We start from the raw sequence: 288,358 nt of genomic DNA, 5'->3' as shown, positions 1-288,358 counted from the left end.
TAACAGTGTTTCTTAGAGAGCAGCTCAGAGCCAAGCAGTGGCAGGTGGGGAACCTGGCTTCCTCCGTCACTGGAGCAATCAAGCCTCCTGTTTGCGTCAGTAGCCTGGCTGCGGGCTGCCATCTTGGTTGGCAGTTAATTTGCATATCACCCTGATTAGCCAATGGGAAGGGTAGCAAAGTTATGGCTAATTACCATGTTTCTCTTTTATTATATAGTATTGTTGATAGATATGTATTTATTGTCATTTTATTAGTCATATTTTTCTTCTTCGCCGTCTCCTTCTCCTTTATATTCTTCTTCCTCTTCTTAAAAAATATCCTGCAATATTTTATATAATACTGGTTTGGTGGTGATGATCTCCTTTAGCTTTTCCTTATCTGTGAAGCTCTTTATCTGACCTTCAATTCTGAATGATAGCTTTGCTGGATAAAGTAATCTTGGTTGTAGGTTCTTGGTATTTATCACTTTGAATATTTCTTGCCACTCCCTTCTGGCCTGCAAAGTTTCTGTTGAGAAATCAGCTGACAGTGACATGGGCACACCCTCGTAGGTAATTACTGCTTATCTCTTGCTGCTTTTAAGATCCTTTCTTTGTCTTTTGCCCTTGGGTTTTTAATTATGATGTTTCTTGGTGTGGGCCTCTTTGGGTTCCTCTTGTTTGGGACTCTCTGTGCTTCCTGGACTTGTAAGTCTATTTCTTTCACCAGGTAGGGGAAGTTTTCTGTCATTATTTCTTCAAATAGGTTTTCAATATCTTGCTTGCTCTTTCTTCTCCTTCTGGCACCCTATGTTGCAAATGTTAGTACATTTGAACTCCCAGAGGCTTCTTACTCTATCTTCATATTTGTGGATTCTTTTTTTCTTTTTGCTCTTATACTTGTGTGTTTTTGCTTCCTCATATTCCAAATCATTGATTTGATTATCAGAATCCTCTACTGTTGAATCCCTCTAAATTATTTATTTCAGTTAGTGTATGCTTAATTTCTGACTGGTCATTTTTCTTCATGTTGTTAATGTTCTTATTAATTTCCTTTAAATTCTCATTAAGATCCTTGGAAGTCTCACTAAGTCCCTTTAAGTCTCACTAAGTCTCTCAGTAAGATCCTTGAGTAATCTTATAACCATTGTTTTGAACTCTGTATCCAATAGTTTGCTTGCTTCCATTTCTTCCATTTGTAACATGTTTCTTTGTCTCCCCATTTTGACTGCTTCCCTGTGTTTCTATGTATTAGGTAGAGCTGTTATGTCTCCTGAAATTGGTAGCATGGCCTTGTGTATTAGGTGTCTTTTAGGGCCCAGTGGCTCAGCATCCTCAGTCACCTGAGCTGGGCACTATAGGTGTGCTGCACCCCTTTGTGGGCTGTGTGCACAGTCTTGTTGTAGTTGAACCCTGATTGCTGTTGGTGTTACTGGGAGGAATTTACCTTCAGGCCAATTGGTTGTGAGGAGCAGCTGCATCTACAATGGAAGAGCTGCAGTGCAGGAGACACCCTGTGTACCAGAACTTGCTTCAGTGGGGTTTTGGTGCTCATTAAGTCTCCCCTTTGAGTATGTAATTTGTGGATGTATAGAGTTGTAATCTAGGGCCACCCCGCAGGAGCTAAAGAGAGATCTGCAGGTGGCTGCTACTTGTATTGGGCTATGAAATGCCAAGACGAGGCCCAACTATGAAGCAAGGAAGGCTAGTCCTGGCGCTGATGCTAGTGCCAGGTCTTGGGCCTTTTATTGATATGTTTCTGGCATGCTGACTCTAGCTACTGCTTGTTTAGAAGATTTTAGCAAAGTGTGAAGCCTGAGCCAGGACAGCCCTTTCATATGGAAAAGCAGCGGCAAACAACTTCGGTGGCGCTGCCAATTGGATGGGGCAGGTTCTTAGGGAATCACCAGGGTGGAGCAAACAGTGTGGGCCCTGCTGATAGGAACTCAAATATGGCTGCCAGCTATATCTGTTGTTGTATTGTAAATCACCGAGCTAAACAGAGGACGCCTTAATAAGTCAATCAGTAAGCTGAATTTTGGAGCCTTTATTACACTATCAGTCTCAGAGGAGTTGTCTCTCAAAGTCTGAGCCAAGCAACATGGAGGAAGTTTTCCCTTTAACCCCCCGAAGTCTGTTTGTGTCCTAAATATGGGTTTTCCGGGCCTTTTGCAGGTTTTACAAAGAGCCCTATGTATATATTTTGCAGGAATCTTATAACCTGAGCACAGTACAGCTTAGTAGCCTTGAGCATAGTACATTTCAGATAACTGGAGGGCACCTGATATGGGAGTAGCTGGGGACGGCAGCGGAGTGGCTTGCAAGGTTAGATAGTTGAGCTTATTTTCCCTATCATTTAAGCAAGTAAGTGTGTTTACAGAAACCAAGAATAGCAGGTTAAATTTTCAAACAGCAGTTTCTACAAGATAGAAATTACAGTAGCAAGATGGAGTGCCTATGCATCACTGTGACAGGGGATGTCCCAGCACAGGAACAATGACCCCTGCAAGCATCCCTGTTTGGGAGAAAGCTGCCCCCAAGTTCCTGCCCTGATGCCAGATAGTCTAGTTCCTCCTCATGTGTCCTTGGATTTCTCCAAAGCTGCTACCTGGCGCTGAAGATTGGAGGAAGGGGAACCTTGTAAGTTCATGTGTGGGCCCTTTAAGAGGAACACCTGGGACTCCAGCAGCCTCTATGTCACTCAGCCTCAATCCCCACTGATTTTTACAGTCCAAAGTTACTGGAAATTCTCATTTCATCTCTGGAAAGCTCAGCTGGGGGACTGGTGTGGGACTAGGACCCCCTGTTTCTCATGGGAAACCTTGGAGATTTCCCTCCAAATTAACGAAATGCCACACATGGATGTTGGACCAGTTCTATCCATACCTCTTCCCCTCCTAATATTCTCAATGTGGTTTCTTCTTTACTTCTCTAGTTGTACGATTTCCATTCAACCAGATTTTAGGCAGTTCTGAATGATGGTTGATGTGTAGTTTAGTAGTAATTTTGATGTGGTTGTGGGAAGCATTGAGTACTGGCGTTTAACTATGCCACCACCTTTATTCCACCTGGAATTGTGTTTTCTTAATTTTTCTTTCTAATAATTTCTTATAAGTGTATAAAAATGCTACTGTGAGAGAGGAACATGGCAGCCAACAGGAAAACAGGGAGGGAGAGAGTGTGATAGAGGAAAGGAGTGAAAGGGATGTGATTGGATAGATAGGGTATGTGAATGGGTGAGTAATGGACAGTTAGATGTCTCAGGAGTCCTGGGGACAGGCAGGTTGAGCTCTCCTAGATGGGGAGCCCCAGCTGCCATCATAGGCACCACCAGGCCAGCTCAACTGTAGAACAGAACCCACACCATCCTGCAGAGGGGAGCAGTGGAGGACAGGAGTGCTGCCACACCAACATCTAAACTGACCTTGGACACTACCCCCAGACCTGTGCAGGTAGCTCCTTGCCAGCCATAACCTGCATGGAACCACCACCATGCCCTAGCAGTGAGCAGTGCGGTGACACAACGCAGGTCCCAGACATCTGCAGTGAGTGCACACTGGACAGACCATCTGATCTGGGCCTCCTAGCTGGAGCCCAAATCCAGCTTCCAAGGACCCCACGCTTCATGTTCCCATGTTGTGAATGCAAGCCAAAGGTACCCTACACCTTACTCCATCCCTGGTCCCAATACAGAGCCACAGCCCGGTGTGAACTATGCCCACAACAGAGACAGAGCCTTTAGCTGACTCACACTCTACACCAAGAACATACAGAGCCACAGCCCAGTGCCTGCCCCACCCCAGAACAGACAGAGCCTCTGGTCAGTGTGCACCCTGCCCCTAGCACAGACAGAGCCTTTGGCCTGTGAGCAATCTGCACCCAGCACAAACAGAGCCTCTGGCCTGTGAGCACTCTGCACCTGGCAGAGACAGCCCTTTTGCTGGTGCACACTAGGCCCCGGGCACAAACTACCCCTGGACCAGGTAAGAGCTACTGTTGTGACCTGGTGAGCCCAGCCACAAGGGCATAGGACTACCCTGTAAGTGCACTGCCAGAGGGACCTAGGGCACCATCCTGCCTTGGTTGCTGGGATAACACATTGAATTGCATGGCAGAGGGCTCTGAGCATCACAGGGAGTCACACACCAGAGGAACTGTGCATGCACCCCTGCTGACCAGAAGAAATGAACAACTGAGGGACCAGAAGGGGGTAAAACTCAGAGCAGAGATAGTAAAGTTGTGAAATTCAAGGCAGAGCCAGGCCCCGGGATAGCAAGTCCCAAATCATTCTACTGCTAGGGACTTCAAACCCTCAGGCCTCAAGCCAAGAGCACAGGGCCAGAAAGAGACACCAAAAATGGGGGTGTATAGAACCCCCAAAGGAGAGAAAAGGAGGAATCACCAGAAAAGCAAATAAAGAAAATGGAGGCAAGCAATATGTCAGAGAAAGAATTCAGAGTAAGGGTCAAAAGGTTCCTAAACTGGTTGGATGAGAAAATCAATAACATATGTAACAATGAACAGGAAATTAAAAAGATATAGTGACAATAATGAACAAAATTGAAGGTTTCAACAGAAGACTAGAAGAAGCAGAGGACCAAATAAGTGAGTTAGAATACAGGGTAGAAAAAAACACCTAATCTGACCAGCAATTGGAGAAAAAAATAGAAAGCAGGAAGAGAGCTTAAGGAAGATTTGGAACAACATGAAACAAAGCAACATCCATATAATAGGGGTGCCAGAAGGACAAGAACAAGAGCAAGGATTAGAAAAATTACTTGAAGAAATAATGACAGACGGAGAAACCAAGATGGCGGCATAGGTTAACGCCGGAGATTGCTGCCTCAAACAACCACTTCAGAGATATAACTAAAGGACAGAACAGACATCATCCAGAACCACAGGAAGGCTGGCTGAGTGGAAATTCTACAACTAGGAGGAAAGAGAATATCATACCCAGACTCAGAGGAGGCGCAGTGCTGAAGTGAAATACTCAGGTGCGGAGTGCGCGCGCGGAGCAGGCTGGCGGCGGAGGGCGCGGTTGTTCTTTTCAATCGGGAGGGAGTTTCAGACTCTGAGCTCCAGATCTGGGCGAGTCTCTGGGGACCCAGACTCAAATGAGAGAAGCGGGACTGTCTGGCTTCGGTCGGAACTTGAAGGCAGCTTTCTCTCCGAGGTTTGCAGCAGTTGTTGGGACTCTGAGAGGCAGACCCCCTAGGGACGGAACTGAGAGCAGCCATAACTGCTCACTCCGCCCGCCCTGTAGATCCCCGGGGACCCGCCCCGCCCAAGCCCTGTACAGAACCATTTGCCGGATAGCCTCAGGCAAAGGCTAGATTAGCACCGCCCTAGAGATCCAGCTCAGAAGCTCTCCCACTGCAGACACAGCTGACTCTCATAGCCAGTTAGCCTGGAGGTCAAATCACCCCTGGTATTACCGACAACAATCAAGGCTTAACTACAAGACTGTGCACAAAGACCACTAGGGGGTGCACCAAGAAAAGATAAAAAAAATGCGGAGACAAAGAAACAGGACGCAAATGTCAGAAATGGAAGATATAGAGCTCAAAACCACACTTTTAAGGTCTCTCAAGAACTGTTTAGAAGCTGCCGATAAACTTAGTAAGGCCTTCGAAAAGACTTGCGAGACCGCCGATAAATGTAGTGAGATCCTCAAGAAATCTAATGAGACCCTCGATGTTGTGATAAGGAACCAACTAGAAATTAAGCATACACTGACTGAAATAAAGCATATTATACAGACACCCAACTGCAGACCAGAGGAGCGCAAGAATCAAGGCAAAGATTCAAAACGCGAAGAAGCAAAAAACACCCAACTGGAAAAGCAAAATGAAATAAGAATCCAAAAATACGAAGATAGTGTAAGGAGCCTCTGGGACAGCTTCAAGCGTACCAACATCCGAATTATAGGGGTGCCAGAAGATGAGAGAGAGCAAGATATTGAAAACCTATTTGAAGAAATAATGACAGAAAACTTCCCCCACCTGGTGAAAGAAATAGACCTACAGGTCCAGGAAGCACAGCGAACCCCGAACAAAAGGAATCCAAAGAGGACCACACCAAGACACATCATAATTAAAATGCCAAGAGCAAAAGACAAAGAGAGAATCTTAAAAGCCGCAAGAGAAAGAAACTCAGTTACCTACAAGGGAATACCCATACGACTGTCAGCTGATTTCTCAACAGAAACTTTGCAGGCCAGAAGGGAATGGCAAGAAATATTCAAAGTGATGAATACCAAGAACCTACAACCAAGATTACTTTATCCAGCAAAGCTATCATTCAGAATGGAAGGTCAGATAAAGAGCTTCACAGATAAGGAAAAGCTAAAGGAGTTCATCACCACCAAACCAGTATTATATGAAATGCTGAAAGGTATCCTTTAAGAAGAGGAAGAAGAAGAAAAAAGGTAAAGATACAAATTATGAACAACAAATATGCATCTATCAACAAGTGAATCTAAGAATCAAGTGAATAAATAATCTGGTGATCATAATAGAATCAGGGACATAGAAAGGGAATGGACTGACTATTCTTGGGGGGGACAGGGGTGTGGGAGATGCGGAAAGAGACTGGACAAAAATCGTGCACCTATGGAAGAGGACAGTGGGTGGGGAGTGAGGACGAAGGGTGGGGCGGGAACTGGGAGGAGGGGAGTTATGGGGGGAAGAAAGAAGAACAAATGTAATAATCTGAACAATAAAGATTTAATTAAAAAAATAATAATGACAGAAAACTTCCCTGGTTTGGGGAATAAAAACGTCACACAAGCACAGAGAGTCCCAAACAAGAACAACTCAAAAAGAGCCACACCAAGACACAGTGTGATTACAATGGCAAAAATTAACAACACAGAGAGACTCTTAAGGACTGCAATAGAGAGACAGAAAGTTACCTACAAGGGATCTCTCATTAGATTTCTCAACAGTAACACATCAGGCCAGAAGGGAATTGAATGAAGTGTACAAAGTGATTCAAAAGAAGGTACTGGATCCAAGAATAATCTATCCAATAAGGCTATCATTGAAAATTGAGTGGGAAATCAGGAGCTTCGCAGACAAAAAAGACTAAGGGAGATTATCACTACCAAGCCAGCAATGCAAGAAATGCTAAGGGAACTGTTGTATAAAGAAGAAATAGAAAGGGAAGAAGGAGCACAGGCATAAAGAATAAAAATTGCTACAAACAATTACTTATCCATAATAGCCTTAAATGTAAATGTATTAAATGCACCAATCAAAAGACATTAGGTGGCTGAATGGATAAGAAAACATGTCCCATATATATGCTGTCCTCAAGAGAGCCATCTCTGAATAAGGGAATCACACAGACTGAAAGTAAAGGGATGGAAAATAATTTTTCAGGCAAATGGAAATGAAAAAATAAAAAAGCTGGGGAAGCAATACTTATATGTAACAAAATAGACCTAAAAGTGAAGGCCATAACAAGAGATAAGGTAGGTCACTTCATAATACTAAAGGGATCCATATAACAAGAGGATATTATTCAGGTAAACATATGTACAGCCAATATAGGATGACCCAAATATATTTTTTAAAAAACCTCTGGATGATATCAATGGTGAGATCATCAGCAATACAATCATAGTAGGGGATTTTAATACCCTACTGACTTCACGGGATAAATCTTCTAGACAAAAAAAAAATCAACAAAGAAAAAGCAATCCTAAATGACACACTAGATCAACTGGAACTAATTGTTATCTTCGGAACATTTCACCCCAAAGCTACAGAACAGACATTCTTCTCAAGTGCACATGGGACATTTTCAAACATAGACCACATAATATGACACAGGCAGAGTCTCTGCAAATTCAAGAAGATTGAAATCATATCAAGCATCTTCTTAGTTCACAATGGCATAAAATTAGAAATCAACTACAATAAAAATAATCAAAAAATTAAATACTTGGAGGATAAATAGCATGCTATTAAACAATGATTGGATTACCAAAGAGATCAAAGAAGAAATACAAAGAATCCTGGAAACAAATGACAATAAAAGCACAACAATCCAAAATCTATGGGACACAGTGAAAGCAGTTCTGAGAGGGAAGTTCATAGCATTATAGGCCTACCTCAAAAAAAAAAAAAAAACAAGAAAAACTGGTAATAAATGATCTAACCTCACAACTTAAATAATTAGAATGAAAGCAACAAGAAAAACCCAGCATAAGCAGAAGGAATGAAATAATAAAGATGAGAGCAGAAATAAATGACATAGAGACCAAAAATATATACAAAATATCAATGAAACCAAGAGCTAATTCTTTGAAAGGGAAAACAAGATTGATGAACTCTCACCAGACTCACCAAGAAGAACAGAGAGAGGACCCAAATAAGAAAAATCAGAAATGAAAGAGTTGAAGTAACAACTTATCCCACAGAAATGCAAAAGATTCTTTAAAAATTACTATGAACAACTCTATTCCAACAAACTGGACAACCTAGATGAAATGTTCATATTACCAGAAAAATACAATCTTCTAAAACTCAATCAGGAAAAATAAACAAATCTGTATAGGCTGCTAACTATGGAAAAAAATTGAAGCACTGTTCAAAAAACTTCCAGCAAACAAAAGCCCTGGGCCAAACGGCTTTATAGGGGAGTTTTACCAAACATTCAAAGAAGAACTAAATCCTACCCTTCTCAACTAATTCCAAAAAATTCAACAGAAAGGCATGCTTCCAAGCTCTTTCTATGAAGCCAGAATTACCTTAACCCCCAAACCAGAAAAAGACAATACAAAGAAAGAGAAGTACAGGCCCATATCCCTGATGAATATAGATGCCAAAATTCTAGCAAAGCATATCCAGCATTACATTAGAAAAATCATACACCATGACCAAGTGGGATTTATCCCAGGGACACAGGCTGGTAAAATATCTGCAAATCAATAAACGTGATACATCACATAAACAAATTGAGAGACAAAAAGCACATAATCATATCAACTGATGCAGAAAATGCATTTGACAAAATCCAACACCCTTTCTTGATAAAACTCTCGGCAAAGTGGGAATAGAGAGATCATACCGCATATGACAAACCTAGAGCCAACATCAAACTCAACGGGCAAAAAGTAAAACCATTTGCCCTAAGAATAGAAATTAGATAGGGATGCCCACTATCACCACTCCTGTGAGACATGGTACTAGAAGTTCTAGCCACAGCAATTAGACAAGAAGAAGAAATAAAAGGCATCCAAATTGGAAAAGAAGAAGTAAAACCATCATTATTTGCAGATGACATGATATTGTACAAAGAAAACCCTAAAGGCTACATCAAAAAACTACTAAATCTAATAAATGAATTCGCCAATACACAATTCAAAATTAACACTAGAAATCTATGGCATTTTTATACACTAAGAGGGAACACACAGAAAGAAAAACTAAAAAAAAAAAAATCCCATTCACCATTGCAACAAAAAATTGAGATACCTAGGAATAAAATTCACTAATGAGGTAAAGGACCTGCAGCAAAAAACAAGATATTTTTGCAAAAAACTACAAGATATTTTTAAAAAGAGATAGAGGAAAACATAAACAAATGGAAGAACATACCATATTCATGGATTGGTAGAATCAACATCATTAAAATGTCCATACTACCCAAAGTAATCTACAGATTCAATGCAATCCCCATTAAAATACCAATGGCATATTTCACAGACCTAGAACAAACTCTCCAAAAATTCATCTGGAATAAAAAAAAAGAACCCAGGTAGCCACAGAAATCCTGAAAAAAAGAAGAACCAAGTTGGAGGGGTCACAATACCAGATATCAAGTTATATTATGAAGCCACGGTTCTCAAAACTGCCTGGAACTGGCACAAGAACAAACATATAGACCAATGAAACAGAAAAGAGAACCCAAAAATTGACCCAAGACATTATGCTCAATTAATACTTGACAAAGGAGCAAGAGCATACAATGGAGTCAAGAAAGTCTCTTCAATAAAAGATGCTGGGAAATTTGGTCAGATACATGCAAAAAAATGAAATTAGATCACCAACTTACACCATACACAAAAACAAACTCAAAATGGCTAAAGGACTTAAATGTAAGACGAGAAACCATAAAAATTCTACAAGACTCCATAGGCAGCAAAATAGCAGACATGGTTGTAGCAATATCTTTACCGACACAACTCCTAGGCAATGGAGACTAAGGAGAAAATAAACAGATGGGACTACATAAAAATGAAAAGCTGCTGCACAGCAAAAGAAACCATCAACAAAACAACAAGAAAGCCCCTTCATAGGAGAACATACTTGCCAATGCTATTTCAGATAAGGGTTTAATCTCCAACTTAACAAAAGGAAGATAAATGATACAATAAAAAAAAATGGGAAAAAGACCTAAATAGACACTTTTCAAAAGAGGACATACAGAAGGCCAAGAAACATATGAAATAATGTTCAAAGTCACTAATCATCCGAGAGATGAAAATCAAAACAACAATGAGATACCATCTCACACCTGTCAAAATGTCTACCATCAACAAATCACAAGTGTTGAGGATGTGGAGAAAAGGGGACCCTCGTACACTGCTGGTGGGAATGCAGACTGGTGCATCCTCTGTGGAAAATAGTATGGAGTGTCCTCAAATAATTAAAAATGGAACTCCCATTTGACCCAGTGACCCCACTTCTAGGAATCTATCCCAAGAAATCAGAAACACCAATCAAAAAGAATACTAGCACCCTATGTTCATAGCAGCACAATTTACAATATCTAAGATTTGGGAACAGCCTAAGTTCACAACAGCAGATGAGTGGATAAAAAAACAGTGGTACATCTACACAATGGAATACTATGCTGCTGTAAAAGAGAAAGAATTCTTACCATTTGCAACAGCATGGATGGACCTGGGAAGCATTATGTTAAGTGAAATAAGACAGTCAGAGAAAGACAATCATCACATGATCTCACTCATTTGTGGAATATAATGAACAAAATAAACTGATGAAGAAAAATAGATCCAGAGACATAGAAGTATCAAACAGACTGTCAAACCTCATAGGGAAGGTAGTGAGTGAAAGAGAACAACCAATGAACTTGTATGCATATAAGCATAACCAATGGACACAGACAATAGCAGTGTGAAGGTATGGCCTGAGAGGCAGGGTCAGGGTGGAAGAGATCAATGGGGGGAAAAGGGAACATAGGTAATACTTTCAACAATAAATTTTTTAAAAAAGAAAATAATAATACAGTCTCATTGTCTAAACAATGATATAGCAAATAGTAGCCTGGTGCATGAAATTCATGCACATTAAAAGGGAATTAATTAGCAGAGATATTTTAATATTACTATTTGTCCTTTCTCTATAATAGAAATGTGAGAGATGAAAAGAAATTAGTAAAATGTATATAAAAATAATATATAAATTTATTAATAAATAAACAGTAACAAAAGGATATAACAACAACAGAGGCATGATATAAAAATGACAAAAACATGATATGAAAACAACAAAAACGTGATATGAAAATAAAAAAACATAATATAAAAACAACAGTGATGCAAAAAATGACTGATAAAGTGATTAAACTTATTCTCATATCTCCCTGTACACCACATTAAGAGTGAAAACATTTTCAGAGTGCTTGACTAATTTCCCTTGTGATGAAGTATTTAGAAATTTAACTGTAACATCACATGCTCTTCAAACTCGAGAGAAAGCAACATATAACTGACCATGTGCGAAAACGGGTTCAGGTAGGAATATGCCTACTTTGTCTAGAGTTTGTCCTTGTGATTTATTAATAGTCATCACAAATGCTGGCATCACAGGAAACCGTCATAGAATCAATTTAAATGGGAAGCCAGTGTCAGATGGGGACAAATTAATTCTTGGAATCAGAACAACCTCTCCCTCTGCAGATTCTGTTAATACTTCAGCTTCGATAATGTTAGGTCATAATCTTTTGATAATAAATCTGGTACCATTACAAAGACCCCATTTACTATTAAGATTTCTCAATAGCATGATGATTGCAGCCACTTTCAATTTTAATTTATGACATGGCATTCCCGAAGAAGTAATACTATTAAGAAATTTGATGGCAAAATTTTCCTTTCCCACATCGTCTGTGGAATCAATGGAATCATCACTCAAATATGTGTGAAAAATCTACATTGAGTATACGCAAAATTTCTTCATTTAATTTTTGAACATGCTCATTTTTTGGACAAAGAATTGCACGTTTAGATATATTTTTAATATTATCTATAGATATTCTATTTCCAAAGGTAACTTCAATAACAGACCCATTACAAATCATTTCACAGGGGATTTCAATAATATCCATTTCTAAATGAAAACTGCTATCATTTGCCATCTCCGAGTTTTACTAATCATCCACTATAAGCAGAATCCTCTGATCTCATATTTGATGTAAGAGACAACTTTCTGAAACATCCCCAAACATTGCAGTACTTTAAACTCATTTGTACGATGGCCGATCACATAGCATGTGGTACAATACTGAGACATTGTCGAAAATCCCCTCCAAGGAGAACTTTCCCACCAAATACAACATTCAGATTCATAATTTCTCTTAGTAATCTATGGCGTCTATAGCTTGACTGGTTGCCATGGTGCATTCATCAATAATGAGAAGTTGGGCCTTTTTAATGGTTTTAGCAACTTCACTCTTTATATCGAGTCTAGAAATTGAAGTTTCATTTAATTGAATCAGTAATTTATATTGGGAACGAAAGGTGCTTCCACTGAGAAATAAATTTGCAGCAATTCCTGTAGACACTGTGGGTAAAACAGTACCACCACAACCTAAATATAATGTATTAAAACTTTATACAGATATGCAGGTGAATAGGATTCCTAGCTGGCAGGCCCCTGATAGTAAGCTGGCCACCTGTTGATTCCGTGAGGAATAGGGCTCCCTTCTCCCTCCTGTCAGGGTCTGGGGTGCAGGTGAATGGGGTTCCTGGCTGGCAGGCCACTAACAGCAAGCTATCCAACAGCAGATTCTGTGAGGAATGGGGCTGCCTCCTCCTTACTGTCAGGGTCTGGTTTGAAGGCCGGCCACGCCCCTTGTTGGGCCAGACCCAGAGTTCTACCATGCTGTGGCCTCAGCCTCAGTAACCCAGGACTGACTGCTACGGGGCACTCCTGGCACTCCAAGGGAGGGTTCTTCCCTCAGGCCTCACGGGAAACAGCTCAGAGAGGGCACAACCCTTGGCAAGGCAACCCAGGACTCAGTACTTCCACACTCCTCTCTGAGGGCGGGTTCCTGCCTGAAACCTCACCCTGAGGACGGGTTCCTGACTAAAACCTCGCACTCCAGGAAACAGCTGAAGTAGGGTGCAGCCGTTTGCAAGACGACCCCTGCAGGACTGACTTCCTCCTGGCTCGTTGGGCTTCGGGACGTGATGTTACACCCAGGGTTTTTATATAAGTAGATATATAAAAATGGTTATGACATTGTTAAATGAAGAAGGTAAAATTCAAAATTAGAACTGTCATATTTACAGTTATTCATATGTACATGAGCAAAAAGGAAACACAAAAGATTAATTTAATTTAATTTGCTGAGTTTATGAACATATAAAAATTTTAAGTTTACCTTATTGTTATTCCTACTCTATCTTTTGGTATTTTGATATGAGGTCAATCCTCACCTGACCAGCTTTTGTTTTTATTGTTGTTTTAAAATGAGAAATTTAAATGTTCTTTCTATGTAACATAATATTTTTTTCCAGATCATTAAACTTTGTAGTTTGAAAAACAAGATAGCACAGAAGTTACAAGCACAGACTCTAGTGCCAGATTGCCAAGGTGAGCATCTTACTTGACATTGGAAAAGTTACTTAAATGTCTCCGTTTCTTCATCTTTAAAGTGGGAATAATAATAATCTATTAGTACTAGTGTGGTTTATGCAGAGATTATATGAGTTAATGCATATAGAGCACTTAGGGGAAGTACCTAGTGCTGGATAAAAATAATTTTTTTGTTTTATTTTGTTGTTTTTTATTTATCTTCACTGATGAGAGTATTACAAATGCCCCTTACTATCCCCTAATTGTCTCATCCCCCCGACCCCATTCCCACTCTGCCCCAGTATTTCACCACCCTAGTGTCTGAGTCCCTGGGAAATACATATATGCATATACACTAGAGACCGTATCCATAAAATTCATACAAGAGTAGGCCTTCCTTCGCCTGGCTGCTGGCACCGGCTTCCCTCTGGAACCTGGGACCCCAGCTTCCCTCTCATCTCTGGCTTCTTCTGAAAGGTTGTCCAGAAGGACATCTGGTCTAATTAGCATATTATGCTTTTATTATAATAGATTCTTTGGTTAATCTATTCCTGGCCCCCCAGCCCCTCTTCCCTCTGAAATTCTTCAGTCTGTTCCATGTTTCCATGTTTCTGGTTCTACTTTATTCATCAGTTTATTTTGTTCATTAGATACCACATATAAGTGAGATCATGTGATATTTACCTTTCTCTGACTGGTTTATTTCTCTTAGCATAATAATCTCCAGGACGCTCCATACTGACACAAAAGGTAAGAGATCCTTCTTTTTTAAAGCTACATAGTATCCCATCATGTGAATGTACCACAGCTTTTTATCCACTCATCTACTGATGGGCATGTGGGCTCTTTCCAGATCCCAGCTATCTATACTAATAAAAGGGAAATATGCTAATTAGACCAGATGTCTTCCGGATGTCCTTCTGGACAAAGCTATGGTGGTGGGGGCCAAGGCAGAGGTGGTTAGGGGCAATCAGGTCAGCAGGGAGAGCAGTTAGGCAGATCAGGCTGGCAGGGGAGAACAGTTAGGGTGATCTGGCTGGCAGGGGGGAGCATTTAGGGGGATCAGGCCATCAAGGGAGAACAGTTAACAGCATCAGGCAGGCAGAGGTGGTCAGGGTGATAAAGCAGGCAGGGGGAGCAGTTAGGGGCATCAGGCAAGCAGGTAGAGTGGTTAGGGGCAATCAGGCAGGCAGGCAGGTTAGGAGCCAGTGGTCCTGGATTGTGAGAGGGTTGTTCAATTGCTTTATCTTGTTTGTGGGATCAGGCCTGAACCGATAGTCAGACATCCCCTGAGGTGTACCGTATTGGAGAGGGTGCAGGCCAGGCTGAGGGACCCCACCTCCCCCTGTGCATGAATTTCATGCACTGGGCCTCTAGTTGTAAATAATGGTGCTAGGAACATAAGGATGTATATGTTCTTTCTGGTTGGTGTGTTCAGAGTCTTAAGATATATTTCTAGGAGTGGGATCACAGGGTCAAATGGCAGTTCCATATTTAATTTTTTGATGAAACTATTTTCCATAGTGGCTACACCAGTCTGCATTCCCACTAGCAGTGTACTAAGGTTCCCTTTTCTCCATATACTCACCAGCACTTGTTGTTTGTTGATTTATTGATGGTAGCCATTCTGGCATGGGGGAGGTGATACCTTATTGTTGATAATTTTCATATCCCTGATGATTAGTAATGTAGAACATTTTTTCATATGTCTCTTGGCCATTTGTATGTCCATTTTATAGAAGTGTCTAGTCAGGCCCTCTGCCCATTTTTAAATTAGATTATTTGTTTTCCTTTTGTTAAATTGTATGAGTTCCTATATATTTTAGAAATTACCTCTTACCAGATGTATCATTGGCAAAAGTGTTCTCCCATGCAGTGGACTCCCTTTTCATTTTGTCGATGGCTTCTTTTGCTGTGCAGAGCTTTTATAGTTTGATGTAGTACCATTTGTTTCTTTTCTCCTTTGTTTCCCTTACCCTAGGACTGCGGTCGGCAGACTGCAGCTCGGGAGCCACATGCGACTCTTTGGCCCCTTGAGTGTGGCTCTTCCACAAAATACCACGTGCAGGCGTGCGTACAATGTGATTGAAACTTCGTGGCCCATGCACAGAAGTCGGTTTTCAACCTGGGCGAGTCTATTTTGAAGAAGTACTGCTGATATTTGGCTCTGTTGACTAATGAGTTTGCCGGCCACTGTCCTAGGAGATGTATCTGCAAACATACTGCTCTGAGAAATGTCTGAGATTACTTCTGGGATTATTATGGTTTCATAACTTACATTTAAGTCTTTTACCCATTCTGAGTTTATTCTTGTGTATGGTGTTCTAGTTTCATTTTTTTCCATGCACCTGTCCAATTTTCCCACCACCATTTATTGAAGAGACTATATTTACTCTATTGTATACTCTTCCCTCCTTTGTCAAAAATTCATTGAGCATAATGGCTTTGGTCTATTTCTGGGTCCTCTTTTCTGTTTCATTGATATATATATATACATATATATATATATATTAGAGGCCCAGTGCTCAAAAATTTGTGCACTCGGGGGGGGGGGGGCGGTCCCTCAGCCCGGACTGTGCCCTCTCGCAGTCTGGGACCCCTCGGGAGATAACGACCTGCTGGCTTAGGCCTACTCCCGGGTGGCAGAGGGCAGGCCCAATCCCTAGGTGCAGCCCCTGGTCGGGCTCAGAGCAGGGCTGATTGGAGAGTTGGGGTGCCGCCCCCTGTAACACTCAAGGCAGGGTTGATGGGGAGATTGTGGTGCCACCCCCTGTCACGCACAGAGCAGGGCTGATCAGGGGGTTGGAGAGCTACCCCCTGTCACTCACAGAGTAGGGCTGATAGGGGAGTTTGGGCATCGCCCCCTGTCACACACAGAGCAGGCAGGATCAGGGGGTTGGGGCACCGCATCCTGTCACACTCAGGGCAGGGCCGATGGGGAGGTTCTGGCTCTACCCCGTCACACACAGAGCAGGGCCCGTGGGGGGCGGTTGGAGTGCCGCCCTCTATCACCCACAGAGCAGGGCCGATCAGGGGGTTGGGGCGCCACACCCTGTCACACACAGAGCCGCAGGGCGATCAGGGGGTTGGGGAGCTCCCCCCTATCAGGCACAGAGCAGGGCTGATCAGGGGGTTGGGGTGCCTTCCCCTGTCATGCACAGAGCAGGGCTGATCAGGGGGTTGGGGAGCTACCCCCTGTCACTCAGAGAGTAGGGCTGATAGGGGAGTTGGGGCAGCGCCCCCTGTCACACACAGAGCAGGGCAGATCAGGGGGTTGGGCGCCGCACCCTGTCACACTCAGGGCAGGGCCGATGGGGAGGTTATGGCTCTACCCCATCACACACAGAGCAGGGCCCGTGGGGGGCGGTTGGAGTGCCGCCCTCTATCACCCACAGAGCAGGGCCGATCAGGGGGTTGGGGCGCCACACCCTGTCACACACAGAGCTGCAGGGCGATCAGGGGGTTGGGGAGCTCCCCCCTATCAGGCATAGAGCAGGGCTCATCAGGGGGTTGGGGTGCCTTCCCCTGTCATGACAGAGCAGGGCAGATAGGGAGGTTGTGGCCCCGCCCCCTGTCACACACAGAGCTGCAGGGCGATAAGGGGGCTTGGGCGCTGCCCCCTATCACGCTTATCCCAGTGCCGGGAGGCCTCGCGGCTCCACTGATCCCGGTGCTGGGAGGCATATTACCCTTTTACTATATAGGATAGAGGCCTGGTGCACGGGTGGGGGCCGGCTGGTTTGCCCTAAAGGGTGTCCTGGATCTGGGTGGGGATCCCCACTGGGGTGCCTGGCCAGCCTGGATGAGGGGATGATGGCTCTTTGCAGCTTGTCACACACCCTTCAGGGTGGGGTCCCCACTGGGGTGCCTGGGCAGTCTGAGTGAGAGGCTGAGGGCTGTTTTCAGGCTGGCAGGTGACTGAAGCTCCCACCGCTCCTTTTTTTCTTTTCTTTTATATTCTGGGCCAGCTTTAGCTCTGAGGCTTGTCTCCAGCTCTTAGGCCTCCACTGCTGAAAGCAGGTATCTGGTTTGTTTGGGTTCTATAATTGAAACACTGTTTCAACTCCAGGTCTGAGATCCTGGCTGGCTGAAAGTAGGTTTCTGGGGTTTTGTTTAGCTTCTATATTTGTAACAATGTTTCAAACTGCAAGCTCAGAGGCCGGCAGCGGCAGGCGGGGAACGTTGGAGTCCTCCATCACTGAAGCACACAAGCCTCATGTTCGCTTCAAGCTGCCTGGCTGCCAGCCGCCATCTTGCCTGGCAGTTAATTTGCATATCTCCCTGATTAGCTAATGGGAAGGGTAGCGGAGGTATGGCTAATTACCATGTTTCTCTTTGATTAGATAGGAGATATATATATATATATATATATATATATATATATATATATATATATATATATATATGCCTGTTATTTTGCCAGTACCAAGCAGTTTTGAGTACATTGGCTTTGATGTCTGGGAGTGTGATCCATCCAACTTTGTTCTTCTTTCTCAGGATTGCTGCAGCTATTCAGCGTCTTTTTTGGTTCCATTTAGATTTTTGGAGTATTTGTTTTAGAACTGTAAAATATGCCATTGGTATTTTAATAGTAATTTCATTGAATCTATTGATTGCTTACAGTAGTATAGACACTTTAATGATGTTAATCTACCAATCTATAAGCATGGTATGTTCTTCCATTTGTTTGTATCTTCCTCTATCTCTTTTTTCAATGTCTTGTAGGTTTCCAAGGACAGGTTTTTTAACTCTCTGGTTAAGTTTATCCCTCAATATCTAATTGTTTTGTTCTTGCAATGGTAAAAGGGATTTTTTTTAAGTTTCTCTTTCAATGAGATTATTATTGATGTGTGAAAATGTTATCAGTTTGTGGATAATAATTTTATATCCTGCTACTTTGCTGAATTCTTATATCAACTCTGGTGGTTCTTTGGTGGATTCTATAGGGTTTTTTATATACAACTAGAGGCCCAGGGCATGAAAATTCATGCACTAGAGGGGGTGGTCCCTCAGCTTGGCCTGCCCCCTCTCACAGTCCGGGAGCGCTCAGGTGATAAGGGGAAAACGACGCCCTCATCACACTTCTGCTGCTGCTACTGCCATCAGCGCAAGCATCGGCCGCCCCTAGTTACCTGAGCCTTGGGTGGCCCTGGGCGGCTGGGGGGCTGAGGAGACTGCGCGCTGCCATCTTGTGGCTGTGGGCATCACCATATTTGAGGTGTGGCAGTCAATTAGCATATTCCCTCCTTATTGGCTGTGGGCACTGCCATATTTGAGGGCTGGGCAGTCAATTAACTTATTCCCTCCTTATTGGCTGTGGGTGCTGCCATATTTGAGGGCATGGCAGTCAATTAGCATATTCCCTCCTTATTGGCTGTGGGCACCACCATGTTTGTGATGGTATGAGAGTCAATTGGCATATTACCTCTTTATTAGATAGGATAGCATGTCACCTGAAAATTGTGACAGTTTTACTTCCTCCTTTCCCATATGGATGGCTTTTATTTTTTCTTCTTGCCTGATCCAAAGGACGTTCAGTACTATGTTGAGTAAGAGTGGTGAAAGCAGACATCCCTGTCTTATTTCTGTTAATAAGGGAAAGGCTTTTAGTTTTTCCCATTGAGTATGTATTGGCATTAGGTTTGTCATATATGGCCTTTATTATTTTGAGATATGATCCCTCTGTGCCCATTTTGTAGAGATTTTATCAAAAATGGATGCTGGATTTTGTCTAATGCTTTTTCTGTGATTTTTATCCTTCATTTTCTTGATGTGATTTATCACATTTATTGATTTGTGAAACTTGTACCAGCTTTGCATCTCCAGAATAAGTCCATCTTCGTCATGCTGTATTGTATTTCTAATGTATTGCTTAATCCAACTTGTTAATATTGTGTTGAGGATTTTAGCATCGATGTTCATCAATGATATTGGCCTATATTTTTCTTTCTTTGTCATGTCTTTTTCTGGTTTTGGAATTAGGATAATACTGAACTTGTAAAAATAGCTTGGAAGTTTTCCTTTTGAAAAAAATTGAGAACTGAGAAGCAGCTGCTACCGCAACCGCCCGAAGAGCAACCACAGCCCAAGGAGTCACTGCCACCAAGGGAGCAGCCACTGAACGACTCAACGTCTAGATATGTCAGTGAGATCAAACATGGGTAGACAAAGAAACCCCCAAAGGAAAGAAAAAGAGGCCTCGCCAAAAAAGGAGCTAAGTGATACAGAGGCATGCAACATGACAGAAAAAGAATTCAGAATAAGGGTCCTAGAGTTCATAAACTGGAAGGAGGAAAAAATCGATAACATATGCAAGAAGCTAGAAGAAACAGATGAAAAATCAACAACTTAAGTAAGACCCAAGAAGAAATGAAGAGTGATATAGCTGCAGTAAAAAACACCATTGAAAGTATCAACAGTAGACTAGGAGAAGCGGAGGACCGAAGTAGTGAATTAGAAGACAAGGAAGCAAAACACACCCAAACTGTACTGCAATTGGAGAAAAAAATTAAAAGACAGGAGGAGAGCCTAAGGGAGCTATGGGACAACATGAAACGAAACAACATACGAATAATAGGGGTGCCAGAACAACAGAAAGAGGAACAAGGATTAGAAAACCTACTCGAAGAAATAATATCAGAATACTTCCCTGAGGTGGGGAAGAAAAAAGTCACACAAGCCCAGAGAGTCCCAAACAAGGTGAACCAGAAAAGACCCACACCAAGACACATCCTAATTACCATGGCAAATGTTCAGGACAAAGAGAGAATCTTAAAGGCTGCGAGGGAGAGACGGAAAGTTACATACATGGGATCTCCCATTAGATTATCAAATGATTTCTCAACAGAAACACATCAGGCCAGAAAAGAATGGACAGAAATTTACAAAGTGATGCAAAGCAAAGGACTGAATCCAAGAATACTCTATCCAGCAAGGCTATCATTCAAAATTGAAGAGGAAATAAGAAGCTTCACAGACAAAAAAAGACTAAGGGAGTTTATCACCACCAAGCCAGAAATGCAAGAAATGCTAAAGGGACTGGTGTAAAAAGAAGAAATAAAAAGCTCAGAAAGAAAACAGCCACACACAAAAAGAAATGGCTACAAACAAGTACCTTTCAATAATAACTTTAAACGTAAACGGACTAAATGCTCCAACCAAAAGACATCGAGTGGCTGAATAGATAAAAAAAACATGACCCATACATCTGCTGTCTACAAGAAACCCACCTCATTAGAAGGGACTCACACAGACTGAAAGTGAAGGGATGGAAAAATATCTTTCAGGCAAATGGAAAGGAAAAGAAAGCTGTGGTAGCAATACTTATATCGGACAAAATAGACCTCAAAGTGAAGGCCATAACAAGAGATAAGGAAGGCCACTTCATAATACTAAAGGGATCAATACAACGAGAGGATATAACCCTGGTAAACATATATGCACCCAATGCAGGAGCACCCAAATTCATAAAAAAAACTCCTGGAAGATATCAAAGGAGAGATCAACAACAATACAATCATAGAAGGGGACTTAAATACACCACTGACATCACTGGATAAGTCCGCAAGAAAAACAATCAGCAAAGATACAGCAATCCTAACTGACTCACTAGATCAGATGGACATAATAGACATCTTCAGAACACTTCACCCCACATCCAGGGAATATACATTCTACTAAAGTGCTCATGGGACAGATTCAAAAATAGACCACATATTGGGTCACAAACAAAGTCTCTCCAAATTCAAGAAGATTGAAATCATAAAAAGCGTCTTCACAGACCATGAAGGCATAATATTAGAAATAAACTACAATAAAAACAACCCAAAATACTCAAACACCTGGAAGCTGAATAGCATGCTATTAAATATTGATTGGGTTACCAATGAGATCAAAGAAGAAATTAGAAACATCCTGGAAACTAAGGACAATGAAAATACAACAATCCAAAACCTGTGGGACACAATGAAAGCAGTCCTGAGAGGGAAGTTTATAGCTCTACGGGCCTATCTCACAAAACAAAAAAAATGGTAGTAAATCATTTGACTCTACAACTCAAAGAATTAGAAAGAGAGCAACAAGAAAACCCCAGAGTGAGCAGAAGGAAGGAGATAATAAAGATTAGAGCAGAAATAAATGACATAGAGACCAAAAAAACAATACAGAAAATCAATGAAACCAAGAGCTGGTTCTTTGAAAGGATAAACAAGATTGACAAACCTCTAGTCAGACTCACCAAGAAGCAAAGAGAGAGGACCCAAATAAACAAAATCAGAAACGATAGGGGCGAAATAACAACAGACCCCACAGAAATACAAATGATTGTTAAAAAATACTATGGACAGCTCTACTCCAACAAACTAGACAACATGGAGGAAATGGACATATTCCTAGAAAAATTCAAAATTCCAAAACTCAATCAGGAAGAATCTAAAAACCTCAACAAGCCAATAACTATGGAAGAAATTGAAGCAGTCATCAAAAAGCTTCCAGCAAACAAAAGCCCAGGACCAGACGGCTTCACAGGGGAGTTTTACCAAACATTCAAGGAAGAACTAAAACCTATCCTCCTCAGACTACTACAAAAAATTCAAGAGGAAGGAACACTTCCAAGCTCATTCTATGAAGCCAGCATCACCCTAATACCAAAACCAGGTAAAGACAACACAATGAAAGAGAATTACAGGCCAATATCCCTCATGAACATAGATGCCAAAATCCTCAACAAAATCTTAGCAAATCGGATCCAGCAGTACATCAGAAAGATCATACACCATGACCAGTAGGATTTATCCGAGGGATGCAAGGATGGTACAATATCCGCAAATCAATAAACGTGATTCATCACATAAAAAACTTGAAAGAAAAAAACCACAGGGTCATATCAATTGATGCAGAAAAAGCATTTGACAAAATTCAACACCCATTTTTGATAAAAATTCTCAGTAAGGCGGGAGTAGAAGGATCATACCTCAACATAATAAAAGCCATATATAACAGGCCCACAGCCAACATCATACTCAATGGACAAAAACTAGCACCATTTCCCCTAAGAACAGGAACAAGACAGGGATGCCCCCTCTCACCACTCCTGTTCAACATAGTACTGGAAGTGTTAGCCACTGCAATTCGCCAAGAAGAAGAAATAAAAGGCATCCAAATTGGAAAAGAGGAAGTAAAACTGTCCTTATCTGCAGACGACATGATATTATACATACAAAACCCTAGAGACTCCATCAAAAAGCTATTAGACTTAATACATGAATTTGGCAATGTAGCAGGATACAAAATTAACCCCAAGAAATCTGAGGCATTTCTATACACCAATAGTGAACTTTCAGAAAGAGAGATTATAAAAACAACCCCGTTTACCATCGCACCAAAATAATTAAGCTACCTAGGAATAAACTTAACTAAAGAGGTAAAAGACCTCTACTCAGAAAACTACAGGATGTTGAAAAAAGATATAGAGGAAGACATAAACAGATGGAAGAACATACCGTGTTCATGGATTGGTAGAATCATCATCAAAATGTCCATACTACCCAAAGCAATCTATAAATTCAATGCACTTCCCATTAAAATACCAACGGCATACTTCATAGATCTAGAACGAACTCTCCAAAAATTCATCTGGAATAAAAAAAGACCCTGAATAGCTGCAGCAATCCTGAAAAAGAACAAAGTAGGTGGGATCTCAATACCAGATATCAAGTTGTATTACAAAGCCACTGTTCTCAAAACTGCCTGGTACTGGCACAAGAATAGGCATATAGATCAATGGAATAGAATAGAGAGCCCAGAAATCGGCCCGAACCAATATGCTCAATTAATATTTGACAAAGGAGGCAAGAACATACAATGGAGCCAAGATAGTCTCTTCAATAAATGGTGTTGGGTAAATTGGACAGATATATGCAAGAATATGAAATAAGGCCACCAACTTACACCATACACAAAAATAAACTCAAAATGGATAAAGGACTTAAATGTACGACAGGAAACCATAAAAATTCTAGAAGAATCCAAAGGCAACAAAATCTCAGACATATGCCGAAGCAATTTCTTCACTGATACAGCTCCTAGGGCACTTGAAACTGAAGAGAAAATGAACAAATGGGACTACATCAAAATAAAAAGCTTCTGCACAGCAAAAGAAACCATCAACAAAACAACGAGAAAACCTTCTGTGTGGGAAAACATATTTGCCAATGTCATATCTGATAAGGGCCTAATTTCCACAATTTATAGGGAACTCATACAACTTAACAAAAGGAAGATAAACAATCCAATCAAAAAATGGGCAAAGGACCAAAATAGATACCTTTCAAAAGAGGACATTCAGAAAGCCAAGAGACATATGAAAACATGCTCAAAGTCACTAATCATCCGAGAGATGCAAATCAAAACAACAATGAGGTACCATCTTACACCTGTCAGACTGGCTATCATCAACAAATCAACAAACGACAAGTGCTGGAGAGGATATGGAGAAAAAAGGAACACTTGTGCACTGCTGGTGGGAATGCAGACTGGTGCAGCCACTATGGAAGACAGTATGGAGTTTCCTCAAAAAAACTGAAAATGGAACACCCATTTGACCCTGTGATCCCACTTCTAGGAATATATCCCAAGAAACCAGAAACACCAATCAGAAATGATATATGCACCCCTATGTTCATAGCAGCACAATTCACCATAGCTAAGATCTGGAAACAGCCTAAGTGCCCATCAGTAGATGAATGGATTAGAAAACTGTGGTACATCTACACAATGGAATACTATGCTGCTCTAAAAAGGAAGGAACTCACCATTTGCAACAGCATGGATGGAACTGGAGTGCATTATGCTAAGTGAAATAAGCCAGTCAATTAAGAAAAAATACCACATGATCTCACTCATTCGTGGATAATAGAGACCATTATAAACTTTTGAACAATAATAGATACAGAGGCAGAGCTGCCTCAAACAAATTGTCAAACTGCAGCGGGAAGGCCAGGGAGGGTTGGGGGGCAGGAGGTAGGGGGTAAGAGATCAACCAAAGGACGTGTATGCATGCATATAAGCATAACCAATGGACATAGGACACTGGGGGATAGGGGAGGCTAGGGGACTGTCTGGGGGGGCAGAAATGGACACATATGTAATACCCTTTGTAATACTTTAAGCAATAAAAAATAAATAAAAGAAAAAAAAAGAAATTAAGATGACCTAGGATATCGAAGGAAAAAAAATTGAAATATCTTGAGAAGAATTGGTATTAGTTCTTCTTTTAATGTTAGGTAAAACTCCCCTGTGAAGCCCATGAAATTTTGTTGGCTGGGAGGTTTTTTGTTACTGACTCAATTTCATTAAATGTGATTGGTCTATCCAGGTATTCTTATTTCTCTTGATTTAGTGTGGGAAGATTGTATATTTATAGGAATTTCTCGATTTGGCCAAGGTTGTCCAATTTATTATCATAGAATTATTCATTTTGTTATAATCCTTTGTATTTCTGTGGTGTCAGTCATTACTTCACCTCTTTCATTGCAGTTTTCATTTATTTGAGTCATCTCTTTGTTTCTTGTTGAATCTGGCTAAAGGTTCATCAATCTTGTTTATCTTTTCAAAGAACCAGCTCTTTTTTTAATTAAATCTTTATTGTTCAGATTATTACAGTTGTTCCTCTTTTTCCCCCCATAGCTCCCCTCCACCCTGTTCCCACCCCACCCTCTGCCCTTACCCACCCCCACTTTCTCCATCCATAAGTGTACAATTATTGTCCAGTCTCTTCCCACACCCCCACACCCCTTTACCCCTGAAAATTGTCAGTCCACTCCCTTTCTATGCCCCTGAATCTATTATATTCACCAGTTTATTCTGTTCATCAGATTCTTTATTTACTTGATTTTTAGATTCACTTCTTGATAGATGTGTATTTGTTGTTCATAATGTGTATCTTTACCTTTTTCTTCTTTTTCCTCTTCTTAAAGGATACCTTTCAGAATTTCATATAATACTGGTTTGGTGGTGATGAACTCCTTTAGCTTTTCCTTATCTGTGAAGCTCTTTATCTGACCTTCAATTCTGAATGATAGCTTTGTTGGATAAAGTAATCTTGGTTGTAGGTTCTTGGTATTCATCACTTTGAATATTTCTTGCCACTCCCTTCGGGCCTGCATAGTTTCTGTTAAGAAATCAGCTGACAAAGAAAGCAAGATGGCGGCATAGGTAAACACCAGAGATTGCTGCCTCTCACAACCACTTCAAAAACACAACTAAAAGATGGAACGGGCATCATCCAGAACCTAAGGAAGGCTGGCTGAGTGGAAATTCTACAACTAGAAGGAAAGAGAAAAGCATAGCAAGACTCAGAGGAGGTGCAGTGCGGAACTAAAATACAAAGGTGCCGAGGTGCATGCAGAGAGGGCTGGCAGCTGAGGTCACGATTGTCTTTTTCAATTGGGAGGGAGTCTCAGGCTCTGAGATCCAGTTCCAGGCAAGTCTCTGGGGACCCAGACTCATACAGGAGAAGTGGGACTGTCTGGCATCTGTCTGAACTCCAGGGCATCTTACTCTCAGAAGCACACACAGTGATTGCCGGGGCCTCTGAAGACAGGACTGAGAGCAGCCATACTGCTAGCTCTGTCCACCCAGTTGATCCCATGGGGCTCCACCCTGCCCAAGCCGTCCATGGAGGCTTTTGCATATGAAAGGCCTGCCCTTTGTAATCTGAAAATTACTTAACAAACTGGAGCTGCCCAAGGCCCCTGTGTCAAATACTCCCAGTGTTACCTACAACAATCAAGGCTTAACTACAACAAGACTGTGCACAGAGCCCACAAGGGGGTGCACCAAGAGTGTCTACCTCAGGTAATTGGGGAGGCTGAGCCACTGGGCCATATAGGACACTTAGCATAGAAAGCCACTCTATCGACACAGCAAAGCATAAAAAATGCCAAGACAAGACACAGGACACAAATGACAGAAATGGAGGAAAACAAACTACTGGATATAGAGTTCAAAACCAAGGGCAACTTGCATTGCTTTACAGCTGGCTTCTGCTGGGTAGCCTCAGGCAGAGGCGAGATTAGCACCTCCTTAGATGCAAGAGCGAGTGTACCCAGTGGTCAGAGGGGGGCCTTCCAATTATAACTTCGCAGATCCATAAGGGACACACTCAGGGGGCAGACTCAGTGAGCACCAAAGCCCCACGGAAGCAAGTCTTGCCCCATAAGGGTGTCTTCAGCACAGAAGTTCTCCCACTGCAGACACAGCCAATTCTCACTGCCAATTGGCCTGGAGGTCAAATCCTCCCAGTGTTACCTACAAAAATCAAGGCTTAACTACAACAAGACTGTGCAAAGAGCCCACAAGGGGGTTCACCAAGAGTGTCTACCTCAGGTAATTGGGGAGGCTGAGCCACTGGGCCGTATAGGACACTTAGCATAGAAAGCCACTCTATCGACACAGCAAAGCATAAAAAATGCCAAGACAAGACACAGGACACAAATGACAGAAATGGAGGAAAACAAACTACTGGATATAGAGTTCAAAACCAAGGGCAACTTGCATTGCTTTACAGCTGGCTTCTGCTGGGTAGCCTCAGGCAGAGGCGAGATTAGCACCTCCTTAGATGCAAGAGCGAGTGTACCCAGTGGTCAGAGGGGGGCCTTCCAATTATAACTTCGCAGATCCATAAGGGACACACTCAGGGGGCAGACTCAGTGAGCACCAAAGCCCCACGGAAGCAAGTCTTGCCCCATAAGGGTGTCTTCAGCACAGAAGTTCTCCCACTGCAGACACAGCCAATTCTCACTGCCAATTGGCCTGGAGGTCAAATCCTCCCAGTGTTACCTACAACAATCAAGGCTTAACTACAACAAGACTGTGCAAAGAGCCCACAAGGGGGTGCACCAAGAGTGTCTACCTCAGGTAATTGGGGAGGCTGAGCCACTGGGCCGTATAGGACACTTAGCATAGAAAGCCACTCTATCGACACAGCAAAGCATAAAAAATGCCAAGACAAGACACAGGACACAAATGACAGAAATGGAGGAAAACAAACTACTGGATATAGAGTTCAAAACCAAGGGCAACTTGCATTGCTTTACAGCTGGCTTCTGCTGGGTAGCCTCAGGCAGAGGCGAGATTAGCACCTCCTTAGATGCAAGAGCGAGTGTACCCAGTGGTCAGAGGGGGGCCTTCCAATTATAACTTCGCAGATCCATAAGGGACACACTCAGGGGGCAGACTCAGTGAGCACCAAAGCCCCACGGAAGCAAGTCTTGCCCCATAAGGGTGTCTTCAGCACAGAAGTTCTCCCACTGCAGACACAGCCAATTCTCACTGCCAATTGGCCTGGAGGTCAAATCCTCCCAGTGTTACCTACAACAATCAAGGCTTAACTACAACAAGACTGTGCAAAGAGCCCACAAGGGGGTTCACCAAGAGTGTCTACCTCAGGTAATTGGGGAGGCTGAGCCACTGGGCCATATAGGACACTTAGCATAGAAAGCCACTCTATCGACACAGCAAAGCATAAAAAATGCCAAGACAAGACACAGGACACAAATGACAGAAATGGAGGAAAACAAACTACTGGATATAGAGTTCAAAACCACACTTATAAGGTTTTTCAAGAACTTTCGAGAAACCAAGATGGCAGCATAGGTAAACACTGGAGATTGCTGCCTTGCACAACCACTTCAAAAATACAACTAAAAGACGGAACAGACATCACCCAGAACCTCAGGAAGGCTGACTGAGTGGAAATTCTACAACTAGAAGGAAAGAGAAAAGCATAGCAAGACGCAGAGGAGGTGCAGGGTGGAAGTAAAATACAAAGGTGTAGAGGTGCTTGCGGAGTGGGCTGGCCGCTGAGGGCACGGATGTCTTTTTCAATTGGGAGGGAGTCTCAGGTTCTGAGCTCCAGTTCCAGGCGAGTCTCTGGGACCCAGACTCAAACGGGAGAATCGGGATTGTCTGGCAGCAGTCGGAACTCGAGGGCAGCTTTCTCTCCGAGGTTTGCAGCAGTTGTTGGGACTCTGAGTGGCAGAGCCTCTGGGGACGGGACTGAGAGCAGCCATAACTGCTCGCTCCACCCACCCTGTTGATCCCCTGGGACCCGCCCTGCTTAAGCCTTGCACAGAGGCATTTGTGGGATAGCCTTAGGCAAAGGCTAGATTAGCACCTCCCTAGAGGACAGAAGTTCTCCCACTGCAAGCACAGCTGAGTCTCACAACCAGTTGGCCTGGAGGTCAAATCACCCCCCCACCCCCCCAGTATTACCTACAACAATCAAGGCTGAACTACAACAAGACTGAGCAAAAAGACCACAAGGGGGTGTACCAAGAAAGCATAAAAAATGCGGGAGAAACCAAGATGGCGGCATAGGTTAACGCCGGAGATTGCTGCCCTCGAACAACCACTTCAGAGATATAACTAAAGGACAGAACGGACATCATCCAGAACCACAGGAAGGCTGGCTGAGTGGAAATTCTACAACTAGGAGGAAAGAGAATATCATACCCAGACTCAGAGGAGGCGCAGTGCTGAAGTGAAATACTCAGGTGCAGAGTGCGCACGAGCGGGCTGGTGGCGGAGGGCACGGTTGTTGTTTTCAATCGGGAGGGAGTTTCAGACTCTGAGCTCCAGATCCGGGCAAGTCTCTGGGACCCAGACTCAAACGGGAGAAGCGGGACTGTCTGGCTTCGGTCAGAACTCGAAGGCAGCTTTCTCTCCGAGGTTTGCAGCGGTTGCTGGGACTCTGAGAGGCAGACCCCCTGGGGAAGGAACTGAGAGCAGCCATAACTGCTCGCTCCACCCGCCCTGTAGATCCCCGGGGACCCGCCCCGCCCAAGCCCTGCACAAAGCCATTTGCCAGATAGCCTCAGGCAAACGCTAGATTAGCACCGCCCTAGAGATCCAGCACAGAAGCCCTCCCACTGCAGACACAGTGGACTCTCATAGCCAGTTAGCCTGGAGGTCAAATCACCCCCGGTATTGCCGACATCAAATGTCAGAATTGGAAGATATAGAGCTCAAAACCACACTTTTAAGGTCTCTCAAGAACTGTTTAGAAGCTGCCGATAAACTTAGTAAGGCCTTCGAAAAGACTGGTGAGACCACCGGTAAATATAGTGAGATCCTCAAGAAATCTAATGAGACCCTCAAGGTTGTGATAAAGACCAACTAGAAATTAAGCATACACTGACTGAAATAAAGGATATTATACAGACTCCCAACAGCAGACCAGCGGATCACAAGAATCAAGTCAAAGATTTGAAATACGAAGAAGCAAAAAAACACCCAACCAGAAAATCAAAATGAAAAAGAATCCAAAAATATGAAGATAGTGTAAGGAGCCTTTGAGACAGCTACAAGCGTACCAACATCCAAATTATAGGGGTGCCAGAAGAAGAGAGAGACTTACAAGTCCAGGAAGTGCAGAGAACCCCAAACAAAAGGAATCCAAAGAGGACCACACCAAAACACATCATAATTAAAATGCCAAGAGCAAAAGACAAAGAGAGAATCTTAAAAGCTGCAAGAGAAAGAAAGTCAGTTACCTACAAGGGAATACCCATACAACTGTCAGCTGGTTTCTCAACAGAAACTTTGCAGGCCAGAAGGGAGTGGCAAGATATATTCAAAGTGATGAATACCAAGAACCTACAACCAAGATTACTTTATCCAACAAAGCTATCATTCAGAATTGAAGGTCAGATAAAGAGCTTCACAGATAAGGAAAAGCTAAAGGAGATCATCACCACCAAACCAGTATTATATGAAATGCTGAAAGGTATCCTTTAAGAAGAGGAAGAAGAAGAAAAAGGTAAAGATACAAATTTTGAACAATAAATACACATCTATCAACAAGTGAATCTAAAAATCAAGTGAATAAATAATCTGATGAACAGAATGAACTGGTGATTATAATAGAATCAGGGACATAGAAAGGGAATGGACTGACTATTCTTGGAGGGGAAAGGGGAGCGGGGGATGCGGGAAGAGACTGGACAAAAATTGTGCACCTATGGTTGAGGCAGTGGGTGGGGAGTGAGAGCGGAGGGTGGGGTGGAACCTGGGAATAAGGGAGTTATGGGGGGGAAAAAGAGGAACAAATGTAATAATCTGAATAAAGATTTAATTTCCACAAAAAAGAAATCAGCTGACAGTCGTATGGGTAATCCCTTGTAGGTAACTGACTGTTTTTCTCTTGCTGCTTTTAAAATTCTCTTTTTGTCTTTTGCTCTTGGCATTTTAATTATGATGTGTCTTGGTGTGGTCCTCTTCGGATTTCTTTTTTTGGGGGATTCTCTGCGCTTCCTGGACTTGTAAGTCTATTTCTTTCTCCAGGTAGGGAAAGTTTTCTGTCATTATTTCTTTAAATAGGTATTCAATATCTTGCTCTCTCTCTTCTTCTGGCACCCCCATAATTCGGATGTTGGTACGCTTGAAGTTGTCCCAGAGGCTCCTTACACTATTTTCATATTTTTGGATTCTTTTTTCAGTTGGGTGTTTTTCTGGTTGGGTTTTTGTTTGTTTGTTTGTTTCTTTGTATTTCAAATCTTTGACTTGATTCTTGCGATTATCTAGTCTGCTGTTGGAATTCTGTATAATATTCTTTATTTCAGTCAGTGTATGCTTAATTTCTAGTTGGTCCTTTTTCATAACCTCGAGGGTCTCACCAGATTTCTTGAGGGTTTAACTATATTTATCAGCGATTTCTAGAAAATTCTTTAAAAACCTCATAAGTTAGGTTTTGAACTCTATATCCAGTAGTTTGCTTTCCTCCACTTCTGTCATTTGTGACCTGTTTCTTTGTCTTCGCATTTTTTATGCTTCCCTGTGTTGATAGAGTGGCTTTCTGTGCTCGTTGTCCTATAGGGACCAGTGGCTCAGCCTCCCCAATTACCTGAGGTGGACACTCTTCGTGCACCCCCTTGTGGGTTTTGTGCACAGTCTTATTGCAGTTAAGCCTTGACTGTTTTAGGCATCACTGGGAGGAATTGACCTCCAAGCCAATTGGCTGTGAGAATCAGCTGTGTCTACAGTGGGAGAACTTCTGTGCTAGAGACACCCTTCTGGGGAATGACTTGCTTCAATGGGGCTTTGGTGCTCACTAAGTCTTCCCCCTGACTGTGTCCCTATGGATCTGAGGAGTTGTAATCTGGATGGTCCCACTCTGACCACTGGGTACACTGGCTCTAGGATCTCCAAGGAGGTGCTAAGTTAGCCTCTTCCTGAGGCTACCCAGCAGGAGCTATGGAGAGATCTTCAGATACCTCTTCTTTATTTGGGATTTGGAGATGCCCAGATGAGGCCAAGGTGTGAAGCAATGCAAGCTGCTGTGGGGCCTTGGGCCTTCTTTTGGAAGTTCTGGGTCTCTCTGACACAGCTGCAGTTTGTTAGGTAATTTTCAGATTGCAAAGGGCCAGGCCTTTCATATTCAAAAGCTTCTGCACACAGCTTGGGTGGGGCAGGGTCTCAGGGAATCAACAGGGCAGAGAAAACAGCTATGGCAGATCCTCAGTCCTACTCTAAGTGGTCCCGAGTCTCAATGTCCTGGTAATCACTACAAGCACCTCTAAGAGAAAGCCGCCCTCAAGTTCTGACCAATGCCAGATAGTTCAGTTTCTCCCCGTATGAGTCTGGGTCCCTAGAGACTCGCCCAGAACTGGCGTTCAGAGCAGTTAAGAGTTTGAGGTTCCCTCCCGATTGAAAAAGACATCAGCGTCCTCAGTTGCCAGACCTTTCCATGTGCACCTCCGTACCGCTGCACTTTACTTCCGCACCTCCTCTGAGTCTCAGTGTGCTTTTCTCTTTCCTTCTAGTTGTAAAATTTCCACTCAGCCAGCTTTCCTGTGGTTCTGGATGATGTCCATTTTGTCTTTTATTTGTATTTTTGAAGTGGTTGTGCTAGGCAGCAATTTCTGGTGTTTACCTATGCTGCCATCCTGGTTTCTCTCTTCCCTTGTCAAATATTAATTGAGCATAATGGCTTGGGTTGATTTCTGAGTTATTTGTTCTGTTCCATTGATCTATATGCCAGTTCTTGTGTCAGTATCAGGCTGTTTTGATTACAGTGGCTTTGTAGTATAATTTGATATCTGGTATTATGATTCCTCACACTTTGTTTTTCTTTCTCAAGATTGCTGTGGCTATTTGGGTTCTTTTTGATTCCACATAATTTTTTTGAGTTTTTGTTCTAGATCTCTGAAATATACTTGAGTGTTTTTATTGTAATTGATTTCTACTTTCATGCCATTGTGATCTGAAAAGATACTTGATATCATTTCAATCTTCTTGAACTTGTAGAGATTTATTTTGTGTCATATGTGGTCTATCTTTGAGAATGTCCCATGTGCATTTGAGAAGAATATATGTTTTGCAACTTTAGGGAAGTTTCCCATTGTTATTTTTTCTAACAGGTTCTCCATTCCTCGCTCACTTTCTTGTCTCTTTGTTACCCCTATGCTATGGGTGTTGTTCTGTTTTATGTTGTCCCAAAGTTCCCTTAAGCTGTCCCCATGCTTTTTATGTATTTTTTTCTTTTTGCTGCTCTTATTGAGTGCTTTTCTTTTACCTTGTCTACTAATTCACTTATTTGATCATCTGTTTATTCAAGCCTGGTTTTAATCCCTTCCAGCATATTCCTGAAATCAGATATAGGATTCTTCATTTCTGCCTCATTCTTATCAAAATTACTCTATAATTTTTCAAGCTTATGTAGCTTCCACTAAGTTCCTTGTAGTTCCCATTAATTTTCTTGTACTTCCCATTAAGTTCCTTGAGCATCTTTGTAATCATTACTCTGAAATTCACATCTGGTATCTTGCTTACCACCATCTCATCTATGTCATTTTATGGTGATTATTTCTTTTCTTTAATTTTGGAGTTGTTTCTTTATCTCCCCATTTTAGTTATCTCTTTGTGTTTGTATCTATATATTAGATATATTTGCTATGACTCCAGGTCTTGTGGGGTAGGGCTTTTGTGGCAAATTTCCTGTGGGACCCAGTGGTGCAATTTCCTTGTATTACTCTAGACATTACCCTTTTGTAGATTATTTGGACTCTCCTGTTATAATTGGGTAATTTTTAAAAAGATATTTGATTTCAGAGAGCAAGAGAGAGGGAGGGAGAGATAGAAACATCAATGATGAGAGAGAATCATTGAACAGCTGTCCCCTGCACAACCCACACTGGAGATCAAGCCTGCAGCCCAGAAATGTGCCCTGACCAGGAATTGAATCATGACCTCCTGGTTCATAAGTTTATGCTCAACCACTGAGCCATGCTGGCTGGGCTATAACTGGGTCTTAATTTTTATTGTATCATTTGTGGGAGGACTTTTCTCTCAGGCTGGCTATCTTTGAGGCTCAGCTACTACCGTATCATGTGAGCTGTTGTACAGGTGATGACAGGGAAAAACATAGAAAAATCTACAGGAAACAAGAAGGAACATAGAAAATATCCTGACAATTAGAATGAAAACAATCCAGGAGAAAAAGGAATTATGAAAGAGAAAAGGCGAATATTAAGCAAGAATAGAAAGATAATATTGCTAATAATAAAAAATAAAATAAAGAGGATATGGAAGATAAAAGGGTCAGAAAAAAGATTCTAAAAGTAAAGAAGAGAGAACAAAAAATAAGAATTGGGGATAGGAAAAGAGAAATGGTAAAATAAAACAAACAAAAAAGACAAGTAGACAGAGAAAGAAAGGAAAAAGTTAGGCAAAGGAAACAAGAAGAAAGAGAAAGGTTCCCTTTTCTCCACATCCTCACCACACTTGTCATTTGTTAATTTAAAATTAAATTCAATGATGTAGAAATTCTGATCTGTAGCCTAGCTTTTAGTCTTAAGAAGCATATCCTATATAATAAAGGCCTAATATGCTAAGTGTCTAGTCATCCAGTTGGCTGTTCAACCAATCAAAATGTAATATGCTAATGATATGCTAAGGCTGCTCAACTGCTCAGTAGGACATGCACTGACCATCAGGGAGCAGACACTCCAACTGGTAGGTTAGCTTGCTGCTGTGATCCCGCATATCAGGATTGAGCAAGACAGGTCAGACATGCCCTGGAGCCCTCCCGTGGTCCCTCCCCGGCTAGCCAATCTCCTGAGTCCCTCACTGAGCCCAATCATGCACAAGTGGGGTTCCTCAGCCTGGCCTGAAACCTCTCGCAACCTGCGACTGCTTCGGGGATGTCAGAGAGCCGGTTTCATCCTGATCCCACATGCCAGGCCAAGGGACCACACTGGTGCAAGAATTCGTGCACCGGGCCTCTAGTATTTTTATAATAGAACTACTGGCCTGGTGCATGAAATCCATGAACATCAGAAGGGAAAGACAGGGAAGCAAAACACACCCAAATTGAACTGCAATTGGAGAAAAAAATTAAAAGACAGGAGGAGAGCCTAAGGGAGCTATGGGACAACATGAAACGAAACAACATACGAATAATAGGGGTGCCAGAACAACAGAAAGAGGAACAAGGGTTAGAGAACCTATATGAAGAAATAATATCAGAAAACTTCCCTGAGGTGGGGAAGAAAAAAGTCACACAAGCACAGAGAGTCCCAAACAAGGTGAACCCGAAAAGACCCACACCAAGACACATCATAATTACCATGGCAAATGTTCAGGACAAAGAGAGAATCTTACAGGCTGCAAGAGAGAGACGGAAAGTTACATACAAGGGATCTCCCATTAGATTATCAAATGATTGCTCAACAGAAACACATCAGGCCAGAAAAGAATGGACGGAAATTTACAAAGTGATGCAAAGCAAAGGACTGAATCCAAGAATACTCTATCCAGCAAGTCTATCATTCAAAATTGAAGGGGAAATAAGAAGCTTCACAGACAAAAAAAGACTAAGAGAGTTTATCACCACCAAGCCAGCAATGCAAGAAATGCTAAAGGGACTGGTGTAAAAAGAAGAAATAAAAAGCTAAGAAAGAAAACAGGCACAAAAAATAGAAATGGCTACAAACAAGTACCTCTCAATAATAACTTTAAACGTAAATGGACTAAATGCTCCAACCAAAAGACATCGAGTGGCTGAATGGATAAAAAAACATGACCCATATATTTGCTGTCTACAAGAGACCCACCTCAGAATAAGGGACTCACACGGACTGGAAGTGAAGGGATGGAAAAATATCTTTCAGGCAAATGGAAATGAAAAAAAAGCTGTGGTAGCAATACTTATATCGGACAAAATAGACCTCAAAGTGAAGGCCATAACAAGAGATAAGGAAGGCCACTTCATAATACTAAAGGGATCGATACAACAAGAGGATATAACCTTGATAAACATATGTGCACCCAATGCAGGAGCACCCAAATACATAAAAATACTCCTGGAAGATATCAAGGGAGAGATCAACAATACAATCATATTAGGGGACTTTAATACACCACTGACATCACTGGATAAATCCTCTAGACAAAAAATCGACAAAGAAACAGCAATCCTAAATGACTCACTAGATCAGATGGACTTAATTGAAGTCTTCAGAACACTTAATCCCAAAGCCACAAAATATACGTTCTTCTCAAGTGCTCATGGGACATCTTCAAAAATAGACCACATATTGGGTCACAAACAAAGTCTCCCCAAATTCAAGAAGATTGAAATCATACCAAGCATCTTATCAGACCATAAGGGCATAATATTAGAAATAAACTACAATAAAAACAACTCAAGGGGAGCAACCAAGATGGCGGCTTAGGTAAACACTAGAGATTGCTGCCTCGCACAACTACTTCAAAAATACAACGAAAAGACGGAACAGACATCACCCAGAACCACAGGAAGGCTGGCTGAGTGGAAATCCTACAGCTAGAAGGAAAAAGAAAAGCAAACTGAGACTCAGAGGAGGCGCAGTGTGGAAGTAAAATACTAAGGTGCGGAGGTTTGTGCGGAGCGGGCTGGCAGCTGAGGGTGCGATTGTCATTTTCAATCAGGAGGGAGTCTCAGGCTCTGAGCTTCAGTTCCGGGCAAGTCTCTAGGGACCCAGACCCATACGGGAGAAGCGGGACTGTCTAGCAGCGGTCAGAACTCGAGGGCAGCTTTCTCTCTGAGGGGCTTACAGTGATTAGCGGGACATTGAGAAGCAAAGCCTCTGATGGCAAGACTGAGAGCAGCCATAACTGCTAGCCCCGCCCTGTTGATCCCCTGGGACCCGCCCTGGCCAAGCCCTGCAGGGATGCTTTTGCTGGATAGCCTCAGGCAAAGGCTAGATTAGCACCTCCCTAGAGATCGAGGAGCCAGGAAGCCCAGAGGTCAGAGTGGGACCAACCAGTTTGCAGCTCCATGGAAACATAAAGGACACACTCAGGGGGCAGACTCAGTGAGCACCAAAGCCATATTGAAGCAAGTCTTGCCCCAAAGGGGTGTCTCCAGCACAGAAGTTCTCCCACTGCAGACACAACTGATTCTCACAACCAATTGGCCTGGAGGCCAATTCCTCCCAGTGATACCTACAACAATCAAGGCTTAACAACAACAAGACTGTGTACAAAGACCACAAGGAGGTGCACCAAGAGTGTCCTACTCAGGTAATTGGGAAGGCTGAACCACTGGGCCCTAGAGGACACTTAGCACAGAAAACCACTGTATCAACACAGGGAAACATTAAAAATGCGGAGACATGGGGGGGCGGGAAATGGACACATATGTAATACCCTTTATAATACTTTAAGCAATAAAAAATAAATAAAAGAATAATAAAAAAAAATGCGGAGACAAAGAAAAAGGACACAAATGACAGAAAGAAATGGAGGAAAGCAAATGACTGGATATAGAGTTCAAAACCACACATTTAAGGTCTTTCAATAATTTTCTAGAAACTGCCGATAAACTTAATGAGATCTACAAGAAATCTAATGAGACCCTCGATGTTGTGATAAAGAACCAACTAGAAATTAACCATACACTGACTGAAATAAAGAATATTGTACAGACTCCCAACAGCAGACTAGAGGATCACAAGAATCAAGTCAACGATTTGAAATGCGAAGAAGCAAAAAATACCCAACCAGAAAAGCAAAATGAAAAAAGAATCCAAAAATACGAAGATAGCGTAAGGAGCCTCTGGGACAGCTTCAAGTGTACCAACATCCGAATTATAAGGGTGCCAGTAGATGAGAGAGAGCAAGATATTGAAAACCTATTTGAAGAAATAATGACAGAAAACTTCCCCTACCTGGTGAAAGAAATAGACTTACAAGTCCAGAAAGCTCAGAGAACCCCAAACAAAAGGAATCCAAAGAGGACCACACCAAGACACATCATAATTAAAATGCCAAGAGCAAAAGACAAAGAGAGAATCTTAAAAGCAGCAAGGGGCCGTAACCGGTTTGGCTCAGTGGATAGAGCATCGGCCTGTGGACTGAAAGGTCCCAGGTTCGATTCCGGTCAAGGGTATGTACCTTGGTTGCAGGCACATCCCCAGTAGGAGGTGTGCAAGAGGCAGCTGATCGATGTTTCTCTCTCATTGATGTTTCTAACTCTCTATCTGTCTCTCTTCCTCTCTGTCAAAAATCAATAAAATATATTTTTTAAAAAAAAGCAGCAAGGGAAAGAAAGTCAGTTACCTGTAAGGGAGTACCTATACGACTGTCAGCTGATTTCTCAACAGAAACTTTGCAGGCCAGAGGAAAGTGGCAAGAAATATTCAAAGTGATAAATACCAAGAACCTACAACCAAGATTACTTTATCCAGCAAAGCTTTCATTCAGAATTGAAGGCCAGATAAAGAGCTTCACAGATAAGGAAAAGCTAAAGGAGTTCATCACCACCAAACCAGTATTATATGAAATGCTGAAAGGTATCCTTTAAGAAGAGGAAGAAGAAGAAAAAGATAAAGATACAAATTTTGAACAACAAATACACATCTATCAACAAGTGAATCTGAAAATCAAGTGAAGAATATGATGAACAGAATGAACTGTTGATTATAATAGATTCAGGGGCATAGAAAGGGAGTGGTCTGACTATTCTTGGGGGGGAAAGGGATGTGGGGCATGCGGGTAGAGACTGGACAAAAATCGTGCACTATGGATGAGGACAGTGGGTGGGGAGTGAGGGAGTAGGGTGGAGGGGAGTTATGGGGGGAAAAGAGGAACAAATGTAATAATCTGAACAATAAAGATTTAATAAAAAAAACTAAAATACTCAAACACTTGGAAGCTGAATAGCATGTTATTAAATATTGATTGGGTTAACAATGAGATCAAAGAAGAAATTAAAAACATCCTGGAAACTAATGACAATGAAAACACAACAATCCAAAACCTGTGGGATACAATGAAAGCAGTCCTGAGAGGGAAGTTTATAGCTCTACAGGCCTCTCTCAAAAAACAAGAAAAAATGGTAGTAAATCATCTAACACTACAACTCAAAGAATTAGAAAGAGAGCAACAAGAAAACCCCAGGTTGAGCAGAAGGAAGGAGATATTAAAGACTAGAGCAGAAATAAACGACATAGAGACCAAAAAACAATACAGAAAATCAATGAAACCAAGAGCTGGTTCTTTGAAAGGATAAACAAGATTGATGACCCTCTCGCCAGGCTCATCAAGAACCAAAGAGAGAGGACCCAAATAAACAAAATCAGAAATGATAATGGCGAAATAACAACAGACCACACAGAAATACAAATGATTGTTAAAAAATACTATGGACAACTCTACTCCAACAAACTAGACAACATGGAGGAAATGGACATATTCCTAGAAAATTACAACATTCCAAATCTTAATCAGGAAGAATCTAAAAATCTCAACAGGCCAATAACTATGGAAGAAATTGAAGCAGTCATCAAAAAGCTGACAGCAAACAAAAGACCAGAACCAGATGGCTTCATAGGGGAGTTTTACCAAACATTCAAGGAAGAACTAAAACCTATCCTCCTCAGACTACTACAAAAAATTCAAGAGGAAGGAACACTTCCAAGCTCATTCTATGAAGCCAGCATCACCCTAATACCAAAACCAGGTAAAGACAACACAATGAAAGAGAATTACAGGCCAATATCACTCATGAACATAGATGCCAAAATCCTCAACAAAATCTTAGCAAATCAGATCCAGCAGTACATCAGAAAGATCATACACCATGACCAAGTAGGATTTATCCCAGGGATGCAAGGATGGTACAATATCTGCAAATCAATAAACGTGATACATCACATAAACAAATTGAAAGAAAAAACCACATACTCATATCAATTGATGCAGACAAAGCATTTGGCAAAATTCAACACCCATTTTTGATAAAAAACTCTCAGCAATGTGGGAATAGAAGGATCATAGCACAACATAATAAAAGCCATATATGACAAACCCAAAATCAACATCATACTCAATGGACAAAAACTAACACCATTTCCCCTAAGAACAGGAACAAGACAGGGATGCCCACTCTCACCATTCCTGTTCAACATAGTACTGGAAGTACTGGCCATTGCAATTAGACAAGAAGAAGAAATAAAAGGCATCCAAATTGGAAAAGAAGAAGTAAAACTGTCCTTACTCGCAGATGACATGATATAGTACATAAAAAACCCTAAAGACTCCAGCAAGAAACTATTAGACTTGATTAATGAATTCGGCAATGTAGCAGGATACAAAATTAATGCCAGGAAATCTATGGCATTTCTATACACCAATAGTGAACTTACAGAAAGAGAGATTCTAAAAACAATCCCATTTACCATCGCACCAAAAAAATTAAGCTACCTAGGAATAAGCTTAACTAAGGAGGTAAAAGACCTCTACTCAGAAAACTACAGGACTTTGAAAAAAGAGATAGAGGAAGACATAAACAGATGGAAGAACATACCGTGTTCTTGGATTGGTAGAATCAACATCATTAAAATGTCCATACTACCCAAAGCAATCTATAAATTCAACGCACTTCCCAATAAAATACCAATGGCATATTTCACAGGCCTAGAACAAACTCTCCAAAAATTCATCTGGAATAAAAAAAGACCCCGAATAGCTGCAGCAATCCTGAGAAAGAACAACGTAGGTGGGATCTCAATACCAGATATCAAGCTGTATTACAAAGCCACTGTTCTCAAAACTGCCTGGTACTGGCATATAGATCAATGGAATAGAAAAGATAGCCCAGAAATCGGCCCGAACCAATATGCTCAATTAATATTTGACAAAGGAGGCAAAAACATACAATGGAGTCAAGACAGTCTCTTCAATAAATGGTGCTGGGAAATGTGGTCAGACACATGCAAAAAAATGAAACTAGATCACCAACTTACACCATACACAAAAATAAACTCAAAATGGATATAGGACTTAAATATATGATGATAAACCATAAAAATACTAGAAGAATCCAAAGGCAACAAAATCTCAGCCATATGCCAAAGCAATTTCTTCACCGATATAGCTCCTAGGGGCATTGGGAACTAAAGAGAAAATAAACAAATGGCACTACATCAAAAAGAAAGCTTCTGCACAGCAAAAGAAACCATCAACCAAACAACTAGAAAGCCCACTGCATGGGAGAACATATTTGCCAATGTTATCACCAGTAAGGGTTTAATCTACAACATTTATAGGGAACTCATACAACTTAACAAAAAGAAGATAAACAATCCAATAAAAAAATGGGAAAAGGACCTAAATAGACACTTTTCAAAAGAGGACATTCAGAAAGCCAAGAGACATATGAAAACCTCCTCAAAGTCACTAATCAGCTGAGAGATGCAAATCAAAACAACAATGAGGTACCATCTCACACCTGTCAGAATGGCTGTCATCAACAAATCAACAAACGACAACTGCTGGAGAGGATGTGGAGAAAAAGGAACACTCGTGCACTGCTGGTGGGAATGCAGACTAGTGCAGCCACTATGGAAGACAGTATGGAGTTTCCTCAAAAAACTACAAATGGAACTCCCATTTGACCCTGTGATCCCACTTCTAGGAATATATCCCAAGAAACCAGAAACACCAATCAGAAAGGATATATGCACCCCTATGTTCATAGCAGCACAATTCACCATAGCTAAGCTCTGGAAACAGCCTAAGTGCCCATCAGTAGATGAGTGTATTAAAAAACTGTGGTACATCTACACGATGGAATACTATGCTGCTCTAAAAAGGAAGGAACTCTTACCATTTGCAACGTCATGGATGGAACTGGAGAGCATTATGCTAAGTGAAATAAGCCAGTCAATGAAGGAAAAACACCACATGATCTCACTCACTCATGGATAATAAAGACCATTATAAACTTATGAACAAAAATAGATACAGAGGCAGAGCAGCCTCGAACAGACTGTCAAACTACAGCGGGAAGTCCGGGGAGGGTTGGGGGGCAAGAGGGGAGGGTAAGAGATCAACCGAAAGACTTGTATGCATGCATATAAGCATAACCAATGGACATAAGACACTGGGGGCTAGGGAGGCCAGGGGATTGTCAAGGGCGGGGGACAAAAGGAGACATATGTAATACTCCTTGTAATACTTTAAGCAATAAAACAATTTAAAAAATAAAGTTAAATAAAAAATTAAAAATAAGGACAAAAAGTGAAGACCACATAGAGACTGGTAGGAAGCACAGATGTACAAGAGGGCTGGCTGAGCTCCCACAGAACCCAGCTGAAAAAGTCTAGAGGAATATCTCAGCTCTAAGGAGTTACCACTGAGAACTCTGGGGTGTAAACTCCAAACCAGGATCCCCATCCAAGAACACCAGAACTAAGAGAAAGTCTGCTGTGAAAAGCAGCAGTGTTGCTGTCTGCCAGGAAGCGACAGCTAGAAAGGCAGGCATCCTCTTAAAGGGACAATGCACAAAATTTCATGTGCAGCCACACACCTTGGGCAGAGTCGACTAGAACTGTGTGAGGAGACTCCAGGGTTGGTGGCTCTGGGAAGAGAGGTCAGAGGGCAGCCTCCTGGATTCCTGTACTGAGTCATTCCCCCATCATGCAGAGATCATAATTTTTCTGGCAGACCTTTACCAACAAGGCAATTTTAGCCTGGGGGAAGCAATTGCCCCAACCACTGGAAAAACCTCTTGTCCCACCCTGTGGAGTTTACATCTTGCTGTGGTCTACAGTGTGAGGCTCATTAAGAGACTGAGAATAATAATCAGCCTGCAGGCAGAAGAAGATATCTGGGTTTATTGAGTCTTTGCCTGATCTGTTCTCGTCCCAAGGCTAGGAAAAGCTTACCTCTGTGCCAATCTTGGTCCTTTCCAAAATTACCTACCCACAGCAGAGGGAGCCACAAGCTGTGGGTTGTTGATAGCCCAAACAGGGAATGCAGGGCCCATCATGGTGTCTAACATTGGCCTGCATCAGAGACCCACAAAAAGGCTGGGAGTCATAGCAGATCTACCTAATTCATATAAGCAAACTCTAACAAGCAGGCAACATGGGGAGACAAAAAAAACAAGCCCTGATCAGACGGCATGGCTCAATGGGTTGAGCATCAACCTATGAACCAGGAGGTCGCAGTTTGCTTCTGAAACAGCGCGTATGCCCAGGTTGCAAACTAGATCCCAAGTATCAGGCAGGCAAGAGGCAGACAATCAATGACACTCTCATCATTGATGTTTCTATCTCTCTCCATGACCAATTGAGATTTATTCCAGGAATAAAAGGCTGGCACTATATTAGCCAATCAGTAAACATGATACATCACATAAACAATGGCACTATATTAGCCAATCAATAAACATTATACATCACATAAACAAATTGACAAATATCACATAATCATGTCAATGGATACAAAAAAGCATCAACAATATCCAGCACCCATTTTTGCTAAAAACTCTCAACAAAGTGGGAATAGAGAAATCATACCTCAAAATAATAAAGGCCATATATGGCAAATCTAAAGCCACCATCATGCTCAATGGGCAAAAACTAAAAGCATTTCTCCTAAGAACAGAAACAGGAGAAGGATGTCCTTTTTCACCACGCATATTCAACATAGTACTAGAGCTCCTAGTCATAGCAATCAGACGAGAAGAAAAAATAAAAGGCACCCCAATGGGAAAGGAGGAAAAAAACTCTCATTCGCAGATGACATAATATTGTACATAGAAAACCCCAAAGATCCCACCAAACAACTACTAGATTTAATAAGTGAATTTGGCAATGTAGTGGAATACAAAATTAACACCCAGAAATTGGTGGCATTTTTATACACCAGTAATGAATTCTCAGATAGAGAGACTTTAAAAAAAAAAATCCCATTTACCATAGCAACAAAAAAATTAAGATACTTAGAATAAACTTAACCAAGAAGGTAAAAGACCTGTACTCAGGACACTACAGGATGTTGAAAAAAGTTATAGAGGAAGATAAAAACAAGTAGAAGAATATACTGTGTTCATGTATTGGTAGAATTAATATCATTAAAATGTCTACACTAAGCAATCTATAGATTCAATGCAAGCCCTGACAAAATACCAATGGCATATTTAACAGATCTAGAACAAATACTACAAAAATCTAAATGGAACAATAACAACAACAATAACAAAAAACACCCCAAATAGCCACAGCAATCTTGAGAAAGAAGAACAAAGTGGAAGGGATCACAATACCAGATATCAATTTATACTACAAAGCCCCTGTAACCAAACAGCCTGGTACTGGCACAAGAACAGGCACTTAATCAGGGGTGGGCAAACTTTTTGACTCGAGGGCCACAGTGGGTTCTTAAACTGGACCGGAGGGCCAGAACAAAAGCATGGATGGAGTGTTTGTGTGAACTAATATAAATTCAAAGTAAACATCATTACATAAAAGGGTACGGTCTTTTTTTTTCAATAGTTTTATTCATCGCAGGCAGTAGTTTGCCCACGGCTGACTTAGATCAATGGAACAGAACAGAGAACCCAGAAATCGACTAAAGCCATTGTACTCAATTAATATTTGACAAAGGATTCAAGAGCAGACAATGGAGTCAAGAGAGTCTCTTTAATAAATGGGAAAATTGGACAGCTACATGCAAAAAAATGAAACTGGACCACCAACTTACTCCATTCACAAGAATAAACTCAAAATGGATAAAAGACTTAAATGTAAGTTGTGAAACCATAATAATCCTAGAAGAAACTATGGGCAGCAAAACATCAGATATTTCTCACAGTAGTATGTTTGTAGATACATCTCCTAGGGTAAGGGAAGCAAAGGAGAAAAGAAACAAATGGGACTACATCAAAATAAAAAGCTTCTACACAGCAAAAGAACCACCAACGGAATGAAAATGGAACCCACTGTATTGGAGAACATAATTGCCAATGATAGATCTGATAAAGGGTCAATTTCCAAAATATGTAAAGAACTCATACAACTTAACGAAAGGCAGACAAACAATCCAATTAAAAAATGGGCAAAGGACCTAGACACTTCTCCAAAGTGGACATACAGATGACCAAGAGACATATGAAAAAATGCTCAGTCAATAATTATAGAGAGATGCAAATTAAAATCACAATGAGGTATCACCTCACACTGGTCAGAATGGCTACCATCAACAAATCAACAAATTACAAGTGCTGGCAAGATGTAGAGAAAAGGGAACCCTAGTATCATGCTGGTGGGAATGCAGACTGGTATAGGCACTATGGAAAACAGTATGGAATTTCCCCAAAAAATTAAATATAAAACTTCTACTTGACCCAGTGATCCAGTGATTCTACTTCTAGAAATATATTCTAAGAGACCCAAAGCACCAATCAGAAAGAATGTATGCATGCCTATGTTCATAGCATTGTTATTTACAATAGCTAAATCTGGAAAAACCCCAATGCCCATCAGTAGATGAAAGGATAAAAAAGCTGTGGTACATTTATACCATGGAATACTATGTAGCAGTAAAAAAGAAGGATCTCTTACCCTTTTGGACAGCATGGAGGGAGCTATGGGGTATTATGCTAAGCAAAATAAGCCAGTCAGAGTAAGACAAGTATCACATGCTCTCACTCATGAATGGAATCTAATGAACAAAATAAACTGATGAATGGAGTGGATCCAGAGACACCGAAGCATGGAACAGAGTGAGAAATCTCAGAAGAAAGGCAGGGGAGGGTGAGTGGGTAGGATGTAATAAACCGAAAATTTTGTATGCCTATATGCATAACCCATGGACACAGAAAATGGGGTTTATAAGGGCCTTGGGTAGGGGACAGTGATGGGCTGGAGGGGGTCAATGGGGGAATAAGAGGGTATATGTAATAGTATCAGCAATAGAGATTTTTTAAAAAGGTGTTAAAAGGCAAAAAAAAAAAAAAACACCCCACAATATTTTGAAAATAAAAATTCTGGTGAGGGACTCCTTTAACATAAGTTTTCCAAAAACAATAAAAATAAAGCATAACTTTTCACTGTTCTTAAGAGGAAAAATATGGGGTAAATCATAAAGGGTAAAATTAAAAGGATTCCTCTAAGACCACAAAAATAACTAAAGAAATTTAATAATAGAGTGTACAGGAATTCAGTAGTATCCACAAATGGAAATCTGGCCATCCCCCAAATTGTAACATTTCTCATAGTCATCATGATCATGAGCTTCGATTTAAGCTAAGAATAATTATTTTAATTACCTGAATGGGACTAAAAACCACAGATCCAGAATCCCTTATTCATAATTATGAATTCTTAAAGTCTGAAAATTAAAAGTTTTCATTTTTAAAATTTTTTTAAATAAATCTTTATTGTTGAAAGTATTACATATGTCCCCTTTTTTCCTCCATTGACCGCCTCTATTCCAACCCTACCCCTTCACAGGCCTTCACTACCCTATTGTTTGTGTCCATGGGTTATGCATATCCTATCTAAAAAAGAGAAACATAGTAATTAGCGTACGACCGCTACCCTTCCCATTGGCTAATCAGGGCAATATGCAAATTAACTGCCAGCCAAGATGGTGGCCGGCAGCCAGGGAGCTTAAAGCGAACATGAGGCTTGCTTGCTTCAGTGACAGAGGAAACCAATGTTCCCCGCCTGCCGCTGCCAGCCTCTGAGCTGAAACTCTAAGCAACTATGTTACAAATATAGAAGCTAAACAAAACCCCAGAAACCTGCTTTAGTCCGATGGGCTTCAGCCAGCAGGATCGCAACATTGTTTCAAATACAGAAGGTAAACAAAGGCCAGAAACCTGCTTTCAGCAGCGGAGGCCTAAGAGCTGGAGCCAAGACTCAGAGCTAAAGCTGGCCCAGAATAAAAAAGGAAAAAAAAGAAAAAAGGAGCTGTTGGGAGCTTCAGTCACCCGCCAGACTGAAAACAGCCCTCAGCCCCTCACCCAGACTGGCCAGGCACCCCAGTGGGGACCCCCACCCTGAAGGGTGTGTGACCAGCTACAAACAGCCATCATCCCTCACCCAGGCTGGCCAGGCACCCCAGTGGGGTTCCCCACCCTGATCCGGGACACCCTTCAGGGCAAACCAGCTGGCCCCCACCCGTGCACCAGGCCTCTATCCTATATAGTAAAAGGTTAATATGCCTCCCAGCACCGGGATCAGCGGAGCCACGAGGCCTCCCGGCACCGGGATCAGCGTAACAGGGAGCAGCGCCCCAACCCCCTGATCGGCCCTGCTCCGTGTGTGACAGGGTAGAGCCATAACCTCCCCATCCACCCTGCCCTGAGTGTGACAGTGGCAGCGCCCCAACCCCTGATCGGCCCTGCTCTGTGGGTGATAGAGGGCGGCGCCCCAACCCCCTGATCTGCCCTGCTCTGTGTGTGACAGAGGGGAGCTCCCCAACCATCTGATGGGCCCTGCTCTGTGCATGACAGGGGGCAGCGCCCCAACCCCCTGATTGGCCCTGCTCCGTGCGTGACAGGGGGCAGCACCCCAACCCCCTGATCGGCCCTGCTCTGTGTGTGACGGGGTAGAGCCATAACCTCCCCTGCTGGGGTCCAACCCCAGCAGGTCCAGAGGTCCCCAAAGGTGTGGACGGAGTCGGCGAAGAAGGAATGACACGGAGACAGTGTTCAGTTGATCAGCAGCCTAGCCAGGATCTCCAGCCAGGATCTCCAGCCAAGTTCTGGTCTGGATCTCCAGAGAGGTTCTGCTCTGGATCTCCAGCAAAGTTCTGGTTAGGATCTCCAGCCAGGTTCTGTGTCCATGTTCTCTTGCTAGGTTCTCCAGGTTCTCCAGCCAGGTTCTGTAGCCATGTTCCCTCGCTAGGTTCTCCAGCCAGGTTCTGTCCAGGTTCTCCAGCCAGGTTCAGTCACCAGGTTCTAGTCAGGTTCTCTTGCCATGTTCTATAGTCAGGTTCAGTCCAGGATCTTTTGCCATGTTCTCTCGCTAGGTTCTGTCTCTAGGTTCTGTTGCCAGTTTCTGTCCAGGATCTTTTGCCATGTTCTCTCCAGCGAAGATCTTCTGTCTCTAGAGAACGTTCTGTGTAGGTTCTGTGCCTAGGTTCTGTCTCTCTTGGTTCTGTCTTCTAAGTTCTGTGTTCTAAGTTCTGAGTCTTGCTGTCTTGTTACATCTGTATTTATACCAGCTGATTCAATCCTATCAATCTCTATTACAAAGGTTAGGGCGTTTCTTATCTCCATTCCAGGGAGTAAAGATTATGTAGCTTAAGCATGATTGTTCGTAGTTAAAGTGATTAATTACCTGCCTGGCACTTAGTTAAGAGGTTTTATTCCCTCCCTAACTTCAGGGGAAAATCCCTACCTGGGGAAACAACCTTTCTCAGAGACCTTGGTTAAAACACATAGTGCCAAGAATGTGAGCAAACATATTAAGAACAGTATGCCATAAATGCCAGGTCCCTTGAAACAGCAAGCATGGACCGGCTCCCGGCACTCCCCATCGGCCCTGCCCTGAGTGTGACAGTGGCAGCGCCCCAACCCCCTGATCGGCCCTGCTCTGTGCGTGACAGGGGGCAGCGCCCCAACTCCCCAATCGGCCCTGCTCTGAGCCCGACCAGGGGCTGCACCTAGGGATTGGGCCTGCCCTCTGCCACCCGTGCGCAGGCCTAAGCCAGCAGGGCGTTATCTCCTGAGGGGTCCCAGACTGTGAGAGGGCACAGGCTGGGCTGTGGGACTCCCCCTCCCCCCCGAGTGCACAAATTTTTGTGCACCGGGCCTCTCGTATGTATATAAGGTCTTTGGTTGATTATCTCCCACCTGCTCATCCTCCCCCTCCTTCCCTCCAATATTCCACACTCTGTTCCATGCTTCCCTGTTTCTGGATCCACTCGTTCATCAGTTTATTTTGTTCATTAGATTCCACATATGAATGAGATACTTCTGTCTTTCTCTGACTTATTTCATTTAGCATGATACTCTCCAGGTCCCTCCATGCTGTCTCAAAGGGTAACAGATTCTTCTTTTTTACTATTGCATAGTATTCCATAGTATAAATGAAAGGTCCAGAGTGGGCTAGAGCCACGCACAATGACATGAGGCCATAATGTATCAAAAGAGATTTTATTCCTGACACCTGGGTTCAGGTGGGCTGAAACCGAAGAAGGCATCAGTGAAGAGAGCAGGGAGAGATAGGTCTTTATTAATTTTTGCTGGCTGCAAGCCGCTCTGCTGACGTAAGGGTCTGGTCCTTCCTTGGTTCCTCCCATGCCAGGTGTCTTCTGGTTATCTGAGCTATGTGTGCTCAAAGCTGCAAGATATCTGCTAAGTACAATAAATTTTTCTTCGCCCCATTTTATTCTCTTTAACCCTTTCAATAAATGTACCATAGCTTTTTTATCCACTCATCTACTGATGGGCACTTGGGTTGTTTCCAGACCTTAGCTATTATAAATTGTGCTGCTATGAACATAGAGGTGCATACATTCTTTCTGATTGGTGCGTCAGGTCTCTTAGGATATATTCCTAGAAGTGGGATCACTGGGTCAAATGGCAGTTCCATATCTAATTTTTTGAGGAAACTCCATATTGTTTTCCATAACAGTTGCACCAGTCTGTATTCCCACCAGCAGTGTACTAGGATTCCCTTTTCTCCACACCCTCCCCACACTTGTCATTTGTTGATTTGTTGATGGTAGCCATTCTGACAAATGTGAGGTGATACCTCGTTGTTTTAATTTGTGTCTCTCTCATGATCAGTGACTTTGAACTTTTTTCATAGGTCTCTTGGTCATCTGTATGTCCATTTTGGAGAAGTGTCTATTTAGGTCCTTTGTCCATTTTCATATTGGATTGTTTGTCTTCCTTTGGTTAAGTTCTGTATATATTTTGGATATTAACCCTTTATCAGATGTACTATTACCAAATACGTTCTCCTACACAGTGGGCTCCCTTTTCATTTTGTTGATGATTTCTTTTGCTGTGCAGAAGCTTTTTATTTTGATGTAGTCCCATTTGTCTATTTTCTCTTAGTTTCCTTTGCCCTACAGTGGTCGGCAAACTCATTCGTCAACAGAGCCAAATATCAACAGTACAACAATTGAAATTTCTTTTGAGAGTCAAATTTTTTAAACTTAAACTATATAGGTAGGTACATTGATATTAACTTAATTAGGGTACTCTTAAGGCTTAGGAAGAGCTACACTCACGGGGCCAAAGAGCCGCAGTTTGCCGACCACGGCCCTAGGAGATGTATCCATAAACATATTGCCACAAGAGATGTCTGAGATTGTGCTTCCTATGGTTTCTTGTGGGATTTTTATGGTTTCCCAACTTAATTTAAGTCTTTTATCCATTTTGAGTTTATTCTTTGACATCTGAATGCTTTTAAATGAGTTGTAGCATTTGGTGACAAAAGCTGAGGCTACTTGTAGCCTGTTTTAACCTCATTTAGTGTGATTATATTTTACTGAAAAATATTATTGTATTTAACTATGTGGTGCTGCATCATATTACTAGCATAAAATTATTAGATTTAAGATTATCAGATTTCTTGCATTTCATAAGTTCCCCTTCTCAGCCTTCCACAAGACAGCAATAAAATAGTCACTGATTTTAACAGGAAAAATACTTTGAAGGTTACTCACACTGATTGTACTAAGAATTGAATTTGACTATGAGGAAGGGACCCCATAAATGGTGCTTATCGCTCATGTAAAAAAAAAAAAAAAAAAAAAGTCTGGATGGAATGGAGTCTCCACAGAAACTAGCTTCTGAATTCAAAATATCTTCCCTCACCTCACAGTTCTGAAAGGTAAAGATTTTTAAAATCTGTACTACCTTTAAAATTTTTTTAAAATAAAAACTGTACTACTTATCTGGTTCACAATTTGATTTTTTAAGAGATTCCTATTACTATCAAAGCTCACTCAAAGGGATTACACACCATTGACTTGGTCTTGAAAGCTAATAAATTGAACACATTACTTCTGCCCATGTGTACATAAAATTTGGGTTTGCTAACAACCAGTTAGTAAATTAAAAAAGAATAACTAATTTTATTCCCATTAGTTAAATTTTACCTTTAATAATGCTATACCACACTTGTTTAATAAAAAGTGTTTATTGAGCTTTGTTCTACTGATATAAAATATAAGGTGTTTTTTTTTAATTTAAAAATACCAAAATCACCCTGGTCTGTGATTCAGTTGGTTGGAGTATCCTCCTGTATATCAAGAGATTGCAGGTGTGATTCCTGGTAGGGCACATATCCAGGCTGTGGGTTTGAACCCCAGTCGAGGTACATATAGGAGGAAACCAATGTTTCTCTCTCACATTTATCTTTTTTCTCTCTCTCTCTTTCCCTTCCTCTCTCTCTAAAATCAATAAAAGCATATTCTCAAGGGTGGGGAGGGGGGAAGAGGATGTAAATACCAAAATCAACATTTCTACAGAGAAGCAGAAAACTGAAGCAATAGTTGTATGAGTTCTTCCCTTTCATTTTACTAGTAATATGTATAATGTTAGATATTTGTTTCTTATTCATATTTATTTATGAACTGAGTCATAACCAATGGCTGTAACATGCAGATGAAATGTTGATTTTAAAAAATACAATATCAAAACACTGTAATTGATTGAGCTATGTCAATTCAAAATTAGCTTCTCTGGATCTTCTCATCACTAAAAGCTCCCAGATCTTAAATTCCAGCATGTTACTCTCTGAATGCAATTTACTTGCTTAGATATGGAACTCTTTTCTGTAACTTATCACTCTGCAGGATGAGACTACAATTCTGACTTTATCGAATGTCCCTTTCTCTCAAAATGCTATACAGATATTGGCCTCAATTTACTCCCTGGAGTGCCCCACACTTCATTCTGCCTTAGGGCCTTACCACATATTGTAACTTTTTCCTGATCTGTTATCTCTCAAGGATTTTTCAAGTTAAATTCCTTCTCATTCTTCGAATCTAGTTCAATGTCACCTGCTTACAAACAACTTCCTTACTCCCTTATCTATGTGTTTCCCTCCCTGTTATTCTTTAAGACTGCATTCTATTTATTTCTTTAAATAGCATTTATCTTAACTGGCAATTATATATTATTTTGCTTGCTTGTTTCTCTGTCTTCCCACTAGACTAACCAACATCTCACTCTACATTTACCTTTACCAAAACAAAAGATGTTCAAATCATGTGTGATGAATATTGCCTCAAAATCTCTGAAGAAAATTATCCCACATAAAGAAGGTAGTTAGGAATATTCATATTGTAGAAAGTGTACAAAAGATTCTAATATATAGATAAGATAGATAAAAAAGCTATATATGTATATAATACATAAATTATATTTGTATAATATGTATGTATAGATACATATATAGATGTATATGGATATACAGGGGTGGGGGAAGGGATGGGAGAGAAAAGAGCAAGATGGAAAAACAAAAGTATGGTAGTAACCATCTCATGTAGAAACTATAGTTTAACTCTAACCCCGTTGTTTGGCTTAACAATAGAAAAGTTATTTTGATTTTCTGAATTATATAAATCATCCCATTCGATTGAATGACTATCCCATTGATTGTTATCTTACTGGTTTTAGAGAGCACATTCTTCTGTACATGGGAAACAGGACAGCACAATTATCCTAAATTGTCTTAGTGGCCACAGATAATGCGTTCCAGTCGACTCAGTGGTCCCAAGACCAGGACAGCGCAATTACTCTAAATTACCTCAATGGCTCTAAATTGTCCTGACAACTCAGTGGTCGGGAGACCTGAGGGCTCTAGATAATGTGTTTCTATCAACTCAGTGATCCGAGACCCAAAACTGTAATTTAGATAACATGCCTAAGTTTAACCCAGGTTACCCAAGGGCTCTAGATAATGTATTTCTGTCAATTCAGTGACCCCGAGACTTGAAACTGTAATTATCATGCTTAATTCTGCTTCTGTAATCTGCTTTTTTGCGAGCCAGGTGCCTCATTCCAAACCTTGAGATGTAATCAATACCTTTGTGATCTTTGCCTATGTAAGTCTGGTTTTGCCACCATCTTATTGCTATGAGGTTTGGGAATGGCCCCTCATAGTCCCGGATTGCAATAAATGTGACTCTTTAATTCGACTTCTCGAGGCGTCCTTCTGTGATTCGCTGGGTACATTACAACAGTATATAATAAAAATGGCACCTAGCAAATTTATTCTATTGGAAGTAACACCATTTAAAAATTTCTGAAGAATTTTAGTCTAATCTCTTCATTAGATGACTTCTTAAAAATGTTTTCCTAGTTTCAATCAAATATCATTGAAATTTTGGCCTTACTCTTAAGGCCACTATTGGTGAGACCACAACATAAGATGAAAACATAGATATTTTCCTCAGTATGGTTGTTCATAAGTACATCTGAATCTGAGTCTTTCGTTGTCTATTTCAGTTGATGGTAGAGCTAGGGCAGTAGGTATCATGCAGAGAAGGGATCTAGCTCAGGTTCCAGTTACATTGGCCAAGGACCCATGTCTGTAGGTGACCTGCCTAGCAAAAGTTCAAAGTCTCTCTGAATACAGAGTGAGCTCTGCCTCCTGGTTTACCATGGGCAGTCCCTATTTATTCCAGTGGAACTATAGTTAGCAATATGCCCCTTTCACTCTAAAAAAAATGTCCTGGTTTAGACAATAAATTATATAGTCACCCCAGCTGTAGTTCTCTAAGTATGTTAGCTATTAAATGACAGGCAAGGATAGAAATACAAACTCTGTGTGTGTGTGTGTGTGTGTGTGTGTGTGTGTGTGTGTGTGTGTGTGTGTCTGGGGGAAGGGCTCCTAAAGAATGTAGGCAATCTCCACCCCTTCATCCATTTTCTTTAAACCCTGTTCTATCCTAAGCTCATTAGAAATTTAGCTGGCAAAGAATTTTATACTGATTATGTTCAGTTAAAACATATACTATGCAGTATTTGAAACATTTTTATATTTGCTGACTTTTGTGACTTTACATTTTCACTAATAGCGTAGCATGCATTTAACATTATTTTTTAAAGTTTTTAATTTTATTTTTATTTTAAAGCCCAGTTGCAACTACCAAGTACTTGACTCAGCTCACAACTAGAAACATAACATCAAATTTCCCAGCCCACTTAATTTGAAAGCCTGCCAAGATAGGTGAAAGGCCTTATAAATATGTAAAGCAGGAAGTTCAAATTACAGTCAAGTAAATCTCTAGTGATTGATGTTCTTTTCAAAACAATTTTTTTTTAAAAAAATATATTAAAAAGCAGCACATTATAAGAGCCCCTTACCAAACGTTCCACCAGAATTCAGACTGAACAATGTACTTTGATTATTGTATTTATTTTGGATTTTTACCACTTCTTGGAAGCCAGGAGGAGGCACGGTGGGAGGAAAAAAAAGAAGAAAAAAAAACTCAGTACCACAGCCATTTTGTTTGTAAGGCAGAGTGATAGAATTCTGTCAGCCAGCAAAGGTTTTTGAAACAGAATTTTTAAGGAGAAAAAAAAAAGTATGTCCACTGATTTTAACAATTTAAATCATTATTTTATTTTTATTCTCTGCAGAAATAGTAGTTATTATGGCTAATAAATTGTATATTTTCAAGGAATTAAAGCTTGACGAGCAAAAGGAGACATAAATTTACAAGGTATCTCAAATAAAAAACATTTTGATGGAAATAGCTTTCAAATGGTTATATTTGTATCATTATATACCGACTTTTGTGAAAAGAAAAGCAATTTGCTTATGAAAAACATTATATTCCGCACCCTCCCGCCACACACACACAAAACCACATACAAGAAACAAGAGTGTTCCTTAAGACGTTAAAAAAGGCATTTTCCTGAGCTAACAGGCAGTCGTGAATGCTATTGTTTTGCAGTGTCACTTAACAGCAAGCTTAGACTTTTGTAATTTGCATGGCTGTGCTTTTAAAAGCCCAGTGTAAAATGGCACACATACTGCATTTCCTTTCCGAGCTGCAGGAGGCGGGGGCACGGGGGATAGTGCAGACTGTAGGGACACTGCCCTCGCAGCCAATCAGAGCACGCCTGCTTGCCATCACAAAGTTGTTAACCCCAGTCTTCTGGCTGCGCTGCCTCCTCTGCTTTTAATCTTCCGTGGATATTTCTCCGATTTTCCCCCACACGCTCACAGATCCTGGAGGAAGCTACCCCATTCAGCCGCCGATCATGGAAGAAAGTATTACTTTTTATTTACCCAAAATCTTAAAGATGTTTCAAGCTCCATATGCTGCCTGGAGGCTGTTGTTTCTAGGGACACAAGTATCCAGCCTATATTGTTACAATTGTTTTTCAAGAACTGGCTTCTCCTTTGCCTGCAATAAAGGTAAGTTTGTAATTTAAAATATTTATGTCATTAAATCTTTGAAGGAGACACCAGTTAAAAAAGATTTTCATTGTATTTCTTCTAACAAAACCAATCTGTATTTTTTTTTTAGCTTTGATCTGCACATTTTATTTAATCTTGTCTTTTTCTTACCTAAAGAAAAATAATTTCTTTTTTTCATTATTAAAGTGAAATATTCATAATGTAAATTATCCATTAATTACTGTGAACTACGAGGAACTAAGCTATTTCAAGATGGATTTGTTTTGTGCTAGCAATGTTGGTAGTGCCAAATATTTGCATATCCTCTTTATAAAAATTACGTATTACCTAATTTGTCCAGGATTAAATTATTAGCAAGCAAACTGATGGATGTAGTTTGTTTGTTGTGTTCTTTAAGGCCTATTGTGGTTTTCTTCATGGATTACTTGGAAAGAAACTACAGAAAAGCTGCCCTTGGTATAATGAAGGTGGAGATGGACATAACCGGGTTTATATTAAGTTATGGCTGTTACTAAACAGTGGATCTTTTATTTGTTGATCAGATCTAAACTTGTGTTCCATGATATTTTTTGAAGCTCTTCATTAGATAATCTTTGTAGATCTATTTTATTTTTCTCCCAAAAGGTACACTTGGGAGACATTTTGTAATTTGGGGGCATTTTTCTAATTTTTTTTTCTTTTTGCACACGGTGGGAGATCTTTTTTGTTTTGCATTGATCTGTGTTTGGTGGCGCTGTAGTGCTCCTCACCAATTTGTCAGTTTCACTAAAGAAAAAAGGAGGAAAAGAGGTGGGGCAAGATTTGATCTATTATCTTATCCCTTTATTTCCTTAAAGAAAGTCCAATTTGGTCAGAAGAAATTATTCAGTTGTATGATTTAAATATTTTGTGTGAACTGTGAACTATGGATGAGAGCAAGGAGCATCAGAGACAGGCATGCAATGTGCAGTTGTGTATTATCTGATATGATTATCTCTAGGTCAGAAGTCCTTCAATAATAAAGCTGCCAGTTTACCCTCTCTTGCCTCAGTAACAGTTTGCTTTTTCCTTGTAATACAATATCATACATATTAATGCCTTTTCAATTTAAGAAAATGTTTGAGTTTTAGTTAGCTGAACATTGTAAAAGTTGTATTTCATTTTGAACCTAGCGATTTCTTAAATAAGTATTTTTTAAGTTTCTCCTGGGAATTATCTAGTAGTTTGACATATAATAATGCCTTCATTATTGTCTGGTTTATTTTGAAATGACACTTCAATTGAATTTATGTATATCTTTGTTTTTTAAAGGCTAATTTTTTTAAAATGAAGTTTTATTGTTGAAAACATTAAAGGCTAATTTTTAAAGAACATATATACAACTGCTTTTAACATATCTAAATGCAGGATAAGTTTTTTCCATCTTTGTCCTTATTGTGCGTTATCTGCTTAAAGAATATTTAGGCCCAAAGCCTCACAAGAATAAAAATGTATAATATGATATGACATAGGTTTTACTAGCTTCTGTGAACATATTAGTTGTTTTTGAAGACAGTTAGTATGTCTTTCATTCAAAAAGAACATGGGACGAATCGGTTGTTGTACTAAAATTATATTATTTTGCCAAATAATAAATGAAAAATATATTGAATAATCATGAAAAATAAATAATCTTTACTTATTAAATATAGCATACAGAAAGTAAAACAACAAACAGTATCCTAGACCACCTTTTCATACAATAGATTATTTCTTGAGAGTAAAAATTTCTGTGAGTTATTGTGTTCTTATTCACTTTGACGTATGTAAGTGTTCATTTCACTAATAATTTAAAATTCTAACGTAAAAGAATGTGTGAAAATGACTAAAAATGGTATTTCTGATATTTGTGTCTCTATAATTTACCTATTTAAGATCCTTTCCTTGAACTTTAAAAATAATTATGTATTATGCCTATATTTCATTTATACTATGCTATAAAAACTTTAAAATGTTCACTGTAACATTTTATCTCTTTGTGAAATTGAAACGTCTCCATTAAGATTAGTTATTACATTATAGATTATTTATTGAATGATATACTGCAGGTCTAAACTTATTATCTAACCCTCTGGTTATGATGGAGAGTTTAGTTCCCTAAAGTTGATATACTGAAAACAATATACTTGCCAGTATTTTAAATGCTAAAATATTCTGTTATTCAGCTGGTGATATTTTAAATTTTAATTTGTGAAAACTAAAAATGTTTATGTAAGGTAGCCCCTTATAAAAAACAAACTGAAGTCCATATGTAACTATGCAATGCTCTTTGTTCTCTCACACCATTGACTGTTACATCATTGATTATGAAGTAACCATTATAGTTAAATCTTCACTTTAAAAAAATCATTCATAGATATTTATGTTAAAGGTATTTTCCTATCTGTGATTCTTAAATCACTATGTAAATAAGGAGGTTTAAATCTATGAGGCAAAAACAGTTCATTATTTTATATTTTTCATTTTTAAATCTACCTTGTGCTTCATTTTAGTTATTAATTCTTTGGATGTTGTCTTTTTTAATTGACAACATTTTTGTAGGCATTTAGTTCATGAGTTTGGTGTGAAAATGATTAGAATTATTATAATAAATGATGCTTTAATCATGAAAAACATTTGTTAAATGTAACATACAGAAAACTCAGGTTTTCATAGTAATAGTTACTAGATTATGAACAAGTAATTATTTTTTTAAATTCCCATTTTAGTCAACAGTTACACACATTTCTTTCTTGCACACCAGAGAATTTAACAAATAGTAAAATTGACTATATTAAAATATCATATTTTTCATCCTGCCCATAATTCTGATGGAGGGAAGGGTCCATGAGTAGTGAAATGGCCAAAAAAAACAGGTTGCAGGAAGAAGAAATAAATGATGCCAAAGACATGGAGAATCTGTAAATCAAATTCTAAACAACAAACCTCAGAAAAATGAACTTGAAATTATGAAGGTTGGTCAATAGCAAATAAACTGAGAATTTTATTTAGACTCAATGCAGTAAACCCACATAATTTTCTAATTTATTAATTTGTATTCATTAGTATTGCTAAAGGTTGAGAAAACTTTCAGGTTAACCAAACCTATTAGGAAAGATGAGTTAACAAGGAGAAGAAACATTTATAGAGATAATAAGATGACCTAACATAAAATGCTGAAAATATTAGCCAAGACCAATCTAATATATTTTGGAATGAACTCTTTCATAAGAACAAAAAATAGCTAAAAATTTTGCCCTCTGAAAACCAACTTTAATACAGGTCTGAAATTGTATGTTCTTAATTTTACCCACTTCTTGTGCATATTTTCTGTACAGATTCATTCACTGCTATCCTCAGCATGGTTTTGCCAAGGAAGAGGAGGAAATTATAGACAAAAATGGATGTTTGTATTATGACTTTGTTTTTTTTTCCCAAAAATATTCTCAAATGGAGAATCTAAAGAGAAAGTAAAGCAAAAAGGTGGTTTCTTCATGAAAAAGATTTTTTTTTTAAAAAGTGTACTTTATAGCTTTGTTTAACATTTATTTTTATTTGGGGGTTGGTTCTAGATTTTCCTCCTGACTGGTATGTGCTATTATGCAAAGATGCTATGATACAATATTAAGAAAAAGAGGAAAAGATCTCTTAGGAGTTTATAGTCCAATATGGTTCAAAGGTCTAAGGATACATTAAATCTAAGGTCTTAGATGTGAGAGGTTCCTATCTACACTAATAAAAGAGAAACATGGTAATTGGCGTACGACCGCTACCCTTCCCATTGGCTAATCAGCGAGATATGCAAATTAACTGGCAGCCAAGATGGTGGCCGGCAGCCAGGCAGCTGATGCGAACAGGGAGGCTTGCTTGCTTCAGTGACGGAGGACTCCAACGTTCCCCGCCTGAATTGCTGGCCTCTCAGCTGCAACTCTAAATAACTATGTTGCAAATATAGAAGCTAAAAAACCCCCAGAAACCTGCTTTACTCAGCAGGGCTTCAGCCAGCCGGACTGCAACATTGTATCAAATACAGACGGCAAACAAAGGCCAAAAACCTGTTTTCAGCAGCCGAGGCCTCAGAGCTAAAGCTGGCCCAGAATAAAAAAAGAAAAAGAAAAAAAGGAGCGGTTGGGAGCTTCAGCCCCAGCCTGAAAACAGCCCTCAGCCAGACTGGCCAGGCACCCCAGTGGGGACCCCCACCCTGAAGGGTGTGTGACCAGCTGCAAACAGCCATCATCCCCTCACCCAGGCTGGCCAGGCACCCCAGTGGGGACCCCCACCCTGAAGGGTGTGTGACCAACTGCAAACAGCCATCATCCCCTCACCCAGGCTGGCCAGGCACCCCAGTGAGGACCCCCACCCTGAAGGGTGTGTGACCAACTGCAAACAGCCATCATCCCCTCACCCAGGCTGGCCAGGCACCCCAGTAGGGACCCCCACCCTGTTCCAGGACACCCTTCAGGGCAAACCAGCCAGCCCCACCCATGCACCAGGCCTCCATCCTATATAGTAAAAGGGTAATATGCCTCCCAGCACCGGGATCAGCGGAGCCGCGAGGCCTCCTGGCACCGGGATCAGCGTGACAGGGGGCAGCGCCCAAACCCCCTGATCGCCCTGCAGCTCTGTGTGTGACGGGGGCGGGGCCTCAACCCCCCCACCCCACACGGGCCCTGCTCTGTGTGTGACGGGGTAGAGCCATAACCTCCCCATTGGCCCTGCCTTGAGTATGAGAGTGGCGGCGCCCCAACCACCTGATCGGCCCTGCTCTGTGGGTGATAGAGGGTGGTGCCCCAACCCCCCCCCCCCCCCGCCACGGGCCCTGCTCTGTGTGTGATGGGGTAGAGTCATAACCTCCGCGTCTGCCTTGCCCTGAGTGTGACAGTGGCGGCGCCCCAACCCCCTATCCGCCCTGCCCTGAGTGTGACAGGGGGCGGTGCCCCAACTCCCCTATCAGCCCTACTCTGTAAGTGACAGGGGGGAGCTCCTCAACCCCCTGATCGGCCCTACTCTGTGCATGACAGGGGGGAGCTCCCCAACCCCCTGATGGACCCTGCTCTGTGCATGACAGGGTATGGAGCCCCAACCCCCTGATTGGCCCTGCTCTGTGTGTGACAAGGTACGGAGCCCCAACCCCCCTGATGGGTCCTGCTCTGAGCGTGACAGGGGTTTGGCGCCACAAGCTCCCCATCGACCCTGCCTTGAGTGTGACAGGGGGCAGTGCCCCAACCCCCCAATCGGCCCTACCCTGAGCGTGACTGAGGGTGGCATCGCAACCTCCCAGTCTGCCCTGCTCTGTGCATGACAGGGGAAGGCACCCCAACTCCCCAATCAGCCCTGCTCTGAGCCCAACCAGGGGCTGCACCTAGGGATTAGGCCTGCCCTCTGCCACCCGGGAGCAGGCCTAAGCCAGCAAGTCTTTATCTCCCGAGGGGTCCCAGACTGCGAGAGGGCACAGGCCGGGCTGAGGACCCCCCCCTTCCCCCGAGTGCACAAATTTTTGTGCACCGGGCCTCTAGTCCTATATAATAACAGACTACTATGCAAATCAACCAAATGGTGGAACAACCGGTCGCTAAGACACACACTGAACACCAGGAGGTAGACACTCAATGCAGGAGCTGCCCCCTGGTGGTCAGTGTGCTCCCATAGGGGAAGCGCCGCTCAGCCAGAAGCACAGCAGCGGTGGCAGGAGCCTCTCCCACCTCTGCGGCAGTGCTAAGGACCCCTTGGCAGACACTCCCTGAGGTGGTCCTGGACTGGGAGAGGGTGTAGTCAAGGCTGAAGGACGCCCCCCCCCCCAAGTGCACAAATGTCATGCACTGGGCCTCTGGTTTGTAATAAAGGCCAAATAAGATCTCTAAAGTAAATTTTTTAAACTTAAATCTGTTTAAACAGTATTTAACAAATGTCCTTCTATTGAAGGACCATTATTTGGTTATCAGATATTCACATATTGAGGGGAAAATAGTTCTCAGATTCTAGATATGACCCAAATAAATGCTACATAAATAGATGGTCACCCAGTGCAAATTCCTATTGCAAAGTGAGAAATAAAACATTAACTTATTTGCTTGAGAAGAGAGACAAAGGGGGTGACTCTGGTAGTAAGAATTTTGGGCATGTCCTTTTTATTAAATGTGGTAGAGCCCCAGTTTGTACATTTTGCACTCATGTCATGAAATAAATGTCAATGTAAACATAAATTGTAAAATGAAGCAGGGAAATATAATTACAGTATTTAAGTATTATATCAGATTTAAAATATTTTTATTTTGAAATCTGTAATACTTTTAATAATATATAACAGTAATTTATAAATAAAAATAAATATTTTAATTTATGAAGATAATACAATTACATGTTTAGCTAATGATTAATTAAGCACATCAGTTATGGAGCAGGAAAGTATACAGATCAATTGGAGGAGAAGACACTATTCATTAGGATTCTCTGTATGTGGCTTAAGATACCTCAAGAATAAAGTCACAATCATTTTGTCATAGAGCCAATTAATTCTACTAAGCTAGATGTAGTATATCATTTAGTTTGCTTTCATGCTAACATAGAAGTCTACTGATAGTGGCTTAAAAAATAAGGATATTGATTATTTAAACTAAATTCATAATCAAGAAACAAGGCAATTCTAGTTTTAGTTCAGTAGCTCAACAGAGTTATCAAGTTCCTTGGTAGATTTCACTCTTTTACATTGCCATAATGTCGGCAATGTCTCCTCATAGTGACAAAATGGCTGCTGCAGCTCCAAACATCATATCTTGATATTACAATTTCCAGAGAGGAGAGTTTCTGTTATGCATCTATAATAATAAAAGTGTAATATGCTAATTTGACCAGACAGCCAAATGACCTTCTGAACGTCCTTCCAGACGAAGTCGTGGTGGCGGGGGCTGAGGCAGACGCAGTTAGGGGTGATCAGGCAGGCAGGCAGGCAGTGGTTAAGGGCAATTAGGCAGGCAGGCAGGTGAGCAGTTAGGAAATATCGGTCCTAGATTGTGAGAGGCAGTCGGACATCCCCCAAGGGGTTCCAGACTGTGAGAAGGGTGCAGGCCGGGCTGAGGGACCCCCCAACACACACACACACTGTGCACGAATTGCATGCATTGAGCCTCCAGTCTTTTTATAAGTGAAGGAATTCTTTCCAGAGGCCCACAGCACACTGCTTTTAACAGCTCATTGACCAGTTTGTAGGACATGGTCATACCTAAACCAGTCACTGACAGGGAAGTTGAAATTACTGTTATTGATTCCTAGTCTAGCCAAAGGGTGAACACCAGCCTGGGTATTCAATGCTCAATATACTTAGCTCCCATTTGCTTTGTATAAACTTTAACTGCTTTGTATAAACATTCTTGAGTGATAAAACATGAATATCTGTTTTTATAGAGACCATACTGGGCACGGATGCATCTAATTAAAAAAACAAACAAAACTAAATCCAAACTTTAATTAGAGCTTACTAGGTTCCTGCCTCTAAGCTAAATGATACCTTTATTATTCCTTTAAATCCTCACACAAACTTTGAAGATAGAAAAAATATTATACCCATTCTGTAGGTGAGGAAACTGAGGCTTAAAGTTTGGGCTCAGTTACCTAGTGAATGAAAAGCTGAGGCTTGGCCCAGCTTACCCAGTATATAAAAAAGCTAGAATTTAAAACTGGGAAACCCAGGTGGGCCTGGGTCAGTGGATGAGGATCGACCTATGAACCAGGAGATCATGGTTCCTGATTCCTGGTCAGGGCACACGCCCAGGTTGTGGGTTCGATCACCAGTGGGGGGCATGCAGGAGGCAGCTAATCAATGATTCTCTCTCATCATTGATGTTTCTATCTCTCTCTCCCTTCCTCTCTGAAATCAATCCTGTATAATAAAAGCCTAATATGCAAATCAATTGAACGGTGGAATGACTGGTTGCTATGATGTGCACTGACCACCAGGGGGCAGATGCTCAACACAGGAGCTGCCCCCTGGTGGTCAGTGCGCTCCCACAGGGGCAGCGCCGCTCAGCCAGTAGCCAGGCTCACAGCTGGCTGGCGAGCACAGCGGCAGGGGCAGGAGCCTCTCCCGCCTCCATGGCAGCGCTAAGGGGCAGCAAGCAGGCAGGCAGTAAGGCATGAGGGGTCCTGGACTGCAAGAAGGCAGTCGCGCACCAGGCCTCTAATAAAAAATATTTATAAAAACAAAAACTGGGATGACTGAAATCAAAGGCTGTCTACTTACCTGTCTTTCTATACTGACACATTAGATATTTGTAAATTTATTTTGTGTAAATTGACATTTTAAATGTAAGGTATGGAATCACTGTTTCATGAATCCCCTAGTAACTATTTGTAAATTTAATAACCTTCTCATAAAATGAGTAATTGCCCACCTAATTTATCAGTTGTATATATTTGAATATTTTACATTGGATTTGCTAAAGGCACACTCATACTGCATCTCATCTTTTCAGGAATCCTATCTAATAATAGACAAACATGGCAATTAACCATACCTCTGCTACATTTCCCATTGGCTAATCAGGGCGATATGCAAATTAACTGCCAACCAAGATGGTGGCCGGCAGCCAGACAGCTGAAGCGAACAGGAGGCTTGCTAGCTCCAGTAATGGAGGAAGCCAAGGTTCCCCGCCTGCCGCAGCGGGGCTCTGAGCTGCACTCTAAGCAACAATGTTGCAATTATAGAAGCTAAACAAGCCCCAGAAACCTGCTTTCAGCCAGCAGGCCTTGGAGCTGGAGCCACAACAAAGTTTCAATTACAGAAGGTAAATAAATCCCAGAATAAAAAAAGAAAAAGAAAAAAAGGAGAGACTGGGCACTTCAGTTGCAGGCTTGGCCTGCCTGAAAACAGCCTAGAGCCCCTCATCCAGGCTGGCCAGGCATCCCAGTGGGGACCCCAATCCTAAAGGGGGTGCGGGCAGCCTGAAAACAGCCATCAGCCCCTCATCCAGACTGGCCAGGCACCCCAGTGGGGACGCCCGCCCTGAAGGGGGTGCGGCCAGCCTGAAAACAGCCATCGGCCCCTCATCCAGGCTGGCCAGGCACCCCAGTGGGGACCCCCACCCTGAAGGGGGTGCGGGCAGCTTGAAAACAGCCATCAGCCCCTCATCCAGGCTGGCCAGGCACCCCAGTGGGGACCACCACCCTAAAGGGGTGTGAGCAGCCTGAAAACAGCCATCAGCCCCTCATCCAGGCTGGCCCAGTGGGGACCCCCGCCCTGAAGGGGGTGCGGGAAGCCTGAAAACAGCCATCAGCCCCTCACCTAGGCTGGCCAGGCACCCAAGCGGGACCCCCACCCTGATACGGGACACCCTTCTGGGTAAACCAGCTGGACCCCATCCGTGCACCAGGCCTCTATCCTATATAGTAAAAGGGTAATATGCAAACTGACCCTAACAGCAGAAAGACTGGGAATTACTGGTCACTATGACACACACTGACCACCAGGGGGTAGGCGCTCAATGCAGGAGTTGCCCTCTGGTGGTCAGTCAGCTCCCACATGGAGGAGCTCTGCTCAGCCACAAGCCAGGCTGATGGCTGCCAGTACAGCGGTGGTGGTGGGAGCCTCTCCTGCCTCCTCAGCAGCGCTAAGGATGTCCGACTGCAGCTTAGGTCTGCTCCGCGCTGGCAAGTGGACATCCTCCAATAGCTGCCGGGCTGCCAGAGGGATGTCTGATTGCCAGCTTAGGCCCAATCCCCCGGGGAGCAGGCCTAAGCCAGCAGGTGGTCATCCCCGAGGGGTCCCAGACTGTGAGAGGGCACAGGCCAGGCTGAGGGACACCCCGCTGAGTGCACAAATTTTTGTGCACCGGGCCCCTAGTATCTCATAAAATTCTTTCAGAAGTTGAATTTTAACAGGAAAAATAAAGATCAAAGACAACTTCTGAGAGGCTTTGTTGAAGTGGGTAAATTCGTGATTCATAATACTAGGTCCAAATATTGGCTTCTGTTTCACAATGTACACAATGTTTTGATCTTTACCAACATGGAGATGTTTTCACCTCTGGGATATTTTGGGCGCATTCAACATACTCTAGATCAGCCATGGGCAAACTACGGCCCGTGGGCTGGATCTGGCCCGTTTGAAATGAATAAAACTAAAAAAAAAAAAAAAAAAAAAAAAAGACCGTACCCTTTTATGTAATGATGTTTACTTTGAATTTATATTAGTTCACACAAACACTCCATCCATGCTTTTGTTCTGGCCCTCCGGTCCAGTTTAAGAACCCATTGTGGCCCTCGAGTCAAAAAGTTCGCCCACCCCTGCTCTAGATCAATGGATCTCAAACTTTAGCATGCACTGAAATCACCTAAAACAGATTGCTGGGCCTCACACCTACACTGGTCTGGAGTAGAAATTGCATTTCCAGCAAGCTCATCAGATGATGCTGATAATGTGGTCCAGGGACCACTCTTTGAAACGCTGTTCTGGAAAACCAGGTGGTACCTGCTATGGTAAATATGTTGGCTTTGCAATATGACAAACTTTCAGGGGTGTTATTTAACATTTGGCAACTATATGAATAAATATATATTGCAATATTAAATAGGGTGGTCAGGGTACCCTCATTGAAAACCTCTGGTACATTTACACAATGGAATACTACTCAGCTGTAAAAAAAGGAAATCTTACCCTTTGCAACTGCATGGATGGACCTGGAAAACATGCTAAGTGAAAGGAGTCAGTCAGAGAAAGACACAAAATAAAAACAGACTCATAGATACAGAGAACAGACTGACAGCTGTTAGGTGGGGGTAGGATTGGAGGACTGGTAAAAAAGATGATAGGATTAAACAACAAAAACAACAACAAAACACCTCAGCCCTGATAGGTTTGGCTCAGTGGATAGAGCATTGGCCTGCGGACTGAAGGGTCTCGATTCCGGTCAAAGGCATGTACCCTGGTTGCAGGCACATCCCCAGTGAGGAGTGTGCAGGAAGCAGCTGATCAATGTTTCTCTCTCATCGGTGTTTCTAACTCTCTATCCCTCTCCCCTCCTCTCTAAAAATCAATAAAATATATTTAAAAAACAAAATATATTAAAAAAGAAACACATACCTCATAGACACAGGTAATAGTATGATCATTACCAGAGGGAAAGGATATAGGGGAAGACAGAAGAGATAAATGATGATAGGAAGAGACTTGACTTGGGGTGGTAAATATATGATATACAGATGATGTATTATAAAATTGTACACCTGAAACCTATATAATTTTATTAAGCAATGTCACCTCAATACATTCAATTGAAAAGAAAGCAAAGGGAAGAGTTCAGAAATGACTTGAAGGCCTCAGCATGAATATCATATTTGAGATTTATTTGCCAACAATTCATATATGTGTGTATTTTAACCTTTTTTTAAAAAAAATAGCAATCCATAATTTATAAATTACTTTTAAAAGCAGTGAAAAATAGAATTTAGTTGTGCTCAATAGCAACTTACATCTGAAAAAAATGTCTGTATCTGTGGCATATTGTTGGTTTTTCTCAACATTTTATCTTACCAACCACTAATGCTCCACATTCATTAATAATAAATGGTTTCAATGATACTAAAAAAGAGATGCTGCCATGCCAAAGACCCATATTTAGCTCTGAAACTCAAGCCAATGCTCCAATCCACTGGAAGGTCTCCATCCTCCAAGAAAGAGGTCAGAACCCCATTTGACAAACATTATAATGTGCCAAGGAGTGAAGAGGACCTTTCCCAATAATTTAATTGCTTCACTGCTCTGAGACAAGAAATTTTTCATTCTTACAGCCTTTGCTCAGTTTCTATTAAAGTATAAAGCCCAAGAAACAAACTGCCAACATAGATAAGCAAAAAGCAATCAGAGAATTGAATGTCCTTAACATTTCCAGAAGCCTCTCCTTTCATACCATTAGGGAAGCTAGTCTAAAGAGTAAGTTTGTGCTGGTGTAGTCTAGTATCAAAGGCAGTCATTCGGCACCGATTTAATAATAGACTCAGATAATTTTAAATGGCTTAAAACTGCCAGAACTGTGCTGTCCAGTAAAGTAGTCCACTAGACACATGTGGCTATGAATATTTAAATTAATTAAAATTAAAAATTCAGTAGCTACACCTGGCCCCAGCTAGTTGGCTACTGTATTGGACAACAAATATATGGAACGATTTTGTCTTAGTCTGTTCAGGCTGCTTTAACATAATACCATAGACTGAGGAGCTTATAAACAACAGAAATTTCTCACATTTATGGAAGCTAGGAAGTCCAAAATCAAGGAGCCAGCAGATTGCGTGTCTGGTAAGGACCCACTTCCTGATTCATAGACGGCCATTTTAGTTTTTCTTTTTTTATATGTTTTTATTGATTTCAGAGAGGAAGGGAAAGGAAGAGAGAGACAGAAACATCAATGATGAGAGAGAATCAGAGATCGGCTGCCTCCTGCCGGCTCCTCCCTCCCCGACACTGGGAACCAAGCCTGCAACCCAGGCATGTGCCCTGACAGGGAAATGAACTGTTGACCTCCTGGTTCATAGGTCAACGCTCAACCACTGAGCCACACTGGCTGGGCTAGACTGCCATTTTCTCACTTTGTCCTCACATGGTAGAAAGTGGAGGGAGCTTTCTGGGTCCCTTTTATAAGAATAAAGAATAATGGAACTGTCAGACCAAATTCTGTGTGATGAAACATTAAGTTGACTGCTTAATGAACACCAAATTGAGCTGGAAGAAGACAGTAATAGCCACTCTTAAGTTATAAGTTACTTTATGTCCTTGTATATTGAAAAAGTTAATTTGCTTTTTAGAACATATTATGAAATCTATTAAAGTTATATATCCAAAAGTACTTATTATGTTTTTAAATTTAGTTTACATGTCTTATCTTATTTAGAAATTTTTAAACTTTAGAAATCCTGATTCTTTAAAATTTGGTTTCATTTATAGCACCATTTAATTAAACACCTCCAAACTTTTTATACTGCATTTATAAATTTACTGAATATCATTGCCTCCTTTTGGACTTGGTAAGCATTGTCAAAAAGTTAAGAAAGTCATATATATCTGATAAATTTAATTTCTAAATATGACTCTTAAGGTACCTTTAATGTTTCCACACTTACATTTAACTTAGTAGAAGTTCTAATAGGCTTACCTCTTATTTGACTATGGCAAATATTCTTAAACAATAAATACCTATACTGAAAAAACATTTCTGTACTTAGTCTAAATCTTTCTAAAGTTAAAAGATTCTTACCTACTAGGAAAACAGTTATGTCCTAATAAACAATTTTGAGTATTGCCTTCCAAGTGAATATTTTGGTCTGCATTCTCAACTTATTGAGATTTCTTGATGAGCAAAGATTTGGGTTGGAACACAACTAGATCCTTGTCTGAGACACTGATGTGACATGCTGAGCCAAAGCCTACATGCCTAAAATATTGTCATATCTTTCCTTTTTTAAGCCAAGTTAGAGACTTTGGGCCCCACACAAGTGGCTACTTCACTTGACAAATAATTTGGGAGTTTTTTATGTCTTAAACTTCTAGAACAGTGGTTCTCAACCTTGGCTGCACATGAGAATTACCTGGGAATCTTTTTAAAATCCTGATTTCTGGGCCTCATCCTCTGGAAATTCTGTTTCTTTGTTATGGGGTGGGGCCACAACATTAGTAACAAAGAAACAGAATTTCCGGAGGATGAGGCCCAAAAATCAGGATTTTAAAAAGATTCCCAGGTGATTCTAATGTGCAGCCAAGGTTGAGAACCACTGTTCTAGAATATAAGATATAGAGGCCATTGAACTTGGCAGAATCCTATATTCCTTCACATTTTTTGTAAGACAATCAACTTCTTTTTTAATCCTCATCCCAGGATATGTTTACTGACTTAGAGAGAGAGGGAGAGAGAGAAAAAGAAACATCAATGTGAGAAAGAATCACCAATCAGTTGCCTCCCGTATGCGCCCTAACCAAGATCAAACTGGCAACATAGGTATGCATGTAACCTGATTGGGAATTAAACCTGTAGCCTTCTTGCTGAAACCGGTTTGGCTCAGTGGATAGAGCATCGGCCTATGGACTGGAAGGTCCCAGGTTCGATTCTGGTCAGGGGCATGTGCCTTGGTTGCGGGCACATCCCCAGTGGGGAGTGTGCAGGAGGCAGCTGATCAATGTTTCTCTCTCATCGATGTTTCTAACTCTCTATCTCTCTCCTTTCCTCTCTGTAAAAAAATCAATAAAATATATTTTTTAAAAAATAAAATAAAATAAAAATAAACCTGTAGCCTTCTTGTTGTATGGGACAACACTCCAACCAACTGAGCCACCAGGCTGGGGCAAGACATTCAACACTTGCAGATATTAACAGATACTCAACACTGAATCTCTCTCACAACTTTGTCTAACTATGTGATCACAATTACCAGGCTTATTCCATAGACAAGGTTTTTGTGTGTTTTTTTTAAACTTCTAGAATAGCCAAGTAGAAGCCTCTCCATGCATATTTATATTAAAGCTATGAGAACACTTGAAGGGCACAGCTTTGACTGATCTGAGTTCCTAGCTCTGTCCTTTACTACATGTATAACCTGGAGCCAACTACTAATCTGTTGAATTCTCAGTTTCTTCTATGAAACAAGGTAGTATTACCAACCTCAGCTATCTTTTATGAGACCACAATAAATTAATGCATTTAAAGCACCTAGTATAGTGCCTAACATGTCAGAAGCACTCAATGTAAGTTTAAGTTCATTTTTGCATTGACATCTTTGATTTCAGGGATCAAAATAGGCCTTACACAGTGTGATGGGAATTAAAAAGATCACCCCATGCAGGAGCATTGATATTATAGTATTAGAGAGTCTCCCATTTTCCCCTCTATGCACTCTATTGAACAAAGTCAAATAGCTTTCCCAAGAAAGCTCATTGCTCGTTAAATAAATCTTTAGTGGGTTTCAGCTGTACTCAAAACAAAACAAAACATTGTGCTGAGCCTTTGAGGATTAAAGAGAGACCAGAAGAGCAGCATTTGGGAATTGGGGTAAAGTTCACGGAGAAGGTAATTTTCACAAGACCCTTGAAAAACAGGAAGGCATTGTGAGCATAGGTAAGAAGAATAATAAATGCATGGCATTTGGGAACACCAGCTAAAAGTTCAGTGTAGGTAGAGAGGAAGATGTAACTTGTGGTGTAGAGCCTGGAAAAGATAAACCCATGATGGTATCTTGGAACCAGCATAATGACTGAATCTAGATGTCATTGTCCACAAAACCCTAGTTCAAATGCTTGTAGTTGGCAAGAAAATGCTGATGGGAAAAATAGGAAGGAATGCCCAGCCAGTGTAGCTCAATGGTTGAGTGTTGACCCATTAACAAGGAGGTCACAGCTCAATTCTTAGTCAGAGCACATGCCTGGGCTGTGCAGGAGGCAGCCGATCGCTGAGTCTCTCATCATTCATGTTTCTATCTCTCTTTGAAATCAATAAAAACATTTTTTTAAAAAAAATAGGAAGGAACTACCTCTTTCTTATATTAATCTGTTTATCCTTTGCCTGGTAGAGGAAAACTCCGTTGGTCTGGATCTCTGGCCTGGTAAGTTTTGAAGGGGAGAGTAAAAAAAAAAGAGAAAAGGTTGAAAGTTGGGGACAATTTTCAGTGTAGACCAGGGGTCCTCAAACTTTTTAAACAGGGGGCCAGTTCACTGTCCCTCAGACCGTTGGAGGGCCGGACTATAGTTTTAAAAAAAACTATGAACAAATTCCTATGCACACTGCACATATCTTATTTTGAAGTAAAAAAACAAAACTTCAAAAAAAAAGGCCCTACTAACTGCAAAATAAAAAAAAATAGACCTCCTAACTTCAAAAAAAAAATAAATCCTAACTTGTTCTTACCTCGGTCCTCAGGCAGCAGCATGCTCTGCACAGGCAAGCTCGTGACTCGTCAGATCACAGCCAAGACTGAGAGGAGGAGGAGGAGGGGAGAGAGAGAGAGAGAGAGAGAGAGAGAGAGATTGGGCCCAGGACGAGTCGGCTGCTAAGCAACAGGCAGCGGCGGCAAAAACACCCGGCAGGCCGGATAAATATTTTTGGCGGGCTGCATGTGGCCCGCGGGCCGTAGTTTGAGGACCCCTGGTGTAGACACTGGGTAGCAGGGGGCAGCATGAAGGCACATGAAAGTTGAAAGGATACGTAGAAGATTTGTTTCTGCCATGTTTCTTGTCAATTATAAGTTTATTATCTATTAGGCTACTTATATTAATAAGAACTTAGTATTCTTTTTCCCAGAATGAAGAGAAATTAAAAAGAGCAAGAACATATATTTTAAAAAAGGGAAAGAAGATAAATAACAGATTGGCTAATGACAGGATGATGTTGCTATTTCAGAGCATAGAAATAAACAGTTGTCTAGGTATTATTTATTTTCAAATGAATAGGAATTCAAAGTTTATATAAATTTGAAAATATATAAATTCCAATTGGAAAACACACGTTTAAATAACTAAGATTTTATATTTTTTACAGTACTCTTGTTCAGCCCCACTATGTTAAAGAATTAGTAAAAATAAAAGTGGGAAAACTTTTGAAAATAAAATTTTAGTTAAATAATGAATAAATGTTTAATATGCATTCTATTTTACATACCAAACATGGAATTGAAGTTTTCTTATGACTATGACATTTTTGAGCTTTTAAATGAAATTTTTTTCTTTGTATCTAGAATTCAAGACTATCTACACTAAATTTCATCAACCTTTTCTGTTGAAATTCATATTTTACCAACCCTTTTGGAAGTTTTGGTGATTACTGATGTTAAGAATGGAAAATTGCAAGTTTCTATGTAGACTTTTTTAGCTCTGGAATTCGCCATTGTGAATGCTACATCTCACCCACCAGAAAATCTCTCTCTCAAGTGTATGAAGAAGATGGTATTTTCCTGCTTCATATACTCTACACTTAGGAAGAAACTTTCCCACTAATTCTCTCAGTATCCATCATACATGGTTAGGAGGTTGTGATCCCTGTGGAGGTCAACCTTCATGTGCTGCTTTTCATTTCCTCATTTTACCATATTGTGTATGTTCTTTCTAAAAAAATTTCATTTAAAAGTCCAAAAATTTCATAATCATAATACCTTATACCATACTTGTCACTTTAAACTGCAACTTAAATTGATGGCTTACTTTTCCATAATTGCTGAACATTGATTTCCGACTTTATTAAGGAAAATCTACAATGATGAATAAACTTTTGGTTTATGTTAGTTTACCTGAAAATTGGTTCTTAAATATCATAAGAAGAGGTAAAAAAAAAAATTACTTTGTTTAAATTAATTAATTTCCCTTCAGCTTTTATTTTGAAGTTTGTATCTTTCTTTTTACATTAATTCTTTTCATATTAATGAGATATTTGAAACTATGTGAATTTCTCAGGTCACATTAGACCATACTCATAACAAATATTGTCAGAAAATACCTAAAGGCATAGTTTCCATAGAAATCATATACCTCAACTTAATTCTTTTAACGTTTTATGTCTAAAGTTTCATGTATCCCCATTTTTTTCTGCCAACTATAGAAAAGGGGTAATAATCATAAAAGTTAAGAGTTGAGAGGGATCATCAAATCTTAGTCCTTTTCAAAGTTGAGGAGACTGAGACCCAGGTTGATTAAGATCAAGATCATACAGCTAGTTGGTGGCAGAACCAAAATTAAAACCTACATCTTTTAAAATAAAATGCTCATAAATAACTATTTAATTCAGAGGATAGACAAGCATGAATTTTTTTAAACAGATTGCAGAGAGGAAGGAAGAGGGAGAAAGATAGAAACATCCATAATGAGAGAGAATCATGGATCAGTTGTCTCCTGAAAGTCCCCCACTGAAGATTGAACCCAAAACCCAGGCATGTGCCCTTGACTGGAATTTAACCTGGGACCCTTTAGTCCACAGGCTGACATTCTATCCACTGAGCCAAACCATCTAGGGCTGTTCATTAGATTTCTTGTTCATTTATTTTGATTTTTAGATTCAATTGTTGACAGAAATGTATTTGTTGCCATTTTATTGTTGATATTTTTATCTCTTCTCCTCCTCCTTCTCCTTCTCTTTCTTATCTTCTTAAAGAATTCCCTCCAACATTTCATGTAATACTGGTTTGATGGTGATGAATTCCTTTAGCTTTTTCTTATCTGTGAAGCTCTTCATCTGACCCTCAATTCTAAATGATAGCTTTGCTGCATAGAGTAATCTTGGTGGTAGGTTCTTGCTATTCATCACTTTGAATATTTCTTGCCACTCCCTTCTGGCCTGCATAGTTTCTGTTGAGAAATCAGATGTCAGTTTATGGTTGCTCCCTTGTAGGCAACTAACTACTTTTCTCTTGCTGCTTTTAAGATTCTTTGTCTTTAACCATTGGCATTTTAATTATGATGTGTGTTGGTGTGGGCCTTTTTGGGTTCCTCTTGTTTAGAACTCTGTGCTTCCTGGAATTGTAAGTCTATTTCTTTCTCCAGGTAGGGCAAGTTTTCTGTCATTATTTCTTCAGGTAGGTTTTCAATATATTGCTCCCTCTCCTCTCCTTCTGGTACCCCCATAATGCGAATGTTGGCATGCTTGAAGTTGCCCCAGAGGCTCCTTACACTATCTTCATATTTTTGGATTCTTTTTTTTTCTTTTTGCTCTTCTGCTTGGGTGTTTTTTGCTTCCTCATATTCCAAATCGTTGAGTTGATTCTTTGAATCTTCTACTCAACTGTTGAATCCCTGTAAAATATTCTTTATTTCAGTTAGTGAGTGCTTAATTTCTGACTGGTCCTTTTTCATGTCTTTGACATTCTCACTAAAATCCTTGAAAGACTCATGAAGATCTTTGAATAACCTTATAGCCATGGTTTTGAACTCTGTTTCCAGTAGTTTGCTTTCTTCTATTTCTTTCATTTGTGACATGTTTCTTTGTCTCCACATTTTGGCTGCTTCCCTGTTGTGTCTGTTTCTATGTATCAGGTAGAGCTGCTATGTCTCCTGAAATTGGTAGACCCAGTGGCTCAGTCTGCCCAGTCATCTGAGCTGGACACTCTAAATATGCTCCAGTGTGGGCTGTGTGCACAGTCTTGTAGTTGAGCTTTGATTGCTGTTGGTGTCACTGAGAGGAGTTGACCTCTAGACCAGTGGTTCCCAACCTTCTGGCCCTTTAAATACGGTTCCTCATGTTGTGACCCAACCATAAAATTATTTCCGTTGCTACTTCATAACTGTAATGTTGCTACTGTTATGAATCGTAATGTAAGTATCTGATATGCAGGATGGTCTTAGGTGACCCCTGTGAAAGGGTCGTTTGACCGCCAAGGGGTCACAACCCACAGGTTCAGAACCACTGCTCTAGACCAATTGGCTGTGAGGACCAGCTGCAACTACAGTGGGAGAGCTACTGTGCAGGAAACACTCCTATGGAGCAAGACTTGCTTCAATGGGGTTTTGGTGCTCATTGAGTTTGCCCCTTGAGTGTAACTTATGGATGGGTAGAGTTGTAATCTGCTATGGTCTGAAGCTGTTCACTGGGTGCACTGGCTCCAGGGCCTCCAGAGAGGTGCAAAGTCAGCCACTGCCTGGGGCCACCCAGCAGGAGCTACAGAGGGATCAGCACACAGCTGCTATTTGCTATTTGTATTGGGTTTGGAGGTGCCCAGGCAAGGCTCAGCTGTGAAGCATGGCAGGCTGGTGCTAGTGCTGGGTCTTGAGCATTTTATTTATAGGTTTGGGGCATACTGTCACCAGCTGCAGCTTGTTTGTGAGATTTTATCTAAGTCTGAAGCCTAAATCAGGACAGGCCATTCATATGGAAAAGCTACTGCAAACATCTTGGATGGGGCAGCAAATTGAGTGGGATAGGATCTCAGGGAATCCCCAGAGCAGAGCAAACTGTGTGAGCCAGGCTGATGGAGACTCAGATATGGCTGCCAGCCAGCTCTGCAACAGGTAGAGGTCCCAGCACAGGTACAATGACCCATGAAAGTATCTCCAGTCTGGAAGAAAGCCACCCCTGACTTCCTGCCTCAATGCCAAACAATCTAGTTCCTCCCCATCTGTTTGGGTCCCCGGGTGCTGGAGCTCAGAAGAAGAGGGACCATGTAAGTTTGTACACCAGCCTTTTAAGAAGAACACCTGGGTCTCCAGCAGCCTGTGTCACTCAGCTATAATCCAGGCTGGTTTTTAAAGCCCATAGTTGTGGGGACTTCTCATTCCAGCTCTGGAACCCTGGGCTGGGGGGCTAGTGTGGGGCTGGGATCCCTTGCTCCTCACGGGCAGCCTCCACAGAGATGATCTCCCTGCCAATTAAAAAAAGAGCACACATGGGTGTCAGACCAGCCTGTTCCTCACTTCCACCCCTCCTACCAGTCTCAATGTGCTTTCTTCTTTACTTCTCTAGTTATAGGACTTCCATTCAGCCAGCTTTCAGGTGGTTCTGAATAATGATTGTTCTGTATTTTAATTGTAATTTTGATGTGGTTGTGGGAGGCTGTACCGCCATTTATCTATGCCGCTGTCTTGGTTCTAAAAAATTGTTTTTAAAAAATAGGCTTAAAAACTCCCACGATGGAGGCAATAGTATTACATATACAGTTAGACTCTTTTCTCCATATTTAAAATTGTTTTGTTTTTTATCCCACTGAGAATTAAGAAATGGGAGTTTTAAGATCATTTTGCAGAATATAGTTCAAAATTAATCCTGAAAAATCATTACTTCTCAAGTAGACCATGAATTTTTGGTTATTTAAAAAAGCACAGCCTAGCTGGTGTGGTTCAGTGATTGAGCATTGATCCATGAACCAAGAGACAGCGGTTCCATTCACTGTCAGGGCCATGCCAAGGTGGTGGGCTCAATCCCCAGTAGGGGGCATGCAGGAGGCAGCCGGTCAATGATGTTTCTTTCTCATTGATGTTTCTATCTCTCTCCTTTCCTCTCTCTATAAAATCAATAAAAACATATTTTTAAAAAAATATTTGTAAAAGACAACCTTCCTTTAAAAATACAAAATACAAAAGCACAGGTTCTGGAACAGCTCATGAAAATGAAGGCAAAGAATATTCTGTTTAAAGAAGAACAGTTAGGTATAGGAGAGACACACTACAGTGTTTGTTCCCTGAACGCCTGATATAAAGATGTGTGTGTGTGTGTGTGTGTGTGTGTGTGTGTGTGTGTGTGTGTGTGTGTATGTGTGTCTATACTATCATCTCTGTGCATAGAAGGGGAAAGAATAGGATTTGAAAACTTATTCGGGAAGGAACATATATTTTCTCTTTAAGGTTTGGGTTTTGAGTATTTTTGTTCCAAGGAAAGGACTGATCAGCTAGTGTAAACCCAGTTTAGCATTTATGGTAAAATGAAAGTAATGAGGACATGGTTCGGCTTACTCTGGGGCAACCATCTTTCCACCCTACACTGGAAACTTTCTCTAAGAAAAAAGCTCAGCTTTATTTTTGAAATAATATCTAATTCTTGTTGAAATCTTACAGGCACTATAAGCTAGCCTGTCATATTTTGACAGGTACTGAAGCTATTTTGAAGAGATTAAATGAGAGAATGCATTAAAATTCCCAGCCCAAAGTGAGAGCTCAGTAAATTTGGTTACATGGATTATTTATGTACTCCATGGGAAAGGAAGGAAGGTGATGCTCATAGAAATTAAGGATTTATTCAAGTTTACCGAGCTAGGATAGATCAAAGTTGAGATTCAAACTCAAATTGTGTTGGGCTCTAACAGCTAGCACTTTTAATCCCTACATAACACTCTTTTATATTTTATCAATTTGTTTTCTTAAAGCTCTTCTGTTAGAAACCTTGAATACTGCTTTTTAAATTAAGGAAATTAGTTAAAACATCTGTACTGATTTTTCTGTTCTAAATGGGGTGATTTGAGAAAATTATATTAAACATAAAAATTTATAATTGTAAAAGTTATAATACAGGAATTTCTTATCTTAAAATAATTCAAACTTATAATAGCTTTCCTAAGTTTTAAAAGGAAGATAAATTAAAAGGGGTAAAAAATAAAACAGGTGAATTTCTGTGTTGTCTTAAAGATTTCCTATTTAAGGAAATCTCCAAAAGATCCTACTCTAGCAATTAAATCTTCTGTGGCCAACTTTATGATTTGAATAGGTCATAGATTTTCTGTTCCAATGTGTTTGGGGGGGGGGGGGCATGTATATATATGCCTTCCTAACTACTATGGTGAAATTAAAATAAAATAATGTATTCTTCCTTATATTTGTATAGTACCTTGTAATTGTCAAAGACTTTTCACTATATTATCTCATTTGTTCTTCACAATGGCCTAAGAGCGAGGAGAACAAGTGTTCTTTAGACTAAGCATATGAGATACTTAAGACTCAGAAATGAAATAATTTCTATAAGGTCATATTACTGGTAAACAGTAGATATTAGATTAGGATCCAGATCTTCAAACATGGAAGCCAGTTATTCCTTCTAGTATATAACCCTTGTCTCACTGCATGATGTTGCTACTTTGAATGCAAAATGTTACTTATGATTTGACTGTTTTTACACAAAGCACTCACCCTATGCAGAGAGGCCCTAACAGTAGGAACCTGTGCAGAGAGGCCCTAACTCCCGGAGTTTACCTGATCAGATTTGGAGATTGAGCAGTCACTGGACAATCACCTTATAATTATTTGGCAATGGAGGTAAAAGATGTAGCAGAGCTCCTTATAGATTTAAACATAGGGATATTACAAAACTATCAGAAACAAAATGAAAAGATTCCAGAGGATGAGTATAATATTGTGTACAAATTAGTTTTATATATACCTATTTGGTTTATGGTTTCATTCGAGGATTTCTTAGCTTTGTTTTGTTTCCTTAGCTAAAGAGGTTTAAAGGGTTTACAACCAATATTATGTTTTACTAGAGGCCCAATGCATGAAATTCATGCAAGAGTAGGCCTTCCTTCCCCGGCTGCTGGCACCGGCTTCCCTCTGGCACCCGGGATCCAGGCTTCCCTCGCAGCTCTGGCTTTGTCCGGAAGGACATCTGGTCTAATTAGCATATTTTGCTTTTATTATTATAGATACTGTACATACAAAAAAATAAAGCCCAGAAAAGTAAAATGATTTAGTCAAAGGAGTAAAATAAAAATATCATTAAAAATAGCTCATGTTTGCCTGGCCGGCATGGATCAGTCAGTGGTTGAGCATCGACCTATGAACCAGGAGGTCATGATTTGACTTGCAGTCAGGGCACATGCCCAGGTTGTGGGCTTAGGAGGCAGCCAATCAATGATTCTCTCTCATCATTGATGTTTCTCTCTCTTTCCCTTTGCCTTTATCACTAAAGTCAATAAAAACATATTTTTAAAAATAGCTCATGTTTATTGAGCATGACTTTTGTTTCAGTTCCATGCTAATCTCTGCTTTAATGACTACATTGAATCAATATAACAACCTAGCTGATAGATTCTGTTATGATTCCTATTTACCAAGAGCTTAAGTTATAGTAAAAATCTTTGAATGAAAATTCAACTTGTTCTTTTTAGTAGTGACACTTTGAGAAACAAATGTAGTTAAACATTCTAGTGAATTTGGTGTAAGACACCAAATATATTGCCAAAGTTTAGCAATTTGGTCAATTCTGGTGCCTGTTAGAATTCTGTCCCAGTTTTATACTCAAATGTCTTACCTTGTACTGTTTTTAGCAGGATAAAAATCTTAAGAATTAATAAAAATAATACTTTATATTTATAAGATACTTATGCCTTTTCAAATTATACATGTCAGACGTTTTTAAACAATTAAATGGATAGCCCTAGCTGGTGTGGCTCAGTTGGTTTAGTGCCAATAGACCTTTGTCTCTCATCGATGTTTCTCTCTCTCTCCCTCTACCTTCCTCTTTCTCTAAAAAAAGAAATAAAGTAATAAAGTAATATTTTTTTAAAAAAATGGATAACTTGTTCAGAAAAACTCATTTCCTTGAACTGCCTAGATTAGAATTCCCAAAGTATGCTTTTTATAGAACTAATGGTAATAATTGATAGTATATGGTCAGATAAATTTGGAAAATGCCATGCTAAGTATTAGTAAATAAATTTCTTTGCTGCAGGACTTTTCTGAGCTTATACATATTTTGAAGAGAAAGCAATAATAGGCAGTATTTCTCTAACATATTGTTTTTATATGAAACTCATTTCAGAATGTAACATCTGAATTAGTGTTTTATGGAACACTAGAGGCCTAGTGCACAAAAATGTGTGCACTCAGGGAGGTCTCTCAGCCCGACCTGTGCCCTCTCCCAGTCTGGGACCCCTCGGGGGATGACCACCTGCTGGCTTAGGCCTGCTCCCTGGAGGATTGGGTCTAAGCTGGCAGTCAGACATCCCTCTGGCAGCCTGGGAGCCCTCAGAGAATGTCCACTTGCCAGCGGGGAGCAGGCCTAAGCTGCAGTTGGACATCCTTAGCGCTGCTGAGGAGGCGGGAGAGGCTCCCACCACCACCGCTGTACTGGCAGCCATCAGCCTGGCTTGTGGCTGAGCAGCGCTCTCCCTGTGGGAGCGCACTGACCACCAGGGGGCAGCTCCTGCATTGAGCATCTGCCCACTGGTGGTCAGTGTGTGTCATAGTGACCAGTCATTCCCAGTCGCTCTGCTGTTAGGGTCAATTTGCATATTACCCTTTTATTATATAGGAGTGCCTGGCCAGCCTGGGTGAGGAGCTGATGGCTGTTTGCAGGCTGGCCACAGCCCCTTCAGTGTGGTGGTCCCCACTGGGGTGCCTGGCCAGCCTGGGTGAGGGGCTGAAGGCTGTTTTCAGGCTGGCAACACCTCCTTCAGAGTGGGGGGAGGGTTCTGCTGGGGTGCCTGGCCAGCCTGGGTGAGGGGCTGATGACTGTCTTCAGGCTGGCCACAGCATCTTCAGTGTGGGAGTCCCCACTGGGTGCCTGGCCAGCATGGGTGAGGGGCTAAGGGCTGTTTGCAGACTGGCCACAGCCCCTTTAGGGTGGGGGCGGTCCTGCTGGGGTGCCTGGCCAGCCTGCGTGAGGGGCTGAGGGCCATTTTCAGGCTGGCTAAGTCCCCCAGCAGGGACCCTCACCCCATGAGGGTGTAGCCAGCCTGGGTGAGGGGCTGATGGCTGTTTGCAGGCTGGCCACAACCCCCAGCCACCCAAGCTCCCAGTGGAAGCAGGTATCTGGGATTTATTTGTCTTCTATAATTGAAACTTTGTTGCCATGAGCAGAGGCCACAGCTGGCTCAGGGCAGGCGGGAAGCTTGGCTTCCTCCATTGCCCGGGCAACCAAGCCTGCTGCTTGCTCCAGCTCTGTGGCTGCCGGACACCATCTTGGTTGTATTAATTTGCATATAGTCACTCTGATTGGCTGGTGGGAGTGGCTTAGGGTGTAACGAAGGTACAGTCAATTAGCATCTTTGTCTTTTATTAGTGTAGATAATTTTAAGATTCTAAGTTCATATCTGGGAAGAAATATTGACATTTAAGACTTGGATTTTTGCCATCAGCTCAAATTGACAATAAAATTGCTAGCCTTCATTTGTGTAGATTTGGCTTTATTGTTATTCAAAGAACAACAGAAATTTGTTCTGTGCCTTAAACCATGAAAAGTTAAACCCATTTTTATTTCAAGTATTCTATGAGAATTATATATGCTCTTTATAATAAACAAAAGTCAGTAAGTTCTAAATGCTCCTTTAGAGAGTGAAGATTAAGTAGATTATGCTATATAGATAGGATACGTATTTCTGTCAAAAATGATCTTATAAGAATATTAATTAGGTGGGAACATTATCAAATTATATAAAGGCCCAGCTGGCATGGCTTAGTAGTTGAGCATCGATCTATGAACCATGAGGTCATGGTTTGATACCCAGTCAAGGCACATGTCTGGGTTGTGGTTTGATCCCCAATGGGGGATGTGCAGGAGGCAGCCAATCAATGAATCTCTCTCATCATGAATGTTTATCTCTCTCCCTCTCCCTTTCTCTCTGAAGTCAATAAAAATATATTTTTAAAAATTATATTAAGAAGTGAGGACCACAAAACAATATACAGTATTATTCTAATATTATAAAACAGGCAAATGAAAAACAAAACCAGAACACTGGAAGAAATAAAAACACCAAATGTTAACCTGATTATGAGTAAATCCGTTAAAACCAAAATATATATCCAAATATATGTGCTACCACAGGGTACTTGCATCTTTTTTTTTGGCTTAAATTCTAGTATTTGGGAAACCTAATTCAAAAGAAATCTTAAGCTCTAGATATGGTTTATAACCTTGCCAGTTAAATAGGTCATGTTAGCCTTTTGTTTACCAGTTTCTGCAACTTTAAAGATGGAAGATATGCTTTATTTCTTCCTATCAACAAGATTTTGTGAAGATTTGTGAAATAATAAAATGTATTTTTTTCTGATATTCAATGTAGGAGGTACTGATGATGTTAGCTATTCTGTGTCCCTTGCTGTGTCCCTAAGCTAAGCTGATTTTGAACCTCAAGGTGCTCTCACTCCTGTGAGCAAATACCTAGAAAAGTACATGGGAGGACCCTGGGAAATCACTTCCAAATCCTACATGGTTCTGGCTTACCTGCTAAATGATTAACATGCTTCAGGCACCACTCAGCCTGAGACTCCTCCAATTCACATTTCAACTCAACAGAGCATACTTTCTTCCTACAGCATCCTATAGAAATTGTACTTGCCATGATCTCCAGTGACCTCATTCTTTTTGACTCTTCTCATTGATCACCTCCTTGAAATATTGACCTCATCTGGCTTCTCTCCTCCTCTGCTCTCTTCCTGGCTATTCTCCTTCTGCTACCTCCTAATTGTTGATGTTCTCTGGGGCTCCATTCTCCATGCCCCTTTCATTCCATTAATCATCTTTCACACCCAAGACACATTCCTCAGGTCAGAAATCACTTTCCCTTCCCTCCTCTGGAAGAGAGGAAGAACCAGATTCAGAGAGCAATTGGCAGACACAATGATACTCCAAGTATCATAAAAAGGAATAAATAGCCGGTTTGGCTCAGTGGACAGAGTGTCGGACTGCAGACCAAAGGGTTCTAGGTTTGATTCCGGTCAAGGGCACTTACCTCAGTTGCAGGCTCCTCCCAGCCCAGGCCCTGGTCAGGGACCAGCAGGAAGAAAACAATCTCTTACACTGCTATTTCTCTCTGTCTTTCCCTCTTTCTTCCACTCTCTCTGAAAATCAATGGAAAAATGTCCTCGGGTAAGGCTAAAAAAACACACATATAAAAGTAAAACTTTTATTTCACTATTAGCTTGTTAGATAGTTAATAATAATAGAAATCATTTCCTTCCTTGGGTCATAGAAGTAATATCAATTCACAATAGTCCTGCTCTTGAATACTCTGTACCCTGTCAATATTTCTTTGTCCATCACTTAGTGATATATTTTATTTATACCTTTCAACATAGATTTCTATTTCATTAACAGTTTTTTCTTGTTTTTCTAAGTTTCTTTCTTCACCCCTTATATGTCATTCATACCATACTGATCTGCCTATGTTTGCTTAGTAAAATTAATGCTCAAGTTTCATGTGCTCAAGATTGTAAGGCACCTAAAGGTTGCTACCTTTCTTCTCTCTTCCTCCCCTTTCCTCCTGGTCAGCCTTCTCTTCCCACTCTCTCACTTTATCCTTCTGCCCCTTATAACCTCAGACTAACACTGGACTATACACAATAGTCTGTCAGTGAGTGCCAGTAATTAAACAAAATGCAGTTTAGATAAAAATACCAAAATTGTTTTAAATACATATGGTTGAATACTTCAATATTTATTTTCAAAGATGGACCTTTCTTCTTCTGGCAAATTAATTGGAATGGATAACATTCTTTAAATACTACATTGTTATAGGTCAAGTTCCAAATGACTTCCTGTTTATGCCTCCCTCCACTTCTCCAGCTCCCTTTAGTAGTATCCTCATTAAAATGTTGCCAGAGAGGTCTCATCAACTGCCTGCAGGATAGTGGGAGAAAGACCAGATGATTTCTAGAACTGGAAATTAAGGAAGGCAAATCATAAAAATGGTTAAACTTACCCAATCATCTTTCTTTTGGAAGGTGGGCATGTCTAAAGTTTGGCAAAATTCTTGCTGTGCTCAGAGTGGATTTTCTATAAATTTAGGATTTTACATTACACAATAAGATGTATTACATTTCATAATTATTTTTTTAGTTGCAATAGTGCTAGAACCATTTCGTGAATTTTTAAAAATTCAAATTCCTTCTTAGACAGGCGCAATTTGTTTTAGTTGTGTATATTGGACATACAGTTAAACTGAACTGCTTTAAGTCTATCCTGTTACAGTTTGCTAAGATTCAAAATTTATCCTTTGTTCTTTAAGGAAGTGATAGACTGTCTGGAAATATTCTAAACTATTTTATTTTATATCAAACATAATTCTTAAATATTATGTATAGAATCCCATGCATAAATCATCTCTGTAAAAATAAAAATCAGTTCAGTATTGTTACTGTAAAACCCTATGAAATATATTGCAATGAATTTTGCAGTATCTTACTCCCAACATTTCCTAAATGAAAAAAAAGCAACACATCATAAAAAGCTTCCAGTTTTTACTTTCCTAAAAGTTATGTTGTAAGAATTATTTTTTGTTTAAATATATTTTTATTGATTTCAGAGAGGAAGAGGGAGAGAGAGATAGAAACATCAATGATGAGAGAGAATCATTGATTGGCTGCCTCCTGCATGCTCCACACTGGGGATTGAGCCCACAACCCGGGCATATGTCCTTACCTGGAATCGAACCATGACCTCCTGGTTCATAGGTCGACACTCAACCACTGAGCCATGCCAGCCAGGCAGAATAATTATTTCTTTATATAGCTCAGTATGGGGACCAAAAGCAGAAAGTTAAGAAAAAATGGTCACTTCTAGTGCAAATATATTAATTCAGTATTTAGTACTTTTGTACAATGCTTTCAATCATAGCACTGTGTTACATTTTAATGTTGAGATCGTTGTGCATTCACACATTTTAAAGAAGTTAATTCCACATTTTCCCAATTAAATACAAATGCAATATCTCACTTTATTATTAGCTTTGTGAGCTATAGGGATTGTGCTTTGCCTAGCTATTGGTAAATATCCAATAAACATTTGTTGAATGCTTGAAGGAATGAAGAATCTAGACTCCTGCTACCACAACTGATATCATTATTTTTATTTATTTTTATCTTATTGTCACATCAAAACGAATTTAACTTCTTTGGACCACTATCCATTTTTGCCCTCCTTCCTGCCTGCCTCTGAGGAAGATGGTCCTAAAGTTAATCCACTTACAGGATTCAGCATACAAACATGCCAACATCTTTCCTACCTTCAAAAACAACAAAATTAGGACCTGACCAGCTACCCATCTGTCCTCTCCCCTCATAGCCAAGCTTCTTGAAAAAAGCATATCTCTTTCCTCACTTTTAGTTCACTCATTTCACTTCATAATTCAGTTTCTGGGACTCCACTCTGGCATCAGACACCAGGCATTTCAATCTCAGCATTGCCTTTTGCCAGCTTGTGACCACAGGCAGGTCTTACAACCTCTAACAGGACAGACCTCATAGGCTGTCACAAAAATTGAGGTAATATATTTAAAATGGACTTCTGTATTGACTGGCACATAGTAAATGTTCGTAAATTGTCACATAGAAAGAGAATTTAACTTCTTTTGGAAATTAAATAATAGTTATTTTTACTGATTAAAAGTATACTAGGAGTTCAGAGATGAAAACATTGGTATGGGCTTAAGAAATTTTACTTTACCTAACATTCTTTAGTTTAGGAAATTAGACTCAGAGAGGTTAAGCAGTCAAAGAAAGTTTCATGAAGGAGGTAAAATTTGAGTTGGATTTTAAAGGATAACAGTAATTTACATCTATTGAATAATTACTGTGAGCCAGAGACTACTGTAAATGCTTTTCATGTTTACTTTACTTAATCCTCAAAACATTCCTCAAAAATGTGAGGTAGCATTTCAATAGAAATAGATGATCTGAAGCCAGACAGAGAGAATAGAGGGAGGAATGAATGAAAACCTGGAGACAGGAAAGACATTCTGATTTCTACAGATGTTGAGATGAGATAATGAAGAGCTTGTTTTAGGCAGTAATGAGAATCAATATTGGACAGAGCACAGGAAAATTATGAGGCCTTCACAGCCATGCCACACACACATATAAAAAGAAAATGAAAGGCTTTATGGGATGGAAAAATAAAAAGCAGTTATAAAGAAATGATTTTGGGAAAGGGGGGTTGGGCACTTTGATTTGGTGACATGCACTATGAAGCCCTGAAGAGCAGATTGAACTGGATTCTTCACATCCCCAGAGTCCCATAATCTCTACCAGCCATGATGAGTTCTTACTAGCCACTATTAGAATACCAGCACAGTGTCCTATGTAGTAATGAAGTAATCAAAACTGAATTGGGCCCAGTGTTGCTCAGTGGTTGAGCATCAACCCATGAACCAAGAGGTCACTGGTTTGATTCCTGGTCAGAGCACATGCTCAGGTTGTGGGCTCAATCCCCAGTGTGTGGTGTGCAGGAGGCACCTAATTAGTGTTTCTCTCTCCTCCCTTCCTCGCTCTAAAATCAATAAAAACATCTTTAAAAATTTTTTTTTAATGAATTGGATTGGAGGTTGTTTCTAGGTGGGACTATGGTTACAATAGTAATGGAAATAATGAGGCAAATCACAGAAACAATTTCAAAGGAGAACTAAGAGGAATTGGGCACGTATTAGACATTAGCTAATATTAGATCTATATTTCAGGTTTATTATATACTAGAGGCCCGGTGCACAAAAATTTGTGCACTGGCGGGGGGGGGGGGGTCCCTTGGCCCGGCCTGTGCCCTCTCGCAGTCTGGGACCCCTTGGGAGATAACAACCTGCTGGCTTAGGCCTACTCCCGAGTGGCAGAGGGCAGGCCCAATCCCTAGGTGCAGCCCCTGGTCGGGCTCAGAGCATGGCTGATTAGGGATTTGGGGCACCGCCCCCTGTCATGCACAGAGCAGGGCGTATCGGGAGGTTGCTATGCCACCCTCAGTCACGCTCAGGGTAGGGCCGATTGGGGGGTTGGGGAGCTCCCCCCTGTCACGCACAGAGCAGGGCCGATCAGGGTGTTGAGGAGCTCCCCCGTCACTCACAGAGTAGGGCCTATAGGGGAGTTGGGGCACCGTCCCGTCACACACAGAGCAGGGCAGATCAGGGGGTTGGCGCGCCGCACCCTGTCACACTCAAGGCAGGGTCGATGGGGAGGTTATGGCTCTACCCCATCACACACAGAGCAGGGCCCGTGGGGGGCGGTTGGAGTGCCGCCCTCTATCACCCACAGAGCAGGGCCGATCAGGGGGTTGGGGCGCCACACCCTGTCACACACAGAACCGCAGGGCGATCAGGGGGTTGGGGAGCTACCCCCTATCAGGCACAGAGCAGGGCTCATCAGGGGGTTGGGGTGCCTTCCCGTCACGAACAGAGCAGGGCGGATAGGGAGGTTGTGGCCCCGCCCCTGTCACACACAGAACCACAGGACAATCAGAGGGTTTGGGCGCTGCCCCGGTGCTGGGAGGCCTTGCGGCTCCGCTGATCCCAGTGCTGGGAGGCATATTACCCTTTTATTATATAGAATAGAGGCCTGGTGCACAGGTGGGGGCTGGCTGGTTTGCCCTGAAGGGTGTCCTGGATCAGGGTGGGGGTCCCCACTGGGGTGCCTGGCTAGCCTGGATGAGGGGATGATGGCTCTTTGCAGCTGGTCACACACCCTTCAGGGTGGGGGTCCCCACTGGGGTCCCTGGCCAGTCTGGGTGAGAGGCTGAGGGCTGTTTTCAGGCTGGCGGGTGACTGAAGCTCCCAACAGCTCCTTTTTTTCTTTTTTTATTCTGGGCCAGCTTTAGCTCTAAGGCTTGGCTCCAGCTCTTAGGCCTCTGCTGCTGAAAGCAGGTATCTGGTTTGTTTGGGTTCTATAATCAAAACACTGTTTCAACTCCAGCTCTGAGATCCCGGCTGGCTGAAAGCAGGTTTCTGGGGTTTTGTTTAGCTTCTATATTTGTAACAATGTTTCAAACTGCAAGCTCAGAGGCCAGCAGCTGCAGGCGGGAAACGTTGGAGTCCTCCGTCACTGAAGCAAGCAAGCCTCATGTTCGCTTCAAGCTTCCTGGCTGCCGGCCACCATCTTGGCTGGCAGTTAATTTGCATATCACCCTGATTAGCCAATGGGAAGGGTAGCAGAGTGACACCAATTTGCATGTTTCTCTTTTATTAGTGTAGATAGCAACCAGTGTTGGAGCAGTTGCATTTAACACATTTTAGTTTGTTGTTGCTGTATTTGAAATGAAATGAATCACATTTCAGGGTAATGATACTATAAGTAATTATTTTTACCACTAAAATTTGTCTCTTTACTTTCTGCTCCTACTCCCTTGATCCAAGTTCTTCTCAGTTTCCCCTGGATTGTTGTTGGAGTTTCCTCTGAACTCTGGCCAAATAAACCTTCTCATCTTCAAGCATATCTCCCACCCTTTTGTTCATACAATTTCCATCGCCCATGAATACCCTTTCTTCTACCATTTCATTCCCATTACCAATTGGAATCCTTGTCATCCTTCAGAACCAAATCACCTGCTGTCTTCTCCATGATTCTGATAATCCCAGCTAGAACTGACAGCTTTTCTTTCTGAACTCCCACAGCACTGCATCTGGTCAGTTGGTTAACTGGGTATCCCTTTATCAACATTTTATTTGTATCCCAATGATGATGGTACTGTGTGTTACCTATTCAATAAATGTTTACGACATGAATTAAAAGTATTTTAAAAACTGCAAATCCCTTTCCAAACAAGAAGTTTTCCTTTGAGGTAAGTTAGTAGTCAGCTTTACATTAGTATGTATCTTTTGTAATATTGAAAATGTCACATCACCATTGTTGGGGATACTTAGACAAAGAGGGGACTTTATGTTGGGAATAGAAAAAGTTAAAGACTGTGCAGGATTAGCCATTTTTGCAAGGAACCTTTTGGTTGGATAAAGGCTGAAGAAAAAAGCCTGAACCTGAACCTTTATTGCTGCACTCCTGTCCCTTAGGAGGGAGGAGAGTGAACTGAATATAAGGACTTCAGCCTAGCTAGTGTGGCTCAACCTATGAATGGTTTGATTCCCAGTGAGGGCACATGCCTGGTTTGAGGGTTCAATTCCTAGTAGGAGACATGCAGGAGGCAGTCGATCAATGATTCTCATCGTTGATGTTTCTATATCTCCCCCCTCTCTAAAATCAATAAAAACATATTTTAAAAGAAAAAAAGGATTTCAGCCTTTGGGTTCTTGGAAACCCAGGGCATTGGCTTGGATGGGGAACTGATACAGAAAGAAAATGTCTCTTAGCAGGCATATTATCTGCAAAAGGTCAAGCTCAATTTTAAGCATCTCTTTCAACCTGTTTGGGAGGTGATTCTACAATTTCTAGGGAACAAGAAACTTAGTCGTATGATGCCCATTTTTACTAGTATAGGATGTGGAAAATGTTATCCATAGGCTGTTATTTTTAATGAAGGTTAAAAATATATTTGTTTCCTTGGTGGTTCATTCATGACTTACTACTCATTTTGCTCTATAAAGTCTTGGGTTCTTCAATCAACCAAATTCTACTAGGATTTTACTGTAGGCTGGAGAGGGCTACTATACTAATATTCAGCCAATGTTTTCAGAACTATGAAACCTGCCTAAATAGATGCCATATTCCACAGTGCAATTGGCAATTCTTGAGGATCCTAGATTGTGACATGCACTCTTGTGGCTCTGAGTCTTTACCCATGCTGCTTCCCTTGACTAAAATACCTTTCTTCTTTTTTTTGCAATGTTAACCCATACTTATCCTACATAATTTTTACACAGATATCATCCCCTCCAAAAAGCCTTCCCTGAATGCTTTCATTAGAGCCACTTTCCATGATTGGGTGCCACTCCTGCCTGTTTCCATGGTAGCCTGGGCTTTCATCAAAATACTCACCTCTGGTGTGGCAGTTGCCATCCACAGGTCCTCCTCCCACTGTGTAAGCTCCTCTAGGAGCCTTGTAGGTGTTAAGTAATGAGCAGCATAATTCCAAGGCCCTGGGGGTTCAATAACTGTTCATTGAATGAATAAATGCAGTCTTATAGGAAATGTAATGGAAATCCCTCTACCCGGCAGATGTGAGTTGTCAATATTAGTTGTCGGATAATTTTGGAGAACTGTCACTATGTTCTCCTTATCTTCTCCCCACCTGGTAACTAGTAGATAAACAAGCCTGAAAGGGTCCTATCCAACTCACTATTTAAGAATAGTTATTATTTTTACTATGTAGATCCCCGGGAGAAGAACAGATTTAAACATTTTTGTGTCTCAGTGAACATCTGAAGTTTTGCTGCCAAACTAACTAAACCCACCTCAACAGTCTTTCTGATTTTTAAAATAGTCCACTGGAAAAAGCTCTCTGGGGATACCCATTTTCATTTGTAATATAAATCAAGTGTTAACAATCTATCACATCCACCTAGATCTCTTCTAATAATTCAGCTTTTCCTGTTTTTTGTTTTTTTCTAGATTTGGCAGGAGTGCTACAGGTATTTATGATTCAATTGTATAGTTTTTCACAGAACAAATGATAAGAATAAGTGTGAACCGATAATTATGTTGAAGCAGCATTTCCTTTCAGGACAATCATGAGCTACCTATAAAGAATTGGCTCTAAAATCTTGAAAACAGGTCTTGCTTTAAATTTTCCCCTGAAGGGTCTAGTGGCTGATAATTATTCCCTTTGCTTCAATTATAATAAAAGGGCGAGAATGGTTTGATAAAATGTAAAATTAAAAACACACACACACACACAAAAAAAAACCCCAGCAAAAACCCTATTTTGGGTCAGAGTAGGATGACAGCCCTTAGTCCTGGGCCGGTGGGTGGCACTAACCAGTGATGGGGTGCGATGCCTGTGAACTGTTGTAATCCAGAGTTTCATAACATAAAAACAACTGCTGACGAAAGTTCACCTGAAGTAGCATTTTGCCCCTAATTTCGTTTGCATATTTTTGTTTTAAAGACCTAATGCGTAACGATAACGACGCCTCACCCACCACCTCGCGAGCGCCGCTCCTGACCCGCCGCCCCCGGCCGCGGTCCAGGTTCGCCCGCCCCTCGCGCCGGCCGGGCGGGGGGCACAGGTGCCCGAGCGCGGCGACCGGGCCGCAGCGCCGCCCCGCGCTTCTCCCGCCGCGGCCTTTCGGGAGTCCCGGGGCGCGGGGACTGGCCCTGCGCCTTCGCCCGTCAGCCTACGGCGCCGCGAGGGAGCGAGCGTGAGAACGTGAGCGTGTACGGAGAGCGAGCGGCGGCCCGGGGTGTGGGCCCGGCGTCCGGGAGCCCGGGCCCCGGCCGGTCCTGCCGCCTCCGCCGCGCGAGGGCGGGGGCCGCGAGCAGCTAGGCGCGGCCGGCGGGCGCCGGGGGTTGACGGGACGCGCGCTCCGGGCCGGCGCCCGTTCGAGCCCGCGCCCCTCCCCCCCCTCCGCGTGCCCGCGCCGCTGCGCGATGCAGTGTGGGGAATGGCTGGGGTTGGCTGAAGAGCGCACAGTGGAGTTTTAATGTCCGCCATGTTGGCCATGGCGTATTGAAGGGAGCGAGCGAGAGAGGCGCGGAGCGGCACAGCCTCCCACCCTCCCGGCTGCTGTTAAGGCCCGGACGGCGAGCTCTGCGCTCCGCCCCTCAAGTCCCCGGCAGCGGTAGACGAGTGGGGACCGATCCCCAGGTTCTCCATGATCCCGCTGGCCGGGGCCGTTTCCCCAGAGCAGAGAGGTATCTGCTGCGCCTGAGATGAGTAAACTGTCGTTTCGGGCGCGGGCGCTAGACGCCTCGAAGCCGCTGCCGGTTTTCCGCTGTGAGGATCTGCCCGACCTGCACGAATACGCCTCGATAAACCGAGCCGTGCCGCAGATGCCCACCGGAATGGAGAAGGAAGAGGAGTCGGTACGTGTTAACTCCCCTGTCCGACCCACCGCCAGGCCCCGCTCCCTCCGCTGCCGGCGGCGGCGGCGGAGCACCAAACCCACACAAAATGGCCGCCATCTTCTCTCTGCCGCCGACTCTCAGTCGTTGCCGGCCCTTTACCCCGCTTCCCCTGGCCTTGAATCCCGGCCGCCGCGGCTAGGCGGGACCTCCTCTGAGGCCGCCCGCCGACTCTGGCTACTTGTACCCGGGTCCTACGGAGTTCGGTAGCCCGAAAGGCACAAAGGGGTCACGTGACGAAGCTGCCGGCAGCCATTTTGTGGTCTCAGTGGTCGGGTTGGGCCTTGTGCTTCTGGAGACGGGAACGGGCTCGGTCGCGGTGGGGGTGCGGCGCGCCGGGTGTGAGGTGGACCCGCCTGCAGGCCGCTTCGTGGGCCACTGGGTGGCGCTCTAGGGCCGCCTCGGCTTTCGCGCGCCTCCGGCGCCTGTGAGCTCAGGTTCTGTGCACCGAGGGGGCGTTTCACTTCCTGGTGGCCTGGGAATGTGGGGCCCCGTGTGGAGCCTTCGGAGGCTTCAGTGTTGCTTGCAGGTCTTTGAGACTTGATCGCCCCTCCCTGCAACCAAGTGTTGAAGGGACTGCATGTTTGCCCCGACGACTCTTTCAAAGCAGATTTTCTGTGTACTTGGCACTTCTGCATCCATTCCCCCCCAGTTCTAGGTAGTGGAAGGATGATAAACTACTGTCTCTGAGTTTTTCTCTGATCCTTGAGAATATGTTGCAGATGATTGCAGATATTTTTATTAGTACGTGGCTCGGCTAAAACCTGTAATTTTATTATCAGGTTTCGTTTTGTGTGTTTTTTAAATCAAGTTTTAAGTTCGCGTGCTAATTTCTCATCACGGGGGAGAAAACACCCACTTTCAAGTAGATAGTACAGATCTAAATTTCAAAACGGACCCTTTCTTATCCGTAGCCTTGCTAAAGAAACCTTAATGTTAAGATGTCTAATTAGGATGGGTTTCAGTATTTAAATATTTACAGCTAATAGACATTGCATCATAGCTGTGGCTTTACCTTGTCGTGAAGTTGGGTTCACACACAAGGATAATAGAATCTTCCTCTCATTTCCCCCAGATCCTTGACAGTATAACTTGGTGACTTCTAATCCTAAGGAATTGCATACCTTGGTTTTTAGGTACAGCCGTTTAAACAGGGTGCAGTGTATTGACAGTTAAAGGAAGTCTAGGAATCGCTGGATTTGTGCCCTACAATTTTGTTGTGGAAAATTGTACTGTAATATCTCTATTTGGTACTGTAAGAATTTTAAATGTAGAAATTACACTCTGTAATGTTGATTTTGAAAATAAAGCTGTTTAAACTGGGTTGTTTAACCTTTTAAAGTAAAACAGTTGTGACAGTCGAATGTTACTTTGCAGAGTAGTGTCTTAATTATCACTTTACAGGTAAGCTAAATAATAAGTGTATGGAGTAGTGGAGATTGTCAGTACATTATGAGATAGAACCTTTTATTTTACTTGTATCATCTTTAGTGCAGAATGGTGCCATTTGTTTATTTTTAAATAAGTGATTTGTTTTTAAAAATTAAAGTACTTGTGACTGCAGAATCTTGTCTTTTGGTTTTATTTTTGTTTCTGTTTATAAGTCTTACAGATAATACTTTAAATTTGGGGTGTTGCAGTTACACTGCCCTGGAAATTAATTTGTAGTTCTTGTTTTGCAGCCAAGGAAGGGAAGAGCCTTGATAAAAGCAATATAGCACTGTAGTACACTTAGAAATTTAGTTAAGTCGAGCTTTAGTTAAAAGTCTTCGGCAATCCCAAGAGCAACAGCCTGAAATCAGAGTTGACTTCAGCTGAAGTATCAATATGCTTTTTAAATTTTACAGATAATTCTTGTGCACTGAAATAATTCTGAATTTTATAGTGCAATAGGTATCATTAGTTTGTAACATGTGGAGACCCTATTTTTGAGGGACATGAGGGGTGTTTTTTTTCACACAACCTTTTTCTGTCATCTGTTTAGAATTTATTTCACTTCACATCCAACTAAAACTCTGATCTGTGAAGCATAGACCTCAAGAATAGATAATGAACTTAATAGAAGAATGTGAACAGTACCAGGTAAACAGCTGCTTTCCAATCCTGTGGTTCATGCTGGTAGTTAATGGCTGTATAAATCACAATAATGAAAGTAGCATGTTACACAATTATGAAAATGTATACTAAGAATAAAGGTCATTGAATTGAGTCAACCTTAGAAAAAAACTTTTTGATAATTTGCTGATACAGTGATATACTTCTTTACAAAAACAAAGGGTTAAAACAAACTTTTGCCTTTGATTGACACATTGGTTATGGTGTCTTTTAGGTAGGAGAGACCCAGAACCTGAATCGAATGTCCCATAATCCAATGTTGATCAAAGGTGGCACAGATTTAGATGAGGAAAGTTTTGTGTACACCACCTCATTAAGAAAGCATTTCATGATCAAAATGTATCTGCAAAATTGTCAAGTGAGCTATACCTAAAATATGGTAATTGCTACCATATTTTGTTTCTATGGTAAACTTGACTGAAATTCTACATCTTAACACTGGGAAAATAACACTTATTAATGTACTCCCATTTAACCAATTTTTATAATACAAGCTTAATACACTGACATAATGAGGCATGCCTCTTAATTTTTTAAAATATATTTTATTGATTTTAGAAAGGGAGAGGGAGAGAGAGATAGAAACATCAATGATGAGAGAGAATCATTGATTGGCTGCCTCCTGCACGCCCCCTACTGGGGATCAAGCCCGCAACCCAGGCATGTGCCCTTGGCTGGAATTGAACCTGAGACCCTTCAGTCCGCAGGCTGACTGACGCTCTATCCATTGAACCAAACCAGCTAGGGCATGCTTCTTAATTTTTAAGAAACTAAGTAGAATTCTCCTCTTCCCCCCTAAATGAATTTTTCTCAGCTTTGGAATTTAGTTATTAGTGTTTTGTTGTTGTAGAATTGAAAAGTAATTTCAGATTATAATAGAGGGACTTGATCGAGATCATAGCTGATAGGGATTAAATGTTTGAATTGATGTAATGTGTTGTAACTTGGTAAATCAAAAAGTAACAGTTGAAGGTTTTAATTTAATGAGTTAACAGGAGTAATTTTCAAATCCTAGGAAGTCAGTAGACTCAGCTGTCAATATGAGATAAATGAGTCCCTTTAGGGGTGAAAAGGACAGAAGTTAAAGCATTTGGGGAGGGGGCAAATGTTGCACCATTATAATATTTTTCCCCGTTATAATATTTTAACTTTTTAAAAAATATTATAATCTTAACTTTAAGGTCTTAACTTTAAAATTAGAAGTGTTAAAATAATGTTTAGTGCCACAGTTTTACCTTTAATTGAAAGGAAACTTTTCTAAGATGTCAGTAGTATTAACTTTTAAAAAATTATTCTGAAAATGTTGGCTTTAAAGTGATATTTAACAAATTGGAGTTACCTGGTTCCTAGAGTGGTTTAACTTATTTCAATGGGATGAATGCAGGCTGTGTGGCTGCATTTATTATAAGGGACAGAGAAGAGCCGTTCTTGTCCTTGCTTAGACGCTATGTGATGTAATTAAGATGTTGATGGTTTCACATTGATATTACCCTATACAGCCACCTTAGAATTGGGGTCTAGCCGGCGAAGACCAACACCTAGTTTAAATTTGGTTCTAATTAGATGGAATAGTGTCATACGCTATGCTTTCTCTCCTCTTAAAACTATATTCTTCATTACTGGCCCAGTATACAATCTTATTAAACCCAAGTTAAGGACCGTTTACAAAGCAGATAGGTGGTTTTTGTTTTAATTAGGAGGAAATTGAAAATATATACATATCTCTGACACGAGAAAAAATGGTTAAACACTACATTTTCAAAACAACAAAAATCTAGTTTTTTGTTTTTTATAAAAATAAGTTTAAATTACTTTAAGTTATAAGTTTAAAAGTTTGATTTCTCACTTTTGAAAGAAATTAATATATTTCCTTTAAAATTTTGTAAACCAAGGTTTTTTTAATCCAGATAAAATCACAAGTAATTGAGAAACAATGATAAAATCTAATTTCAACTTTTACCCTGCCCAAGATATTTTTGAATAGAAGTTTCTAAGTTGGGGTTTTGAGAGTTACATGAAATGATTACCATAATATGTATATAAAATTTTTGATGGTATATTTTTCTAGGGAGAAAGTTCATATTTGTCAGCAATTTCTCAAAGTGTTGGAAAATTGGTGGGTGGGGCTGGAGGCATGGAGAAAGCTCAAAGATCTATGCTGTAGAAGTTTCAAATGGAGTTACTTTGGTTTTATCAGAATGGCAGTTATTACATGGACTTAATTAGAAGATAATTGAAAAATTAAAGACTCAAGAAGAGACAAAAGGAACCTCTCAAAAACTATCATACTTGGGTGCCTAAAGTATTAATATTAGCTCCTGTTTCAGTGTTCTATTTGATATTTAAAAATTTGGATTAGTACCATTTGTACTTTCATTTTCTTATAAAATAATAATAATGAAAACTAATGGGCTTATATGTAGCTAATGGTGTTTGTGGGTGCTTTGTGGTATGTAATGGAATTTGTGCTGAACTATCTTTTCTCTGTTAATCAACAGGACTTAATTAAAAGTACCATCTAAATACAGGGTAGCTTAATTCTGTAAACAAGGAATAATAATCTGTGCTTACAAATTCATGAATTTGTGGCTAGGATTAAATATTAAACCAGCCACTCCTACTATGGACTCGGTTTCAGTTTTATCTTTTTCATTCTACCACATCATGGTATGTAGTAGTAGTCATTGTAAAGAAATATGTGTATGTATGTGCATATATAATGGCAGGAGTTTTTGTTTGTATATGTAAATGTGTGGTTCTGATTATAAGGTTCAGTTTTCCTGAAAAGTTAAGGGGGCTTGTTATCAGCAATTGGTAATTGGTTAAAACAGTAATGGAAAGCAGAAGGTAGGATTTTACAAAGGGCAATCATGCCATGAAATAATGGTATAGTTTGTGATTTTACTTCTTAAAAGAAGTCAACTCACAGCTCCGGCTGGTGTGGCTTGATTGGTCATCGTGCTGTGCACCGAAGGTTTGACAGTTCCATTACAGGCCAGGGCACATGTCCAGGTTTCAGGCTTGATCCCTGGTGGGCAGCCGAAGAATGTTCCCCTCTGACATCAGTGTTTCTCTCTCTCTCTCCCTCTTTCCCTCCCTATCTACCTCTCTAAAAATCAATTGAATATCTTTTAAATTTTGAGAAAAAAAGATTTGGGAATCAAACAAACTATGAGCCTCTTAAGTGCATAAGTGGCATAAAACACAGAAACAAAACTAGACAGAATATGTCTTATTTCTAAAGTAAACTCCTGAACTCTTAAAGTGTGACTGAACAATATAGTAACTTTTCTGTAAGAATAAATTTATGGGGAAATCAATGAGTAAAGTGATTCAAATGTTTTAAGCAACTTGCTAGAACTACTTTTTGAAGCTATGTTACCTTCAGTACATTTATAAATTGTGGCAGATCTAAGAAGTGAATTTCATCCACCAGCCCCACTGTAGTAGGTAGATGAAAAACAAAAGTTGTGTAGTTAATAAATCTAATATGACCGACCCATTGTCTGGAATTGTAGCTTTGATGAATGGGGATACAATCACTTCTTTAAAAGATAAAGTCCTTCCTTAGTTATTTGTTATGAAGGTTATCTTTAATAAGTTTGGTTCAATTTTGAATATGCATGTGACATAGTTTGCAGAATCTTGCAACAGATTATTAAAGCAAATCAGTTTGATTTAATTTCCTTCAGTAGAGCAAGTTCTGGCTGAAGAAATAGGATGTGGCCTTGCAGTGAATCCAAGGCAAAGATTATCTGAAGTTTAAATATCCTGTGAATGATTTAATATAGGCTCAAGTGTTTTCATATATTGGGATGAATTATTTTGGAGTTCATTTTTTAATTTTGAAATCATAATCAGCTCGACCAGTATGGCTCAGTGGTTGAACGTCAGACCATGCACCAAGAGGTCACCAGTTCAATTCCTGGTCAGGACACATGCCCGGGTTGTGGGCTCAATTCCCAATAGGGGCTGTGCAGGAAGCAGCCAATCAATGTTTATGCTTCCCTCTCATTGATGTTTCTATCTCTCACTACCTCTCCCTTCTTCTCTCTCTAAAATCAATAAAAACATTTTTTATATACATATCCTCTGAGAAAATGTACTTGTACTTTTTGAGGCCTTAGACAAGTCAGTTACTCTTACTAAATGAACTTCAGTATAAGGCAGTATATGTAAATATGCAGTACTGATGAATTTCATTATCAAATACTAATAGAATGTTTAGAATGGCCTTTTTTGTTGTTGATTCTCAAAAACTACTTGATTTTATTCAGTCCCTTGTATTTGGGATCATCAGATATAAACATGTTAGATGTGTTCTCTGTCCCTAAAGAGTTGTATTGCTATAGTCATAAAAAATAATCTTTAAGTTTAGGTAACTTTTAATTGGGAAAAGAATCAAACTGGGAGTTATTAGACTTAACTCATCCTGCTTCCAAAACTTTGTGCATACATGCTCCCACTCATCCAGGTTACGTTAACTGCAAAATGAAGTAGAACTATGATTGTTTCCTGTTTTGGGTATATTGTGTTACCACTATATTTGTTTCCAAATGTGTATTATGTGTTTATAATTAATCATTAAATCTTGAATTAGTTAGTGACTTCTGCATATTATATGAACATAATTTACAAAGAAGTAGTCTGGGTGCATAGATAGCTGGTTTCCGTTTTATAAATTGTGGCAGATATAAAAAGTGAATTTCATCCATCAGTCCCACTGTATGTAGTAGGTAGATCAAAAATAAAGTTGTGTAGTTAATAAATCTAATATGACCCATTGTGACTAAATCCTCTTCTAGAGGATTTAATGAATATAAATGGATGCAGTAGTCACAGAATGCTTTTAGTGTTATGAGAATTTTAAATGAGAGCCAGAATTTTGTAGTGATGGTTGCAAATTTCTGCTTTACCCATAAGATAATATAATCTGAAGGGGAAACAAAATATAAATATGACTATTTTGAGATCTAAAGGAATAATTTGATCATTATTCTGAAAGTTCAGTGGGGATGTTTGAGGTAAGGTATGTTGTACAAAGGCTGAGAAAATACAGACATCATTTTCATTCACTTTTGTAGCAAATAGTTGTTGTGTATTTGCTATGAGCCAAAGACTGTTAAATAAAGGCCTTATGGATACAGTAGTGAATAAACAAGGTTCCTTTTTTCATAGGTCTCACATTCTAGAACATAGGCTCTATGAGGGCAAGAATTTTGCCTGTTTTATTCACAGTGTGTTTTCAGCACTTGAATTAGTGCCTGGCACATGTTAAGTGTTCAGTGTTTGTTTACTGAGTGACCAAATTCCAATGGGAAAATATAGACAAAAGGCAAATGAATAAAAGTAAAAAATATATATATAACACAACTCTTATGTGGCTTTGGAACAAGATAATACAGAATTTCAGGTGGAAGGAGGAGAATATAGTTTCCTTTGCATATGGTCAAGGAACATTTCACCTGAACTTTGAATGGTGTGAATGAGCCAGCCTGTGAAGACCTGGATGATGAACATTACAGGCAGAGAGACTTCCACATGCAGAGAGCCTGAGGTAGGCACAGAAAGCTGTTATGAATAGAGCAAAGTGAAAAAAGGGTTGAATAGTATGAGGTGAGGACCCAAAGGTAGTCGGGGGGTCCATGTCTGTAGACAAATACAGGGAGTTTTGATTATTTTGAAATAACCCATTAGAGAGTTTCAGGCAAGGGGAATGACATGATCTGAATTATGTTTTTTAAGATTATTCTCCTTATCGTGTGGACAATGAGTCATATTGGGCAAGAGTGAAAGTTGATGGTTTTAATTTATTGTGGAGATGAAGAGATATGGGTAAATTTGAGATGTATTTTGAAGGTAGAGCCAAAAGAACTTGTTGAGCAATTTGAGTGGACTAGATGGGGGAAAAGAATCAAAGATTAACGATTTTTACCTTGAACAGCTGGGTGGATAAGTGATTGGACCACATACTGAGATAGGGAAAATTAGTGGAGGGAGGATATAGAAAGGATGGACTGTTAGTCATCCGTATCCTATCTAATATAAGAGTAATATGCAAATTAACCATCACTTCATGATAAAGATGGCAGCACCCACAGCCAATGAGGGAATATGCAAATTGATGTGACAAAGATGGAGGCGCCGGCCGGAGCCACGGAGCCAGCCAGAGTGGGTGGGAAGCAGCGGCTTGGGTTCCTTGGTTGCCCCAGCCGGCTCCGTGGCTGCCACCCAGACAAAGCCATAGTGGCAGGGCCGAGGCAGAGCCAGTTAGGGGTGATCAGGCCAGGAGCAGAGGGCAGTTGGGGGTGATCAGGCGGTGGGGGATTTTGGGGACAAGCAGGCCGCCAGGGGGGCCCAGATGGGGGTGAGCAAGCCTGTAGGGGGGGTGCAGTTGGGGCCGAGCAGGCCGGCGGAGGGGGTGCAGTAGGGAACGAGCAGGCCGGTTGGGGGGGGGTAGTAGTCGGCGAGCAGGCCATCATGGGGGACAGTTGGGGGGTGATCAGGCCACCAGGGAGGTGCAGTTGGGTGCAAGCAGGCTGGCAGGGGGCAGGTGGGTGTGATCAGGTTGGCGGGGGGGTGGGGGGGAATTAGGGCAAGCAGGCTGGCGGGGGGCAGTTGGGTGTGATCAGGTTGGTGGGGGGGGGCAGTTGGGGGCAATCAGGCCAGCAAAGGGGGGCAGTTGGGAGTGAGAAGGCTGGTGGGGGGGGCAGTTGGGGGCAAGAAGGCTGGCAGGCAGAGTGGTTAGAGGCGATCAGACAGGCAGGCAGGTGAGCGGTTAGGAGTCAACGGTTTGGGATTGCGAGAGGGATGTCCCAGTTTGGAGAGGGTGCAGGCCGTATGAATTTCATGCACCAGGCCACTAGTTTAATTAGAATATGCAAGAATGTACTGCATTAAAGCAGTTTGCACAAGAGGTGTATAATCTGAAAGTCTTTAGTGTATAAATACTTTTAAAGCTGTGCCCTGGAGTTCAGGTAGAAGAGGAGCTATTAGTGAAGTAGGAAGAAAATGAGGATAAATGTTTCAAGGAGGGGAAGAATATTGACTATGTCCCCTGGAAAGATGAGTAAGGGAAAGTGGCTGTTTAATTTAAGTGGTGGGAAGAAAAGTCCAATTTGAATAATAGAAAAGAATGAACGGTGCATAAAGGGGTCACAACAAATAGAGATGACTCTCTGGAATAGTTCTCCTATGAAAAGGAGTAGAAAGAAAATAAGGTGGGAGCTGGAGCATCAACAAATGGTTTCTTTTAAAAAATTACAAAGTTCTAAAACAAGGGGTGGGAAGCAAAGCTGAGCCTTCGAATTTTCTAGTTACTATCTAGAAAATTTCCAGGCTGCAAGTATAAGTAAGGGAGGTGAAAGTGGCTTCAGAGTACGGCACAAGAGATGCACAGAGAGATCCCCGTAAGTCTCAGCTGAAAGTTGATCTGTGAGGAAACTCCTGAGGCTGGGGGGAAAGCAACTGGAAGGAAGGAGGAGGAACAGTCCTCGGAGCTCACAAAAGACTGGAAATACTGTATGTTGTATACTCACAGCTGGAGTGGAAAGCCCTCCTAACATAATGAGCATCACATAAGAGTTCTCAGAAGGATTATTTCCTTAGTAGTAGAGAGTCAACTTAGCTTTAGACTAAAGACTGTTCTGTACTCCCCTAACAAAGATTAAACTCTAGCCTCAGAAGGATAACATTAATTTCAAGTAATTTAACTGTGTCCCAGAATAAAGCCCAACAATGTTTAAAGGAGTACTAAAAGTTTTTACAACAAAGTTTAATGTTTGGGACCCAATTAAAAAATTAGCAGGCATGCAAAGAAACTGGAGAATATAATGGGTAATTAAGGAGAAATTAATAAAAAGACATAGCTATAACCCAGGTAATAGAATTAGTAGATAAAAATGTTAAAATAGCTATTATAAATAAAAATGTTATTAAAACTATATAATAGAATGAAATCATTAAAAAGGATAAAATTGTCCTATCCCTTCTCCTCCTACTCCAGGACTTTGCTCCTAAAAACTATTTTCTGTTTCTCTCCTGGATCAGCTAATTAGAGCAATTAGTTGATAAAGTTGGCAGTGGAAGGATGAGGTAGTTTATCCTATGATTCTATTTTCTCTATGAAGTATGAGATTAGGTCATCACCTCAGAGTGAGGGGACCTTGAGAGAGAGACAAAGGTAAGTGTGGGAAAGCTAACCTACTGGAGAAATGTGGTAGTATTGGTGAATTAGCTGAGGGGTATTTGTGATCATTTAAAGTGAGACCAGTTAGCCCTGGTCAGTGTGGCTCAGTTGGTTGGAGCTTCATTGCATGCGTCAAAAAGTCGCTGATTAGATTCTTGGTTCAGGGCACATGACCAGGTTGCAGTCCTGGACCATACAGGAAGCAACCAATCTCTCTCTCTCTCTCTCTTCTCCCTCCCTCCCTCCCTCCCTCCCTCCCTCCCTCCCTCCCTCTCCCTACCCTTTACCCTCTACCCTTTACCCTCCTCTCTCTTTAAAATCAATGAAAACATAAAAAATAAATAAAGTGAGACCAGTTAGCTCATTTGGGTAATTGAATGTAAGTACTGAACTTGATTGAGTTCAAACACAAAATAGGTATTCTATCTAATAATAGACAAACATGGTAATTGACCGAACCTTCGCTATGCCTCCCATTGGCTAATCAGTGAGATATGCAAATTAACCCAACCAAGATGGTGGCTGGAAGCCACGCAGCTTGAAGCCAGCAGGAGGCTTGCTTGCTCCAGTGATGGAGGAAGCCAAGGTTCCCTGCCTGCTGCGGCCTGGCTCTGAGCTCCGAAAGCAACAAAGTTTCAATTATAGAAGGTAAATAAATCCCAGAATAAAAATTTTTAAAAAGAAAAAAAGGAGAGGCTGGGAGCTTCAGTCGCCGGCCAGCCTGAAAACGGCTCCCAATCCCTCACCCAGACTTGCCAGGCACCCCAGTGGGGACCCCCACCCTGAAGAGGGTGTGACCAGCTGCACACAGCCATCAGCCCCTCACCCAGGCTGGCCAGGCACCCCAGTGGGGAACCCCACCCTGATCCAGGACACCCTTCAGGGTAAACCAGCCGCCCCCGCCCCCCCTAGTGCACCAGGCCTCTAACCTATATAGTAAAAGGGTAATATGCAAACTGACCCTAACAGCAGAAAGACTGGGAATGACTGGTCACTATGACACACACTGACTACCAGGGGGCAGATGCTCAATGCAGGAGCTGCCCTCTGGTGGTCAATGCGCTCCCACATAGGGGAGCTCTGCTCAGCCACAAGCCAGGCTGATGGCTGCCAGTACAGCGGTGGTGGTGGGAGCCTCCCCTGCCTCAGCAGCGCTAAGGATGTCCGACTGCAGCTTAGGTCTGCTCCCTGCTTTCAAGTGGACATCCCCCGAGGGCTGCCGGGCTGCCAGAGGGATGTCTGATTGCCAGCTTAGGCCCAATCCCCCGGGGAGCAGGCCTAAGCCAGCAGGTAGTCATCCCCCCGAGGAGTCCCAGACTGCGAGAGGGCACAGGCTGGGCTGAGGGACCCCACCCCCCCCGAGTGCACAAATTTTTGTTCACTGGGCCTCTAGTATAATAATGTTTTTCTAGGGTTACTCAGAAAATACGAAGGAAAAGAAGATTGAGGTAGATTATCATGATAATAGATCTTGGGATCTAAACTGGCTAAGCAGGGGAAAAAAGACAACAGGTAGCTGATGAAAAGTGGGGAAGTGGTAGAACTCAGTGGAACAGAGAACTCTATGAAATAGCTTTGTTGGACTAGGTGAAACTAAATGGGAAGGGTAGTTGTTAATGAATGAGATGTTTGAATTTAGATTTTAGAGGTGGCACAATTAGTGAAAACAAGATCTAGAGTATAAACACAGGAGTGGTGACTGAGGTAGAGAAAAGAGAAAAGATTAGTGTGGGTGAGATGGTCATGGTACTAGATGTATGTATCATCCATACAGATATTGTCACTAAGAATGATACCAGAAATGTAGTAGTAGTTGAAAAGACTGTGAGCTCTGTGACCAAGAGAGTGTATATGACAACTTTAGAAGGGTTATGATTTTTGAATGGACAACAATAAAAGGACTAGCAATGGAAAGGGAAGCAAGAGGATAAATACTTAACCCATCTGTTAGTATGTGAGACATGGGAAAATAAATGGTTTCTGCTCAAAAGGGCTATAGTATAGGGAGTACTGTTTTTAGAAGACAGTGACAGGCTTCAGGTCGGGCAAGAAAATGAGGGAATATTAAAAGAAGTTGAGAGGGAAACCAAGATGGCAGTGTAGATAAACGCTGGTACTCGCTGCCTCCCACAACCACATCAAAATTACAATTAAAATACAGAACAACCATGATTCAGAACCACCTGAAAGCTGGCTAAATGGATGTCCTACAACTAAGAAGTAAAGAAGAAAGCACATTGAGACTGATAGGAGGGGCAGAAGCATGGAATGGACTGGGCTGGCACCCACATGAGCTATTTTTTTTAAATCTAGAGGGAGATTATTCCTACTGAGGCCTCTGGGGGGAGCAAGGGGTCCCAGCTCCACACCTAATTCCCCACCCAGGGCCCCAGAGCTGGGAAGAGAAGTCCCTGTAACTTTGGGCTATAAAAACCAGTGGGGATTGTGGCTAAAGGACAGAGAAGCTGCTGGAGACTCGAGTGTTCCTCTTACAGGACCGGGCACAAATTTATTCGGACTCACTTCCTCTGAGCTCCAGCGAGCCAAGAGGCATTGGGGGCCTAGACACATCTGGGAGAAACTAGCTTGTCTGGCATTAGGGCAGGAACTTGGGGGCCCCTTTTTACCAGACAGAGGTGCTTGCAGGGGTCATTATTCCTAGGCTGAGACCTCCCCTGTCCCAGGGCTGACTGGCAACCATATCTCAGTCCCCATCAACCTGGAGCACACTGTTCCACCCTGGTGATTCCCTGAGACCCTGATCCATCCAGTTTGCATCACTACCCAAGTAGCAGCTTTTCCATATGAATGGCCTGTCCTTACTCAGGCTTCAGACTTGGCTAAAATTCTCTCAAAGAAGCTGCAGCTGGTGACAGTGTGTCCCAAACCTGTCAAAGGCCCAAGACTCAGCACTAGCACCAGCCTGCCTTGCTTCACAGCTGGGCCTTGCCTGGGCACTTTCAAACCCGATACAAATAGGAGGAAGCTGCAGATCTCTCTGTAGCTCCTGCCGAGTGGCACCAAGCAGTGGCTGACTTTGCACCTCCCTGGAAAACCAAAAGCCATGCTCCTGGTGGACAGTTTCAGACCATAGCAGATTACAACTCTACACATCCACAAGAAACACACTCAAGGGGCAGACTCAGAGAGCACCATAGCCCTACTGAAGCAAGTCCTGCTCCATAGGGGTGTCTCCTGCATAGCAGCTCTTCCACTGTAGTCACAGATGGTCCTCACAGCCAGTTGGTCTGGATGTCAGTTCCTCCCAGTGACACCAACAGCAATCAGGCCTTAATTACACGACTGCACACAGCCCACAAAGGCGCATACCTAGAGTGCCCAGCTCAGGTGACTGGGGAGACTGAACCACTGGGCTCTACAGGACACCTGCTACACGAGGCCACTCTACCAACTCCAGGAGACATAGCAGCTCTACCCAGTACATAGAAACAAACTCAGGGAAGCAGCCAAAATGTGGAGACAAACATGTCACAAATGGAAGAAAGCAAATTAATTAACACAGTTCAAAACCACAGCTATACATTTACTTAAGGGTCTTCATGAGACCTTCAAGAGACTTAGTGAGACTTTAAAGGATATTAGTGAGAATGTCAAAGACATGAAAAAGGACCAGTCAGAAATTAAGCATACACTAACTGAAATGAATAATTTACAGGGATTCAACAGAAGATTCCAAGAATCAAATCAATGATTTGTAATATGAGGAAGCAAAAGACACCCAAGCAGAAGAGCAAAACGAACCCAAAAATATGAACATAGTATAATGAGCCTCTGGAAGAACTTCAAGTATACCAACGTTCACATTATGGGGGTAACAGAAGGAGAAGAAATAGAGCAAGATATTGGATACCTATTTGAAGAAATGTCAGAAAACTTACCCTGCTTGGTGAAAGAAACACAGTCCCAAACAAGAGGAACCCAAGGATTTGACAAGATTACCCAGCAAAGCTATCATTTAGAATTAAAGGTCAGATAAAGAACTTCACAGACAAGAAAAAGCTAAAGGAGTTCATCACCAACAAACCAGTATTACATGAAAAGTTGAAGGGTATTCTTTAAGAAGAGGAGGAAGAAGAACAAAAATAGGAACAATAAAATTGCAATAAATACATACCTATCAACAATTGAATCTAAAAACCAAAATAAACTATTAAGAAATCTAATAAACAGAATAAACTGGTGAATAAAATAGAATCAGAGGTATGGAAATGGAACATACAATTCTCAGAGGGAAGTGGGTGGGGGTGGGAAGAGATGGGCAGATATCTCTCTTTAGGTTCTTAGGTTAAGAGTAATTTGTATTTGAGAAGCTGTACTTACAGAACTACATCTGAGAAGGCTCTATGTACTTGAATCCAATGTCACTCTCAGGACATTCTGGAAACTTTGAGGATGCTTTTAATTGTCACAGTTTAGGGAAGACACTGCTGGGGCCAGGAACAGTGTAAGTTCCACCATGAAAAGGATTGTCCTGCAAAAACAAAGAATCACCCACATAACTTTTGACTATCCCATAGAATATCCCAGTAGGTGAAATTTGATGTAAATCAAGGCATTTGGATCTATGAATTCCTGTTAAAAGATTAGGATGCCCTCTTTATTCTGAAATGTTTATAGTTTCTTCTTAACTGGTCTCCCCACTCCATAGTTTTCAGATTTCTAAACCCTTCAAAGTTATCAGGGTGTTATTTTAAATATGTGAGTCTGGTTATTACTTTGATATCTAAAAATTCTTAAATTATTTATTTTTGTGGGAGAATAAAATGCAAAAACTTCTTAATGGGCTTTAATGTCCTTGGCCTTCGTATCCCAACTTTCCCTTGACTTTCCTTAAGCCCTGTATTACCTATTTATTGCTGCATAACAAATTACTCTCAAATTTAGCAGTTTAAGACAAAAAACACTTTCTTGTGTCACACAGTTTCTGAGGTCTAGGAGTCTCAGAGCAGCTTATCTGGATTAGAGTGGCCCAGGTTCCTTCACAAAGTATTAAGGGCTGCAGTCTTCTAAAGGCTTGAGTTCAATCACATAATTGCTAGCAACTTCAATTCCTTTTTGACTGGAGGCCTTTCTTCATGAGCTTCTCCATTATTGTATCAGTGTTATCACAGCATAGCAGCAGGCTTCACCCTAAGGTAGTAATACAGAAGACAAGAGAGGGCACTTAGGACAGAAACTACCGTCTTTTGTGACCTAACTAGAGGCCCGGTGTACGAAATTTGTGCACTCGAGGGGGTCCCTCAGCCTGACCAGCACCCTCTTGCAGTCCAGGGAGTGGGCCTAAGCTGTCCATCGGACATCCTTAGCGCTGCTGTGGGGGCAGGAGAGGCTTCAGCCACCGCCACTGCCACTGCACTCGCCAGCTGTGAGCCTGGCTTCTGGCTGAGCAGCGCTCCCTCTATGGGAGCATACTGACTATCTGGGGGCAGCTCCTGCTTTGAGCGTCTACCCCCTGGTGGTCAGTGTGTGTCATAGCTACCTGTCGTTCCACCGTTTGGTCATTTGCATATTAACCTTTTATATAGGATTTTGTAATCTACATACCTTCACTTCTGTCATATGCTATTGGTCATATAAACCAACCCTGGTAAAAATGTAGGAGGGAACTACACAGGCAGTGAATGCCTTGAGTTAGGGATCATTGGAGGCTGGCCACCACAATCTCCACATGCAGAATATTTTCATGTGGAAATATGAAAATATTTCCTCCCTAAACCCATCAAAGTCTCATCCCATTACAGTATCAGGTCACAGTCCAGAACAGCCATGGGCAAACTACGGCCCGCGGGCCGGATCCGACGGCCCGCGGGCCGGATCCGGCGGCCCGTTTGAAATGAATAAAACTAAAAAAAAAAAAGACCGTACCCTTTTATGTAATGATGTTTACTTTGAATTTATATTAGTTCACACAAACACTCCATCAATGCTTTTGTTCCGGCCCTCCGGTCCAGTTTAAGAACCCATTGTGGCCCTCAAGTCAAAAAGTTTGCCCACCCCTCGTCTAGAATATCCAAATTGGGTTCAGGTACAATGAGGCTTCTCAGATGTAGTTCAGTAAGTACAGCTTCTTAAATATAAACTCCTCTCAATCTAAGAACCCAAAGAGAGGTATCTGCCCATCTCCCCTCACATACTCAGTATATATAACATTAGGTTAGGCTTAGGATAATTATTTTTTGTTTTTTGTTTTAATTGTTTTATTGCTTAAAGTATTACAAAGAGTATTACATATGTCTCCTTTTTTCCCCCCCGCCCTTGACAATCCCCTGGCCTCCCCTACCCCCTAGTGTCTTATGTCCATTGGTTATGCTTATATGTATGCATACAAGTCCTTCGGTTGATCTCTTACCCACCCACCTCCTTCCCCCCAACCCTTCCCTGCCTTCCCGTTGTAGTTTGATAGTCTGTTCAAGGCTGTTCTACCTCTGTATCTATTTTTGTTCATAAGTTTATAATGGTCTTTATTATCCATGAGTGAGTGAGATCATGTGGTGTTTTTCCTTCATTGACTGGCTTATTTCACTCAGCATAATGCTCTCCAGTTCCATCCATGCTGTCGCAAATGGTAAGAATGCCTTCTTTTTTACAGCAGCATAATATTCATCATATAGATGTACCACAGTTTTCTAATCCATTCATTTGCTGATAGGCACCTAGGCTGTTTCCAGATCTTAGCTATGGTGAATTGTGGTGCTATGAACATAGGGGTGCATATATCCTTTCTGATTGTTGTTTCTGTTTTCTTGGGATATATTCCTAGAAGTGGGATCCCAGGGTCAAATGGGAGTTCCATTTGTAGTTTTTTGAGGAAACTCCATACTGTCTTCCATAGTGGCTGCACCACTCTGCATTCCCACCAGCAGTGCACAAGTGTTCCTTCTTCTCCACATCCTCTCCAGCACTTGTCGTTTGTTGATTTGTTTATGATAGCCAATCTGACAGGTGTGAGATGGTACCTCATTGTTGTTTTGATTTGCATCTCTCGGATGATTAGTGACTTTGAGCATGTTTTCATATGTCTCTTGGCTTTCTGAATGTCCTCTTTTGAAAGGTGTCTATTTTGGTCCTTTGCCCATTTATTTATTGGATTGTTTATCTTCCTTTTGTTAAGTTGTATGAGTTCCCTATAAATGTTGGAGATTAAACCCTTATCGGTGATAACATTGGCAAATATGTTTTCTCCCATGCAGTGGGCTTTCTTGTTGTTTCGTTGATGGTTTCTTTTGCTGTTCAGAAGCTTTTTATTTTGATGTAGTGCCATTTGTTTATTTTCTCTTTAGTTCCCAATGCCCTAGGAGCTGTATCGGTGAAAGGATAATTGTTATAAAACATTCGTATTCAAAGGAAGACAGAAGATAGGGGGGCAGGAGGCACAAGGATACTGTGCCTACTGGTATATAGCATTTCTGAAATCCAGTCAGGCAAATGATGGTAGTTTCTTGGTTAAGCATCATTTCCTGGAGATAATTCACCAAAGGCTCTCAGCTTTGCCCTTTGTGCATTTGGTTCTACCTTCTGTTCACCTTTTCCTTTTCCATTAAAGGTAGAACAAACATGTTTGTTACTGAGTTTTCTTAGCTTACTTCCTGCCAAAATTTTTAGACTCTGAAGGCCTCTTTTTATTTTGTATCATCTCTGGTCTCTCAGTTCAAGCTGGCAATGTTCCTGAATATATAATTCTTTTAAAAAACTTTGTGGGTCCGCTTATGAATTTTATTGAGATCTATTCCATTAGTTGGAAAGCCATACCCATAAGTGCCTTTGAGATAAACCTTTCTCTGCCTTGAGCTTTTGCTGGAGACAACACTCTTAAGCTTTCTAAAATTTAGCTTCATTGTTTGATTGAGAAAATCTTTGATGCACATAATCCTCTTCAGCAGGCCTTTTGTCTGCTGAAGCACCATCTCTGATCTTTCTGAAATCTTAGAAGATTTTTAGTTACTCCCTTGCTTAGTTTTTTAGACCATGTTTTTTTTTTTTTTTTGTCAGTACCCTCCATTTGATTGTGGCTCAGAATCCATTGCTAAATTTTAGCATTGTTTGCAATCGAGAGAGACTACAAATTTTCAAAATCAAGTCCTGGGTCCTCATTTTTACAATATATATCACATAAACAAGGCAGTGCTTTCAAGTTTCTGGATGAAAATCACCTTAGCCAGGTAACACAATTCATTAGGTAAATTTCTACTTTTCACATAACTACTAAAGGTAACAGTGTTATTAAATTTTCTGCCCTCACCTGTAGCTTTATAAAATACCTTAAGGCTTTCATTAATAGCTTCTTCACTAATACTGTCCTCAAAGGCCATGATCTAGTTCCAAAGCCATCCCAACAATTTAGATTTGTGACAAAGTGAGGACTCTCAGTACCAACATATGTTAGTAATCTATTGCTGCATAACTACTTATCTCTAATTTATCATTTTAAACACATCAATCTCAGAGTTTCTGAGGATCAGGAATCTGAGTGGTTCTGCTCAATAAACTATTGTACTTAATGTCTTAGTTCCTCACTTCTGCCTTTGCTTACACCGCCCCTCTTTACCCCAAATGTCTTTCCTGTACTCACTCAACACACTTCTGTTTGCTTTCAACTTTTATGAACACTTTCTTGGCTTGCACTTTTTAAGCCCTATGACAGCATCCACACTTTAAGAAAATTTATGTTGCTATGAAAAAAGCTCATAGATTTATTGAATTTTGAGTCCCTTCTGCAGTTGCCTTGGCAGTGCCAGATCAAATGATTTCACAGGCTGGACATTCCCCACCCTTGCTTTATATGATGACTTCTTACAAGACCTTTCAAAGCAGAAACAATGTTGTAACTTAAAAGATAATACTGTTCTGGTACAAATGTTTCTTTAATAAATGTTTAAGTAGTTTTGGAAAATATAGGTACTTTATGATTATTTGGGGTTGAAAAATGAGAATCAGATACCTGTTTGAACATTTGGAATAAGGCTAATAAAGTAAGATTTAAGCTGTGCTTTCTGTAAGATTGGGAAGGATGTGACATTCTAATAATTTAAGCCAGAAAAAATTTCATGGCATTCCCAAAATTATGTTTTGTGAAACACTGTGCTAAAAGTATGTATATTGTGTTAACAAATATTTATAAACTTAGGAAGTATAATGCTAAAGAGTATATTATGGAGTCCACAGATATCTTGTCCTTCAAGGGGCTTATACTTCATATGGTAAGTAGACCATGATCTGGGACAATCCTTTTAAGTCCAAAGGGACTTAAAAGGTAGATTAGAAATATCTATTTTTACTTTGGGTAGTTTCTGTAATCAATAAAAGTAAAATCATGTAAAACCAAAATTAGTTAATTTTACTCTAACATTCTTATATTAAAATTCCTTTTTTCTGATCTGAAAGTGTTAATGAAAATCAAGATTTTGGTTGCAGTTACCTTTTTATTACCTTGAAGTTTTCTTTTCATCTACTGTGACATCTTTACACTTTATATGAGAATCGTATATGAATTCTCCCCCATAGTAACTTTTTCCTTTATAATGTAATTTCAATAAAAGAAAAGCAATCTTTTTTTCTGTATGCCAGGAAATGTCATAGAATCAACTCTATAAAAATATATTCCTAGATTCCTTTGTATTGTGTTTTTAAACACACTATTTAAAAACATCTTGTTGAACTCTTTTATCTCAACTTTTATGCTATGATTTTGTAGCATACACTTCAGAAATTTCTGCTAACTTTTGTAGTGATGAGAAATGTTTTGTTTTTCTTGGGATGGGGCAGAATAAGAAATGCTTGTGATAGAATTAACATTTTTCCTGGTCTTTATATTTTTAGGTTTGGATTTTTCATATAAAATTCTTAATTCTTATTTATATCTAAAACTCATTTTTCATGGATGCCTAATACTTTGTATCACTAACAAGAAATCAATTAAATAACTATAATGTTTCTTTATTCCTGGGCTCAGCTAAATTAAATCCTCTCTGGAATAAAACTTAAATTTGGATTTAAAAACATCTGCAATTTCTAAGATTCAGATCTAGAAAATTTTTACCAGTTAGCCTGCCTTATCATCTGAAAAATAATGGAATATAATCTAATGTTTACTGTATGAAGTGACATGAAACAAGATGACTAATATTCCTAATATATGTGTATTTTCTAAAAGCATTACTGGGGCCTGTTAAGAGTCATTCTTGTGGTATAAATATGTAGCATATTGGTGTTATGCTGTCAAAGTGTCATATACTAGACCTTACTGTATATTCTGGCCATACCTCTTTTTTTTTTTTTTTTTTAACGGTAACATTTAAAATTTTATTTATCATTAGTAAAATTTAATGACTAGTAAAAGCAGTGTTTGACAATTTTTTTTCAAGAAAAACGATCTTAATTAAAATAATGTTACATGCAGTAAACATTAATATCTCAAGAAATGATTTTAAATATAATGTTACATGCAATAAACACCAACTATTCAAGAAAAATGACCTTACATATAATAATATTACATGCAATAAACATTAATATTTCAAGAATAAAAGTATTTTAAGTGTAATAATATTACCAAAACTGTGCTAACATAGTATGATATCACAAAAGTTGTAGGAAATACTAAAAATCTGCAAATAACAGGATTACTTCTATTATTTTCTAGCATATTCCCTCCCTCCCTTGCTCTGTTTTTGTTCATCAGTTTCCATTGTTCATTATATTCCACAAATGAGTGAGATCATATGATATTTATATTTCTCTGACTGGGTTATTTTGCTTAGCATGATGTTTTTAAAGTCTATTTTGTCAGATATGAATATTGCTACTCCAGCTTTTTTTTTCTTTTCTGTTTGCATGGATAATTTTCCCCCCCTCCCTTCACTTTTATCCTGTGTGTGTCTTTTGTTTTGAGGGCGGTCTCTTGTAGACAGCATATAGTTGGGTCGTTTTTGTATCTATTCAGCTACACTACACCTTTTGATTGGAGAATTTAATCCATTTACATTTAGGATTATTATTGAGAGGTATTTATTTATAGCCATTTTAATTCTGTATGGCTAGGTTTCTCTCTCTGTTTCTTCTCCTCAGCAATCCCTTAGAGCAGTCCCTTTAGCATTTCTTGTAATGCTGGCTTGGTGGTGATGAACTCCTTTAGCCTTGTTTTGTGTGGGAAGCTCTTTATTTGACCGTCTATTTTGAATGATAGCCCTGCTGGATATAGTAATCTTGGTCTCAGATCCTTGCTTCCTGTTACCTTGAATATTTCATGGCATTCCTTTCTGGCCTATAGAGTTCCTGATGAGAAATGAGGTGTCAGCCTTATGGGAACTCCTTTGTAGATAAGTTTTCTCTTGCTGTCTTTAAGATTTTCTCTTTGTCTTTAATTTTTGGCATTTTAATTATGATGTGTCTGGGTGGGGGTCTGTTTGGGTTATTCTTATTTGGGGTTCTCTGTGCCTCCTGAACTTGTATGACTTTTTCCTTTACCAGATTAGGGAAGTTTTCTACCATTATTTCTTCAAACACCTTCTCTATCCCTTTCTCCCTTTTTGCTTCTTCTGGCACACCTACTATTCTAATATTGTTATGTTTCACATTGTCCCACAGCTCCCTTAAGCTGTCCTCCTGTTTTTTAATTGTTTTTTTCTTTTTGGTTCTCTGATTGAGTGATATTTTCAACTCTGTCTTCTAATTCACTGATTGGATCCTCAGCTTCCCCTAATCTGCTGTGTTTTCCTTCCAATGTGTTCTTTATTTGTGTTATGTCAATCTTTATCTCAGACTGTTCTGTTTTCATAGTTACTATATCTTTTTTCATACTGTTGAGCATTTTTACCATCATTACTCTGAACTCTGTTTCAGATAAATTTCTTATACTTGCTTCATTTATTTCTTCTTCTGGAGAATTCTCTAGTTCTTTCATTTAGGGGTTGTTTCTTTGTCTCCTCATTTTGGTTGTCAGTTTGGATTTGTGACTATGTTTTCAGTAGATCCTCTATACCTCTCAATCTCTAGTGCAGGACAGTGTTAAAGGCTGTTTCTGACTAAGTGGATCAGGTAAAAGTCTCAAAGCCTCCAGAGACCGCCTCTGTCTACAGACTAATAGGATTCTGACTTGAGTTGCCCCCAGGCAATCATCCTCAGGTGTGGCAAGAGTTTTTTTCAACAGAGTGGGGCAGTTGCTTCTGCCTGGAGACAGATTGTTACTTTTAATATCTTAAGTGGCCTCAGGCCAAGGTGTTTTCCAATAGGGTGTGTCCACTGCCTTTTCTCCAGGCAAGGCAGATGTCTATTTGGGAAAGATGCCCTTTGCTATGTGAGGGAATGACTCAGGCTAGGAAACATGGAGTGTCTGCCTTCTGAGCTCTATCTCCTGAGTCCCTAGTCCTGGGTTCTGCTCTCACAGCTCCAGTCCACTTTACCCTCCCTCTGCCAGAGCACAAGGTGGGTGGCTCCACAGGGCATTTTTGTGCGTTGGCCCTTTAAGAGGATGCCTGAACTTTCAGCTGCCACTCCCTGGCAGACAGCACTCTACTGCTTTTCACAGCTAGATGTTATGTGGGTACCCTCCTCAGTTTGGTGCTCTCCGCTGGAGAGCCTAGCTTTGGGATTAGATACCAGAGTTCTCAGTGGCACCCCTTCTCCTCCCTCTCCCCCCCACAGCTGAGATATCTCTCTGGGACTTCAGTTGTTGTCTGTGGGTGCCCAGCCAGCCCTTTCGTGCCTCTGCCCCTCCTACCAGTTTCTACATGGTCTCCACCTTTGGTCCTTGGGTATCAGGGTTCTCTCCTGTGAGTTTTCCATTGACTATTCAGGAAGCCTTTCCATATTTCAGTCCTAATTCCAGCTTGTTCCTGGGAGCAAGTCCATGTAGCATCATCCTACTCTGCCACCGCCTATACCTCCTTTTGATTGCTCCAATTCCTTCCAAGTTTTCTCCAACCACAGGATTATTTCTTGTTTATTTCTATGTACTAAAATATTCCTCTACAAGTTGGTTTAGTAACCTCTTTCTGATCCCTTAGATCTCAGTTCAAGATATCTACCCATTAGAATGTCTGTTACATGCTCCAATAATAATCATATCTTAGCAATTACTGTTTAAACTTCCTTTTTATTTGTGTGGTTATTTGCTTAGTCTTTACCATCTGACTCTAAACTCCAAGTACCTTTAGCTTCAGAACTTAATGTTTCCATTATTTGTTGAATGAATGGCTAGATTTGCCTGTTAATTTATTCATATGAAATTTTTTTTTCTAAAGATGGGCAAAATAAATGCTTATGATAGAATTAACATTCCTTTTTTTAAAAAAAATATATTTTACTGGTTTTTTACAGAGAGAAAGGGAGAGGGATAGAGAGTCAGAAACATCGATGAGAGAGAAACATCGATCAGCTGCCTCCTGCACACCCCCAACTAGGGGTGTGCCTGCAACCATGGTACATGCCCTTGACCAGAATCGAACCTGGGACCCTTCAGTTCACAGGCTGACACTCTATCCACTGAGCCAAACCGGCTAGAGCAGAATTAACATTCTTAATGATAGACTAGGCTTACCTGTTAATCTATTCATAAATAATGCTTATGATAGAATTAACAGCTTAATCTGTCCCAGAGCTGTGTTTAAAGATTAGGAGCATAATTCCCACTGTAATTTAGTGGGACAATGATTATTCCATTAAATTCTTTTACCATGTTATTTCTATGTGATTAGACACATTACTTAACTGCTAGATCTTAGTTTTATCATTTGTAGAATGAACTTGAACTACTTGATCTATAAGCTTTTTCTGACTCAAATGTTCAGTGACGTTCAGGGTTTCTCTAATTATGAGACAGTATAGGTAAGGCTGTGCTATAAATATACAATCCTAAAATATTAGTGCCTTTATAACAAATTAATTCCTAACACTGCATTGCCCATTGAGTTAATTTGGGGGTTCTGTTCTACATGACCTCACTCCAAAATCCAGCTGACAGAGCATCCTCCATCCTGAACATTGATGGACACTATAATAGAATAAAGAGTCTGGAATTTTTCATATCTTGTATCAGTTATTCAAATTATCTGTTCAGAAGTTACCTATCACTTCAGCTCAAAACTCAATGGCCAAAACAAGTCTTATAGCTCCACCTAACAACAATGGAACCAGGAAGTATAATCTATCCTAATATATAAAACCCTGGGACCGTCACATCCGCAATGACCAGGAGGCTTGACCAACCGGAAGTCAGTTCTGCAGTTAGTGCTTTGGCTTCAGGCACTGTGACCCAGCACTGACTGCTGAGGGGTCTGCAAATCAGGCCCTGAGAAAGGCCTAAAGAGAGAAGCAGGGTCTCATTTGTAGCCTTGATGGCAGCTGTTGATCAGCACTTGCCTCTCTCTTTAGCTCCAGGCCTGGTGAGTAGCCGCACCTCTATTTCTCTCCAGGCCTTTACTGGGGCTGCTGATCAGCCCCGCCTTTCTGATCAGGCCCTGTGGATAGGCCCAGAGACACTGACTGGCATAGAAACCGACCATTCACAACCAAATCTGGGTCAACTGTGAGGAGCCAATGGCTGCCTAAGAGGCAGGGCTTTTGACACTAACTAGCATAGAAACTGACCAATCAGAACCAAATTGGCCAGCAGAGGAGGGCAGTTGGGGGCAAGATCAGTCCTGCAGGGGAGGGCAATTGGGGGCGATCAGGCTGGCAGGGGAGAGCAGTTGGGGGACGAGATTAGGCCGGCAGGGGAGGGCAGTTGGGGGCCAGCAGGCCAGCAGGGAAGGGCAATTGGGGGTGATCGAGCCAGCAGGGGAGCAGTTAGGTGTTAATCAGGCTGGCAAGGGAGCAGTTACAAGGTGATCGATCAGGCTGCCAGGCAGAAGTGGTTAGGGGCAATCGAGCAGGCAGGCAGGCAAGCGGTTAGGAGCCAGCAGTTTTGGATTATGAGAGGGATGTCCAACTGCCGGTTTCGGCCCAATCCCTGGGATCGGGCCGAAACCGGCAGTTAGACACTCCCTGAGGGGTCCCAGATTGGAGAGGATGCAGGCTGGGCTGAGGAATACCTGTGCCCAGTGCACAAATTTTGTGCATGGGTCTATCTATATATATATATATATATATAGAGAGAGAGAGAGAGAGAGAGAGAGAGAGAGAGAGAGAGAGAGCGCCAGTGTCGTGATGACCAAAACGACCAAACGACCGGTCACCATGAGATGCTTTGAGCACCTCTTGGTCCCTCCCCCATGGCCCACAGGCTCGGATCGCAGCAAGGTAGGCGGCAGGTGGGCAGGGCTGCGAACAGCGATAGATTACCTCGCGTGATATCACACGCTGGGCCTCTAGTTCTACCATATGACCAGAAGGCAAAGAACAAAAATATTTGGCAAACAGCACAATGACAGATCTGCCCTCTGGTCAACCAAAAGTTTGGATCATTTTCCTTCCCACAGACAAAATTGTCTCATCTCCTCCCCAGTGAATCCAGCATAGAAATACCAGTTAAATAATATCAAACTTCCTCAAAGTTGATTGCTCTTTTCTTAGTCAAAGACCTTGATTTTTTAAGAGTCTCATGCTCTACCGACTGAGCTAGCCGGGCACCTAAGACCTTGATTTTTTAATTTATGGCTTGGATTGAGCAGCAGTCTTCAAATAACTATAAGTCCACAAATTTTTGGATTCTTCCTTTTCATTCCTGCTTACTAACGGGTCAGTTTTCAAAAATTTTTATTTATTGTGGAGCAGCTATCACACTATTTTAATGTTCAGGGTGTTTTTTTTTTAACCTCGTCTAGAGCTTGAGATTTGTTAAATGCATTATCTCCTTTTCAAGTCATCATAACTGACTTTTACCAATATTTTGTGCTGCCTAATATGAATTGCCATCCTTCCAGCTTTGGGGAATTTTCTTTGCTTCCTGGCCCCCAAACTAATGGTATATATTTTAGTCTTTGTGTTATAAAAGTATCCCATTTCTGGCACCAATTTATGTCAGGACAAACTAGGTTATGATATGATAACAAACAACTTCAAAAGTTTCTTTCTTTCTTTTTTTTTATCTATATATATTTTATTGACTTTCCACAGAGAGGAGGGAGAGGGACAGAGAGCCAGAAACATCAATGAGAGAGAAACATCAATCAGCTGCCTCCTGCACACCCCCCAATGGGGGGATGTGCCTGCAACCAAGGCACATGCCCTCGACCGGAACCGAACCCGGGACCCCTCAGTCCGCAGGCCGACGCTCCATCCACTGAGCCAAACCAGCCAGGGCCAAAAGTTTATTTCTTGTTAATGTCATGTTTTTTTCATGGGTTAGCTGGGAAACCAGGCTGATGCAGCTGTCAATATCAAACATGGTGACAGGTGGAAGGAGCATTTTGAAGGATTTCACATAATTTACCAGCAATTAAATACTCTGGTCCAGAAGTAACATAAGAAGCTTTGATTCACAGCTCATTGGCTAGAAATAGTCACCTGTGCCACCAGCCAGCCACAGGAGGGCCAGAAAAAGCACAGTTGTAATGTGTATCTGACCAAATCAGAAATAATTGGATGAACAGAATTAAAGACTACCTAGTAGACTTTCAGTATTCATCTTTGTGTATTGGGGAAAGAAGATGAGGAAAAGAGGGTAGATAATTATTGTAGATTCAATCCTACAACTCCTTGCATTTGGACAATGTGCTAACTGTCCTCTCTTTTTTAGAGGACATTTGTGAAGACAGATAACTTCAGTAGGCCATGTTTTATCTCTCCTGAGCTTAAGGTCTTTAATCTGTCCTTCACTATTAAAAAGTAAGGTTTTCATTCTGACCATGGTTTGTTCAGATTATAATAAAAATGTAAATAATCTCAATTACTTAGTAGCAGGCATATTTTGGTTGTCATGATTAGATTGACAGCCATTTATTACTGGAAAGTTAATTTGCCTTTATAGAGTTAAAAAAAAGAATAGAATGTCAGTGTCTGTCAGAGTTTGCTGCTTTGAAATGAGATTTTTATTAAGTACATTACTTATTCTTGTTTAGGTATAGAAGAATCATCCTTCCATTCTGACCCAATTTAATGCAACTCTTGAGATGATACAAACTTTTAGCATAGGTTACTTAACATTTTTTAAGAAACTTAAATATTATCTGGCAGACTCCAGACAATAAATAGGCTATCATATGAGTGTTTGTATGAGCCTAAAGACCTTTGCAAGAAGAATATAATTTACTTTCTAAGTTTATAAATACCAGCTAAAGTGTGTTAGGATTAGACCTGAAACTGCTATAGGTATATTTTTCAAGTTTTGCAACCATTTGCCCTTTCTTCCCAAATAAAAGTTAGGCATTTTTCTTTCTTTTGCCAGACCTACTTTAGGTAGCTTTAAAAGTTTAAAATTTTTCTGGTGAGTTATCTCTACCCATTGGGATGAAGTGTGTGGTATCAAATAATCTTCTAAATGAATTATTGCCACTGATTTAACTTGATCAGGAAAGCTGGGAGAACAAGGCTTCTTTATGACTGTATTGCATTTTTGCTTGTACTTTTAAAGTGTGTAGAAAGTTCTCATTCTCTCGTAAAAGCTGAAAAAGTGACTGACCATTGTATGAATTTGTCATATAGACTTCTTGAGTTCTATAGTGAAAGTTGATCATCTTCAGAGGTTAGGATTATTTTGTTAACAGTGTCGGTCTGCCAGTAAAAATGAATTGGAGGTTTAAAATGTGTTCTTCTGTAAGATTAATAGGAGAAATGATTTATTTTAAGAAAACACAGGATAAATTTGGAATTAGTTTTATTATTGATTTGTTGGTTCATATATAGCTACAGTAAAGTAGTTTATATTAATGCACCTTGATATAACTTCACTTTTCCTCAATGCTGCCTGGCCTGGCGCCAGGGCAGGGGACGTGGCCTGAGGTCCCCTGTCAAGCCCTGCCAGGTGGGGGGCTCAGCCTCACGTTCCCCGGGGCTGGGTGCGCGGTCTGAGATCCCCCAGGCCGGTGCAGGGGGAACACCTTGAGGTCCCTATCAAGCCCTATCAGGTGGGAGGTGAGCCCTGAGTTCCCCCGTCAAGCCCTGCTGGCAGGGGGCGTGGCCCGAGATCCCCCAGCCTGGCGCTGGGGCAGGGGGGCACAGCCTGAGGTCGCCTGTCAAGCTCTGTCAGGCGGGGCACGTGGCCTGAGGTCCCCCATCAAGCCCCACCAGGTTGGGGGCACAGCCTCAGGTCTCCTGCCCTGGCCCAGCGGCACACAGGCTCAGGTCCCTGATGATTGCAGCCATTCTTGTGTTATGGAATCCCTGCTTCCGCTGTAGACACAGCCATCTTGACTGTTAGATGGTCGATTTGCATATTCCCTCTTTATTATATACTAGGGGCCCGGTGCACGAAATTCGTGCACTGGGTGTGTGTGGGGGGGAGTGTCCCTCAGCCCAGCCTGCCCCCTCTCACATACTGGGGTCCTCAGGCGTTGACCCCCATCACCTTCCAATCACAGGATCGGCCTCTTGCCCAGGCCTGACACCTCTGGCTGAGGCGTCCGGCTCGGGCAGCGGGGACCCGCAGCTGCAGCGGCCCCGCGATCGTGGGCTTCGCTTTAGGCCCAGGCAAGGGACCCCTAGCTCCTGGGACTGCCAGCTTCGACCGTGCCCAGCTCCCATCGCTGGCTCCACCCCTACTTCCTGCTATCACTGGCCAGGGCGGAAAAGGCACCTGATTCTCCGATCATGGTTGGGGGGCAGGGCAAAGGCGGCCCCAGGGCCGCCTTTGCCCTGCCCCCCAGCTCTTAGCTCCCCGCTGGGTTTCCGATCACTGTCAGTGGCAGGGGGCTTCTTCTTGCTTTCCCTTTCGCCTCCCTGCATTGTGCCTACATATGCAAATTAACCGCCATCTTGTTGGCAGTTAACTGCCAATCTTAGTTGGCAGTTAATTTGCATATAGCCCTGATTAGCCAATGAAAAGGGTAGCTCGTACACCAATTACCATTTTTCTCTTTTATTAGTGTTGATTTGAGACCCGGTGCACAAAAGTTTGTGCACTCGGGAGGGTCCCTCATCCTGGCCTGTGCCCTCTCGCAGTCTGGGACCCCTCGGGGATGACCACCTGCTGGCTTAGGCCCACTCCCTGGGGAGGGTTGGGGGGGGGGATTGGACCTAAGCTGGCAGTCAGACATCCCTCTGGCAGCCTGGGAGCCCTCGGGGGATGTCCATTTGCCAGCGGGTAGCAGGCCTAAGCTGCAGTTGGACATCGTTAGCGCTGCTGAGGAGGCGGGAGAGGCTCCCACCACCACCGCTGTACTGGCAGCCGTCAGCCTGGCTTGTGGCTGAGCAGAGCTCCGCCTGTGGGAGCACACTGACCACCAGAGGCAGCTCCTGCATTGAGCATCTGCCCACTGGTGGTCAGTGTGTGTCTTAGTGACCAGTCTTTGCCAGTTGTTCTGCTGTTAGGGTCAATTTGCATATTACCCTTTTATTATATAGGAGTGCCTGGCCAGCCTGGGTGAGGGGCTAATGGCTGTTTGCAGGCCGGCCACAGCCCCTTCAGTGTGGGGGTCCCCACTGGGGTGCCTGGCCAGCCTGGGTGAGGGGCTGATGGCTGTTTGCAGGCTGGTCAAGCCCCCCAGTGGGGACCCTCACCCCATGAGGGTGTGGCCAGCCTGGGTGAGGGGATGATGGCTGTTAATAGCTGGCCACAGCCCTTCAGGGTGGGGGTTCCCCCTGGGGTGCCTGGCCAGCCTGGGTGAGGGGCTGAGGGCCGTTTGCAGGCTGGCCACAGCCACTTCAGAGTGGGGGGTCCTGCTAGGGTGCCTGGCCAGTCTGGGTGAGGGGTTGAAGGCTGTGTGCAGGCTCGCTAAGCCCCCTAGCAGGGACCCTCACCCCATGAGGGTATGGCCAGCCTGGGTGAGGGGTTGATGGCTGTTTGAGGCTGGCCACAACCCCCAGCCACCCAAGCTCCCAGTGGAGGCTGGCTGGAAGCAGGTGTCTGGGATTTATTTATCTTCTATAATTGAAACTTTGTTGCCATGTGGGGAGGCCACAGCCAGCTCAGGGCACGCAGGAAGCTTGGCTTCCTCCATCGCCCGGGCAACCAAGTCTCCTGCTTGCTCCAGCTCCTTGGCTGCTGGCTGCCATCTTGGTTGGGTTAATTTGCATACAGTCGCTCTGATTGGCTGGTGTGCGTGGCTTAGGGTGTGGCGAAGGTACGGCCAATTAGCATCTTTGTCTTTTATTAGTGTAGACTAGTGGCCCATTTCACGAAAATTTGCGCAATAGGCCTTCCTTCCCCTGGCTACCGACACCAGTTTTCCTCTGGTACCCAGGACCCAGGCCTTTGGTCCAGCCGCAGCAGTGAGGCTTGGCTTCTCCACTCCGGCAGCTCCCAGCCTCTCCTTTTTTTTTTCAGCTGCTTGAGCTGAGGCCAGGGCTGGCTGGAAGCCTGGAGCTCCCCAAGCCTCCTGCTCACTCCAGCTCCATGGCTGCCCCCATCTTCAGTCGTCTTCAGTATTCGCTCCGCACCTGTGTATGCAAATTAACGGCCATCTTTGTTGGGTTAATTTGCATAGTCGCTCTGATTGGCTGGTGAGTGTAGCGGAGTAACATTTCAAGAATTTTTACCATGGCTCTGGCTGGTGGGCTCACTGGTTGAGCATCAAGCAATGAACCAGAAGGTCACAGTTCAATTCTCAGTCAGGGCGCACATGCCCTGGTTATATGGGCTTGATCCCCAGTAGCGGGGGTGCAGGACGCAGCCAATCAATGATTGTCTATCATCATTGATGTTTCTATTTCTCCCTTCTCTGAAATCAATTGAAAATATATATTTAAAAAATGTTTTTAAAAAAAGTTTCCGGTTCAATTCCAGTCAGAGCCCATGCCCACTTGTGGGCTGATCAGTGTTTCACTTACATTGATGTTTCTCTCCCTCCCCCTTCCTCTCTCTAAAAATCAATAAAAATATTTTTAAAATATTAAAATAATTTTTGCCATGACCACCCAAATACCCACAAATTAAATTCTACTTGATTTATCATGTATCTCTCCATCTCTACATCCACCTTATTTTTTTTTTTTGATGCATTTAAAAATACATTGCAGGCATCAATGTATGTTTCTCTAAATATTTTAGCCTATGTATTAACTCAAGTTCAGTATTTGTTCACTCTTTTCTTTTGAGGTTGAATTTCTTTCAAAGAAACTCATAAATGTTTAGTGTATATTTGCTGAACTTTAACAAAATTATATACTAGCAAAACCCAACCCTCATCAAGATATGGAACATTATTATCCAAGAAAATTCCACTTCCCAAGCAATTCTTGCCACCACTACCTAGAAACAGCTTCTGTTTTGATTTTCTTTTACCATAGATTAATTTTGCTTATTATAAAAACTCATATAAATAGGCTCAAAGACTATCAGCTCTCTTGTGTAAAACTATTTTTACTCAACCCAATGTTTGTAAATGGTTTATTCCTTTTTTTTTTGCTCAGTAGTGTTTAATTCTATTATACCACAATTTATCATCTGTCCTCCTGTTTATGGACATTTGGGTTGTTTCCACTTTGGAGGTATCCACTAATAAAAGAGAAACATGCAAATGAACCATCACTCCAACATTCCGCTATACCCACACACCATGCCCACCAGCCAATCAGGAGTGAGTATGCAAACCAACTAAGATGGTGGCCATGGAGCCCGAGCGAGCAGGAGGATTGGGTTGCCTCCGGCGATGGAGGAAGCCAACCTTCCCACCTGCCCTGGTCGACCCTGGGCTCCGCTCAAGGCTACAAAGTTTCAATTATAGAAGATAAATAAATCCCAGATACCTGCTTCCAGCCCACCCTGGCTTCTGCTCAAGGAGGCGCTGAAAAAAAAACATAGGAGAGGCTGGGAATTTGGGTCACTGTGTGGCATGGCCAGCCTGAAAATGGCCATCAGCCCCTCACCCAGGCTGACCAGGCACCCCAGCGGGACCCTCCCCCCACCCCCCGCGCCCCCTGAAAGGGCTGTGGCCAGCCTGCAAACAGCCCTCAGCCCCTCCCTCAGGATGGCCACACCCCCATGGGTGAGGGTCCCCACTGGGTGGCTTGGCCAGCCTGAAAATGGCCCTCAGCCCCTCACCCAGGCTGGCCAGGCACCCCAGCAGGACCCCCACCCTGATCCAGGACATCCTTCAGGGCAAACCATTTGGCCCCGACCCATGCACCAGGCCTCTATCCTATATAATAAAAGGGTAATATTCAAATTGACACTAACAGCAGAGCGCCTGGGAATGACTGGTCACTATGACACACACTGACCACCAGGGGGCAGATGCTCAATGCAGGAGCTGCCCCCTGGTGACCAGTTTGCTTCCACAGACGGAGCTCTGCTCAGCCACAAGCCAGGCTGATGGCTGCCAGCACAGCAGTGGTGGTGGGAGCCTCTCCCACCTCCTCAGCAGCACCAAGGATGTCCAAATGCAGCTTAGGCCTGCTCCCCGCAGGCAAGTGGACATCCCCCGTGGGCTCCTGGGCTGCCAGAGGGATGTCTGACTGCCAGCTAGGCCTGATCCCCTGGGGAACGGGACTAAGTCAGCAGGTGGATATCCCCCGAGGGTTCCCAGACTGCAAGAGGGCACAGGCTGGGCTGAGGGACCTCCTCCCCCTTGAGTGGACAAATTTTTGTGCACTGTGCCTCTAGTTATGAATAAAACTGTATGAGCATTCTTATTCAAGTTTTTTTGTGGACTTGTGTTTTCATTTCTGTTGGGGAAATACCCAGGAGCAGGCCATGTGGAATGTGTCTTTGGTTTTATAATATCCACCACATCTTTTTCTCACTAGCAGTGTGTGAGAGTTCTAGTTATCCCACATCCTCATCATCATTCGATGTTGTCAGCCCTTTCCATTTTAGCTACTCTAGTGGGTGGATAGTGGGAGAGCTGTAAGGAATGGTCTGTAAAGCTGACTTCACTTGAAGGTGAGAGAGCAAGCTATTTTTTTACAAGCTATTCTATATAATCCTATATAATAAAAGCCTAATATACTAAATGTCCGATCGATCGTTTGACCAGTCGCTATGACGTGCACTGAACACCAGGGGGCAGATGCTTCGACCAGTAGGTTAGCTTGCTGGTGTTGTCCAGCCGATCAGGACTGGGCTAGATGGTCCAGACACGCCCTAGAGCCCTCCTGTAGTCCCTCCTGGCTGGCCAACCTCCTGCGGTCCCTCCCCACCTGGTCAGTCTCTATCAGCCCAATCTGGACTGTGTGAGATGGACCGGACACGCTCTGGAGCCCTCCAACAATTCCAATCATGCACCAGTCGGATCCCTCGGCCTGGCCTGCGTGCTCTCGCAATCCAGGACCCCTCGGGGGATGTCGGAGAGTCAGTTACGGCCTGATCCCCGCAGGCCAGGCCAAGGGATCCCACCGGGGCACGAACCCAAGCACCTGGCCTCTAGTTTCTTATACTAGATTCCTTGACAAAGAGCAAAGAATCTAGTATGACAAGCAGAGTGAGTGAAAGGAGAATAGTAAATGATGTCAAAGGAGTAATAAGGAAAGGGAATGCAAATCATGTAGGACCTTCTAAGTAATTTTAAGAACTTTGACTTTTCTGAGTGAAGAGGAAAATAACTGGAATAGTTTGAATGGAAGAATGGTATGATTTGACTTATATATTAACAAAGCAGTAGAAGAAAAGAAAAATGAAAGCATAAAACCAGGCTATTATAATGAGCCAGGCAAGAGTTGGGTGTTTGGATGTAGGAAAACTAAGATGTAGAAAAACTGGAGCAGTGTTCTGCATTAGGAATTGATGGTTTGGTTTTAGAAATGTCATTAGAAAATAGAGAAAAAATAATTCAGCCTAGCCTAGCCATATTGTTCAAGTAGCAATGGAGTCTAGCTCTACATGCATAAATAATCTGGAGTTTAAACTTAAGTGTCTTTTTATTTAGTCATCACTTATTTCCCTGTAAGGAATTTTTATACATTATTGTTGCTTTTAATAAGCTGTTTTTAATTCAGTAACTCAAAAGGTCTAAATGTGATCTTAATTGTTGTTATGGCTACGTGTTAAGGTCATAATTTGCCTAAATAAAAATTTATTGAATACATGACCATAATTTAATCTTTGTTTATGAATTCTCAACAATATAACCTTGAATTGCTCGTTTGTAGTTTGGTAAATATTTATTAGAACTTATTACAGAGTAAGTAGAATCTCTTGTATATTTTTAAAAATATGTTTTTGTTGATTTCAGAGAGGAAGAAAGAGGGAGAGATAGAAGCATCAATGATGAGAGAGAATCATTGATTGCCTGCTTTCTGCACGCCCCCCCTCCCCCACTGGGGGTTGTGCAGAAACCAGGAATCGAACCCTGACCACCTGGTTCATAGGTTGAAGCTCAACCACTGAGCACACCAGCCAGGCATATCTTTTGTATTTTTACATGCATTCTGTTTAAACTGACCCTCTCATTTTTCTATAATGACATTTTAATAGAATCTGCAATAAGGCAAAACACAGTACTAGATACTGAGTAGGTTACCAAGGTAATCTTATTTAGTCTTCATCCTTAAAAGAATTTAGAGTTTCCAACTACTACAGGAGAATACATTTTTAAAAGGAAAGGATACAAAGATTAACTAGACATAGTATCTAATCTTAAGGAGCTCAAATTTTGGAGATGAGTATGTACACAAATATTACAGCACAATTTCTAAGTAGAGAATATCTATAATGATAAAAGGGTAATATGCTAATTAGACGGGACATCCTTCCTGATGAAGCCAGGACCGGAGGGAAGCCAGCCCAGGTCCCAGGTGCCTGCTGGCGGCCAGAGAAGGAACGCCCGGGTGCTGGAGGGAAGTCAGTGCTGGCAGCCAGGGGATGGAAGGCCTGCTCTTGTATGAATTTCGTGTATCAGGCCTCTAGTAGTAGTATAGATGCACAAATTAGGTAAAGCAGAGGAAAGATAAACATAATTTGATGGTGGGGTAGAGGCATTGAATGGTAGTATCAGCAGAGATGAGCAAAGGCACACAGCAGATATTTAAGACACATTTTCAACGCTGTCCCTTCAGATTTTATCAGCAGATACCTAATGCCACTATTATTTAATCAATAAAATCTTTTCTGGCTTCTCAAATTTAAATGATATGCCCTGTTTACAGCCTGAAAATTCAGTTTTTCAAGGCTAAGCAAAAGTAACAGTACAGTAAAAGAGTAAACATTAACTGCTAGAGAGAAGAGAGGGAAAGATGTGTAAGAAATATCTATAGTAATAAAAGGGTAATATGCTAATTAGACTGGACATCTTCGGGACATCCTTCCAGACAAAGCCACAGTGGCAGGGGCCAAGTCAGAGGCAGTTAGGGGCGATCAGGCCAGCAGGGGGAGCAGTTAAGGGGTGATCAGGCTGGCAAGGGTGGGCAGTTAGGGGCGATCAGGCCTGCAGGCAGGTGAGTGGTTAGGAGCCAGTGGTCCTGGATTGCAAGAGGGATGTCCAGCTGCTGGTTTAGGCCCAAACCGGCAGTCAGACATCCCCTGAGGGGTCCTGGATTGGGAAGGGTGCAGGCCGGACTGAGGAGACCGCCCCCCCCCCCCGCCCAAATTTCATGCACCGGGCCTCTAGTCTATATATATATATATATATCAACACTAATAAAAGAGAAAAATGGTAATTGGCATACGACGATACCCTTTTCATTGGCTAATCAGGGCTATATGCAAATTAACTGCCAACTAAGATTGGCAGTTAACTGCCAACAAGATGGCGGTTAATTTGCATATGTAGGCACAATGCAGGGAGGCGAAAGGGAAAGCAGGAAGAAGCCCCCTGCCACTGACAGTGATCGGAAACCCAGCGGGGAGCTAAGAGCTGGGGGGCAGGGCAAAGGCGGCCCTGGGGCCGCCTTTGCCCTGCCCCCCAACCATGATCGGAGAATCAGGTGCCTTTTCCGCCCTGGCCAGTGATAGCAGGAAGTAGGGGTGGAGCCAGCGATGGGAGCTGGGCACGGTCGAAGCTGGCAGTCCCGGGAGCTAAGGGTCCCTTGCCTGGGCCTAAAGCGAAGCCCACGATCATGGTGCTGCTGCAGCTGTGGGTCCCCGTTGCCCGGGCCGGACGCCTCAGCCAGAGGCGTCAGGCCTGGGCAAGGGGCCGATCCTGCGATTGGAGGGTGATGGGGGTCAACCCCTGAGGGTTCCCAGTATGTGAGAGGGGGCAGGCTGGGCTGAGGGACACTCTCCCACACACACACACACACACACACACACACACACACACACACACACACACACACCCAGTGCACGAATTTCGTGCACCGGGCCCCTAGTGTATATATATTATGCAAATAAACCAAACAGCAGAACAACTGGTCGCTATGAAGTGCACTGACCACCAGGGGATGTGCATGGAACTTGGTGGGTGTCAGCTGCTGTGGGATGGTGGAACAGGTGAGCAGGGGCGCCAGACCAAAGCGAGGCACCAGTCGCTGTCATCGAGGTGAGCTTCTGATGGTTACTGAAAAGCCCGGCCCTCACACATGCTGCCATCGCCAGCCCCGCTCACACCCACTCCCGGCTCCGGTGCCCGATCACTTGTCGACATTAGCAGGTGCAAGCAGTGACTGCTGGCCCCGATCGCCACTCAGGGCTTCTCCACCTCCCCCTGCTCCTGAGGGGCAATGGGGGCAGCAGCCCCTGCTCGCACCCGCTGACGGTGCTGGCCCTGCTGGCACCAGCTTTTGGTGCTGGCCCCAATCGTTATGCACCATCAACGGGTGCGAACGGGGCTGGCGCCATCAGTGCATGGGAGCGCTGCGACGGGAACAGCGGCAGTGGGAGCAAGACTGCTGGCAGATAGGAGACCGAGGCAGGAGGGACCAATACCCATCCCCATGCCCACTGCAGCCTCGCGACCCACAGTGCCTTTCAAGGTATAGAAATTCGTCACTGGGCCGAGTGTGTGTGTGTGTGTGTGTGCGTGTGTGTGTGTGTTTGTGTGTGTAAAATTTTAAATGTGGGTAGCAAAGTGAGTTTCTGGGCTTGGGGTCTTATGAGGAAGCTATGGTTCTTTCTTGCGTCTCTGTCTGTAAAACTCATGCTCTTCCAATGCTCTTAGGGAGGCTGAAGTAACAAAAGTGAATGATCGTGGTGCCCAGTTTCACAATAGCAAGGTTCATGGAGACATGAAAGTGTGTCACTGAACTTTCTAAAGATCATTGTTGAGACTTGTTTATATTCTATTAGTGTTTATATTGCTATTTGTGGAAAACATCTATAATTATTTAAAGTTATTTAATTATAAGTTATGGTTCATCTGATTGGATTTTATATAAGCTTGAATATTAAAAAATTCTTTTTTTTAAATTCATTTTTATTGATTTTTTACAGAGAGGAAGGGAGAGAGATAGAGAGTTAGAAATATCAACGAGAGGGAAACATTGATTAGCTGCCTCCTGCACACCCCCAACTGGGGATGTGCCCGCAACCGAGGTACATGCCCTTGACTGGAATCGAACCTGGGACCTTTCAGTCCACAGGCTGACGCTCTATCCACTGAGCCAAACCGGTTACGGCTAAAAACTTTTTTAGATTGTTTAATTTATTTACTTTGTTCCTTAAGATCAGACTTGAAGAGTTTATGCCTCTGTTATTTTATGAAAAATTAGAATTGTTCTTTGTTCTGGGGTGTTTAATTTGTAAAATGCCACTGAACCTAATTGTTATAAGCATTCTATAATATAAAGAAACTACCTACCTAAAGTGTCAAGCTAGTGTTCTTCACTAAGTGTTTTTCAACATAGCTTTCTCTCTTGAACTTAAAACAATCTTTTAACTAGCTCCCATTCCTGCAGATCCTAGCTTAAATGTCACTTTGCACTAGTGAAAGTGATACTGTCCTTGAAATCCTTTTCCTATTTATATTTCCTTTAACACACTGTACTTTTCCTTTATAGCACTTATCAATTTTACAATTTATTTTTAAGGACTCTTTTATTGGTATCTCTCTCCCCTACTAGAGCTTAAACTCTGCAATGTCAAGAACAGTGTCTATTTTATTTACCATTGTTCCTAGTGCCAGGCACTCCATAAATACATTTTAAGTTACTTAATGAACAAGATGTCCTGCACTTTTATCTCTCGTTTTTGTTCTATACCAGCATTTCCCAAAATATATATTAAAAGTTTCCCATGAACTATTAATAGATATTTTCTGAAAGAAATGATTCTGTGGTCATAGGTTTGGGATGGCTATATGAAGAATCACAGTTTACATTAGCATGTTAAAATCTCTCAGTTTTAAAGTAGAAAAATCTAAATTTAGAATCTAGCATTCTCTACTTTTTTTTTTTTTACTACCAAACTCTTTATTCTATGATAAAGGAACATTTTTAATCATTAAGGAAAGTGATTTTATATATGACTAGGGGCCCAGTGCATGAAATTCGTGCACTGGGTGTGTGGGGGGGGGAGTGTCCCTCAGCCCAGCCTGCCCCCTCTCACATACTGGGAGCCCTCAGGCATTGACCCCCATCACCCTCCAATCACAGGATCGGCCCCTTGCCCAGGCCGGACGCCTCTGGCTGAGGCGTCCAGCCCGGGCAGCGGGGACCCGCAGCTGCAGCGGCCCCGCGATCGTGGGCTTCGCTTTAGGCCCAGGCAAGAGACCCCTAGCTCCCGGGACTGCCAGCTTCGACCGTGCCCAGCTCCCATCGCTGGCTCCACCCCTACTTCCTGCTATCACTGGCCAGGGCGGAAAAGGCACCTGATTCTCCGATCATTCTTAGCTCCCCCCTGGGTTTCTGATCACTGTCAGTGGCAGGGGGCTTCTTCCTGCTTTCCCTTTCACCTCCCTGCATTGTGCCTACATATGCAAATTAACCGCCATCTTGTTGGCAGTTAACTGCCAATCTTAGTTGGCAGTTAATTTGCATATAGCCCTGATTAGCCAATGAAAAGGGTAGCTCGTACACCAATTACCATTTTTCTCTTTTATTAGTGTTGATATTTAAGCTCCCTTTCTCTCCTCATACAAAAGGAATTCAAATATAAACATAGATTTAGCATTCTAAATTTGAGCATTCTATTCAAAATGCAAACTAACCACTGATTCAAACTGGCCAAGGCAAGATAGATGATTTTAAAATTCAAAAGGGATGTTAATTTACTACAAGGAATGATGGGAATATATGATGTTGTAATCTCATATACCCTTTGAGCACTTCCATTTGTAAGTTGTCCTATATACACTTTAACAAGTCCACAACAATGTCTTGTATATAATAGTGTAGGAGTGGTTTTTGCAGCATTCCTGGAGGATTGGCATTTAGGTTGTTCATACAAGTTTAATGTTTAACCCTTTTGTGTTTTTTTCTTATCAGTGTCTAGTTAAGTAAATTATGGAATCTCTATATAGTGGAATACAGTGCAGCTGTTGTGAAATCTGTAGAAGTGTTAGTATGGAAAGATCTCCAGAATATATCAAGTAAACCAAGGGGTAAAGCTCTGTATGTTGCATAGAATACTATCTGTAAGTAAATACACACACACACACACACACACACACACACACACACACAGGAGGCCCAGTGCATGAAAATTCATGTACTGGTGAGTGGGGTTTCCCTTCAACCTAGCCTGCCCCCTTTCACAGTCTGGGAGCCTTTAGCGGAGGCCCGCGGGGAGCAGGCCTAAGCCGCAGTCTGGCCTCCTTCTGCGGAAAGTGACTGCGCCCATCCGGGGAAGGCGCCTCCCCCATCACCCCACCACTGCTGATGCTGCCAGCCACCATGGCCACCTGCCCTTGGCCCTTGCAGCCGCTGCAGCTTTGTCCGGAAGGACGTTCAGGTGACGTCCAGTCTATCTGGTCTAATCAGCATATTACCCTTTTATTAGTATTCTAGAGGCCTGGTGCACGATGCACTGGGGGGTGGGGTTCCCTTAGCCCAGTCTGCCCCTCTCACAGTCTGGGAGCCCTCAGTGGACGTCCTACTGATGGCCACAGTCTAGCAGCAGAGGCTTGGAGCAGGCGTCCCGTGTGTGTGTGTGTGTGTGTGTGTCTGTGTGTCTGTGTGTATGTGTCTGCTGGGGCCTGCCCCCAGCCGCACCACGTAGGCTTGGAGCAGTTGCTGTGTGTGTGTGTGTGTGTGTGTGTGTGTGTGTGTGTGTGTCCCCGCTGGGGGCATGCCCCCAGCTGCATAGGAGGCTCAGAGCAGGTGGTGTGTGTGTGTGTGTGTGTGTGTGTGTGTGTGTGTGTGTCTGTCTGTCTGTCTGTCTGTCTGCTGGGGGCCTGCCCCCAGCCACACCGTGGAGGCTTGGAGCAGACACCCCTCTGTGTTGATCTCTCAGGCTCCTGGCCTCCACTGCGTGTTGTACTCTCCCTTGAGCTGTGGCCACGGTGGGGTGCTTCCTGCAGGCCGCGCTTTCCTGCTCACAGATCGCCGATTGCCGTGGAGACCCAGGGGCAGGCCCTCCTGGGTGCTGCCTAAAGCCGCACTTTCCTGCTATCAGATTGCCATGGGGTCCCAGCTGGGTGCAGGGCTTAGGCAGCACATGGAAGTCCCAGCTGGGGGCGGGGCTTAGGCGGCGCAGGGTTTAGGCGGCACACGGGGGTCCGGGCTGGGGGCCACGCAGAGCTTAGGTGGCACACAGGGGTCCCGGCTGGGGGCAGGGCTTAGGCAGCACATGGGGGACCCAGCTGGGGGCAGGGCTTAGGCGGCACACAGGGCCCGGATGGCAGCTCGCGCTGTCCCGCCCTGCCTGCAATATGCAAACTAGCTGCCATCTTTGTTGGCAGCTAATTTGCATATCACACTGATTAGCCAATGGGAGGCATAGCAAAGGTACGGTCAGTTGCCATCTTTGTCTATTATTAGATAGGATCTATCTATCTTTAACAGAGGCTACTTATGAGGACTGGATTTTTTGTTTTCATACTGCTGGAATGTTTTTCATCCTTGAACTTTTATTTTATATACTTAAGAAAACAGTTAAAACTTAATAAAATGTTTACCAAAATTCAGTGATTATAAGGCTATATGAGAACTTTGTATTTTGATGGCAGTTGGTAGTATCACAAACTGGCAAAATCATCCTTCATGGTGACTAAATCAAAGCTTATTTTGAGCAACTGTTATATGACACACATCATATTAACCATTTTATATACACTTACCTTATTTAAATCTCTAACCAAGCCTATCACGTAGATTCTATTTCTCACTTACTGGAGGAAATAGATTTAGAAGACTGAAGTATCTTGTCAAGAGACATAAAACTCCAGAGCCTATGCTTTCAATCCCTATACTTCAGTATTGTTCAAAAGGAGTCTGAAAATTAGATTTTTGTTTTTTTAAGGTTATTATCCCAGACAAAAGACCAGGTTTGAATCTGTATCCATTTCATCAACTAAAAATAGTGTATTCACTATCCTTCTTTGAAAATATCATATTTGTATGGAAGTGAGTAGGCGATTAGAATCAAAATATTTTTTAGCCATAGCCTGCTCAGTTCATACAAGTTTAATGTTTTAAGCCTTTTGTTTTGAATTTCCTCTGTAAAATGAAAACTTGAAATAACAGTTTTAGTCAGCTTTTGGAATTTTGTATAATTTAACTGTTAATTTCAATGGAATACTTTTTTTTAATTTGAAGAAATGTACAATGTGTTGAAAAAAATCTTTCTACCTAAAATACTTGTACTACTAACTCTATTGTTATCAACATCCTTTCAAGACTACTAAAGTCCCTCTATTTAAGAAACAAATGAACAAAAGTCTCTTTATAATGCTATACATTCTGTTTGCTTTTAAAAAAAATACATAAACTTACCTATTTCCCCCTCTTTTTAGGAACACCATCTTCAACGGGCTATTTCAGCACAGCAAGTGTATGGCGAGAAGAGGGATAATATGGTTATACCTGTCCCAGAGGCAGAAAGTAATATTGCTTACTATGAGTCTATATATCCTGGGGAATTTAAGATGCCAAAGCAGCTCATTCACATACAGCGTAAGTATCTACTCTCTTAGTAAGTATCCTATCTAATAAAAGAGAAACATGGTAATTGGCGTACGACCGCGACCCTTCCCATTGGCTAATCAGGGCAATATGCAAATTAACTGCCAGCCAAGATGGCGGCCGGCAGCCAGGCAGCTTGAAACTAACATGAGGCTTGCTTGCTTCAGTGAGGGAGGAAACCAACGTTCCCCGCCTGCCTTGCTGGCCTCTGAGCTTGCAGTTTGAAACATAGCTACAAATATAGAAGCTAAAAAATACCCCAGAAACCTGCTTTCAGCGAGCCGGGATCTCAGACCTGGAGTTGATTCAGTGTTTCGATTATAGAACCCAAACAAACCAGATACCTGCTTTCAGCAGCAGAGGCCTCAGAGCTGGAGTCAGAGCTAAAGCTGGCCCAGAATAAAAAAAGAAAAAAAGGAGCAGTTGGGAGCTTCAGTCACCCACCAGCCTGAAAACAGCCCTCAGCCCCTCACCCAGACTGGCCAGGGACCCCAGTGGGGACCCCCACTCTGAAGGGTCTGTGACCAGCTGCAAACAGCCATCATCCCCTCACCCAGGCTGGCCAGGCACCCCAGTGGGGACCCCCACCCTGATCCAGGACACCCTTCAGGGCAAACCAGCTGACCCCCACCCATGCACCAGGCCTCTATCCTATATAGTAAACGGGTAATATGCCTCCCAGCACCAGGATCAGCGGAGCCGCGAGGCCTCCTGGCACCGGGATCAGCGTGACAGGGGGCAGTGCCCAAACCTCCTGATCGCCCTGCGGCTCTGTGTGTGACAGGGGGCGGGGCCACGACCTCCCTATCCCCCTGCTCTGTTCGTGACAGGGCAAAGCGCCCCAACCCCCTGATGAGCCCTGCTCTGTGCCTGATAGGGGGGAGCTCCCGAACCCCCTGATCACCCTGCGGCTCTGTGTGTGACAGCGTGCGGCGCCCCAACCACCCCCTCCCCCCCACGGGCCCTGCTCCGTGTGTGACGGGGTAGAGCCATAACCTCCCCATCGGCCCTGCCCTGAGTGTGACAGTGGCAGCGCCCTAACCCCCTGATCGGCCCTGCTCTGTGGGTGATAGAGGGCGGCGCCCCAACCCCCTGATCCGCCCTGCTCTTTGTGTGACAGGGTGCGGTACCCCAACTCCCCTATCGGCCCTACTCTGTGAGTGACAGGGGGGAGCTCCCCAACCCCCTGATTGACCCTGCTCTGTGCGTGACAGGGTACAGAGCCCCAACCCCCCTGATGGGCCCTGCTCTGTGCTTGACAGGGGGCAGCACCCCAACCCCCTGATTGGCCCTGCTCTGTGCGTGACGGTGTGGCGCCGCAACCTCTCCATTGACCCTGCCTTGAGTGTGACAGGGGGCGGTGCCCTAATCCCCCAATTGGCCCTACACTGAGCGTGACTGAGGGTGGCATCGCAACCTCCTAATCCACCCTACTCTGTGCATGACAGTTGGCGGCTCCCCAACTTCCCAATCGGCCCTGCTCTGAGCCCGACCAGGGGCTGCACCTAGGGTTTGGGCCTGCCCTCTGCCACCTGGGAGCAGGCCTAAGCCAGCAGGTCGTTATCTCCCGAGGGGTCCCAGACTGTGAGAGGGCACAGGCCGGGCTGAGGGACCCCCCTTCCCCCCGAGTGCACAAATTTTTGTGCACCAGGCCTCTAGTCCTATATAATAAAAGGGTAATATGCAAGTTGACCCTAATGGCGGAACGACCAGACTGACCGCTCAACCAATCACTATGAGGCGCACTGACCACCTCTCAGTCCCATTCCCTGGCTGTCAGCCTCCCATTGCCCGATGGCAAATGGGGAACCACCCAGCAGCAGCGGGTGGGGCCATCTGCAGGCAGCCGGGAAAAGATAGCCCTAATCACAGGCCAGGCCTTGGGACTGTATCCGCACATGAATTTCATGGACCAGGCCTCTAGTATTTTCTATATTTATCTTCCAGTGTAACTCTTGACAGATTTTTATCTGTTCAAGGCCATTTTCAGTACCCATTTCATTGACCAGCATTAATGAAATGAGCATTATTAAAGCCCATTTTCAACTTTTAAAATTGTGTTTGAGATTTCTGCCTGACAAAAATGATACCATTTTTATCCTAGATTTTTAGTTCCATCTCAACATGGGATCTTATGCTACTTTACACAAATGGTATAAATGATATGTCTCAGATATAGAAATGGTTTTCTTACTGTTCAGAAACTGTAATGTTAATAGTCTTAAAGAACATCTTAATGTCAGTCAGGAATTGGCAAACTTTCTGTAAAGGTTCAAATAGTAAATGTTTTAGGCTTTGTGAGTCTTTTCTGTCATTTGTTACATGTATTCAACTCTGCTGTATTTTGTAAGGCAACATCAGCAATAAACAAAACATAAACAAATGGACATGGTTGTGTTCCCATACAACTTTATTCACCAAAAAAAGATGGCAACCCAGTATTGGCCCGTAGGCCATATTTGCCAGTCCTTGATCTGCGTTTCTAATTTTTTTTTTAATTTAGTGTTCTAATTGTCTTACTTGGTAGTGATAGGTTCTTCATTAGAAATTATCTTTCTTTTTTAATGATTTTTTTATTTCAGGGAGAGGAGGGGAGAGGGATAGAAACATCAATGATGAGAGAGAATCATTGATTGGCTGCCTCCTGCACACCTCTTACTGGGAATTGAGTCCATAACCCAGGCATGTGCCCTGACCGGAAATCGAACCGTGACCTCGTGGTTCGTGGATCAATGCTCAACCACTGAGCCACACTGACTGAGCTAGAAATGATTTTTCAATAGCTATCACAGATGATGCTAAATAGCTGAGAGCTTGTAGATTTAAAGGAAAGTGTACTGTATATTTCATTCTCTTAATTCCCAAGTAGTTGACAACTTAAAACATAGTTGATCGGTACTAAGGTAAAATTGCAACAGCTTTCATTGTTGTCTTGCTGACCTTTATAATCAAGAGGTTTTTCCAGGGGACTTTCTAAACTTTATTCAGGACAATATAAATCTATTTTGTTTTTATTATTCTTTCTAAGGACACAGAGAAACTAGTTTTTATCTCATTAACTACTTTTCTAACTCAGTTAACTTTTTCTACACATGATCTAGTTTTTGTCGTGAGTTTTAAACATTTATTTTATTATTTCTTAAATATAAAAACCAAAAGTAAACATAGTGGCCATATTGGTTCTTAGCAGTACTATACTGGCCGTGGATTTGATTTTAAGTTTATTAATCCTCTCATGAAAAATCTGTACAATCACCACAGATAAAGTCACTGAAGAATCTTTACTCCTTTTTACAGCACCAGCATTGACCTTTGCAGCCCCCCTGCCTTTCTTCATTCTGTTCTTATGTTCCTTTTGATGTTTTCTTGAGGTCTTCTTTTTTTTTTTAAATTAAATCTTTATTGTTCAGATTATTACATTTGTTCCTCTTTTTTCCCCCCATAACTCCCCTCCACCCAGTTCCCGCCCCACCCTCCGCCCTCACACCCCACCTACTGTCCTCATCCATAGGTGCACGATATTTGTCCAGTCTCTTCCCACATCTCCCACACCCCTTTCCCCCCCAAGAATAGTCAGTCCATTCCCTTTCTATGTCCCTGATTCTATTATGATCACCAGATTATTTATTCACTTGATTCTTAGATTCACTTGTTGATAGATGCATATTTGCTGTTCATAATTTGTATCTTTACCTTTTTCTTCTTCCTCTTCTTAAAGGATACCTTTCAGCATTTCATGTAATCCTGGTTTGGTGGTGATGAACTCCTTTAGCTTTTCCTTATCTGTGAAGCTCTTTATCTGACCTTCAATTCTGAATGATAGCTTTGCTGGATAAAGTAATCTTGGTTGTAGGTTCTTGGTATTCATCACTTTGAATATTTCTTGCCACTCCCTTCTGGCCTGCAAAGTTTCTGTTGAGAAATCAGCTGACAGTCGTATGGGTATTCCCTTGTAGGTAACTGAGTTTCTTTCTCTTGCTGCTTTTAGGATTCTCTCTTTGTCTTTTGCTCTTGGCATTTTAATTATGATGTGTCTTGGTGTGGTCCTCTTTGGATTCCTTTTGTTTGGGGTTCTCTGCGCTTCCTGGACCTGTAAGTCTATTTCTTTCACCAGGTAGGGGAAGTTTTCTGTCATTATTTCTTCAAATAGGTTTTCAATATCTTGGTCTCTCTCATCTTCTGGCACCCCTATAATTCTGATGTTGGTATGCTTGAAGCTGTCCCAGAGGCTCCTTACACTATCTTCGTATTTTCGGATTCTTTTTTTCATTTTGCTTTTCAGGTTGAGTGTTTTTTGCTTCTTTGCATTTCAAATCTTTGACTTGATTCTTGCACTCCTCTGGTCTGCTGTTGGGAGTCTGTATAGTATTCGTTATTTCAGTCCGTGTATGCTTAATTTCTAGTTGGTTCTTTATCACAACATCGAGGGTCTCATTAGATTTCTTGAGGATCTCACTACATTTATCGGCGGCTTCTAGACAGTTCTTAAGAGACCTTAAAAGTGTGGTTCTGAACTCAATATCCTCCATGGACAGTTTTGTCCTGTTTCCTTGTCTCTGCATTTTTTATGCTTTCTTGGTGCACCCCCTAGTGGTCTTTGTGCGCAGTCTTGTTGTAGTTAAGCCTTGATTGTTGTCGGCAATACCAGGGGTGATTTGACCTCCAGGCTAACTGGCTATGAGAGTCCGCTGTGTCTGCAGTGGGAGAGCTTCTGTGCTGGATCTCTAGGGTGGTGCTAATCTAGCGTTTGCCTGAGGCTATCCGGCAAATGGCTCTGTTCAGGGCTTGGGCGGGGTGGGTCCCTGGGGATCTACAGGGTGGGCCGGAGCGAGCAGTTATGGCTGCTCTCAGTTCCGTCCCTAGGGGCTCTGCCTCACAGAGTCCCAGCAACCGCTGCAAACCTCGGAGAGAAAGCTGCCTTTGAGTTCCGACCGAAGCCAGACAGTCCCGCTGCTCCTGTTTGAGTCTGGGTCCCTAGAGACTTGCCCGGATCTGGAGCTCAGAGTCTGAAACTCCCTCCCGATTGAAAACAACAACCGCGCCCTCCGCCTCCAGCCCACTCTGCATGCACTCCGCACCTTAGTATTTCACTTCAGCACTGCGCCTCCTCTGAGTCTGGGTATGATATTCTCTTTCCTCCTAGTTGTAGAATTTCCACTCAGCCAGCCTTCCTGTGGTTCTGGATGATGTCCGTTCCGTCTTTTAGTTGTTTTTTGAAGTGATTGTTCGAGGCAGCAATCTCCAGCGTTAACCTTTGCCGCCATCTTGTTTTCTCGAGGTCTTCTTTTCAAACAGGCCATGTCTTGTAAGTCTATGTTTGGGTTCATTTTTCTTTGTATAATCCAGGGAATCAGATTATGCCAACGCCAGTTGTCTTACACTCACTACCAAAATGGATTCTGAATCCAAATATAAAGATGGCATCTGTTGTGGTCTTGTACATTTTGGCTAGTTTTTTTTCAAACTTTTGTGTTAAGTACTATTGCCTTCCCTTGGCAAAGGACATCAATGACCATGTGTTTCTGCTGAAATAGTTTGTTGGTGAGGAACTTCCTGGTCTGGATAGTTATGTCGTTCACGATGGCAGCCCATCTTCGAGCAGCCAGGGACGAAAAGAGCTGGCTCATGTCTACTTCATTATGTTGAACACCTGAAACTGTCATAGCCAGAGTGACTTTAAATTCCTGAATCCATTTTTGAGTCCAGAGTGCCTTTTGTTTCACAAAATCTTGGCCCATAACATTTCAGGCCCTAGCTATTCCCTCAGAGATATTTCTAGAGGCTGCAAGTCCTAGATCGGGGTGCCAGCATGGCAGGTGTGGTCTCCCTTTCAGACCACAGACTTCTTGTTATGTCCTCGCATGGTGCAAAGGGGCATTTGATATTTTTAACTTGTGATATTTTTTCATCTTTAACTCTAACTTGCACCTAACCATATTGATTTCCTTTAGAAAAAAATAATAATTTCACTTAAAGGTTACTTTGAAATGAACCAAATGAGTGTCATGTATTTTCTTGCCCACTCACATAATTTATTACACATAAGGCACAGACACGGACATTTTAAACAAATTTGTTCAATATTAGAACCTAAAAGTTAGTTCTCTGGAAAATCACCTCTATCTGTAAGTTATAAATCTGATCTTCTATATATATTTACTAGAGCCACATTGTATTCCACAGCCACAGACTATATTATCTTACAAATGCATGCTTTTAGGTTAAAACAGGATTGAGTAAGATAAAATTACATTAATCAATTTACATTATCAAAAAAATTTGTATGTTTTACAAATACACTGCTTATTGATGACTAAAATCCACAAAACATTTTGCTGGTATGAATGAATTAAATTCTGGTTAGAAAAGTCAAAAGCTATATTTAAAAAGAAATTGACTTTGCTGACTTTGGAAAATCTCAAATCTATTCTTATCTTCAATTGGCTTAGGAAAGAGATCTTAATTTACTCTCTTATAACTAGTCAGAGCTTAAAAGCAAGAAACCCATATAAAAATCATTATTCCCTTCTTTAGTTTCATCCTGTAGGTACCTTCTAATCTAATTCACTGAGTACTGCTCAACATTCCTTGATCCAAGTATTAAAATGTTTCTCTTTTGATTGGTGACCTATAAAACTTCTATATTACACAGTTAGGACTTCTCCTTTCCTATTTATACTGGAAGAAAGGACAAAACAGTTCTGACCTGAAGACAGAAACAGTTCTCTCTCTCCCTTTTCCATGCACTTGGGTTTCAGAGCTCTGCTGTTAATCCTCAAAGGAAACATTTTCTAAAAGGTCTTAATAGAGGAGAACCAAGATGGTGGCATAAGTAAACACCTATACTTGCTGCCTCTCACAACCACATCAAAATTACAACTAAAAGGCAGAAGAGCGACCACTCAGAACTGTGGGAAAGCTGGCTGAGTGGAAGTTCCACAACTGGAGAGGTGAAGAAAGCACATTAAGACTGGTAAGAGGTGCAGAGGTGCAGAAAATGCTGGCACCTGAATGTGCTGCTCTTTTAATTGGGAGGAAGATACAAGCTCCCGCTTGCTCTGAAATCCAGTTCTGGACAAGTCTCTGGGGGACCCAGACACATATGACGAGAAACCAGACTGTCTGGCATCAGGACAGGAACGCAAGGGCAGCTTTCTCACAGAAGTGCTTGCAGCGATCATTGTTCCTGTATGGGGGTACGGGATGCGGAGACCTGGGGACCTCTCCAGTGCAGGGCTGACTGGCAGCCATTACTGTTTGCTCCGCCCAGGTGATTCCCAGAGGCCTGCCCCACCCAATTTAAAACCCCACCCAAGCTGTGCGCATCGGCTTTTGCATATGAATGGCCTGTCCTTTCTTCACATAAAACCTGTCAAACTGCAGCTGGGTAAGAGAACCCCAGAGCTTCCAAAAGAAGGCGCGGCGGCAGCAGCCTTCCTTGCATCACTGCTGGGCCTCATCTGGGCACTTCCAAACCCCATACAAAAAGGAGGAATCTGCAAATCTCTCTGTAGCTCCTGCTGGGCAGCCCCAGACAGAGGCTGACCTTGCACCTCCTTGGAGATCCAAGAGCCAGTGTACCCAGTGGTCAGAGTGAGACCATACCGGATTACAACTCTTCACATCCATAAGTGACACACTCAAGGGACAGACTCAGTGAGCACCAAAGCCCCACTGAAGCAAGTCCTGCTCCATAAGGGTGTGTCCTGCACAACAGATCTTCCATTGTAGACACAGCTGGTCATCACAGCCAATTGACCTGGAGGTCAATTCCTCCCAGTGACACCAACAGCAGTCAAGGGTTAACTACAACAAGACTGTGCAAACAGCCCACAAAGGGGTGCACCAAGAGTGTCCACCTCAGGTGACTGAGGAGGCTGAGCCACTGGGCCCTATAGGACACCTACTACACAAGGCCACTCTATCAACTCAAGGAGACTTAGCAGCTACACAGTACACAGAAACAAACACAGGGAAGCAGCCAAAATGTGGAGACAGAGAAACATGTCACAAATGAAAGAAACGGAGGAAAGCAAACTACTGGATATAGAGTTCAAAACCACAGCTATAAGGCTACTCAAGAATCTTCTAGAGACCTCCGAGAAACTTAGTGCGACTTTCAAGGATCTTAATAAGAATGCCAAAAAGTGGAAAAGGACCAGTCAGAAATTAAACATATACTAACTCAAATAAAAAATAATATACAGAGATCCAACAGCAGACTAGAGGATCCCAAGAATCAAGTCAAAGATTTGGAATACAAAGAAGCAAAAAACACCCAACCAGAAAAGCAAAAGGAAAAAATAATACAAAAATATGAAGATAGTGCAAGGAGCCTCTGGGACAACTTCAAGCCTACCAATATCCGAATTATGGGGTTCCAGAAGAAGAGAGTGAGCAAGATATTGAAAACCTATTTGAAGAAATAATGACAGGAAACTTCCCCTACCTGGTGAAAGAAGTAGACTTACAAGTCTAGCATGTGCAGAGAACCCCAAACAAGAGTAATCCAAAGAGGACCACACCAGGGAGAACCAAGATGGCGGCATAGGTTAACGCCGGAGTTTGCTGCTTTGAACAACTACTTCAAAAGTGAAACCAAAAAACGGAAGGGACATCACCCAGAACCACAGGAACGCTGGCTGAGTGGAAGTCCTACAACTAGGAGGAAAGAGAAACGCATACGGACACTCAGAGGAGGCGCAGTGCTGAAGTCAAATTCTGAGGTGCGGAGCGCGCAGAGCAGGCTGGTGGCGGAGGGCGCAGTTGGCGTTTTCAATCGGGAGGGAGTCGCAGACTCTGAGCTACAGACCCGGGCAAGTCTTTAGGGACCCAGACTCAAACGGGAGAAGCGGGACTGTCTGGCTTCGGTCAGAGCGAGTGCAGCTTTCTCTCCCAGCTTTGCAGCGGGTGCTGGGACTCAGAGAGGCAGAGCCCCTGGGGACAGGACTGAGAGCCACCATAACTGCTCTCTCCGGCCCACCCTGTTGATCCTGTGCGACCCGCCCCGCCCAAGCCCTGCACAGAGGCATTTGCCAGATAGCCTCAGGCAAAGGCTAGATTAGCACCTCCCTAGAGGACAGAAGTTCTCTCACTGCTGACACAGCTGATTCTCATAGCCACTTGGCCTGGAGGTCAAACCCTCCCTGGAATTAGCTACAACAATCAAGATTTAACTATAAGACTGCGAACAAAGACCACTAGGGGCTGCACCAAGGAAGCATAACAAAATGCGGAGACAAAGAAACAGGACAAAATTGTCAATGGAAGATATAGAGTTCAGAACCACACTTTTAAGGTCTCTCAAGAACTGTTTAGAAGCTGCCGATAAACTTAATGAGATCTACACGAAAACTAATAAGACCCTTGATCTTATATTGGGGAACCAACTAGAAATTAAGCATACACGGACTGAAATAACGAATATTATACAGACGCCCGACAGCAGACCAGAGGAGCGCAAGAATCAAGTCAATGATTTGAAATGCGAGGAAGCAAAAAACATCCAACTGGAAAAGCAAAATGAAAAAAGAATCCAAAAATGCGAGGATAGTGTAAGGAGCCTCTGGGACAGCTTCAAGCGTACCAACATCAGAATTATAGGGGTGCCAGAAGAGGAGAGAGAGCAAGATATTGAAAACCTATTTGAAGAAATAATGACAGAAAACTTCCCCCACCTGGTGAAAGAAATGGACTTACAGGTCCAAGAAGCGCAGAGAACCCCAAACAAAAGGAATCCAAAGAGGACCACACCAAGACACATCATAATTAAAATGCCAAGAGCAAAAGATAAAGAGAGAATCTTAAAAACAGCAAGAGAAAGAAACTCAGTTACCTACAAGGGAATACCCATACGACTGTCAGCTGATTTCTCAACAGAAACTTTGCAGGCCAGAAGGGAGTGGCAAGAAATATTCAAAGTGATGAATACCAAGAACCTACAACCAAGATTACTTTATCCAGCAAAGCTATCATTCAGAATTGAAGGTCAGATAAAGAGCTTCACAGATAAGGAAAAGCTAAAGGAGTTCATCACCACCAAACCAGGATTATATGAAATGCTGAAAGGTATCCTTTAAGAAGAGGAAGAGGAAGAAAAAGGTAAAGATACAAATTATGAACAACAAATATGCATCTATCAACAAGTGAATCTAAGAATCAAGTGAATAAATAATCTGATGAACAGAATGAACTGTTGATTATAATAGAATCAGGGACATAGAAAGGGAATGGACTGACTATTCTTGCGGGGGAAAGGGGTGTGGGAGATGTGGGAAGAGGCTGGACAAAAATTGTGCACCTATGGATGAGGACAGTGGGTGGGGAGTGAGGGCGGAGGGTGGGGCGAGAACTGGGAGGAGGGGAGTTATGGGGGGGAAAAAAAGAGGAACAAATGTAATAATCTGAACAATAAAGATTTAATTAAAAAAAAAAAAAAAAAAAACAAAGAGGACCACACCAAGACACATCATAATTTAAATGCCAAAGGCAAAAGACAAAGAGAGAATCTTAAAAGCAGCAAGTGAAAAACAGTTAGTTACCTACAAGGGAGTGCCCATACTACTGTCAGCTGATTTCTCAACAGAAACTTTGCAGGCCAGAAGGGAGTAGCAAGAAATATTCCAAGTGATGAATACCAAGAACCTACAACCAAGATTACTTTACCTAGCAAAGTTATCATTTAGAATTGAAGGTCAGATAAAGAGATGCACAGATAAGAAAAAGCTAAAGGAGTTCATCACCACCAAACCAGTATTATGAAATGCTGAAGGGTATTCTTTAAGAAGAGGAAGAAGAAGAAAAAGATAAAGATAAAAAATATGAATAACAAAGTGACAACAAATACATATCTATCAACAATTGATTCTAAAAATCAAGTGAATAAAAAATCTGATAAACAGAATAGACTGGTGGTTGGAATAGAATCGGGCATGGAAATGGAACAGACTGACAATTCTCAGAGGGAAGAGGGTGTGGATGGGGGTGTGGGAAGAGATTAGCAAAGATCTTATATGTATGTATGCAGTACCTATGGACACAGACAATAGGGTGGCAGGGGTCTGGGGTGGGGTGTGAAGCAGGTGGAGAGGAGCTACAGGGGGGAAAAAAAGAGGGACATCTGTAACAATCTCAACAATAAAGATTAATAAAGAAAAAAAAAGAAAAAATAAGAGTGCAAAGGTGTTAACAGATTTTTATAAAGGAGTCTTAATATTTATTTACTTTAATTAGGAAATTGGGAATGCCATAGAAGTGTGATATAGGTCAAAATAGAAAATGAAACAAAATAGTATATTTGATTTTTATTTTATTATAGTTGACATTCAATATTTATTTTATATTAGTTTCAGATGTATAGTATAGTGGTTAGACATTTACACAAGTTACACAGCAATCCTACAATACCATACATAGGTAGATATTACATTACAGGGGATGGCAAAGGTAGGTTTACAGTTTGTATGGGTAAACATACAATAATTAATAATACAAGAATAAACTGTTTCAGGTACTCACAACTGTAAACCTATTCTTGCCCCACTTTGTATTATTGACGATATTCCCTGTGCTATACTTGACAGGAGTTGATGTCAGGTTGAGTTTTAAAACGAATAAATAGTCATTTGCTAGGTGAACAGGCAAGAAATGGTTAATGCAAAAGCCTGAAGACATGAAATAACTTGCTGTATGAAATATGAATTTTTATATTGCTAGGTCATAAAGTACGGATGAGATTGGACAGGGTAGATCAAGAAGGTCCTTATATATGTAATTGTAAGGATTTGGATTCTAAAGTGATAGGAAGTTAGTTAAGAGGAATTGGGCAAGGAAAAGCTGTGAGAAATTACAATGTCAAGCTACTTAATATTTTAGTTTTATTTTGGTCAACTTTGCCTCATTTTGATAAATAGTTAAATGACATTTTATAATACAGAGCCGTGGTGCTTGCCTCTTTTTTTCAAATCTTGACAAATACAAGAAACACCTCACATTTCTATCACCATGACAGTGAGTCTCATGAGGGAACAAACCTCCTTAGCCAGGAATTCACTCACTGAGTGATAACTATTACTTGTTGGCAGTGTCTCTCACACTTCAGCTTTAAATACCACACCCTAAACTTTTGGTAAAGAAGTTAAATAATATATAAATTAGGACTTAAATATTCTAGAAACAAACTTATATAAAGATATCTTTCTATGTTATGTCAAACCATATGAAATCGCTATTTTATGAGCTACAAAACTTTTTATATAGTCTAACCAATACATTTAATAATCTATGTTTTTAATAATGGCTTCCTAGTTTATTTGCTTTTGAGGGTGGAGTAACATCTGTTGTCTTTTATAATGTATATTAACAGTAAATATAATTTCATTTCTTAAACTTTAAGTGTAGGAAACATCTATAAATTTAGATTGAGTGTCTGAAAACAAAATTTGAAGAAAATCTTATTTCTTTAGAAAGTATAGGTCTTGTTTTTGTCTAGACTATGAGAGGGTTTGTCAAGTGAAGGCACACAGTAAATGATTGCTTATGGCTTCTTCTGTCAGCTTTTAGTTTGGATGCTGAACAGCCTGACTATGATTTGGATTCTGAAGATGAAGTATTCGTGAATAAACTGAAAAAGAAAATGGACATCTGCCCATTGCAGTTTGAGGAGATGATTGACCGTCTAGAAAAAGGGAGTGGTCAGCAGGTACAACTTCCTTAAATATATAATAAGTGTGTGTATGTGTGTATTTATATAACTATCTACATTGATATGGCAATAGTATAATGTTGGGGGAGAGCTAAGTGAGCAGGCTCTGGAGTTAGTAAGCATTAAGTCATATCCTATCTCTGCCTACTATAACCTGTATAGTTTTGAGCAGTATGTTTATATTTCTCTGTGCCTCAATTTTCTCATCTGTAAAGTAGATATGATAAATATCATGGGATTGTTGTGAAAATTAAATAAAATAATGTGTATAAAACGTCTACCTCAATGACTAGCATGTAAGGTACTCTGTGTTTGCTATTATAAATACTGTTGTTATTTTTATTGTTGTCATTTAAATTTGAAATTACCTTTGAACCTTATATATGTATATTATATGAAAATGACATAATAATTTTACATTTAGCCAGTCAGTCTGCAGGAAGCCAAATTACTGCTAAAAGAAGATGATGAATTAATAAAAGAAGTTTATGAATACTGGATTAAAAAGAGAAAAAACTGTCGAGGGCCATCTCTTATCCCATCAGTAAAACAAGAAAAGCGAGATGGTTCTAGCACAAATGATCCTTATGTGGCTTTTAGAAGACGAACTGAAAAAATGCAGACTCGAAAAGTAAGTGAATTTGAGAAATTTTTTACGTGTTTTTGATGTAAGAAAAACTATTTATAGTTATGAATGTCTCAGTATCTGGAGGTTGTGTTTTAATTTGTGTTTAAATAGACTTTATATACAATATAATGAAAAATACTAATTTAAAATAACTTGGCCTTAAGACTCATTATGGAGCTGTTGGTATATTTTAATCTTCATCCGCTTAAAATCGTTTACAAACTTGATTTCCTGGAGATCCATGCCCCCTTTCAATGTTTTAAAATTCTCTCTTAACCCTTCAAAAACATATATATATACACACACACACTAGAGACCTGGCACTGGGGATAGGGCAGTGGTCCCTCAGCCCAGCCTGCACCCTCTCCAATCTGGGACCCCTTGGGGGATGTCCTAAACCGGCAGTCGGACGTCCCTCTCACAATCCAGGACTGCTGGCTCCCAACTGCTCGCCTGCCTGCCTGCCTGATTGGCCCTAACAACTCCTCTGCCTGCCTGATCGACGCCTAACTGCTCCCCTCCCAGCCCAATTGCCCCTGACTGCCCTCCCCTACAGGCCTGGTCGCCCTCAACTGCCCTCCCCTGCAGGCCTCGTCTCCCCCCAACTTCCCTCTCCTGTAGGCCTGGTCCCCCCAGCTGCCCTCTCCTGTATGCCTGGTCCCCCCAGCTGCCCTCCCCTGCAGGCCTGGTCGCACCCAACTGCCCTCCCCTGCTGGCTATCTTGTGGAGGCCATCTTGTGCAAGGGCGTGGTGGTCAATTTTGGTGGTCAATTTGCATATTACCTCTTTATTATATAGGATCAGTAGCTATGTTCAGAATGCCACTAGCTAGAAGTGCTTATTGACATTAAATAAGGACCTTTATTTTTGCAGAATCGCAAAAACGATGAAGCCTCTTACGAAAAAATGCTTAAGCTGCGTCGAGATCTAAGTCGGGCTGTTACTATTCTAGAGATGATAAAAAGAAGAGAAAAGAGTAAAAGGGAGCTATTGCACTTAACACTGGAAATTATGGAAAAGAGGTAAAGTATATTTTAATAGCAGTAGGAAGTATGGTACTATAAGCATTTTGTATACTGAGTTAATTTATTTCCTAAGCAATTATCTGTTAGTCCAGAGATATCTTCTTTTAATAATAATTAGAGACTATTTAAATGTGTGCTATAATATCCTTTGTATAATTTTACATATATTCCTTTCTTTATTTTCTTTAAAAGTTATTGTATTCAGTAAAATTAAAATGTGCCAGGTATTTCCATTTTGAAACCTTTTTTTTTTTTTTGTCCTTATGTGAGTGGGTACATGGCTTTAAGAGAGATTATTTGTCATTTTAAACTTTTTATGTTATTTACTAGAATGTACTGATTTAAAAAAACATAAAGGAGAAAGGAAAAGGCCATAATCCTAACACTCAAATAACCATTCAGCAAGATAAACAGTGAAAGCTTTAAGCCTTACTCACCTGTTTCCTACTGTCAATCCCCAAAGAAAACCACTGTTGAATTTCCTGTGATTCAGTTCAGAAAAATTAGTTTTGTATATAACACAGGCAATTTAAATTAGCAGAAAGTTCTTAATCTTAGGCATTAACTTCAACATCTCTACCAAATCTTTTTTTTTCTTTTTTAATTAAATCTTTATTATTCAGATTATTACAGTTGTTCCTCTTTTTTCCCCCCATAGCTCCCCTCCACCCGGTACCCACCCCACCCTCCGCCCTCAACCTCCCCCCCCCTCACTGTCCTCATCCATAGGCGCACGATTTTTGTCCAGTCTCTTCCCGCATCCCCCACACCCCTTTCCCCCCCCCCCCAAGAATAGTCAGTCCACTCCCTTTCTATGCCCCTGATTCTATTATAATCACCAGTTTATTCTGTTCATCAGATTATTTATTCACTTGATTTTTAGATTCACTTGTTGATAGATGCATATTTGTTGTTCATAATTTGTATCTTTACCTTTTTCTTCTTCTTCCTCTTCTTAAAGGATACCTTTCAGCATTTCATGTAATACTGGTTTGGTGGTGATGAACTCCTTTAGCTTTTCCTTATCTGTGAAGCTCTTTATCTGACCTTCAATTCTGAATGATAGTTTTGCTGGATAAAGTAATCTTGGTTGTAGGTTCTTGCTATTCATCACTTTGAATATTTCTTGCCACTCCCTTCTGGCCTGCATAGTTTCTCTTGAGAAATCAGCTGACAGTCATATGGGTACTCCCTTGTAGGTAACTTACTATCTTTCTCTTGCTGCTTTTAAGATTCTCTCTTTGTCTTTTGCTCTTGGCATTTTAATTATGATGTGTCTTGGTGTGGTCCTCTTTGGATTCCTTTTGTTTGGAGTTCTCTGCGCTTCCTGGACTTAATAAGTCTATTTCTTTCACCAGGTAGGGGAAGTTTTCTGTCATTATTTCTTCAAATAGGTTTTCAATATCTTGCTATCTCTCTTCTTCTGGTACCCCTATAATTCGGATGTTCGTATGCTTGAAGCTGTCCCAGAGGCTCCTTAAACTATCTTCTTATTTTTGGATTCTTTTTTCATTTTGCTTTTCAGGTTGGGTGTTTTTTGCTTCTTCGTATTTCAAATCTTTGACTTGATTCTTGAGATCCTCTAGTCTGCTGTTGGAACTCTGCATAATATCCTTTATTTCAGTCAGTGTATGCTTAATATCTAGTTGGTCCTTTTTCATAACCTTGAGGGTCTCACTAGATTTCTTGAGGGTCTCACTACATTTATTGGCGGACTCACCAGTCTTTTTGAGGGTCTTACTAAATTTATCGGTGGTTTCTAGAAAGTTCTTGAGAAACCTTAAAAGTGTGGTTTTGAACTCTATATCCAGTCGTTTGCTTTCCTCCATTTCTGTCATTTGTGACCTGTTTCTTTGTCTCCGCATTTTTTATGCTTCCCTGTGTTGGTAGAGTGGCTTTCTGTGCTAGGTGTCCTATAGGGCTCAGTGGCTCAGCCTCCCCAATTACCTGAGGTGGACACTCTTGGTGCACCCCTTTGTGGGCTTTGTGCACAGTCTTGTTGTAGTTAAGCCTTGATTGTTGTAGGTATCACTAGGAGGAATTGACCTCCAGGCCAATTGGCTATGAGAGTCAGCTGTGTCTACGGTGGGAAAACTTCTGTGCTGAAGGCACCCTTATGAGGCTAGACTTGCTTCAGTGGGGCTTTTGTGCTCACTGAGTCTGCCCCCTGAGAGTGTCCCTTATGGATCTGAGGAGTTGTAATTGGAAGGTCCCACTCTAACCACTGGGTACACTGGCTCTTGGATCTAAGGAGGTGCTAATTTAGTCTCTGCCTGAGGCTACCCAGCAGGAGCTACGAGGAGATCTACAGATTCCCCTTCCTTGTTTGGGGTTTGGAGGTGTCCAAAGGAGGCCCAGCTGTGAAGCAATGCAAGGTGCTGTGGGGCCTTGGGCCTTCTCTTGGAAGTTCTGGGTCTGTCTGGCCCAGCTGCAATTTGTTAGGTAATTTTCAGATTCCAGAGGACCAGGGCATTCATATGCAAAAGCCTCTGCTGCAGCTTGGGAGGGGCGGGGTCTCAGGGAATCAACAGGGCGGAGCAAACAGCTATGGCTAATCCTCAGTCCTGCCCTAAGGGGTCCCACGTCTCAGTGTCGTGGTAATCGCTGCAAGCACCTTTGAGAGAAAGCCGCCCTTGAGTTCAGAGTTCTGCCTCCTGCCAGACAGTCCAGTTCCTCCACGTATGAGTCTCCGTCCCCAGAGACTCACCTGGAACTGGAGTTCAGAGCAGTCGAGGGCTTGTGACTCCCTTCCGATTCAAAAATACAGCCACGTTCTCAGTTGCCAGCCCTTGCGCATGCGCCTCCGTACCTCTGCACTTCCGCACCTCCTCTGAGTCTCAGTGTGCTTTTCTCTTTCCTTCTAGTTGTAGAATTTCCACTCAGCCAGCCCTCCTGTAGTTCTGGATGATGTCCATATTGTTTTTTAGTTGTATTTTTAAATTTGTTGTGGGAGGCAGCAATTTCCGGTGTTTACCTATGCCACCATCTTGGTTTCTCAAACAGTTCTACCAAATCTTTCCACCAAAACTACTAAGTTAAAATTTGAACCTTTGTGCCCTGACCGGGTTGCTCAGTTAGTTGCAGTATCATCCTGATATGACAGGGTTGCAGATTCTATTCCTGGGCACATAGAAGAATCAATCAATGAATTCATAAATAAGTGGAACAACCAAAAGTGTTTCTTTGTCTCTCTCTCTCTCTCTCTCTCTCTCTCTCTCTCTCTCTCTCTCTCTCTCCCCCTCTCTCTCTCTCTCTCTCCCTCCCCCCCACCCCCTTTCTTCCTTTCTTTCTTAAATCAATAAATAAAAATTTTAAAAAAAATTTGAGCTTTTGTTTTTTTTTACCCACAGTCTTCTATTTATGGTGCTAAGATAAAGTTATAAGCCAAAAAGTAAAAGGAAGAAACAAAAGGAATTATATAATCTCCCATGTTAATGAACATTCAGCAAATAAATCGAAGTTTAATTTTACCAAGTCTCATCAATATTTATAATTATATCTCAGTTATTAATAGTCAGAATAATTGCTACAGAACTAACTTTTTAAACTTTATTTTTTATAATTTCAGGTATAATTTGGGTGACTACAATGGAGAGATTATGTCTGAGGTTATGGCACAGAGACAGCCAGTGAAACCTACTTATGCCATCCCCATCATCCCTATTACTAATAGCAGTCAATTTAAACACCAAGAAGCAGTGGATGTGAAGGAGTTTAAAGTTAATAAGGTGATACAAAGTTTTGTGCTGATAGTAGCTGATAATGGAGTGGTATTTTATCATTAAAATCAGAATGAAAAAGAAAACTTTATCCTACCATGAAATATGCTGCAAAGCCAACTTTTCATTCAAGACTGGCCTGTTGATAAAACAGTAGAGCTTGTAAATAATAATTAACTTTTTCCTAGAAACCATAATACTCTAAACTGCATAAAACTTGACAAATATTTAGCATATTTGCATAACCATGGTACTTGCCATGATTTTTCTTGGCAACAAATGCCATTTTTTGCCTATAATCTTTCTTTCCTTTTTCCTGCATATCAAATTCATGCCTCTCCCAGTCTGCCGTCCCTGCCAGACATATTCCTAACATGCCCTTTGTTCATCAGCTCAGTCACTCTTACCTGTGTATTTTACCCTGTGTTTCCCCTGTTTAATAATTTCATATCTTTATCCTTTAAAACTGCTCAAAATTCACCACTCCAGACTGACTTCATTATTTAGCTGGTAGTAATTCTTTACTACTCTTTATTTTCCTAACACCTTAGTATTATGGCTTTATTTTCCACTATGTTAACAGTAATCTGAAGTCTGCTCTGTGTATATGTAAATTTTTTTCATTATATTTTCCCCATATTGATTTGTTAATTTTTTAGAATAAAAACTAGATATCCTCCTTTTTTAAATTATCTTCTAGTATTTTTATAGGAAATTAAGAAAAAGAAACAGGAGCCAGCAGTAAATGCTAATTGCAGTTACAGGGTTTTAGAAGCTAGAGCGTTTTTATTCTTTTCCTTACTTTAATTGGAACAAAATACTTTATCAGATTGTGTTTAGGTTGTAGGAACATATTCATGTTTTCACAGAAATCAACCAAATTCTAAGACTTTACAATGTAAGATGACAAAACATAAGAGTCTTGTATCTTCCTGTGATTACGAATGCCTTCATTATAGTAGTAAACTTCTTTTAAAAACTTCCCCAAAACTGCAGGTTTGTTGAACATGGTTTTCTGTTGTTTGATTAACTCATAACTTTATTGCAGCAAGATAAAGCCGATCTTATCCGACCTAAACGTAAATATGAAAAGAAGCCCAAAGTCTTACCATCATCTGCTGTTGCTGCTCCTCAACAGACGAGTCCTGCTGCACTGCCAGTCTTTAATGCTAAAGATTTAAATCAGTATGATTTTCCCAGCTCAGATGAAGAACCTCTCTCCCAGGTAGATTTAAGAATTTTTCTATTAATATAGAGGAGAAATGTAGGAAATCACGTGTTTTTGACTCATTGCATTTTACTTAAAGGTTTTGTCTGGTTCTTCGGAAGCTGAGGAAGAGAATGATCCTGATGGTCCATTTGCTTTCCATAGGAAAGCAGGCTGTCAGTACTATGCTGTAAGTTTCAGGCTTTCTTTTTAAATAACGAACTGTTTACCTTTAACTGACCAAATAAGAATTTTTTTTTTTTATTTTTATTTTTTTATTAAGCCTCACTTAGACCAGACTGGCAACTGGCCCTGGACTAGTCCTAAGGATGGAGGATTAGGAGATGTGCGATACAGATACTGCTTAACTACCCTCACCGTACCCCAAAGGTGTATTGGATTTGCACGAAGACGGGTTGGGCGCGGTGGAAGGTAAGGTATTTTGGTATTGTAAGCATAGAGACATTTTAGAAATTAGGGTAGTTGAATTTAAAATTTCAAGTGAAGGTTAGGGTAGCTCATTTGTTCCCATTTGCTATTCTTGACTGATTTTTTGTTTGAAATACTTTGCCTTACTTCCTGGTTCTTATATAGCTTTTAATGCATGATACAATTCTGACAAAAGGTACCAGGTAAAGGCAAGTGTAAGTTATGATTGCATAAAATTGTATTAAGTTAAAGAAACTACAAACGTTTCAGGAATTCTGGAAAATAATGAAAAAAAGGATTAAATAGACTAGGAAGTGTCATATATAGTGTACAGAGTTGTTTAACTTGTCAGTGAAAAGGCTCCAGGTTTCATGTATGACCTGATCTTGACATCCCAGATTGTCAGGATCTAATTGCTTTCCTTTCTTTGTTTAAACCTGACAGAATTCCAACATACTCTATGCCTTTGTATGAGAAGTTGTATGGGGGAAGGGAAGGAATTGCAGAATGCATAAAAGCAAAGAAAAAGAAAGCTTTCAAGTAAAATATGAAAAAAATTAAAAGGCAGAATAGATAAGATACTTTCAAGAAGACGTTTAAGGATATGATTTATGTTAAATTAATGTCTTAGACATATGTTTATTTTATTTTTTTAGTTTTAGTTTGAAGTTCTTATCACTTAAACATTACTTTAGAATTATCCGGGCATCAAAACACATATTTTTTAATTTTATTAAAGCTATTGGGGTGACAATGTTAATAAATTATATTTGTTTCAAGTGTACAGGTCTATCATACATCATGCTTTGTGTTTTCACCAACCAAAATTCAATCTCCTTCCATCTCCAAAATACATTTTATGTAGTACTTTTTCCCATATCATTACGTTGGCATCAGTAGTTGTGAGAATTCTCTATTTTGGCTATATTTTATTCTATACTAGTATTGATTTGTGTTAACATTTTATGATAAGGTCATTTATAAAGTTTATATTAGTAACATCTCAAATATTTTATCCATTAGAAATTTTAATGGTATAACATATCCCAAAGATCACATATCCTTTAATGCTTTTCTCCTACCTGCTCTCCCCCCCCCCCCCCAAAAAAAGGAATCTTTACTTAAATATGAGCACAAATATGTTAGCAACATTTTACAAAGTGTTCTGGTGCTTTGTAATGGAAGTGAAAATCTTTGGTTTAAAAGTAATTTGAAAAGAAAGGTATTTTCATATTTTACAAGTAACTTAAACTGATCAACCAACCCTTAGAACTGTTACAACTCTTACTGTTATAAAATATTTACCTTATTCTTTGAGGTGGAGTACTCTCTTATTTAATCAGATAATTGCAATGTAAAAGAAAGAGCCTTTATTAGATACTGAAATTATAGCCAAATATTGCAATAATCAAATTTAAATATTCAGTAGGAAATGGCTTTTTGGAGTTGGGGGAGAGAAAGAAAAACAATTTTTAAACAAACTTTGAATAGCTATTTTACATACATGTTTCCTGCCTTATTTTTAATAGGGTCTTACTGGACAGAGCTCACTCAGACTATGATAGTATGTTTCGCCATCTGGATTTGGAAATGCTTTCCTCACCACAACATTCTCCAGTCAATCAGTCTGCCATTACCTCAGAAACAAATACCTCGGACAAATCTTTCTCTAAAGACCTCAGTCAGATACTAGTCAATATCAAGTCATGTAGATGGCGGCATTTTAGGCCTCGGACACCATTCCTACATGACAGTGACAATGATGAACTCTTCTGTAGAAAATTATATAGGAGTATAACTCGAACAGGAACAGCACAACCTGGGACCCAGACATGCAGTACCTCTACGCAAAGTAAAAGTAGCAGTGGTTCAGCACACTTTGGTATGTTTATTTGTTATAATGTCATTTCTATGGAAATGTTAGGCATATCAATTTTTTGAATATGTGGCTTATTATATTACTGACTAAAAAACCTTTTCTCAAAGTAGTTAAGAAAAAGAAAGACCTAGATTTAAGTATTTATTTGAATCCTGTTTGTACAAATGATTTCATTTAAACAAAACCACATACAAAGGGGTGGTTTATTATTACAGGGTGGGACAAAAGTAGGTTTACAGTTGTTCATATGGAAAATAATATAATAATTAAATAATAATACATGGATAAACAAGTGTTTTGCATACCCACAACTGTACAGCTATTTTTCCCCCATCCTGTATTTAATGTATAAAATTTGTTTTCCTGGGAACCACAAGATTGAGCAGTTATATTTTCAAAATAATATGAAAAAAAAGGACCATAAATTATTGCTCATTTCTTCAGTCTTTCACTTAGACTGCTTAAAAATAGACCAGCAAATTAAATTGATAGACATGCAAAGTTTTATCTGTCACAGTAATTCAGAGTAATTTGTAAGAGAAAAAGTAATTTTTCACAGAACAATATTTAAAAGATTATTTTAATAATTTCAGAAACATTTTTAGATATTTACTGTAGCATTATGGCTACTTTGTGAATTGTGTCTAAAATAAATGCTGTCTACTTAAAATATTTCTAAAAGTTTAGCTTTCTATTTGAAAGCAATAAATGTGTTTTTTGAGGCATGTAGATTATAGAAATCCACTGTTAACCTATTGTACGCCATAAGCGTCTGTAGACGCAAGCAGGGGGACTGCCACACACGCCAGGCGCGTCTATAAAAAAAATGTTTTCCCTAAATGGCAGCCCTGACCAACTTTAAAATCATTTTTCGTGAGAATTTTCAGCTGAAAATATTCAAGAACACCAGAATTGTGAGTAATATATTTATTTTTATACTATGCATTGCAAATTGATTTTTTAAATTAAATTCAAAATATCGTGGCGTGTGGGGATGGTTTCCGTTTTGGATGTGTGGTAGTTAATTGGTTAAAATTATATAATCGTATTACTCCAGATTTTTGTGAAGATAACTTAAATACAGTTTTAGAAAGGACTATAAAGATATTTATTCTGTTCCCCTAATTATGTGGTAAGGCTACAGTAAAACCTTCTAATAAATATGAAAATGTGTTTATTCTTAAAGACCTCCAGAAAAGATTTCATAAATAATTTACTTTGTGGTTGGAAAAAAAGTAGTTCTAAGAAGTGGAAGTCTTTTCAGCTCATAAGAAAAATAATCTTTTCAGAAATTAACTAGAAGATAATCAAAATTTTCCGAGGTTTAACAGATTATCTATAATCCTATTCATTGCAGTCTATATTATGAAGAGTCAGTTTCTGCTTTTATAGTCTTAAACAGAATGGAGGACTTGTTTATACTGTGGGTGTAGAGATTCTAAATGTATAATAAACTTGTAATATGTTTCCCCTGATAAAGATTTTTAAGCTATGTAAAATTCTTTGACAGTTCTCATTGAAAATTGGCATATTCCATCAATCCCCATCTTTTCCACCTCTTAGAATAGAGAAGTTGAATTGTGTAACCATCCTTAGGTTCTTGTAGTGATCTTTTTAATGTAAATTGTTTTGCTATACAACTTAAGTAAGCATTGGTACTGTAAAACTTACTTGATTTGTGTTGGCCAAAGAATATTAAAAGGTGAACATTGAGCAGAAGTATTACCAAAAGTTTAGGTGAAAAAAATCTTCAGTAAATTCTAATTTTCTTTTTAATTATTTCCTTCCTTTATATATGTGATATGCCTTTTTTAAAATGGGTTTATCAGTTTTTTTCTGTTGCACATAATTATTTTTAGTTTTCCCTTCAATTTTACTAGAGCTTCCTTATGCTTGGAGAATAGATGCCTACAGATTGCTGTAGAGTATCACTTTTTTCTTTCATATATGTGAATATTCCAGAAACCTAAAGCTTTTCTCTTTATGCTCTGTAAAGTGCATTACAGTGGAGTTCCATCAAACATACTTTTAAGTGAATTCAACTATAGGCCCCTGGAGAAAAAAAAAAAAATTAGCAGTTCAGATGTTATACAGGATTCTGAATATAATTCTACTAAAAGAATGTATTTGCTGAAGTGGCCACTATGGGAATGGGAGAAGTGAATCTTTATTTTCTCCTGATAGCATCAGTGCCTGCATTGATGCTTCATTCATGGGTTAATTATCTCACTTAAAGCAGTGTAATTATAGTTTTAAAGTTTTGTGGGGGTTTTTTTATATAACATGGCCCACAGATGCTACTTCATCTGATACTCAACCACAGAAACTCAGATCTAGTCTGATGTCAGAAGAATAACTGGCTGTGTTGGGCTTATTGAAAGAAATGGGTCTGTATCACATGATGCACTCTCGAGGATTTTGTTTGAGTTAACTTTTTACTTTACTAGCTTTCAAACTTACCATTATATGAGATATGAGTCAGTTGATACACTTAGCCTGCTGTTCAACCCAAATTGGTGGATTTTGATTTAGACATTTTTTTTTATTCTGTCATTGTTTTTAAATGTTAACTAATGTGTGCTGTGGTATAGTGATTGATGCCCTCTGGACTGATTTTCCCTTTTCTAAATAATCATCTATAAGGGCTTAATTATTCTCGTTTTCAAATAGGAAATTCTAAATGAGGATATCAGGAGCCCATTATTTTTAGTAAAGGGAATGAGGTTTAGCACACTAACTTTTATAGTCTCTCTTTTAGTTACTCAGAATCTTTTTTGCTTCCCAGTCTTGACCTTCTTGCATAGTTGTGTGGCCAAATGGGTAATCTGGTTAGTCAGATGCTACAGTGCTTTGTCGTTTGGATACTATACAGCAGAATGACATAATGTTGAGGGACTTAGGAAGGCTTACTATATGTGTATTTATAATTTTCAAGACTAGATTTTAGCACTTACAGATAAATTGCATTTTTAATAATCTTAATATGTGGTTTGAACGGTTTTCAATTTTTTTTTTTTTTAACTGATAAAAGCAACTTTGAAATGTAGTCTTTGTTCAGTGACTATTATTTGTATGTATTTGATTTTGGGAGATACCACATGTCAGTTAACACCTTTTATCATAACTAGAAAGGACTCTATATAATTCAAAAAGACTAAAAACAGAAAAGTGATTTTTAAACCACCATTTTATGTTCAGGATTTGAATTCCTAGCTCCCAGTGAAATTTCATCAGCAAACTAAATCGGTTTTCTAAGCTCACATTTCTGCACTAAAGACTTTATTTTCATAAGTGAAAAGGAAATTTGTAGCTAGAATATTATATTCTAAGTCTCAGTATCTATAGTTTACTTAATGCAATTTACTTGAGTTTGTAACATAAAATTTTAATTTTACTATAGAAAAGGAACTCTAGATTTGAGCACTGAATATTTTCTTGTTGGATTTTGTAAATCTACAAGACTTTAATCCTTATCTAAATGTGTTTCAAAATTCAGAATTGCATCCTCAACAGTGTCAACTAGAACCCCTAGTAAAATAGATTAACAGATGATCTACAGTTTTACAGATACACACAAGAGTAGTCATACTAAGCAGAATGTCTGACCATAAATAATTTCATATTCAAGTCATTTGCAGCCAAATGAATTCAGGTTCAGTAATGTTTTGCCATTAAATGAGTCACCAAATTTCTGTTTTCAAATTGGATTTCTCTGTGGCTGATAAATGTTATAAACCTCAATCTAAACTTTATCAATTCAAGCTTACTGATTAGATGTTCATACTTTAATACTGTTTGGAGTCATTTCATTTTACATTTATTTCTTCAAAGTTAACTTTTTTCTTATATTAAACTTCTTGCCTGTATGCTGCTCAAAGAAAGTGTAATTGAGGGATATCTTTTAAAATAGGTGTTTGGGTTTGTTAAGGATTTTTGTTGTTGTTGTTATTGTTGGTTTTTAACAAAATACACATTTTGGTAATCTAGACTCCATTTTCTCAAACTAAATTTTTAAATTGTTTATTTTTTCCTAAGTACCTGTCACCCTCCCCACCTGCACTTAGATCATTTTAGTTGATCTGCTCCAGCTAGAGGAATGTGACCTAAAGGGCAGAACCCTGAGCTACCAGTTATTTCCTTGTATAAGAATTGGACTCGTAAAATCTTAGATTATTTCATCTAAATTCCTCCCCCCAGACAGTTTCTGACCTCTGCCTCTAGTGAGGGCAAATTCAACAGCTTACTTAATCAGGTTATTGTACACTTGGGTGTCTTGCTTAGAAGTTTGTCCATATATTGAACAAAAGCTACCTCCTTAAATTTAAATATTCTGGTTCCTGTTTTGCCTTTGGAAGCACATGAATATGTTTTCTTGATCTCCAGCATCAAAGTGTCCTTCAAATATTTGAAGTCCTTTTGTGCCCCTTTATAATTCTCAGCTTTTAATTGTGTCCCTCACATCACTCTTCTTCACTGCCTAGACTCCTGTTTATTAGGTGCTGAATATATAAGATTTTTTAAATACTTGATTCACACTATCAGTACATAAAATTTGATTCTCTCATATAAATAATACTAAATCTAAAACAAACTTGCCTATATCTTTTCATATTGAAAATCTCATTAGTTTGGGGGTGGGTTTTTTCCCCGTCATCTAGTAAATATCTTTGTGACCTCGGATGAAAGTCTCTTCATCTCTATTAGGAGGTTGTAAGAGTAAATCACTATAAGGATCCCTCCTAATTTAAAAATTTTTGGTTCTGTGAAATGATTTTGATGCTGTCTACAAAAGCATCTTGTCCATCTTTGTTTGAATTGCAAACTTTACCACACCATAATATTTGGAGGTTAGACATAAAACCTAAAAACTTTCTACCTTGATAGAGATTTAGGGAAATATGGTTATTTTTATTTATTTCCACTTAGCATTTGCTTGCACTTTGAATTATAATGACAACCAGGTGTTCTCGGTTTTCTGTATAAATAATAATGTAAAACCCAGTTCAGATTGTACTTGGCCCAGTTTACTACCTTACCAAGCTTTCCTTTCATTTACACAGCCTTTTGGATTGGAATTTTATGTCTCAGAAAAAATTTAAAATCCTAGCATTTCATGCCTAAAAAGGACTACAATCATCACCTATTTAATCTCTTCCATATTTTAGATGAACATACTGAGTCCCAAAAGGTTAAGTAACCTGCCTAGGTATACTCTACTAGTTATGATAGACCTGAGAACTAAAATAACAATCAAGATGTCTTGGCCCCCAGACTCATGGTTTTTACTACCATTGCTTCCAGCTCATACATTTTCTGTAGTTTATCAAGATCATTTATCATAAATATCCAGAGAAAATTTTAGAACTAAACTCTAGAATATAGAGATATCTAAGAAATGGCTAACAGTGATCTAAAATGTCAGGTGCATTGTTATTTCTAAATCTGTTCTCAGGAGGAAGTTAACAGTTGTTAAAAACTGAAAGTCACGAAACCCTCAGAGACCAAGCATTAAAATGTTGATTTAAATAGGGCAAAAATATTTAGAACCTTTATTCAAATCAACTTCCAATTATTGCTAAATTTTTTATTAAACCACACACAAACATATATATGTCTGTCTACTATACTGAACACTTGACATTAATAAAGTTGAGAAAAAAATAGAGATTGAACTAAGGAAAAACACATACACAAATACTAGCAAAGATCAACAACAGAAAATTTCCATTTATATAAATGGAGTTTTGTGTATATATAGGTTTTTAGTGAATGCTAACGTATTGATTTTCTAGGTCTGTACTGACCTGACCTTCCGGAATGGTTCCTTTTTTAAAAAACTTAGCATTCCCTACTAAGGAAATTCAAGACTTATGCAATTCCTCAAATTTAGGAAATTAAAGTGTAAATCTCAAGAACATATTAGCAAAACTAATAATATTATATTAATTATAAACCAGAATAAATTTTTGTAGATTTTCTTCAAGTTCTGATTCAACACATTTCTGTTATATGAAAATGGTCGTGCTGACAGAAAGTTACTTTTTTATGTCAATATTCAGGGATTATCCTATTAGTAATAAAAATCTTCCCTGTAGGAATCAGATCTGAGGATTTCAAACACAGAAAAACTCATCAAAGAACAGATATCAATTAAATAGATTTATAACACAGAATTTAAAAATCAAAAGAAATTATTTTTTTGTTCTTGTTGCCCAAAAACTTAGTTCAACTCAAGTTTAAGAGCTGGTGTAGATACTAACTTCTTTCATGATTTTCTGATCCATTCAAAATATGGTAGAATTTCTACCTAAGCATGTTGTAGTTGTACAAGGTGGACACTGTATACTGGTAGATAAAGATTCTTCATGAGTTATGTGAAAACTACAAAACTTGATGAAGTGATAATCTAGATAAATCATCAAAACAACAACAAATTAGGTGGCAGTATTTTGAAAACATTCAACTTGAGATTGAGGAAATTTGCATGATTTATTATAGATTCCCTGATACCCAGGGATGCATGATAACCCTTTTTTTGTTTTGTTTTGAAATAATTCTTACCTAAACATTGCAGGCTTCTTAAAGAAGCCTTTAAGGTCAGATGATGTGATTGTATGTGCTTTTTTTTTTTCCTTTTTTAATTGGCGAAATCAAAAAAAGATAAAAGGTTTCCTTTTTAAAAACTGAACACACTTTTTGGGGGGTAATAAATGAACATTTTTTTGTTTGTTTTTTTTAGAACTGAGCTCTCCATAGACAAACATAAGTAGCATAACACAGTGTCTTTCCTCAGACATCATTCTGTACAGTAAATCAACATAAACAACTCCGTTCTTATTGACTGGATTTTTTCCAGGTGGGTTATTTGAGTGGGGAAAATTAATTAACATATGGAGCCTCTTTTTTTCCTGTGTTAAACTTAAAGAATGGGTTCTTTAAAATAAAAAAGAAAGGTAATAAATCAACAACAACCTTATGTTTTATATAGAGGAAATATTTGTAATAACTAAAATTAGAAAATATGTAGAAAAGTTATGTTAGGGATTGCTATCTGAATGCATTGGGACAGTAATATGAGTAAATTAGAAACCTAATGGTAATTATCAGATTTCTTTTCAAGCTCAGTGCAAAGTTGAATTTCAGATATGTGGATTTTTTAAAAAGCTGGTATTTCCATTTTACTCGAGTGTGGCAGCTTACAGAAATAATGGTTCTGCAACTTGGGAAGTGAGCAGTTCTCTTTCCTATGTTTAACTCCGGAAGTTTAATTTTGTTTTTCTTTAGATTCAACCCACTCTTGTGAAATGTGGTTGTAAGCTTAAATTTTCATTTGAAAGTCATCTTTAGCAGGACCATGAGCTTTTATCAAATGCTTTAATTTTGCACAAACTTTTTTTAATGCTGAAATTTTACTATTGTCAAAAGTGTATGGTATTGTGCATTTTTATAAAGTGTTTCCTCATTTTATGTTCAGCATTTACAGCCGAACAATACCAGCAACATCAGCAGCAACTGGCACTAATGCAGAAACAGCAGCTTGCACAAATTCAGCAACAGCAAGCAAATAGTAATTCCTCCACCAACACTTCACAGGTGAGGGATTTGTCTGTCTTATGATTATCCCTCATTGTTTCCCACCAGAGTTCATCTCTAATTACCAACTGTTGTCATAGAACCTTGCATCTAACCAGCAGAAAAGTGGCTTTCACCTGAATCTACATCATAGCCATTCTATACAGGGTTTAGAAAGAACATTACAGGTGAGTATAGAAGCTGTTGTCTCTGCTCCCTATTTTAAAAAGTAAAACTAAAAAGCATAGTTATATGAGATGGAGACCCTGTCTTTAAGTCTGACCTGTAGTCTGATATACGTCTTTAATATATAATCCCACTGACACCTAATTCATTATCTTGTTATTTTAATTATTATTACAATTTATTAGAAATTATTATACTTCTTTTAGAAGAAATAACTTTTAAACCTAAAGCCATTTGAACACATTTAAGGCTTAAAGGCTGAGATTTAAGTCTCTATGCATCTTGGAAGAAAAATTCATGTAAAAAATTCAAGGACCTCTTAATTTCTAGGCTAAATTCTGATGATATTTTGTTACTTCCATTCTAAAGGGATAGTTACCTTACTATCCCAAAGGTGTGTGTATGTGTATATATATGGTAAGTTAGGTGAAAGAAGTTTACCTACATTTATTCATTGTATGTACTTGCAGATCACAGAAATGGTTTGCTAGCTTATTTCTTGTGCAACACTTTGTGTTGGAGGTTTATTTCCACATTATAGGGGGATGATTTTGGTAATTGACACGTCCATGTTATATATTGTCACATATAAAGATCAAAATTCATAATCCTTGAGTTATAAAATTACTAGAACATTCATCAAATTTGACTGTCAAGGGAGAGAAAGATATTCGAGTGGTTTTCCACTTTTGTTTATATTCATACTGATTTTGCTATACCGGTGTAGCTTTAATATTAATTTGTAACTAAGTGATGCTGATTAGATTTGTTTTTTATTTTCTTTTTAGGGTTTTGTCTCCAAGACTTTGGATTCTGCTAGTGCTCAATTTGCTGCTTCTGCTTTGGTGACATCAGAACAACTGATGGGATTCAAGATGAAGGATGATGTCGTGCTTGGGATTGGGGTGAATGGCGTCCTTCCATCCTCAGGTAAGGATAATGACATTTAAATGGTTTTGATAAGATTTGTAACACATACCTATAATAAACAGCCAAATTGCACATTGTTTAGATGCTTCTCTCTTTTTCTCTAGGAGTATACAAGGGCTTACACCTCAGTAGTACTACACCAACAGCACCAGTACATATAAGTTCGTCAGCAGCAGGTTCAACTTTGTTACAGCCTTCAAACATTACACAGACTTCAAGTTCCCACAGTGCACTGAGTCATCCAGTAACTGCTGCCAATTCTGCAACAACTCAGGTTCTGATTGGGAACAACATTCGATTAACTGTACCTTCATCAGTTGCCACTGTAAACTCTATTGCCCCCATAAATGCACGACACATACCTAGGACTTTAAGTGCTGTTCCATCGTCTGCCTTAAAGCTGGCTGCCGCAGCAAACTGTCAAGTTTCCAAGGTCCCATCTTCATCCTCTGTAGATTCAGCCCCAAGGTGAGTAGTTATTTTAAGACTAAAGGATCTAACTTAAACTCTCTCTACTTATTTGTGGCTTTTGCTCTTTTCTTTGTATACTTTAAAAATATGTAGATGAGAATTCCTTATTTATTCTAGAACTAAACAGATAAATGTAATTCAGTATTGTTGAAAATTTGTGCCAAATGGTACAGTGAATATTGCATTTGGCATTTGGGCATCATTTTCTTAGTATGATAACGGCTTATAATGTTCTCACTCTTCTACCTCTGGATGGATGGGGTCCTCTTTTGAATGCTTCTTTGTCTATGATTTCTCCCACAGTTTTTTGTGTAGACAGAACTAATAGAACTCACATGGCTAGAGTGCTAAGCTGCTCTTAATAATGTAAATAAAGCTTACAGTATTCATGCCAGGTCAACTTTTAATGAAACCATCATTTTCTATGCTAACTTGTCTTCTTGGGTTTTCAATAGACGGTTTAGAATGTTTGCTCAAGCTCTATTCTGCTTTAAATATTAATGGTAAAGTCCTGCCTTGTACAACGTACTGTGGAAAAACAAAAAGACAAGAAGTTTTCAGTTTAGGTGGAAGACAAGCACAAAAGTGTGAAAAGTTAAACAGTGTTGATTGTAAATAAGATGAAAATCATTCTAGAGGTATCACAAAGCATTATATGCTTATCAAATTAAATGTATAGATTATGGCTATAATTTCAATATTAGGAGACATCTTTTCACACCAGGAGTGTTCTGGGAATGTTCAACAAAATAAGATTAGATTTGATCTTGGTTAGTCAGAGAAAAGGAAGACAAGAGAGTTGGGGAAATATAAATGTGTTGATAGGTTAACAAGTAAACTAGTTTGTGGTTTGGGGAAGGTTAGTAGTTGAAGTTGGAGTGGTAGGAAAAGTCCAGACTGATTGTAGACTTTCTCAGCTGGCAGTGGCCTAGGAGGAGGATCAGGATTTGTAGCAACAAACTGTAGCCTTGAGTTTCCAAATCTATGCACCCCTGTCTGCGTCTGAATTTAATAGTCCTTGTCTGCTCGATACTAATCTATTATTAGTATTCTGGGTCTAGTCACAGTTAATCAATTTAATTCTTAAATATGTAATACATGGTTTTCATCAGTATAGAATTGTATAGCCATGTAATATTCAAAGTATATGGAAACCATATTTTTTTAAATCCTCACCCGAGATATGTTTTTATTGATTTTAGAGAGAGAGGAAAAGAGAGAAATATCAATCAGTTGCCTCCCATACATGCCCCAACCAGGGAGGGATCAAACCTGAAGCCTAGGTGTGTGTCCTGACCAGGAATCAAATCCACAACCTTTTGTTGCACTGGACAACACTTCAACCAACTAAGCCACCCGGCCAGAGGTGGAAAACTTTTTATAAAACTTATTTTAGTCCCTTTGTTTTGAAAATGAGGAAACTGAGATACAGAGACTTCTCTAGGCTCACTCAGCAGTCTAGGTGCTAGAACAACTATGGCCCTGCTCTTCGGATGCCTCATTTAGTAGCTATCCTGCTCTACTCCATATGTAAAATCTTATGTAAAGTCCTAACATGAATGAACCTCAGCCACATATATATGTTCCTTATTTTAAAATTACAAAAGGTTCAGTAAAGGGGGAAATTGAAACAAAAAACTAAAACTTGGCAATTCTTTGTGTTTTTAAATCTAGGTTGGCTACTACAATTCTGTTGGTAATATCATGGAATTTATAAGCCTGACTTCTGGTTGTGTATTTCTGATAATAAGCTATAAAGGTTCCTATTCCTCTACTTGGCTATCTTTCCCAGGAGTCAGATTTCTTTCTATTATTAAAAATACTTGAACTTTTTATTGGGAAATAGTTTTGGTTTGTTCGATTTATATTTGCTAAATTTGTTGCAGAAAAGTAATTTATTGAACTTTATTTCAACAGGGAAAATCATGAATCAGAAAAGCCAGCGCTAAACAGCATAGCAGACAATACAGTAGCGATGGAGGTGACGTAGCTTTCTCAGGAGTGGGACTGCAACCTGGGGACTTGATTAGGTGCTATGCATCAGTAGCATTTTGAATGCAGGGGATGATGGAATGCCACACATGCATTTCTGTGGCAGCTGTGGGGACTTTACAGCAGTGCTCATCTCTCATGCTTCAATTTTTCTTTCCTTACTGTTAATAGGAAAAATCAACATCTGTAAATTAAGAATACAGCAATTATCTGTACAGTACTGCATATTTGTAATACCCTTGTATATATGTTACTTGAATACAGAAATGTTCATTTGTGATGCTTTGCACTTGGGGGTGGGAGGGTGGGAGGGAAATAAATTGCAACAAAGAGTGTGAGATGTGAGATTGTATAGAGATGAAGTGTCATCACATCATGTGCATGGTGCGGAACCTGCTGTTTTATCTATTTATTGTGCCGTGTTTACAGTTTTTTTGTACACTGTACCTTCATTGGTTCCTGTGCTGTAGTAAATGTGTTAGGTAGCTGTGGACTCCTTGGTATTTTGTAAATGGTATAACATAACTTGGTTCCCCGCTGAGTCCCTGAGTTTTTTCTGTATCATGTGAAAAAAAATGGTGACATACATACAGAATTTTACAAAAATAAAAAACGCATCAGTTTAAAAAAAGGGGGGGTGGATTTTAAATGGGGATCTTCCTGGTCTATCATTAGGATAAGTAACAAGCTAAAAATGAAGTCTCTTGAATCTTCCCATCCCCTCTTGCCCACAAAGCTGTGGGTAGTTTCTGGTACTTAAAGCACTAACGTTATGTTGCTGCTCTACAAACAGCCCAGTAGTCCCATTTCCTTCCACACCAAAAAGTGTTAAATCAAGTATGCAAATGGAGTCCTTACAACTGGAGTTTATGTTGTCTTGCCCTTTTTTTTTTTAGCACAAAAGAAATTGTACTTTTTTATTGTCAAATTGTTTAAAAGACTTCATTCTTTACTTGTTCTTACAAAAAGGATATAAGGGAGAAGAATGCAGTAATTACTATACGTGTATCATCATTCCAGTTTCTAAAAACAGCCAGCCAGCTTTTTTCCTTTCAAGTTTCTCCAGAAGGCTGCAAGGCCAGAACCACAAATATTGGGTGCCTTCCTTTGGAAATATTTGACCTCTCTTCTGTGAAGAGAATGGTACTTAACAGACTACTACCAGTGCTTTGTCAGTACCGAAGTCTGAATGCCCAGTCCAATGGCATATAATATCTTAAAGGTTTTTAATCCCACCTGGAAAAATTGTGATAGAATTCTCACAAAATAAACCCAGGGCATTACATGTTGACAAACTAATGTGAAGTGGTCTTTTGCTTTTATTTTCACCCCAAGAACTTTTGTGTGACTTTAAAATCATTCAGTAAAGAGGGACATGGGAATGGGAGTGATGACTTAAGTTCATTTTTTCAACAATTATATACTGAGTGATTACTCTGGGGTTGTTTTCAGTTCAACAACAGTGAAAAATGCTTGCCCTCATGGAGTAGTTTATAATCTCATTAGGTGATTAAAAACAATAAGTAAGATTTAAATGGTATTACGGTAAGTATTAGAGGGGAGGTAATGCAAGGAAGGTAGGAGAAGCTGTGCCAGGATGGTGTGTATGATGGGCAAGGAAGGTGGTTCCATTTGATCAGAGACTTGAAGTTGGGAGGAAAGCATTGTAGGCAGAAAGAATAAGTACAAAGATTCTGAGATGGGAGTGCATGGTTTGCTAAAGGAATAGCAAGCAGTGTGGCTGTTGCAGCAGTAAAGAGTAGACAGGTCAGGGAGTAACCGGGAGCCTGCTTGTGGAGGGCTTGGTCAGGGATCTTAAGGACGTTGACTTTTCCTCCACTTCAGAAAGGAGTTTGGAGCAGAGGAGTGATGTGAACAGGCTCATTCTAGCTTTGGTATACAGAATAGACTGCAGGGAAGACTAGTTAGGAAGCAAATTGTAATAATCCAAGTGAGAGATAATAGTGACGAGGATGGTAGTGAAAACTAGTTGGATTTTGTTCATATTTTAAAGGTTGACCCAGTAAACTTTTCTAAGAAACGGAATAGATGTGAGGAACATGAGAAAAAGAAGATTTAAGGATGATTGCATGGTATTTGGCCTGAGCAACTGGCCACAGTTGGAAAGCACTGTGGGAGGAGTGGGTTTGTGGGAAACTCAGTTTTGGGCTATCTGAAGTCTCCATTAGACATCTAACTAGAGATGTCATGTAGGCAGTTGCATATAAAAGTCTGGTATTTAAACGGAGAGGTCTGAGCTGGAATTCAAAATGTGAGTCATCTTCATAGATGATATTAAAAGTCATGAATCTGGGTGAGATCAAGAGTGGGATTAAATCTTGGTGTAATAAATATAGCTGTCATTGATTGGCAATTCCCTGTCTCAAAGGGACAGACTTAAAATTTGGGTAACTACTTTTGTTTATTCTGTTCTGTGTTCTTTAAGGAGAATATAGTGACTGATCAGTGTGACTAAAAATTTAAACTGCTGGTTTAAAGGTATTTAAATAATTAGAATTAAAATTTCTAAATGAAATCTAGCATATAGAATGAGGCCTGGGCCCACAAAGTGCCTATATGCCTATGGATTGGGGAACAAGAAAATGAGTGCTCATCAAGCATACCCAGTCAGGAATTTGCAGAGTTGCATGGGTAGGGGTAGAAAAGTGGCAGATAGGCAAGTGATCAACATCCATGTAGCACTTACTCTCTTATTTGACCATACCAACTCCGAGATGCAGAGATAATACAAATGGCATCTTTCACATTTTAAAATAAGGAAATATACTCAAAACTGCATCTTTGGCTTCTAAATCCTTCGCTATTTTTCTATGTATTCTACTACCAGTGTTATAATAGCCTGAAGTGAAGGGCTTAATGCAAACATGCAATTTAAACACTAAACTATTAGGGAAAGGGACAAAGGTTATCAAAGGAACTTTGACATCTCATCTAGTTAATAACTACCACTTACTGTGTATTTACAATGTAATATCATATGCATAGTAATTATCTTGTTTAATCCTCACGATTACCCTTTTAAGCAGATATTAGGATTATCACCATATTGTAGGTGAGATTCACTCAAGGTTGGTTACAGTTATTGACAGTCCAGGATTTGAACTCATCAACCAAATTCCAAAGCTATAGCCGTTTGTATCCCCTACTTTAGTGGGTAAGATAGGTAAACCAGGAAACAGATTTCTAATATAACTTCTTAGCAACCTTTGTTCCTATTTTGTTCCTAAAGAAATTGATACTGTTGAGTCTCTTACTCTGCCATTATTATGCTTTTGTTCATTTCATAAGTAGAAGCCCAAAAACCAATCAAACTAAACTTTACCCTAGGTAAATTTTGTTTTCCCAAAAGGATAGTGTTTTCTAAACTCCAAATTTAGGAGCTGTGTTTTCACGAGTATTATAAGAATGTAGAATATGGTGCAATTTTAATGTGTAATAAGTTACAGATGGGTAAGCAGAATTTCACATTCTTCACTAATATACTTACTAGAGCAGATCTGCTTTTGTCTATTTTACATAATGATGTTCTACATGAATTATTTCCCAAAAAAAATGCTATTTTAATGTTTGAAAGTAACAGCAAAAGGAATTAATAGACAAATAACACTGATTCAAAAAAATATTTAACTATGCCAGGCACTATTGTAGGTGTTGGAGACACAGCACAAACATTAAAATTAGAATTAACATTAAATGCCTAATGGAGTCATCTTGAGAATTTTACAATAAATGTAACATCCAGCTTTGGAAATTAACTGTGGAATATGTTATTGCAAGAGCCAGACAAAAAAATTCAGTATTTTCCCACAAGGATATATTATGAACAAATTAGGTACAAAAGCCTCAAAAAAAAACGTTTCATATAGGCAAAATGTAAAACCATGCATTTTGCAAGAGAATCCAGTCTTAGAAAATGATCTGCCCTACTTTTGTAGTTTATAAAACAAAAGGGTTGGTCTGTAGATTATCAGTATTGTAGTAGAGCATGAGTCTTTACTGAATACTTCCTGTCCACTTGTATTAGTTTACTATGGCTGTACTAATAAATTACCACAAATGATGGCTTAAAACAACAGAAATTTATTTTCTCACAGTTCTGAAGTTCAAAATAACTTTTAATGAGTTTCAATCAAGGTGTCAGCAGATCATGCTCTCATTGGAGGCTCTAGGGGGAGAATCTGTTTCTTATTTTTATTGCTAAAGTTTTACATATGTCTCCTTTTTCCACCAATTGACCACCACCACCCTCCGCAGCCATTCCCACCCTGGGTAAGTCCCCACCACCCCAGTGTCTGTGTCCATTGGCTATGCTAATATGCATGCATACAAGTGCTTTGGTTTCTCTCTAACCACCCCCCGCCCTCCCATTTGCCTCTGGATCTATTCTCTCTTTTTTTTTTTTAATATATTTTATTGATTTTTTACAGAGAGGAAGGGAGAGAGATAGAAACATCGAAAATATTTTTTAAAAATATTTTTAAACTACAACAAAAGACTGCAGACCAGTGTGCCTCATTGATGAACATCAATAAATTTAAAAAACCTTTTTAAGTTTTTTTAGCAAATCAATTGCAATTAAATATATAAAGAGTCCTACATATGACCAAGTAGAAATCACCCCAAAAATAACTGTGGCATATCTGGGTGACTAATGCCTTAGTGACATTGTAGGGCACTGTACCCCATGCTTCTAAGAGGATGTCAACAGAGCTCAGATTGAGCCAGAGCTGTAGGGACTGCATTAGATGAGGAACACAGTTATGTATAAACACCAAGGATCAAATGGGGCAATATATGCCCTAGTATGTGCCAGTGTGTGATTAGCTAACAACTGAAGCCCAGGAAGCTCTGGTTCAAATTCTGGCTATACCACTAACTAGCTTTTATACTTTTTTAATGAATTATTTAACCTTTCTAAACTTTAGTGTCTTTATCTGTAAAGTGAGGAAAATAATAGACCTACATTGTTGGGAGAATTAAATGAGATCATGCAGGTACAGTAGTCACTCAGGCCAATGTTAAAAAATAAAAAAAGAGAAAGACTACCTTATAGTGCTTTCCTGAAAAAGGACTGAATTTTGTACTGTCAAGATAATGCAGTCAGGTGGGGACCAGGAAAATAATGTACTACTTAATACTTGTTCTGGTTTTTTGTTTGTCAAATAAGTGGACATACTCATTTCTTGCTCTTCCTATTATTATGAGAAACTAAGCAAGTTTCTCATTCACTGTGGCCCAATTGCAAAAGGAAAAGACACATGAAAAATCTGGCCAGTAATATGCTGGAGCCAGCTCACATTGAATCATGAGAATCAGTTGTTAAATTTTCAGGAATTGTCTGAACTGTTTGTTAAAGAGCCAATATTAAGAAGTAAATTACATGCCCTAGTCTGTTTGGTTCAGTGGATAGAGCATCGGTCTGCAGACTTGAAGAGTCCCAGGTTCAATTCCAGTCAAGGGCACATACCTCGGTTGCAAGCTGGATCCCTGGCCCTGGTTGGCATGTGTGCAGGAGGCAGCCAATTGATGTGTCTCTCACATCAGTGTTTCTCCCTGTCTCTCCCTTCCACTCTCTAAATATCAATGGGAAAATATCCTTGGGTGAGGATTTTTTTAAAGAAGTAAAATTACATAAACATACAAGTAAATAAATTATGTAACAACGAAGTAATCTAAAAAAGAAAACTAACCCTGATGAATGTTAATGCAAAATCTTCAACAAAATACTAGCAAACAGAATTCAACAGCATATTAAAAGAATTACTATGATCAAGTGAGATTTATTTCTGGAATGCAATGGTGCAACACAAAAAAATAATATACCACATTAACAGAATGATGGGGGGCGGGGGAACCACATATTCATCTCAATTGATGTAGAAGGAGCATTTGACAAAATGTAACACCTTTTCATGATTAAGAAAAAACACTCAACAAACTAGAAATAGAAGGAAACTATCTCAACATGATAAAGGCCTATATGACTACCTCACAACTAACATCTTACACAATATAAGACTGAAAGCTTTTTCTCTAAAGATCAAATAAAATAAGGATGCTCACTTTCACCAGTTCTACTCAACTTAGTATTGAAAGTCATAGAGTAATTGGGTAAGAAAAAAAATAAATAAAAGGCATGCAAATTGGGCCTAAACTGGCAGTCAGACATCCCTCTCACAATCCTGGACCACTGGCTCCTAATTGCTCACCTGCCTGTCTGCCTGGTCATCCCTTACTGCACCCCCTATCTGTCTGGTCACCCTTTACTGCCCCCACTGCCGGCCTGGTTGCCTCCAACTGCCCCCCTCTGCTGGCCTGGTTGCCCCTAACTGCCCCCCCCCCCCGCTGGCCTGGTTGCCCCTAACTGCCCCCCTGCTGGCCTAGTCCCCTTTTACTTCCCCCCTGCCATCCTGGTCACCCCCAATTGCCCCCTCCCCACTGACCTGGTCGCTCCCAACTGCCCCCCCAGCTGGCCTGGTTGCCCCATGCAGCCTGTTGTTCAGTCATTTGGTCGTCCCTCACTAACCCCCCTGCCGGCCTGGTCATAGGCAGCCATCTTGTGAGGGTGTGAGGGTTAATTTGCATATTACCTCTTTATTATATAGGATATGTAGAAAACCCTAAAGATTCCTCAAAAGAACCGTAAGAAACATTAAATTCAGCAAACTTGCAGGATGTAAAATCAACAAAAATAGTGTTTCTATGAGTAGTTTTTCAACAATGAATAATCTGGAAAAGATATTTAAAACATAATTCCATTTATAATAGCATGAAAAATAAATACTTAGAAATAAAGTTAACCAAGGAGATAAAAGACTTATACATTGAAAACTACAAAATATTTCTGAAAGAAGAACCCAATGTACAGTTTAGGGAATATACTCAATAATATCATAATAGCCTGTACAATAACAGATGGTTACTTGACTTAGCATAGTGATCACTTCATTAGGTATATCCATGTTGAAAAACTGTTGTATACCTGAAACTAACGTAATGTTACATATTAACTATATTTTTTAACTATATTTTAATAAAAATATTTTTTAAATGAAAACACACTTCCTGACTTACAAACTTAATAAAAAGCTATAGTAACTACACTGTGGTACTGACATAAAAACAGACATAAAGGCCAATCTACATAATAAAAGGCTAATATGCAAATTATCCCTTTGGGGGTTCTTCCAAACAGGAGTTCAACTGCTTGCTATGATGTGTGCTGACCACCAGGGGGTGGCATGGAACAAAGGAAGGCCCTGGCCGGCAGCCAGAAAACCCTGATTGGCCCTGATCACCAGCCAGGCCTAGGGACCCTACCCATGCATGAATTTTGTGCACCAGGCCTCTAGTGGAATAGAATAGAGAATCCAGAAATAAACACTTGTTTCTATGGCCAAATGATCTTTGACAAGAGTGCTAAAACCAGTTGAGAGAGAAAGAATAGTCTCTTCAACAACTGCTGTTGGGACCTTACACCATATATAAAAACTAACTCAAAATGTATCAAAGACCTAAATATAACACTTAAATCTATAAAACTCTTAGAAAAAAACAAGAGAAAAGCTTCATGATATTGGATTTAGCAATGATTTATTGGATATGACACCTAAAGCACAGGCAACAAAAGTAAAAAATAGATATATTGAACTACATCAAAACTTCTAGAGGAAAAAATGGCAGCCGAATTAGCAGACCTGTTGTGCACCTAGTCCCAGGGCCAAACAGAAAATACAACGAAATTGGAGAACATTCACCAGGAATTACCAACTGAGGTCCAGCTGAGGAGGATACTTATATTAAGGAAGGACAGAAAACACCTAGAGACCCATAGGAAGGGTGAGGTCATGAGAGGAACTGACACAGTTCCCAGGGGCAGCAGGTCAAGAGAGGAAAGAGCGCTGGACTCTAGGAGTGTCTGTTCTCTCAGAAGATAGAGGCCCAGACCACAGGCAGGCTGCGCAGCCCAGAGCACCAGAGCCTAGACCCGAGGCTCATGTAACATCCAGCTGTGAAAGCTGGTAGGGTCACTGGCCGTGGCGGAGTCTGGAGCCAGAGACAGTCAGTTGAAGAGAAAGCCGAAGTTTTGTATCTTTTTTGTTTTGTTTTGTTTTTAACCCAGAGCACAGAAGTTTTCATTTGCAGGTACTTATCTGAGCTTTTGGTGCAAGGAAAGAGACAAGTGAAAGGAAATCTAAGGACAAAATAGGCAGGTTTAGGGAGTCTTAGGAATAAAGAGGGTTCATGAGGGCTTAGAGATGCCAGAAGGCATACATTCACCGAGAAAAGTGCCACAGGATAAAGGGAGAGGAAGGCATACATTCACAGAGGATCAAGAAAAGTCACAGAGTATGTAGAAGAAGGAAACATACTTTCACAGAGCATAGAGAAATGTCAACAGATGCTGGAAAGAGGGAAACATATGTTCACAGGAGACAGGGGAATGTTGCAAGATAAGGGGGAGAGAAGGGGGGGGGGCACCACGTGGGTCTTTGACTTTGAAGGTGATAATGGGGAAAGGGTCCAATTAGAAAGGAGCATGATGAATGAGCCTGAAGATGGCGGCATAGGTAAACACTGGAGATTGCTGCCTCGAACAACCACTTCAAAAATACAATTAAAAGACGGAACGGACATCACCCAGAACCACAAGAAGGCTGACTGAGGGGAAATTCTACAACTAGAAGGAAAGAGAAAAGCATACCGAGACTCAGAGGAGGCGCAGTGCGGAAGTCAAATACAAAGGTGTGGAGCGGGCTGGTGGCTGAGGGCGAGGTTGTCTGTTTCAATCCAGAGGGAGTCTCAGGCTCTGAGCTCCAGTTCCAGGCGAGTCTCTGGGGACCCAGACTCAAATGGGAGAAGCGGGACTGTCTGGCATCGATCAGAACTTGAGGGCAGCTTTCTCTCCGAGGTTTGCAGCAGTTGCTGGGACACTGAGAGGCAGAGCCCCTGGGGACGGGACTGAGACCAGCCATAACTGCTCGCTCTGCCCGCCCTGTTGATCCCCTGGGACCCGCCCTGCTTAAGCCTTGCACAGAGGCATTTGCAGGATAGCCTCAGGCAAAGGCTAGATTAGCACCTCCCTAGAGGACAGAAGTTCGCCCACTGCAGACACAGCTGATTCTCAAAGCCAGTTGGCCTGGAGGTCAAATCCCCCCCCCCCCCCAGTGTTACCTACAACAATCAAGGCTTAACTACAACAAGACTGCGCACAAAGACCACTAGGGGGTGCACCAAGAAAGCATAAAAAATGCAGAGACGAAGAAACAGGACACAAATGACAGAAATGGAGGAAAGCAGAATGCTGGATATAGAGTTCAAAACCACACTTTTAAGGTCTCTCAAGAACTGTCTAGAAGCCGCCGATAAATTTAGTAAGGCCCTGGAAAACACGGGTGAAACCACCGATAAATATAGTGAGATCCTCAAGAAATCTAATGAGACCCTCAATGTTGTGATAAAGAACCAACTAGAAATTAAACATACACTGACTAAAATAAAGAATATTATACAGACTCCCAACAGCAGACCAGAGGAGTGCAAGAATCAAGTCAAAGATTTGAAATGCAAAGAAGCAAAAAACACTCAACCTGAAAAGCAAAATGAAAAAAAGAATCCGAAAATACGAAGATAGTGTAAGGAGCCTCTGGGACAGCTTCAAGCATACCAACATCAGAATTATAGGGGTGCCAGAAGATGAGAGAGGGCAAGATATTGAAAACCTATTTGAAGAAATAATGACAGAAAACTTCCCCTACCTGGTGAAAGAAATAGACTTACAGGTCCAGGAAGCGCAGAGAACCCCAAACAAAAGGAATCCAAAGAGGACCACACCAAGACACATCATAATTAAAATGCCAAGAGCAAAAGACAAAGAGAGAATCTTAAAAGCAGCAAGAGAAAGAAACTCAGTTACCTACAAGGGAATACCCATACGACTGTCAGCTGATTTCTCAACAGAAACTTTGCAGGCCAGAAGGGAGTGGCAAGAAATATTCAAAGTGATGAATACCAAGAACCTACAACCAAGATTACTTTATCCAGCAAAGCTATCATTTAGAATTGAAGGTCAGATAAAGAGCTTCACAGATAAGGAAAAGCTAAAGGAGTTCATCACCACCAAACCAGTATTACATGAAATGCTGAAAGGTATCCTTTAAGAAGAGGAAGAAGAAAAAGGTAAAGATACAAATTATGAACAACAAATATGCATCTATCAACAAGTGAATCTAAGAATCAAGTGAATAAAGAATCTGATGAACAGAATGAACTGGTGATTATAATAGAATCAGGGACATAGAAAGGGAATGGACTGACTATTCTTGGGGGGGAAAGGGGTGTGGGAGATGCGGGAAGACTGGACAAAAATCTTGCACCTATGGATGAGGACAGTGGGTGGGGAGTGAGGGCGGAGGGTGGGGTGGGAACTGGGAGGAGGGGAGTTATGGGGGGGTGGGGGAAAGAGGAACAAATGTAATAATCTGAACAGTAAAGATTTAATTTAAAAAAAGAAAAACAAAAAGAAAGGAGCATGAAGAGACAAAGAACTACAGTCTTTATAAACCTTAGAAAAAGGTGCTTACTTGGTTAACCCCTTGAGAACCCATCCCTACGTGGGAGTCTGTATTTGCTTCAAATAAATGTCCACGCTTTTACTAACAAGTTCTTTTATTCCACAAATTTTATTCTTCAAACTTTATGATGCAAGAGCCCACAAGGGGGAGATCCACTCTCCAAACCCCACATTTCAGATTTGGTGGCTGGTACGGGGCAAATTTGTGCAGTCCTCTCTCCACATCAAATGGTGAGTACGGTGGACTCTGTCACCTTTTCACTATCCCTTATAATTTTGGAGATGCTACTGTCTGTCCACCAGCTACCTAACTTGGCTGCCATCTCAAAGTGGGCATTTCTCTCTCACTATTTTCCCAAATGCATCCATAGGCCATTTATAAGAGCCATAAGGGTGACTGCCACATAAAAAGTCTCCCGTCTGAGGACTGAGTTAGAGAGAGCAAATAGGCTCCCTGCCAGCCACAAGACAAAGTCTGACCAACAACAAAATGAGTGCTTGGGTCCCTGCCCAGCTCCGAAGAACAAAGAGGCAATTCCTCCCTCTGGTCTGAGACTCTTGGATATCCCTATGTGGGTAGGGGCCTAGCAGGGGCCTAGGGTCAATCCCTAAGGCAAGCAGGTGACCTCATAGGGGCTCTAGCACAAATGAAATTAAAACTGACCCATCCGGGGAGTGGATATAAGGGCTGGTCACTCAGCATTCTGGGTCCATCCAGCTGTTCTAGACAGCCAGGAAGAAAACCAAGAGACATACTAGTATGTGAAACCAGCACACTATGACCCACAATACAAAATCCAACCCTGGCCCAGTTTCCAGTCAGGTTTAACTTGGAAATGCATCTTTTTCTTCTCTACTCTGTATTGCAGAACTCCCCCAGGGGTCCCTCGGTGCTTAGCCCTGCCCCTCTGTGCCCCGCACAGATCACTGTCTCCATGGTCCAGACCCCAGATCCTGTGTAAGAGGTTCTTTAGTCAGCAGGGGCAGGAACAAGAGTAGGGGTGAGCAGAGTATGAAAACACTCCCATCTTGCTTGATGAAGCTCCCTCCCTGCGGCCCTGACTCCACACAGGATTGGGTGGGAGGAGGAAAGAGAGAGAGGCCATCCAGCGGACCCTACAACTGCCCTTGCCCCATGTGGCAGCATTCCCAGGGCTCCCCATCCCTTGCATCTGTAAGAAATAAGGCGAGCTCCCAAATTCAGGGGTCCTGGTAGAACACAAAGCATACTTAGAAGCCAGGCAGCAAGGCAAATATCTTTACTTCTGCAGAAGGGTGCACACGCACATGGTCTGGGAGCACACACACACCGAGCAGGTGGTCGGCTCAGGTTTTTAATCCTGATGCATGTGACCTGTCCCTCACTCTTGATTGGAGCTCAGGCTCACAGTCTTTCGCAATTGGCTAATTCAAAGCGAAGGGTTGGCCTTTGCCATTTCAAGATGGCAGCCCCCAGGGGAGCTGCAAGTCATGCGGCCAACATGGTGGCTGCCAAGTCACACAGTCCAAAATAGTGGCTTTCTAAACAAAAAGGATTTTGACAAAAAGGATTACTTGTTTATTCTCACATACCCCAAAACACCCCATAATCTGGGACAGCACAGCCCGCGGCAGCAGTAGGCATTGCAGACCCACAGGGGTGCACGACCTGCACCTGGCGGGGTGAGAGGAGGAAGAGGGAGGTACCATCCCAAGGGCCCTGCAACCCCCACTCGACAGGTGCCAGGGATATGAGTGCTTCCTAAGCCACAATCAGGTGCTCCCAGAGCTTGGGGGACATACGCTGCTGTGAGCAGGGCTGCCAGTGTGAGCACTCACTCCAGATAGCTCGTCCACAGTGGCCGGACACCCGGCGACCTACAAGGGCAGGGACTCCCCCTCCTCCGCCCCACAACGGGGAGATCCACTCCCATATCCCATGTTTCACAAATACTCAAGGTGCCTGAGGAGAGGCTGGGGTGGGAAGAATTTGGGGGAGACTTGGTGGAATAGCAGCCAGGAGTATTAGGTCATAGGCCCCAAAACCAAAATGGCCATTTTTCCTGAGAGGAGCTAGTCACTCCCAGTAGCCACAGGGCAGGTAAAAGAAAAAAGAAAACCCTGTATACATCCTGCTCCATCCTCAGGAGCTCTGCGAGCTTCACCCTGCATTTTGACCTGCATTTTAAAAAAAATACATTTTATTGATTTTTCACAGAGAGGAAGGGAAAGAGATAGAGAGTTAGAAACATCAATGAGAGAGAAACATCGATCAGCTGCCTCCTGCACACCCCCAACTGGGGATGTGACCGCAACCAAGGTACATGCCCTTGACCAGAATCGAACCCGGGACCTTTCAGTCCACAGGCCGACACTCTATCCACTGAGCCAAACAGGTTAGGGCTTGACCTGCATTTTGAGAAAACAAAAGCAGAGGCTAGGCCTACAGGTTCAAAGAGTCTCATGATCCCTCAGTGACTGGATTGGGGAGGGGTCGTCTACCCAACTATCCTGGAACCATACTGGTACTTTCTTCCCACAGGAGAACTAATAAAAACTCCAGGTTTCAGCCGACCCCATTGGTCTCCATACAAGCATCTCTGTCCAGACAAGGGCAGAGTAATATTTTGGACCATTTGCAGAGGAGTAGCTCTGGAACAGGGAAACGCACCCACCATATTCCCTGAAAACTAAACAGCACCTCCACCGCCTAAAGTTCTTTCAGAAAAAGACTTTTGAGAGAATCAGGTTGACAGCTGGCTAGCAGATAAAAATGGGCAAAGGTGGAGCCTGGGGAACCAGGGGAAGTTTGCCGGACACTATGCTGCTAACAAACCTACATTAGAAGGCAGATTGGCCCCTCCTGCTTGCAGCAAAGGCCTGTGGAGACAGATGCAAATCGCTTGGAGATTCAAGCAGGCCACTGAAAACCAAAGGACGGTTCCTGGCAGTGGTTAGTTAGTACCTAAGTACCTAACAGGAAGATCAGAACTGGCAAACAGAGGAGTGGAATTCAAAGTGATATCCCAGGGGGCACTAAATTCTGCTGAAACAAATGCCACATCACTTTTTTAAAAAAACTTTTTTTCCCTCTTTTATTTTTTCTCTTTCCTTTTTTTCCTTTTAAAATTTATTGATTTGTATTTATTCTAGTCCCTGTTGTTTCATTCATATATCAAATTTTCCTCTTCAATTTTTTTTCTTTTTTTTCACTACTCTATTTTTCCCCCTCTCATTTCTTTTTCTACTGCTTTCTCATCTTTTCCCTTTTTCTTATTTTAGGTCTATCTGCTTTCTCCTCTATTTTCCTTTTCAAATTTTTTCTTATCATTTCATTTCTTTTCTCCCTCCTTTATTTTAAACCATTTTCCTTCCTTACTCCTCTAATTCTTGATTCTTATTTTATTTCAGTTCTGCATCTACATATCCTACCCCCCTTTTATTGTTTTTTTTGTTTGTGCTTTTTTATGTTTATTTTGTTTTCTTCTCATATTTTTTTCTTAATTCCATTTTATTTTATTTTATTTTTTTTAAATTAAATCTTTATTGTTCAGATTATTACATTTGTTCCTTTTTTTCCCCCCCATAACTCCCCTCCTCCCAGTTCCCGCCCCACCCTCCGCCCTCACTCCCCACCCACTGTCCTCATCCATAGGTGCACGATTTTTGTCCAGTCTCTTCCCACATCTCCCACACCCCTTTCCCCCCCAAGAATAGTCAGTCCATTCCCTTTCTATGTCCCTGATTCTATTATAATCAACAGTTCATTCTGTTCATCAGATTATTTATTCACTTGATTCTTAGATTCACTTGTTGATAGATGCATATTTGTTGTTCATAATTTGTATCTTTACCTTTTTCTTCCTCTTCCTCTTCTTAAAGGATACCTTTCAGCATTTCATATAATCCTGGTTTGGTGGTGATGAACTCCTTTAGCTTTTCCTTATCTGTGAAGCTCTTTATCTGACCTTCAATTCTGAATGATAGCTTTGCTGGATAAAGTAATCTTGGTTGTAGGTTCTTGGTATTCATCACTTCGAATATTTCTTGCCACTCCCTTCTGGCCTGCAAAGTTTCTGTTGAGAAATCAGCTGACAGTCGTATGGGTATTCCCTTGTAGGTAACTGAGTTTCTTTCTCTTACTGTTTTTAAGATTCTCTCTTTATCTTTTGCTCTTGGCATTTTAATTATGATGTGTCTTGGTGTGGTCCTCTTTGGATTCCTTTTGTTTGGGGTTCTCCGCGCTTCTTGGACCTGTAAGTCCATTTCTTTCACCAGGTGGGGGAAGTTTTCTGTCATTATTTCTTCAAATAGGTTTTCAATATCTTGCTCTCTCTCATCTTCTGGCACGCCTATAATTCTGATGTTGGTACGCTTGAAGCTGTCCCAGAGGCTCCTTACACTATCCTCGCATTTTTGGATTCTTTTTTCATTTTGCTTTTCCGGTTGGATGTTTTTTGCTTCCTCGCATTTCAAATCATTGACTTGATTCTTGCGCTCCTCTGGTCTGCTGTCGGGCGTCTGTATAATATTCGTTATTTCAGTCCGTGTATGCTTAATTTCTAGTTGGTTCCCCAATATAAGATCAAGGGTCTTATTAGTTTTCGTGTAGATCCCATTAAGTTTATCGGCAGCTTCTAAACAGTTCTTGAGAGACCTTAAAAGTGTGGTTCTGAACTCTATTTCTTCCATTGACAATTTTGTCCTGTTTCTTTGTCTCCACATTTTGTTATGCTTCCTTGGTGCACCCCCTAGTGGTCTTTGTTCGAAGTCTTATAGATAAATCTTGATTGTTGTAGCTAATTCCAGGGAGGGTTTGACCTCCAGGCCAAGTGGCTATGAGAATCAGCTGTGTCAGCAGTGAGAGAACTTCTGTCCTCTAGGGAGGTGCTAATCTAGCCTTTGCCTGAGGCTATCCGGCAAATGCCTCTGTGCAGGGCTTGGGCGGGGCGGGTCGCACAGGATCAACAGGGTGGGCTGGAGAGAGCAGTTATGGCGGCTCTCAGTCCTGTCCCAAGGGGCTCTGCCTCTCCGAGTCCCAGCACCCGCTGCAAAGCTCTGAGAGAAAGCTGCACTCGCTCTGACCGAAGCCAGACAGTCCCGCTTCTCCCGTTTGAGTCTGGGTCCCTAAAGGCTCGCCCGGATCTGGTGCTCAGAGTCTGCGACTCCCTCCCGATTGAAAACAACAACCGCGCCCTCCGCACCTCAGAATTTGACTTCAGCACTGCGCCTCCTCTGAGTGTCCGTATGCGTTTCTCTTTCCTCCTAGTTGTAGGACTTCCACTCAGCCAGCGTTCCTGTGGTTCTGGGTGATGTCCCTTCCGTTTTTTGGTTTCACTTTTGAAGTAGCTGTTCAAAGCAGCAAACTCCGGCGTTAACCTATGCCGCCATCTTGGTTCTCCAATTCCATTTTATTTTAATGCATTTACATTGAAATAGTCAAATGTGGCTAGTAACTACCTATTAGATGGCACAGGTGAAGACTAATTTGGGTGAGTCAAAAACTGTGATGCATCAGACATTAAATATAATGGATAGCTATTTGAAACTAGGCTTCAGAAGAATGTAATTAAGTACTGATGCAGTCCTTCTCAGCATCTTCTTCACCCTGTACTGTTTTTAATTCATTCTCATAATTTTGAGGAAGAAAGCATGCCAATTGGTCAGAGTAATTAAAGAGGCCTTCCAGATGAAGAGGGATTTTGTAGAAGCAACTGTATTAGTTAGCCAGGCAAAGCCTTCAGAGCACTGTTGGCAGGTGGGGCTTGGGGATGGCAGGTCACAGGTCAGGTTTCAGACACTAGATTTACTCTATTAATCTCAAACATAAGCCCTATGAGGATGCAGAACACCAGGCAGAAGCCAATGTCTGCATGGTTGTGGGTGACGAACTCCTAGCTGAAGAGAGGGTAACTTTTTGTCCTCCTGCAGAAAGCCATGGCAACGGGCATGCAGGCCCCACACCCTGCGCTCGCAAGCCGCCATGCAAACTTGCCCAGTCCCAGTCCAGTCCACCAGCTGGCCCACAGCCCGTTTGTCCTCCCACTAGCCAGCCTACTGCCCAACAAATTCTCTTCTCGTATTTTTTTTCTTTCTTTTTTTCTATCATTATTGCATTCTTTTCTCTTTTCTAACTCTGTCTTATTTGGTGGTTGCTTTTGTTGGTGCTATAGTTGTCTTGTGTACCTTTTTGTTTTGTTTCTTCTGTTTCATGTCTTGTTGTGTTGCATTTTGTTCTCTTCAGTCAGCACCTCCACAACAGCTCACATGACATGGTCAGATGTGAGCCACATAGTCCGCCAGCCTGAGAGGAGACTCCATCCATGAACAAGACAATAACATTCAAGACACAACTACAACAGGAAAACCTAAATAATTCAAGCAAGGAGCTTTCTTAGAGGACCCAGTTCAGGCAATCTAAGAGATCTAAGAGACTGCACATCTGGGTCTCTCAAAACACCTACTACATAAGACCACCCCAAAACATCTGGAAGGCAGAACACTTTGATCTAATATATAGAAACAAAAACAAAGGGACAGAAAAAAATGGAGAGACAAAAAAAAAAAAATCCCCAAATGAAAAAGAGGAATCAGCCCTGACCGGTTTGGCTCAGTGGATGGAGCGTCAGTCTGCGGAATGGAGGGTCCCTGGTTCGATTCCGGTCAAGGGCATGTGCCTTGGTTGCGGGCACGTCCCCAGTAGGGGGTGTGCAGGAGGCAGCTGATCGATGTTTCTAACTCTCTATCCCTTTCCCTTCCTCTCTGTAAAAAATCAATAAAATATATATAAAAAAAGAGGAATCACCAGAAAATGAACTGAATGAAATGGAGATAATTTTTCAGTTAAAGAATTCAGTCATGGTAATAAGGGTGTTCAAACAATTCTGTGAAAACTACAAGCAACTTCATGAGAATTATAAGGGTCTTTATGAGAGCTAAAGCACCATAAAAAGGGAGCTTAAAACAAAGAAGAATCAACTGGAGAGATTATAGAAAATGGTGGCCATATAGGCAGATGTGTCATGCACCTCGTCCCAGGGCCAGGCTGGAAAGCAACTAAATCAGAGAACCTGGAATTAATAAATTAGACACAGCTGAGGAGACAATTTATAACAAGGAAGAGCAGAGGACACCTGGAGAATGGTAGGAACAGAAATCTGGGCTTGAGTAGGACAGCTGCCCAGTGGGCTGAAAGGGTGAGGAGGAAGCTGTGTTGCACCAAAGCCGCATCCCTTGGCAAAAGGCATAACATCCAACTGTGGAAAGGAAAAACCACAGGGCTGCTGGTGGCAGGAGAATCTGGACTTAAAACCACAGCTTCGAAAGGCTGCCCTGCAAAAGGCAGCCTGAAAGGCAGACCAAGCAGTGCAGTGCTGGGGTAGCGGGGCAGGGGGGCGGGGGGAGGGGGGGGGGGGGAAACCCACAGTTTCGTGGTTGTTTTGGTTTTCTTTTGTCTTTGCTTTTATTCGATAAACCCAGAACACAGAACTTTTCAATTGCAAACACTCACCTGAGGCTTTGATGCATGGAGAGAGGCACAAACTTGAGGTGCCTGAGGAGAAGCTGGGGAGGGAAAGTGGGTGGGAAATGTGGCCAGGACTCCTGCACTGGGACATTTTTAAGCTTCCAAACCTTAGTGGCCATTTCTCCCCTGAAGAGCTAGCCCTTCCCAGTAGCCTCAAGGCGGTAACACAGTCTGCCATACCCTGCCTGCATTTTGAGCTATACAAAGTAAACAAAGGCAGAGGCCAAGTATAGGGGTCTGAATAGGCCCAAAGAACCTTCAGTGACTGGCTTGGAAGAGTGGCCGGTCCACCCCACTATTCTGGGAACCAGACTGATAAAAACTCCAGGTTTCCAGAACCACTCCAGTGGTCTCCATATGAGGATCTCTGACCAACCAATGCCAGAGTAATATTTTGGGCCACTCATGGAGGAGTAGCTCCGGGTCAGAAAAACAAACAAACACCCATCTTACTCCCTGAAAGTGAAACAGTACCAGCCCCACCTAAAGTCCTGTCAGAAACAGATGCTTGTGTGATTAAGATTGACAGCTGGCAGACAGGCAAAGAGGGAAGATTGGCTCCCTCAACTAACAGCTAAGGCCTGTGGAGACAGACACAAGCAGAGGACCTGTAGATCACTTGGAGCTTCAAACTAAAAGTGAAAAGACAGTACCTGTCAGTGGTCAACACCTAAGTACCTAACTGGAAACTCAGAATTAGCAGACAGAACAGAAGAGTGGGGTGCTAAACCAGCATTCATGGGACATTAAAACTTGGCTGAAGCAAACAACACTTCACTTTGTTATTTATTTTTATTTTTATTATTTAAAAATTTATTATTTTTATTTTTCATGTTATTTTATTTTCATTTTTTACATTTTTTTGCACCTTTTTCTTTCTCACTTCTCTTTCCTCATGTTTTTCTTCTCCTTTTCCTGTTTTAGTTTTTCTATTTTCTTTCTTTTTTCACCTTTTTAAAAATGGATCTACTGTATTGATGTATTTTCATTTTAGTCTCTGTTGGTTTATTCATATATCTAATTTCCTGTTCCCTGCTTCTACCCCCAAGAAATGCTAAAGGGACTGTTGTAAAAGGGGAAGAAAAAACACAGGCATCTCTCTCCCTCCCTCTCTCTCTCTCTCTCTCTCTCTCTCTCTCTCTCTCTCTATATATATATATATATATATATATATATATATATATATATATACTAGGGGCCCGGTGCACGAAATTCGTGCACTGGGTGTGTGTGTGGGGGGAGTGTCCCTCAGCCCAGCCTGCCCCCTCTCACATAATGGGAGCCCTCAGGCGTTGACCCCAGCCCAGGCCTGACGCCTCTGACAAAGGCATCAGGCCTGGGCTGGGGGCAGAACCAGTGATGGGGGAAATGAGGGTTCCCTGCTGGGTGGGAGAGCGGGTTGGGGGCGAGTTGCCCTGCCGGCCCATGTGATCGGGTCCTGGGCGACCACCGGCACTCACGCCGCTCTCGCGGGTTGAGGGCATGAGTGCAGGCAGACGCCACACCTGCCCCGCCGGCTCGCGTCCGGGTTTGCCGGCCGGACGCCCCCTACCCGCTCTCGTGGGTTGGCGGCATGAGTGCGGGCGGCGCCGCAGCCGCCTCGCCGGTCCGGGTCTACCGGTGGGATCAGGTCTCGGGCGACTGCTGGCACTCACACCCCCAACCTGCTCTCTGATGGCGCTGTACCATCCTGCCTGCAATATGCAAATTAGCCGCCATCTTTTTTGGCGGTTAACTGCCATCTTAGTTGGCAGTTAATTTGCATATCTCACTGATTAGCCAATGAAAAAGGTATCAGTCGTTCGCCAATTAGCATTTTTCTCTTTTATTAGTATAGGATATATATATATATAAAGAGCCAGGGTCCATCACATCCTAAATGACTGGACAGATGACCAAACAGCAGGCTCCATTGATCAGGGGAAGGCTAACGGGGCAACCGGGGTCTCTCAGGCGCTGATGAATCCCTGGCAGCAGCGACTGGTGAGGTGAGTGGGCGGGTGGTGGAAGGCAGACCTCTTGGTCCCTTCTCCCGGCCCTCAAACTCCAATCAATTGGTGGCAGAAGCAGGGTGGAACTGGGGACTGGCTCCTTTAGTCGTCCTGCAAGGTCAATCTCCAGAGGACAGGACAGGCACCAATGGACCAGCGCTGCTGGCAAAATCTTGACAGCGCTGTCAGCCTCCGGGAACTCAGCCTCAGGCACTGCAGCCACTTCCCCTCCCTAGACACTCCACAAGGAAGAAAGAATATCGCCAGCAGCACCAGGGGCAACTAGCAGTTACTGATCTCCCCATGCTTCCTCCAGGTTGCCCGCCCTGCTCCAGATGTAGTGTAAGCACTGCACACATGGAAGGAGATGTGAGTAAATAGCACACAGGCAATTAATTTCAAAAGATTTTGGACCAATCATTTCCCTCATTGGCCTGTTGGTTTGTTCCTCTCTATATATTTCCTTAACAACCTCACAAAAAGAGCAGATACTAATAGAAATAGTCCATTAAGGTTAATTAAAGCCATTAAAGTTAATTTTGTTTAGAGATTTATTGGGAAATTTGGGACTCCCATTGAGACCATTGATGCACCCTGGGAGTCACCCAGTGGAACCCCTGAAACGACTGCTGCTGAGGCTGTGATGCAGTGGCTGCCTCCCCGCCCCCTGCCCTGCAGGCCTTGCACCGACTCTGAGAGGCTCTAACGGCTCTAACGCTCTCACTGCTCAGTCATCACAGCTGTACCTCCAACCCCTTCAGGTTGTGAGAGGAGAATAAGAAGGTGTGAACCGTGAAGGCCAAACTGGGAGACATTTTCACAAGAAGGCAGACCCAGCTGTCATTTTTATGATGTGGTTTGTGAACCATTAAATGTCCCTCCTTAACATATATCTTCAGGGTATGCCCAGTGCCAGGGAGCCCTTAGATGTGAGCATTCTGTGCATTTCAGGGTCTCCTGAGGGTGTATGTCCCCTGGAGGGTGAACCCCAGGCTTCAGGGAGGCCTCAGACCATTGTTTGAACTTACAGCTCTCACAATGTGTGAAGGCAGGAAAAACAGCCATGAAATTTGCATTCTGTCCCCAAGTGTTACAGGGTGACTTGCAAAGCTAAACAGGTGGAATTGCAATGGCGCCTGAGCTGACTGAGGCAGGAGAGTGCCCTGAAACCCTGGCCCTCTGTGATCGCGGGAGTCCTCGCATGGGGCTGAGGGAGGCAGGAGGACCTGAGGAAGTGTGAGGGGCTCAGCTGTTATTGCTGAAGGAAGAGGCTGGATGTGGAGCCAGTGGTTCTCCTGAGCCCCTGGGCAGAGACGCGCCTGCCACACCCAGTGACTGCTGTGTCCTCACCGACAGAACTGCAAGTCCATCAGCATGCACTGCTATCAGCCCATGGGTGTGGTCCTTCCTTACAGGAGGATGGAAACTGGGGATGGGGTCAGAGGCTCTGTGGCCAATGAGCAAGCAAGTGGAGAGTAAGTGGTGGGGAGGGTGAGGACAGCACTTCAGAAAGCGAGGTGCACCCATGAATACATGGGGGGACACTAAGTGGTGCAGGGACACAGGAGCTGGGCAGGCAGACAGCGGTGCTGCATGAGAGGGGAAGTGGTGGCAGAGGGCAGCGGGGACAGTAAAACCCCCGTGGACTCAGCCAACAGCAGGACGGGTCTCACAGGTCCTGTGGTCAGAGTGGGGCAGCTTAGCGGACCCTATGCTCTAGCTCTCACATGCTGTGCAAGGCAGTGGCCAGCAAGGAGCCTTCTGGCCCATGCTCATCAGGACACTGGCAGGACCCGTCCTGGGGACTGCTTGACTAGAGGCCCAGCTGCGTGCTGGCTGTGGACAGAGTCCCCCTGAGGTCCTAGAGGCCACCCCGGCTCCTTGCCACGGCTTCTCCAGTCCCCAAGAGGGCCTCCCCCCGCGGCTGCCACAACCAAGCAGGACAGGCCCCAGGGAGCTGCAGGAGTCATATCCCAGCTCCCTGGCTGGGCTGTAAGGAGCAGCCATGGCCTCTCCCACACTTGAGAGAAAACGTTCACATGAGGCAGGACACCGAGACCACTGGGGTCTGCCCACCACGGACACCAGTCACCCTGGACCCCATCACAGTGTTGCCAGGATCCTAAATGTTGGGAAACATGTGACTCCTGCCAACTGTTTATCTGAGGAGATGATGGGTCCATTCTCCATGGTCCCCACGGGCAGTTGTCAGATCTCCCAGGAGGCCTTGAAGAGGTCATCATGTTTGGGGGCCTAGAGACTCAGATCTTTTTGTCAATGTGAATAAGTCCAAGTCTAGCATGTCAGACACGGATTTCACTGTAAGAAATGTACAAATGAACAAAACAAAACAAATCTGAGAGTCAGAAAAGGCAGTGTGGTGTCTGTCGGCAGTGTCTCCTTGGAGGGGCCCTCAGGGGTCATTGCTAGAAATTCCATCACCAGGGAACCCACAGAAAGACTGCTCAGGGCTAGAGAAAGCACTGGAGATGTTCGCTGAATGAGTGTGTGACAATATGGTCCCCGATTTCTTTAATAGAGGGGACGTCTTAGACCTTACCACGCAGCCTCTGTTATGATGTATTTACATCACCCTATATAATAAAAGCCTAATATGTTAAGTGTCCGGTCATCTGGTTAGCCATTCAACCAATCAAAGCATAATATGCTAATGATATGCTAAGACCACACAACTGTTTACTATGACATGCACTGACCACCAGGGGACAGATGCTCTGACCAGTAGGTTAGCTGGCTGCTGGGGTCCGGTCAATTGTGACTGAGCAAGATGGGCTGGACACACCCTGCACCCCTCCCACCGTCCCTCCCCAGCTGGCCAATCTCTTGCATCCCTCCCTGGCCCTGATCGTGCACCAGTGGGGTCTCTTGGCCTGGCCTGTGCCCTCTCGCAATCCAGGCCCCCTCGGGGGATGTTGGAGAGCCAGTTTCAGCTTGACAGTGGAACGACCAATCACTACGACATGCACTGACCACCAGGGGGCAGATGGTCAGCGCAGGATCTGTCCCCTAGTGGTAAATGCACTCCCATAGGGGGAGCACTGTTCAGCCAGAAGCTGGGCTCACAGCTGGCGAGTGCAGTGGCAGTAGTGGGAACCTCTCCTGCCTCCATGGCAATGCTAAGTATATCTGACTGACTGCTTTGGCCCGCTCCCCATGGTGGGGGGAGCGGGCCTAAGCCGTCAGTCGAACATCCGCTGAGGGCTCCCAGACTGCAAGAGGGTGCAGGGTGGGCTGAGGGACCACCCCCAGTGCACAAATTTTGTGCACCGGGCCTCTAGTAAAAAATAAAAATGGCAACAAACAAATATCTATCAACAATAACCTTAAACATAAATGGATTAAATGCTCCAATCAAAAGACATAGGATAGCTGAATGAATAAGAAAACATTAGACCCACCTGAGAACAAAGAACTCACACAGACTGAAAGTGAAGGGATGGAAAAAACTTTTCAGGTAAATGGAAATGAAAAAAAAGCTGGGGTAGCAATACTTATATCTGACAAAATTGACTTCAAAATGAAGGCCATAACAAGAGATAAGGATGTTTCTAACTCTCTATCCCTCTCCCTTCCTCTCTGTAAAAAAATCAATAAAATATATTTTAAAAAATAAATAAATAAAATAGACCCAGAGACATAGAAGCATCGAACAGACAGTTGAGTCTCAGAGGGAAGGCCTGGGAGCGGGATAAGAGATCAAGCAAAGCACTTGTATGCATGCATATAAGCATAACCAATGGACAGAGACAGTAGGGGGGTGGAGATGTGCTGAGTGGGGGAACAGATGGGGAGAGGTCAATGGGAGAAATGGGAAGCATATTTTCAAAAATAAAGAATTTAAATTAAAAGAAAAAAGGTTCTATGAAAAGTAACCTCACAGAGTGATCAGATCATAAATTCCTAGCCAGGCACAACATCATGGTGGATAGTCATGCCCCAGGCATATAACTTCTTTACTAAAAGGCTTCTCTTTGCCTTAAGTAAGCCCTGTCTCTTGTTTCTGAGCATCTAGGTTAATGCAGCTTTGAAATGTCCCCTTTCAAACTCCTATTTCTAATACCCGCTGTGGACCCTGTCTAAAGCAAGCAAGAGAGCACATAACCTTAGCTATCCTGTAATCTGAGCACTACCTTGCTTTCTCCCACTTTCATGTTATCTTTCTTACAATTTCCTCCTCAATTTCAAATGCAAAAAAGAGCATATGTCATCATTTTGCTCTTGACAGAGAAATTTATCAAATTTCTCTGCAGGTTTGGATGTTTCTTATGTCAACAAATAAATGAGGAGTACAGACACCCTGCACAATCTCTTTCAGCTCCAGCATCCAGTTCAGTTAACTTCTGGTCACCTTTATCCTAGCCCGAACTCATTGGGTGGGGGAGAGTATCTGAATCATCAAAGTAGCTTTTTAAATGACATATTTTTTTGGAACAATAGTTCTCACAGCTAGTTTGCCTAAAAGTCAAATGGGGTGACTTTAGTAGGTCTTGGGCAGGACCAAAGAATATGCATTTGTAATGAATATTCTGAGGCAATTTGGCTGAGGGTGGTCTAAAGACTACCTCCTGAGAAATGGACCCTATAGCAGTGCTTCTCAAATTTCATCTCCATTCCTAGGGATTTTGTCAAAATGTAGGTTCTGACTCAGTAGATCTGACATGGGGGTTGAATATCCTACATTTCTAACAAGTTCTGAAAATATGCTAATGTTGCTAATCAGAGAACCAGCTCAGAGCAGCCGGATTCTATAGTGTGAAGTCTTTTTCTAGTACACCTTGATCCTGGTGTTCTCTAATAATATGTGCTTTGCTCTCTTTTAATCTTCCTGAGTTAACAAAACTACAACTCAATTTAGGAAACGTATGGCAGTAATTTTGTATATTCTTCCCCCTGCTAAAAAATAAATAAAATATTGTGTGATTGCTTGAGCTTAGATAAAATTCTGTTACAAAACCAAACATAACTAAATATTGACACTCAGCTAAGAATCAGTCTAGTTTTGAGAGCCATATAAAATGCAATAGGAAGTCTGCTGAGACCAGGCATTTTCTGGTCTTTAGAGATAAAACTACTAATTCAAGCTCCAACTGCAAACACTTTTCTCTTCTCAATTTTTCTTTCCCTCTTGGGAAAAAGACTTACTAGTAGATTAAGTGACAGCAGAGCTCTGGAGCACATTTAGAGGAAACTTAAAATGTTATCTGTTGAATTGTTATCTGTTGAATTGTATGTGTTCCAAAGGCTCTAGTGGAAGGACATCATCGGGTGATGATGTCTTGGGAGGAGTAGCAATTTGGCCTGGGAAGATCATGCAGAATCAGGATTTCAGAAAGGCCATAAGATGTCCCTTAACTATTGTTGTTATTGGAGTTTTTCCTCCTTTTTAAAAAATATTTTATTTTTTTTAATTAAATCTTTATTGTTCAGATTATTACATTTGTTCCTCTTTTTTCCCCCCATAAGTCCCCTCCTCCCAGTTCCCGCCCCACCCTCCGCCCTCACTCCCCACCCACTGTCCTCATCCATATGTGCACGATTTTTGTCCAGTCTCTTCCCGCATCTCCCACACCCCTTGCCTCCCCCCCCCAAGAATAGTCAGTCCATTCCCTTTCTATGTCCATGATTCTATTATGATCACCAGATTATTTATTCACTTGATTCTTAGATTCACTTGTTGATAGATGCATGTTTGTTGTTCATAATTTGTATCTTTACCTTTTTTTTCTTCTTCCTCTTCTTAAAGGATACCTTTCAGCATTTCATATAATACTGGTTTGGTGGTGATGAACTCCTTTAGCTTTTCCTTATCTGTGAAGCTCTTTATCTGACCTTCAATTCTGAATGATAGCTTTGCTGGATAAAGTAATCTTGGTTGTAGGTTCTTGGTATTCATCACTTTGGATATTTCTTGCCATTCCCTTCTGGCCTGCAAAGTTTCTGTTGAGAAATCAGCTGACAGTCGTATGGGTATTCCCTTGTAGGTAACTGAGTTTCTTTCTCTTGCTGCTTTTAAGATTCTCTCTTTGTCTTTTGCTCTTGGCATTTTAATTATGATGTGTCTTGATGTGGTCCTCTTTGGATTCCTTTTGTTTGGGGTTCTCTGCGCTTCCTGGACCTGTAAGTCTATTTCTTTCACCAGGTGGGGGAAGTTTTCTGTCATTATTTCTTCAAATAGGTTTTCAATATCTTGGTCTCTCTCATCTTCTGGCACCCCTATAATTCTGATGTTGGTACGCTTGAAGCTGTCCCAGAGGCTCCTTACACTATCTTCGTATTTTCGGATTTTTTTTTCATTTTGCTTTTCCAGTTGGGTGTTTTTTGCTTCTTCGCATTTCAAATCTTTGCCTTGATTCTTGCGCTCCTCTGGTCTGCTGTTGGGAGTCTGTATAGTATTCGTTATTTCAGTCCGTGTATGCTTAATTTCTAGTTGGTTCTTTATCACAACATCGAGGGTCTCATTAGATTTCTTGAGGATCGCACTACATTTATGGGCAGGTTTTAAACAGTTCTTAAGAGACCTTAAAAGTGTGGTTCTGAACTCAATATCCTCCATGGACAGTTTTGTCCTGTTTCTTTGTCTCCGCATTTTTTATGCTTTCTTGGTGCACCCCCTAGTGTTCTTTGTGCGCAGTCTTGTTGTAGTTAAGCCTTGATTGTTGTCGGCAATACCGGGGGTGATTTGACCTCCAGGCTAACTGGCTATGAGATTCCGCTGTGTCTGCAGTGGGAGAGTTTCTGTGCTGGATCTCTAGGGCGGTGCTAATCTAGCGTTTGCCTGAGGCTATCCGGCAAATGGCTCTGTGCAGGGCTTGGGCGGGGCGGGTCCCTGGGGATCTACAGGGTGGGCCGGAGTGAGCAGTTATGGCTGCTCTCAGTTCCGTCCCTAGGGGCTCTGCCTCACAGAGTCCCAGCAACCGCTGCAAACCTCGGAGAGAAAGCTGCCTTTGAGTTCCGACCGAAGCCAGACAGTCCAGCTTCTCCTGTTTGAGTCTGGGTCCCTAGAGACTTGCCCGGATCCGGAGCTCAGAGTCTGAAACTCCCTCCCGATTGAAAACAACAACCGCGCCCTCCACCTCCAGCCCGCTCCGCATGCACTCCGCACCTTAGTATTTCACTTCAGCACTGCGCCTCCTCTGAGTCTGGGTATGATATTCTCTTTCCTCCTAGTTGTAGAATTTCCACTCAGCCAGCCTTCCTGTGGTTCTGGATGGTGTCCGTTCCGTCTTTTAGTTGTTTTTTGAAGTGGTTGTTCGAGGCAGCAATCTCTGTCGTTAACCTATGCCGCCATCTTGGTTTTCTCAAAAAAAATATTTTATTTTTTTAATTGATTTTAGAGAGAGGAAGAGAGGGAGGGGGAGAGAGAGAGAGAGAGAGAGAGAAATCAATCAGTTGCCTCCTGCACTCTCCCAACAGGGAATCAAACCTGCAACCTAGGTATGTGCCCTGAGTAGGAATTGAACCCACCACTTTTTGGTGCAGGGAATGACGCTTTAACAGACCGAATCCCATCAGCCTGGGGGGTGGGGTGGGGGGAGTGGGGTTTTTTTCAATTTTGGTAAATAATAACATAAAATTTACCAGTTTAGCCATTTTTAAGTGTACAGTTTAGCAGCATTAAGTACATTCACATTGCTGTGTAACCATCACCACCATCCAGCTCTCGAACTTTTTCAACAATTCTAAACTGACACTCTGTAATCATCAAAAAACAACTCATTCCCCCTTCCCCACAGCTCCTGATAACCAGTTCTACTTTCTCTATCTATGAATTTGACTACTCTAGGTATACCTCACAAATCTTAGTCAGCTCAGGCTGCCATAACAAAATACCACAGGCTGGTGGCTTACACAAGATGTTTACTTTCTCACAGTTCTTGAGGCTGAAGTCTGAGATAAGGGTGCCAGCATGATCATGGTGAGAGCTTCTTCCTGGCTTATAGATGGGTACCTTTTCATTGTGTCCTCATATTGCAGGAGGGCAAAGAATGAGAATGAGGGAGACAGGAGGGACCGAGAGGGTGGGGAGAGAGCACTCTCTGGTGTCTCTTCTTATGAGGACTCTAGTCCTATTGGTTCAGAGCCTCACCCTTATGGCCTTAACTACCTTCTTAAAGGTCCTACCTTTAAATATAGTCACATTGGGAGTTGGAGCTTCAACATGTAAATTTGAGAACACAATTCCGTCCACAGCAGCATATAAGAGGAATCCTATATTTATCCTTTAGTGTCTGGCTTATTTCACTTAGTATAATGTCCTCAAATTTCATTCTTGTTACAGCATATATCAGAATTTCATTCCTTTTTAAGCCCAAATAACATTACATTGTATGAATAAACCACATTTTATTTATTTATTCATCCATTGATGAATTGTTTTTCCCCACCTTTGGGCTATTGTGAATAATGCTGCTGTGAACATTGGTGTACAGGTGTCTGTGTGAGTCCCTACTTTCATTCTCTTATCTATATACCCAGAAGTGGAATTGCTGGATCAAATAGTAATTCTATATTTAATCTTTTGAGAAACTGTCAGATTGTCCCCTAGGCTCTTGAGCCATGGGCACATTAACATCTGATCCCAAGGCCCCATCACATGCCCTCAATCCAGGACTGACCCTGACAGAATCATACAGGGAGAATTTTATTCTTTTTCTGAATTGTGTTTAGCATCTCTAGTCCTTCCTCTATGCTGTTCACTGATTGGCCCCTAACCCTCCAGATGTGCCCATGATGAGCTTATTACAAAGGCAGAGATTATCACATTAGATTTTTTTAAAAATCAAAGCCCAACAATATTGTGTCTATAAGAAAGTGATGTTAAATATAAAGGCACAGATAATTAAATGTAAAAGGATAAAGATATACCAAGCAAAAAACAATTGAAAAAAAGCCGGAGTAGCTACATTAACATCACACAAAGTAGAAGAGAGAATAAGAACTGTTACTATGAATAAAGTGGCACATTTCATAATGATAAAAGGCATAATCCTATATAATAAAGAGCTAATATGCTAATTAGGCTGGACAGCAGAATGACCTTCCAGAGCGACCTTCCAGAATGACCAGTGGGTGGGGCCGAGAGGCAGCTGGGACTTTAAGGGCCAAGCCCCTTGCATGAATTTTGTGTATCAGGCCTCTAGTTTATCAATAACACAACAGTCTTAAATTGTAGGCACCTAATAATAGAGTTTCAAAATATGTGAAGCAAAAACTGATAGAACTAAAAGATAAATGGGCATATTCTCCTTAATTGTTGGAGTTTTCAATATTTTTCTCTATAAACAGAACCAAGATGGCGGCATAGGTAAACACCTGAACTTGCTGCCATGCACATTAAAACTACAACTAAAAGACAAAACGAATATCATCCAGAACCACGGGAAGGCTGGCTGAGTGGAAATTCTACAACTAGAAGGAAAGAGAAAAGCACATTGAGTCCGGTAGGAGGCGCAGAGGTGTGGAAGTGTGGAGGTATGGAGGTGCACATGAAAGGGACTGGCAACTGGGTACGCTGTTATCTTTTTCAATTGGGAGGGAGATACAGGCTCCTGACTGCTCTGAACTCTAGTTCTGGTCTAGAATCTGGGGACCCAGACTCATATGGAGAGAAACTGGACTGTCTGGCATCGGGCCACAATGTGAGGGTGGCTTTCTTGCAGAGGTGCTTGCAGCAGTCATTGTTCCTGCACGGGGGCTCAGGACACAGAGACCCAGGGACCTCTCCAGGGCAGGGCTGACTGGCAGCTATTGCTGTTTGTTCCACCCTGATGATTCCCTGAGACCCTACACCACCCAATTTATGACCACCGCCCCCCGAGCTGTGGGCAGAGGCTTTTGCATAGAATGGCCTGACCTTTCTCCACCTAAAAACCTGCCAAATTGAAGCTGGGTCCGAGAACCCCAGAGATTCCAAAAGAATCCCTAAGGCTCATCAGCAGCCTGCATTGCTACACAGCTGCACCTCATCTGGGCACCTCCAAACTCCAAACAAAGAGGAGGAATCTGTAGATCTCTCTGTAGCTCCTGCTGCATGGCCTCCAGCAGTGGCTGACTCTGCACCTCCTTGGAGATCCAAGAGCCAGTCTACCCAGTGGTAAGAGTAAGACCATCAAGATTACAACTCTTCACATCCATAAGAGACACACTCAGGGGGCAGACTCAGTGAGCGCCAAAGCCCCGCTGAAGCAAGTCCTGCCCCATGAGGGTGTCTCCAGCACAGAAGTTCTCCCATTGTAGACACAACTGGTCCTCACAGCCAATTGGCCTGGAGGTCAATTCCTCCCAGTGATACCAACAGCAATCAAAGCTTAACTATAGCAAGACTGTGCACACAGCCCACAAAGGGGTGTACCAAGAGTATCCACCTCAGGTAACTAGGGAGGCTGAGCCACTGGGCCCTATAGGACACCTAGCACACAAAGCCACTCTATCAACACAGGGAAACAGTGAAATGTGGAGAGAAAGAAACAGGTCACAAATGAAAGAAATGGAGGAAAGCAAACTACTGGATATAGCGTTCAAAACCATGGTTATAAGGTTACTCAAGAATCTTCTAGAAACCTGTGAGAAATATAGTGAGACCCTCAAGGATATGAAAAAGCACCAATTAGAAATTAAGCATACACCGACTGAAATAAAGAATAATATACAGAGATCCAACAGCAGACTAGAGGATCCCAAGAATCAAGTCAAAGATTTGAAATACAAAGAAGCAAAAAACACCCAACCAGAAAAGCCAAAAGAAAAAAGAATACAAAAATATGAAGATAGTGCAAGGAGCCTCTGAGACAACTTCAAGTGTACCAACAGCCGAATTATAGGGGTGCTAGAAGAAGAGAGAGAGCAAGATATTGAAAACCTATTTGAAGAAATAATGACAGAAAACTTTCCCTACCTGCTGAAAGAAATAGACTTACAAGTCCCAGGAAGTGCAAAGAACATCAAACAAGAGGAATCAAAAGAGACCACACCAAGACACATCATAATTAAAATTTCAAGGGCAAAAGACAAAGAGAGAATATTAAAAGCAGCAAGAGAAAAACAGTTAGTTACCTATAAGGGAGTACCCATACGACTGTCAGCTGATTTCTCAACAGAAACTATGCAGGCCAGAAGGGAGTGGCAGGAAATATTCAAAGTGGTAAATAGCAAGAACCTACAACCAAGATTACTTTACCCAGCAAATTATCATTTAGAATTGAAGGTCAGATAAAGAGATTTACAGATAAGAAAAAGCTAACGGAGTTTATCACCACCAAACCAGTATTATATGAAACTGGAGGCCTGGTGCATGACATTTGTGCATGGGGGGAGGGGTGTCTTTCAGCCCAGCTTGCACCCTTTCCAATCTGGGACCCCACAGGTATCTGCCCTAAAAGGGCAGTCAGACATCCCTCTCACAATCCAGGACTTCTGGCTCTCAATAGCTCACCTGCCTGCCTGCTTGATTGCCCCTAACTGCTTTTGCCTGACAGCCTGATCACCCCCTAACCATTCCCCTGCCAGCCTGATCAACACCTAACTGCTCCCCTCCCGACCCGATTGCCCCTAACTTCCCTCCCCTGCCGGCCTGGTCACTCCTACCTGCCCTACCCTGCCGGTCTGGTCACCCCCAACTGTCCCCCTCTGCAGGCCTGGTCACCTTCAACTGCCCTCCCCTGCTGGCCCAGTCACCCATAACTTCCCTCCCTTGTCAGCTTAGTCACCTCTAACTGCCCTCCCCTGCCAGCCTGGTCGCCTCTAACTGTCCTCCCCTGCAGGCCTTGTCACCCCTAACTGCCCTCCCCTGCCAGCCTGCTCACCCCCTACTGTACTCCCCTGCAGTCCTGGTCACCCCTAACTGCCCTCCCCTGCCAGCCTGGTCTCTTCTAACTGTCCTCCCCTGTAGGCCTGGTCGCTCCCAACTGCCCTCCCCTGCTGGCCATCTTATGGTGGCCATCTTTTGTTCACATGGGAGCGGCCATCTTGTGTGTTGGAGTGATGGTCAATTTTCATATTATCTCTTTATTATATAGGATGCTGAAGGGTATTCTTTGAGAAGAAGAAGAAGAAGAAAAAGGTAAAGATAAAAATTATGAACAACGAAGTGACAACAAATACATATCTATCAAGTGAATCTAAAAATCAAGTGAATAAAAAGTCTGATGAACAGAATAAACTGGTGAATATAATAGAATCAGGGGCATTGGAAGGGAGTGGACTGACTATTCTCAGGGGGAAAGGGGTGTGGGGGGGTTCGGGAAGAGATTGGACAAAAATCCTACACCTATGGATGAGGACGGGGGGAGGGTAAGGACATGGGGTGGGGTGGGAACTGGGTGGAGGGGAGCTATAGGGGGGGAAAAAGAGGAACAACTGTAATAATCTGAACAATAAAGATTTATTTTTTAAAAAAGAACAGACAACTCAATGAAATCAGGAAAACAATACCTGAAAAAAGAAGTTCAACAAATAAATATAAATTATAAAAAAGAACCAGAGAAATTCTGGAGCTGAAAAATAAAATGAATGAAATGTGAAAAAGGAACATCCAGCCTAAGAAAAAATCTCCTAAGAGTTTGTGCCAAACTGACAACAATTGCTGGGAAGCAACATATTAACAGATTGAGAAAACGCTCCAGAGAATGGCATTTTTGCAGCCTATTTTATACATTAGAATCAAAGGAGGAGATAAAGAAGGGTCACATGAAGTCCATTGGTGGTAGATTAGGGAAGCAGGAGAAAGCAAAGTAGGAAAATCTCTGAGGTTGGATAGAAAGCAAAAGGAAGAGACTCATACTTTTACATTGGTAAGTACAGGATAGTTAACAATATGTGGGCTACAATATAACAATGTGGTTTCTCAGTTGTGCCTTTGAGAGGTCTGGAAAAGAAAATTACTCTGACATTTCAAAGGAATGTTATCTTGGATGCCCAAAAACAATAAATAGGCATGCTCACTTAAGGTAAAGATTGATCTTTGTCAAGGAAGCTACAGGCCTAGGACATGACTACCCAACATGACCCACTTTTAATTAGTAATTTTTATGTTCAGACCATCTTATGTCTCTGGATTCGTAAGGCCTCCCCTTACAAATGCAGACCTCGCCTGTACTTGTCAGGTTTAGTATGTGGCTTTCATCCACAAATTTTAAAAGAATGAGATAGAGATGGCATTAACAGCAGACTTGATCATTCAGAAGGAAGAATCTTTGAACTCAAAGACAGGTGAAAATGTTTTTTATTAACTGGGTCAAATCATGTTAACCAAATATTTTTACTCAGGCCTTTTCAGAGTCTTTAATAAGACAATATTGTTTGAGAATTGGCAGTATAGAATTCAGCCTTTTAAAATTTTTCTAGAATTTCCTAAATTTTTGGATTATGGAATGCTTCTTCATGGGATACTGTCTGGCAGAGCCTGAGCTCGAGAAATGCTAGCCTAGCACAATAGTGTGGGGATGGAATGATATTATGATGGTATTTGTCTGGGAACCCCAGGAACCTGAACACCTATCTAATCATGTCCTTGACAAGCCACCCCTCTCTAAAAGGTCTCATAAAGGAAATACATGTCCAGAGGACAATGATAGGTAAATTGGCACTTGTTGTTATTGAGATTTTACTCCTATCCAAACATGGTGAAAGAAAATGAACCATGTAAAGAATGCCTTGTGTCTAGATTAAATCAAGTCTAGAATTACAGAAAGTTAAAGGGTATCCTCTATTCTTTGCCTACATCTTTGATCTTCCCACCATGAATATAAAAAAAAATGTTGAGGCAAAGAGCATTAGAAAAGGAAAAAACAAGAAAGTGAAGTCTTTTTTTACAAATTCTTTATTGTTGAAGATGTTACATATGTCTCCTTTTCTCCTGATTTACCTCTTTCAGCCTGTTCCCACCCCCCAGCACAGGCCCTCATCCCCCTATTGTCTGTGCCCATTGGTTATGCTTATATGCATGCATACAAGTCTTTTGATTGATCTCATATTCCCCTCCCCCTTTCCTTCCTTCTGAGGTTTGACAGTCTGTTCGATACTTTCATGTCTCTGGATCTATTTTTGTTCATCAGTTTATTTTGTTCATTATATTCCACAAATGATAAGATCATGTGATACTTATCTTTCTCCAGCTGGCTTATTTTGCTTAGCATAATGCTTTTCAGGTTGGAAAGATAATTCTTGCCCTACTCAAGGCTCTCTCAAAGTATTGGCAGTTGCAATATGTAAGTGCATCCTTGGTCCTTCTGGTCTCACCTGCCAAGGCAGTCCAAAGAAACAATGTAGAAGAGTACCAGAGAAAGAAAGAGGCTTGTGAAGGGAGAAACCAAGATGGCGGCATAGGTAATCACCTATACTTGCTGCCTCTCACAACCACATCAAAATTACAACTAAATGGCAGAACAACTACCACCCAGAACTGTGGGAAAGCTGGCTGAGTGGAAATTCTACAACTAGAGGGGTGAAGAAGGCACATTGAGACTGGTAAGAGGTGCGGAGGCACGGAAAGTGCTGGCACCTGGATGTGCTGCTCTTTAAACCGGGAGGAATATACAAGCTCCTGCTTGCTCTGAATTCCAGCTATGGATGAGACTTTGGTGGACCCAGCTGCATACGGGGAGAAACTGGACTGTCTGGCATTGGGAGAGGAACATGAGGGTGGCTTACTCTTAGAGGTGCTCGCAGCAATTATTGATGCTGCATGGGGGGTGTGGGATGTGGAGAACCAGGGACTTCTCTGGTTCAGGGAAGCCATTGCTGTTTGCTCTGCCCTGGTAATTCCCAGAGACCCCACCCCACACAATTTACAACCCAACTCAAGCTGTGTGCATTAAATTTTGCATATGAATAGCCTGTCCTTTCACCTAAAATAAACTGCAGCTAGGTCAGAGAGCCCCAGAGATTCCAAAAGAGGCCCACTACCTGGCAGCAGCAGAGGCTTTGCTTCACAGCTGGGCCTTGTCTGGGCACTTTCAAACCCCATACAAAGAGGAGGAATCTGAAGATGTCCCTGTAGCTCCTGCTGGGCGGCGCCAGACAGTGGCTGACCTTGCACCTTCTTGGAGAAGATAACAGAGTACAACTCTTCACATCCATAAGAGACACACTCAAGGGGCAGACTCAGTGAGCACCAAAGCCCTACTGAAGCAAGTCCTGCCCCATAAGGGTGTATCCTATGCAACAGATATTCCAGTGTAGACACAGCTGGTCATCACAGCAATTGGCCTGGAGGTCAATTCCTCCCAGTGATACCAAGAGCAATCAAGACTTAACTACAACAAGACTGTGCAAATATCCCACAAACGGGTGCACCAAGAGCATCCACCTCAGGTGACTGGGGAGGCTGAGCCAATGGGCCCTATAGGACACCTGTTGGGGTCCAGCCCCAGCAGGTCCAGGGGTTCCCAAAGGTGTGGACGGAGTCAGTGAAGATGGAATGACACGGAGACAGCGTTCAGTTGATCAGCAGCCTAGCCCGGTTCTCCAGCCAGGTTCTAGCCAGGTTCTCCAACCAGGTTCTGTCTTTATTCTCCAGCTACATCTGTATTTATACCAGTTGATTTTAATCCTATCTATTCTATTCCAAGGTTAGGGCATTTGTTATCTCCATTCCAAGGTCACTACTGTATTGTTCTGTTAAACTACAAGGAAGTAACTGAAGGAGATTATCCTAAATAAAGAATATGTAGCTTAAGTGTGATTGTTCGTAGTTAAAGTGATTAATTACCCGCCTGGCACTTAGTTAAGGGGTTTTATTCCCTTCCTTAGTCTTGTTAATCCCTAACTCCAGGGAAAAATTCCCACCTGGGGAAACAACCTTTCTCGGAGAGGTGACCTTGGTTAAAACACATAGCACTAAGAAGGGGAGCAAACATATTAAGAACAGTATGCCATATATGCCAGGTCCCTTGAAACATATGCTGTGCAGATGTTTCTTCCCTGCAGCAACTGTGTCAAGCAGCAAGGATGGACAGGCTTCCGGCAGACACCTACCACACAAGGCCACTCTATCAACTCAAGAAGACTTAGCAGCTACCCAGTACATAGAAACAAACACAGGGAAGCAGCCAAAATGTGGAGACAAAGAAACAAGTCACAAATGAAAGAAAAGGAATAAAGCAAACTACTGGATATAGAGTTCAAAACAATGGTTATAAGGTTACTCAAGAATCTTCTAGAAACCTGTGAGAAATATAGTGAGACCCTCAAGGATATGAAAAAGCACCAATTAGAAATTAAGCATACACTGACTGAAATAAAGAATAATATACAGAGATCCAAGAGCAGATTAGAGGATCCCAAGAATCAAGTCAAAGATTGGAAATAGAAAGGAGCAAAAAACACCCAACCAGAAAAGCCAAAGGAAAAAAGAATACAAAAATATGAAGACAGTGCAAGGAGCCTCTGGGACAACTTCAAGTGTACCAACAGCCAAATTATAGGGGTGCCAGAAGAAGAGAGAGAGCAAGATATTGAAAACCTATTTGAAGAAATAATGACAGAAAACTTCCCCCACCTGGTGAAAGAAATAGACTTACAAGTCCAGGAAGCACAAAGAACCCCAAACAAGAGGAATCCAAAGAGGACCACACCAAGACACATCACAATTAAAATGCCAAGGGCAAAAGACAAAAAGAGAATATTAAAAGCAGCAAGAGAAAAACAGTTAGTTACCTACAAGGGAATACCCATACGACTGTCAGCTGATTTCTCAACAGAAACTATGCAGGCCAGAAGGGAGTGGCAAGAAATATTCAAAGTGATGAATAGCAAGTACCTACAACCACGATTACTCTACCCAGCAAAGCTATCATTCAGAATTGAAGGCCAGATAAAGATATTCACAGATAAGAAAAAGCTAAATGAGTTCATCACCGCCAAACAAGAATTATATGAAATGCTGAAGGGTATTCTCTAAGAAGAGGAAGAAAAAGGTAAAGATAAAATCATAAACAACAAAGTGACAACAAATACATATCAATCAACAAGTTAATCTAAAAATCAAGTGAATAAAAAATCTTAAGAATGGAATAAACTGGTGAATATAATAGAATTAAGGTCATAGAAAGGGAGTGGACTGACAATTCTCAGTGCAGGGAAGTGGGTGTGGGTATACAGGAAGAGATTGGACAAAAATCTTATACTTATGGATGAGACAATAGGGAGTGGGTAAGGGCATCGGGTGGAGTGGGAACCGGGTGAAGGGGAGATATGGGGGGGGGGGGGAAAGAGAAGCCACTGTAATAATCTGAACAATAAAGATTTATTCGAAAGAAAGAGAGTTGTTTCCTAACCTGCCTCATGGATGTTGAGCATTCTAAGGGTTGGGCTTTGAGAAGGGAAGTATATCATCAATGCACCCATTAATTAGTTCTATCATTAATTTGTGTGGAGCTCCAGGTGTGCAGAATACTATAGTATCTATATTCAGGAGCATATTTGCTTCTGGCAGGTACCGAAGGGGAGAGATAAAACTGATTAAATCAATGTGTGTGTGTGTGTGTGTGTGTGTGTGTGTGTGTGTGTGTGTGTGTGTTTCAAAATTTCCTCTCTTTTTCTTTAGACACATTGGTAAATTTGGCTTTTTGGTTTCCTTCCAGATAGCTGAGATCTATCTCAGTCTATACCTGTTTTCTCATTTTCCACTCCCTCTTTCCCACTTGTTCCAGCTGCTCAACAAATTACCCCCAAACCAAGCAGTTTTGATTATGTTGATGGATTTTATGAGGCTTAGTAGGATGGCTTGCCTCTGCTCTACAGTATCTGGGGTCTCAGCTTGGAGCTGGAATCATCCAAAGGCTCCTCTACTCACATCTGTGGTGCCAGGGCTGGGACAATTGGAAGATTAAGACTGCTGACTGGAGTTCCTACACATGACCTCTGCATATGGCTTGGGCTTCCTTACAGTGTGGAACCTCAGAGTAGTCAGACTTCTTACTTGATGGTTCAGGGATCCAAGCACAAGGGTTGCATCACCTTTTCTGGCCCAACCTTGGAAGTCACAGATTATCACTTCTGCATACTGTATCATTCAAAGGAGTCATAGTTCACCCAGGTTCAAGCAGAGGGGATGTATATTTTATCTCTTAAGGAGGAGATGTGGCAACATCACAACTGCAGGGCAACATATAGGATGGAGAAACTGTTGTGGGTGTCTTTGGGAAATACACTCTGTCATACACTCCTTATCACCCTCAGCTCACTAATAATCTGCATCTGGCAGTTTGTCCTTTGAATGGGTACTGAATTTGTCAAAAAATTTTTTGTGCTTATATTATAAAATTATATAATTTTCCTTTCTTATTCTCTTAGTACAGAAAGTTACTTTTTTCCATTAATCCTTACCCAAGGATATTTTTCCATTGATTTTAGGTAGAGTGGGAAGGAGGGGTATGGTGTGGGGGGAGAGAGAAACAGTGGAAGGGAGGGAGAGAGAAACATCCAGACCCTGTCCCAACCCTGCCCTGACCCCACCCCAGGATCAAATCTGCAATCCAGGTATGCATTCTTGACCAGGAGTCAAACCCAGGACCCTTCGGTGCACAGGCTGACGTTCTAACCACAGAGCAACAGCCAGAGAGTTACTTTTTTATTTTTAAATATATTTTTATTGATTTCTGAGAGGAATGGAGGAGAGATAGAAACATCAATGATGAAAGAGAATCATTAATCTGCTGCCTCCTGCATACCTCACACTGGGGATTGAGCCTGAAACCCAGGCATATGCCCTGACCAGAATCCAGCTGTGACCTCCTGGTTCATAGGTGGACGCTCAACCACTGAGTCATGCTGGCCAGGCCCAAAAGTTACTTTTAATGTATGGATTTGTCTGAGTAGTTTTTAGGCCAAAGTCTGCCATCTTGTGGCATGAATGATTAGTGCAGACATAGTCGAACAGCTTGTAAGGAAAAAAAGAGGGCTAATATTTATTAAGAACCTACTGTGTGCCAAGCATTGAAATAGGTATTTTATTTCTTTACATCTTTCAGTTCCATCCAGTCTTCTTTGTCACGAGCATATGATGGAAAACAGTAGAGAAATATCTCCTAAAGTTACATGCGGTAGAATAGGGAAAAAAAGGCAGGAGAGAGAGTTCAAACACTCACATATGTGAACACCTTTTTCCATGACCATGTACATTATTAAATGAATCAACAGATATAAACACTGCCTGGGACATAAGAACTCCATAAAGGGTAGCTATAATGATGATGATTATATTATAAGCTTCTTGAGGACAGATCATATCATATATAATTGTATCCTCTATAGCCCATTGCAAAAGTACACATGCAATGTATATGAACTGGTTGATTGATGAAGCCACCCTCCAAGAACAGATGTAGTAAATTGGGGCGGGGATAATTAGTTAGGACACTCTCTTCCCCTAGTGTTCCAAAGTTTCACTATAGGATTTGAGATGAAGGATGACATGGCATTTCTGGGTAGGAGTTCTAGAAAAGAACTATATATGAACATCTTCTAGAAGAGCATTCTACCCAATCGTGACATTTGGAAGGTGAGTTTTAAATGGGATAAGAATATTTTTGGTGTATCAGTTAGGATTATTTACTTCTGCCTTTACTCATGAAGAAAATCTGTGTCTGCCCAGAGCAATTCCTTACCTCTATATGAAGACCTCCATCCAAGGCAGAACTTCATGCGACAACCTGTTCCATCCTATGATTCATGATTTTGGATTGATTATTTTCTCATAGAGAGAAATAAACAGTCAAAGCAGAAGGCAAATTATTTACCTCAAATATTTTCCATCTACCTTTTTCATGCTAGAAATTGTGGTGGACACTTTTGATTTATAGAAGCAGCATGATCCCAACTCTGGAGGAAATTGCAGTCTATTTGAGGGCCAGACATGAAAACATACACTTTTGGGAGAACCAAGATGGCGGCATAGGTAAACACCAGAGATTGCTGCCTCGCACAACCACTTCAAAAATACAACTAAAAGACGGAACGGACATCACCCAGAACCACAGGAAGGCTGGCTGAGGGGAAGTTCTACAACTAGAAGGAAAGAGAAAAGCATACCAAGACTCAGAGGAGGTGCACTGCGGAAGTCAAATACTAAGGTGCGGAGGTGCGTGCGGAGTGGGCTGGCGGCTGAGGGTGGGGTTGTCTGTTTCAATCAGGAGGGAGTCTCAGGCTCTGAGCTCCAGATCCAGGCGAGTCTCTAGGGACCCAGACTCAAATGGGAGAAGCGGGACTGTCTGGCATTGATCGGAATTTGAGGGCAGCTTTCTCTGAGGTTTGCAGCGGTTGCTGGGACTCTGAGAGGCAGAGCCCCTGGGGAGGGGACTGAGAGCAGCCATAACTGCTCGCTCTGCCCGCCCTGTTGATCCCCTGGGACCCGCCCTGCCCAAGCCCTGCACAGAGGCATTTGTGGGATAGCCTCAGGCAAAGGCTAGATTAGCACCTCCCTAGAGGACAGAAGTTCTCCCACTGCAGACACAGCTGATTCTCACAGCCAGTTGGCCTGGAGGTCAAATCCCCCCCCCCAGTATTACCTACAACAATCAAGGCTTAACTACAGCAAGACTGCGCACAAAGACCACTAAGAAAGCTTAAAAACTGCGGAGACAAAGAAACAGGACACAAATGTCAGAATTGGAGGATATAGAGTTCAAAACCACACTTTTAAGGTCTTTCAATAATTTTCTAGAAACTGCTGATAAACTTAATGAGATCTACAAGAAATCTATGAGACCCTCGATGTTGTGATAAAGAAACAACTAGAAATTAAGCATACACTGACTGAAATAAAGAATATTATACAGACTCCCAACAGCAGACCAGAGGAGCGCAAGAATCAAGTCAAAGATTTGAAATGCGAAGAAGCAAAAAACACTCAACCTGAAAAGCAAAATGAAAAAGAAAATCCGAAAATACGAAGATAGTGTAAGGAGCCTCTGGGACAGCTTCAAGCGTACTAACATCTGAATTATAAGGGTTCCAGAAGATGAGAGAGACCAAGATATTGAAAACCTGTTTGAAGAAATAATGACAGAAAACTTCCCCCACCTGGTGAAAGAAATAGACTTACAGGTCCAGGAAGCGCAGAGAACCCCAAACAAAAGGAATCCAAAGAGGACCACACCAAGACACATCATAATTAAAATGCCAAGAGCAAAAGACAAAGAGAGAATCTTAAAAGCAGCAAGAGAAAGAAACTCAGTTACCTACAAGGGAATACCCATACAACTGTCAGCTGATTTCTCAACAGAAACTTGCAGGCCAGAAGGGAATGGCAAGGAATATTCAAAGTGATGAATACCAAGAACCTACAACCAAGATTACTTTATCCAGCAAAGCTATCATTCAGAATTGAAGGTCAGATCAAGAGCTTCACAGATAAGGAAAAGCTAAAGGAGTTCATCACCACCAAACCAGGATTATATGAAATGCTGAAAGGTATCCTTTAAGAAGAGGAAGAAGAAGAAAAAGGTAAAGATACAAATTATGAACAACAAATATGCATCTATCAACAAGTGAATCTAAGAATCAAGTGAATGAATAATCTGATGAACAGAATGAACTGTTGATTATAATAGAATCAGGGACATAGAAAGGGAATGGACTGACTATTCTTGGGGGGGAAAGGGGTGTGGGAGATGTGGGAAGAGACTGGACAAAAATCGTGCACCTATGGATGAGGACAGTGGGTGGGGAGTGAGGGCGGAGGGTGGAGTGGGAACTGGGAGGAGGGGAGTTATGGGGGGGAAAAAAGAGGAACAAATGTAATAATCTGAACAATAAAGATTTAATTTTAACAAAAAATGAAACATACACTTTTAATATAATTTAGCAAAAATAATCTATATATTAAAAAGGCTAATATGCAAATTATCCCATTGGGAGTTCAACTGGAAGACCGGGAGTTCGATCACTTGCTATGACGTACGTTGACCACCAGGGGGTGGCATGGAATGAAGGAAGGCCCCTGTCGGCAGCCAGAAGGCCCCAATTGCCCCTGATTGCCAGCCAGGCCTAGGGACTCTACCTGTGTATGAATTTTGTGCACCAGGCCTCTAGTGTTAGTATAGTGTGTTGTGAGGCCTCAGTTCACAGGCAGTAAGCTCCATGGAGAGTGCCCAGGAAGGCTTCCTGGAGAGTCCAGTCTGGGACTTTAAGGATGACCGCATGAGGAATAGCATCCTGAGAGGTCAGCATGAACAAAAGGTAATGACAATATTCTCTATGACTTTATAATGGTGAACACATTTGTCCACACTCATAGGATGTAAAACACTGAGAGTGAAACCTAATATAAAGCATGAACTTTGGGTGATTATGATGGGGGTATGTAGGTTCACTGATTATAACAAATGTACCACTCTGGTGGAGGATGTTGGTAGTGGGGGAAACTGTAAGGGTGGGGACAAGGGGTTTGTAGGAACTCTCTGTACTTTCCACTCAATTTTGCTATGAACCTAAAACTTCTCTAAAAATAAAGTCTGTTAAAAATACAAGGTGCCCTAGCTTGTTTGGCTCAGTGAATATAGCGTCAGCCTGCAGATCTAAGAGTCCTGGGTTTGATTTTGGTCAAGGGCATGTACCTGGGTTGTAGGCTCCTCCTAGGCCCAGGTCCTGGTCAGGGCGTGTGCAGGAGGCAACCAATCAATGTATTTCTCTCACATCAATATTTCTTTCAGTCTTTCCCTTTCTCTTACACTCTCTCTAAAAATCAATGGAAAAATATCCTCAGTTGAGGATTAAAAAAAAAACAAAAACAAGGCACTGGGACACTTGGACTCTTGAGAGAAGGAAGTTCCCTAAGTGGGGTGGGAGGTGCCCAGTGGTGTGCCTAGGCAACGGTCAATTTGCTTGCATCATTTGGAGAGGCCCTGGGGCTTAGGGCTGTGTTGAAGTTCGAGAAGGGGCCCCTATGGAGATGTTCTCCAACCTGCGTTTGCCTGCAGCTTTCCTCTCTGGCTCTTGTGTACTCACCAGGCACAGCAGTATAGCTGCTGAATACATCCCTGATGACAACAGTGGATTTGCCTCTGCACATGACCTAGATTATCTCTAACCTGGGAAAGAGCCCTGTCTCTTCTCCCGACATGCCTCTCCTTCATCTATTTTACTGACAATTAAAGCTTAAGGCATTTCATTACATAACTGGAAATGACATTTAAAATACCAGCAAGACCATCCAAGTTACATGTTCAAACTAATACCACATTGCTAATGACTGAGTACAGATGAAACCAAGGGTCCTTATGACTATGGTCACACCATCTGTACCTCTGGCAAACTAAAGGTAACATCTTGACCGATGTTATGTTTCAACTCTTGAGCCCTAAGGTGGAATGACCCACTGGCTACTTTCCCATGAGACTGGACAGAAGGACACCAGAAAAGACCTCAGAGCTGTGCTCAAGACCCGAAGAAATGACTTATTGTTCTTGCCTCACCTCAGGCCAGTCATACCCAGTGTGACCCTGAACTCATAATACACGATGACTTGTGATTTTGCCCTATATAATCTGTAACCTACATGCCAACCTTTGGAGCATTAGCTTCCTGTTCTCCTGGGTGACATCATTCATAATAAAATAGCCAGTCTTTCTCCATTGAAGTTCTTCATGTCTAGTGTTTGGCTCTGCTAGTGCCAGGCGGACCAACTCTTTCTGTTCTGTAACACAGACAAGGAATGGGCAAGGCATCTGGGTACCTGATCTAATCTTTGCCAACCTTGTCGATAGCAGCATATGGCTGTAGTGTTTCCTGGCTGTGCTTAGCAAGGGTATAATTAAATAAGCAAAGGATTCAGAATGAAGTGATTCAAAGGTTGGTTTGGGAAGCACCAAAATAACACCAAGAACCAACTCATGACAATTAAAGCAGGACACGAGGGACCTTCTCTTCCTTAACATTTTCTTCCACAGTTGTGCTTTTTCCTCAGTACCTATCCCTCTGATTTTCCTCTTCCTCTGTGTTAGGTCTGATCAAATAATTGAATTGATACCCCTTCCCTGGGAACTGACCTTTAGGCCACTTCACAACAAACATTCCCTTTCATTTAGACCACATTCCACTTGCTAAGACCACTATTTTTCCCTGCCAGACCTTCCCAGGATCTGGACCTGCACAGAGAATTCTCTGCCCAGAAAAAGCCCACCTAGAGTCCTTTAAAATCTCTGACTCCCCATCTCTGGGTGCTGGCACCATTTGGGGGGCTCATCCCATCTGGTTTCCAGATGACCTAATACATTTATAATCCCTCACCACTTGGCCTCGTGCATGCCTCCTGTGGTGACCCTAACATTTAGTGCTGAAACCCGGGAGGGTGCCATGTGGAAAGGGAGCCATCTCCCTGGCTTTGGTCACCCCGAGTTTGCTACTCAGAGAGCAGTAGGCAGCAGCAGCTCATCCTGGGCCTACCTCCAAATCCAACTCAGGTGACATGATGGCCAGCTTCAATTAGGCCTCCCTCCCTTATGGACCCTCCTGAACCAGCCAAGGATGCCAGATTAGGAATCTCTCCTTCTCCATTGCTGACCCTTCATCCTACACTGGCCAATCTTCTCTAGGTGAGTGACATTCCACAATGCCCTTCATCTTGAGTCTTCTGCCCACCCTTTCTCACTGACTTCTCGAAAGCCTTTTGTCTCGATAGTCCAAGTGCCTGACCAGAAGACTCCTCAGCCATTCAGCTTTGGGTCCTTCTGCATTGGGGACACCTATCTTGAGGGTCACCCCCTTGTTTCTCATGGTGATTTGTTTAGCAGTGGGGACGCCTGTTCTAAACAGTCACCTTTGGATTTGTTGTCTGTCACTCACCCTTCCTCTCGCATGGGCCACGCTATACTCCCTCTGCACACTCATGAGGAAGATCATGCCCAAGTGCCTCATTTACTTTTGTAACACTGTTTGGCCAGAATATAAACTAGATAATAAGTCTCAATGGCCTGCAAATGACACTTTCAATTTTAACACATTGTGCAATTTAGATAATTGCTGTCACCACAATGGAAAATGGTCAGATTCCCTATGTCCAGGACTTTTCACACTCCAGTCTCAACCCTCTCTTTGCTCTTCCATTAGATCCTCCTCCTTCACACAAAACATCATACCCCTAACACTTCTGATTCTGAATCTACTTTTGACCCAGCAGACCACCGACCTCCACCCCCTTATGTGTCTCCTCCCTCATTTGCAGTAGATTCTGAAAACCCAGATCCTTCTAATCACAACCACCTTCTCTCCTGACCCCTGAAAGCCCAAATCCCAGGAACTCAAGTTCCAAAACATCCTTTTCCCACCTAACACTCACTCTCAGGCCACCCAAAGACTACCTTCCTTGGCAGCTACTTCTATTCCCACATCCATTCTATCCCTGAGGGAGGTAGCAGGAACTGAGGGTATTGTCTGGGTACACATCCCATTTTCCATGTCCGACTTCACACAGATTGAGAGGCATCTCAGGTCTTTTTCCACTGACCCCACGACTTTTACTAAGGAATTTGAGTACCTGACCCAGTCCTATGACCTGACCTGGCATGACATCTACTGGTATGTTATCTTGTCCTCCTCTCTAACTCCAGAGGAGAAGAAAAGCATCAGGCTAGCAGTTCAGGACCATGCCAAAGCCCTCCATAAACAGGATGCTGCAGCCAACCCTGTTGGCTCTAATGCAGTCCCTTGAACTGACCCAGATGGGACTATCAGGTTAATTCTCCAGGGAGCCAGCTCTGTAGACATATAATCACCTGTCTCATTGCCAGACTCAAAAAGGCTGCCCATAAGGGGGTCAACTATGACAAACTCAATAAGATCACTCAAGGCCCTGACGAAAACCCAGCTTTCTTCCTCTCCCGCCTCACAGACGCCTTAAAGAAATTTACCACCTTAGACACCACTTCCCTAGAGGAAACACTTGCTATGAACACCCATTTTATATCCCAACTAGTGGCCCAGTGCAAAAAATTCATGCAGGGGGGTTTCCTTCAGCCCAGCCTGCACCCTCTGCAATCAGGGACCCCTTGGGAAATGTCCGATTGACCCTGTGGGATCGGATCTAAACCAGTAGTTGGACATCCCTCTCGCAATCTGGGACCGCTGGCTCCTAACCACTCACCTGCCTGCCTGCCTGCCTGATTGCCCTTAATCCCTCTGCCTGCCTGCCTGATCAACCCTAACTGCCTCTGCCTGCCTGCCTGATCGCCCCTAACTGCCCTCCCCTGCTGGCCTGATCTCACCCCCAACTGCCCTCCCCTGCTGACCTGATTGCCCCTAACTGCTTCTGCCTCAGCCCCCCACCACCATGGTTTTGTCCAGAAGGAAGTCAGACATCTGGAAGATGGCCGGTCAATCCGGTCTAATTAGCATATTACCCTTTTATTAATATAGATAGATTATATAGGATAGGATTGCTTAAATGGGGTGAGGGGAGCCTTTTTCAGCAGGAGATGCTCTTGGCAGACAAAAATACATAATCCCTATATCTGGACTGATAGCCAGCCATATGTACTATACTGCCAAACCGGTCATTAAAAAATTGAACCACTTTCTTACACCTTACGCCAAACAGCTGTTGCCCTTAAAACTCCTCCTCAGCCCCCACCATAGGTTCTGCCTTTGCAGTTCACCCAGATTAGGTTCTGATTGGTCAGTTTCTATGCCAGTTAGCAGCAGAAGCTCCGCCTCCTAAGCAGCCATTGGCTCCTCGCAGTTCACCCAGATTTGGTTCTGATTGGTTGGTTTTTATGCTAGTCAACATCTCCGGGCCTATCTCTGGGCCTGATCAGCAGCCCCTGTGGAGGCCCAGAGAGAAAGAGAAGGGTAAGGGCTGATTGAAAGCTGCCATGGAGGCTATGAATCAGACCCTGCTTCTCTCTCCAGGCCTCTCTCTGGGTCTGATACACAGCCCCCTTGGCAGTCAGTTTTGGGTCACCATGCTCATAGCTGTGGCAGTCAGTGCTGGGTCGTCATGGCAACCCAGCACTGACTGCAGGACTGACTTCCGGTCAGTGGAGCCTTCCGTCATTTTGGACATTATGGACCCTGGGCTTTTATATATTAGGTCAGCCCCCAAGATACACTACAAACTTTGAAAAATAGACACAGGTCCACAAACCTTTCAAAAGGACCTCCTTAACCTGGCCTTTAAGGTCTTTAATAATAGAGATGAGGAGATCGAAATCCAAAAACAAAGATGAGATCAGGCCAAGGCTGAGGCCCAGAAGGAGGCCTTTCAGCTTTTAGCCATCACTCCCACAATCCCCAAACAAAGTGCCAGTCCTTCAACAAAGGTAAGTCAGGGCTAAGCCTCCTCTAGCCCCATGCTTCTGATGCAACAAGGAAGGACACTGAGCCAAATACTGCCAAAACCTGAGACTCCCACCTGGGCCCTGCCCAAGGTGTGGAAGGGAAGGCCACTGGAAATCAGACTTTAGTCTGGCCCCTCCAGGTCGGACATCAGCCAGTCCAGCAAGGTTGTTCCTAGACCCCTGAAGACTGAAGCTTCCCAGGCCCTGACAGGGCCCCACAGACTTATATCACCAGGATAGAGCCTCAGGTAATGATTTCTGTGGCAGGTAAGCCAATCTCCATTTAATTAATACTGTGGCCACTTATTCTGCCCTCTCTGAATTTGCTGGGATCCTTGTGCCCTCATTAGTTTCTATTATGGGGGTTGATGGACTAGTCTCATAGCCATTAGCCACCTCACCTCTATACAGTATCTTATTAGACACCTCCTTTATCCTCTCTTTTCTCATTCTACCTCAGTGCCCAGCCAAAGCTACGGTGCATCCCCTCATAAAGCCCAGTTGTCCTGAACCATAGCCACCTACTTTGGTTTCACTTTCACTCCACAAAATTGAGCCATTACCTTAGACCATAAATGCCTTACCTCATCCATGACTGTCCCCTCCTCTAGATAGAAATACTCTCCTTCCTCAGGCTTGCTGGTGCTCTTGCCTCTGGGTCCCAACTTTAGTCTTCTTGCCTAGCTCCTCTATAATGAAAGAAGGGATACCCTCACTAAGCCTTTAGATTGCAAGGCCAGAATTTTCACCCTTTTTAATGCCCTGAAAACTACACTCACCTCACTCCCCCACCCCCCGTTTCCAAAGAACAATGTTCTTTACTGCAAAACTGCAAGTGCTAACTTAACAGTCCAGCTACTATCAGAAGCTGAACTCATTATCACCCAAACCTTAGCATGTTATCTCATGGTTAGAGGCCTGGGAACAGGCTGCAGGACCTGCTCCCTTCTCCCTCTGACTCTCCTCCAGCCTCATGGTCCTATACATAATTCTCCAAAGTCTTTGATAACATAAAGGCTTTGGAGCATTGCTGGGTTAAATGATAAACATCTAAATATTTTTAAATTACATAAATTACTGAAACATTGGTTGATAGACAAGTTTTAATTCACCTGCTCTTTGCTTTTATTACAGAAGGTCTCTTGTACTTTGTTGAAGGTATACTTTCTTGAAAGTAAAAGTGTGTTCATAAATGTAAATACTGGTTGTTTACTTTTTGGCTAAAGCTGGTTATTTGTGAATGGGTAGAAGGTTTGTGAAAATTATAGAAATGTTTATCCAGTGAGTCAGGACCTGATCACCCCTAATGTCTGAAGGGACCTCTTCTTTCCTAGTAAGCTAAAGTAACCCCACCCAGGCTCTCTCCTGTTACTTATGTTCTTACATTGGAGCCTAAACTGTCTTTATTTCCACTGCTCATTCACAGTCCTTGACTATCATTGAAAGCCTCAACACGTCTTCTTGCTTGGTATTTAGGAACTTCTATACCCTTTTCTAGCCTTCTTAAAAGTCATACACTGAAAATGACACCAAGTAGGGAATAATTCCATAACACAGGGAAATAATAAAGCAGACAAGGAAGCCAAGGCAGTGGCTCAGAGAAAGCCTCCATCTCCCCAACTCTTAGCTATACCTCATCTAACACCCTAATACATTCTGAGGAATTTCAGTACCTATTAGCTCTTGGGGTCACTCAGGAAGATCCCTGGTTAAAATTTCAGGGAAAATATATCCTTCCTCTGAACAGGCCCATGATATCTTATGGGCTATTCACAATTCCCTACATATAAGATACAGACTGCTTTTACAACTCCTAGAACCCCTCATCACATGCCCTAGCCTAGCCTCCCTACTGCAAAGTATCACCAAAACCTGTTCTACTTGTTACTCAGTATATCCCCAAAGGACAGGTTGGATTAAACCTCCTTCTTTCCCCACTCATCAGGCAAGAGCCACATCCTTGGACAAAACTGGAAAATTGACTTCACTCACATGCCCCCTATTAAAAGAACCAAATATCTCTTAACTCTCATAGATACCTTCTCAGACTGGGTAGAAGCATACCTCTGAAAAGTCCTCTGAAATCACTCAAACTGTCATTCAGCGTATCATTTCCAAATTTGGCCTGCCCATTTCATTACAATCAGATAATGGACCTGCTTTCATATCTCAAATGACTCAACAAGTCTCCTCCACTCTGAACATCCAGTGGAACTTATACTCCCCTCCAGCCACAATCTTCAGGCAAGGTAGAAAAGGTGAATTCCTTAATTAAGTCTCACTTAACTAAATTAACTCTTGATACTAAAAAACCTTGGACTACTTTCCTACCTCTAGCCCTTATGTGCATCAGGGCAATTCCCCACACCCCCTCCTTTCTTAGTCTCTTTAAACTCATGTATGGAAGACCCTTCTTATTAGGAAAATTCCCTTCCACAGAGACCCCTCCAGGGGGCTATGTCCCCATTTTAAATCTCGTCCAACAATACTGAGAAAACATGCTGATCAGGTCCTTCCTTGACTTTTTACAGGAGACATACCCCTACCTACTCTTCTAGAGCCAGGGAACTGGATCCTCCTAAAAGAACTCCATCCATCAAATAATTTCCAGATTAAAACCCATCCCTGGAACACCACAATTGAGTGAGCTAGAGTTGCCTAAGTTGGGACCACCAGACTCTGCACCTTACCCCCATCCCAGAAGAAGAGGACAAATGAGTGAGCATCCCTACACATGCGTGCCCACTATGTACTGACCCTACCAACACTGACTTCCCTGAAATCCCACCTCCTCTCCCAATACAAATCCTACAGATCTTAGCTACTGCCCCCCTCTCCTTTCGCATCATGATTCTCACCTTTCTTGCGACTCCCTTATATTAGAGGACTTCAATTACCCTTAGGAAGAGATTTCTTTCTTTCTAGATCCCAAATATACCTTTTCCCTCCATTGGGACAATCCCAACCCTGGAAGTGGGGCTTAGTTATCCTTCTCATCCTATTCCAACCCTCCTCTCCTATACCCATAGGGAACTTTCTCACCTCCAACGAACACTTAACCTTACTTAACCTTACCCATTCTCTCTTGAGCCAGACCAATCCTGCCTTAGCCAGGAATTGCTGGCTCTGCTTTTCCCTCTCCTCTTCAGTGTATACCACCATCCCTATACCAATCAAGAGATGGAATCAGGCAAAAATCACTCTAGCTTATAAAAAAGGAGAATGGAACTATATTTATTGAAAAGGCAAACACCCTTCTAGCTAATTATTCTACAGCCCAGGCAAATCAAGCCTCCCTTCTTTCTGTACTTACATTCAAACTCTTGTAAGGTTGTTCCTTCCTCCATCCCGGTCACAGGTCTTATCACTCTGCACACCCCACAATCACCCAAGCCCCTTTATACTTTATAAGGTCACAGGGCAATATAACAATAGGCCATCCCATCTCCCATAATTACCTTGCAACAACACAGTCAACCTAGAACTACAGAACAGCCATAGGTCCCAAACAGTTGACTACCAGGTCTTCCTGGAAGCCAATAGTTATTTCCTACAGCCAGTCAGTTTTACTTCTTATCCAACCATTCAGACATGAGGCTTCAACTGCTCCTTTCCTTCCCTTTCTCTTTTCCCTTGGGTAATAGCCTATACTAGTGTTCCCACTCAGTTTCACTACAATAAAATCTCAACCACTCACTGTCACCCTTTATTGGTAGTGCCATGGTGACTACACTCTCAGCTTGGAGCATGAAACTGGGAAAAGGAACCTCATACCCTTTAGTCCACCTCTTCTCCCTACACCTTTCAGCTTGTCTCTATGATCAGGGATTTTTATTATTCTTCTGTGGGGAAAATACATACATCTGCCTCCCAACCAACTGGACAGGAACCTGTACCCTTGTCTATCTCTCACCCAATGTAGATATAGCCACCAATAATCAGTCTTTACCTGTCCTCATAACCCATTATATCTAATTCAAAAGGGCAGTCCAGATAATTCCTCTTCTCATAACCTTTGGCATCACAGCAGGGGTTGGAACTGGCCTAGGGGACTCAACCACTACTCCATCAAATTTTGAAATCCTGTCTCAGGACCTACAAGAAAACTCTGGATGCCTAGTAAGGGGAAAAACTGGGAAAACAGGAACCTCACCCCCAGGGTAATCTACCCTTCCTTTTCATATCAGTAGTCAGGCAACTTAGACCCGTGATCTTTTCTTTCCTACAGATAACATCTAGACCTCAGTTATATTTCAGCTCCAGGCCCAGAAAATAAGCAAAACCAGACAAGCAACACTGTGATAGCCTTAGGACCAGCTTTTATCTCCCAAGTCACTCAATAGGACCACTGTCAAGCCTTCATCAACCAGTCTTTCAGGGAAATCATGTTGCTGTGACCCCTTGCTCAAACCATGAGGTTATCTATACAGTGTTCCAGCGGACTACAATCAAAGTCCGGCCCCCTGTGATCTTACGTCCCTCCTCAGCAGGAAGTAACTGGAAGATATGGTCTTCGTACCTATTCCATAAAACAAAAAAGCTAGAATGTTAGGTTTGATCAAATAATTGAATCGGCCCTAACTGGTTTGGCTTGGTGGATAGGGCGTCGGCCTACGGACTCAAGGGTCCCAGGTTCAATTCTGATCAAGGGCATGTACCTTGGTTGTGGGCACATAACCAGTAGGGAGTGTGCAGGAGGCAGGAGGCAGCTGGTCGAGGTTTCTCTCTCATCGATGTTTCTAACTCTCTATCCCTCTCCCTTCCTCTCTGTAAAAAGATCAATAAAATATATTTTTAAAAAAACAAATAAACAAAAAACCAAATAATTGAATCGATGCCCCTCCCTTGGGAACTAACCTTTAGGCCACTTCACAATGGACTTTCTCTTTCACTTAGACCACACTCCACTTGCTAAGACCATTATCTCTTTCCTTTGGACCTTCCCAGGGTCCGGACCTGCACAGAGAGTTCTCCACCCAGAAAAATCCCACCTAGGGTCCTTTAAAATCTCCGACTCATTGATTGTCTGGTTACAAAAAGAGTTGAAAACAGTACATAGCTCATTCATTTTTTGGGAGGATTAAATTAAATAATCCATTTACAGTGCTTGGCACAATTCCTAGCACATAGTAAGCATACAAAATATCTTGGTAATCATATTATTTAGTTAAGTAGGTTGACCCACATTTTTCTCTTTAAATTTCATGAAACTGTATTTATTCTACCACCCCTCTACCCATCCAAGCCCCTGGCCCCACCACAAAAACTCAGGAATTGCTTTCAAGCTCAACTAAGTTTCTTTGACCTCCTTGCATATCACAGAAGTGTGATATGGAACTGTTTTTGAAATTTTGTTCCAGTTTCTGCATAGATGACCATGCACAGGCAGCTTCACTTTCTCTACCAACAGGCCATGGAGCTAGTGTTGCAGTTATGGGTTAGGTTCTTGGGGTAGGAGTGACAGGGTGGGGATAGAGAGTGGAGGGCATGGTGCTTGCTGTAGCATTCTGCTCTTTTCCAGGAGGTTCCCTCAGGGACTCTGTTGGAGTGTGGACAGGTCTTGAAGAAACATTTTTGAGATTGTTTATGATGTGGTCTACCTAAGCCAATTTGGTCATTCACATTATTAGGCCCTTTTAAGGATTAATGGATATGGGTCACCATAAAAAGACAGATTCAGTTTCCATTAGCTGCCTTTGTTATTCATGGCTTTTCAGATTAGCCACTTCAAGTGGTGGCTATTCATTCAGGAGGACCTGGGGCAGTGGTTCTCATACTTTGTTCAGTTAGAATCGCCTAGGGTACTTATTTGTAATGCAGATTCCAGAGTCCTGTGTCCAGAGGTTCTCTTTCTGAAGGTTTGGGGTAGGACCCAGAAATTTGCTTTTTTATGAAGTACCTGGGCAATTCTCTCACATTGACGCATATGTAGGACTGCTCTAAGTTTAGTGTATTTTTTTTTCTATCACAAGGAAAAGCTTTATTAGTTATTCAAATACCACATACTCAATATAAATTTGAACAATTCATGAATGTAAAGAAATAATATCTAGCTGAAATCCTACCACCTGAGATATTCAATTATCTTATTAACATTTTATAAACTATGACTTCAGGAAATGTTTAGGCATAAATACATGTGTATACATTTGTATAAGTGAAATAATACATATTTGGGGTTCTTAAGTACACTCTTTTCTTTATTTTTCTCTTTGGTTACCTTCCCCCCACTCCTGCTTTCATTGCTGTCAGCATCTCCACCACTTATGGGTATGTGTTCTAGCATATTTTTCTCCCTGCTCGCATAATCATACAAGAATATGTGCATGGGATTTTGTTATTGTTTGACAAGAATGTGTGGTTTTTTGTTTATATTTTATATACATAAAATATCTGATGATGGGTACAGATCTAACAGTTCCTTTACTGACTGAATGATATTCCATGGTGTAGGAAGTGGGCCTCTGTGATCCATTTTCAGCATAACCAACTTTTAATGGAAGTGGTTAATGAATTTCCCCAGGGAAAACAGAATGTAGGGAGGAGGTAAGAGGATATAAGGACAAAGAACTGTGGATGTGAGACAGCATCATGGTGCCCACCTCAACTAGACAGGGGGAGGTGGAGACAACTAGGAAAGGTCTCAGCCCAATTTTTTTAAATGGCTCAATGGAAGACAATAAGACCTAAGCGACATATCAGGCACACCTGGGGGGATATATAGGCTGTGATTGCTACTCCACGTGTGCCTGTATAACCAGATGGATTCTCATCTCATTTTCACCATACTTCTGTCTCCGAATCTGTTATTTGAATTCGAACAGGTGAGCATTTCTCACAATGGTATCATACAACAGAAGCATTCACTCTGTTTCTAGTATTTTCCCACCACAAACAGTGCTGAAAGCAATGACTTGTCCTCAAAGAGTTTATAATATTTTAGGCTAAACTGTTGTATTTGGATGTGGAGCACCAGATTTCATTGTATTATAAGCCACACCAAACTTAGTGGCTTCAATCAACAATCATTTGATTTCGAACCAGGTTAGCTGGGTGGTTCTCCGTCCTGGGCGGATTCGTCTGAATTCTCCTGGGCCACCTCTGCTTTTTGCTCAGCTGACAGTCTGGCTGACAGCTGGATCGCCTTACTCACAGGTCCAGGGGTTGGCAGGCTAGTTAGCCAGATGGCAAGAGCATCTCAATTGGGATGTCTTATCCCTGCTCTGGAATAGACAGTCCCTGGCTTTTTCACATAGTGTTCTCAGGGTTCCAAAGAGTAGCGAGAGAGGGCAAGGCCTAATATTCAGGCCCTTTCTGGATCTCTGCTTGTATTATGTTTGCTTTTTTCCTACTGGCTAAGGCAAGCCACATGGCCAAACACAGAGTCAGTATGAGAAATGACTACTGAAGGGGAGCAGAATTTGCTAACTTTAACATAAGAACTATTTTGAGCTCAAGGCAAATGGAACCAAACACAAGAAAAGCTCTCTGCCCTCTCCCCTATTTGCCTAAAGGCAGAACATAAATTTATCCAGAAGCTAAAAACTGACAACCCTAGATCCTTAGCCCAGAGAGGGCCTCAGATGACTCTGCATAATGGATTTTACTGATTAGCCTTTATCTTTCATTAATCCACCATAGATTTACCGTCCTATAATTTGCTGCTCACAGCCCCTTTCCTTGGTCCTGTCACTCTTCTGAAAAAAATTTTTCTTTAAGAATAGTTTTTATTGATTTTTATTTTAGAAAGAGAAAGGGAGAGGGAAAGAGAAACATCAATGTGAGAGTGCAACATTGATTGGCTGCTTCCTGCATGCACCCTACAAGGGATAAAGCCTGCACCAGGCATGTACCCTTGACCGGGAATAGTGCCAACAACCTCCTGGTGCACCGGATGATGTCCAATCAACTGAGCCACACCAACCAGAGCTAAAATACATTTTTTAAAAAGATGCTATATAAGCCTAAGTTCTAGACACCCTCTCACTCCTACTCTAAAGAAACAAAACCCATACTGCAACACTAGCTCCTTAAACTATTGGGAAGAAAAGTGAAGCTGCCTGTGCATGGCCATCTGTGCAGAAACTGAAATAAAATTTCAAAAAGAGTTATTCATGCCTGATTTGCTCATATGTATATGAGTTATCCATGTTAATAAACTTCAGTTCCAGTTTTGTTTTTTGGTTCTTTTTGTGTTAATCAGTCTTTTATTATACCCCAGCCGAGAACCTGGAAACAAAGAAAGGAAAAGATTTTTTTCTTCCCGAGAGCATAAATAAGGGTATGGGAATTATGCTTGCCATTCTTGCAAACAATTTACTGTAGGAAGTATCTGCTTAGAGGTTCTAAATATTTAATAGGAAACCAAAAATTTGTTGAAATTTGTGAATTAGAAGAAAAAAAACCTGCGTAAAGATTGGTTCCAATAATGTGACAAAGTCAGCACATTTTTAAAAAATTAAATCTTTATTGTTGACAGTATTATATATGTCACCCTTTATCCCCCATTGACCCCTTCTAGCCTGCCCCCAAACTCACCCTAGGCCTTCATCACCCTATTGTCTGTGTGCATGGGTTATGCATATATGCATACAAGTTTTTTAGTTAATCTCTTCTCACCCATCTTCCCCCGCCTTCCCTCTGAGATTCTTCAACCTGTTCTATGTTTCTATGTCTCTGGATATATTTTATTCATGAGTTTATTTTGTTCATCAGATTCTACATATGAGTGAGAGCATGAGATACTTGTCTTCCTCTGACTTATTTTGCTTAGCATGATGCTCTCCATGTCCCTCCGCACTGTCTCAAAGGGTAAGAGATCCTTCTTTTTTACTGCTGCATAGTGTTCCATGGTATACATGTACCACTGCTTTTGTATCCACTCATCTACTGATGGGCACTTGGATTATTTCCAGATAATAGCTATTGTAAATTGTGCTGCTATGAACATAGGGGTGCATACATTCTTTCTGATTAGTATTTTGGGTTTCTTAGGATATATTCCTAGAACTGGGATCATTTTGTCAAATGGCAGTCCCATATTTAATTTTTTGTGAAAACTCCATATTGTTTTCCATAATGACTGCATTCATCAGCAGTGTGTTAGGATTCCCTTTTCTCCACATCTTTGCCAGCACTTGTCATTTGTTGATTTGTTGATGGTAGTCATTCTGACAGTTGTGTGGTGATACCTCATTGTCATTTCAATTTTCATCTCTCTGATAACTAGTGACTTTGAGCATTTATTCATATGTCTGTTGGCCTCTGTATGTCTTCTTTGGAGAACTGTCTATTTAGGTCCTGTGCCCATTTTTTAATTGGATTGTTTGTCTTCCTTTTGTTAGGTTGTATGCATTCCTTACATATTTTGGATGTTAACTTTTTAACAGATATATCATTACCAAATATGTTCTCCCATACAGTGTGCTCCATTTTTATTTTGTTGGTGGTTTTTTTTGTTTTTGCTTTTGCTGTGCAGAAGCTTTTTATTTTGATGTAATCCCATTTGTTTATTTTCTCCTTAGTTTCTTTTGCCCTAGGAGATGTATTGGTAAAGATATTGCTATGGGAGATTTTGCTGCCTATGGTTTCTTCTAGGAGTTTTATGGTTTCATGACTTACATTTAAGTCTTTTATCCATTTTGAGTTTATTCTTGTGTATGGTGTAAGTTGGTGGTCTAGTTTCATTTTTTTGCATGTATCTGTCCAACTTTCCCAAGACCATTTATTGAAGAGACTGTCTTGACTCCATTGTATGCTCTTGCCTCCTTTGTCAAATATTAATTGAGGGTAATGGCTTGGGTTGATTTGTGGGGTCTTTGTTTTGTTCCATTGATTTACATGCCTGTTCTTGTGCCAGTACCAGGCTGTTTTGATTACAATGATTTTGTAGTATAACTTGATATCTGGTAATGTGATCCCTCCCACTTTGTGCTTCTTTCTCAGAATTGCTGCAGCTATTAGGTGTCTTTTTTTTTTGTTCCATAGAAATATTCGGAGTATTTCTTCTAGATCTGTGAAATATGCCGTTGGTATTTTAATAGGAGTTGCATTGAATCTATAGATTGCTTTGGGTAATATGGACATTTTAATGATGTTAATTCTACCAATTCATGAACATGGTATATTCTTCCACTTGTTTATATTTTCCTCTACCTTTTTTTCAACATCCTGTCGTTTTCTGAATGCAGGTCTTTGCCTCCTTGATTAAGTTTATTCCTAAGTCTCTTAATTTGTTGCAATGGTAAATGGGATTGTTTTTTTAGTTCTCTTTTTGAGAATTCATTATTGGTATAAAAAAAGCCATCAATTTTTGGATGTTGATGTTGTGTCCTGTTACATTGCCTAATTCATTTATTAAATCTAGTAGTTTTTTGGTGGAGTCTTTAGAGTTTTCTATATATAATATCATGTCATCTGCAAATAATGAGATTTTACTTCCTTTTTTCCAATTTGGATGCCTTTTATTTCTTCTTCTTGTCTGATAACTGTGGCAGGACTTCCAGTACTATGTTGAATAAGAGTGAAGAAAGCAGACATCCCTGTGTTGTTCCTATTTTTAGGGGAAATGTTTTCAGTTTTTTCCCATTGAGTATGATGTTCACTATAGGTTTGTCATATTTGGCCTTTGTTGTTTTGAGATAAGATCCCTCTATTCTCATTTTGCTGAGAGTTTTTATTAAAAATGGTGTTGGATTTTGTCAAATGCTTTTACTACACCTATTGATATAATCATGTGATTTTTGTCCTTCAATCTGTTTATGTGATGTGTCATGTATTGATTTGCAAATATTGTGCCAACCTTGCATCTGTGGAATAAGTCCCACTTGGTCATAGCATATGCTCTTTTTACTATATTTCTGGATCCTATTTACTAATAATTTGCTAATAATTTGTTGAAGATTTTAGCATCTATGTTCATCAGGGATATTGGCTTGTAATTCTCTTTCTTTGCAGTGTCTTTATCTGTTTTTGGAATTAGGATAATTCTGGCCTCATAAAAAGAGTTTGGAAGTGTTCCTTTTTTTTTTTTGGATTTTTTGGGATAGTTTGAGGAGTATAGTTCTTCTTTGAAGGTTTGGTAAAACTCCCCTGTGAAACTGGCCAGATCAGGGCTTTTGTTTGCTGGGAGTTTTTTGATTACTGCTTTTATTGCCTCACTTGTTATTGGCCTATTTTAGGTGTTCTGATTCTTCCTGATTCAGTATTGGGAGATTGTATTTTTTTATTTTTACTTTTTTTAATTAAATCTTTATTGTTCAGATTATTACATTTGTTCCTCTTTTTTTTTCCCCCCATAACTCCCCTCCTCCCAGTTCCCGCCCCACCCTCCGCCCTCACTCCCCACCCACTGTCCTCATCCATAGGTGCACGATTTTTGTCCAGTCTCTTCCCACATCTCCCACACCCCTTTCCCCCCCCAAGAATAGTCAGTCCATTCCCTTTCTATGTCCCTGATTCTATTATAATCAACAGTTCATTCTGTTCATCAGATTATTTATTCACTTGATTCTTAGATTCACTTGTTGATAGATGCATATTTGTTGTTCATAATTTGTATCTTTATCTTTTTCTTCCTCTTCCTCTTCTTAAAGGATACCTTTCAGCATTTCATATAATCCTGGTTTGGTGGTGATGAACTCCTTTAGCTTTTCCTTATCTGTGAAGCTCTTTATCTGACCTTCAATTCTGAATGATAGCTTTGCTGGATAAAGTAATCTTGGTTGTAGGTTCTTGGTATTCATCACTTTGAATATTTCTTGCCACTCCCTTCTGGCCTGCAAAGTTTCTGTTGAGAAATCAGCTGACAGTCGTATGGGTATTCCCTTGTAGGTAACTGAGTTTCTTTCTCTTGCTGTTTTTAAGATTCTTTCTTTATCTTTTGCTCTTGGCATTTTAATTATGATGTGTCTTGGTGTGGTCCTCTTTGGATTCCTTTTGTTTGGGGTTCTCCGCGCTTCTTGGACCTGTAAGTCCATTTCTTTCACCAGGTGGGGGAAGTTTTCTGTCATTATTTCTTCAAATAGGTTTTCAATATCTTGCTCTCTCTCATCTTCTGGCACCCCTATAATTCTGATGTTGGTACGCTTGAAGTTGTCCCAGAGGCTCCTTACACTATCCTCGCATTTTTGGATTCTTTTTTCATTTTGCTTTTCCGGTTGGATGTTTTTTGCTTCCTCGCATTTCAAATATTTGCCTTGATTCTTGTGCTCCTCTGGTCTGCTGTCGGGCATCTGTATAATATTCGTTATTTCAGTCCGTGTATGCTTAATTTCTAGTTGGTTCCCCAATATAAGATCGAGGGTCTTATTAGTTTTCGTGTAGATCTCATTAAGTTTATCGGCAGCTTCTAAACAGTTCTTGAGAGACCTTAAAAGTGTGGTTCTGAACTCTATATCTTCCTTTGACAATTTTGTCCTGTTTCTTTGTCTCCGCATTTTGTTATGCTTCCTTGGTCTTTGTTTGCAGTCTTATAGTTAAACCTTGATTGTTGTAGCTAATTCCAGGGAGGGTTTGACCTCCAGGCCAAGTGGCTATGGGAGATTGTATTTTTTTAGGAAGTTGTCCATTTCATCCACATTGTCCAGTTTGTTGGCATATACTAGTAGTTATTCATCGTATTTTCTTATAGTCTTTTGTATTTCTGTGGTGTGAGTTGTTACTTCACTGCTTTCATTTCTGATTTTATTTATTTGGTCCTCTCTCTTTGTTTATCTCTTCAAAGAACCAGCTCTTGGTATCATTTTTTTCTGTATATATTTTTTACTGTCTATGTCATTTATTTCTGCTGTAATCTTTATTATTTCACTAAAGGCCTGGTGCCGAAATTTGTGCATGGGGTGTGTATGTTTGTGTGTCCCTCAGCCCAGCCTGCACCCTCTCCAATCTGGGACTCCTCAAGGGATGTCTGACTGCCCATTTAGGACCAATCCACTGGGCAGTTGGACATCCCTCTCACAATCCAGGACTGCTGGCTCCCAACCACTAGCCTGCCTGCCTGCCTGCCAGCCTGATCACCCCCTGCCAGCCTAATCGACACCTAACTGCTTCCCTGCTGGCCTGATTGCCCTTAGCTGTCCTCCCCTGCAGGCGTGGTCACTACCAACTGCCCTCCCCCGCAGGTTTAGCCCCTCCCAACTGCCCTCCCCTGCTGGCCTGATCACCCACAACTGCCCTCCCCTGTTGGCCATCTTGTGGTGGCCATCTTGTGTCCACAGGGGGGTGGCCATCTTTGACCACATGGGGGAGGCCATCTTGTGCAAAGGTGTGATGGTCAATTTGCATATTCTTTATTACCTAGGAATCCTTCTACTTACTCTGGGCTTTCTTGGTATTCTTTTTCTAATTCTCCAAGATGTAGGGTTAAATAGTTTATTATTAATTTTTTTTTTTTTGAGGTAGGCCTGTAGTGCTATGAACTTCCCTCTCAGGACTGCTTTCACTGTGTCCCAAGGATTTGGGATTGTTGTGTGTTCATTTTCATTTGTTTCCATGAAGTCTTTTTTGAGCTCATTGGTAAATCCATTCATTGTTTAATAATTGAGTGTTTTTACTGTAGTTGATTTCTAATTTCATTCTATTGTGTTGAGCGATGCTTGATATGATTTCCTTTTTTTAAAAAAGAAAACTACAACATTTTTATTTTTTTAAATATTTTATTGATTTCAGAGAAGAAAGGGGAGGAAGAGACATAGAAACATCAATGACGAGAGAGAACCATTAATCGGTTGCCTCCTGCATGCCCCACATTGGGTTTCCAGCCCACAACTGGGCATATGGCCTGAATGGGAATCAACTGTGACCTCTTGGTTCATAGGTTAATGCTCAACCACTGAGCCATGCCAGCCAGGCCTTGATATGATTTCAATCTTCTTAAACTTGTAGAGACTTGTATTGTGTACTAACATGTGGTCTATCTTTGTGAATGACCCTTATGCACGTGAGCAGAATGTATATTCTATAGCTTTGGGGTGAAATGTCCTATAAATATCAATTAAATCCATATGATCCAGTGTGTCCTTTAGAGTCACTGTTTTTTTGTTAGTTTTTTTGTCAAAAAGATCTATCTAGTGAAGTCAGCGGGGTCTTAAAGTCCCCTACTATGACTGTATTGTTGTCAATATCTCCCTTAAAGTTCTCTAAAAGATTTTTTAAAATATATTTTATTGATTCTTTATAGAGAGGAAGGGAGAGGGATAGAGAGCTAGAAACATCGTTGAGAGAGAAACATTGATCAGCCGCCTCCTGCACACTCCCCACTGGGTATGTGCCTGCAACCAAGGTACATGCCCTTGACCAGAATCAAACCTGGGACCCCTGAGTCCACAGGCTGATGCTCTATCCACTGAGCCAAACCAGTTAGGGCTAGAAGATTTTTAATATATTTAGGTGCTTCTATATTGGGTGCATATATGTTTACCAGGGTATATCCTCTTGTTGGATTGATCACTTTAGTATTATGTAGTGACCTTTGTTGTCTCTTAAAGTCTATTTTGACAGCCCTGAGTGTTGCTACCCCAACTTTTTTTTTGTTTGTTTCTATTTACATAGAATTTTTTTCCCATCCCTTCACTCTCATCCTGTGTGAGTCTTTTGTTCTGAGGTGTGTCTCTTGTGGACAGCATATATATTGGGTCATGTTTTTATGTACATTCAGCTCTCTATTTCCTTTGATTGGAGCATTTAATCCATTTATTTAAGGTTATTATTGATAGGTACTTACTTATTGCCATTTTAATTCTGTATGCTATGTTTCTCTCTTTCATCCTATTAAAGCTGTCCCTTCAGCATTTCTTGTAGTGCTGGTTTGGTGGTGATAAACTACTTTAGCCTTTTTTTTGTGTGTGTGTGTCTGGGAAGCTCTTTATTTTACCATCTATTTTAAATGATAGCCTTGCTGGATATAGTAATCTTGGTTTCAGATCCTTGCTTTTCATTACCTTGAATACTTCATCACATTTCCTTCTGGCCTGTAGAGTTTTTCATGAAAAATCAGGGGTCAACCTTATGGGAGTTCCTTTGTAGATAACAGTTTTCTTTTCTCTTGCTGCCTTTAAGATTCTCTCTTTGTCTTTCTTTCTTTTTTATTTTTATTTTTATTTTTTAAATATTTTTTATTGATTAAGATATTACATATGTGTACCCTCTACCCCTCCCCCCTCATCCCCTCACCCCCCCATTGTCCGTGTCCATTGGTTAGGCCTATATGCTTGCATATAAGTCCTTTGGTTGATCTTTCCCCCTTGCCCCCACCCTCCCCTACCTTCCCTCCAAGGCCCGACAGTCCAATCAATGCCTCTCCGTCTCTGGATCAATCCTTGTTCATCAGTTTATGTTGTTCATTATATTCCACAAATGAGTGAGATCCTGTGGTATTTATCCGCTCTCCAGTTCCATCCATGCTGTGGCAAATGGTAAGAGTTCCTTTTTCTTCTTCCTCTTCTTAAAGAATACCTTTCAGCATTTCATATAATGCTGGTTTGGTGGTGATGAACTCCTTTAGCTTTTTCTTATCCGTGAAGCTCTTTATCTGACCTTCCATTCTGAATGATAGCTTTGCTGGATAAAGTAATCTTGGTTGTAGGTTCTTGCTATTCATCTCTTTGAATATTTCTTGCCACTCTCTTCTGGCCTGCATGGTTTCTGTTGAGAAATCAGCTGACAGTCGAATGGGTACTCCCTTGTAGGTATCTGACTGTCTTTCTCTTGCTGCTTTTAAGATTCTCTCTTTATCTTTTGCTCTTGGCATTTTAATTATGATGTGTCTTGGTGTGGTCCTCTTTGGATTCCTTTTGTTTGGGGTTCTCTGCGCTTCCTGGACTTGTAAGTCCATTTCTTTCACCAGGTAGGGGAAGTTTTCTGTCATTATTTCTTCAAAAAGGTTTTCAATATCTTGCCCTCTCTCTCCTTCTGGTACCCCTATAATTCTGATGTTGGTACGCTTGAAGTTGTCCCAGAGGTTCCTTACACTATCTTCATATGTTTTGAATCTCTTTTCTTTTTTCTTTTTCGGTTGGGTATTTTTTGTTTCTTTGTATTTCAAATCTTTGACTTGATTCTTGGGATCCTCTTGTCTGCTGGTGGATCTCTGTAAATTATTCTTTATTTCAGTCAGTGTATGCTTAATTTCTAGTTGGTCCTTTTTCATGTCCTCCATGGTCTCACTATACTCCTTGAGGGATTCATTAAATTTACCGGTGGTTTCCATAAAATTCTTGAAAAACCTTATAAACGTGGCCTTGAACTCTATATCCAGTCGTTTGCTTTCCTCCGTTTCTGCCATTTGTGACCTTTTTCTTTGTCTCCGCATTTTGGCTGCTTCCCTGTGTTGATAGAGTGGCCCTGCGCGCCAGGTGTCCTGTAGGGCCCAGTGGCTCAGCCTCCCCAGTTACCTGGGGTAGACACTCTTGGTGCACTCTTGGTGCCTTGGTTGTTGTTGGATCACTGGGAGGAATTGACCTCCAGGCCAATTGGCTGTGGGAATCAGCTGTGTCTGAAGTGGGAGAATGGTCCCCCTCTGACCACTGGGTACAGTGGCTCCTGGATCTAAGGAGGTGCTAATTCAGCCCCTGCCTCAGGCCACATAGCAGGAGCCACGAAGAGGCTCAGCTGTGAAGCAATGCAAGCCGCTGCGGGGCCTTGGGCCTTCTCTTGGAAGTTCCGGGTCTGCCTGGCTGGGCTGTAGCTAGGTACATTCACATGCAAAAGCCTCTGCCGCAGCCTGGGTGGGGCGGGGTCTCAGGGAGTCAAAGGGCAGTGAAAGCAGCTATGGTGATTCTCCGCGCCCGGAGTTGCGCGTCTCAGTGTCCCAGTAACGGCTGCCAGCACCTCTGAGGGAAAGCCGCCCTCAAGTTCGCCCGCTGCCGCCTGACAGACCAGCCTCTCCCCGTATGAGCCCTGGGTCCCCAGAGACCCGCTGGAACCGGAGTTCAGAGCAGTCAGGAGCTTGTGATTCAGAAAGACAGCCGCGTCCTCAGGCGCCACCCCCTTTCCGCGTGCGCGAGCCGCCGCCGTACCTCTGCACTTCACCTCCGCAGCTCCTCTGGCTCTCAGCGTGCCCCTCTTTTCTTCTAGTTGTAGAAATTACACTCAGCCAGCCTTCCTGTTGTTCTGGACGATGTTTGCTCTGACCCTTGCGGCATTCTTCAATTGTTGTGTGAGGCGACAATTTCCCGGTGTTTATCTATGCCGCCATCTTAGTTTCCCCCCTTTGTCTTTCATTTTTGGTATTTTAATTATGTTGTGTCTGAGCATGGGCTTGTTTAGGTTCTTCTTGCTTGGAACTCTCTGTGCCTCCTGAACTTGTGTGACCTTTTCCTTCACCAGGTTAAGGAAGTTTTCTGCCATTATTTCTTCAAACACATTCTCTTCCTTCCTCCCTTTCTTCCCCTTCTGGTACACCTATTATGCAAATATTATTACTTTCATGTTCCACAGCTCTGGTAAGCTAGCCACTTTTTAAATTGTTTTTCTTTTTGGTTCTCTGATTGAGTGATTTTTTTCTACCTTGTCTTCTAATTCATTGATCTGATCCTTGGCCTCCCCTAATCTGCTGTGTATTCCTTTAACTGTGTTCTTTATTAGTGTTATATCATCCTTTATTTCAAACTGTTCTATGTTCATAATTACCATATCTTTTCTCATGCTGTTGAGTATCTTTTCATCCTTATTCTGAACTCTATATCAGATAAATTTCTTTTTTTTTTTGAACAATGACCTAGTGAATCTTTATTTTTACCCAACTTCTTTTTTTTTAAATTAAATCTTTATTGTTCATATTATTACATTTGTTCCTCTTTTTTCCCCCATAACTCCCCTCCTCCCAGTTCCCACCCCACCCTCTGCCCTCACTCCCCACCCACTGTCCTCATCCATAGGTGCATGATTTTTGTCCAGTCTCTTCCCGCATCTCCCATACCCCTATCCCCCCCAAGAATAGTCAGTCCATTCCCTTTCTATGTCCCTGATTCTATTATGATCACCAGATTATTTATTCACTTGATTCTTAGATTCACTTGTTGATAGATGCATGTTTGTTGTTCATAATTTGTATCTTTACCTTTTTCTTCTTCTTCCTCTTCTTAAAGGATACCTTTCAGCATTTCATATAATACTGGTTAGGTGGTGATGAACTCCTTTAGCTTTTCCTTATCTGTGAAGCTCTTTATCTGACCTTCAGTTCTGAATGATAGCTTTGCTGGATAAAGTAATCTTGGTTGTAGGTTCCTGGTATTCATCACTTTGAATATTCCTTGCCATTCCCTTCTGGCCTGCAAAGTTTCTGTTGAGAAATCAGCTGATAGTCGTATGGGTATTCCCTTGTAGGTAACTGAGTTTCTTTCTCTTGCTGCTTTTAAGATTCTCTCTTTGTCTCTTGCTCTTGGCATTTTAATTATGATGTGTCTTGGTGTGGTCCTCTTTGGATTCCTTTTGTTTGGGGTTCTCTGCAATTCCTGGACCTGTAAGTCTATTTCTTTCACCAGGTAGGGGAAATTTTCTGTCAATATTTCTTCAAATAGGTTTTCAATATCTTGGTCTCTCTCATCTTCTGGCACCCCTATAATTCTGATGTTGGTACGCTTGAAGCTGTCCCAGAGGCTCCTTACACTATCTTCGTATTTTCGGATTCTTTTCTCATTTTGCTTTTCTGGTTGGGTGTTTTTTGCTTCTTCGCATTTCAAATATTTGCCTTGATTCTTGTGCTCCTCTGGTCTGCTTTTGAGAGTCTGTATAGTATTCGTTATTTCAGTACGTGTATGCTTAATTTCTAGTTGGTTCTTTATCATAACATCAAGGGTCTCATTAGATTTCTTGAGGATCTCACTACATTTATAGGCGGCTTTTAGACAGTTCTTAAGAGACCTTAAAATTGTGGTTCTGAACTCAATATCCTCCATGGACAGTTTTGTCCTGTTTCTTTGTCTCCGCATTTTTTATGCTTTCTTGGTACACCCCCTAGTGGTCTTTGTGTGCAGTCTTGTTGTAGTTAAGCCTTGATTGATGTGGGCAATACCGGGGGTGATTTGACCTCCAGGCTAACTGGCTATGAGAGTCCGCTGTGTCTGCAGTGGGAGAGTTTCTGTGCTGGATCTCTAGGGCGGTGCTAATCTAGTGTTTGCCTGAGGCTACCCAGCAAATGGCTCTGTGCAGGGCTTGGGCGGGGCGGGTCCCCGGGGATCTACAGGGCGGGCCGGAGCGAGCAGTTATGGCTGCTCTCAGTTCCGTCCCTAGGGTTTCTGCCTCACAGAGTCCCAGCAACCGCTGCAAACCTCGGAGAGAAAGCTGCCTTTGAGTTCCGACCGAAGCCAGACAGTCCCGCTTCTCCTGTTTGAGTCTGGGTCCCTAGAGACTCGCCCGGATCCGGAGCTCAGAGTCTGAAACTCCCTCCCGATTGAAAACAACAACCTCGCCCTCTGCCGCCAGCCCGCTCGCGCGCACTCCGCACCTGAGTATTTCACTTCAACACTGCGCCTCCTCTGAGTCTGGGTATGATATTCTCTTTCCTCCTAGTTGTAGAATTTCCACTCAGCCAGCCTTCCTGTGGTTCTGGATGATGTCCGTTCCGTCTTTAGTTGTCGTTTTTTGAAGTGGTTGTTCGAGGCAACAATCTCTGGCGTTAACCTATGCCGCCATCTTGGTTTCTATCAGATAAATTTCTTATCTCCATTTCATTTATCTCTTCTGGAGAAATATCTTGCTCTTTCATTTGAGGGTTGTTTTTTTGTCTCCCCATTTTGTCTGCCTGTTTGGGTTTGTGTCTATGTATTAAGTAGATTTGCTCTGACTCCCAATCTCTAGTGCAGGACAATGTGAGACACTATTTCTGACTCACCCTTATTACCCTGTTTGGTGCTATCAGCAATCTCACAGCTTGTGGCTCCCTCTGCTGGTGCTGGGTGCCTTTGGAAAGTACCAAGATATGTACCCAGGTCTGCTTTTCCTAACCCCAGGCCCAGAAGGATATTAAGCAAAGGCTCAAACCTCCAGAGATCCATCTTTGCCTGCAGTCTGATTGTTATCAGTCTTGATTAGCCTCAGGCTATCAACCACAGAGTTGGGTGAGAGGTCTTCCAATGGGGTGTGTGTAAAAACTGCCTGGATAGCAAAAATGCATTAGGATAGATGTCATCCCCATTGTGAGGGAATGACTCAGCACAGGAAACCAGGGCAACTTCCCTCCAACCTGAAACCCTAGAGCCCCAAACCCTGGACTATCCTCACACAACTCCAGTCCACTCTGCCCTCCCTCTGCCAGAGACCAAGGTAAGTGGCTACACACTAAATTTTGGGGGTTGGTCCTTCAAGAGGGTGCCTACATTTCCTGCCATCTCTTCCTGGCAGACAGCAACCCTGATGCTTTTCACAGCCTGATGTTATGTAGGTATCTTTTTTAGTTCTAGTGCTCTGGGCTAGGGAGCCCTGCTTGAGGTTTAGACCCGAGAGTTTTCAGTGGGAGCCCGCCACAGCTGAGATATCCCTCTGGGCTTTCAGCTTCTGTCTGTGAAAGCCCAGCCACCCTTTTCACATCTCTGCACTTCCTACCAGTCTCTATGCAGTCTCCACTTTCTGTCCTTGGTTAACAGGGTTATCTCCAGCTAATCTTCAGTTTATTTTCCTGGGTGGTTTTACTGTATTTTAGTTGTATGTCCAGTTTGGTCCTGGGAGAGTGTTAATGTAACTTCCACTTATACCGCTGCCATTTTTCTCAGCACATTTTTAATAATCCAAGTATTGTAGTATTTCTTGCTCCAGAACTCATGGAACATGGCGTCTGGAAGGGCTAACTCCACTTGGTCTGGTCTCCCTCCCTCCCTCCACAAATGCTCCCAATGGAGAGCTCGCCCACAGTTACTTTCTGAACCTACTACTCTGAGGCCCCAGGAAAGCTTCTTTTTCCTTGAGTCTCATGTCAGAATGGCTATCATCAACAAATCAACAAATGATAAGTGCCAGTGAGGATGTGGAGAAAAAACCCTCATACATTGTCGGTGGGAATGCAGACTGGGGCAGCCACTGTGGAGAACAGTATGGAGTTTCCTCAAAAAATTAAAAATGAAACTCCCATTTGACCCAGTAATCCCACTTCTAGGAATATATCCCAAGAAATCAGAAACACCAGTCAGAAAGAATATATGCACCTCTATGTTCATAGCAGCACAATTTACAATAGCTAAGATTTGGAAACAGCCTGAGTGCCCATCAGTAGATGAGTGGATTAAAAACTGTGGTACATCTACACAATGGAATACTTTGCTGCTGTAAAGAAGAAAGAACTCTTACCATTTGCAACAGCGTGGGTAGACCTGTGGAGCATTATGCTAAGTAAAATAAGCCAGTCAGAGTAAGTATCACATGATCTCACTCATTTGTGGAACATATTGAACAACATAAACTGATTAACAAAAATAGGTCCAGAGACATGGAAGCATCAAACAGACTGTCAAACCTCAGAGGGAAGGTAGGGGATGGTGGGGGAGGTGGTAAGAGATCAACCAAAAGACTTGTATGCATGCATATATGCATAACAAATGGGCACAGACAATAGTGGGGTGAGGGCCTGTGCTAGGAAGTCAGAGTTGGCTGGGAGAGGTCAATGGGGGGAAAATAAGGCATATATAATACTTTAAACAATAAAGAATTAAAAATAAATAAAATAAATGGAATTATACAATTAAAAAAAAAACCTATGGAAAAATATCCTCGGGTTAGGATTAAAATAATAAATGTGTGTGCCTGTGCCTAACCAGTGATTGAGCAGTGGTTGAGCATTGACCTGTGAACCAGGAGGCCATGGTTCGTTTCCCATTCAGGGCACATGCCCTGGGGTTGGCAACTTGATCTCCAGTGGAGGGCATGCAAGGGGCAGCCAATTGCTGATTCTCTCTCATCATTGATGTTTCTCTCTAGCTCTCTCCCTTCTTCTCTGAAATCAATAAAAATACATTTTTTTGAATGTGTATGCCTGCCCTGGCCAGTTTTTCTCAGTAGTTAGAGCGTTGGCCAGTGGACCGAAGGATTGTGGGTTTGATTCCCAGTCAAGAGCACATACTTTGGTTGCAGGTTTAATCCCTGGCCCTGATCAGAGCACATGTATCTCTCTGACACCGATGGCGTGTGCCTATAAGTAAATAATGAGACTTTGTTGGGTCTGCTTTCCACATTTACATTCTCCATCCTGAAACATGTATGTGGGATGTTCTGGTTTTGCCATCTGCCTGGTGACATTGTAGAAGATACAGCAAGTTGTAGTTGTGCCACAAACATCAATCTGTAGCTGCTTTTAGTTCTAATAACCACAGAAAATGTTACAAGAACTTTTACGCTTACCATTACATAATCATTCTCTTTCCTCTTCTCACAACCATGACGAAGAGTACCAAGATCTCACACAAATATTATGGAATCTCACTCGTGGAGGCTTTGGGAAGCCATTTCTGTTTATTGTCTATTTTAACACATACATGTTAAGAATGATAATTTAAATATTTACCAGAAGAAAAATGAAACGGGTATATTCTTGATAAGAAACTGGCCTATACATGACGTTAAAAATTCCTTTTAGGATTGAATTTTGCAGGACTTTTTTGTAACCTAAATGTTCTATATCCCACAGCCTGTGACTATAAATAAGGGCCAAATTCTATCCTGACACTCAACTTCAGACATCACAATTCCCTACTGTCTTGATCATAGGAAATGATTTTATCTCAGATTCGTTATTCTTCCTTCCCAGGGATTTTTAGCGATCAAGGTGCTTCCCACGTGTCCAAAATGTCCTGTTAGCTGTAGGCACCACAGAGCATTTCCTCTGTCCTTCCTCTCCTGGTCCCCATAGGCCCACAGCTGCTGCCCACACTGCTTCCAGGAGAAGCCTTATCACTACCACTGTCCTAAAAAAGCCATGAACCATTCTCAGCATGCTATCTTTAGGTGCTACCCAATTTGCAATAGTTGGTATTACTATTAGATTTGACTTTGATTTCATGCAGAGATGAGGTAAATGCCTTCCTCCCTATCCTGGATCACATTTTTCATGGCACAACTGCTGTTTGGAAGCACCAAGAGCTTCTTCCCACAACTGGAGGTATCTTACCATGTTGAAGCTGGAAAATTGCTCTATGAGAAATGGTAACCAGTTTTTGCTTTCTAGGTTGGAAGCTTTTTCTTAGACTTCAGGGAGGCCTTCCTTTTGTTTTGAATAAGAATCACTTTTGTTCTAGGGAAGTAAATCAAACTGAGATGTTAAAAATATTTCTCAAAACTAAAATAATAAAAATTGTATATATTTTCAATTATGGAAGTTGGGTGTATTTTTAGCAGCACTGTAGTTTTTTTTCAGATATTTTTGTAAAGGATGTATTTTGATTAAACTGTCCCTGAAAATTGTTGGGATTTTTTTTAGGGTGTGTGTGTACTTTTTTTCTCAAGTACTTGCTTTAAAAAAGTCATAAGATAAGGCCTCACCAGGAACATTTTTCACTTCATCTCAATTGGAGGAAAGAAAAAGGAAGAACATGCAAAGAGACTGTACTGGGCTTAGGGCCAAGCTGCCTACACTGGACTGTTGGAATCCCACACATAATGCTACTTGGGACTAATAACTCATACTGGGAGAAACATATTATCAGTTCTTATATTTGCCTTACCTGAGCCCCATGAACCATCTGAAAACCTGTGCTGAGGGCGGGGTATTTCCCCACTTTTAATGCCTTGGCAGTGAAAAAAGAGGTCATCCTGGGAGGGATGGAAAGTGACTTCCAGTTCTGTAGCAGGGGCTTACACTCTGGAAGAAGTGATGCTGTGGACTCCAGGAGGCTGGAGGCTAAGGAAAGTAGCAGCCAATAGGAAATTTCCTGTGAGAAAGCATGTCCAATAGCTATTGCTCAAGGAGCAGTGGTATCTGATACTGATTTTGAGCTTTTTTTTGCATTGCAATGACTTTTAGTTTCAAGCCTTCAGAGAAGTTATGTTATGTCAGCATGGAGTTAGCTATAGTTTGAAATCATGCCTGTCCAATTGAGAGTGTGATGACCGCATGTTACAAGTTGGCAAAGGGCAGCAACAGAGGAGCAGGAATGAGGGCTCCAGGGAGGAAGCAAGAACCAAAAAGGAATGTGAGCAACACCACCTAGTAGATTCTCAGAAATATTGGGAGAAGGGCCTACCCTGGCTAGAGTTTCTGGGGTGAGGAAAATGGGGAACTGAGCTAGTTGGGAGGGAAGGTTGACCACCCTCCCGCACCCTATCACACAAGCTGGAGAACTTGACCTCATTAGCTACCTTTGTTTTTTTCTTGAGTTCAAAAACAGCTCTGATTCTGTTTAGAGATTAATTATAATTTCATCATCTTCTGGTCACTGACATTTACCCTGAATCTCACAAAAAATAATTCCATCCAATTCTAACCCCCTGAGCACAGTCCAAGGTGCCAAAAATGGAATGACCACAGTACCTGTCTCCTCTACCTTGTACAACCCCTGGGCAAACTCCTCCTTCCTCTCATAGTTACAAAAGTTCTTGTGTTCAGTACTATATTCACCCAGGAGCAGCTGTGCTACAGCTCAGCCAGCTCAAATTTTTCTGTCATATTTCTCACTGGTTCTCAAATGTACTCTTCTTGATGTCATCAAAGGGCAGCTTCATCACCCTTTCACATAAAGTAAACATTTCTGCCTGGGGTATGTGTAAAAAGAGAAGGCTCTTGTGTGGCATTTTAAAGGTATGTCCCAGGGATCCATCCCAACAACCACCTGCCCTAGGATTGAAATCACTTTGTCAGTCACTCCTCGCTAAGCACCAGGCAGCTATTTCCCAACGTATTCCAGCCTCCCCACCACTGTGGTACAACCTCCACTGCTGCAGAATCATGAGGCCTGTCAATATTACCATGCCTTTCACCATCTGATCTTTGGCCACCACCTCAGGTGCAATCCTCTGCCACCTCTCATCCTCATTTTGCTCTGGGTTTCCCCCCAATTATTCTTACCTTTCCCTTGTCCTTCTAGAAATCCTATTCCCTCATAAACAAACTCTCTCACATTCTTAACTATTAGCCCACTTATTCAGGTGGATATATATATATATATATATATATATATATATATATATATCCTATCTAATAAAAGAGAAACATGGTAATTGGCGTTAGACCGCTACCCTTCCCATTGGCTAATCAGGGCAATATGCAAATTAACTGCCAGCCAAGATGGCGGCCGGCAGCCAGGCAGCTTGAAACTAACATGAGGCTTGCTTGCTTCAGTGACGGAGGACTCCAATGTTCCCCACCTGCCGCTGCAGGCCTCTGAGCTGCAACTCTAAGCAACTATGTAACAAATATAGAAGTTAAACAAACCCCCAGAAACCAGCTTTAGTCCGCCGGGCTTCAGCCAGCAGGATCGCAACATTGTAAGCAAAGGCCAGAAACCTACTTTCAGCAACAGAGGCCTAAGAGCTGGAGCCAAGCCTCAAAGCTAAAGCTGGCCCAGAACAAAAAAAGAAAAAAGAAAAAAAGGAGTGGTTGGGAGCTTCAGTCACCCCCAGCCTGAAAACAGCCCTCAGCCCCTCACCCAGACTGGCCAGGCACCCCAGTGGGGACCCCCACCCTGAAGGGTGTGTGACCAGCTGCAAACAGCCATCATCCCCTCACCCAGGCTGGCCAGGCACCCCAGTGGGGACCCCCACCCTGATCCAGGACACCCTTCAGGGCAAACCAGCCAGCACCCACCCGTGCACCAGGCCTCTACCCTATATAGTAAAAGGATAATATGCCTCACAGCACCGGGATCAGCGGAGCCGCAAGGCCTCCCGGCACTGGGATCAACGTGACAGAGGGCAGCGACCAAACCCCCTTATTGCCCTGCGGCTCTGTGTGTGACAGGGGGCGGGGCCACAACCTCCCTATCCACCCTGCTCTGTTCATGACAGGGGAAGGCGCCCCAACCCCCTGATCTCCCTGCGGCTCTGTATGTGACAGGGTGCGGTGCCCCACCCCACCCCCCACGGGCCCTGCTCTGTGTGTGACAGGGTAGAGCCATAACCTCCCCATCGGCCCTGCCCTGAGTGTGAGTGGTGGTGCCCCAACCCCCTGATTGGCCCTGCTCTGTGGGTGATAGAGGGTGGCACCCCAACCCCCTGATGGGCCCTGCTCTGTGCGTGACAGGGTACAGAGCCCCAACACCTCTGATGGGCCCTGCTCTGTGAGTGACAGGGGGCAGTGCCCCAACCCCCAGATTGGCCCTGCTCTGTGTGTGACAGGGGGTGGCGCCGCAACCTCCCCATTGACCCTGCCTTGAGTGTGACAGGGGACGTTGCCCCAACCCCCCAATCGGCCCTACCCTGAGCGTGACTGAGGGTGGCATCACAACCTCCCGATCGCCCTGCTCTGTGCATGACAGGCGGCGGCGCCCCAACTCCCCAGTCAGCCTGCTCTGAGCCCGACCAGGGGCGGCACCTAGGGATTGGGCCTGCCCTCTGCCACCAGGGAGCAGGCCTAAGCCAGCAGGTCGTTATCTCCCAAGGGGTCCCAGACTGCGAGAGGTCACAGGCTGGGCTGAGGGACCCCCCTCCCCCCTGAGTGCACAAAATTTGTGCAAGAGGCTTGGCCCTTGCAGCCCTGGATGCCTCAGCTGGCCCTCACAGCCCTGGCTGCCTAAGTTGGCCGTTGCAGCCTCGGCTGGCCCTCGCAGCTCCAGCTTCATCCATAAGGTCATCCGGAAGGACATCTGGAAGGTCATTAGGCTGTTCAGTCTAATTAGCATATTAGCTCTTTATTATACAGGATATATCCTATATAATAAAAAGCTAATATGCAAATTGACTGAACAGCGGAACTACTGGTTGCTATGACGCACACTGACCACCAGGGGACAGACATTCAATGCAGGAACTGCCCCCTGGTGGTCAGTTCACTCCCACAGGGGAAGCGCCGCTCAGCCAGAAGCCCTGACCAGGCTCATGGCTCGTGAGCGCAGCAGCAGTGGTAGGAGCCTCTCCTGCCTCCGCGGCAGTGCTAAGGATGTCCGACTGATGGCTTAGGCCTGCTCCCCAGGCCTAAGCCATCAGTTGGACATTGCCCAAGGGCTTCCAGACTGCGAAAGGGTGCAGGCTGAGCTGAGGGATGCCCCCCCCCAGTGCATGAATTTCGTGCACTGAGCCTCTAATATATCTATATCTAATCTCTATCTCTATCTCTATCTCTATCTCTATCTCTATCTCTATCTCTATCTATCTCTATCTCTATCTCTATCTCATCTATATCTCTCTCTATATATACACACACACACACACACACACTGAGTGGCCAGATTATTATGACCACCTGATGTTTGTAGGCAATTTAGCTATAATTTCACACTGAAGTTGCTAGAGGGCCGGACCATTATAAATAGGGTAGCAGGTTGTTTACCACGACAGTACAAGTGATTTTTTTCTAAAGATATGGGTAAACAATGCGATTTAACAGCCTTTGAACGTGGGTGATTGTTGGCGCTCAGAGCCATGGAGCAAGTATCAGCAAAACAGCCAAAGGCTTCTTTGAACACCTTTGCTGTCTGCAGTTACCAAGATAAAACGTCTCCAATTTGCACAGGAACACAAGGATTGGACAGTCAAGCATTGGGAAAAAGTCATGTGGTCCGATGAATCACGTTTCCAGTTGCATCGTGCAGATGGCAGAGTGAGAATTTGGTGGAAACAGCATGAAAGCATGCACCCCACATGCATGAATACAACCCTTCTAGCTGGTGGGGGCAGTGTTATGGTTTGGGACATGTTCTCCTGGCATGATTTGGGCCCTTTAATTCGTGTGGAACAATGTCTGAATAGCACAACATACCTAAGTATCGTTGCTGATCAAGTTGATCCTAACATGTTGATGGTGTATCCCAATGGAGATGGCTTCTTCCAACAAGACAATGCACCATGCCACGGTGCTCGTATTGTGCAGGAGTGGTTTCAAGAATATGAGGGAGACTTTACCTTGCTTAGGTAGCCCCCACAATCACCAGGTCTCAATCCAATTGAGGATCTGTGGGATGAAGTTAAAAGAACCATCAGGCAGCTGGTTCCACCAACCATAAAATCTCACAGAACTGGACAGTGCTATTCATCAGGCATGATGTCAGATTCCTCGCATCACCTTTCAATTACCTTGGCATCTCATGGAGTCAATGCCAAGAAGAATCGCCACAGTATTGAAGGCAAAAGGAGGCCCAACGCAGTACTGATGGGGTGGTCATAATAATCTGGCCACTCAGTATTGTTTTTTGTTAATCCTCACTCAAGGATATTCTTTCATTGAGTTTTAGAGACAGTGGAAGGGGAGGGGCGAGACAGAGGGAGAGAAACATTTCTGTGAGAGAGACATATCAATTGGTTGCCTCCTGCACATACACCAACCAGCACTGAGAATACAGCCTGCAACCAAAGCATGTGCCCTTGACTGGAATCGAACCCGTGGCCCTTCAGTCCTCAGGCCAATGCTCTATCCACTGAGCCAGACTGGCTAGGACCAGACAACAATATTTTTTTAGAAAGAGTTCATAATGTGCCAGGCATTGTTCTATGTGTTGAAAATACAATGATGAATAAGATAAACAGGTGTCTGCTCATGGTACTTACACTTCAGTGGGAGACAAATAAAATAAATGAGTAAGAAAGCATGTAAATAAATAGGTAGTGGTAAGTATTTTTGATGATAGAATAGTGTGATCAGAGGTACAAAAAGGGTGCTTCTTTAGATAACATGATTGAAGAAATTCTCTCTGAGAATGTGGTATCTGAGAAAGGTCTAAATGTTGGGAAGGACTCAGCTGGAGGGCAGTTTCAGGTCAAAGTTCCAACTCTATTAATTGGCAATACTATATCAATTTATGATCTCCAACATTGGATGTGCCCTTAGAACATTCTAGGACTTTTTTTTAATGTATGCTGGCCAGCTTTCTTACCTGCATTGTTCATTAGAGATTCAAAATTTTGTCACCTTCCAGATCGTACCCCATCCTGCCTTGTGTCTCAACAACTGAGTTTGCCTTTTACTTCACAGAGAAAGCTGAGTGTGTCAAGGGATATCTTCCTCAACTTGCTGCCTCCTTGTACCTGCAGCTACTGTTTTTCTGAAGCCATATTTTTCTCCTTCCTTCTCACCTCAAAATATGTGTCCCTCCCTCTCTACATTGATATGTTCTGGATTCCATCTCTTCCCATCTCCTCAAGGCTGTCATCAGCCTTCAATTATAATTTCAACGTCTCCCTCTATACTAGTCTCTTACACTCAGCCTAAAAGGAAATGCTCACATCAGTCCCTTCTTAGCACAAATACTACTTTCTTCACTTTCATAAACTGTTTATGGCCATGTAAGTTTATTAAAATAAAAATAACAATAATAAAAAATTCAACAACCATTTTTGAAATACATTGCAAAAGCCTTAGATATTTCACATAAATTTTGATTTAATAATTCCAGTTCTAGAATTTATCATGGATGTGCTTGCTCAAAGACATCATAACTAAGAAAATCACTTTAGTGTTATTTATAACATTGAAAAATTGTAAAGCTATAATGTCCACTAATAGGAAAAATTGCTTAAATAAGGTTTGATATAGATATATAATGGAACACTAGCTGCTGCCTTTAAAGATGATGTAGGAGCCCTAGCCGGTTTGGCTCAGTGAATAAAGCAGACCAAAGGGTCCTGGGTTCGATTCAATTCTGGTCAAAGGCACATGCCTGGGTTGTGGGCTTGCTCCCCAGTGTGGGGTATGCAGGAGGCAGCCAATCAATGATTCTCTAGCTCTCTCTCCCTCTCCCTTCCTCTCAGAAATTAATAAAAGTATATATTTTTTAAATAATAAATAAAGATGATGTAGAAAAAAATAGTTAGAACATGGAAAATTATTCATGACATATAGAAATACAAAAATATAGTCTACAAAAATGATATGAAATAATAATATTTAAAAAGTATATTTCTGATTTTAAAGACTATAAATATATTATATATACCAAAATGTTAATGATTATCTAAGGGAGAAAATATTCTATTAGATAGTTTATACTTTGCACACTCTAACTTTTCTATGTGGTTTAGCAATGAAAGAAATTATTTTTACATTCCTCCTTTGTTCCTACATATCACTCAAACACTTTTCTTCTTATGGATAAGCTTCTTCAGAGTAGCCTTTCCCTCCTGTGTCCATCTCCTCTTCTTCCTGTTTCTTTTCGATCCATTGCAACCTGCCTTCTGACTCCATCACCTCCCTGACACTCCAGGGGCAAATTCAATATTCCTTTGCTATCCACGTCTTCTTTTGCTTCTCTGCAGCATCAATAACTTAACTATTATCTCCTTGAAATTCTAGCCTGCCTGGATTCTGTGACACTCTGGTTCTGGTCCTTTTTATCTGGCCATTGCTTCTCAGTCTCTTTTTAAGGTTTCTCGTAAATGTTACTGTTTCCCATAGTTCTGTCTTTTGTCTTCTATTATCATTTAACACATTCTCCTGGGAAATTTCAGGGCTTATTTAGCTTACAGTTCCAACCATGTGCTTCCAGGTGATGGCACCAGACTAGTATACACAACTGCCCACTAGACAGCTTCACATGGAGGTTCTGCATATTCCTCAAAATCAGCATGTCCTCAGTTGAAACCACTACCTTTCCCTAAAAGTTTGTCCTTCCCATATTCACTATATCCAGTGAAACAATCCTTCAGGAATGAAAAAGAAATCAAGACATCTGCAGATGAAGGAAAACTAAGAGAATTTGTAACTAGCAGACCTGATCTGAAATGATGGCTAAAGAACATTCTCTAAACAGAAAGAAAGTGATAAAAGAAAGAATATTGGAACATCAAGAAAGACAAAGAACACAAAGAATAAAAATATGGGTAAATACAACAGACTTTCCTTCCCTGGAATTTTCTAAATTATATTTGACAGTTGAAGAAAAATTATAATACCATCTGATATGGTTCTCAATATATGTAGAAGGAATATTTAAGATAGTCTATACTAATAAAAGGGTAATATGCTAATTAGACTGGACATGCTTCCATATGTCCTTCTGGACAAAGCCACAGTGGTGGTGGCTGAGGCAGAGGCGGTTAGGGGTGAGCAGGCAGGCAGGCAGGTGAGCAGTTAGGAGGCAGCAGACCAGGATTACAAGAGGGATGTCTGATGGCCAGTTTAGGCCCAATCCTGAAGGCATATCTATACTAATAAAAGGGTAATATGCTAATTAGAGCAGACGTCTTCCCCACATCCTTCCAGGCATCCTTCTGGACAAAGCCATGGTGGCGGGGCCAAGGCAGAGGTGGTTAGGAGTGATCAGGCAGACAGGTGAGCAGTTAGGGGTGAGCAGGCCGGCAGGGGAGGGCAGTTAGGGGCAACCAGGCAGGCAGGCAGGTGAGAGGTTAGGAGGCAGCGGACCCAGATTGTGGGATCGGGCCTAAACTGGCTGTCAGACATCCCCCAAGGGGTCCTGGAATGGAGAGGGTGCAGGCCAGACTGAGGGGATCCCCCCCCCTGCACAAATTTCATGCACTGGGCCTCTAGTCTATATATATAAAAGGCTAAGCGACCGACTGACTGTCCGTCTGTCCAACTGTCCAACAGACTGGCTGGTACATATGACGTACACTGGCAATTTAAAAATAAATGTTGACTCATGCATGCATGATACATATAAAGCTCTCCAAATAAATATTATTGAAATCCCCTGTGAAATGATTTATAACAAATCTATTTTGAAGCTACATTTGGAAATAGTATAGCTATAGATAATATTAAAAATATATCTAAATGTGTGATTTTTTTGTCCTAAAAATGAGCACGTTCATAAATTAAATGAAGAAATTTTGGATATACTCAATGGAAATTTTCACACCTCGTTGAGTGATGCTTCAATCAATTCAATAGATGATGCCGAAAAGGAAAATTTTTCCATCGAATTTCTTAATAGTATTACTCCTTTGGGAATGCCATGTCATAAATTAAAATTAAAAGTAGGTACAATCATCATGCTACTGATTCCAAGAATTGATTTGTCTCCATCTGACATTGGCCTCCCATTTAAACTAATTCAAAGACAGTTTCCCATGATACCAGCATTTGCAATGACTATTAATAAAGCATAAGGACAAATTCTAGACAGAGTAGGAATATTCCTACCTGAACCCATTTTTGGACATGGTCAGTTATATGTTGCTTTCTCTAGAGTTCGAAGACCATGTGGTGTTAAAGTTAAAGTTGTAAATACTTCATCACAAGGAAAATTAGTCAAGCATCTGAAAGTGTTTTTACTCTTAATGTGGTATACAGGGAGATATTAGAATAACTTTAATTAATTTATCAGTCATTGTTTTTATCAATGTTGTTTTTTAACCATGTGTTTGTTTTTATATCATGTCTTTGTTGTTGTTATATCATCTTGTTATTGTTTATTTATTAATCAATTTATATATTATTTTCATATACATTTTACTAATTTTCTTTTATCTATGACACTTCTATTATAGAGAAAGGGCAAATAGCGATATTAAAATAGTTCTCCTAATTAATTTACTTTCAATGTGCACGAATCTGTGCACTGGGCCACTAGTTATTCTATATGGGGAAAGAGTAAAGAGATATAAAAGGAGTTTAGGTTTGTGCTTCACTCAAACTGTTAAAATTTTAACAATAGTAGACTGTGATGTTATGCACAATAAAGGGTTGGCACAAGAAACATTTTTGTAGTGATGGGATAGTTCTATATTTTGATTGCAGTGATAGGTACATGAATCTATGCATGTGGTAAAATGACATAGGACTACACACACAAACTTGTAACAATATAAATTTCCTGTTTTCAATATTGTACTATAGCTACAGAAGATGCAATCATTGAGAGAAACTGGGTGAAGGATACACAGACTTTCCTATACTATCTTTACAACTTCCTGTGAATTTATAACTATTTCAAAATAAAAGTTTTAAATAAATATAGGACATCATGATAACACATGAAAGAGAGGTAGTACATGTTTGTAACAATTAAAAGGTTATATCTCAATCAGGATGTTTTGGTTGCAAGGAACAGAAATCTGAATCCAACCAGTTTAAGCAAACCAAGAACTTACTAGCTCATGTAATTTCATCTCTTACTTCTGCTTCTACCTATGGATTGGCTATTCTACCGTATCCAAACCTACTTTAGAAGCATGACTAAGTAGTAACAAAGTTAGAGCTCAAGATTCAGGTAGCACAGGAGTCTAGTCCCTCTCCTGGTATTCAAATGTAACACTGCATGGAAGGACACTGATTTGTCTGCCTTGGTCACATACCCGTCCCTGTGGCTAGGAGGTGGGGTCATGTGACTGAAAGACCGCCTGTCTCTCTCCCCACCCATTCAATGGATTTGGGAAGAAAATGCTTTTAACAGAAGAAGAAAGAGATGCTGGGTGGTAAATACTTTAGATGTCTACTACAGAGCATTTAGCTGTCCTAGGGATTATGGATGTGAGAGAATGATAGGATTATAAAAAAGAGAGAAACACCACAAAAGAACATAAAACACTGTATTAAAGATGTAGGAGAGTATATATCAGAAATGAGAAAGTAAACAGCTAAGCTGGCCAATCATGGCTCTTGGCCAAAGCTACTTCAAGGAACAGCAGGTGAACTGATTTAGTTTTCAGGGATGTATTTAAAATAAGAATCAAAGGAGAGAAACTAAGATGGCGGCATAGATAAACACTGGGAAATTGCTGCCTCCCACAACAACTTCAAAAAAAACAACATAAAGACAAAACGGATATCATCCAGAACTACAGGAAAGCTGGCTGAGTGGAAATTCTACAACTAGAAGGAAAGAAAAGCACACTGAGAGCCAGAGGAGCTGCGGAAGTAAAGTGCAGAGGTACGGAGGCTCGGGCCCGTGCGTGCGCGCAAAAGGGGGCTGGTACCTGAGGACGGCTGTCTTTTTGAATCGGGAGGGAGTCACAAGCTCCTGACTGCTCTGAACTCCGGTTCCGGGAAGTCTCTGGGGACCCAGGACTCATACAGGGAGAAACTGGACTGTCTGGCAGCGGGCAGAACTCGGAACTTGAGGTCGGCTTTCCCTCAGAGGTGCTTGCAGCAATTACCAGGACACTGAGACGTGCGGCCCCTTAGGGCAGGGCTGAGAATCCGCCATAGCTGCTTGCTCCGCCCTTTGATTCCCTGAGACCCCGCCCCACCCAGGCTGCAGCAGAGACTTTTGCATATGAATGCCCCGGCCCTTTGCAACCTGAAAATTACCTAACTGCAGCTGGGCCAGACAGACCCAGAACTTCCAAGAGAAGGCCCAAGGCCCCACAGCAGCTTGCATTGCTTCACAGCTGGGCCTCATCAGGGTACCTCCAAACTCCAAAAAAGGAAGGGGAATCTGCAGTTCTCTTCGTAGCTCCTGCTGTGTAACCTCAGGGAGAGGCTAAATTAGCACCTCCTTAGAACCAAGAGCCAGTGTACCCAGTGGTCAGAGGGGGACCATCTGGATTACAACTCCTCAGATCCATAAGGGACACACTCAGGGTGCAGACTCAGTGAGCACCAAAACCCCACTGAAGCAAGTCTTGCCCCAGAAGGGTGTCTTCAGCACAGAAGTTCTCCCACTGCAGACACAGCTGATTCTCACTGCCAATTGGCCTGGAGGTCAATTCCTCCCAGTGATCCTACAACAATCAAGGCATAACTACAATAAGACTGTGCAAAAAGCCCACAAGGGGTTACACCAAGAGTGTGCACCTCAGGTAACTGGGGAGGCTGAGCCACTGGGCCCTACAGGACACCTAGCACACAAAACCACTCTACCAACACTGGGAAGCATAAAAAATGTGGAGACAAAGAAACAGGTCACAAATGACAGAAATGGAGGAAAGAAAACAACGGGATATAGAGTTCAAGGCCACGTTTATAAGGTTTTTCAAGAATTTTATGGAAACCGCCAATAAATTTAGTGAGACCCTCAATAAATCTAGTGAGACTCTCAAGGATATGAAAAAGGACCAACTAGAAATTAAGCATACACTGACTGAAATAAAGAATAATATACAGAGATCCAACAGCAGACAAGAGGATCCCAAGAATCAAGTCAAAGATTTGAAATATGAAGAAACAAAAAAGACCCAACCGAAAAAGAAAAAAGAAAAAAGATTCCAAAAATATGAAGATAGTGTAAGGAGCCTCTGGGACAACTTCAAGCGTACCAACATCAGAATTATAGGGGTACCAGAAGAAAAGAGAGGGCAAGATATTGAAAACCTATTTGAAGAAATAATGACAGAAAACTTCCCCTACCTGGTCAAAGAAATAGACTTACAAGTCCAGGAAGCGCAGAGAACCCCAAACAAAAGGAACCCAAAGAGGACTACACCAAGACACATCATAATTAAAATGCCAAGAGCAAAAGATAAAGAGAGAATCTTAAAAGCAGCAAGAGAAAGACAGTCAGATACCTACAAGGGAGTTCCCATACGACTGTCAGCTGATTTCTCAATAGAAACCATGCAAGCCAGAAGAGAGTGGCAAGAAATATTCAAAGTGATGAATGCCAAGAACCTACAACCAAGATTACTTTATCCAGCAAAGCTATCATTCAGAATTGAAGGTCAGATAAAGAGCTTCACAGATAAGAAAACGCTAAAGGAGTTCATCACCACCAAACCAGCATTATATGAAATGCTGAAAGGTATTCTTTAAGAAGAGGAAGAAGAAAAAGGAACTCTTACCATTTATCACAGCATGGATGGAACTGGCGAGCAGATAAATACCACATGATCTCACTCATTTGTGGAATATAATGAACAACATAAACTGATGAACAAGGACTGATCCAGAGACAGAGAGGCATTGATTGGACTGTTGGGCCTTGGAGGGAAGGTAGGGGAGGGTGGGGGTAAGGGGGAAAGATCAACCAAAGGACTTATATGCAAGCATATAGGCCTAACCAATGGACACAGACAACGGGGAGGTGGGGGGGGGGAGGGCATGAGCGGGGGGGGGGGGGGTAGATGGTAACATGGGGATAAGGACACATATGTAATATCTTAATCAATAAAAAATATAGTTTAAAAAAAAGGTAAAAAAAATAAAATAAGAATCAAAGACTTTCTTGGAACTTAGAAAAACTTTTGTGAAAATTCAGATTCCCTTTTTAAATTCAGAAACCCTGCCTAGCATGGTTTAGTGAGATGATAAACATGACTGATTTAATTTCTAGTTGAAGAAAAACAAGGTGATAACCATAGGAAACTGTCCTTGCTTTATGAACCAATTTCCAAATAACACAAAGCTGAATGAAAGAGCCAACTCCGAACCCAGATAGATAAACAGGCAGAAAAATGACAACAAAGGGAAGAAACTGAATGGGGAGTTCTGGTATAATGCAAACCTTCGTCATTGAAGAAAACATTTCAAAGGCCATTTGGTATTAGTTCAAGTTTAGTTCTTGTTTAATTTCTTGTTTAGTTAGTTTAAGTTTAATTCTTTGGTCTCACAGTACTTGTATCAGAGAAAGAAAATGTTCTTGGGATCATAGATCCCATCATACCCTGTGAGGAGGCTGGGTGGGCTGTTTCTAGGCAGCAGCACTCCTGTAACAGGACTGGGCAGCAGAGCTCAAACGCTTTTTCAAACCTCCCAGATGTGCAGGGTTTAATATTAACACCACCCCTACAGCAAGTAGTAACCAGCAGGATCAGTGACTTCCACTTTTTTTGTTGTTGTTCTGAACTATGAGTTTTCAAACACAAGCATAAATAACAATTGCCTGCCTTTGCTGAGTACGTATTGTGCTAGAACTTTTTATCACATTAGATCACTAACACAATTCTATGAAGTAGGTAATGTGGGTAATATTATCATTGCCACCTACAGGGGAGGGCATGGGAGTTTTGAGTCAGTATCCAATCATGAGTCTGACTGCAGAGGCTTCATTCTTAATTTCTTACCCAAGGCCTTTTGCTGAAGAGGAATTCTAGCTATTTTCCCCAAATCCAAGAGAGCCTGCTTTTTCACCTGTATATAGTTGGCACTTTCTTGAGGCCGGAGGTAAATTAAGAATATATTTGTAATACATTATAATATTTTTATAACAAATATAAGCCAAAGTTTCAATGACTGGCTCTTGGTTATCAAAATAGCCATCAACATTTTGAGTAATTGAATAATTTATCTCAAATTTGGCTTCAGCATCCATTACTAAGTAATTTCAAAAGTGGGCCAAAGACATGGGAATGGCTTGAGTGATGTCATGATTAGGCAAAATGATTCCCACCTTGGGAGGCTGAGACCTGGACTCAAGCTTGGTGTTTGCCTCTTTTCTCTCTCTCTCTTCCTCTCTCTCTCTCTCTCTCTCTCTCTCTCTCTCTCTCTCTCAGTTCAGATCAAGCTAGTTGCTCTCCATTTTGTGGTTTTTATCTCCTAGCCATGCAACTTCCTGATACACTCTCATCTTTCAGGCTGAGCTGCCAAGTTTCCATTCTGGGCTCCAGAATTAGGACAAACAATGCCCTCCAAAATGATGCCAGAGCTTTTATTTATTTTTTCTTCCTTTTGGCGTCATTGTTTTTAATGAAAATCTGACTCAGTTGTCACACACACACACACACACACACACACACACACACACACACACACAGTGCTACACCAGAAGAATGGCTGAAAAGAGGGCTTCACAGAAAGGCAGCTCCTTCTTTGAGACCCCAGGGGACCATTCTTGAACAGATGTCCTCACACGTGAGAGTGCCAAATGGTGTCAGTCCTGGGAGGTTCCCTGGCTCTAGAATGAAATGCCCATAATTTAATCACATCAAATATAACAATCTTAAGATTCAAAATGCTTTGAATAACTCAATACTACCTTATTGTTTGTTCTCAGAGGTAGGCTCCACCCCTTACTAGCTACTGGTCAAACTGTCAAATAGGAATGATTATAGGAATCTTCCCCTCATGGGATTGTTGTGAGGGTTAAATGAGATGAGTGGCATAGATCAGAGACTGGGCATACAGATAGCAGTAGAGTGAGATAGTTTATAGTAGGGATTTTGGGTCCAATTACCTGAACCTGTTACTAACATTTATCAGCCAGATGAACCAGAGTAAGTGATTTGCCTTTTCAGAGGCTCCATTTCCTCATCTGAAATGGGGATAGAAATGATAATAGTGATAATAGTGTCTCCTCATAGGGCTATTGTTGGTGTTCAATGAGTGAATATATGTAAATCATCTAGAATGATCCTTAACATACAATAAATATGTCCTATATAAGTGTGTTTTACCATTATTGTAGGAAGTGTCCAATAATGAGTTTGTATTGATGTATCATTAGTGCACAACTATCCCTTTAATATAGTTCTATATATAGTCTTTCCTTCTTTAGCCCTACGGTCTAGTGTTTAGGTGTGTATGGATTGCCTTAGATAGACATGGTCTATCTTCACTGGTACTCAGAATAAGCATGTGGCTACTATGTCTACAGTCAGGAAGAAAAAGATAAATATTTACTGAACATCCAGTATGTGCCAGATACTTTACATGTATAGACTCATTTGATCTTCACAGAAAACTTGAAGATAAATGTAGGTGAGAATTGATGTGCTAAGGAATATTAATTTATTCCAACTCACAAAACAGGGAAGAGCAAAGCCAGGATCTAAAGACAGGTCTGACTCTAAAAGTGCACATCTTGCCCCTTTCTCCTACCTTGGGAAGGAACTCAGCCTAGGGATCTATCGCCCCACCTGCTCAGGGAAACCCAATTTTACTTTTAACAGAAGGCAAGGTCTTTTATTCCACATTATAAGTTCCAAGATGTACACACCCCCTACTGACAAAAACTCCCACTGAAGTGTAAACACCTAACATAAGGTCCTTCCTTTCCTGATATCAGATTTAGTTGTGGTAGGAATAAGAGGGCACTATTCCCAGAAAAGGGAGGCCAGATCAAGTTGAGGTCACGACTTACTCCTTTCTGGTTAGTCTTATTTGCTCCAGAAAACTCTAATTTTGAATGTCTGCTCCTTTTAGGGTTGGCAGATTTTAAAATATTTGTGTCTCTATTTTTTTAGTATAGGTATGTCCCGTGATATATTTGGGATGTATTAAGAAATTATTTTATTGATTCATTGACTGACTGATTGCAAGGCAAATATCTTTACTCCTTCAGGAGGGTGTGTGCACATTGAGCAGGTGGTCTGCTTGGCTTTTTAATCCTGACACACGTGTCCTGTCCTCACTCTTGATTGGAGCTGCAAGTCACACGAGCCAAAATGGTGGCTGCCTAAACTCTGTTCTTTGACAGAAAAGATGACTTGTATATTCTCACAATTCCCCCCTTTTCTTATTTAACTCTTTTCTTCCAACTTGGCTAATATTCTCTGACTTTCATGCTTTGCAGTGTCTAGGAGAAGGAGATTATTTTGCTGTTTGGTCAATGTAGTTTCAATTAACCTTTGGATAAGACCGCTCCTACATGGGATGATATAACATCCCATGACTGTGACTCCTAACCCGATTATCAAAGAGGTGAATATGGAGACCATCATTTCCTTCCACTTTCCAAACCATTGCTCTAGTGAATCAGAGAAAGGACCCTCGATCCCAGGTTCCAGCTCACTCATCAGCTAAAGCTGCCAATGCCTGTGGGGCCTCAGTGATGGTCCATCTGGCTGTGTTGTCAGGGATGAATGTACAACACTGGTCCCTCAACATTACACAAACTCCTCCTTTTTCTGCCAGAATCCTTTTCAAGACCAACCTGTTCTTCCATGTAAGAAATTATCTTTTATCTGAAATTCGATTTATCAGGGTATCCTGCATTTTACCTGGCAGCCTTAGTTCTTTGACCTGAAAGCTTTCCACTGGGCATGTCACAGATAGACAGAGAGATAAAGATACCATCACTGAATATCCTGACATCAGAGAAATAGTCCCAGTACCTTTCTAACTCACAAGCTTAAAATGAACTTTGAATTATGAATGTCTGGACTAGGCTTAGCAACAGCATTGTCCACAGAGAACCAAAAAGAACAGATTGACTAAGGGAATAGTTGCCAGCTCTGAGAGTAGTAGTGATGGGATGAGGAAGAAGAGTGGGCAGGATGAGTCTTCATGCTGTGCTTCTCAACCCATGTATTAGATTACTACTGCTGCTATAACAAATTACCAGAAATTTGGTGGCTTAACACAACATCCATTTATTATCTCACATTTTTTGTACATCACATGTCTAGGTGGGCTTAACCACATATTTAAATAGGGTCTCATGGAGCTAAAATCAAGGGGTTAGCTAGTGTAGATGCTTATCTGGAGGCTCTAGTAGAGAATTTGCTTCCAGGCTCATTGAGATTTTGAGCAGAATTTAGTATTTTCTCACACACTTGTAGGACTGATGTCCCTATGTATTTGTTGGCTGTTAGCCAGGGGTCATTCCCAGCTTCCTGAGACCACCCATTCCATTGGCTTCTCACCTCTCCTCTTCAAAGCCAGCACTAGTGCATCAAATCCTTGTCAAGCTTCCTTCTGCTGCATTTCTCTGGCTTTCTACTTTGCTCTTATGCTAAAAGCTCATGGGAATACATTGGGCCCACCAACAAACAACTTTGGAAGTTGACAACTGGGCTGGACAACCTCTCAAAGCAGAAGAGCAACTTTCTGTAATATGAGAGGCTGTAAGTGTTCACTTACCCACTTCCAGTCCAGTGTGAAATAATCATTGTAGAACCAATTCTGTTCTGATCCCAATCCTGCACTTACCAAACCAAGTGAACTTAGACAAGCCATTTAAAGTCTCTGGGCCTCGGGCTACCTTACCTGTCAGATGTAACATACTGGATGAAAACTCTAGCTTTTGGACGAACATTTACTGTGACTTTTAGGCCTGAGCATAGAGTTTACCTGCCAGGCCTCACACCAGACTTGGTACGCAGCCAGTGCACTGCAGTCTCATCAGAGAGTGGCAATCAAGGACTCAGGACCCTCTGGCCAGCCTTGCTTTCACATAGATATGTGTTCCTCACCCAGGCACCTCTATTTGAAGGCCTCTTTAGTGAGGTACTTTACTCAGGAGACTCTGCCAAGACCTCCTTATGGAGAAGGGGTCGAGGAACCTTGAAGATACTTTTTACCTAAGCTGACTTACTATTCAGTACTTCTCAACTCTGAGTCCTCCTCCCCTCTGTTCCCTGACCCCTGTACCAACCCTGTGTCCATAAAACTGCAGGAGCCTTTTGCTCAGAGCTCCCTTAGTAGTGAGATGATTCACCAGTCTGTGTTGATCCATCTGACCCTTTCTTGGTGCTGTTCCTTGGAGAAAATGAAACAGGAAGCACCTGCATGCTCTCCAATCTAGCCTCTTGCTTGCACTATAGCAGTAGTGATTAAAGGCTTGACTCTTACTTTCATTTGGGTTTGTTGTCTTAATTCGTTACTCTGACACCTGTCAGTCTGCTGCAGAACAGAAAGAGTTCATCCTCCCGTCCATCCAGCACTACCAGAGCCAAGCACTAGGTACCAAGAATTGCAGAGGAGAAAGATTGGTTATTTTCTTATTAAGGGTGCCACCCAAAAAAATGGAAGGTTCTTGCTCAAAAGCCCCACTTCCCCAATCCAGGGGTCAGGGTGGGTTTTGTTTGTTTGTTTTATAATATGTTTTTATTGATTTCAGAGGGGAAGGAAGAGAGAATGAGAGACAGAAGCATCAATGACGAGAGAATCATCGATGGTATGCCTCAGCATGCCTCCTACTGGATATTGAGCCCAAAACCAAGGCATGTGCTCTGACTGGGAATCATACTGTGACCTCCTGATTCATAGTCCATGCTCAACCATTGAGACACATCAGCCAAGCAGGGGTTTTTTGTTTGTTTGCTTTTGTTAATCCTCACCTGAGGGTATTTTTTCCATTGACTTTTAGAGAGAGTAGAAGGGAGGCAGGGGAGAGAGAGACACAGAGCGAGAGAGAGATGTGAGAGAGATGCATCGATTGGTTGCCTTCCGCGCGGGCCCTGATGGGGTCAGGAATAAAATCTGCAACCCAGGTACGTACCCTTAACTAAGAATTGAAAAAAATATATATATTTTTTTTTGCTTAATCCCTTCACCTTCTTTCATCCAGTCTCCCAACCCCCAACCCCTCTGACAGCTGTCAGTCTGTCCATGTATCTAAGCCTCTGTTTCTAATTTGTCAGTTTCTTTTGTTCATTAGATTCTACATATAAGTGAGATCATATAGTAATGGTTGTTTGCTGACTGGCTTATTTCACTTAGCATAATAATCTCTGTGTCCTTCCAGATGTTGCAAAAGGTAAGATTTCTATTTTTATGGCTGAGTCATATTCCTCTGTGTAAATGTACCATTGCTTTTTTTATCCACACATCTACTGATGGACACTTGGGTTGTTTCCAAATCTTGTCTATTGTAAATAACGCACCAATGAACATAGGGGTGCACATATTCTTTCAATTTAGTATTTTAGGTTTCTTTGGATGTATTCCCAGAGGTGGGATTGCTGGGTCTAAAGGTAGTTTCATTATTAATTTTTTAAGGAAACTCCATACTGTTTTCCATAGTGGTTGCATTTTTGCCAACAATGCATGAGGGTTCCCTTTTCTCCACATTTTTGCCAGCACCTGTTAATTGTTGATTTATTGATGGTAGACATTCTGGCAGATGTGAGGTGATATTTCATTGTGGTTTTATTTGTACCTCTCTGATGATTAGTGATGTTGAGCATTTTTTCATATGTCTTTTGGCAATCTATAAATATCTCTTTGGAGAAGTGTCTATTCAAATCCTTTGCCCAATTTTTCATTGGTTTGTTTGTCTTCTTGGTGTTGAGTTGCATAAGTTCTTTATATATTTTGGAAATTAACCCCTTATCACATATATAATTGGCAAATGTGCTAGCCCATTCAGTGGGTTCCCTTTTCATTTTGTTGATGGTTTGTGTGTGGGTTTTTTGTTTTGTTTTGTTTGTTTGTTGCTGTGTAAAAGCTTTTTAGTTTGATGTAGTCCCATTTAATTATTTTTTCTTTTGTTACCCTTGTCACAGGGGATACACCAGTAAAAATATTGCTATGAGAAATGTCTGAAATTTTACTGCCTATGTTTTCTTCTAGGATTTTTTATGGTTTCATGACTTGCACTTTTTACAATTTTAGTTATTGATTTGAGAGAGAGAAACATCAATTTGCTATTCCATGTGTTTATGTATTCATTGGTTGATTCTTGTATGTGCCCTGACCAGGCATCAAACACAACCTTGGAATTTGGCATATTGGGACAATGCCCTAACCAACTGAGCTACCCAGCCTGGGCTTGCAACTTAAATATTTAAGTCTTTAATCATTTTTAGTTTATTCCTGTGTATAGTGTAAGTTGGTGGTCTAGTTTCATTTTTTTGCATGTATCTGTCCAGTTTTCCCAACACCATTTATTGAAGAGACGGTCTTCCCCCCATTGTATGTTCTTGCCTCCATCCTATATAATAAAGAGGAAAGACGCTAATTTGTCCATGATGGATGCAGGCACAGGAGCTGGGGGGCAGGAGCCGGGACTTCCGCTCCCAGTAGAGGCACTCTCAGGCCGGCCGAGCGCTAAGGTCCCGCCCAGCGCTGAGGTGAACCTGCCTGCCTGCATCTCTGGTGGGCGAGGACTCCGTGGCTAGCCAAGCCTGAGTCCGGCTTTGGCAGGGCGGCGGGAGCCCGAGGCCACCCCTGTCCCCGCAGGTCCCCGGGCTGGACTGTGTGCACAGCGCCCGGGGGCAGCTGCGAGGGGCATGGGGCCTCGCCGCGGACTGCTGAGCTACTGCTGCCACCGCTCCTCTGCAGGTGCCCAGCGGCCTGGAGCCGGAGTGGGTGTGCACAGACTGCCCAGCCTGCCAGCACTGCGTGCCTGGCTGGAAGGGACCGGAGCGTCGTGGGCGAGCTGCTCCCGCCCCCGGTGGTGGAACAGGGAGGAGGGCGCTGGGTGCAGGGAGGGGACCTCAGCAGGGGATCATCCCAGCGCAGGGAAGGGGCCCGGCCTGGGCCCGGTGGGGAGCCTAGGAAGTCTGAGCAGGCTCCGGTTCATACCAACTGTTACTCTGCCACCTTCCTCCAGCTCTCCAAGCTAGCCCCCCTGCCCCACCTGCCCAGGGGAATAGGGTCCAGGCGACCTCCCTGAGCACAGACTGTGGGCCTGAGACTCCAGAAAGAGTGCCTGGCGGGGCCTGGGCAGGGGCCAGCGCAGAACTACCAGGGCAGAGCTGCTTCAGTGTCTTGGTGAACTTTGCAACCAACCCAAGGAGGAAACCGGGAGGGGAGAGGCCAGGAGCTGTTGATTCCCAGTACTTTAGTCACTTGAAAACAGCCCCGCTTGGAATGCAAGACGGCTGTACCTTCAGCTGAGAAGTGAGGGGGCTGAACACCACCGTCTCTGGACTCCAGTCGGTCTGAGGCCCAAGTGTCCACCACGAGAAGGAAAAAATGCAGGGAGGGGCCCTGAGGAAGGGAGGACAATCGAAGGAAACGTATCTAGACTTTCCCCAGCCCTCTCCCTCTTTCTGCTGCCTACAAAAGACCCAGGCCTGGCTACAGATCTGTCTCCACCTTTTAGTCCCCTGTTCTCCAACCACAGAGGAAAGAAATAAGGAAGGAGTCCATGCTGCCTCCAGAAAGTATCTATATATTTGATCAGCTGTTCGCCTCCCACAGAGGGAGGCCAGCCCTCAGTAGGACATCCTGTGAGGGCTCGCGGACTGTGAGGGGGGCAGGCGGGCTGAAAGATGACCCCCCTCAACCCCCCAGTGTACGAATTTCATGCACCTGGCATCTAGTTGTTAAATATTAGGTGAACTCAGAGGCTGGCCATTTATGGTAAGGGCATCACCATAGGATCTTCCTGGACAATGGATCCTCTGCTTCTGAAATGGTTCTGGTGTTCAAGTTCTGATAATGTCTTTGTCCTTTAGTTCCTAAGGGGCTGAGGGAGACTTTGGTTCTAGGAGAAGCTAGAAATCAAATTTCTCTCATCTGTGCATGCTTCAGCTCTGGTTCCACTTACCTCCCGAAAAGGCTGCACAGTTCAAATTTGCTGTGACCTACTTTGGGGGGATGGCTTGGCATCACGTTTCCTTCCTATTTGTCTAATTTAGCTCATTTTATTGCTCAGATCTCTTTTCCCAAATCTCCAGGAAGCACCCAAGAAAGAGAGAGAGCTGCAGTTAAAATTCATGCCCAAATCCTAGTGCAACCCTGCCCACCTGGGGAGTGCAGCCCCACCTAGAACAGCAACAAAAGAATCAGCTGTTTCCTGCCCAACCTAAGTGGCTCAGGTGAGTCACTACTTTCCTGGCCTCAACTAAGGCTGACTCCTCCAATTCCTTACAAAATGCTTCCGCCCCAAAATGCTCAGGCCAGCCTGTTAAGGCTGGAGAGTTAATGATTTCAGTCTCCTTTGAATTTCATGAATTAACAATGACTGCACTTAATGCTGCCAAGTGCCCACTAACTGACTTGAAATTAACTCTGTTGACTTTTGGCAAACATCAATCTACCCACATGCATTAAGCCCAATAAGGGCTCTGAGGGCTTGGCAGGGCCTTGCTTCCTCCATGGTCTAAAGAGGCACATGAGTGTCAGCATCAGCCTTGGTTTGTTAATCAAAGTATCAAATTTTGTGACATTGCTAAGAACCAGCGTGAAACACCACCAAGGACACCTTTCAGTTCCTCCTCTTCTGTACTATATTTGTGTTAATAGTAAATGCTAAATTCTGGAATGACAGAGGTTTCTCTGTACATTCCTGGTTGTCCAACAGAGGACTCTCCATACAGTGGTTGTTCAATATATGCTTATTTAGAGGAAAAGTGAAAATCAATGGGGATTCCAACTATTGCTATTTCTGCTGTACTCAGTAGCAAAAAGACCAACATTTCTCTAGGATTCTTCTCCAATACACTTATTTGATAACTGGGAAAACTGAAGTTGGGTGACGTTATGATTTGGCTATCACCAAACCTGGCTGGCTAAAATTCAATCTTCCTTTTTTACACCTTGAAGTTCTATCTTCTAGGAGGAACTGAGAAAAAAGAGTGTCATAACCAGTCACTGGGTCCATCTGAGGGTGACCTGGGACAAGAAAATTTGATTTGTTCTGTGGTAGTGGAATGCTTCAGGGTGAGAAAGAGTATGTGGCAAAACCACTGTAACCAGTAAGGATTACAACATCTATCAGAGAGATAGTAAGACCAACCCCCAATAGATTTATGGCTCTGAACCAGCAGACCAGTTTGATCCAATATGGTAAGTAAGCTCACCCTATGGTAACTCCTAGCTTTATTATTCATTCATTATAATACATTAGCATACTAAAGGACACACCTTGTGCTGTAGAGAAACAGAAAGCCCATATAAGGATACAACATGGTGATGAGTCTCTTCCAAGAAGTCTCCACCCATTTCCCCTGGAAAATCCTTAATATTCCTCCCCTTTATTGAATGTCCTAACCCTCCATTAAGTAAGCCTCATTAAGGAAGTAAATCCCACTAGGGAGGGGCTGCTCTGACTGTAGAGTAGCCACTCTCTGTCCCACTGCTTCATTAATAAACTTTCACTTTAAACTTTATGCTGACTGATCATAGACTTCTTTCCTGCATTGAGTTAAGAACCCATAGTTTGTCGTGGACACTCACTGGAATACTTGCATCAAGGGGGCAGATACAAAGCCAAGGGATAGGGCGTCTGAGATCTGTATGGACTGTTTTTCATGAGGCACCTGGGAGGAAAGAAAGACTGGCAAGTGGGGGTGGAATAAACACATGAGAATAAGAAGCTGCCTTTCAGAGTGGTGCATACCAGGATGGGGCTCCATGCCATTCATCTCTGTTTGGACACATAGCTCTAGAGCACCAGTGACTGGATCTTGACAAGAGCACTTATCTTAAATATTTGCCAACGACTTCACACTCATGGACACTGAAAGAAAAAATTTTAGGGAGGAGACGATTACATCATGCTCACTTTTGCTCTCCTCCTGGCTCTGAGTGCTGCGCCCTTTATTGTTACCCAGCGTTCTGGAAACGCCCACATTTGGTTTATTCCTTCAAGCCAGTGAGATGGAATAAAAGGATTCCTTTATGTCCAAATAGGACTCTGATCCTTAAATGGCTTCATTAAAGAAACAGGGTTTTTTGAGAGTCATTGTGTTTAATGGGTCAGACTTTCCAAAACCCTCCTGGAGAAGGCCATCTGCACTTCTGTCTTGAATGTCTGTGTCATCAGTACAGGCTCAGCAGAACTCACTGTGAATGCTGCCTTTGCATTATAGCTTACAGATGAATTGGAACTTTGATTAAAAGTAGTAAGAGTGACCCAGCTGGCGTAGCTCAGTGGTTGAGCCTAAACCTATGAGCCAGGAGGTCATGGTTTAATTTCTGGTTAGGGCACATGCCTGGGTTGTGGGCTTGATCCCCAGTGGGGGGTGTGCAGGAGGTAGCTGATCAATGATTCCCTCTCATCATTGATGTTTATAACTCTTTCTCCCTTTCCCTTCCTCTCTGAAATGAATAAAAAAATATTTTTAAAAAGTAGTAAGAGTGTAAATCATGATGATACTAACAGTAACCATCATACATAGCACTTTGCTTTATCAAAGTCCTCAGGCATGACAGCATTCTTCTTCTTTAACCCCAAGAAGAATCATTTCCATCCTCTGTGTTCTTACAGAATTTATCTCTAACTAGGATGAAGGAGAGAGAGCACTGAATTTATTTTTTCTTTACTTTTCATTTCTTTATTTTTTTTTAATTGGTCTCAGACAGTGCAAGGGAGGGAGGGAGGGAGAGGGGGGAGAGAGAAAGAGAGAGAGAGAGAGAGAGAGAGATGTTGAGGAGGAAACTGGTCTTGCAAGGCGTGTCAGGCCATAAAAACTGTGAACAATGCACTGCCCTGGGGGGTGGGGAAGGTCATTATCACTGGCCCCAGGACAGATCATCGGATATGGCCTGGGGGCCCCCAACACCTGGGGGCCTTCCTGTAAGCCCATGAAAGGGGTTGGAACCATATCTGCAAGACAAAGACCCCAGAAGGTTATAAAAAGTGAAGCCCTCTGCGTGTTACTTCACTCTGATTTGGAAATTATTCCCAGAGTCCACTAGTGTTAATAAACAGGGTCCCTCCATTTCTCTAGGAAGCGTGCTTGGTATTTCTTTGGCCTTCTGCAACATTTAGTTCCCTGACCATGAAGCTAACCGTGTTTTGCTCTTGCTTCTGGTGAGTGGACGGGGTTTGGGGCCTGGGGGCACAGGACAGGCCTCCGGAAGGCGCACGCTGCTGATTTCAGCAGAATTGAACCTGGGGGAACTCCAGGCGCTCCAGGACCTCAGCCCAGGACACGGCTGGCATCTGGAGAAAGTGGACGGACACCTCTGGACCTGTCAACAAAATCGGTAAGGTAGGGGCCCCAGTCAGTCAAGCCCATTCCAAGTGAGTGGAAGAGGGATCTTAATCACCTCCCCGGAAGTCATAGGACTTTGTCAGGTAAATAAGGAATCAGGACTCCGGAGGTGAGTGAATTCAGATTCAATTAAGGAATTATGGGTTCACTCTTCTGTTTGTTTGTGTGTGGGACTAGCCAATTTGCTACTGAGAAAGGAGGCTGGATGCATTCTTAACTCCTCTGGTAGGTTCTCACCGAGACATCGGTCGAGAATTCTGTTCTGGGGCGTGGGTGCTGGAGTGCCCCCATGCCCATCTGAGGACTTGGGCATTATCTGCTCAGCTCCAGTCTGGGCTAGTCTACTGAGAGAGTGTGAGTATGGATGTTTGTCTGTCTTGGCATAATTATCTGCTGATTAACTGGTCTGTGTGAAAGCAAAAGCTACTTTGATTTTCTGTTTGCTCATTTGGTTAAAATGTTTGATTTACTGAAGGCTGAACCCGTGGTCTGCAAAAGTCTCAAGCAGCGCTGTTGAGTGAAGTTTTCTCAGAGATGTTTGCTCTCTATCACGAAGGGATAGTTGGTAAAAATTTCTGTCTATGTTTGTATACTAAGGGCTTTGGTTTGCTCTGTGATTTTTCTGTGTTAGGTTGAAATTTTGGTACCGAGGGTTCATCCTTCAGTAAATCAAACATTTTAACCAAATGAGCAAACAGAAAATCAAAGTAGCTTTTGCTTTCACACAGACCAGTTAATCAGCAGATAATTATGCCAAGACAGACAAACATCCGTACTCACACTCTCTCAGTAGATTAGCCCAGACTGGAGCTGAGCAGATAATGCCCAAGTCCTCAGATGGGCATGGGGGCACTCCAGCACCCACGCCCCAGAACAGAATTCTCGACCGATGTCTCGGTGAGAACCTACCAGAGGAGTTAAGACTGCATCCAGCCCCCTTTCTCAGTAGCAAATTGGCTAGATTTAAAGGTATTTGCGGCTTTTCTTGTCTCTTTTGGCTGGCTGGGACTTTCAGGGGCAGGGCTCACAGCTCCACAGAGAGGAGAGATTTTACCCGCTCTGCCTCTGCCTGTGTTGATAAAGGATCTTTTCTTTAAGGAGACCCTCCAGGCTTTTAGTAAATTTCCCTGCACCCTTGTCTGTCTCTCACCACCGATCATCATGGGGTTGGGACAAAGTAAACCCACTGTTCTCAATTGCATGTTGGGAAATTTTGAAAAGGGTTTTATTGAGGAGTATGGTATTAAAATGAACCCCAAAACACTGAGGAAACTCTGTGAATTAGAATGGCCAGCCTTTGGGGTTGGCTGGCCCCTGGAAGGCTCTTTAGATGTTGGACTGATCAGGAAGTCTGGAATGTAGTCACGACAGACCCCAGACACCCAGATCAGTTCCCTTACATAGACAGCTGGTTAGGAATTGCTCAAACCTTGCCACCTTGGGTCCAGTTCTGTAAGGTTTTAGTAGTAGAAGAAAAGAAACAGGTCTCTCAGAAGGGAACCCAGCCCCTTGTTCTGCCAGGATCCCCTGAGGAAGTCCTGCTAGTTTTACCATCTCCATATGTGCCACAGGCAGCACCAAGTGCTCCCCCCAGCTGGTCTGAAAGGTCCAGAAACACCGCTCCCTTCCTTCCATTTCTCCTCAACCAGGCTCTCCAGAGCCAGTTGGGTGGCACTTGCATTCAGCCGATCAAGGGCCCAGGCCACAACCAGCACATCAGATGCCTCTATGGGAGATTTGGGGTGCCAAAGTAGTTGGCGAAGATGGGACCTTGCAGGAGGGAGGGCCAGTCTATTATTATCAGCCCTTTACCACCAGTGGCATCCTGTATTGGAAACATCACACCCCAGCTTATTCTGAAAACCCTCAGGCCATGATAGACCTCCTAGAAACGATCTTCCAGACTCAGAAGCCCACCTGGGTGGACTGCAAGCCGCTCCTTTTCACGTTCTTTAATACTGAGGAGCGCATGAGAGTAGTAACAGAGGCTCGGAAGTGGCTCCAGACCCAGACCCCGGCAGGAATATTAGATACAGACAGATGGGCCAGGAAGGCCTTCCCAAATGAGGAACCCAATTGGAACCTGAACTCAGAAGATGGAAGGACCGGGCTAGAAAGATATTGGCTGGCCTTCTTCCAGGGGGTCAGGGCCGGAGCCAAGAAGCCCACCAACATGGCTAAAATCTCTGAGGTTTTCCAGAAGCCTGATGAAAGTTCAGCAGCTTTCTATGAGAGGCCATGTGAGGCACACCCCCTTTAGACCTGAGGCCCCAGAAAATCAAACCATGGCAAATGCCCTTTTTGTAGGCCAAGCCCAGCCTGACATCAGGAGAAAATTACAGAAACTGGAAGGGTTTGCAGGAAAGAATGCTACTGTACTCCTAGAGATAGCTAACAGGGTTTTCATCAATTGAGACAGTGCAGCAAGGAAGGAGGAAGAAAAGAGAATACAAAGAAGGGCCAATATAATAGCAGCGGCTTTTAGAGGCTCAGGCTCCCAGACAGATCAGCAAGGATACAGACCTGGGGGAAAAGGAAGAGCGAGCCTGAGATGAGACGATTATGCCTACTGTAAGGAAACAGGACACTGGAAGAATGAATGTCCCAAACAGCAAAGTAAAAAGACCGGGCCCCCTTTTCCGCCCAGTTGCTATCAATCAAAGCCACCTGAAGCAGATCTCATTGGGCTGTCAATGGCTGATTCTGACTAGGACAGACCGGGCTCACTTCAGCTAGACCCCCATGAGCCCATGGTCAGAATGAAAATTGGGGACTGGACTGTGGACTTTATGGGAGCTGAGCACTCAGTAGTCACTCAGAAAGTAGTGCCTCTCTCAGGAAAGGAGGTCACCATTATTGGAGCTACTGAGGACCAGATTCATAGACCATTCTGCCACTCTCGCCGATGCCAACTTGGTGGTGGTCATCAAGTAATTCATGACTTCCTGTACTTGCCAGACTGTCCAGTGCCTCTAATGGGTAGAGACATTTAGCCAAAAGGGGGGCAGAAATCACTTTTGCTCCAGATGGCTCAGCACAGCTTCCCCTAGGTGAGGAGACCTCCCCAATGATCCTGTCCTTAGCATTGCCAAGGGAGGAAGAACAGAGACTTTATACCTCCCAGACAAAGGCCTCACCATTAGATCCTGAATTAGAGAAGGAATTCCTGCTAGTCTGGGTGGAAGGAAATCCTGTAGGCCCGGCTAAGAACCATGCCCCGGTGATAATTGAGTTAAAGCCTGGGGCACAGCCTGTTAAAATCCACCAATATCCAATTCCAAGGGAAGCACGCCTAGGAATCCAGGTCCACTTAGCCCGGCTGCTTCAGTGGGGACTTGTTAAATGATGCAGGTCTCCATGGAACACGCCTCTCTTGCCTGTCAAAAAGCCTTGGACTAATGACTACTGCCTGGTGCAGGATCTATGGGCTGTTAATGAGGCTGTTATAACCCTGCATTCAGCACTGCCGAACCCCTACACTCTTCTGGAACTCATCCCATCAGAGGCGGAATGGTTTACATGCCTAAATCTGAAAGATGCCCTTTTCTGTCTTTGATTAGCACTTTCCAGTCAGCCACCCTTTGCTTTCGAATGGGAAAAGCCAACTACAGGCGCCAAGAAGCAGTTCACCTGGACCAGACTGCCACAAGGGTTCAAGAACTCCCCTACTCTTTTTAGTGGAGCACTAGCATCTGATCTAAGTTCCCAGGAAAGGACTTGGGGTGTGTTCTACTCCAGTATGTAGACAACCTCCTACTGGCCAGTTCCACATGAGTTCAGTGCTGGGAGGGAACACAAGCCCTTCTGAGATTACTAACTGAAACAGGTTATAGGTTATCAGGTGTCTAAGAAAAAGGTACAGATTTGTCAAAAAGAAGTCAAGTATCTAGGCTTCTGGATCACCCAAGGGAAACGAAGGCTAGGGACTGAAAGGAAGCAGGCAGTATGTGCCATCCCAGTCCCTAGCACCTGGTGGCAGACTCGGGACTTCCTGGGAGTGGCAGGATTCTGTCAAATTTGGATCCCAGGGTTTTCAGACCTGGCCAAGCCTCTCTATGAAGCTTTAAGAGGAGAAGAGAAGGCACCCATCGACTGGGGTCCTGAACAGGAGAAAGCCTTCATCACCATAAAGGCAAAGCTCACTGAGGCCCAGGCACTAGGGCTACCAGATGTGATGCGAGACTTTAATCTTTTTGTTCACGAGAACAGCGGGGTAGCCCTAGGAGTTCTAACCCAGGAGTTTGGACCCTGGCAAAGACCAGTAGCCTATCTCTCCAAGCGAATTGACCCAGTTGCCTTCAGGTGGCCCCCGTGCCTCAGGGCCCTTGCAGCCACGGCATTATTAGTCAAGGAAGCGGATAAGCTTACCTTAGGACAAAACTTAAATGTAAAAGTACGTCATGCTGTTGTCACCCTAATGGAAGCAAGGGGGCAGCACTGGCTGACTCATGCTCAAATGACTCAGTATCAAGGGCTGTTATGTGAGAATCCGCAGGTACAATTAGAAGCAGTGAGAACACTTAATCCTGCCACCTTTCTACCCATCGCTGAGGGGGCCCCTGAGCATGATTGCCTGAAAGTCCTAGAGGACGTTTAATTCAGCCGGCCAGACCTAAGGGATAGGCCCCTGCAAAACGCAGACTTGGTATTGTTCACAGATGGCAGCAGCTTCTTAGATGAAGGAAAAAGATGAGCCGGATATGCAGTGATATCAAACTTTGAGACAATTGAAGCACAGGCCCTGCCTGAAGGATGGTCAGAGCAGAGGCCAGAACTTTGGACCCTAGTGAGAGCCCTAGAACTCAGTAAGAATAAGCGTGTCAACATCTACACTGACTCGTGCTATGCCTTTGCTATCCTGCATGTCCATGGGGTCATATATAAGGAAAGGGGGCTCTTGACAGCAGGAGGAAAAGGAATCAAAAATCAGAATGAGATTTTAAAGTTACTAGAAGCAGTCTGGAAGCCTAAGGAAATAGCCATCATCCATTGCAAAGGTCACCAGAAAGGGAAAGGCTCAGTATCAGAAGGAAACCAGTGTGCTGATGCTGCAGCCAAGCTGGCTGTTAAAGAACAAGCAGCACCGGCACAGATCATGTTGGCACCCAAATTACCTGAACCTCCAAATACACTCCTCAGGAAGAGGAATGGGCCCAGCAAGAAGGGGCAAGATGCCCTAGCTGGTTTGGCTCAGTGGATAGAGCATCGGCCTGCAGACTCAAGGGTCCCAGGTTTGATTCTGGTCAAGGGCATGTACCGTGGTTGCAGGCACATCCCCAGTGGGGAGTGTGCAGGAGGCAGCTGATCGATGTTTCTCTCTCATCAAAGTTTCTAACTCTCTATCCCTCTCCCTTCTTCTCTGAAAAAAAAATCAATAAAATATATTAAAAAAAAAAAAGAAGGGGGCAAGAGAACAAGGAAGGCTGGTAGATAATCCAGGATTATAGGGTCTATGTCCCAGAACAGTTAGCCCATAAGGTAGTCCTCCAGCAGCATGAACTCACTCAGTTAGGAAAGGCTTCCCTAGAAGCTTTGTTAGGCAGGTACTACCTAATTGCTCGTCTACCCTCCTTGTGTGCCTCAGTCTCTCAGCGTTGCCTCCTCTGTGCTCAGAACAATGCTAAACAGGGTCTTGTGGGACCGATAGGAGTTCAGCACTGTAGGCAAGCTCCTTTTGAGGACTTAGAAGTAAATTTTACAGAAATTGGGCCTAGCAGAGGGAATAAATGCCTGCTAGTCTTTGTTTGCACCTTTTCAGGTTGGGCCGAGGCATATCCTACTCGCACTGAAAAGGCAAGAGAAGTCACTAAGGCATTGCTGAAGGATATAATTCCACAGTATGGAATGCCTTTGACCATAGGGTCCAATAATGGCCCAGCCTTTGTATCAGAAATAGTACAACAGGTAGCCAAGACTTTAGGAATTAAATGGAATCTACATACAGCTTACAGGCCTCAGAGTTCAGGGAAAGTGGAGCACATGAACCGGACTCTAAAGCAGGCTATGGCTAAGCTATGCCAAGAGACAACCTTACCCTGGACAGATATCTTGCCTCTTGTACTCCTGCGGGTTTCTCTCCCTTTGAAATTCTATACGGTAGACACCCTCCCTTAATTCGGCCAAAGGGAGATTTGGGGAAAATAGGGAACTTAGAAATCCAAAAACAACTACAAGGACTTGGAAAAACTGTCTTTGAGGTCCACAGGTGGGTTATTGACCAACTACCCATCTCTCTAGGAAGCTGTACATCCTTATAAACCTGGAGACCAGGCTTGGGTAAAGGATTGGAAAAAGGAGCCCCTCAAGCCTACCTGGAAGGGACCCTATCCAGTCATATTAACCACCCCCACAGCTCTCAAGATTGCAGGACTAAACACCTGGATTCCACCACTCCCGGGTGAAGGCAGCCCACCAGCCAAGTGACATCCAGTCTGAGTGGAAGGTGACCTCTGACCAGAAATACCCCCTGCAGATCACCCTCAAGAAGACAGCAGACCTGGCCAAGGAACCTGCTCCAAGGAATTCAGATAACACCCTGCTGAATTCTCCCTAACACTAATCTTTCTTTCTTATCTCCTCCTAACGTAACATGCTCTAGTATTTCTGGATAATCACTAGTTTTATCTAATAATTCTTATTTTGTCTTTTTATGAGTGCCAGTAGAATCCGAGACTAGTACCAGGAGGAGAACTCATCTGCTCTTGCTGGGACACAGGAGCACCATAAAATTACTGCTCCCCACACAGCAAGGAAACAAAGGCCTTATCATAAATTGTTGGATTACGCCTTGTCATGCCATCCTTTGCTCCTTGCTCAGAAATTCGCTACCAAAATATGCTAGGCCGGGTAGTCCATGAGAAAACCCAATCAAGCCAGATTTTTGTTAGCTATACTTATCAGCCTGTGGCATGTTACGACTCTACTTCCAAATGCACGTTGGGGGGCGCAGGGGCGGGATTGTATTGGATAGGACCTGTCATGGCCAATGTGCAGCTACCTAATGTTGCTCCTATTTGTTTCAGCAGTACGCAGGGCCAACATCCAACAGGTCACCTCCCAGATGAACTATGCAACTCTACCCCCAAGGCTGAAAACACCACCTGCCCCTGGTGCCCCCTGCAGGAACATCCTATGCGTGTGAGACCACTGCTTACCTCTGCCTGCCTGAAACCAGAAGAACTCCCTACAAACCCCTCTGAGAGGAAGAAGTGGGATGCTAACCCCTTGGTCATTATCCCTTTCCAGCAGGAAGTAGCTAAGAGTGGTTGTCACCCCTGTTCACCATAACATCCCGTAGTTGTTGCTCTACAAGGCTAAAAGAAGCTTGTGGGACAAAGGGGTAGGGTGATGAAGAGGAATCAGGTCTTGCAAGGTGTGTCAGGTCATAAAAACTGTGAACAATGCACTGCCCTGGGGTGGGGGGGAGGTCATTATCACTGGCCCCAGGACAGATTATTGGATATGGCCTGGGGATCCCCAACACCTGGGGGCCTTCCTGTAAGCCCATGAAAGGGGGCAGAACCATATCTGCAAGACAAAGACCCAAGAAGGTTATAAAAAGTGAAGCCCTCTGGGTGTTACTCTGAAAATGTTGGGTTAAAATATTAAGATTTAAAAATTTTAGCACTTGGACTTAGGACCCAGAAAATACATGCATCGTGGGAATTTTAGGAGAAGACCTCTGTGCTCGGCTACACTCACTTCTATATTCCAAAAGGGTGCTCTGGGTTACCACAACATCTTTCCTGCAGGTATAAACCACTGCTTCATATTTCAAAAGAAGCAATATGGTCATTCACATAGAGGGGCTTACAAATAAGTTTCTTCTCACTCAAAATGAAAATATGATCTCCATCAATTTACACAGAAATCTTATCGAAACATCAATCAGCTAGAGATTTTTAGATTCACTTGTTGATAGATATGTATTTGTTGTCACTTGGTTGTTCATAATTTTTATCTTTACCTTTTTCTTCCTCTTCCTCCTCTTAAAGAATACCCTTCAGCATTTCATATAACACTGATTTGGTGGTTATGAACTCCTTTAGTTTTTTCTTGTCTGTGAAGCTATTTATCTGACCTTCAATTCTAAATGATAGCTTTGCTTGGTAGAGTAATCTTGGTTGTAGGTCCTTGCTTTTCATCACTTTGAATATTTCTTGCCATTCCTTTCTGGCCTGAAAAGTTTCTGTTGAGAAATCAGCTGACAGTCATATGGGTACTCCCTTGTGGGTAACTAACTGTATTTCTCTTGCTGCTTTTAAGATTCTCTCTTTGTCTTTAACTGTTGGCATTTTAATTATGAATAAAAAATCTGATGAACAGAATAGACTGGTGAATATAATAGAATCAGGGGCATAGAAAGGGAGTGGACTGACAATTCTCAGGGGGAAGGGGGTGTGGGGGGTGCAGGAAGAGACTGGACAAAAATCATATACCTATGGATGAGGACAAATGTTGAAGGGTATTCCTGCCCTAACCAGTTTTGCTCAGTGGATAGAGCATCTGCCCATGGACTGAAACGTCCCGGGTTTGATTCTGGTCAAGGGCATGTACCTTGGTTGCGTGTATGATCCCCAGTAGGGGGTGTGCAGGAGGCAACTGATCAGTGTTTCTCATCGAAGTTTCTAACTCTCTATCCCTCTCCCTTCCTCTCTAAAAAGTCAATAAAAATATATTTTAAAATGTTGAAGGGTATTCTTTAAAAAAAGGAAGAAGAAGAAGAAGAGGAAAAAGATAAAAAATATGAATAATAAAATGTCAATAAATACATATCTATCAATTGAATCTAAAAATCAAAATAAACAAATAAGAAATCTAATGAACAGAATAAACTGGTGAGTAAAATGGAATCAGAGGCATGGAAATGGAATAGACTGGCAATTCTCAGAGGGAAAGGGTTAGGACGACAGGAAGAGATTTTAAAAAAAGATCTTATATGCATATATGCATTACCTATGGACATAGACAATAGGGTGGCAAAGGCCTGCGGCAGGGTAGGAACTGGGTGAAGGGGGGGAATGGGGGGAAGAAGAGGAACATCTGTAATACTCTCAACAATAAAGATTTAAAAAATAAAATAAAAATAAAATTGCTATGAAGAGGAAGACAGCCCTGAACATTTTCTTCCAAATGCCTAATATGCCAAGGAACCCCCACCTTGGGACCTCATTGGTCCTGCTCAGTGTCATTAGAACCCATGATGTTCGTGTTTATTTGTTTCAAATTTCTTTTATACTGATTTTTTAATATATGAACAATATGTGCTCATTAAAGAAAAAATTAGAAAATACAGGCAAGCAAACTAAAAATCACCTATAAGCCCAGACAGATGAGGTGGTACATTCTTCATTTATATAAATAGTGAGTTTTGTTTGCTTATTTTCTTGAATGAAGGTGTCAGATACCTGCTGCATAAAAAAAGACAGAAATTCACCTTAAAGCAGATCTTTTTTGTCATGTGAAGAATTACTTCAGTGGCCCTTTTAGTTTTTGCAATAATAAGGTTAGGTAGGAACTCTTTGTCCTGAGTTCAGAGTATAAGGGAATCTCTTTTGATCTAGCAAAATTGACACTCCCTCCTAAACTGCTCTCCAGTGACAGCAGTGTGTAGAGTTTTAGGGAATGTGGGAGACCAATTGAGGAGCCTGGTTCTTGGGTTTGGAATGGCAATTTATTCACTGCTCCTTAAAGGTCAATGTTAGAAAGATTGGTTTGAGTGGATCAAGGTGCTCCCAAACAAGAACCAGGAGTAAGAGCAAGGAGATTCCTTAAATAAACTTGAGTAGGATGTAAGTCCATATTAGAAATGCTAGATCAGCGTGTGAGAATAGTGGGAAAACCATATGCTACCCAGTATGTGGTTTCTATTGGAAGCAACTCCAGGGCTAGTCACATCAGCAAAATGAGTGTGCTTTGAGAAGCAATGGCTGAGTAGAAGAGTGTTTGTTAAGAAGAGTTGTTAGCATACAGTATGGGGTACAGCTGATGCATGAGTCAAAATCTAGACTAATGGAGTCATCCTAATGATGGTAGATAACCATTTTCTACTAAACTATAGTAGGTGGGCCTTCAACTATGACATGATGAAGCTGCAGGGGTTAGGGTGGGCAAGGGACTGTTGAGTCTCTAATTCCCCCTCTTCCTGTTTCCTGGAAGCAACTGTGTGTGTGTGTGTGTGTGTGTGTGTGTGTGTGTGTGTGTGTGTGTGTAGGGGGATGCTTGCTACTGAATACTTTGGGGAATTTGAACATTTGGTGGTGAGCAGAGTCCTTAAGAAGTTATTAGTTTCCCTGTAAATGAAGCATGTAGGTGTTGATACAATCAACTGTACAAACGTGACATGATATGTGTGACCCAAAGAGGAGAAGCAACTTATACCATGGATTATTTTTCCTGTATATGTGTGTGTAATTTTTATTGAGGGCAAAATATTAATTGGTGTTCACTGCTTTAGTTCAGGGAACTTTAGGCATGGGTAACAGAGCAAAAAAAAAAAGTTTTTTTTAGGTGAAATGGCATTTCTGACCCGCCTCTTAAATATCCAAACTATTTCACTGTCATGTCAGGCAAGTTTCACCCCATCTCATAATTGGTTGGATGGAATAAGAAGAATGGCCTACAAAAAAATCTGGGAAGCAGGCTCCCTCTCAGGAGCAAGCCTGTGTCTTTCCCTTTCCTTTTACCCTCCTTCTTCCTCCCCCGCCACCAGGCATGTTACCATTAGCTTCCTCATCCCCAAGCTCTTCTTTTATCTCTATACCTTGTTTCCTTAGCCCGTTTTCTCTAGGAATTACTTTTTCTACCTCTGTAATTCACCCAATAAATGTTCTGTTAAAAAAAAATCTGGGAAGAAGTAAGGAGAATTACTGAGAAAAAGGAACTCCTAGAGTCAGGTAATCACTGAAGGTTCCCAAAGACCCAAAGTCTTTGCAACTCAACTCCCACCCTCTGCCATATGCCATTGGCCTGGTAACAACTCCAACCTTTTCTTAGTCACAAGTTTTTGTTTTTAGTTTTTCATTTTTGCTAAAATTTAAAAAGTTTTAAAATAATAATTTCAAAGATAAACAAAAGTAGACAGAATAGTATAATTAACTCCCAAGTACCCATTACTGAGTCTTAAGAATTATCAATGTTATTTCATCTCTGTCCCCATCTATCCTACAGTGATGGGCATCCCAGACATCACATCATTTAAACAGATGCTAGATAGATGCTAGAGAGACAGACAGAGAGATAGCTAATAGAAAGATATACAAATATATCTTAAAAAACAAGATATATTAGTTTGCTTGGGCTGCCATACAGAATACTATAGATTGAATGTCTTAAACAACATAAATTTATTGTCATATAATTCTGGAGGCTGAAAGTCCAGGGTCAAGATACCATCAGGATTGGTTTCTGGTGAAACCTTTCTTCCTGACTTATAGATGGCTCCCCTCTCACTGGGTTCTCACATGGCCTTCCTTCTGTGCTTCTGCCTTCCTGATGTCTCTTCCTCTTCTTATAAGTGTTATTGGAGGAGAGCGTGCCTCATCTTCTTCGGTTGCTGCTGGAGGTGGGCTTCTTGGGACACCACTAGAATAAGCATTCCAGAGGCCCCCACAAGAGGATGAGAAAGCTTTAATTCCACTATACCCCTGGGTTTCCAAAGTCCCATTTCCCCGCTGCAGGCCATTAGTCTATTGCGTGTGAGGTTCTCATGGCCACAGACTATGGGTGAATGTAAGAGAGCAAAAGAGCCCCACAAGCCAAGAATGAGTGCAATAAGAGTACAAGAGTCCCAAGAGAGCCAAGAGCCCAAGAAAGCGATTTTATTGGTTTAAGGGATTATGTATTCCCAAAAGGCGTGTTTGCAGTGGCCACACCCATTCTGGTCAGTCATCTCTGTCCCCAGGCATGATTGACAGACAAGTACCTTCCCTATGTCACCCCAGCTTTACTGGGCATGTGTCTATCTTCCCTTTGTTGGACCCTTTCCCCACTGGGGAGTGCAAAGTTGTAGCTTCCTGATGACACTGCCTATAATGACATGCCTATAATATCTAACTTCCCCCTTATCTCCTTTCCTGTTATTAATAACTAGTTAATTACAACAGTATCATAAGGTTGTGGTGGCTAAACATTTTAATACTCTTCCTTCCACTTTCTAAGTTCTGGAAGAGCTAATAATCAAATTAACAGGGGAAAATCCAAGTTTAATACATGCACATAGGAAATTCAATTGACATGATAAATCCATGAAAAGATCCAAAGACATTGAAATATTTAAGACATTTTGGACAAAGGAGAAAAGGGAAAGGTTGTAGTGGAATATTAGATTTCAGAAGTGAGAATGGGTGATTTATAGATAGTTGAGGAAGAGCAGAACACATATGGCAAGAAAATCCTTGCTAGGTGACTCAAACAATGGCACACTGGGTATTTAGCTAACAAGTATGTGCCTGAAGCCCTCCAGCGGTGCCACACTTAATTCAACTCAATCTAAGGCAGCAGCATCCTAAGAAGATTCCCTTCCTGAAACAGGTTTCTCTGAATCTAAGTCCTCTGTTTCTTAATAAATGGCTTAAAATTAATATCCCCCAAGCCCTAGCTGGTTTGGCTCCATGGATAGAGCATTAGCCTACAGACTGAAGGGTCCCAGGTGGGATTGTGGTCAAGGGCACATGCCTGGGCTCGATCCCCAGTGGGGGTGTGCAGGAGGTAGCCAATCAATGGTTCTCTCTCATCATTGATGTCTCTCTCTCTCTCTCTCTCTCTCTCTCTCTCTCTCTTCCTCCTCCCTGAAATCAATACAAATACATATATATATTAAAATTAATATCCCCCAAAGTAGCTTCAGAATGGCAGGATTTGGTCCCTTTAAGGACAACAATTGGATTAGGACCACAATGTTATAACTTTACTTAATCTTAATGACCTCCTTAAAGACCCAATCTGCAAAACTTCAACATTTGTATTTTAGGGCAAAACAATTCAGTCCAAAATACAAAAATTTTAAAAAACATAAACATAATATCATTATCACACCTAAATTTAGTAACAATAATATCTTAATATCAAATATTTAGTCCAAGTTCAACTTTGCCCGGTTGTCATATCCTATATAATAAAACCTTAATATGCAAATCGACCAGACAGTGGAATGACTGGTCATTATGATGCACACTGACCACCAGGGGCCAGACACTCAATACAGGAGCTGCCCCCTGGTGGTCAATGCGCTCCCACAGGGGGAATGCCACTCAGCCAGAAGCCAGGCTCACGGCTGGTGAGTGCAGCAACAGTGATGGAAGCCTCCTGCCTCTGCTGCAGGCGGGCAGTAAGGAGCAAGGAGTCCTGGACTGCAAGAGGGATGTCTGATTGCCAGCTTAGGTTTGATCCCCCAGGGAGCAGGCCTAAGCCAGCAGGTAGACATCCCCCAAGGAGTCCCAGATTGTGAGAGGGTGCGGGCCAGGCTGAGGTACCCCTTCCAGTGCACGAATTTCATGCACTGGGCCGCTAGTATTTTTATAATAGCTTCAAATTTTAATCTTTTTGATAATATAAGAGAATATCTTGTTTTTATCTTTAAAAATCCATCAACAGCCCAGCCAGTGTGGCTCAGTGGTTGAACATCAACCCATGGACCAAAAGGTCATGGGTACTGCTGAAATAAACATCCCCAGTCAGGACACATGCCTGAGTTGTGGGCTTGATCCCCAGTAGGGGGCATGCAGAAGGCAGCCAATCGACAATGTTTCACTCTCATCAATGTTTCTATCTTTCTTTCTCCCTCTCCCTTCCTCTCTCTCTCTAAAACAAATGAAAAATAAATCAATAAAAATATTTTTTAAAAAAATCTTTATTGTTGATAGTATTACATATGTCCCCCTTTTTTCCCATTGACCCCTTCTAGCCTGCCCCCACCCACCACCCCAGGCCTTCATCACACTTTTGTCTGTGTCCATGGTTTATGCACAAATGCATACAAGTTCTTTGGTTGATCACTTCCCACCCACTCACCCTCTATCGCCTTCCCTCTGAAATTCCGCAGCCTAATTTATGTTTCTATGTCTCTGGATCTATTTTGTTCATCAGTTTATTTTGTTCATTAGATTCCACATATGAGTGAGATTATATGATACTTGTCTTTCTCTGATTGGCTTATTTTGCTTAGCATAATATTCTCTATATCCCTCCATGCTGTCTCAAAGGGTAAGAGATCCTTCTTTTTTACTGCTGCATAGTATTCTATGGTATAAATGTACCACAGCTTTTTTATCCACTCATTTACCGATGGGCGGCAGATCATGAAGGCTCCAAAAGATTAAGCTTTAATATGAAGCAGAAACTCTGGACACTGGCATTTGTTTTGGCCTTGCTTAAGACACCATTGGACTTTTTTCATGGCAAGACAGATGGAGATAGGACACTGGAAACCCAGGGTTCTGCTTCCAACCAAATAATTCTTGCCACAACACAATTTCCCATGGGTTGCTCCCTGAAATGCTTTTCTAGAGATCTTGGGGAAATACCTGATTTCCACCAACACATAAAGCTTATATTTAGCTTACAGAAACTTGCCTTTATAGTCAACTGATTTAATACAGATATTCTGCAAAGCAATATACATAACTATATTTCTCTATATTATTACATTTCCATATATAACTATATTTCAGTACTAAAAAAGAGATTTCAATTAAAAGTTTTAAAATGGCAAAATTACCATATGCATAATATAAACAATAGTATTCATGATGGCTGAGAGAGATGCAGTGAAAGAAATTTAACTGTAAATTTAAAAATAAGTTTTTCTGACATTTTCTAAAAACAATTGTAAGTTTTAAAATTATGTCTTAACCAATATTATAAGAGCTAAGTATACAGACAAATGCTACACAGTATAAAGGAAATTTAACTCTAGTTATTTTTAGCTAAGTGGATTATAAAATAAATCTAAGACCTCATTGGAGGCCAAGTTTTTGCAAAGATATAAAAATTGAGCTATGGTTGGCAGGGACATATGTGATAGAATTTTGAGAAACAATTCTAATCTATGAGTCAGTACCTCTAGAATTCTGGAGAATAAAGAATGGCAGTAATCAATGCAAGATGACACAAAGGCATGTCCTCTGTGAGCTGTTCCAAGTCTATTTTAGTAAGTGCACATGTTTCCAAAATGAAAGATTCTTTCCAAATAGTCAAATGGCATCTGGATCATATAGGGTCTTTAAAAAGCCTTTTCATATCATCTCACATCTAACTAGACTCTACAAAATCTTTAGTAAAAGAAGTAATCTTTAAAATTTAGAAAGGAATTTAAGTTAAAGGCTATATTGGGACTAGAGTTTTTCATATACATATTGGCATCATCTGTATTTAGTATTATTATTTGAGGATATTCCATAAGAATACATGATTTTGATTAATAAAAAAGCAGAGAAAACAGACTGAATACATCTGAGGTTATGATTTTGTTTGGCAATTTCCCAGAAGGATTCAAAAACTCAATGGCAAGTTATACTCATGCTTAAAATTTATTACAGCAAAGGATATTGAGCAGAGGCAGCAGGAAATAGAGGTGCATTAGTGAAGTACAGAGAGGTTCAGTACAGGCTTTTGATGACCTTCTTCCTCTCAGGCCACACAGAAACACTTTTTCTCTGATTATACTGTATGTGGAATGTCTCTAACCAGGGAAATCCATTTGAGTCTTTATAGGGGGCAGGTCGCATGGGTTCATTTTGCTACACAACCAGCCATGACAACCAAAATGAAGTCTGCACAATAAACAAAGGTGCATATAATCACTCTAAGATTTGTGCAAACCAATTTGACAAGCCAGGATAGCATGGACCATTCCTTTAATTGTATATAACAAAATGATCAATTGCTAACATAAAGATTCAAGGGACCACATTCTTAGGTGCTGGTCAAGGGTCAATCAGAGTACCTTCAGAGGCATGTAAGGAATAAGCATACAGAACTGCAGTGATAATTCTTTCATCTTTTCATCAAGATATTTTTTCTTTTTTTATGTCTATTTTTTTAGTTTTTAAAAAATAAATCTTTATTGTTCAGATTATTACAGTTGTTCCTCTTTTCCCCCCCATAGCTCCCTTCCAACCGGTTCCCGCCCCACCCCCTGCCCTTACCGCTCCCACCCCCATTATCCTCGTCTATAGGTGTAAGATTTTTGTTCAGTCTCTTCCCACCCCCCCCACAACACTGTCCCCCTGAAAATTGTCAGATCACTCCCTTTCTATGCCCATGATTCTATTCTATTAACCAGTTTATTCTGTTCACCCAATTTTTTATTCACTTGATTTTTAGATTCAATTGTTGATAGGTAAGTATTTGTTGTCACTTTGTTGTACATAATTTTTATCTTTACCTTTTTCTTCTTCTTCCACTTCTTAAAGAATACCCTCAGCATTTCATATAATACTGGTTTGGGAGTGATGAACTCCTTTAGCTTTTTCTGCTCTGTGAAGCTCTTTATATAACCATCAATTCCAAATGATAGGTTTGCTGGGTAGAGTAATCTTGGTTGTAGGTTCTTGGTATTCATCACTTCTAATATTTCTTGCCACTCCCTTCTGGCCTACATAGTTTCTGTTGAGAAATCAGCTGACAGTTGTATGGGTACTCCCTTATAGGTAACTAACTGTTTTTCTCTTGCTGACTTTAATATTCTCTCTTTGTCTTTTGCCCTTGGCATTTTAATTATGATGTCTTGGTATGGTCCTCTTTGGATTCCTTTTGTTTGGGGTTTTCTGAGCTTCCTGGACTTGTAAGTCTATTTCTTTCACCAGGTAGGGGAAGTTTTCTATAATTATTTCTTCAAATACATTTTTAATATCTTGCTCTCTCTCTTCTTCTGGCACCCCCAGAATTCGGATGTTGGTACGCTTGAAGTTGCCCAAGAGGCTCCTTGCATTGTCTTCATATTTTTGTATTCTTTTTTCCTTTTGCTTTTCTGGTTGGGTGTTTTTTGCTCCTTTTAATTTCAAATCTTTGACTTGATTCTTGGGATCCTCTATTCTGCTGTTGGATCTCTGTATATTATTCTTTATTTTGGTAAGTATATGCTTAATTTCTAATTGGTCCTTTTTCATATCCCTGAGAGTCTCACCATATTACTCAGAGGTTTCTAGAAGATTCTTGAATAACCTTATAACCATGGTTTTGAACTCTATATCCAGTAGTTTGCTTTTCTCCATTTCCTTCATTTGTGGCCTGTTTCTCCGCATTTTGGCTGCTTCCTTGTGTTGACAGAGTGGCTCTGTGTGCTAGGTGTCCTATTGGTCCCAGTGGCTCAGCCTCCCTAATTACCTGAGGTGGACACTCTTGGTGCACCCCTTTGTGGGCTGTGTGCACAGTCTTGTTGTAGTTAAGCCTTGATTGCTGTTGGTATCACTGGGAGGAATTGACCTCCAGGCCAATTCACTGTGAGGACGAGTTGTGTCTACAATGGGAGAACTTCTGTGCTGGAGACACCCTTATGGGGCAGGACTGGCTTCAGTGGGGCTTTGGTGCTCACTGAGTCTGCCCCCTGAGTGTGTCTCTTATGGATGTGAAGAGCTGTAATCTGGATGGTCTCACTCTGACCACTGGGTACACTGGCTCTTGGATTTCCAAGGAGGTGCAAAGTCGGCCACTGCTGGAGACCACCCAGCAGGAGCTACAGAGAGATCTACAGATTCCTCCTCTTTGTTTGGGGTTTGGAGGTGGCCAGATGAGGCCCAGCTGTGAAGCAGTGCTGGCTGCTGACGAGCCTTAGGCCTTCTTTTGGAAGCTCTGGGGTTCTCTGACCCAGCTGCAGTTTGACAGGTTTTTAGGCGGACAAAATGCCAAACCATTCGTATGCAAAAGCCTCTGTGCACAGCTTGGGTGGGGTTGTAAATTGGGTGGGGTGGGGTCTCAGGGAATCATCAAGGCTGAGCAAACAGCAGTGGCTGCCAGTCATCCCTGCATTGGAGAGGTCCCTGCATCTCTACGTTACGCGCCCCCATGCAGGAACAATGACCGCTGCAAGCACCTCTGCAAGAAAGCCACCCTCACGTTCTGGCCTGATGCCAGACAGTCCAGTTTCTCTCCGTATGAGTCTGGGTCCCCAGATTCTCACCCGGAACTGCAGTTCAGAGCAGTCGGGAGCTTGTATCTCCCTCCCAATTGAAAAAGACAACAGTGTACCCAGTTGCCAGCACCTTTCACATGCACCTCTGTACCGCCACACTTCCACAACTCTGCACCTCCTACCAGACTCACTGCACTTTTCTTTTTCCTCCTAGTTGTAGAATTTCCACTCAGCCAGCCTTCCCATGGTTCTGGATGATATTCGTTTTGTCTTTTAGTTGTCGTTTTAATGTGGTTGTGCGCAGCAGCAAGTTCAGGTGTTTACCTATACCACCATCTTGGTTGTCCAAGGATATTGTTTGATGAGCAAAGGGAGCAAGCTTGCAAGATGGTATTACTCCTGAGAGTATGCCTGGCTTGCTCCACAATTCTGCCTTTCCCAAAGTTTCTCCCCCAGATAGACTGTCCTCCTGCCGGGAGCCGGTCCATCCTTGCTGTTTCAAGGGACCTGGCATATATGGCATACGGTTCTTAATATGTTTGCTCACCTTCTTGGCGCTGTGTTTTAACCAAGGTCACCTCTCCGAGAAAGGTTGAATCCCCAAGTAGGGATTTTCCCCTGAAGTTAGGGAGGGAATAAAACCTCTTAACTAAGTGCCAGGCGGGTAATTAATCATTTTAACTAGGAACAATCATGCTTAAGCTACATAATCTTTACTCCCTGGAATGGAGATAAGAAACGCCCTAACCTTTGGAATAGAGATTGATAGGATTGGAATCAACTGGTATAAATACAGATGCAACAAAACAGCGAGACAGAACTTCAGACAGAACTTAGAACACAGGGCTTGGAAGACAGGACCAAGAGAGACAGAGCCTAGGCACAGAACCTACACAGAACGTTCTCTAGGGACAGAAGAACTTCGCTGGCGAGAGCATGCCAGAGGATCCTGGACAGGGACTGGCCTCGGAGCCTGGAGGTGGAGCCTGGCGAGAGAGCATGGCAGGGGATCCTGGACTGAACCTGACTGCGGAGATTGGCAGGAGAGCCTGACTAGAACCTGGTGACTGGACCTGCCTGGAGAACCTGGACAGAACCTGGCTGGAGATCCTAAGCAGAACCTCTCTGGAGATCCAGACCAGAACTTGGCTGGAGATCCTGGCTAGAGATCCTGGCTAGGCTGCTGATCAACTGAACGCTGTCTCCGTGTCATTCCTTCTTCGCCGACTCCGTCCACACCTTTGGGGACCCCTGGACCTGCTGGGGTTGGACCCCGGCATATGGCGCCCGAACAGGGACCCCTTAGGTAAGCCCCCCCACACTCGGGACGGATAGGGCTCCACCGTAGGAAGAGGGTGGATAGTCTTCACCGACTCCGTCTACGCCTTTGGGAACCCCTGGACCTGCTGGGGTTGGACCCCAGCATCCTCCACTTCCTTTCCTCTCCTCATTTCCAAATACCACATGCCCTTCAAACTCCCAAGGTATTGGCTGATTACCCAGCGACCCATGTCCAGCTGGTAGCCATCGTTTAGGCAGTTAGGACCAGCTACATAATATGTAGTGTCTAGTGAAAAAAAGAAAATACTGGGGGGCTCCTTGTTCAAAATTTAAGAATTTTAAGGTACTGACAGCAAAGCAGTAAAGCAAGAGTAAGGCATAGCACATAGCCCTGTGAAACTACATTGGTTACAGATCCATGAAGTTAGTCCTGTGTGCAATGATTATCTTCTGCAGGTTTGCCTCTCCCAAGACACCAAATTATTGATCGAAAGATGACTTGGTGCCCTAGCCAATTTGGCACAGTGGATAGAGCATTGGCCTGCGGTCTGAAAAGACCTTGGTTCAATTCTGGTCAAGGGCACATACCTTGGTGGCAGGCTCAATCTCTGGCCCCTGGTCAGGGTGTGTGCAGGAGGCAACCAATCAATGTGTCTCTCTCATCAATGTTTCTCTCTCTGTCTCTCCCCCTCCCTTTCATCCTCTCTAAAAATAAAATGTCCTCAGGTGAAGATTAAAAGAAAAAAGTTGACTTGGTGAGCATAGAGTCAGATGAAGGTAATCGGGTGTTTCTGAGAAGCTGTTTGTGCCCAGTTAACTTAGTGTCATGGGTTTTCTACTGGTGCCTGTTAGACAGCTAAGGGGCAGTGAAAACTATGCTCACCTTAGAGTCAGATCACTCCTAGTTCTGCCCCTCACTGCTAGTGTGACTTTGGAAAGTCACTTGGCCTCTCAGACTCCATTATCTCTTCAATGAAACAGGAGTGATAATCATACTGAGTTTATGGGACAATTGTGAATTTTGAAAGAGATAATATATGTGAAGGCACTTTGAAAATTAAAATATTATGCAAATGTTATTAGCCTTCTCTCTAGTGATATTTTCATCTAGAAAATGAATATTGGTCTATTATTTCCTCTTTCATGGATAGTACTAGAGACACCCTGACAAATACTTTTCCAACTTTATCTAAGACACTAATGCTTCTGTCATTATGGCATTATATGTAAATAACCTCCCATCATGTTTCCCCAACTCACAAAATACAATCACAGCTAATGTTTCAGGAGAGACTGATATACTTAAATCATCCAGGTTGAGTAACTTCTACAGATGGCTAATCTTACATGCTTTATGTTTTGTTTCAATTAACTTCAAATTCAGAGAGTGGCACTTGAAAAACTTATTCCTAAATTGTGGGTCTGTCACAGTATATAATAACTGCAGTCTCCTATGTACAAAATATACTTTGCTTTGTTAGTCTCTTGACTTCTTAACTACTGCTATGTGTAAATAAAGATCTTGATAAATATTTGCTAAATGAATGAATTACTGAATTAATAAATGAAAAGAGCAGAAGATCATAGTCCAGAGATACCAATGCTGAAACTTGTTTATAATCATCAGACATGATTTCTTTGATGTCAGAAATAATGGTTCTGCCGGGCTAATGTGAGCAGTGGTTGAGCATGGAACTATGAACCAGGAGGTCACGGTTGAATTACCGGTCAGGGCATATGCCCAGGTTGTGGGCTTGATGTCAGAAATAATGGTTCTGCCGGGCTAGTGTGACCAGTGGTTGAGCATGGAACTATGAACCAGGAGGTCACGGTTGAATTACCGGTCAGGGCGTATGCCCAGGTTGTGGGCTTGATCCCCAGTAGAGGGCATGCAAGAGACAGCCAACCAATGATTCTCTCTCATCATTGATGTTTCTATCTCTCTCTCCTTCTCCCTTCCTTTCTGAATGTATATATAATGGTTCTCCTAGCTGCTCCCTAAAGATTTCAAGCACAACAAAATGTATCTAGGTAGTTGCAAAACTTCTCCCAGGAAAATGAATTGTAGTAACAGCAGCTGCCAGGGCTGATGAGGAAAAGAATGGAATGACAGGAACCACTGATCAGCCTACACACATAAGCCTGTCCTGGATGGGAAAAGAGCTTCAACCTTGGGGTTCTGAGTCTGTTCCAATGTGGTCAAAGAGCATTCTGGGGCCAGATCTGGGTGCAAGACCAACCCAGACAGGGCCAGTCTAAAATGGGTCTTTTCACTTCCTGACTTTCCTCCTTACATGCTATCTCCCCCTATTCTTCCCTCTACTCTACAGCAACCACACAATTATGGCTTGGCTACTATTAATCTCTCCAACGCCAGATCCAAATCATGAGTCATCTCTAAAACTGTCCTAATTCCCTTGGAACTGGTCCTCTTAGAGGAAGTAGAGCATGGCTCTGAAAGACTAGGCTAGCTTTTGGAGATGGATTAAAGGAAAGAAATAAACAGTTTACATTTCCAAACTTCTGTTTCCTATATATATTTGGGCCAGGTATGTAATAAAGATAATAAATGTGGGTTGACAAGTTGAATTGAGTTCCCACTCTGGTCAACTCACAGAAATTGAGTTCAGAATGTGACTGTGCTCTTCTATATAAGTGACTTCATCTAGATATTGGATGCAACCCAAGAAATTTGAATAAAAGTAATTGCTTGCTCTAAAAATGGAAGTATTCAATTTTTAATGTTATGAAAGAAATAAGTGAATGACTTTGAGCATTCAGCCTTTAGGATGATTGAGAAACACAAAATTATTGTGACACTAATCCCTTAAATGAGAATTAAGAACCCTCTGTAAAACCTTTGAGCAAATTAAAATCTTTATTGCTTGTGCTCCCTAGGTCCCTAGAAATCAGAGTGAATATAATTAAAGCACGGTTTTTGCAACTCTGACAGCACTCTGATTTTGGAGGTGATCTTCAGCTCCAGAGAGTTCAGAATGTTCCAGTTATGTACTGATTTAATTAAATAATTAAATAAGTCAAAACATGTCATTTGGAGGAGCTAATGTTTATTGGGAGTGAATTTGATGAATTGAATTTTCAGCAGTTAGAATGAGATGTTTCTTCTTGTTGTAAGGGGTGTCTTTTCTCATGTAGACAATGATGGCACTCGTACTATAAGAAAGTAGAATGTAGTAACTTGGTATGTTAAAATGAAAAAATTAGTTTGAACTTTTCACTTTAAAAAAGACATATTTTAGCTATATCACCATTAAGTTTGGTCCAACAGCAACAGAAAAGCAGATTTACTTATTACATCTTTTGCTCCCTGACACTATTCTCCATCAATAGGAGAAAGGACTTCTGGAGGGTACCTGATTCCATGTCTTGGTGCCAGAAAAATCAGGATGGTTTTGGAACATCATGTCTCCAAAAAAGCAAGAATACCTTGCCAATGTTATCATCGGTAAGGGTTTAATCTCCAAGATTTTCAGGGGACTCATACAACTTAACAAAAAGAAGATAAACAACCCAATCAAAAAATGGGCAATGGACCTAAATAGATACTTTTTGAAAGAGGACATAAGGAAGGCCAAGAGACATATGAAAACATGCTCGAAGTCACTAATCATCCAAGAGATGCAAATCAAAATGACAATGTGGTACCATCTCACACCTGTCAGATGGCTATCATCAACACATCAGCAAATGACAAGTGCTGGTGGGGATGCGAAGAAAAAGGAACCCTCATTCACTGCTGGTGGGAACGCAGACTGGTGCAGCCACTGTGGAGAACAGTATACAGTTTCCTCAAAATACTAAAAATGGAACTCCCATTTGACCCAGTGATCCCATTTCTAGTAATATATCCCAAGAAATCAGAAACAACAATCAGAAAGGATATATGCATCCCTTTGTTTATAGCAGCACAATTCACCATAGCTAAGATTTGGAAACAGCCTAAGTGCCCATCAGCAGATGAGTGGATTAAAAAACGATGGTACATCTACACAATGGAATACTTTGCTGCTGTAAAAAAGAAGGAATTCTTACTATTTGTAACAGCATGGATGGAAATGGAGAGCATTATGCTAAGCGAAATTAGCCAGTCAGAGAAAGATAAATATTACATTATCTCACTCATTTGTGGAATATAATGAACAATATAAACTGATGAACAAAAACACATCCAGAGACAGAGAAGCACCGATCAAACCGTCAAACCTCAGAGGGAAGGTAGGGGAGGGTGGGGTAAGGGGGAGAGATCAACCAAAGGACTTGTATGCATGCATATAAACCTAACCAATGGACACAGGTACCGGCGGGGGGGAGGGCGGTGAGGGCATGAGAGGGATTGGGGGGGGGCAATGGGGGGATAAGGACACATATGTAATACCTTAATCAATAAAGAAAAAAAAAGCAATAATGCTTTTAAGGATGCCAGAAGCAAGGCTAAAGGGCAAAATAATGTGCTTAAACAGTTTCCCACTGTGGATGAGAGCCTCAGTAAACAATAAATGCTATTATGAATGTAATCAGGGCAAGTTGAATCTATGAGAGACCATAAGACCAAAGGAAATAGTAACATAAACTATACAAAATGCAATTGTAGTCCAAAAATGAGTAACTATAAAAGGATATGTTTTATTTGTATTGATTTTAATAAATAAAAGAGAGAATGGTGTGTATTTTCTTTCTTTCATTGAGTTTATGTCTATTAATAAAGTATGGATATATACATGCTTCTGTGGGAGTAGAAATGGTGAATACAAGATACTATAAAAAGTCCAAGAAATTGTAGAGACTATATAAAGGACAAGTGGGATTACTCATTCCTAGTGGTTACACATAATATTTAATCGCTACAGGTAGTCACACTCAAGATGCACACACAAAAAAAGGATGTGGGGGTTCAGCAGAGATAAATGAACCAAATGTCCTAAAGAGGAAAGCTAAGTATGCATCTCCTAGGTAATGAAGCCTCTTGATGGTCCTACTAGTTATAAGGAAATACCAATAAAGAATAAATACAGTTTTAATAATGGTAACAGATGAGGTGAATATATCTTAATAGAAAAACATATTATCTAACACTAGCCAAGCAGGACTTTAAAAGTAAACCACCTTGAAATAGTATACCAAGTCGCAAAAAAATCAGTGACCTTGAAAACTTTTACTGAACTGGTAAGTGGAGCTTGACTATAGTAAGAAGCTCAGTCTGGATGTCCAAGGGCTCAGGTTTAACTCAACAAATGTTCCATTTGTTGAGTTAAAGAAGCAAGTTACTAGTAGTAAGTTATTTTTGCATTAACTTTAGGAAGGAATAGCCATGATGGAAAACAAAAATGCAACTAAAATTGCCGAAACTGGTTTGGCTCAGTGGATAGAGCATCGGCCTGCGTACTGAAGGGTCCCCGGTTCGATTCCAGTCAAGGGCATGTGCCTGGGTTGCGGGCACATCCCAGTGGGGGGTGTGAAGGAGGCAGCTGATCGATGTTTCTCTCTCATCGATGTTTCTGGCTCTCTATCTCTCTCCCTTCCTCTCTGTAAAAAAAAATCAATAAAATATATTTTTAAAAAATGCAACTAAATCATGGTATAAACGAATAATCTTTTAGTGCAATATAATATCTTTCCTCATAAAAGGAGAGAAATATAAAATATATAGGTCTAGTGATATCCTGTACCTAATGTAGAACTTTGCAGTGGTCCCAAAGCTATCATGACATTGGCTGGAAATTGTGCAGTCTAGGTCACCTACTAGGCCATTGTCAACACTGGTAATTCTGTGTTACTAAGAGCCACTTAAAATGGGTTCTTCCATAGCAGTCTTCAGAGGGAAACTCTGTCTAGAAGGTGTTGGCAGGGCTCATGTATAAATCAAGAACTCAAAATCTCTGTGGTACATTTACACAATGGAATACTACTTATCAGTAAAAAAGAAGGGAACCTTACCCTTTGTGGTAGCATGGATGAATCTGGAGAGTACTCTGTTAAGTGAGCCAGTGAGAGAAAGACAAGTACCATGGGATTTCACTCACATGTGGAATCTATTGAACAAAATAAACTAACAAACATAATAGAAAGAGACTCATAGATGTAAAAAACACGTACAGCTGTCAGAGGTTTTGGGGGTTGGGGAGCTGGGTGAAAAAGGTGAAGGGATTAAGAAAAAACAACAACTCTTAGACAGAGACAACAGTACAGTGATGACCAGAGGCAAAAGGAGGGTGAAAAAAGGTAGAAAAATATAAAAAGGGGATAAACGGTAATGGGAGGAGACAACATGGGGTGGTGAACACACAATATAACATATAGATGATGTATTATAGAATTGTCTTTCTGAAACCTATATAATTTTATTTATCAATGTAGCCCTGATAAATTCAATTTAAAAATTTAAACCATAGCGATTAGACAAGAAAAAGAAATAAAAGGCATTCAAATTGGAAAAGAAGAAATAAATCTGTCATTATTCACAGGTGACAGGATATTGTACATAGAAAACCCTAAAGATTCCATCAAAAAACTATTATACTTGATAAATGAATTCAGCAATGTAGCAGGACACAAAAATAACAGC

General features: G+C 42.0%; 1 protein-coding gene across 7 annotated transcripts; it reads left to right on the top strand.

Annotated features, from left to right (window-relative positions):
• Window positions 1–55,232: 55,232 nt before the first annotated feature.
• Window positions 55,233–167,891, top strand: EPC1 (enhancer of polycomb homolog 1). 7 transcript variants are annotated; one of them, XM_059712694.1, is made up of 15 exons: window positions 55,233–55,486; window positions 133,683–133,842; window positions 146,406–146,551; window positions 146,979–147,185; window positions 148,056–148,204; window positions 151,776–151,935; window positions 152,975–153,151; window positions 153,234–153,323; window positions 153,417–153,565; window positions 155,092–155,444; window positions 162,916–163,034; window positions 163,115–163,201; window positions 163,988–164,129; window positions 164,234–164,597; window positions 166,518–167,891. In XM_059712694.1, exons 2-15 carry the CDS (start codon window positions 133,743–133,745, stop codon window positions 166,588–166,590), a joined length of 2,316 nt encoding a protein of 771 aa, XP_059568677.1. In that variant the 5' UTR covers window positions 55,233–55,486; window positions 133,683–133,742; the 3' UTR covers window positions 166,591–167,891. The 7 variants fall into 7 exon arrangements, with proteins under 7 accessions (XP_059568677.1, XP_059568670.1, XP_059568696.1 ...); XM_059712664.1 differs by lacking the exon at window positions 55,233–55,486 and adding an exon at window positions 90,739–91,526; XM_059712687.1 differs by lacking the exons at window positions 55,233–55,486; window positions 146,406–146,551 and adding an exon at window positions 90,736–91,526 and having other exon boundaries at window positions 146,983–147,185.
• The last annotated feature ends 120,467 nt before the right edge of the window (window positions 167,892–288,358 follow it).

The sequence above is a fragment of the Myotis daubentonii genome, chromosome 1 (assembly GCF_963259705.1).
Source record: "Myotis daubentonii chromosome 1, mMyoDau2.1, whole genome shotgun sequence".
In the NCBI taxonomy this organism is placed as follows: domain Eukaryota; kingdom Metazoa; phylum Chordata; class Mammalia; order Chiroptera; family Vespertilionidae; genus Myotis; species Myotis daubentonii.
This window is presented reverse-complemented; position numbering and strand designations above follow the sequence as displayed.

Excerpts from the sequence above, each read along its gene's own strand:
- EPC1 (XM_059712664.1), top strand. The coding sequence starts at position 91,374 with ATGAGTAAACTGTCGTTTCGGGCGCGGGCGCTAGACGCCTCGAAGCCG. Across the intron at positions 153,324-153,416 it reads CAGGCTGTCAGTACTATGCT|CCTCACTTAGACCAGACTGG; the intron begins GTAAGTTTCAGG and ends TTTTTTATTAAG. Across the intron at positions 164,598-166,517 it reads TCTGTAGATTCAGCCCCAAG|GGAAAATCATGAATCAGAAA; the intron begins GTGAGTAGTTAT and ends TTATTTCAACAG.